This window comes from Crotalus tigris, unplaced genomic scaffold, assembly GCF_016545835.1.
Source record: "Crotalus tigris isolate CLP2741 ecotype Arizona unplaced genomic scaffold, ASM1654583v1 scf7180000017633.3093840, whole genome shotgun sequence".
NCBI lineage: Eukaryota > Metazoa > Chordata > Lepidosauria > Squamata > Viperidae > Crotalus > Crotalus tigris.
In genome coordinates this window covers 2,259,679-2,501,793 of record NW_024096527.1, presented here as the reverse complement: position 1 = coordinate 2,501,793, position 242,115 = coordinate 2,259,679, and the positions used below count along the sequence as shown (strand labels likewise).

At 41.9% G+C, this 242,115-nt stretch overlaps 7 protein-coding genes across 12 annotated transcripts; 1 reads left to right on the top strand and 6 right to left on the bottom strand.

Moving 5' to 3' along the window:
* Positions 1 to 6,657: 6,657 nt before the first annotated feature.
* On the bottom strand, positions 6,658 to 28,044 carry FZR1 (fizzy and cell division cycle 20 related 1). Of its 2 annotated transcripts, none has more exons than XM_039334757.1 (14): positions 27,691 to 28,044; positions 25,020 to 25,186; positions 22,964 to 23,089; positions 21,646 to 21,709; positions 20,376 to 20,503; positions 18,880 to 18,962; positions 17,040 to 17,223; positions 16,612 to 16,677; positions 16,005 to 16,107; positions 14,500 to 14,684; positions 12,797 to 13,030; positions 10,944 to 11,048; positions 9,009 to 9,101; positions 6,658 to 6,781 (listed from the first exon to the last, which is right to left on the bottom strand). In XM_039334757.1, exons 2-14 carry the CDS (start codon positions 25,086 to 25,088, stop codon positions 6,740 to 6,742), a joined length of 1,482 nt encoding a protein of 493 aa, XP_039190691.1. In that variant the 5' UTR covers positions 25,089 to 25,186; positions 27,691 to 28,044; the 3' UTR covers positions 6,658 to 6,739. The 2 variants fall into 2 exon arrangements, with proteins under 2 accessions (XP_039190691.1, XP_039190692.1); XM_039334758.1 differs by lacking the exon at positions 27,691 to 28,044 and adding an exon at positions 25,618 to 25,641.
* A 6,931-nt stretch (positions 28,045 to 34,975) lies between these two features.
* On the bottom strand, positions 34,976 to 54,016 carry HMG20B (high mobility group 20B). 2 transcript variants are annotated; one of them, XM_039334755.1, is made up of 10 exons: positions 53,963 to 54,016; positions 51,989 to 52,075; positions 48,615 to 48,732; positions 47,206 to 47,409; positions 45,347 to 45,467; positions 43,269 to 43,315; positions 41,992 to 42,070; positions 40,834 to 41,049; positions 39,184 to 39,316; positions 34,976 to 37,680 (listed from the first exon to the last, which is right to left on the bottom strand). In XM_039334755.1, the coding sequence occupies exons 2-10, from the start codon at positions 52,021 to 52,023 to the stop codon at positions 37,668 to 37,670; spliced, it is 966 nt and encodes a 321-aa protein (XP_039190689.1). In that variant the 5' UTR covers positions 52,024 to 52,075; positions 53,963 to 54,016; the 3' UTR covers positions 34,976 to 37,667. The 2 variants fall into 2 exon arrangements, with proteins under 2 accessions (XP_039190689.1, XP_039190690.1); XM_039334756.1 differs by having other exon boundaries at positions 48,627 to 48,732.
* A 4,175-nt stretch (positions 54,017 to 58,191) lies between these two features.
* Positions 58,192 to 70,814, top strand: GIPC3 (GIPC PDZ domain containing family member 3). Its single transcript, XM_039334754.1, has 6 exons — positions 58,192 to 59,529; positions 60,540 to 60,725; positions 61,441 to 61,621; positions 67,037 to 67,149; positions 67,565 to 67,646; positions 68,927 to 70,814. The coding sequence occupies exons 1-6, from the start codon at positions 59,230 to 59,232 to the stop codon at positions 69,073 to 69,075; spliced, it is 1,011 nt and encodes a 336-aa protein (XP_039190688.1). The 5' UTR covers positions 58,192 to 59,229; the 3' UTR covers positions 69,076 to 70,814.
* Positions 70,815 to 70,828: 14 nt separating this feature from the next.
* Positions 70,829 to 118,025, bottom strand: TBXA2R (thromboxane A2 receptor). Of its 2 annotated transcripts, none has more exons than XM_039334752.1 (3): positions 117,946 to 118,025; positions 78,309 to 79,280; positions 70,829 to 72,855 (listed from the first exon to the last, which is right to left on the bottom strand). In XM_039334752.1, exons 2-3 carry the CDS (start codon positions 79,134 to 79,136, stop codon positions 72,586 to 72,588), a joined length of 1,098 nt encoding a protein of 365 aa, XP_039190686.1. In that variant the 5' UTR covers positions 79,137 to 79,280; positions 117,946 to 118,025; the 3' UTR covers positions 70,829 to 72,585. The 2 variants fall into 2 exon arrangements, with proteins under 2 accessions (XP_039190686.1, XP_039190687.1); XM_039334753.1 differs by lacking the exon at positions 117,946 to 118,025 and adding an exon at positions 117,794 to 117,912.
* A 19,694-nt stretch (positions 118,026 to 137,719) lies between these two features.
* CACTIN (cactin, spliceosome C complex subunit) lies at positions 137,720 to 158,685 on the bottom strand. The gene is made up of 10 exons (XM_039334750.1): positions 158,535 to 158,685; positions 156,395 to 156,884; positions 153,397 to 153,492; positions 150,835 to 150,980; positions 148,816 to 148,978; positions 147,697 to 147,811; positions 146,017 to 146,209; positions 145,036 to 145,173; positions 140,956 to 141,227; positions 137,720 to 139,484 (listed from the first exon to the last, which is right to left on the bottom strand). The coding sequence occupies exons 1-10, from the start codon at positions 158,645 to 158,647 to the stop codon at positions 138,994 to 138,996; spliced, it is 2,217 nt and encodes a 738-aa protein (XP_039190684.1). The 5' UTR covers positions 158,648 to 158,685; the 3' UTR covers positions 137,720 to 138,993.
* A 14,949-nt stretch (positions 158,686 to 173,634) lies between these two features.
* CILP2 (cartilage intermediate layer protein 2) lies at positions 173,635 to 206,926 on the bottom strand. Of its 2 annotated transcripts, XM_039334746.1 has the most exons (9): positions 206,720 to 206,926; positions 199,014 to 199,115; positions 197,381 to 197,644; positions 194,339 to 194,530; positions 188,897 to 189,055; positions 186,492 to 186,806; positions 182,849 to 182,957; positions 178,882 to 179,039; positions 173,635 to 177,710 (listed from the first exon to the last, which is right to left on the bottom strand). In XM_039334746.1, the coding sequence occupies exons 1-9, from the start codon at positions 206,781 to 206,783 to the stop codon at positions 175,336 to 175,338; spliced, it is 3,738 nt and encodes a 1,245-aa protein (XP_039190680.1). In that variant the 5' UTR covers positions 206,784 to 206,926; the 3' UTR covers positions 173,635 to 175,335. The 2 variants fall into 2 exon arrangements, with proteins under 2 accessions (XP_039190680.1, XP_039190681.1); XM_039334747.1 differs by lacking the exons at positions 197,381 to 197,644; positions 199,014 to 199,115; positions 206,720 to 206,926 and adding an exon at positions 194,993 to 195,103.
* A 2,110-nt stretch (positions 206,927 to 209,036) lies between these two features.
* YJEFN3 (YjeF N-terminal domain containing 3) lies at positions 209,037 to 241,897 on the bottom strand. 2 transcript variants are annotated; one of them, XM_039334748.1, is made up of 7 exons: positions 241,640 to 241,897; positions 231,168 to 231,276; positions 227,228 to 227,338; positions 223,179 to 223,292; positions 213,874 to 214,024; positions 210,314 to 210,509; positions 209,037 to 210,193 (listed from the first exon to the last, which is right to left on the bottom strand). In XM_039334748.1, exons 1-7 carry the CDS (start codon positions 241,702 to 241,704, stop codon positions 210,097 to 210,099), a joined length of 843 nt encoding a protein of 280 aa, XP_039190682.1. In that variant the 5' UTR covers positions 241,705 to 241,897; the 3' UTR covers positions 209,037 to 210,096. The 2 variants fall into 2 exon arrangements, with proteins under 2 accessions (XP_039190682.1, XP_039190683.1); XM_039334749.1 differs by having other exon boundaries at positions 209,037 to 210,509.
* Positions 241,898 to 242,115: the final 218 nt, after the last annotated feature.

Below are 242,115 nucleotides of genomic sequence, written 5' to 3'. Positions count from 1 at the left end.
CTGCCAGAGACCCTCAGATCTGCCCCAATCCTGCCCAGGCCCCCACAGGCACCCTTGACGCCAACGATATAGAGCTGGCCATACTCACCTAATAGGCCGCACCCACTCCATCCACACCCACCCACCCTAATAGGCCGCACCCACCCTGGCCACACACACACACACCCCGCTGAGGGCAACCCAATGCTGATGCGGCCCTCAATGAAATTGAGTTTGACACCCGTTCTAAGTTCTAATATAGTTTTAGTTTTGGGATAGTAACAATAGCAACAGATAAATTATTGGAAGATTGAAGCACTGGTTGGGGACAGATGTTTCTGAAGAAAATCTTACATGGTTGCCGAGAACCCACAATGATTGATGGTAGATTAGCAATAAATCAACACGTTTTGGCATAATATGAGCCAAATATGAGCCTGGCCATAGCTGCACGTGTACTGTGGTTTATGATTTATTGTTGTATAAACCCAGACATTTAAGGCTTATTCAACAACTTATGGTTAAAGCATTTGTGGATGTTGATATCCAGCCCAGTTAACACATTGAGCTAAATGAGTTGACTATGGTTAAAAACTACAGTGACTAAGATCAAACACAGCCTGAAAAACCAACAGCAAACAGATGGTATTATGGCATGAATACAAAGTGTGAAATCAGTGTCTGTGAGGCTACCCATAGGTTCCATGAGACATTGCTTGCTTCTATTCATGGAGGCTTGAACTGGTTTCTATAGCAACTAAAGACAATCTGGTGTACGTTTTAACATTTTTGAGATGATTAGAACAAATGAAGAGCTTTTAATTTCCCACGTTAAAAGAATCATTTGTAATCATCTCATCTATTATTTTCAATTGTGTTTTATCAAATTTTAAATAGTTTTTTAAATTATAGTTTGCCAAATCTCAATGGCTGAATCCATAGTTTATGGCTTACTGTATTGTCAGCTACCATTCAAAGGCACAGATATTGTATACAATACAGTTTGGTTTGGGCAGAATCATGTTTTGTGTGAAGAGAGGCACCATAACTAAAGATCAGAAAGCCTGGTCTATCTAAAAACGTACAGTATCTAAAACAAGGAAATTTTTGGGGATTATGCTCCTCAGCACTAAGGTCCGAATTAAAAAAAAAAAATAACAGCTGGAAGGAACCTTGGAGGTCTTCTAGTCCAACCCGTTCAAGCTGGAAACCCTACACCACTTCAGACAAATGGTTGTCCAATCTCTTTTTAAAAACCTCCAGTGTTGGAGCACCCACAACTTCTGAAGGCAAGTCATTCCACTGATTAATTGTTCTGTCAGGAAGTTTCTCCTTAGTTCGTTGCTTCTCTCCTTGATTAGTTCCATCCGTTGCTTCTTGTCCTGCCTTCAGGCGCTTTGGAGAATAGCTTGACTCCCTCTTCTTTGGGGCAGCCCCTGAGATATTGGAACACTGCTATCCTGTCCCCCCTCGTCCTTCTCTTCATTAAACTAGACATACCCAATTCCAGCAACCGTTCCTCATAGGTTTTAGCCTCCAGTTCCCTAATTGGAAGTGGGAGAAAAAAATCAATGAAAACACTTCCATGTCATATGTTCATTAATAAGCTTAAGCTAAACCCTAGAGTCAATCCAGCAGTTCTGAATCATATCAATGTGAGAAATAGATCTAGTAAGTAGTGAAAGTGAAATTGGAAGTGAAATTGTAATATAGGTAGTCCTTGACTTACAACCATTCATTTAGTGACCATTCAGAGTTACAACACTGAAAAAAGTGAGTTATGATGGATCCCCGCACTTACAACCATTATAGCATTGCCAGTCTACCCAATTAAAATTAAGGTGCTGGGCAACTGGCATAGATTTATGATGGTTACAGTATCCTGGGGTCCTGCAATAGCCATTCGCGACCTTCCAGCCTGCTTCCAACGAGCAAAGTCAATGCTGCAAGTTGGATTTGCTTAACAACTGTGTGATTCACTTAACTGCAGTGATTCATTTAACTGTGGCAAAAAAGGTCATTATCATTTAGGTACAACTTACTGAACAATCATCTTGCTTAGCAACAGAAATTCTAGTCCCAATTGTGGCCGTTAAGTCAAGGGCGACCTTTACTGAAACCAAAAAAAGTCAAATTCCAAAATCTGTACATAATGCAGTGTGTTTGGGTTCCCAAAGCTGATTAATACAAGCAACAAGCTGGGGGCCGTTTTTCGGTATAATAAAATGTAAAGGCAAGACGCTAATATTGAAAACGTTCCTTAAATAATGAACATTAGTTATTATTTAACTTTTAACAGTACTTCAATTTTCAACATTAAACACAAATAAAATAAGCATAATTTTCCAAGGCGTTAGAAAAAAAATTACAATGCAAATTACTGCAATTGCCGAAAAGATGGGGTTTTTCTAACCCTCCCTGGCCCCAATCAAAATTTCTAGAAAACCACATAACATAAGGCGCTATGTAGCTCTTTTCTATATTGGTGAGACTCGATAGGAAGAGCCAATACAACCACACAGAATTCTCTAATTCAGTGTTTCTCAACCTTTGGTTCCTTGAAGACAGAATTCTGGGAGCTGAAGTCCTCACAACTTCAAGTGACCAAGGTTGAGAAACACTGCACTAGTTAAGCATTGCCCTCCATGATAAAAGGAGAAAAGTGACTCTTCTCTAAGTAATGACAAGCATTCAAATTCCAGGATATGGATGGAATGCAACACCAGCCATCTTCTGTTTTTTGTTTTTGTGGAGCTACTCTTTTGTATTATAAAGATCCGTTTCACAGCCCAGCCCTAATCTGGTAGGTCTAATCTGGTAGGTAACCTTTTTAGTCATTTGGAAGGACAGGAAAAAAAAAATCCTGCAGGTAAATTGAACCAGAATTTAATTGCCTGGTCCTAAAACTGTTGCCACAAACAGCTGTCCACGCATGTCTTTCAAGAAAAGAAAAGTATTTGTCCTGGTTCCTTCCTACTGGAAGAGACTGCAGTTACCCTTGGATTTTAGCATGCCTGGTTTTTGATACCATCTTGGCAGAATTTAAAAACTTCCCCTCTTTTATGCCGTTTTGCTTACTATTAATCAACGCACAACCCGACGAAGAACAGTACATTTTAAAATGTAACCCGGTTTTGAAAAATACCAGAAACAAAGTAAATTGTTCCATTCACAAGTCTTTAATGCCAGATACATTAATATATGTACTTTACATATGAAGCTACGTTTTGTTTTTTTGAACCATACCTCACACATCCTATGGCTCCTTATGTGACGCACTGCATACATAAGAATGCCACACATTCACACAAAACAGAACGCAGAAACACCCCATTCAAAAAAGAATTTTCAGATACTTCTGGCCAAAAGATAATACATATAGAAATACAAATCATGAGACTTGTGTATTCTTTTTTTAATCCCCTTGCACGGATTTTTTTCTTAAACATGACTAATCAACATGCATCAGTATAATCAATTCTTGCAACCCATATGAGAACTTTGAGACAACACACACGCCCACACAATACTTATTTGGAGGCAGCTAATCCTCCCACCAACTCCCCATTTGCAGCATCTGCTCCAGATGGAAAGCAAGAGGCGGGGATTCAAATCATTCTCTTCTCCAGGAACTGTGACCTCAAGATGGCACATTGTGAATGGAAGTAAACAAGAGGGACCCTCCTTCAGATGCTGACAGACCATTTTCTAAAAAACTAACTGCTGGATTTGTCATGTTAGATACCTCATGAAGGCAAGGCTGGTTGTTCAAACACCAAAACAGAAAGGGTGCCACTGTGTAGACCACGTGGACATTAAAAAGCAGACAGGGACTCGGATGGAACTGAAAGAATCTTTCCAAGAAAGTACTTTCCATTCTAGTCATCCAGGAGAACCATTCCATTCAGCACTTTCTTTCAAGAATATTCCAGTAGGTTGTAAGATATTTTACATAGCACTACTTGCATACTCTAAGACAGAGGTCCCCAACCTTTTGGGCACCAGGGACCGGTTCCGTGGAGAGAGGTTTTTCCACGGACCGGAGAGTGCCTGGTTTTGTCTGCTGCCTGCATCCCACGGATGGGGCTTTGATTGTGTGGCCCGGTTGACGGCATGCTGCGGCCCAGTACTGATCCACGGACCGGGGGTTGAGGACCCCTGCTCTAAGAAGCAGAAAACTTTGCCTCCACACCAGTATTTCCCCCAGTCAGGTGCTATGTGAATGTGTTGGACTACAATCAGTGTACTCCTAAGCCATCTTGGTCAAAAGGGCTAAAGATGATAGCAAATGGAGTTCCCACATCAACAGAACACTAAGCTGGAGGAAGAATGAAACATACACATAATGCATGAAGGGTGACATGTTGATTGCTACATGCTCACAGACAGAACTGGACTTCTGCAAATATTCTAGCAAGTGCAAAGACACTTCAAACAAGCAACAGTTTGTACAGCTGGGGTAGTTCTTCACGAAGAGGAATAAGGGCAGCTAAAATACAAAATACACCGATTTTAAAAGCAACACATAGAACTCAAGTGCTGTGGTCTTCATTTCTCAGACCTTCATGGCATTTCTGATTGGGCTTCAAATAAACATCAATGTGTCCTATTCAACCAAATTAAAAAAAAAACCCCACTGAATTACAGGACTTCATGTAACCAAAAATGTTCTGTTTATTTACTTCTTTCTAACACTAAACATAAATCCATCAAACCTATGGCTCCTTCAGAGTGAATCATGACTTATTAGATCTAAACACGTGCATTCCCCTTGCATTCTCAATTTGGTCCCTTATTTCTCATTCTGGACAAGCCATAATAAGTCCGATTTTTAATATTAGGACAGAAAGATTTTTAATATTAGGACATCAGTCTAACATTCCATCCTAAGAACCCAAATTACAATATGTCATTTTAAGTACAGTATGAACTCAACTTATATGCTTTCCTCCTTTTGAAAAGCAACATTTTTTCCCAACACACCAAAACACAAGCCACCCAGCCTCGGCATTCCAGTCTCTGGAATGGCAACTCTTTAACATTTGCCCCGAAGTCAAACTTAAAAGCCAACACTTCTGTGTTCTCAGCTCGTCTGGCAACTTGTGCTTATTTGCTTATTGGAAATGCTTCAAAATCAACAGGGCTTCATTCTCACCCTATGAAATGTTCAGAGTAAAAACACTGCTGTGCTGTTTGGGGACAAGTCACTTTATTTCAGTGTACTTAAGGCAGGGATGAGTAACTTTTTTTTTTTCCAACCAAGGATTGTTCTTTCTTCTAAAAGATACCGTATATGCCGGCGTACAAGGTGACCCGGCGTATAAGACGACCCCCGTCTTTGTCGCCAAGTTGCATTCCTAGAACGTCGTCTTATACGCCGGAAACTACCAGTATTTCCGGCGTATAAGACGACTCGGCGTATAAGACGAGCCCCGTCTTTGGTGCCGATTTTAACGCTTGCGGAAGTCGCCTTATACGCCGGCATATACGGTATGTTTGGCCCAGGGACTGCAGGGTTCTGGCTGGTGAAATGCCATCGCTAAGGTGAAACACGTTTAGCCCCTTTTTCTGCCTGGAAAAGGGGAGGAGGAGGAGGAGTTGAGGCTTCGGATGGCTCTTAGAAGCCTTGTTTTCCCATCAGCAGAAGGGAAAAAAGCAGCCCTTTAGGAAACAAGATGGCAAAATTGACCCTGCCCCATTTTGTTCCTTAACTATTAAAACTATTGTTCCTCCAACTATTAAAAAACCCCACAAATAATGGGCTAAAAGTTTGGCTTTGCCCACTTGCGAAGGTGTTCTGAGGATGCTGGGGCCACATGTGGTCTGCAAAATACTGCCTTGAAGGTTTATATTAGCCTTCCTTAAGCTGAATACTCCCAAAGAATTACACTCATCCCTGCTACCTGAGCAGCCAGCTCGGCCTCCTGTTTTTCAGGCCCCAGCATGCTGAGACCGACAGGAAGTCTGCGCTCAACACAGCTAAGAGGGCAGAAGGATTAAGGTTTAAATCAGGGGTAGTCAACCTTGGCTCTTTTATGACTCGTGGACTTCAATTCCCAGAATTCCTGAGCCAGCTAAGCTAAGCTGGCTCAGGAATTCTGGGAATTGAAGTCCATGAGTCATAAAAGAGCCAAGGTTGACTAGCCCTGGCTTAAATAAAAGTACTCTTCCCACGAACCAAGTCACTGTGCTTTCAGGGGCCACCCAAAGGCCACTGAACTGACATCTCCACACTCTGTGCACCTTGGAAAATAAATCCTGCAAACTTGCTTTCCCTCCTTTGCCACTTACCGCATTGGCAATACTTCCATCAGAGCTGGCTTTCTTTCCATAGGTACACGGAATCCATTTTCTTTTATTCATCTTCGTGGCCAGGACCTAAAATGACCGCTGCTCTTTTTCCTTGCTCTCTCTCTCTCTCTCTCTCTCTCTCTCACACACACACACACACACACACACCACACACTTCCAGATTCTCCTCTCTGAAGCCCTTTCCCACTTGTCCCCTGTCCTGGAGGACAAGAAAATATTTCTCTTCTCTTTTTTTTTTTGCCACTTCCCTTCCCACCCACCCCACCCCCCTAAATAATGCTCAGTAGCATTCATACTCAGGTATTTAATAGGCATCTCTGAGTCCCCTCTAAACAGATTGACACCTTGCCCCCCATTTCCCACCCACCCCCTCTCCCAAATCCAGGCTTCTGGCTCCATGCACGCCGGTTAGTGGTCTTGACCCCAAAATACAGTCTGTGGCTTGATTTTACCGTATCCTGGTGAAGAGGTTAAGAACTGAAACAGACTCCTAGGATTGAAGAGACAGAGAAGGAACCATTAGCATTACATTCATTAGACGCGTTTTAACAGAAGATCTCCGAGTGGGTTGTAATATTACCTGGAAATGTAAACATAATAAAATGAAATAAAGAACATGGGAAATCTCTCTCTCTCCCTCTCCCCTCCCCACCCCCACCCCCACAGTGTAAAGCAGGCACTTAAAATCAGTTTTAAAAATATCCATACAAATTTGTAGGAGCATTTCTACTACAGGTGGTCCTTGTTTAATGACCGCTTCTTCAATGACCAAACTTAGCAATGCTGCTGAACGAGTGGTAGTTACAACTTACGATCATCACATCATTGCCCTGCGGTCATTAGACAGTGATTTATGACCTTCCTTACCAGCTTCCCAGAAGCAAAGTCACTGCAGGAGGTTGCAGTTAGGCGAGATCCTTGCTTAATGACTTGCACAGTTCTCACTTAATTATGGCAACCGGGAACGGCTGAAACTGCCACCGTTAAGCAGCACAGCCATATGGTTCTTAGGCTTATGGCCAGGGAGCTTAATGACAAGTCTCTGGTCTCAACTAGCATCATCAAGCAAGGGCCACCTGTATTCCAATCAGCTGGTTATTAATATAGGTTCTTTCATGCAGGCACGAAGAGCTGTAATACAACAAAAATCTCTTTCCTAATCCAAAACAATTCAGCAATGAATTTCTAACATTGGTATCTGGAAATCTCCAAGACGCCAGCCAGCAAGATGTGGGAAAATCAGTCCTTATTTACTACCAGTCCCAAATTCTAGTATCTAGAAATATCTTGAATTTGAACCTGAAGCCTCTATCTAGCCATCTGGACTAATAGTAATGGTATCCTCTCCAAAGGTATCTGCCTGCACCACCAGTCTGAAAGGATGGGCATGTTCCGGGTCCCTTCCTTAAACGTTGCCACAGAGTGGGGGGTAGGCAGATGTCTTCTCAGTGGTGGCCCCAGAGCTCTATTGTCATGGCCTTTGAAAAGCCTGGAAGGCCTGCCTTTTCCTACAAGCACTGGGGTGGTGCAAAGATGGAGGCCAGTAATGTTCTTCATGGATATGTGGGAATGATTCGGGGCACTGGGAATTTCTGTGTTGGATTATAAGTTTTTTTTTTTACTCTATTTTCATTGTTTTTACTGTCATTTGTGAGCCACCCGAAGTTATGCTGCCTAGGATGGGCAGCTCCATAAACCTTTAAAAACTAATGAACAAATTGTTGACTGCTCTGCTCCACCTTTCATCTCTTAGCCCAGTGGTCCCCAGCTTTTCTGGCTGGGGGGGGGGGAAGAGGGGATGGTTCTGTGTGAGTGGCAGGTGCACGCACAGTTCAATCTGCGTGAGGGCAGGCACACGCAAGAGCACGCACAGCTCAATATGTGTGAGCGGCTGACTGGTGTGGACCACGGCCCAGGGGTCAGGGAGCCCTGTCTTAACCCCTTTAACTCTACACAGGGTGGCAGTAAAATCAACTGCTTTTAAAACAGAAAAATAGCTGTATTAGATCACAGAGGACACCTCACTCTATGTTCCCTTCTGTCCTTAGAACCAGCCATATACCTATGAGAAGTCCCTAGCATCCTTTTGAGAGGTAACAGGCATTGAGGATGATATTCTCCCATAAAATCCACTCATTGTTCTTTCCTGGAAGAGAAGCATGATTTCTTTACAGGCTACTTTTCAAAATGGGCAGGTTTTTTTTTTTGCAAGATAGCCTTCAAACATGTGCAGAATACAACGATGATGGTGAGCCACCTATTCGAACTTCTGAGCTGGAATCAGATTGGAATGAAATTCATAAATCCAGAGATACATATCTAGCCACTTACATGGCAGTAGATAAAAAGATTTTATCTGCTGCCGCCCAAAGTTACCCTAGGCAACCTCAGCTCGTTTATGACTCATGGACTTCAACTCCCAGAATTCCTGAGCCAGCTATGCTGGCTCAGGAATTCTGGGAGTTGAAGTCCATGAGTCATAAACGTGCCGAGGTTGCCTACCCCTGCCCTATGGTAAGATGGGCAGCTAATACATTTTATAAAATAAATTTTAATAAATAAACAATTTTTAAAGACAAACAGCAGCTCAGTTTGAGGCTGCCTCCATTAAGATGGTCCATTTCTTATGAGTCTCATCTCGTCACGCACCACGGGAATTCAGCATTAACTTCAAAGAGGATTGCTGAAGGACATGAACTAAAATACAAAGGTTTTACCTTGGTAGAGCGTGTTTTACTGAAGACATTCCAAAACCTCAACGTCTCATCCCCGGCTCCAGTCACAATGGCTTCTCCATCTGGTGACATTGCCTACAGAAGGAAAGGAGGTGAATTCCCTGACAGAGATGGACCCGCCCACCCCACATAGCACCATCTAGCCTTTTCACCAAGGGTCTCCAACCCCCGGGCCACATCCACCCCCAGGCCTTGAGCCGTTTGGAAATAGGCCACGGAAGTGGTGGGTAAGCGCGTGCGCATCCCCACTTGTGTGAACAGTGGGTACGTGCATGTGCTCCATTTATGTGAGCAGAGGGCACGCGTGCCCACCGCTCGCACAAATGAAGCTGCACATGTGTACATGCGCTTGCCTATCACTCGCGTGGAACCATCCCTTTTCCCTCTGCCCCTTGCCTATCCGCAAAGCCGAAAAGGTTGGGGAACTCAGCTTTTTCACCGTGTGTGTGTGTGTGTGTGTGTGTGTGTGTGTGTGTGTGTGTGTACGATTGAGACACGGGCCACAGAGAACTGAGGAAAATGATGACTATTATTTATTTGATTTATATGGCAACCTATCTTTGGGCAGCTGGCAACAACAATTCAGTAAAAACAGGTTATAAAAACAATAGGCAAACATTTAAAAAGTATCCACCATCAATTTAAAAAAAACAAAACAGAAAATTGTGATCAGCAACAGAATTCATCCTACATCAGTTCAAGGCAGCCTTTGTAAGAGCTCAACACCCTTACTGGACCACCAGGCGTGGTGGCAGAGCCACGTTTTCAGGGCCTTCTTGAGAGGCAGAAGGGCCAATTTAAATCAAAGGGGATGATGTTCCATGGGGAGGCTGCCATGGAAGAAAAGGCTCCCTTTCTGGGTCCCACCAGACCCATAACATGCCTCTCATTATGGAATGGGTAGACATAACTGGAAAGAGGTGCTGAAATAACCTAGTCCAGGGGTAGGCAACCTTGGCTCTTTTATGACTCGTGGACTTCAACTCCTAGAATTCCTGAGCCAGCCTGGGTATTGAAGTCCACAAGTCGTAAAAGAGCCAAGGTTGCCTACCCCTGGACTAGTCCTATGCTATATAGGACTTTACATGTCACAACAAGCACCCTCAGAAGCATACTGGGAACCAAAGCAGCTCAGGGAGCAGAAATATAATTTGTGTTGATTGAAATGCACGTAACTGCCTGTGGTGCCATATTCTGTTACCAGCTGCAGCTTCTGGACGCTTTGCAAGGGCAGCCTCATGTGGGGCACACTACAGTAATCCAGTCAGGAGATGACCAGGGCGTGGGTAACAGTGAGCAGAGCCTCCTGGTCCAGGAATGGGCACAACTGGCACATAACACAGAGTTGGCCCCAACTGCCACCTGCTCTTCAAGCAGGCCCACGAGTCCAGGAGAACCCTGCACAGTAGGTCTGTTTGGGGCAAGACCAGCCACATCCAGAACCAAAGGTGGTAAGTTCTGGGAATCAGCAGGCCCCCAAATCCAATGCCGTTCAGTGTTGCTAGGTTGAGCCAAAGCCCATTGTTCCCATTTAGACCTATTGTTCCAGATTTCCGAGAACAGGAAAGACTCCAACAACATCACTTAATTTGCCATGGGCGGAGATATAAAGCTGGGTATCATAAGCAGAGAGATGACAACACCATGCAGAGGAGATGAAAGTCTCATAAAGTGGTGGCTGAGGACGGGGGGCCACTTGCTCCTTGTAACGTTGTCTGGAACTGACCCCAGGGGAAGGAGGAGAACCAACACAAGACACAAGACAGTGTTACCCTCCAGCACCACCACCAGCACAAGACACTGCCAATCTCAACTGCTGGAACCAGAGCAGAAGATACCATGGTTGATGATACGGAAGGCAATCAAAAGGTCAAGACAAGCAAGGATGGATGCACTACCCCCCCCCCAAATACTCACCAAGTAAAGGACTCTGTAGGAATGCCCAGTTAGTTTTGCAACCTGAGTTAAGGATGGGTACTTCCAAACGAGGATCTGGTTCTGTGAGTATCCGTGGGTGCTCACCTACAGAGAGAATACTCTTCAGGACTTAGCGACAAACAAAAAGCAAGCACAAAGACTGAGGAAGGGATCCCAATTATAATTTGACTCTTGAGGGTAGTTTTTAAATAGGTTTTCCGTAAAAATCCTTATCAGTTAAGGTAGTTGAGAACTATGAATTGACTCGGTATTGTTCAGTTGCCAAGTCATGCCCGACTCTCTGGGATCCCATGGACCGGGGTAAGCAACCTTGGCTCTTTTATGAATGGTGGACTTCAACAAGTTGAAGAGTTCTGGGAATTGAAGTCCACCAGTCATAAAAAAGCCAAGGTTGCCTACCCCTGCCATGGACTATAGCACACCAACAACCTGTCTCCCCAGTGACACTACCTAACCATCTCAACCTCTGCTATCTCTTCTTCTTTTTGCCTTCAATTGTCTCAGCCAAGGAATTATTTGATCTGTTTCATGATGGGAGAGAGATCAAGAGATAGAAAACATCCATTATAAGCTGCTGAAGGAGAAGTTTATACAAGTGGGAACTTTGAGGACCCAAAATAAAAGCAAAAAACCCCCACAACAGTTATTTTTATTCGGTTCCATTTTTAGTTCAGAATTATGTTATGTCACTTCTCCCATAAACTGAGGCATTATTCACAAAAGCCCTGCAAGGTAACTTGGAATGACAGTGTTCAAATGATCAAGAGACGTAGCAGAACATAGACGTGCCTTTATTAAAATGCATAAACTCTGCCCTAAGCCCACTAAGAGCAGCTAAGGGCCCCCCTGCTTTCGAAGAGAAGAACAGCTCCGCTCTAGCAGAATGATTGCTACTCTAGCATTCAGTATCTTCTGCATTAGTCACAGCTAAAGAAAAGAACAGAATACCTTATTTGGCCAAGTGTGATTAGACACACAAGGAATTTCTCCAGTGCAGTAGCTCTCAGTGTACATGCAAAGCAACATTATCACCACCACCATTATCATCATATAATAATAATAATAATGTTGGAAGGGACCCTGGAGGTCATTTAATCCAATCCCCTGCTCAGGCAGGAAATCCTAAAGCATTTCGGACAGATGGTTGTCCAGTCTCTTCTTAAAAGAGCATTCACCGCTTCTGGAGGCAGGTTGTTCCATTGGTTAATTGTTCTAAATGTTGTAACATCATCTCAATAAGGGGAGGGGGGTAGTAAGGAAGATAATAATAAGGATAATAGCAATATAGAAAGACTGTGGCAAAGGCAAGCAAGGGTAGTACCAATAGTAATAGGCACCTTGGGTGCAATCCCAAAACAACTGGAGCACCACTTGAACACCATTGGCATTGACAAATTCGCTATTAGTCAATTGCAAAAGGCGGCCTTACTAGGAACTGCTTCCATCCTGCGACGATATCTGTAATACCATCAAACATCTACATCTGCCTATCCCAGGTCTTTGGGAAGGACTCGATAGGTAGACAAAAATGCCAAATCCAGTCTGAACATCTGGCTGACTGTGCGATGATGATGATCATCATCATAAAAAATAATACCACAGCCATACTACATGGTTAAGTATTGACAGACATAAAGCCCACCTGAAGAGAATTATGTCTCAAAGCTTCCAAATTCAACATAATATTCCGTGTCACATTGAACTCTGCTAAACAAAAAACAAACAACCCCCCCCCCCAAAAAAACAGCAGCCAAACTGGGAATCCTTCTGCTATTCCTCAACCAAGGAAGGTAGGCCACTTTGCCATTCCCGTACCATCCACTGGTCCTTACCAGTTCGTTGGCATGCTTGGACCAAGCAAGGTTGCACACTTGTGACCCTGTGTCAATGCACTGCAAAGGCTGTCCAGTTAAGGTGTTCCAGAAACGTATACAGCGATCAGCAGTCCCACCTCCTGAAGCCAGGAGCCCATGCTGATGAGGGGACCAAGCAATAGCTTTGACTGCTGCAAGGTGCTCTGTATACTGCTGGACGGGGCTGAGGCTGGAATGGTTCCAGACAAGGAGCTGGAAAGGAAGGACAGAGGCTGGTGAGTGTCGTGCTTTCAGAATAAAAGGGCACTGCTGGCACTTGGGGCAGAGGCTCAAAAGAGTTACCATTTGCGTTCTTTGCTCCAGGACTGTGTTTTGCCCACTGGGAGGGAAGGGGAATAACAACTGGAAAAACAGACTTTCCTTCATGGCACAGTTTGGATTACAGTTGTCCACTGAGTTCTAGACTGTATTTTTTAATTGAAAAATCAATACCATCAATAATCAAGCAGCTTAAACTGATTTGTGAACTGAACTGTTCCACTCAGTGTTAGAATAATATGTGGTGACATATATGGAATTAGTCCTCAGATTTATGAAAGTTGGGCTGTTAACTAAACTCCATTTTGAATTTGAACATTTCTATTCTCGCATTTCCAAGCTTTTACATTTTCCATAGCTGTCTATTTGTTTTTATTTAATTAAACCATGTACAATGTAGTCCTCATCTTATGACCGTAATTGAATTTGGAATTATAGTAATGGCGGATGTTAAGTGGTTCACCTCTTGACTGTGCCTGATTTTACAGTTTTACTGTTTTTGCAGCAACCGTTAGGCCAGGAGTAGGCAACCTTGGCTCTTTTATGACTGGCTCAGGAATTCTGGGAGTTGAAGTCCACGAGTCATAAAAAAGCCAAGGTTGCCTACCCCTGAGTTAGGCAAACCCATTTTCACCAATGGGCAGGTTTAGTTGGAAACTGGCCAAAATAAGCTGAAGATTACGGACATATGACCGTGGGACACTATAAACAGCTGTAAAGGTGAGCTGGTTGCCAAGCACCCAAAATGCAATCAAGTAACTGGTGTGTGTGTGGGGGGGAAACATTAGAACCTTGAAAATGGGTTGTGAATAGCTCTGGGGAGGACCCTCAGCACTCCAAGCAGCAGCTAAGCAAGGATTAAATGCATGTTATATTGCACCCCTCAAAAGGGCCATCAAAGCAAAATCTAACAATAAAGACAAACTAGAAATGAACATTAAAAATTGAACATTATTTCAGAAAGGGATGGGAAAAGATAAAATCAGGATCAACAGACTATAGAAAACTACATCCTCAAAAAGGAGCCAGACAGACTTTCCTCACTCATATTGCCAGCCATAACTAGTGGTGAGGAGCTGAGGGCCAAAATGTCTCCCCACATCCTCAATAAGAAAATAGATGAAATATAAACTCTTGTATAGTGTTTTAGAGAACAGCTCTTTGTCATCTCAGATACCTTACCACGAACATATTGTTCAGACGTATTTAAATTTAAAATAAAAAAACAGTGAAATATTCTGTGTCAAGGTCAACTGCTATGGCATGCTTCTAGCAGTCTCTTAATTCAGGGTCCAGTCTTCTACTCCCCTGCTATAGACTATCACAGAAATGCAGCAACTACAGATGGTGTTTCCACAGCCACCCTGGATCAGCAGAGGTTAAGGCAAGGCTAGTCACCGCACCTTGTTGTCATTCCCACCAGATGCCAGGAGCTGGTGATCTGTGGACCATTTCAGCCCACACACTTCCTGCCTATGGCCTTGAAGGCGCCGTTCAGACTGCAAGGGAGGCGTCCGGATGTCTCTCTGCAGGATCATCCGGTCCCGACTGCCGGAAGATAGCTGGTCTGCATTCCATGCCAGAGCACCTAGAACAGAGGAGTGCTGTGAAGACCATGAAAAATGGTCTAGGTGGGAAAAATCCTTTATGAAGAGAAGTTCTGTGTGTCACTTCTAGAGCAGTTCCTGCCACTATTGGGGAAATGTCATGCTCAGAGCATTCTAATCACTGAAAAAAACAACAGCCATTTGCCAGAGGAAACTAATGTCAGAAACGGTTGGAATTAATACTATTTTAAAGATTAGAACTACATTTGGGTTTCTCAAAACAATTCTCCCTTCCAGTGCAACATCCAGCATGTGATGCCAGATTTCATAATTTCATCTTTAATAATGAAAGGAAGCTAAAAAAAACTGCCCCCAAGACTATGAAAGAATTACACTCTTGAAAAAAACTGAATATCCCTGTTGTTTAAAGCTAAGAAGTGATTGGATTTTGTATAGGTCACCTCTTCTGGAGCATATTTCAATAACAGTTGCCTTGTTTATCCAGAAAGCTATTGCTCACCTATTCCAATACTTGTTTTGACTAGCAACAGCAACTCCGTAGGGCTCAGGAAGGTTGTTTTTTTTTTTTTTTTTTCAATTGCAGCTTGAGTGCCCCTTTTCCATTTAGTTACCAGGTGTGATTCTAGCCACTGGATTAGATGTAACATTAGCTAATTGCTCATAGAGAAGAAAACCAGATAGCTACACAACGCGATATATTATTTTTCTTTTCTAAAAAAGAATTATGCCTAACTAAAATAACACAAGTTATGAACAATCTTCTGCGTTCTCACCATTCAGACTGAAAATGATCTACAGCCTTAAAATTTTAACATGTCTCCTAAAAAGTAAAGAGCATCTACCCCATTAATTAAATTAAAAAGCAGCTTAACAATAAAAACAGCCACAGTCAATGCATGAGTCCCTCCACAGAAAACAGCTAAATACAAAGCCATTGAAATCCTAACCTCGGTGGAATAAAATCATTTTCACTTTGCATCTGAAAATTAAGGGAGAACATATGGCAAGCACATCCAAAAATTTGCAGCAACCATCGATGTCCCATGTCAGGTAACAATATTCTAGCTTTCCAACAGAACATGAAGTAGGGTTACCAAAGATGATCTCGGCACGTGGACAGGTTCACAGACAGGTAGAAGATGGCTTAGGAAGCATTCAAGTCCCAGATAATTTAACCTAGGATTATGGAAGAATGGGGCTATATCATCCACTGCAAAGTTCTCACAACGACCAAGAGTTGTCTACAATGCCAAGTATAACGAGAATTCATTACTGAGCAAGGAAAAAAAATTAACGTTCAAGATGGGATACATGGCCCAAGAAGCGACAGCTTTTCTTACCCACTCTAGCTGTGTGACCTTCCAACATTGAGAGTTTCTTTCCTGCTGCAGCATCCCAGATCTGTACAAAACCTTTGTGGGTCCCAACTGCCACCAAATTGCCCTAAGCAAAAAAAAAAAAAAAAAAAGACATCAAACATATGGCTGCAGGAACTATCACTGTCCTGGGAAAACACAGCTTCAAATACTATACCAGCTCTAGAGCAATTTTGAAGAATGTATTCTCTCTCCCTTGCTACCAATTGAACACCTAAACATTTGCTGTTATTTGTTTTGTAGGCATATGTGTGCAGATTCACTTGTACAAGATTTCTGGCGGACACTGAATTGCACTCTTTATGATAAAGGTCTTTGTATGTTTTTTTTGAAAAATAAGTCTGTGTAGAATAACAGGTAGTGTGCAAATATATATATATTTATATTTTCCCACAACGACTCTGTGAAGTGGGTTGGGCTGAGAGAAAGTGACTGTCCCAAAGTCACCCAACTGTCAGGCCTAAGGGAGGCCTAGAACCCACACTCTCCTGATTTCTAGGCCAGCACCTTAGCCACTACAGCAAACTGGCTCTCAAACTTGGTCTCAGGCCTGCAGTGACCACATACTGACCCGTTCTGACCATCCTACAGAGGTCACAGAATCACCTTCCACAGATAGATCACACAGCCGCGTCACCTTGGGGAGAGAAAAAAAAAAAGTAAAGCGGAAATCTGTATGAAGGCAATGAAGAAAACAGGAATTCATATACTTGGGTTTCAGAAATCTCTTTTGTACTTTTGGAATCCAAAAGTCAAGCAGTAGGAAAATTCTGTCCTTAACAAAAATTTCAAACCGGGGGCTTCCAAACTCCTAGTAGCTGAGAGATACTGTTTTTCAAATTTAAATGTGGAGCATGCCCAGGGCAAGCTACCAGAGCAGAAACCCACAAAGCTACTCTAAAGAGAGATTTCTTCAAGGGGCAAAATAATATTCTGACTGTCTATTGGGGATGTTCAAGGACAGGAATGTAAACTCTTGTCCCAGACAACAGGCTTTACCTGGCTAGTGCAAGCACTCCAAAGGTAAACACACGTCCCAAGACCAACACTAAGGACATTCAGGGATGACCAATCGACTAGGTTCAAGTAGAAATCATCCTGAAGCTCTGGAGCATCCAAAACTTTGAATGGAATCTTGGATATCTTCCTCGTGGGTTTTCGGGGTGATCGAAGTAACTTTTGACTATTGAAAGGAGGAAGTACATAACAGTTGAGGAAAGACACACAGAGAAGGAATATCCATTCTCCCACAGATATACCCTAGTTGGTGACCTACTTCCTACAAATACATTAAAAAAAAATGAATTTCTGAAAAATGTGAAAAGAAATCTGGTCGTTCTACTATTTTCTGAAGCCATTTCAGGAATTCCAGATTATTTAAAGGACCACCTCTCCTATATTACATCCACCCAGCCCAAAAGGATGGGAAGGCAGGGTATATTGTCTGTTAGGGATGTATATTTGGTGGGACCATGAAAAAGGGCTTCTCAACGGAACATCATTCCCCCAAGGTATGACTGACCCTCCACCGTGTTGCTTTTCCGAAAGGCCCTGAAGATATGTTTTTTTCAATTTGCCTCGGGACCATGGAGAATGGTTGATTTGTTTATGTTGCTGCTGCCATGGGGGGGGGGAGGTATGGGTTTTTATGTTGTGGAATTTTAATGTGATGGGCTGCCTGGAGTCACACCGGTATGAGAGCTGGACAGCCATATAAATAACCATCAGTGGCAATTACGTTCTTCTGGCAAAACTGGAAATAACATGCAAGTTGGCTGATGGTATTGCCCTTCTACCCAATTTAGGGCTTCTCACATTTTGAGAAATGAGTGCTAGACAAATTAATTTTTATTTAATACAGCACTACTCTTCTTGTGTTCTGAAAAAGATATTTCTTTTATATTCTTTCTCTCTAGGTCAGTGGTGGTGAATCTATCAGAGCCCTCTCTGTGGGCACACGTGCTGTTGCCCCAGCCCTGCCTCTCCCTGCAGCCCCCTCATCAGCAGCCCCCAGAGGAGAGTCGCCCAGAATGTGGCCCACGCAGAGCAGCGAAGCCAAGCACATGGAGCCGGGCTGCTGGGACAAGACTCCGCTCTCGCACTCCATTGCGCACTGATGATGCTGCAGGGTGTGGACGAAGGGCATGGCCGCCACGGCGTTGCTGGGCCACCTGGGCGATCCGCAGCGGGTCGTGGAGGCAGTGAGTGGTCCTGCAGACAGGCAGAGAGGGGGCGGAGCAGGCTGGGACAGAGTGAGTGGGATGGGGTGGAGCGGGGGGGGGGGTTGGGGCACTCGGTCTCTAAAAGGTTCGCCATCACTGCTTTAGGTAAACAGCTACAGATCAAGTAGGGGCTGGTTATTCAAGTGCTCGGGAGATGTTTTAATTGAGATTGTGAACTGAACAATGGTCAAGACCTAATGTTCTAAATTCCAAACTTTCCTCCCTGTTTATTCACATAGACATTGTTACTTGGCTGGCTGGGGAATTCTGGGAGTTGAAGTCCATACATTTCATCAACTAATAGGCCAAGAAGCAACATTAAAAGGAAGAGAAGACATATGGAAACTCCTATACACCCCCAATCCAATACAATTCATGAGAATTTCACCTTTCCATTTCTAAAATCAGTGCAAGAGAAAAGTTCAACCATAAGGGAAGGGGATCAGTAGCTTATCTTAAGGGGGTTTTATCCTACCAGCCCCACTGTATTCCCTCCATAATAGTAACCACAGCAATTTTTTAGTTCAACTTCTAGTTCCCAAACCACAGTGTGGTATTAGTTCCAGGATTATTATTCTGCATGGATAACCATCATCCCATTTCAAATGGTAGCCAACCTTTTGTTGCTGACAGGGGAGAGGGAGTATGGAGAGACCTCATTGCCATCATCAGGACTGGAACGTTTTGTGGTGAGGGAATACTACATTTAACAAGGAGAAAACAATTACCCCAAAATTAGCAAACTGAGTTTTCTGCCAAGGAACAACCACTTGATTTCTCAATCCATTCAGACTTCACATATTGCACTGAAGGCCGGATGCATCATGGCGAAACCGCGCCCACCCCATTGCCAGCAATGGAAAAAAAGTCGCGATACGTCACGACACGTGACATTACGAGTTTGACACCCCTGCACTAAGATATCATATTTGTTTAATTTTGGCTTAACATGCTCTCTGAACCCCAGCCATTGTGACTACTCAACAAGATCCTAGCTTAGTGCAATGCATGTATGAAGTCAGTCTTGCCTTCCTATCTGCCAAATGCTTACAACAGCCTGTTTTGTCTTCTTTGTCTACAGCCTTCCTTCAACAGGCAATAAGATAAGGAACAGAGAGTGACTCAGAGTCTACTCCAACCACATCCTTTTCAGCTGTAATTAAAAAATAAAACTAAAATAGCCTCCCCGGAATGATTTATCTTTGCTTGCTTTCAGATAAGCAACATATTAGAAAGACAATAAATAATTTCACATTGCTTTATGATGTAATTCTTTTCAATTTGTTTCAAGATTTTTTTTACCATTATCCTGATGCTTCTTTTGCTGTATTTTAAAGTTCCTTTTTTAATTTTAGTGGGAGGTGAGTCAGCAACTTTAATAAGGGTCAGATGTTAAGACTGTAACAGCTTTACAAACATGTTAGGGCATGTGTCACATTTCTGTTCCAAGACAACTGTTTTGCTCTGGCTAAAACTCTTTCTGACATACTTTTTCAAAATATTTTGCATACTTAAGACATAATGGAAATACTATCTCTGAATACTCATTTCTAAAAATCTGGGAGAATATTACTGCACTAATGGGATTCCAATAACCATCAGATTAATTTGAGGAGAACAGGAAGCTGAATTCAATTCCACTTTGGTCTGATACAGGCAGCCTTGATTTTTCTTATAAACTTGCGTTTAAATTAATAGCTGTACCACCATGTGATCTAGCAATCCTAAATTCTTTGTTTTAAATAGATAATGAAATATAACAGATCAAGGTTTTTTCCCCCCACAGTGTCTTAACTGGAACTTCCAAATCCAGAAGCAGTCTAAATTTCAGCTATTAAATGGGCCACTTTACAAAACACAACGCTCAGCTAAACAGATCCCCAGCTAAACAGAATGCTCAGCTAAACAGATCTAATTGAGTTTAACCCTTCCTAAATTATTAATACTTCTTGCTTTTTACTATAGGTCAGTGTTTCCCAAACTTGACAATTTTAAGGCATGATGCTGGCTATGGAATTCTGGGAGTTGAAGTCCACATGCCTTAAAATTGTCAAGTTTGGGAAAGTTGACTATTTTACAAAAAGGCAGTACAATTTGCAGAGGAGGAGAATACCGTGAAAAGACTCTTCTTCTCAGGCGTGGAGGGCTGCAGCCTCCTGTCCTCGGTCTGTGGATCTTGCACTTTCTCAATCCCAGCTCCAAGGAGTTCATTTTTTAGCAAGGCGGAGTAGGCAAGGCCATCTGCACAAACAAAAACCTTGTCAAGCTGATTGGCCGTTTCTTAAAAAAATGGGTTAAATGGAAGCATTAGCAGCTTACAAAAGAGGACATACAAAAAATTATTTTTTCAAAATGTTTGGGTTTTTTTTTTGAAAAATGAGACATTTTACAAAAGATGTTAGTAATCAGGAGGTTGGAGACAGAATTTAAAAAATAACTAAATCTGTCTTAATACAAAGAGCTGATACATTTACTTATAAACCTGAAAGATGAGTATAAGTAATACTGAGATCTTGTTTAGAGATAAAGTTAGGGATCCCCTAAAGATCCCTTATTCTTCCATAAAACTTACACTCGTTTTGGCAATAGCCTCAGAACCTGCTAAATATCTTTTACATGATTATTATTTAGTGCTCTCCCCCCAGGTTGGCACAGACTACAGCAAACCAGATAACATGGTAAACCAGCCTACCCAAATCTCTTCAGAGAGTCTAAGGCAGTGGTTCTCAAATTTTTTAATGCCGCGACCCCCAACCGGTCGTAAGTCGAGGACTACCCAACTGGTCGTAAGTCGAGGACTTTCCCTGCCCGGGAGCACCGCACATGCTTGGTGCCGCCCCCTGCACCGGCCGAGGCGTAGCTGGCAAGCGGCAGAGATGGAGCAGGCCGACCAGCGGCTGGGCCACCAGCTGGCCCAGCCCAAGGGAAGTAAGGCACCCGCCGGGCCCCACACGTGCCAGTAAACCTCCCTGCGCCCGCTGGCCTCCCACTTCCCACCCCTGGCCTTACATTTTTAGTAGTTGTTCAGCAAGGAGGGGTGGAAACCTCCAGACAGCTCGCCTTTGCTGCAGACAACTTGCAGCACCGTTTGCAGAATGGGACTTTTGGTGGGCTCAGCAGGGCAGAGACAGCCTGGACAATTCCTATTGGCTTTTGAAAGCCAATAGAATTAGACTTTATTCAAGAGAGTCTATTCTATTGGCTTTCAAAAGCCAATAGAATAAAAGGGAGTAGCACAGCTAAGGAAAAGGGGAAAAAATGGCGGACTGCGTTGTTTGGTGACCCCCGTGAAATGGTCGTTCGACCCCAAATGGGGTCCCGACCCACAGGTTGAGAACCGCTGGTCTAAGGCATGCAAGCAGTAGGCAAGATTTGGTCTCTACCTTTGCCATTGTCTGAAGTGGCATCTTTTGCTTTTCTATTTTGACTTGGAGATTTTTCATTTTCCTAAAAATGCAGATAAAACAATTAGCACGCACCCACGTTTAGAATTTCCAAACTTTATGGTGGCTCTCTTTTTGTTTTCAAAAGTCAATATAATTGTTGTGAAGCTTTCTAAGCAGCCTCACTGCAAAAGATCCTGAGTCACATATTATTTGACCATTTGCCAAATTTGGCACTACTTACGCTTATTTCCCTAAATTTAAGAATTGTTCCAGAATCTATCTTGTCCTCTTCAGTGCTTAGACATTTTAGAGGAATATGGAGTTCAAGGAACATTATCTTTTCACCCAGAAATTCTGGTATTTTTTTAAATGCCAAAAGTTTTCAAAATACCTCTTCAATAAACATTGCTATCCATTCATTCAGTTTGGGAGTTTTATAATTTGCTTTGCAGCTCCACTCCTTATCACTCTCTGCTTTCAAAAATTAAATAGGCTGCATCAGGGAGGAGACTATTCAATTATGCTAAAATGTATGATCAGCAGGACCCCATTCCTTTTTCATTCAAACAAGCTTTTTTATTTACAGTCTTTCAATATCTATCAAGCAACCCCTGCATGTATTGTTTTCCACTGATTTTAGAGCAGGGGTTCTCCAACCTTGGCAACTTTGTGGACTTCAACTCCCAGAATTCCTCAGCCAGCTTTGCTGGCTGAGGAATTCTGGGAATCGAAGTCCACAAGTCTTAAAGTTACCAAGGTTGAGAACCTGTTTTAGAGTGTGACTTGCTGGTATATATTTATAATCAATTATTAAGAAAAAAATCTTATTTACATAAACTGGATATTTTTAAATAACTAAATCCATCTTTAAGTAGTCAGTTGAAGTTCCTCAGTATTTTTAAGTCCCAAAAGCCTTGCATCACAATTCCTGACACTGTGAACAGCTAGACAAACCCCTGCTTTATACATAAAAAAAAAATCCCAAATTTGACCATCACTTCCATCTCTAAGTAAGTAGCTCAAATTACCAGATTTCCTTCTAAAAATTTGGGGGAGTCTTGCCAGCCTGAGTTGGTATGCTAGTCTGGATGACCTGCTTCCTGACAATCTTGGTCATGACAGACCTAAGCCATCTTCCACATGATTTAAAACCACAACTTCAATCACTGACCATGTTGTATCGTTTTGGATACCATCAAATGTTTAATAATGATTGTAAAATATATATTTAAAACAAAAGACGCAAATAGGATGACCAACAGGAAGGAAGACAACATGATGTCAACCAACTAAATGGCCTTTCTGCAAAGCTCACATTTATTCTATGAAAGCTGATGTTCCAGTTTGCTCCTGCTCGGGAAGGGATGAATCTGTCACCATGTTTACTAGGGGAGGAGATGGGTGAGTTAGATGGTGTCAAGGTTCTCCTCATATCTGTAACCTGGAATTTTGAAAGAGCGAGAATGGGAGAGAAGGAAAGATCAGGAAACCAGCCACTGGAAATCCACAACAAAGACCAGTGACCAAACAATACAACTGCATTAAAAATGAAACTCAGAAAAATGGGATTCCAGAATCTGTATTTATGATAGGAGCTGGGCATTTTTGTACAGCTTACCTCATTTTGCATTGTTGTGTTTATATTTTTTTTAACATTTAATTCCAAACTAAGTTAATTTAGGACCACTAGCAAACACCACGTATTTCTGGGCAAAGACATAACCTTATGTATACCTAATTAGGAGTACAGACCATCAATCAATAAGCAAGCAAACTCTAGAGGGAATTACATTTCAGCAGGTGCAAGTACAACTGAACCACATTTGAGTAAAATAGTCTTATAATCTGAACATCATTAGAAGAGATAAAATAGTAAAATCTCTCCAATCATGGAGACCATAAGTCCAAAGTGTTAATTTCTAGAAATACTGATTGTGTCCATTAATTAACCTGTGTTTATCAACATTCTTTACCATGTGAATATTGCAGATATACACTTTTAGTGTGCATCATTCAGTGCATACTGATCACTTTTTAATGCAGTATAATTTTTTCCATCAGAAACCATTTAACATTCCTAGCATTCTAAAAGTATAAGAGTGAAGTAAGAGTACTTCATTTGTAGCATTAGCAAGGATTATGCAAGCTACCTACAGAATTATTGGAAAGGAGAATAAAGTCTTCACATTTAAAAGCTATTTCAAGGGTACAAAAACCTTGTTATTTTTTTATCTGCTTGGGCTGTTTTGCTTTTTTAATTCTCAGAGCCAAAATCTATTATTGAATTAAGTACAGTTGAAGTATATTAAGCGTGGGTGTACAGAATGTTCTGACTTTAAAATCACCCATTCCAGCTCAGGAAGGTCCATTCTGAATAATCCAGAAAGGATTCAACCAGTCACTTCCAGAACTGTGATTCTCAGAGTTCTGGAAGTCACAGGTTGAATCCTTTCTGGATCATTCAGAACTACTTAGGGAGTATTCTAAATGGATTGGAACAGCTTATTTGGGTCAAGGCATTTGGTGCAGTTTAATGCAAGTTTAATGATGACCACACTAACAATACATAATCTTGCAAAATTGTCTATAACATTCAGTATATATTTACATTATCATCACCTTACAGATACAAAATGAGTACTAAATTTCAATCTATTGCTACTAACTTTTTTAAAACAAAAAAATTACTGAATTACTGAAAGAACCCCACTGAAATATATGAATTGGGATGCTTACCCATTTGTTTCATTTTCACTCTGCTGTTGTGAATATCAATGGACAAGTCCAACATCTGGCTACTAACATTCCATATAAATATGCATTATATAATTTTAATGAGACCTTTTATATTTCTCCAAACCAACAAAATAGGATTCTTCTAAATCTAACAAATTGAACATTTGAAAATACCTATGTTTCTTCTAATACAAGTTCAAATTACGTCTGTTGTCACCTTCATCATTTTCCTTAGACAGATACCCACAAGCTGTTTTCCCAGGGCCTCACATAGCCTCTCAAAACAGGGATATGCAACCCTGAAGGATCCTGAAGTTTCCTAAGTTACCTAACCCTTAACAAGTTATCACCAAACTATTACTTTAGGGAAAGGTAGTTTCAATTTTAATTAAGTTTAAATTAAATGCATTTTTCTACCACTCCATTTTTTGAAGTAACCCCTAAGATATACTTTGATTGCAAATACAACTACGTAAATGGTGATCATTTGTAACTTAATCATATACACAACCCAGCCTGTGTTTGCTCTTTAATATCTCTTGTACAACATGAATCTCTTCAGAGATGTATGCCACAACAGAAGGATTTTATTTCTTGTACAATATATAGAAAAATTTTAAATGCTTAATATTTACAGAAGGCATCATGTTTTCATTCTGGATGTTGATCTGGCGGAGAAGGCGCCTTTCATAGTCTTGATCCATGATGGACAGGTGAAGGAAAGGGGGGGAAAGAGCCAAGATGTCTTATAATAGTCTCACACAATTTTTTTATGCATGGAGACCAGGGGGTGACCAATAGGCTGTGAAGAAAAAGGCAGAACAAGTGCATCAAATTCCAAGCAGTTAAAATGTTAAAACTTAATTGTGAATTCTAATTCCTCTTTTATTATTAGATTATACCTATTTTCACTTAGTTATAATGGATTTATGCACTGTGCAAATCACTCATTTATATAGACATGATCAAGCCGAAATCATCCTATATAGAAATTAGAAATGTTTCCATCTGCATACAAGCAAAAAAGTTGTGTAATCAAAGTCTTCTTATATGTTAAAATCAGGTGATTGGCATCATTCTTTTATTAACTGAGGGGATTGGCTGGGACCAATTCTAAGAATTCATTGTTCTCCATACAATTAAACTTAGCAACTTGTAATTTTAAACAATCACACATTTCTTCTGTGAGACTCCATTTTCATGATTTTAGACAGTGAACTCCTCAGTGCTTACCTGTTTACATGTGGTAAAGCATCATGGATAGTGATGGTACTACGAAAGACGAACAATTCAAAGTTTTCTTACTGCTATTTCAACTGGAAAGCTGGGTTTTAAAAAACCTTGAGAACTAAAGCTTACAAAGTTTTTACCCAATTCTGCAATGTTTCTGTGCAAAGCTGTGGCAGATACACTTAAGATCCTTCAAAGCCTGAGCAGAACTACCTACCAATGAAACCTTGTATTACCAGAAGTCAGTTTTGATTATGAGGAATGCATAACCAACATTTTGTTTGCAAAAACATTAATCCGATATTTATGGCATAAGAAAATGAAGCATAATTCTCATTTATGTGTAGAACCATCAAAAGCCATAAATATGCGTATTCTCTTTCTCCACCTGAATTACTAGAAATTTATGAAAGTTATAGAAAATACTCTTTATTTTTGATTTTCCATATTAAAAATACGTACTACTTAAAATGCATTTCTACACCTCAGAGAGTGGCAGTAAAGGTCTTCCTTGCCCCTCTGAATGATCTATGATCTTGTAGGGAGATGAACTTCGAAGAACTTTTCATTTCAATCTGTCTCTCCATCTGCTTTACCTGACACATAGCTCGAATATCTGTAAGCTCCATCAACCAGCAATTGGAATCTGAGTTAATTCACTCAAGACTTTCTCTAAATTCCATAAATGTGCCTATTCTAGGCCTCCTTTAGGAATGAAAGCCAGCTGGGTGACTTTGGGCCACTCTTTCTCAGACCAACCCACAACACAGATTTGTTGTTGTGGGGAAAATAGGAGGCAGGAATATCAAGTATATTCGCCACCCTGAATTGACCAAAATATATAAAATGCAGGATAAAAATATTATATAGATAACGTGAAATCCTAGTTGCCAGTTCTTTAGCTTGGTGTTGGCCTTCATACACATCAAGTTCTTCCCAAAAACCCAAGATGTAATGTATTAACAAAGCATATGTGTGAATCCAAGAAAAGTGTCCTTTTGTGACTGACTGATAGAAACATTGTCAATGCAGAGATTTTCTAGGTGCCGTCCAAGATTTTTTTGATGGCACTTACTGTGCTGATAACCACTGGGATAATTATTATTCTACCTGACTTTTTAAATCAGCAATATCACATCTGTGCCCTCAATCTGTGTTGCACTGACATTCCTAGCAGGTAATATTTGCCTGATAAAGTTTTGGGCAATGATAATACAAAAAGACAAATTAAATTATAACTATACACTTTACATTATCACAGCAGTGAACTGACCAAAAATGCATGCTGTGTATCCTCTCTATAATTTTTCCTGATGAAAAAAGAAAATGGGAATGGGGCCTTTTTCTTCCGTGGCTTCAAAATTCCAAAAAAAAAAAAAGAAAGAAAAAGAAAAACTATCCAGCCAATCCTAACCATCATCCATCAAGTGCACCTCTGCTTAAAGCCCTCAAGTTTCTTTTACAGCACCCAAATCTCAACTTCTTCAATTGACACCATGCCTCCTCATCCCTAGCCAGACGATCGGGTTCAAACCCAAGTTCGATGAAATCAAGCCATTTCCACATCTTAACACGAAGCGTTTTTTAAAAAATGCAATTCAGAAGTTGGCAGTGTTAAATAAATGCAGGTAAGTATAATTCCTCTCCCAGGTTTCCTATTCTATGCTATACATGGAGCGGCGGGGGGGGGGGGAGAGCTGCCTTTAGCATCTATCACTGGACTAAGGATGGAGATAACCAGCAGGGATTGGAGAAAAATTAGGAATTAACCCCCAGCCTCCCCTCAGAAACCCTGCAAATCGCTTTTATTATAGAGAACAAGAGATATCCTCCAGAAGAGGGGAGGGGTCCCCCGAGCTGTCTCATTCACCCACCGCTTTAAATCCCTGTGAGCCTGAACGCTCTCGTAACAAGACAGCCCTCCCACCGCATCCAACCCCAGGCAGCCCCGTCGCAACATCACATGGGGATGCAACAGAGCCTTTCTCCAGAAGCCCCGCGCCCATTTTCACCTGGGCACAAAAGAGGAAAGAATGGACCCGCTGGTAGGAAAATAAAAACCCTCCTCCCTCTCACCTGCCCTCAGCGAGAGCCATCCAATATGGCGCCGATCCGACTCTCTGCCCTCCCCCTTTCTCCGCCCACTCTTCCTTCCTCATCACCCGCGCGCAAGGCCTCACGGGAAGCTAAGGCTCCCAATCCGCCGCTCTCTTCTCAGCCTCGCTCTCTGATTCGTCCCGTTCGAATCAATACAACTCAGAAGGAGCGTAGCCCTAGCAACGGTTCCGAGGCCTAGATGTGATCCGCCGATTGCGTGACATACAGAAGCATAGAAGTACGGGGGAAAAGCCGAGTTGGGCGGTGTAGCAAATTGGGTCACGGAACTGGCTTTTGCTCTTCTTCCTCCATATAGAAATCCTACGAATAACAAAGCAATGGAGGTGAGGGGGGAGGAGTTCCTAACATTGGGATGGTTTCTAAAGGAAATGGGGAGGGACAAATGTGACTTGATTACTGAACAGTTTGTTCATTCGTATGTTGCACTTAAAATCATCAAATAAAAACAACGAAATTTGAGAGAATCTGATGTAGCAGCACACAGCAGATCTTTAAACGGCCTTCTGTAAAAACTCTGGATGTTTGTCCTTTTCTCAGTCTATTTGACCGCAAAGATTGGAAGGAGAAAATTGAAGAGGAAATAGGGGCAGGATGACGGAACAGGCTTTATAATAACAATTTTTGAGGTACTGATGTGAAAAGGTTTTAATGTTGATCATTAAGCCTCTGGATAGGTGCAGGCTCAGCCATTGGCAAGTTTATTAACAAGGTGTTACCTGTATAGTAGATGGTATTTACAAATTATAAAGTGCAGTTCCCTACTGAAAGGATAAGATAAAAAAACATGTAACTATTATAGAGAACATAACTAATACAATTTATTTATTTATTTATAAAATTTATATGCCGCCCAATCCCTAGGGACTCAGGGCGGCGTACAAAATTAAAACAATAAATATAACAATAAAACAAGTGCATTCATACAGCATGTCCCAATCGTATCCCGCCCCCCCCCCCGGGGACATCAACCCCAGGCCTGCCTGAAAGGAGAGTTTTAATGGCTTTTTGAAGGCCGGCAAGGTGGGAGTAGTTCGAATCTCGGGGGGAACTTGATTCCACCAGGTCGGAGCCACCACAGAAAAGGCCCTTCCCCGAGGGCCCGCCAGCCAACATTGTCTGGCCGACGGGACCTGAAGGAGGCCCAATCTGTGGGACCTCACCGGTCTCTGGGAACTATGCGGCAGTATGCGGTCCTGTAAGTAACCTGGTCCTAAGCCATGAAGGGCTTTAAAGGTGATAACCAACACCTTGAATTGCGTCTGGAGACCCACAGGAAGCCAGTGCAGCTCGTGGAGGATAGGTGACACGTGGGTGTACCTTGGTGCACCCACAATCGCTCTCGCAGCTACATTCTGAACCAACTGCAGCCTCCGAGCACTCTTCAAGGGTAGCCCCATGTAGAGCGCATTACAGTAATCCAGGCTTGAGGTGACAAGGGCATGAGTGACCGTGAGTAGAACCTCCTGGTCCAAATAAGGCCGCAACTGGTGCACCAGGCGAACCTGGGCAAAGGTCCCCCTGGCCACAGCTGATAGATGTTGTTCCAAATTTAGCTGTGAGTCCAGGAGGACACCCAAGTTGCGTGCCTGCACTGAGGGAGGTAAATTTACCCCCCCCCCAGGACTAATGATGGACCATCAGGATGACCCTTGGGGGGCAAGACCCAGAGCCACTCGGTCTTGTCAGGGTTGAGTCTAAGCCTGTTCACCCCCATCCAGACCCTCACATCTTCCAGGCACCGGCACATCACGTTGACTGCTTCACTGAAAGGACACGGGGTGGATATATACAATTGGGTATTATCCGCGTACTGATGATACCTCACCCCGTGTCGCCGAATGATCTCACCCAGCGGTTTCATGTAGATGTTAAAAAGGAGGGGGGGACAGGACCGAGCCCTGAGGCATCCCATAATCGCGCCTAGGGGTCGATCTCTGTCCACCCGCCAACACCGACTGCGACCTGTCAGAGAGGTAGGAGAACCACCGCAATACGGTGCCACCCACCCCCACCTCTCTGAGACGACGCAGAAGGATACCATGGTCGATGGTATCAAAGGCTGCTGAGAGGTCAAGTAGCACCAAGATAGAGGAATGACCCCTATCCCGGGCTCGCCAGAGGTCATCGGTCAGTGCGACCAAAGCAGCCTCAGTGCTGTAGCCGGGCCTGAAACCAGATTGAAAAGGGTCCAGATAATTCATTTCATCCAAGGATCGCAAGAGTTGGGACGCCACCACCTTCTCTACAACCTTCCCCACAAAGGAGAGGTTGGAGACAGGACGAAAGTTCTTCAAAACAGCTGGGTCCAGGGAAGGCTTCTTGAGGAGGGGCCTCACCACCGCTCCCTTCAAAGGTTGCGGGAAAGACCCCCTCCATCAAGGAGGCATTGATTATCGCCTGGAGCCAGCCTCGTGTCACCTCCCTACTGGCAGAAACCAGCCAGGAGGGGCACGGGTCCAATAAGCAGGTGGCGGCATTCATTGCCCTCATGGCCTTGTCCACTTCATCAGGGGTCACAGGCTCAAACTCGCTCCAGATAACATGACTAAGACCAGCCCCCAGCATCTCGGCTGGCACTGCCCAGTCGGAGCCCAGGTCTCTGAATCTGAGCGATTTTGTCCGAGAGAAACTGAACAAACTCCTCAGCTCTCCCCTGCAAGGGTTCCTCCGCCTCCTCCACTTTAAGAAGGGAGCGGGTCACCCTAAACAAGGCGGCTGGGCGAGATTCTGAGGACGCAATAAGTGCAGAAAAGTGAACACGCTTTGCCGCCCTTATCGCCACTAAATAAGTCCTAAGATAGGCTCTTAATAGTGATCGGTCAGATTCAGAGTTACTGGCCCTCCAACGTCCCTCTAGACGTCTCTTGTGGCACTTCATCTCCCAGAGCTCCTCAGTAAAGCAAGGCACCCTCCGGGGACCACAACCACAGAGAGGTCGCAAAGGCGCAATTCGATCCAGGGCCCCGGACGCCGCCTCATTCCAGGCCACAACCAGGGACCCGGACGAGTTGTGGACAAGGGAGTATAATATAGTATCATGCCATAAGGAGACAGATTAACACTGTAATCTGTAACAGATTAACACTGTAGAACAGTCATGAAGGTCTTGGAAAGGATAACCAGCTTCTAAAATTTCAAGTAACAAGATGCCAGATGTGTCTATACCAGTGATGGTGAACCTTTTAGAGATGGAGTGCCCAAAAACTGGCCCGCCTCTGCTCCATCCCCTGCCCCATCCCCATTCCACCCCCACCCCACCTGCCTTCAGGGCCACTCACCACCTCCAGGGCCCACTACAGATCGCCCAGGCAGCCCAGCAGCGCCATGGCGGCCACGCCCTCTGCCCGCGTGATGGGGTGTGAGGCAGAGTCTTGTCTATGCTGCCTGGCTGCCATGTCCTTGGCTGCACTGCTCCGTGTGGGCCACATCGGGGGCGACTCTCCTCCAGGGGGGCTGCTGGTGAGCGGGTCGCAGGAGGAGTCAAGGCTGGGGCAATGGCACGTGTGCCCACAGAGAGGGCTCTGAGTGCCGCCTCTGGCACCTGTGCCATAGGTTCGCACCACTGGTCTATACAAAAGATCAGAATTGTGCAAGCCATGGTATATTCCCTGTGACGCTTTATGGAAGGGAAAGTTGGACTTTAAAGATGCAGGATAGAATATTGATGCTTTTGATCATTAGTGTTGTAGGAGACCCTGAAAATATTGTGTACAACCAAGAAAACAAACTGATGGATCATTGAATAAATCAATCTAGAGATCTCATAGGAGGCAGAAATGGCCAGGCTCAAATATCCTACTTTGGATAGACCCCGCTCTCTGGAAAAGGCACTAGTGTTAGAAAAAGTGGAAAGAAAAGAAAAAAGGATGACCAGCAGCATGGGGAGTGGACTCAGTTACAATAGTGATGGGAGGGCCATTGGGAGGCCTGAAAGAGAGTTACGAACTGTTTGTTGATGTCACAAGGAGTTGAAAACGTTCTGTACTTGTACAGATGTATTGTACCGAATCAATAAATCATAAGGAGATAACAGTGAAGGGAAGAGTTAAGACAGAGTAAACAGAAGAATGTTTATTTGAATTGTGTAAAAGGGCTATTTGCTTATTACATATTTATGTTTAATATACTCTTGGACATACATCACACTGTTTTGTAACCAAGCTGTTGCAACATTAATCTGGGAACATTAGAATATTTATTTGTCAATAAATCCACTAGAAGTGGCTACAGGCGAAGCTATTCCTGTTGAAGTTGGCCACATATTTGTCATCTTAGTTGTTTCAGTTTGAACTGGAAAGTGGCCCACATAATGCCAAGAGAGGAGAAAGATCTGGAGGGGAGGGGAACAGAGAGAAGAAATTGAGAAGATATCTAGGTAAATTACAAATTGGTTAGGTTAATCATTGTTCTGGAATCACTGTTAATTTGTTAAAAATGGCTTTGATATACACCTAAAGCACCTCTGCTGTGTGAGTTCTATACTGATGGTCTTCCAAGGTATAGTTCAGGGATCATAGTGGACTCAGGAGACATACCTTTTCCATCATTATTCCTGTGCTTTGGAATAAATCCCCCTCACCCAGGTTCATATAGCCCCAGTCCTGCTGTCTATCTCTTCTAACAGGCACTGGGCCACGACCCAGTGCAAATCCACCATCTCAATTAAGATTCTTTTCCCCGCTACCACAGCCCTTCTTTGATATTGTTTTTAAAATAATTTTAGTATTTGTTTTAAATTTTTGCCCAGAGGAGTTAGTAGCGGGCAGTGGTTAGAAACAGAAATAATAAATAAAATCTCTAATTTGCTTTTTGCTTCTTTTCTACTGTCCAGTTTTCCTCCTCTGCCATCTATACGCAAGTTATCACAGGAAATATGTAGAAGATCAAGTCTGGCTTGAGCAGAGTCCAGTTTCAGGAAATGTTGCATTTAAGTTTCAGTATTCTTTTGAGAATGCCCAAAAGTGATTTGATAAGATATTGTAGATGCAAAAGCCTATCTAGAATCCACAAACTTTGTAATCGTGGGATAACAGATGACAATAAGTAACTGACAATTTAGCAGAGTGATGGCATTCCATGGAATTAGTGCTTTCAACTTATTTGTAAGTGATTCAGAATGCAAAAAAACTCTCCAATGTCACTTCCTTTGGTGAAAAGATAAGCTTTAAAAGTGCCAAATAGGAATCACTCCAAACAATATAAAGAGTTACAGTTTTGTGTAGTGGTTTAAGGTGCTGGCCTAGAAACCAGGAATTCTAGCCCTGTGTTAGGCACAAAAACTAGACGGGTGACTTTGGGCCAGTCATTTTGTCAGCCCAACCTATCTTACAGCATGCTGTAGTTGGGGGCAGAATAGGAGGCAGGAATTTAGGAAAAGTCCCATCTTAAATGTTTCCTATACCTTCTGTAGTTTGGGACATCATCTACTGGTTGTCCTGTGTGCAGCTTTCCTTCCTGTCTCCCAAAGTCATTCTCATCTACCATTATACTTTATGCTTTGATAGACAACAACCATTATACTTGGAATCCTGCATACAGAAGGCCTGTCTTATCTGGGCTGCAGAAATCCAGATGATTGTAAGATGACAGCATAAAGACGTGTTTCTCTCTTTGCTGTCATCTTGCTGGATTTTTGCAGCCAAGATCTGAAAGCTCTATAGACAACACTGGGCATTACACATCCCAAAAAGAGCATGTTAGAATTGGGGGGGGGGGGGGAAGAGCAATCCAATCTGGAGTCGAAAAGAAAAAAATATTGTGAAGAATCCTCTGACAAGGAAAAAATTATAAATATTAACACTTTACTAAAAGTCTTGCACATATGCCACCTACAGCATTTACTGCTAATGGCAAGGAGATTCCAGTCATTTTTATCATGTTTTGATCAGTATGGCTGACTGTGTTCAGCAGGTCAGCGGTTCAAATCTCACCGGCTCAAGGTTGACTCAGCCTTCCATCCTTCCGAGGTAGGTAAAATGAGGACCCAGATTGTTGGGGGCAATGTAAATATATATATACATTGCTTACTGGTGTACACCGCTTAGAGAGTGCTTGCACTTAAAGCGGTATATAAGTCTCATAAAATAAATAAATAAATAATAAATTTTGCTCCAAGCATGTGTATGCTATTTGATGCAAACTAGGCTCTCTTAGAGACTACCTTGCAACTCATCATACTTGGCAAACATCCAACAAACCAAGGCCTTCTACAGTAGTCATTTGAAATATATTCAGAATGATTTTATCTGTTGTCTATTTCTTTCCTGCACTCAGCATAAAAGTGCTTGCCCTAAATAGGAGCAGTGATATAAGTATACATATTTATTTCCTGTTCATATTCCACTTTTCTCCCCATAGCATTTGTTTAAATAGTTAATTCATAGAGCAGGTAGAATGAACATCAACTGTATGTACGTATGTGGAGAAGGAACTCAAGGAATCAAGTTATTTTTATTGCAAGTATAAATGTCTGAATAATTAATTTATAATGGTGGCTTGTCCTTATAATTAATCTAATTTGCAATTTGCTTCACTTAGATCAGTGATGGCGAACCTTTTAGAGACCGAGTGCCCAAAACCTGCCCTGCCCCCCCACCTCGCCCACCTGCAGGGCCATTCACCGCCTTCAAGGCCTGCCGCAGATCGCCCAGGCGGCCCAGCAGCACCATGGCAGCTAGGCCCTCCGCCCATGCTCCACAGCATCAACTGCATGTGATAGGGCGCAAAGGTAGAGTCTTGACCCCGACAGGCTGCCATATCCTTGGCTGTGCTGCTCCTTATGGGCTGCGCCCAGGGGTGACTCTCCTCCAGGGGGGCTGCTGGTAAGGAAGGGGCCATGGGGGGAGGCAGGGCTGGGGAGATGGCGTGCATGCCCACAGAGAGGGCTCTGAGTGCTGCCTCTGGCACGCGTGCCATAGGTTCGCCACCACTGACTTAGATTAATAGAATTTGTTTTATACAACAATCTCATCTTAACATCTTCTGCTCACGTAATTATACCTCATTGTACCTATATAATATTCTACTTTAAGAAACCCTTTCTCAATCTCCTGCATTCTAGATATTTATCCTTTGAATAGCACTGAATACACATGTATTTGCCAAACAATTAGCACAGTAAACCTGATATATTTTTATTTATACAGCTGCTAATCTCACATTCATGACTCAGAAATTATTCTCAGAGATAATTCATGTGCACTTGCTTCATTTTCATCCCCAAGTAATATTTGCGACAAAAAGATTAGTTTGTACACATATGTATTTTATTTATTTTTTAAAAAGAACACCTGCCCTCACCAGAGCAGCATAACCCTTTTCCATACTGTTAATTTTTTTTTTTTTTTGCAACAGAGGGGAAGGAAAAGGTTGAAAATACAATTTTAAATGCAAATATTATGTTAAAAAAACCCATCCTTATGCATTAAGAAAATACAAAACTAAGTCAGAATTAATTCACAATAATAATCAGCAGGGATTTATTTATTCTGTTATGAGGAAGAGGTGCAACATTATGTAATAAATAAAGCCATTATTTTATGCCAAGGTAACCCGAGTTTTGCATTGTTAAATTGCTTCTAGCAACTAACTATCATTATTTTAGATGAAGTAAACTTAAATCTACATATGCAATTTTCTTCATAGAATCTTGCATCCATTCTTTTCAAGGAGAAGGAACAATGACTTTGAAAATTCCTGGCATACAAGATGGGTATCTGTCTTCAGAATCCTAGTTTGGTTTCAGAGATTCTACAACCTTATATATGTATCTTTGATTCAAAACACAAGAACCCCCAAAATTTCATGTTACATTCCTGAGGGATTGATTTGTATCCCATCTGCAAAACTTTTCATGATGTACAGCATGTCAACAAATGCACAACAAATGCACACTGTGATGGGAGGGGTATTCACCCTGGAAAAATATTAGTTGGATTTTAAGTCACAGTATTTAAAATAATATAAGGCAGCAGGTCTAAGAGAAACTCCACCTTTTGAAACTTACTGTACACAATAAAAAACTTGCCTGGAATCTCCAGTATTAAATAGATTACTCAACATGATTTAAAATAATATGTGCACTAATCATCTAGCTTGGAGAAATGGCATCAGCTTTAAGCTAGGTCAATTTTATGGCAATAGTTGAAAGTCAGTCTCCTGAGCTGAACTCCATTTTTTTTTTTTTTTTTTGACCAGGGGATGGAAGTTCAAGGCTCCCAAAAGGAATTCATTCCCATCTTCACCTCAAACTGCCCTAGAAGATGAAAAGGGATTGAAATCAATATGCTTGTGTTCTGCATGCCATAAATTGCCCTTCTTGAGACAGATAGATTTTTGAAATGACACGTGGACTGTTTTTGCAGACTCCAAAACAACCAGCTAGGTTTCAGCCTAGTGTGAACCCGGTCTGCATTGTTAGTGTATGTTTAAGTAGATCATGCAACTGCAGAAAATTGGGCAAACTGAGTAAACTATGGTTGGATAATTATGAGTAAGCCTGCCATGCAACCACAACCTTTGTCAATATTCCCACATCCCTCTAACTCAGAGGTCCCCAACTTTTGGGGCACCACGGACCGGTTCCATGGAGAGGTTTTTTTTTATGGACCGGAGGGGGCATGGTTTAGTGTGCTGCCTGCATCCTGCAGATGAGGCTTTGCTTGTTTGCACGGACCGGTTTGTGGCATGCCGATCAGAGTTGTCTCAAAGATGCTTTTCCAAAGGCAACCTTATTTTTTTTTTCCCCTTGAGGAGGAAGAAAACGTTTTGGATGAGAAGCAAAACATCTTCAAGGAAAAAAAAATAGCGCAGGTGACTTTTGAAAAAGCATCTTTGAGTCACCAGGAGAATTTTTTTTTTTTAATTTGACATATTTGTGTAAACCCAGCTATTCAATAAACCATGGTTAAGCAAGCCATGGTTTAGCATATATGAATTCAGTCAATGAAACAACTCATTAGAGATGATTAACACATCCTGGTGAGAATTAATCAGATAAACATTCTGTGGATGGATATCTGGATTGAAATACACTTATCTCTTGGATTTGCACTTGTTCTAATTTTGCAATGCATTTCTCAATTCCAAAAAACATTCCAAAACACTTGTCGTTCAAATGTTCCAATAAAATAATTAAAATGACAATACAAACTATAATAGTTAAGTAATGGAATGTTTTGCTCTGATTTTAAAAACACAAGTGGAATGGAATTCATTGAAATTATCTGCTCATTTGTACCTCTTATCAGAGGGAAGGGCAGTTTTTAGACTTGGATCTATTCTGCTTTTTTTCAGTCCACCAATTGGAGTCAGGTATATGCTAAAAATTAAAGAAGGACCAAGGATCAGCATTTAAAGGCCTCACACAACCCCATCTTTCATAATCCCAGTAGTATAATTTAGAGTTAGAGGTGGCATTGTGTAGCTGCTATTGTTAATTGGGAGTCAAAAATCCTTATTGATCTACTTCTAGCCATTCTGATATCTGCCTACAAATATTGGCCTCCCTTGGTCTGCTTTTGATATTCCTGTGTGACCTGTTAGTAGCCACAGGAGTCAGCCACATAGCCCAGTGACTGCAATACTCATTTTTGTGGCAAAATTAGCCTGGAAATCTGTACTTTGGAGGAGAAAACAGAGTTCCAGAACCCAGCAATCATGGACAAGTCTCATTGATTTTCTGTCATTCTACCATCTGCTGTCCTGCCAGCAACTTCAGAAAGAGCCAAGAGAGGACTAAGCTCAGAAAGAAAAGAGGTTTTCCTACATATTTTAGGAGCAGAGAAGGCAACTTAAGGCTTTTTGAAGAGAAGAGGGTCTGGAGAAGATCTGCTACATAAAGGCAGCTGCATCAGGAGGAGCGTATGGCAGTGTAGTCCCATCAACCTGGCAAACTGTAGTTGAGATGTTTTCAAGTTGTGCCCAGCATCCGTTACTCACAAATGCTCGCTGAAGAGAGAAACAAAGTTACTCACAACATGCTCAGTTGTCTGTTTATGACAAGACATTTGATGCCTTGGAAATGACAACATTAAACAACTCTTAAGTCCCACACAAACCTCATTTTAGTTCCAATAAGCAGCTAGCTTTGTTTTCAGTTTGCACACCAAGTTAGCAAAGGAGCTTCAATGAACTAAAAATAAATTTGCTTTAGGGGCATGTCCAACCCATGGCCCGCGGAACCCCTGTGGCCCTGGACAGCTAGTAATGCGGCCCCACAAGATCATATAAAAATATAAAAAAATAAGTTGTTATGTATATACATTAACTATACATTTTATATACGACCCAAGACAATTCCTCTACACCAGGGGTAGGCAACCTTGGCTCTTTTATGACTCGTGGACTTCAACTCCCAGAATTCCTGAGCCAGAGTTGAAGTCCACAAATCATAAAAGAGCCAAGGTTGCCTACCCCTGCTTTACACCCAATGCAGCCCAGACCAGCCAAAAGACCCATGCTTTAGAGCAGTGTTTCTCAACCTTGGCAACCTGGTGATGGGTGGACTTCAACCCCCAGAATTCCCCAGCCAGCTATGGTGGGAGTTGAAGTCCAACCATCATCAAGTTGCCAAGGTTGAGAAACTGCTTTAGAGTAGGCATGCAAAGGAACACGCTATATTCTGGATTCACATCTTTCCCTTACATCAAGAGCACATAGCTGAAGAGAAGCCTCCAGTGCAACAGCAGGGCTGTTTTGTGGGCAAAAGATCTCTGGATCCATTAAGGAGATGGAAGGAAATGATGGGGGAAACCTAGTGCTTTCCAAACCCTGGACAAGCTGATAACTCAAGGCAGAGATGTGTAGTGTTTGGGTCTGAAGTGGGCAACCTTCCTGGCTGATACATCAGCCCAGAGAGGTGAGAATGTTTGCCAGGAAAGTTGCCCACTTCAGATCCAAACACTACACATCTCTGCCTTGAGTTATCTGCTTGTGTAAAGGGTCGTAGTTGGCTTCTATATCATCCCTGCTTACAGGGAGTCCTCGACTTACAACTCATCGATGGTGACCTTTTGAAGTTCTGATGGACCTCCCAAAAGGTGCTTACAAACCAATTCTAAAGTTCCGATGGATTTCCCCTCTCCCGCAGTACTGTGATTACATTTCGGATGTTCAGCAACTGGTCTGCTTTTATGGCCATTTGAAGCATCCTGGATCAGATGACTTCAGTTTACGTTTTTTGTACAAAACTGGTGTTTACTTGCAGTTTTTGGCAAATATTGGCAAATGGGCCCCCTAGCGAACAATAAATTCAATTAGCAACCATGGCATTTGCTTAATGGCTGCAAGTTCACTTAATCAGCATGGTGATTCGCTTAACCACCACCACCACCACCAAAAAAAAAAAGTAAAATTGTATAGGTCACATGATTATGACCATTAATGGGCAGGCTCCATTGTGGTCATACGTCGAGGAGTCCCTGTATTACAGAAGCATATGTTCATGCTTACTTGGCAACACGGGACAAAATCTCCTTGACTCGGACAACCAGCCTTTCGTGTTGTATGGGATTGCTCTCAATGGTGCTGTGAAGCTTTGCCATGTAGAAATCAAGTGTTTTCAGTGTGGGGGTTTCACCTGTGCCTGTTGGAAAGAATCTCATTAGCTGCTTGAGCAGCAATTAGCATCCTTGCTGATTAACATTTTGTAGGATATGCTGAAGCGAGCGGAGAACAAACCTCGCCCTCTGAATTCTGGAAATCTTATCTGGACATAACTTTCAGACAACTAAGAGTTAAAAATTTGCCTTTTTAACAAAGTAAAACATGCCGTTCAGAATGTTTTCTCAATAACATATTCTGTATTCATACTGCATAGTTACAGAACACGTTGACCTGATTCAGAGTGATGACAATGCATAAATTTGCTTTTTTTCCAATTTTTCCATTTTTAACTCTAAAATGTACAGCCAGAATCTAGCAAGTATCTAATTGGAAGAAATTAAAAAGTTTTCTAGTTAAGCTTGGATTTAGAAACTTTCTTAGCACCCATAAACTGTTTTTGCTGCTGCTTGCTTCTATTCCCCTTCCCCTCCCTCCCCAATTTCCTGTTGCCTTTTTTCAGTAGCATTCAGCTTTCATCCATTTATTCAGTGATTGTTCAAAGTTCAGCAGCACTGAAAAAGCAGACACACATGACTGACTGGTCATTAACGTTTCAGCTGTCACAACACCCCCACAGCAATGTGATTGTGATCTGGGCACTCGGATACTTGGCTTGCGATTACAACCTCACGGGGAGCTGCAGTCACATTTTTACAACTTGCCGTTTTCTCAGACAACTTCCCACAAGCAACCTCAATTGGGAAGCCGGCAGCAAAGGCTGCAAGTTGTTCTAGTAAGTCACTCCTGCTTTTTCTCCATCCACAGCACAATAGCATTCATTTATCTCGCTCTACAACTTAAGTACAATGGTACCTCGGTACTCATGGTTAATTGGTTCTGGGAAGTGCAACAAGTACAAAAAACGATGAGTACCAAACAAAATTTTCCCCTAAGGAATAATGTAGTAAGTCACAAGGCAGCCAACACCAACATGTTCCAGCTTGTGGATTGAGTATCAAACAAACTATGAGTATCGGGACAAAATTTTCATGTCAGAATGCGTTGAGTACCAAATTCAATTAGTTTCAAAGCAGTTGAGTATCAAGGTACCACTGTATAAATAACAGGCCTGTCTAAATCCAAACCCCAAGTGGTTTTTCTTTCAGCAATAATCTTGGTGGAAATTTCCAAACAGAATCTGGATGGTCATTTGTCAATTCCTCTACTGAAGGAGGGGCTGGACTAGATGAAATCAAAGATCTTTCTCAGCTCTCACGTTTCTATGATGGCAGTGTTTTCTATGTCAGCACAAACCTCCTGGAAGGACCCCGAAGAGTTGGTCCAAACCTTCTGGTAAATATAACCACCTTAACACTCTTGCATTTTTAACAAAAGTAAAACTTGAGATTGAGAATGGGGCAGTGTTTTGCTTGTGGCACTGTCATGATCAGTGCATCCCTCAAAGATAGATGACTGCTATACACAAGTATTGCAAAGCATGCAGACTTTCGTGTCTCCTAAGTTGGCAAGCACTGTCAAACTACAACTCTCCAGTACCTGGAATGGGAAGGCTGGCAAAACTGGCTGTCAGAGCTTGGCGCACGGTCTGGAGCTGTTGCTGCAGTGCCATTGTCTGCCTCTCCTCCAGTGCAAGCTCCTGCTCTAGGCGCTCCTTGGCGCAGCTCATGCTCTCCGTGTGCTTCTGCAGGATGGTATTCTGCTCCTCAAACTCCGTGTTCATCTTACGCAGCCTCCGCAGCTCTGCTTCCCGTGCTGCTCCAGCAAAGAGAAAGGGAAAACAAGAAGACCAGAATTAAAAAGAAAAAAACACGGGTCACAATCGACACCACTCAGATGTGTTAGTTACAGCTCTCAGAATTCCCAGACTGTGACTGTATTGGTTGGGAATTTTTAGAGGCACCAGAGAGAAATTGGTTTTCAGGACAGTCTATTTGTCTTCCATAATGTCCTAGCAATAAGTAGACTCAACTCTAATGACCTCGCACGAATGTAGCCAATTGGGTTTATCTATGTAATTTGAACCATACTTATGAGTACTGTTTGTCTTCTCCTATAATTTCTAGAGAAATGATTCTAAAAGATTTAGTATCTAATGAGAGATCACAATTTGAACACCGAGGAAGGATCTCCCAGGTGTATTATGAAGAGAGCCAAAACGAAAAGTGAGCTGGTTCAGACACTGCACAAAGCCAACACATCAAAAAGCCAAGATGGTTTATTTTTTGCTTTTATGTTTTAGCTCTATTTGTCAACTGAACCAACTGTGATTTAATAAACTTGCTAACTGAAGAATAACTTAATAAAGACTGTTAATCTAGCCATTTTCTTTAGTTAGTTCTTAGAGCTTGCTACTTGTGCCCATATCCATCTCTAGTATTAAATGCAAATAAAGATTTCCATTCTTTCAGTGATTAATACCGCAATCTCTCTTCCAGCTCAACTGAAGGCCGAAAAAAAGCTCAATTTCAGATTTTCTAGCCATTTTAAGCCAAGTTGGTCCCCTTTTAATAAAGCCACAACTTTTCTAGAAAATATGGGCATATTTACTTTCAAACCTATCTTCATCATTTGTTTCACTTCTTTGTGAAAGAAGGCGGGGCACTGGGAAGAAATGTTATTTGGTAGGCCCCAGTTTTCGTAAGGGAAATCCAGCCTATCTGAATACTAACTACATTGCAACAGTTGCATTTGTACCTTTGTTCTGGTCTAAGAATTCCTCTGTAAAAATAGGGACATCAAATGTTGAGAAGCCATCACTGCCACTTTCTCCAGTCTGCAAGAAAAGATAGATAAGAAAGCTGGGCAAAAAGCATTAATAAATGAAAAGATTACATATTTTTCTCAGTGCGGCGTGGAAATCCTGAAAATTTGGGAACAGACTATGTTACCACAGTCTCTCGGAAGATAATAGCTTTTCTTTTTCAGAATTAGCAATGAAATGTTGAGTATTGCAGTGGAGCTACACTATACATTAATGTGCCACAAGTCTGCTGTCAATCCTCCAGGACAAAGCTAATGTGTTAAAAGGAAGCTTATATCTATGATTCTTCTTATAGCTGAGAAGAATAAACAGTCACAAGCAGTTAATAAAAAGAACACAACCACCATTAAGTTAATGCTCAAGGGACTAAAACGGTATTATCTAGGCCAGTGATGGTGAACCTTTTAGAGACCGAGTGCCAAACCGCACCCCAAAACCCACTTAGGTATTGTCGGGTGCTGGGTGGGCGTGGCCCATTGGGTGGGCATGGCTTCAGTGATAATGGCGGACTGGGTGGGACTAAAAAGTTCAATCAATCAATTCCAACTTTGTGAGATTTTTTTTCCCCGCGAGGTTGAAATTGATTGATTGAACCTTTTTTTTTTTTTTTTGCACATGGTGGCAGAGGTCTAAAGCGAAAAGGTTTTATAAAACCCAGCTAAAGGCCTAAGACTGGGGCGACGGTGTGCGTGCCCACAGAGAAGGCTCTGCGTGCCACCTGTAGCATGCGTGCCAGAGGTTTGCCACCACAGATCTAGGCAGTGCCAAATGGATTTTCCTTAAAAGTGAACTTATCTTTAATTGTTCTCCTAATTTTCAAATTAGTAGGAAGTTCTTAAGACTGCAACAGAAAGCTTTCGTGCAAATTCTAAATCTAAGTTCTAGATCAAAAGCTACATCAACATAACTGCCTTTTTGTAGTTTATCTGTAATTTTTAGGCTCAAATTATTCATTTTTTATTATTATTTTTGCTTTTGACATTCAGATACAAATGTTTTGAAATTGCAGCTCGGTTGCAATAACTACTGCCTAGGGGGGAAAAAACTCCAGAGAAAGTATACTCTTTCCACATTCAGTACGCTACTGTAGTTAAAAGGCAAAGCTGATGGATGCTAAACTATCTAAATGACTAGTAACTAGAAAATATACATAATCACAATTTCTCATTTTCAAGTTTGACATTCCTAAAAGCAAAATCTGACAAATTACCTTGTATCCATTTAGCAATGTGTTCACAGTTCCAGTACCAGCATCCTCTAAAATAATATTTTTTTTAAAAGAAAAAGTTAGTTAATCAAAGCAGGTATCAAGGAGCTGATAATGCCGTCATGATTTGAATTAAATCTCTCCAAAGAAACTGCCTATCCTACCTGATAGACCATCCTAGGGCTTTTAACTTTAACAAGCAGAGGAGAGGGAATATGCAAGGAAAATAAGAGAGTGATATTCACTTAGATCAAGAATGCCTACAGTTGGTGATGCCATGGTAAATAAGACTTTACAGCTGGAAATTTAACCAGTCAGGAGTATCGGATTGTGGGCAAAACGTGTTTACCCATTTGGAGATCAGGGGGAAAAAAAAGAAATCTAAGGAACAAGAAGGAACAAATTGCCTTTGGAAATTGTGGGTGTCTCATCACTGGAGGTTTTTAAGAAGAGACTGGACAGCCATTTATCAGAAATGGTATAGGGTTTTCTGCCTGAGCAGGGGGTTAGACTAGATGACCTCCAAGATCCCTTCCAACTTTATCATCATCATCGTCGTCATTATTATTATTATTATTATTATTATTATTATTATTATTATTATTACTGTTGTTACTGGAGCCTCTTCCCCCCTCCCATTGAGGCATCAAATCAAAATGGCAGGGAGACCACCACCAGTCTTCATGGGATCTTATCTAAAAAGACTAGTCTCCAAGAAGAGTAGAAAATTCTCATTCCTACAATCTTGTCTTAGATAAGCTCATTTGAAACTAGACTTCTGTATGATGTACACATCAAAGGAATGGCTAGCTAATTCTTATGTCGCCATCAGCCTGCTTTGAAAAGTAAGTAGATGGTATTCTTGTAGACCAGTGGTTCTCAACCTGTGGGTCGGGACCCCATTTGGGGTCGAACGACCATTTCACGGGGTCGCCAAACAACGCAGTCTGCCATTTTTCCCCCTTTTCCTTAGCTGTGCTACTCCCTTTGAATAGAGTCTAATTCTATTGGCTTTCAAAAGCCAATAGGAATTGTCCAGGGTATCTCTGCTCTGCTAAGCCCGCCAAAAGCCCCATTCTGCAAACGGTGCTGCACCAGTTGAGTAGTCCTCGACTTACGACCGGTTGAGTAGTCCTTGACTTACGACCGGTTGGGGGTCGCGGCATTAAAAAGGTGGAGAACCACTGTTGTAGACAAATTTCCGCTGCTCCATTTTCCATGGAGGGTTATTTTTAAAGAGCAATTACAAAGAAGGCTGAGAAATTAGCTGGAGGGGAAGAGGGACAGCAAATTGCTGGACAAGTCTGTAAGTCAGGATTCTTAATCTCTTTTTGTGCCATAGACCAGAGACCCCCAATCTGTGGGCCGCGGCCCAGTAATGGGCCATGGGCCACCGGGCCGCAGGACAGGCTGGCCAGTGCACGCACACACACCCAATTGCGCTAGCGCTGCAGCTGTCGGATATGAAAACAGGACACTGCGCCATGTGAAAATGGGCCACTGCCGTGGCTTGGGGCATGAAAATGGGCTGATATCACACCGTGAGGCGCAAAAACAGGCCACAGCACTGCACGAAAACAGGCCAACGCTGTACCTCAGGGTGTGAAAATGGGATGCCGCTACACCTCGGTGCACGAAAACAGCTCGATGCCGCGCTTCGGGCACAGAAACGGCACTGTGCACAAGAATGGGGCAGGGCTAGCAAATATTACGCAAGTGCTAGCCCCACCCTGTTTGCGTTAAGCGCAAACTTGCAGGCCCGCACGTGTAAAATGCTTCCCCCTCCCTTTCCCTCCGGTCCGCCAACCAAGAAAGGTTGGTGACCTCTGCCATAAACCTCTTGAGAGAGTCTGGTTAAGCCTACAGACCTCTTTTCAGAAAAGAAATGTATTTAAATACATAAAAACGTATAGATACAAATGATATTACAAAGTTAACAAGCCTTTCTTGGAGTCCGTTAATTACTTTGTTGCATACAACAACATGAGGAAGAACTACAGTAATGGGGAATCCCTAAGAGACAACTTATACAATTCCTCTATGCTGGATTTCCAAGTATCAGATGCAAGTGCAAAACTGACCTTTCTTGATTTTCTTCTCTTGCATCTTCTCAGCACACAGCTTGTAAGCTTCTGACTGCTGGTATTCCCTCAGCTCCTTCATGTATTGCTGCTTCTCCCGCTCAGCCTCATCCAGATAGCGCTTGAAACACAGGAAAAGTTATGACTGACCCAATCCACAAACTCCATCTCTCTTCATCCCGTGCTTATTTAACATGCTTATAATATAATAATATGCCTATATGGATAGTCCTCGACTTACAACCCTTCGTTTAATGATTGTTTAAAGTTACAGTGGCACATTTTTCGCACTTACAACCACTGCAGGATCCCCGTAGTCACATGATAAAAATTCAAATGCTTGGTAACTGGCATATATTTATGATCATTACAGTATCCTGTGTCAATGTGAACACTTTTTACAACCTTCTGGCAAGCAAAATCAATGGGGAAGCCACATTCACTTAACAACCATTTTGTTAATTGCAGTGATTCACTTAACTATGGTAAGAAAGGGCATAAAATGGGGCAAAATTCACTTAACTGTCTTGTTTAGCAAAGGAAATATTGAGTTCAATTGTGGCCTAATTTGAGGACTACCTGTAACTGGCAAGTGGCTTCAGATTTTGAAGGAATAGTATAGAAAATTATTGATGTTATTTAACTTTGGTGTTGGAGAAGACTTCTAAGAATATCACAGATAGTCAAGAAAACAAACAAATGGATCACTGAATATCCAGACTTCTCAATCAAGGCAGAAATGGCCAGACCCAAATTATCTTATTTCAGATAGATTACATGAAGACCTAGATCTCTGAAGAAGGCTGGAATGCTGAAAAACTGGAAGAAAAGAGAAGACCAGCAGCATAGTGCATTAATTCAATTATAGCAATAATGGGCCACTGATGGAAGACCAGAAGGGTCAGGTTGTGGACAATTATCCAGAAGAAAATCCCCTGTATGGTCACTAGGAACCAACCTGATGGCCTCAGATACTTGGGTTGATGTACAGTAAAAATAGAATTCAAACTTCCAGAAGCAAAACTCAAATAGTAACTTCTAGATTAACATTAGATAGGGACAAAATGCCAGTAGTCTTCCACTTATGACCATAATGGAACACATAATTAAGGCTGTAGGTCAGTGATTCTCAACCTTTTTAATGCCGCGACCCCCAACTGATCATAAGTCGAGGACTACTCAACCGGTCCTAAGTCGAGGACTACTCAACTGGTACAGCACCGTTTGTAGAATGGGGCTTTTGGCGGGCTCAGCAGGGCAGAGACAGCATGGACAATTCCTATTGGCTTTTGAAAGCCAATAGAATTAGACTCTATTCAAGAGAGCTAAGGAAAACGGGGGGAAAATGGCGGACTGCGTTGTTTGGCGCCCCCCGTGAAATGGTCGTTCGACCCCAAATGGGGTCCCGACCCACAGCTGAGAACCACTGCTGTAGATTGTGCTGGCCATTAAGCAGATCATGTAACCATGTCCAATTTTATGACCTTTTTTGAGGTAGTCGTCATGCTAACATTGCAGTCGTAAAGCAAACCTACTGTTCACAGTGAGCATTTTTTACTGGAAACTGGAAGTAAACTCTGGTTTCTGTTAAAAAAAAACCTGCCATACTTTGCAGTCCCAGGATGCTGCAAATGCTCATAAATGCAGGCTGGTTGCCTAAAAAAAATTTCAATCATGCAACCCTGGGAGAGAGGAGGCATCGGAACTTTGAATCCAGATTGTATCTTTTTTGGGTCCGTTGTAACTTTGAATGGTCGTTAAGGAATTGATTATAAGTTGAGGGAACCTGGAAGTAAGATTTGACACTTATTTGTGCCTAAAAATCACAGAAAACCATACCTATTTCCATGTTCTCTCACCTGTTTTTCTGTGGGCTGTAGTTTACTCCACTCTGCTCCCAACATTTTTGTGATTTCAGGGAAGGGCAAATCCGGGCGCTGCATGCGAATTTGCTCCCGTCGTTCGTTCAGAAAGCGGACGTAGCCCGTCACGGGGGCCTTCGGTCCATTCGGAAGGATTTTCTTCCTCTTCTTGCCTTTCGGCCAGCCCCGCTTTTTCACCGGCTGCCCACAGCGGAAACATAAAAGTTTGGGTTACTCCACTCTGCCTGGCATTTCTGCAGGCCTGTGTTCAGGGCTGCCACCACATATCTGTGGGAACCCCACACAAGCAAAAGGAAAAGTCCTGAACTACGATCCTCATTGTGGGATTCAGTAGATGTGGAAACTCTGGCTACACTCTAAAATGAAAGTTTCTAGTCCTCAGAAATGTATAGACATCCTTGAAAGGATGGAGTCCAGTAGAATTGGGGCAATTGGACGGAGCTGAGCGTTTACTGGCCAGATGCCCTTCCTAACACCTATGTGGAATTCTCAGATGATTTTTGTTTTCTTTGCGCTCTAAGAAACATCTGCCACTGCTTAGGACTGATCTCTCAACCTTCCAAGTGGGAGGCAAGCATCTTCACCACTAGGCCACCATTACACTCCAAAAAAAGCATACCGTATATGCTGGCGTATAAGACGACTTCCGCAAGCGCTAAACTCGGCGCCAAAGATGGGGGTCGTCTTATACGCCGGAAATACTGGTAGTTTCCAGCGTATAAGACGATGTTCTAGGAATGCGGCTCAGTGACAAAGACGGGGGTCATCTTATACGCCGGGTCGCCTAATGCGCCGGCATATACGGTAATTATATTAATCTAGCAAAAAGATAAAATCATCTGCAAAATGAGCTAGACTCCTAGCAATTTTGTCCATTTAGCTTTCTTTGCAACAATGTAGAAGCTGTTTGCTATTTTTTTCTGGATGTTTAAAACTCCCAGCCCAGCCAATAATTCTGGTACAGTGTTTCTGGTGACTTCTCATCCAAATACACTGAGATATGACCTTGCTTAGGATTATGAAATATAAATACAAGTTTGGTTGAAGTTGTCACTGGGCTGAGTGATCTAATCTATACATCACCAAATTCAACGCTTAAACTTTTTGTATGAAAAGTTTGGCCATTGTTATTTCGATACTTTTAAGATGCTATAAACACATTCCAATTATATCACCCGTAGGCCCCAAGTCACCAGATTTCCTGCTGACTGCTCTTTTTTTTGAAGCACTTCCTATGACACCTAATCAAAATTTTGCAGCAGAATCAGGAAAATGCTAAGATGATATTACACCCTGATTTACTAAGGGCATTTCCCTTCTCAGGTGAGCTATTTTTTTTTAAAAAAAAAAAAATCAAAATTGACAGCCTGTTTATATAGACGCACCAGGGGGCTCACCTCTTCTTCGCCATGGGGCTTCTCCCCAATTAACCGAGGGGTCTCGCCTTTCTCCTGCTTAATAGCCACTAGGAAGTTCCCATGTTGAGTTTTACTTGCAGCATTCCTGTAATCCAAAGTTACAAGCAAAGATTTCCACAACAGCAATGGAGAACTTCAAAACATACTAATTCTACCATCAAAACTCAAAAAAAAAAAAGGTTTAGGGATATAGCTAAAGAGTTAAATAAATCAGTAAGAACAACAGGTACAAGAGGTAGCAACTAAAACCATCCCAAAGAAAAAGAAATGCAAGAAAGCAAAATGGCTGTCTCAGGAAGCTTTGCAAATAGCTGAGGAAAGAAGGGAAGCGAAAGGCAAAGGAGAAAGAGAAAGATACACCAATTGAATGCAGAATTCCAGAGAGTAGCTAGAAGAGATAAGAATGCCTTCTTAAATGAACAGTGCAAAGAAATAGAAGAAAACAACAGAACAGGGAGGACCAGAGATCTCTTCAAGAAAATTGGAGATATGAAGGGAACGTTTCATGCAAAGATGGGCATGATAAAGGACCAAAATGGAAGGGACCTAATAGAGGCAGAAGAGATTAAGAAGAGATGGCAAAACTACACAGAAGAACTATACAAGAATGAGCTTAACATCCCAGATAACCACAAGGAGATGGTCACTGACCTCGAACCAGACCTCCTAGAATGTGAAGTGAAATGGGCCTTAGAAAATCTGAGCAACAACAAAGCTAGTGGAGGTGATAGTATTCCAGCTGAGCTATTCAAAATCTTAAAAGACGATGCAGTAAAAGTGCTACACTCAATTTGCCAGCAAAGTTGGAAAACTCAACAGTGGCCACAGGATTGGAAAAGGTCAGTTTACATTCCAATTCCAAAGAAAGGCAATGCCAAAGAATGTTCAAACTATCGCACCATTGCACTCATTTCACATGTTAGTAAAGTTATGCTTAAAATCCTACAAGCTAGACTCCAGCAGTATGTGGAGCGAGAACTACCAGAAGTACAAGCAGGATTTCAAAGAGGCAGAGGAACTAGAGATCAAATTGCCAACATACGTTGGATCATGGAGAAAGCTAGGGAGTTCCAGAAAAACATCTACTTCTGCTTCATTGACTATGCTAAAGCCTTTGATTGTGTGGATCACAACAAATTGTGGCAAGTTCTTAAAGAGATGGGAACACCAGACCATCTTATTTGTCTCTTGAGAAACCTATATGCGGGTCAAGAAGCAACAGCGAGAACTGGACACGGAACCACTGATTGGTTCAAAATTGGAAAAGGAGTCCGGCAAGGCTGTATACTGTCGCCCTGCCTATTTAACTTATATGCAGAGCACATCATGAGAAAGGCAGGGCTAGATGAATCAAACGTTGGAATTAAGATTACCGGGAGAAATATCAACAACCTCAGATATGCAGATGATACCACTCTAATGGCAGAAAGTGAAGAGGAACTAAAGAGCCTCTTGATGCGGGTGAAGAAGGAGAGTGCAAAAGTTGGTTTGAAACTCAACATTAAGAAAACCAAAATCATGGCATCCGGCCCTCTCAATTCCTGGCAAATAGATGGGGAAGAAATGGAGGTAGTGACAGATTTTATTTTTCTGGGCTCCAAGATCACCTCAGATGGGGACTGCAGCCAAGAAATTAAAAGACGCGTGCTCCTGGGGAGGAAAGCTATGGCAAATCTAGACAGCATACTAAAAAGCAGAGACATCACCCTGCCAACAAAAGTGCGCATAGTCCAGGCCATGATTTTCCCAGTTGCAATGTATGGCTGTGAAAGTTGGACCATAAGAAAGGCTGAGCGCAAAAGAATTGAGGCCTTTGAACTGTGGTGCTGGAGAAGACTCTTGCGAGTCCCTTGGACTGCAAGGCGTTCAAAACGGTCGGTCCTAGAAGAGATCAACCCCGACTGCTCTTTAGAAGGCCAGATCCTGAAGTTGAAACTCAAATACTTTGGCCACCTAATGAGAAGGAAGGACTCACTGGAGAAGGGCCTAATGCTGGGAAAGATTGAGGGCAATAGAAGAAGGGGACGACAGCGAATGAGATGGCTGGATGGAGTCACTGAAGCAGTAGGTGTGAACTTAAATGGACTCCAGAAGATGGTAGAGGACAGGAAGACCTGGAGGAACATTGTCCATGGGGTCGCGATGGGTCGGACACGACTTCGCAATTAACAACAACAAGAACAACAGAGAAAAATAAAGGTGTAGGATTATTTGTTTAGAAAAAAGCCCTATGAAACACAATCAGACTTTTGATTAGTTTTGAAATCTTTTAAAAAAACATATTTAAGCTTAAATACATAAAGTGATTCCTAGCATTAATTGAAAAACAAATCATCCTAATTGAAAAAACTGTTTTAATACAATGACTCACTGGGCATGCCCAATTTGTTTTCAGTTAAGAATTATAGCACAAATATTAAACCACTATACAAGCAAGTATGCTAATTTGCTTGTAGGTTAGACTAGAGCTCATTTGCTCAGAAAGTGAAGAGATACAATGCTAATATTTTATTGAACCTAAACAGCTGAGATAATAAGCAGCCAACATATAGATTTAAATTGGTACCACAGTCATCTCTGTGTGAGTTGGAACGCTATATAAATGTGTTTAATAAAGAAATGATCCTGCTTTATTTAGGCACACACACAAAATGCAAGTTTGGGTTCAGTTATTAGTGTAAGTTACATGCCTAATTTGCTTCCTTGTTGATGCAAAGAGGAAGAATCAACAGGCAGCATCCACTAGGATGAAGCACACTCATGTGATGGGTTAATAAGGCATTTTGATGTAGTGGGTAAAGTGCTGGTCTAAAAACCAGGAGACTCTGAGTTCCAGTCCTCCCTTAAGCATGAAAGCTGGCTGGGTCACTTTAGGCCAGTCCTTCTCTCTCAGTCCAAGTCACCTCACAGGATTGTTATGAGGGGGGGAAAAAGGTAAGAGCAAGATGCACACCCCCTTGAGTTGTAGAAAAAGAGATAGGATATAAATATGTGGATAGACAAACAAACCTATGTGTAGGACAGTGCCATGCAAATATAACCAGGACTATTAAATTTCAAAAATGAAAGTAGAGGCTGAGTAGGATTTTAGAAGCTGCCCAAGAAAAGGGGATAAGGGGATTTTGCATGTACTCAAGATGTAGGATTTCACGTTTTGAGAATTTAAACATTTAATAGCATTTGTATCAATTCAAAATAGGTTTAGGGAAAGTTTTACATAACAAGTTGGATTTTTTTTAGAAAGATCATATACATAACCCATAGAATCTGTCCGTCTCCCATACACAGCACACACAATCCAATGTCCCCTCTCTCCAAAATAAAAAGTGTTCATCACTTACAGGAGTCCAGTAGATTGCTTAGAGCTCTGCGACATTCCTTTTCCTTGAATTCAAAAAAACCATAGACGTCCACTTAAACTAAGGGACCTAAAAAAGACATGTGAAAATTATTAGTGTAAATTACAATTAGCTTGGGCAGGAAATAATTTACACAGAAGATTAAATGGCTCTTTGCATCTCTGAACTCCTTTTCTGAATGCCTAAATGATGAATCCAGCAACTTAGCCCTTACAATGGCTGAGCAAAAGCCCTTGCAAAGAAGACAAAATACCTCACTTTTTTTCTTGGTTCAATAATTGTGTTTCAGAAGTAAGATGACCCTGTAAGAGAGGCTCCATTTGCATAGATTAAGAAGTAAAGGCACTGCAGGATCAATCTATGTTATGTCCAAAAGCTTTTAACCGGAAAACTTCAATAGACTAGGAGGGCAACTGCAAGAGAATGTCTCCTCTAGAATATAACAATGGCCCTCTTAGGTAAATTAACAGAATGGCCATTGCTACATTCTTCCTCAATGGAAGCTCTTCAGCTATGCTGGACTGCTACCCCCATCATCCCCAGTCAGCATAGCCAATGGGAATTAGGAGAATTGCAGTTATATAGTAAATTAGCTGCCAGATAATGAATTACAATGCTAATCTATGTACAGTAGCTTAGTGTGTTTCAACTTTGACAACTTTAAGACCTGTGGACTTCAACTCCCAGAATTCTTCAGTTAGCTTGCTGGTTGGGGAATTCTGAGAGTTGGAGTCCACACATCTTAAAGTTGCCAAGGCTGAAAAACACTGTAGCTCAGTATTTTGGACTGAGAAGCTACATAACCTTAAACTAGTGATGGGGAATTTACGATCCTCCAAATGCTGCTTGCAACATCAACAGCTGCTCCTGTGGCTAGTGGGGACTGCTGCCCAACATCTGGAGAATTACAGATTCCCCGTCTGTAAAGATAATTAGCAACATGGGAATGAGTACTCCAATTTACATGCTAAGGTAGATAAATAAATGCCTCTGTATGTTTTGTTCATTAAATAGGTTTACAATGGAACCATGGTTTTCTCAACCCAGTCTTCAGATTTATATAGCATACTGTATCATTAACCACATGGCCCAGATTTACCCAACACATTTGTATGGCCAGTCTGTATTATGCAAACATAGCCATTGCGGTATATGCAGAATCAAACACCAATTTGAACAATAACATTAATTGATGCTCCATTCATATTGCTGAAATTCTATATTAAAATTTCTACAGAGCGACAATGAAATGGATGGATGGCAAATTCGGAGCAGATGCCTCCCCTCCCCTCCCCTCAATCCCACCTCACTTAGTCGCTCACTACACAATATTAATTTCTGGAATTCATTGTTCAAGATGCAAGGCTGACTGCCGAAACACACAACTTAAGAAACAACAGTATAACAATTTCTAGAGAGGAGTAGGGTGAGACAGGTAAAAGAGAGCCTCCATTTTCAAAGGCATTGTACCATCGCTAATAGGAGAATTGTTACCCTTAGGCTTTTTTGGGGAAGCCTCCTGAAAACATTTGACTGGCTGCAGCATTTTGCAGCTAAGGGATTGTTACCATAGAAAAGCTCCACACGGCCATGCTGGCTGGAGGTTTTTATGGGTTTTGCAATCCGGGACGTTTGAAAAGCGTTTTAGTTGAGGCTGTTCTAATTCAGACTAGGAACACGGAAAATCTCAACATGTGGAAGAAAACCCCATTAAATTAACATCAATGCTCTCGAATAACTAGAGTGGGAAGAGGACAAGAAAAGAGGTAGCTAGACCGCCCCCCTCCCTCCATGTTTCCCTCCCCGGATCTCCCCAAATAATTCATGGATTCTTCCGGAATCATCCACCTTGCGCAGCCCCACATCCCACCCCCCGCCTCCGTCTTTGGTATGGCCGATCTGCCCGCTCCCTCTCATTGCAACCATTACTGTACAACATTGTTTCCCAAAACTTTCCTGATCTTTCTGCTCTTTTTTCTCTTTCTCGTCTCTTTCACCAGCAGAAGCGCCTCCTCCTCCTCCTCCTTTCCTTCCCCCGCCCAGCTGTACCATTATGTTAAACCAGCTTCATTCTCGAGGCGCTGATTGGAGAAGAGCGGCTTCCACTCTCTCAGGATAGGCCAGCTTCTTTATTTCTCCCCGCCCGCCCGCGTGTAATGAATACGTCATGACTTTCAAGCCTATGGGTTGGTTGGAACTCTGGCCGGAGCCAATGAGAGCTCTTAAAATGCTCTTAAAAATAGCAGCAGTGTTCATCATAGGAGTTCTAATTAAATACTTAGGAGGCATTTCCTCGCCCTTCTCCATATTTATCATTGAGTTGCTTTTATTATAATCTATCCACTCTTGCTTCGTATTTTAAATAAGGAGATAAAATCGCACAGCATTAGACTATCAGGTCCCAAAAAACAAAGTTGTTGCCCAACGCAACAATTGTGGAAAGGAACTGTGACTCCACTTCCGGAAGTCTTAAAAGTCCCGGACCGGTGTTTCTTGGTTATAAAGGTTGTAGCCATTGGCAAGGAATCAGTAAATCAGCATCTGCAAGACAGGCAGAAATTCAACAGGAGAAACTTCCTTTGTGTTCCCTATTAAGAAAGAAAGAAAGTGAGGGAAGTTAGAAAGAAAAAAAGAAAGTGAGGGAAGTTAGCCCAGAGAAGGAAATATTAAAAAGGCAGAAAAATATATTTTTCCTCAAAAGGACTTTTTAAAACCAAGCCTGGCCCCAAATCTATCTCTCTGCCCCAAGCAAGACTTTAGCCCCATACAAATGCAGATGTAAAACCATCAGAAAGTTGGAGCCAGAGCAATCAAGACAAAAGAGAAGATCTGCATACCCCATCCAAACTCTAGGAGTCATTAACCCCATCACCTGGGAAGCAGGATATGATAAGAGAATTAAACCACAGATATCAAGGTCTAGACAAACACTCAGAAACAGCTCAAGGTTCATGCCACAGGAACAGGAAACTATTCCAAACAAAAGGCTGGAGGGGGTATAAAAAACCTACTACCCCATGTGGTCTAGACAAACACTCAGAAACAGCCTCAAGGTTCATGCCACAGGAACAGGAAACTATTCCAAACAAAAGGCTAAAGGGGGTATAAAAACCTACTACCCCATGTGCTCAGCCCTTCTCTCCTCTGCACTTTCCCGAAGAACCATCTTTCTGCAATAAAACTGTAACCTCCTTCCCAAAGCAGCTGCCATGTTTGCTTATTTATTCCCGGCTTGGATGAACCAGGATGAAGACTTACTTCTAACAAAAGAAAAGAAAGAAAGAAAATACATTATGCTCTCATGTCCAGGAGGATTCCCCCCCCCCCGATTCCGCCTGATGAAACTATGTGAAGTGGATTTGAGATGCTGGTATCTATTGTTCATTAATCAGCTCATCACTTCAAGAAAATATGGGTCATTCACTCCCATTGTTAATTTCCTCAGAATATTTTAAAATTTTGGGCTAGCAAAATACAATTCCTGTTCTCCTACAACATATTACAGGCTGGGCTGTCAATGTTCTTATTTATTTGATTTGTATTGCAGTACTTCTCATCTAAGCAATTCTGTGTGGCTGAGAAGTAAAAATAGGAAAGCAAGTTAAACTGTCAATCAATGTAAAAAATAAAATCTCAATCACTAGCATAATTCATTATGTCAATTTTTCAGTTCAATATAACCAATATAAGAAGCCCTTCATCTTTGTCAGACCCCCAGGCTCAGTGGCAGAGCTGTGTCTTCAGGGCCTTCTTAAAAGTCAGGAGAATTGGAGCCAATTTAATAATAATAATAATAATAATAATAATAATAATAATAATAATAATAATAATAATAATAATGATAAATTGAGAAGACAGCAACAGACAGTAAGTGCCGCCTATGCAAAGAAGCTGAAGAAACAGTGGACCACCTGGTAAGTGGCTGCAAGAAGATTGCACAGACTGACTACAAGCAGCGGCATGACAAAGTAGCAACAATGGTGCATTGGAAGATCTGCAAAAAAAATCATTTGCCTGTAAGCAAAAACTGGTGGGATCATAAAATAGAGAAAGTCAGAGAAAATGATAAAATTAAACTGCTCTGGGACTTCAGAATTCAACATAACACCCCAGACTTAACAATTGTTGATAAGAAAGACAAAAAAGTCTGGATAGTGGACGTGGCAGTGCCTGGAGACAGCAGAATAGATGAGAAAGAACTGGAGAAGATCACAAAATACAAAGATCTACAAATAGAAATAGAAAGACTGTGGAAAAGCAAGCAATAAAGTACCAATAGTAATAGGCTCCTTGGGTGCAATCCCAAAACAACTGGAGCACCATTTGAACACCATTGGCATTGACAAATTTGCTATTAGTCAATTGCAAAAGGTGGCCTTACTAGGAACTGCTTCCATCCTGCAACAATATCTGTAATACCATCAAACATCCACATCTGCCTATCCCAGGTCAAAATGCCAAATCCAGTCTGAACATCTGGCTGACTGTGCGATGATCCATAATAACAATAATAATAATGATGATGATGATGATGATGATGATGATGATGATGAAGTTGGAAGGTACCTTGGAGGTCATCTAGTCCAACCCCCTGCTCAGGCAGGAAACCCTATACCATTTCAGACAAATGACTGTCCAGTCTCTTCTTAAAAACTTCCAGTATTGGAGCATTCACTACTTCTGGAGGCAGGTTGTTCCACTGGTTAATTGTTCTAACTGTCAGGAAGTTTCTCCTTAGTTCTAGGTTGCTTCTCTCCTTGATTAGTTTCCATCCGTTGCTTCTTGTCCTGCCTTCAGGCGCCTTGGAAAATAGCTTGACTCCCTCTTCTTTGTGGCAGCCCCTGAGATATTGGAATACTGCTATCATGTCCCCCCTCGTCCTTCTCTTCATTAAACTAGACATACCCAATTCCAGCAGCCTTTCCTTATATGCTTTAGTCTCCAGTCCCCTAATCATCTTTGTTGCTCTTCTCTGTACTTTTTCTAGAGTCTCAACATCTTTTTTACATCGTGGTGACCAAAACTGGATGCAGTATTCCAAGTGTGGCCTTACCAAGGCATTGTAAAGTGGTAATGTATAAGATGTATACTGTATATAATATTCCACAGGACAGGCACCACAGCAGAATAGGCTGTCTTCCTGGATCCTGCAAGATGAAATTCCAATTTCAGCACACTGTAAGTAATCCTGACTATCGTTTTCTCTTCTACAATTCTCAGCTTCCCCTGAAGCAATAGCTCTGAACCATACCCTACTTTCTCCCAGCTATAATCTCTGCATCATTTGTAAACTCTTAAAGTGGCACGAGCTTATTTGTAATCCTTTGGAAACTATACAAATTCTATGTTTCTTCTTTTCTGAATAGAATAGAATAGAATAGAATAGAATAGAATAGAATTCTTTATTAGCCAAGTGTGATTGGACAAACGAATTTGTCTGGAGCATAAGCTCTCATCATAGTAAATACAAGCAACAAGTGATAAATCATGATCATAATCATAAAATACAATCATAAATCATAAGATACCATACTCAATGGGACACTAAAAACATTAGCTTAATCATAAGGTTACTTACAGGTTACTTACAGGACCGCATACTGCTGCACAGTTCCCAGAGACCGGTGAGGTCCCATAGATTGGGCCTCCTTCAGGTCCCGTCGGCCAGACAATGTCGGCTGGCGGGCCCTCGGGGAAGGGCCTTTTCTGTGGTGGCTCCGACCTGGTGGAATCAACTTCCCCCCGAGGTTCGAACTACTCCCACCCTGCCGGCCTTTAAGAAAGCCATTAAAACTCTCCTGTTCCGGCAGGCCTGGGGCTGATGTCCCCGGGGGGAGGGCGGGATATGATCGGACACGCTGTATGAATGTATTTATTTTCTTGTTTTATTGTCAGATTATTGTTTTAATTTTGTACGCCGCCCTGAGTCCCTTGGGATTGGGCGGCATATAAATTTTAGAAATAAATAAATAAATAAATAATAGGGTACTAATAAAAGCAATCAACATAAATCATGAGATACAAACAACAAAATTATAGTCATAAGTTAAGGAAATAGTTAATAGGGAAGATGAGAAGGATAATAGATAATACAGCCAAACTAGGTGGTTTGACATTCCAGGATATAAGTGTTGTTGGAATTAGTTGTTTAGTGGAGCAATAGCATGGGGGAAAAAAACTGTCTTTGGATCTGGTTCTTTTGACATGTAATGTCCTATAGCAGGGATTCCCAACCCCCGGTCCGTGGACTAGTACTGGGCCACAGGATGCCAGCAACTGGGCTGCACAAACAAGCAAAGCCCCATCTGCGGGATGCAGGCAGCTCACAAAACCATGCCCCCTCCATTCCGCAGAAAAACCTCTCTCCACGGAACCGGTCCCTGGTGCCCAAAAGATTGAGGGCCTCTGCCCTATAGCGTCTGTCTTGAGGGAAGAAGTTGAAATGGAGCTTGCCAATTAGGTCATAAATGTGATTTTATTACCTTTTTTGCTGTGGTTGTAAAGCAAATGTGGCAGTCGTTAAGAGAACCCATTGTTGGCTCTAGGGTATTTTGCTGAAAACCGGGAATAAATGCCAGTTTTCGGTTAAATGGTTGTAAACCATGGTAAAGTGCAGACGGTCATAAATGAGGGCTAGTTATCAGTTACTCAAAACTGGTCACATGGCCACAGGAGGGGTCCGGCCATCAGAACTTCGGAACTGGGTCATAAGTAGCTTTTTTAAGGGGGGCGGCGGGAGGTGTCTGTCTAATTTTGAATAGTCATAAGCAGCCGATTGTAAGTCAAGGACTACCTGTCGGAAAAACAACATAGACATTTTAACATTCTCTGAGAAAATCAGACACAAATTGTTTTTCATAAATAAAAGAAATGAGCAACAGGGCCTCATGTGCTCCAGATATACTAGCAAAACATCTGTATTCCCTAGAGAAACTGATAGCATCTGCAAACACCCAGAGACAAAAATAGTTTGCACGTTCATGTGCTTCAGGTTGCCAGATTGGGCATTTTTCTCCTGTAGCTTCCTGCATGTTTGTCTCCTGTGGCTGGGCAGTGGCATCTTCAGGAATAGGTGCAGCTCAAACTGAACTGTCCACTGGAAGGTGGGAGATCAGGTTTCCAAGTAGCTTACCAAAGCTGGGATCGCCTTACGGCTTTGCTGTTCCACCTGCAACATCAATAATTTAATCAAGGCCATCATCCCCATTGTTCAAACACCTGGCATGCTACGGAAGTCTGGAAAGCAGTGCAAGAAAGGCAACACAGAGCAGCAGAAGGGGTCCCCCATGGAAAACGGTGTGGTCCAGGAGATTGGAGGCTCTCAGCCCCCTGCAGAACGGGGAAGAGGTGCTCCCAGCCAGAACAGCGCAGCTCCAGGACCGCCCCCACCCCGGGTCCGGCCTCGGCTCATCTTCCACACTCAGCTGGCCCACGGGAGCTCCACTGCCAAGATTGAGGGGTTCACCAATGTTAAGGAGCTCTATGCCAAAATTGCAGAGGTCTTCGACATCTCCTCAACAGAGGTAAGGATGAGGCCACTTAGTGTGCTGGAAGCATTGAAGGAAGGGGCCAGGCTCTCAGACTTTCAGCCCAGTGCCTGGTCCTTGGCACCGAAAAGATTTACCAAAGCATTAGGCAAGGATGCCAGGTTCAAATGCCTATGATGGGTAGTTAGCTGTTCAATGTGACTGTACCATAGTCTATGTTACTTTTTTACTGGGAGGGAGGGAAGGAAGGAAGGAAGGGGGGAGGAAGGAAGTAAGAAAAATGGAAGAGGGAGGAGAAGGAAAGAAGGAAGGACCACGGAAACGTGTGCTGATGTAGCAAGCATCCAATTAAGAATATACAATGACAAGATGAAAAGTTTAGCATTATGTCCAAAGAGAGAGGTATTATTGTGTAGATATTGTGAAAAATATCTCCAGTATCACACAACAAAGGGGCCAAGGGAAAATGACCATGAACTAGCTCAGGATAACAGAACAGAAAGAGGAAATACAAAGGGTTAATTATCAGGTTCCAGGACCAAAGAGGGATTGGGGAGGAGAAGGCATGAAGGGGCAACTGAAGAGTTTTCACTATGTCTGGAAGCAGACGGGGGGGGGGGGGTAGCAATGCAAGGTGGGAGCTGTTTGGGCCCATGAAAACTTCAGCCATGGGTGAAATGAGAGCAAGGAATTAAGGAGTAATTTGAGCTGGAAAGCTCAGTTCTCACAAGGCATACAGTCTATAGCGGGAGAAGATGGCAGACAGGCAGAAAGATGGAGACAAGCATTACTAGGGAAGAATATCCTCAAATGTAGTTTTCCTTATGCGGGGGGGGGGTGTCTTTTCCAGTCCAGGGTGAAGATGCCTGTAAGAACTGCCATCTTTTCCTCCCCATTTTAATCTTACCATTTCTCCTTCTAAAAGCAAGAGCAATAAGAGGGCTCCAAAAGGCTTTGCCCTCCAAACGGCTTTTCAGACCTTTTGACTTCTTCCACAGAGACCTTTTCCCTATATAACATACAAATGCATTTGCACATCTCTCCAGATCCTGTTCTGCACTTTGAACACCCACAAGGTAGATATGCAGAAGCTGCTGGGCGGCCAGATTGGTTTGGAGGATTTCATTTTCGCTCATGTCCGCGGTGATACCAAGGAGGTGGAAGTCACCAAAACAGAGGATGCTCTGGGACTTACTATCACAGATAATGGAGCTGGCTATGCTTTCATCAAGGTAGGTCTTCGGGAATAGGGTAAAAGACTGACATGCTGATTTTCAATAGCTATGTTTCTATCTGCAGGGCCATGTTTCTCAGTACTGGCAAGGAGGAATGATAACTGATACATGCAACATGAGGCGATTTTTGGGGGGGACTGGATGAAATAGACACGATGGGCAGCACACAAATCTAATAAATAAATTATTCCAGAAGATTCACCATGTCAGTAAAATCCATTTTCGACTTGTGCCCATTAGGTTCTATCCCCATTTTCCACTCAGTTGTTCATGTTGCATTTATCACACCTATCTTCTAAACAAATTGGTATAGATGGTTTCCACAACTCGCTCCAATCCTATTCTCTCCATAAATAGGTTATGCCAATCTCCCTTACGCCAGAGCTCTCAAAACTTTGCCTTTTTAAAAAATAGGTGGAAGTTAGATTGTGCTGCTGCAGCTGCCATTTTGACATTTTTACCACATCCTGTCACCAGTGTTTCTCAACCTTAGCAACGTGAAGATATCTGAACTTCAACTCCCAGAATTCCTCAGTTAGCATGCTCAGTGGGGAATTCTGGGAGTTGAAGTCCAGACATCTACAAGTTGCTAAAGCTGAGAAAAAATGCTGCTCCTACCTACCTCACTTTTCAAGATTAGTGAAGGTCATTAGGCCTTAGATAGGATTTTTCTCTTTCTAATCTTTCCCTTTTCTACTTCCCCATCTTATAGCGTATTAAGGAAGGTAGCATAATGAACCGCATTCCAATGGTCTCTGTTGGGGACAGCATTGAAGCCATTAATGACCAAACCATTGTTGGATGCCGCCACTACGAAGTTGCCAAGATGTTGCGCGAGATGCCCCAGGCACAGTCATTTACTTTGCGCTTGGTGCAGCCTAAACGAGCTTTTGGTGAGTGGATATTTGAGTACTGAGGAGAGGCAGGACCACAGAGTCCCGCTGTGGGCCTAGCAACACAGCCCAGCATCACTGAGGAACAGCCAGTCAGTCACTTTAAAGTGCCCTCCAGTAGTTCCTGAGCCAGCAAAATCAAATGCATAAAATATTGTTTTTCTCCTCTGATGGTCCAGGTCTTTTCTGCTTCATTGATGAGACCAGAGTATTGTCCTTAAAAGCTAAGGACTTTTTCCTTCTTCCTGCTTTTTCCTTCCTGTTGAGCATTTCTGACAGCAAGAAAAATAATTTCTAATCCTTCTCTTTAATGCATGGTTGATCCCAATGTTGATGGGTTCATTGAACACAGGTTTAGTCACCTGTAAAATTGTTCAGTAGAACTGAGATACAGGCTTCAGCCTCTTCTTACACCCTCCTCCATATCTGCAGCTTTTCTCCAGGTTCTTTTGGACATGGGTTTAACACTCTTTCAAAAGAGCACTAGACTCGTGTTCAGAAAGAGGCCAATGATGTCACAAGCCATAAAGGAGGGATTGTAATCATGATCAGGGATGCTTCCTCTTGTACTCTTGCTGATCAGTTGGCCTGACAGGTTTGGAAGATGAAGGTGAAGGTTTGGAAGAGTTATACAGAATGAATTATGGAATAATAAAACTGTAGATTTGGAAAGGACCACAAGGATCATCTAGTCCAACCCTCTGCAACCTGCAGGAAAATCAGTCAAATCCCCTATGAAAGATTTTCTTAAAAACCTTCAGAGTTGGAGAATTCACAGTCTCTATAGATCAGTGATTCTCAACCTGTGGGTCATGACCCCATTTGGGGTCGAACGACCATTTCACGGGGGTCGCCAAACAACGCAGTCCGCCATTTTTTTCCCCTTTTCCTTAGCTGTGCTACTCCCTTTTATTCTATTGGCTTTTGAAAGCCAATAGAATAGACTCTCTTGAATAGAGTCTAATTCTATTGGCTTTCAAAAGCCAATAGGAATTGTCCAGCTGTCTCTGCCCTGCTGAGCCCACCAAAAGTCCCATTCTGCAAACGGTGCTGCACCAGTTGAGTAGTCCTCGACTTACGACCGGTTGAGTAGTCCTCAACTTACGACCGGTTGGGGGTCACGGCATTAAAAAGGTTGAGAACCACTGCTATAGATAGATAGATTACCTGTTCTGCAGGTAGCCCTTCACATATGACTACAACTGAGTCCAAAATTTAGGTTGCTAAGTGAGACATTTGTTAAGTGAGTTTTTCCCCATTTTACAACCTTGCTTGTCACAGTTGTTAAGTGAATCACTGCAGTGGTTAAGTTAGTAACCCAGGTGTTAAATGAATCTGGCTTCTGCATTGACTTTGCTTATCAGAAAGTTGCAAAAGGGGATCACATGACCCCGGGACACAGCAACCATCATAGATATGAGTCAGTTGCCAAGCATCTGAATTTTGATCAATGACCATGGAGATGTTGCAATGGTCATAAGTGTGAAAACCGTCATAAGTCATTTTTTTCTGTGCTGCTGTAACTTCAAATGGTCACTAAATGAATGGTTGTAAGTCGAGGACTACTCATCTTACTTCATCAGCAATTCTGTCTCAAATTTAAACAAAATGCCAGTTGTAGTGGTTGCCATTTTGCTTTTGATCTCAGTTCATAATGCTGGTTCTTATCTATAGAATCCAAGCTGTTTTAAATATCTGAATAATCCCTTTTTTCCCATGTTAATCTTGATGTAATTTAAGATCTAGTTCAGAGGTCCTTTGCTATAGCTCATCCTCAACAGTGGATAAATTGATGAAAACAAGGGACAGGGTCTTCTCTACAGGGGCACCAAGATTATGAAAAGCTTCCCCAAAGAATTGATGCTTGCATTGTTTGTTTGTTGTTTAATTATTTGAGGCAGGAAATACTTTTTTTTTTTTGCTTTAGTCTTCATTTTATTTGCTGCTTTGATTGTTGCTATTCAGGATTGTTTTCTCCTTTATTTGTGTGTTCTTTCAAGCTTTGGTTTTGCTTAAAATTGTTTAACAGCCTTAGATTATGTTATAAAAATCCAGTCTTGGTTAAAGCCTCTCCTGGTTTCTTTCTTGTTTTTCCCTGGTTTTCATATTTTCCTCCCTTCCTTTCTCTTCCTTTTATTTATATCTAGCACATCAGGAAGTCAGATCAAGGTTAGAAAATCATCCTTCTTGCAGTTTGGAAAGCAGGTTGCTGTCTTATGGAAATTCTAAATATTATCAGCTCCCCAAGGAGCTGATCTTTCCTTAGGAGCAGCTGATGTATATTGTAACCTTACTGAAATAATAATAAGCAGAACAGTTTGACCCGCCATTTTGAAAGAATGTCACGGATGAGAACAATTCCCAGCTTTGGTTAGAAATATGGTTTAGGATCTCAGACTGATTCTAGGTTGAAGTTGATTCCCTGTTGCGACAAGCAAAACAAAAAACCCTCTTGTTTTCCTTTCTAATTTAGGCTGCTAAAATGAAAAAGAGGTTGGCATGGGAATCTGTGCTCCTCGAATGAGGGCAGATAACAGCTTCCAGCAGTCATAGCCAGCGTGGTCCATAGTGTAGGATGCTCAGAGCTGTATGGTTAGAAGTTCTCCATTTCTGTGAGGGAAATATGCACAGATAGTCCTTGACTTAAAACTATTTGTTTAGTAATTATTTGAAGTTACAATAACACTGAATAAAGTGATTTTTGACTGTCCCAAAGATGCTTTTTTCATGAGGCAACTGGACTTTCTTATTTTTTTCTTTGAAGACATTTTGCTTCTCATCCAAGCAGCTTCTTCAGCTTCTTGGATGAGAAGCGAAATGTCTTCAAAATAAAGCAAGAAAGTCCAGTTGCCTCGTGAAGAAAGCATCTTTGGGACAACTATCACATGGATGTCTGAGAATCTCCATAGATGATTGATTGATGACTGTTTTTCACACTTACAACTGTTGCAGCATCCCCATGGTTATGTGATCAAAATTCAGGCCCTTGGCAACTGGCATGGGATCACATGATCACTATTTATAACCTTCCCAGTTGGCTTCCAGCAAGCAAAGTCAAAGAAGGAAGCTAGATTTGTTTAACAATGACACAATTCACTTAACCGTGAAGCAGTGGTTTGCTTAACTGTGGCAATAAAGATGATAAAGAGGGGCAAAACTCATTTAACAACTGCCTGGCTTAGCACAGAAATTTTGGGCTTAATTGTGGTTGTAAGTTGAGGAGTATTTGTATTGTTAAAGTGGTTATGGGTACTTCATAGAAATCTGCTGCTGTGCAATTGTCCAACCTTATTTCAACTATTTCATAGGGGAGTATTGTGTTCTCCTGATACCTCCATGCTCAATTTGGAATCCCTTCAGATTTCTCCTTAATTTTTTTCTGCATTTTTTCCCCTCTTAGGGAGGAAAGGATTGAATAACTCAGAGCAAAGGATGTCCAGGCAGGATATAAAAAGTCAAAACAGTTGCTGTGACTGTGTGGTTGAAGCCCCATTCCTTTTTTACACGTTTCACACATACAAAAGGACTTCAATCACACAGTTGTAATGCCCATCTTGACTTTTTCGACCTCCCCAATGGATGCTCCAGCTCATAGTGCTTTCCGAAACACCCTACTGATCCTCAGACTAGTCCTTCTGTAAAATGCGACACAATGACTTGATACAACTTGCTAACTTTAAAAAATGGCACTTTAAGAATTAAAGTCATTGTTCATCGCCTAGTCAGCCAGATGTTTAGACTGGATTTTGCATTTTGTCCATCTATTTAGTCATTTCCAAGGACCTGGGATAGACAGATGTTGTGATTCAATGGTGTTAAAGGTATCTTATAGGATATAAGCTGTTCCAAGTAAAGTAGCCATTTGAAATTGACTGATGCTGATTTCGTCAATGTTGGTGCTCCAGATGTTGGTGGTGGTGCTCAAGTGGTGCTCCAGATGTTTTGGGATGGCACCCAAGGTGCCTTTCACTATTGATTCTATTTTTGCTTTATTTTGCCACAGTTGTTTTAATTGCCAGTCTTTGAATTTTATGATTTTCTCCAGTTCTTTCTCTTCTATTCTGCTATCTCTAGGTACTGTCACAGCCACTCTCCAGATTGTTTTGTCTTTTTTATCAACAATTTTTAAGTCTGGAGTATTACTGTGTTTCCCTGAAAGTAAAAACTACTCTGAAAATAAGCCCAAGCTTGATTTTTGGGGTTGGGCCTAATATAAGCCCTACCCCCCCAAAAAAGCCCTAGTTTTAGGGCGAGGCACACACCTAAAAATCAAGCTAGGGTGGGGGTGTGGAGCTGTCCCACATGCCTGCACCCACTTACCTTGCAGTCAGGCCTCTCCTTGCTGGCCCACTTCTTCTGTGGCATCCCCAGGCCTGCATTTCCCAGTTAGAGGCCTTTCTGGAAGGCCTCTTCAGCCAAGAATCAAGCTATGGATTCAATTCATAATTTGGTTCTTGGCTGCAGTGACCTTCCGGAAAGGCCTTTGACTGCGAAATGCAGGCCAGAGCTCCATTCTCAGCTGCAGAATGAAGCTGCTTCTTCAGCTGCAGATGTGGACCGGCTGGATGGGGCTGTCAGTGCCAGAGGTGAGTGGAAAAAATACCCCCCCCCCCAAAATAAAACCTGGTGCCCTTTTTGGAGGCAAAAAAAAAAAAAGACCAGGTCTCATTTTCGGGGAAAGACAGTATATAGCAAGTACTTGTCTGTTTGAATTCCAGAGCACTTTAGTTTCTTTTCTATTTGTCTATATTGTGGTCCCACCTTATCATCACCATCATATCATCATCATCTTCATCATCTATCATTTCCTATCTTCAGTCATTAATTCAGTTTGACCCAATAATCCTACCGTTGAAGTTTTGTTTAAGGGCTTGAGAATTACATATGACTGTCATTCTCATTTCTCGATCCTTGACATGGTTCTCTGCCCTACTTGATTTTAATTTTTTAAAGATGTGTTTAATTTAAAAAGAAATTAAAGGGTCGATAAGCATGCTACCAAAGTGTTAGCCTAAAACATACGTGTATGATAGCATCACCTCATAAATCTCAGAAGTCTTCTCAGCAAATAACATGTGGATGGCTGCATCCCATAGTTGATCTTTTGTGAGTGTGTCCATAACATGCTCCCCAAATTCCAGATATGGCAGTGGCCCAAAGGAATGGCATTCCTCTCCTAGTAGATGCCTTACAAGGTGTAATAATTAACCTCTAGTCTTCATGCCATTTTTTTATTCCACCCCCATTTTCTGTTTTACCCAGTTGTTTATGAACTTCAAGGGGTTCTAGCAAAAAAAAGTGAATTCTGTAACCTTTTCATTCTGTTGAAGAGTTTTGTTGTGCTCAGACATGTTCTGTTACATCCACTGTCTTTGATGTTGACTTCTTGAACTTCTTTTCTCCTCCCCTCTGTAGATATGATCAGCCAGAGGACACGAAGCAGCAAGAGCTCAAGTGAGGGGAAAATAGGCAGCGGAAAGGAGACACTACGGCTGCGTGCAACGGGCACTGCCACCATAGAGCAGGCAGTGAGTATGCTCTGGGACAGGGATCGGATTAAATATGGGGATGCCCATATTTTTATAGTACTGAATATAAGAAACTTGGTGGCTGGTTGGAAGTTAGCTAACCTCAAGAAAATGCCTGTTAGGTGCCTAGCCAGCTGTAGCAGGAGAGCCTCTGAATGGTCATGAGAAGGCACCAAATTTCATTGCTTCTGAAGCTTCTGTGCTTCTGTGCAGCCCAATGTTTCTTATCCTTGGTGGTTTGAAGACGTGTGAACTTCAGCTCCCAAAATTCCCCAATCACCTTGGCTGACTGGGGAATTCTGGAAGTTGAAGTCCACACGTCTGAAAGTCACCAAGGTTGAGAAACACTATAAGAATTTCCTGTCAACACTGGCATTTCAGCTCCATTTGATCGCCTTTCTTCTTCTGTTCACAGCCAAGTGAGTTTGAGGAGGAAGCTGCTGAAAAAATGGATGACTTATTGGAAAGCTACATGGGTATTCGTGATCTCGAATTGGGTGAGTAGGGAATGACGCATGATATGGTTGAAAAAAAAATATGAAGATTCCTTTCACCTTGCCTCACTATGCCCTGGATGGAACATCCTGATTAGGAGACACCTACCTCAGATTCTGGATTTGGGGAATTATATTGTAGATAGTGTTTCTCAACCTTGGCAACTTTAAGATGTGGTGGACCTCAACTCCCAGTATTCCCTAGCCAGCTGGCTAGGGAATTCTGGGAGTTGAAGTCCACCATATCTTAAAATTGCCAAGGTTGAGAAACACCGCTGTAGAGAAGGGTGCTGAATTTGGATGACTATTGAGGAAGATGGATTTTCAGTTTGGTACAGCAAGACAATTCATACATGATTGCATGTGAAATGAAGCTAACAAAGAGAGATAAAGAGAACTATCCTAGAAAATGTTCTTTAGGTTATGACTGGCCTTCCCTTAATTTTGTCTAAAAACGATCTCAGAGGTAGACAATGTGGCACCCTTGGACACCCTTGTGCCTCCAATCTCCTCCATTCAGGAGATGGAACTGCTGGGCCACCCACTAGATTGGTATCCATCAGGCTTCTTGATTAAATTAATAATTAAACAAGGATCCTGGCTAACTATTGAATTAACTGGGTAGCGAGCATGCCGCGATTAGATTTTGTTTTTAGATTAGATAACCTTTATTGTCATTTTTTACTGTGGGCACAACAGCATACATTAAAAATGAAATTTAGTTGCTTGCTCTCAAAGTGTACACATACATTACACACATTTAAACATACTATGTACAACATATGTATAGACCTATACCCTTACATATAAATAACATAAATATTAATCACTATCCATCTTGAATACATAACAGAAGGAGGGAGCTTTAGAGTTCAGCCTTCATATTTATTTGCAGGAGGACCTGTGGGTTCCATGGGTTCTCACTGAGATGCTGAACAATATCCTAGAGCAGGGGTCCCCAACCCCTGGTCCATGGACCGGTACTGGGCCGTGGCATGCCAGCAACCAGTCCGCACAAACAAGCAAAGCCCCATCCGCGAGATGCAGGCAGCACACAAAACCACGCACTCTCCGGTCCACAGAAAGTTCGGTCCCTGGCGCCCAAAAGGTTAGGGACCTCTGTCCTAGAGTACACTTTGTCTTCAATTGGGTGTCCCACCACAGGCTAGGCCCTCCCTAGCAGCCTTTTTATGAATGCACCCAGTTCATGTGCAAATATGTCTTTGCTCCAAATGATGTTTTATCCCAATGCTGAGTCCTAACCTCAGGCCCACTTTCCACAGCATCGAGCATGGTGGAGATCACCAAAGAATGCCAGAGCCCTGAAGACTTTGCTCGTGGACTGGATTTGCTCCTGGGTGAATTTACCTTCCCAGAAGAGTTTGTCTCAGAGGTGTGGACTGCAGTTTGCAAGAGCAGGGAAATCTCTTGAGTAGTTTCAGGAGATCAGTTGGGCAACGAAGGCTGTTTCTTTTTTTCCTTTCTCTACGCTGGCATTCTCCTTATCTTGCACACAACATTTGGGATTTCCATCCAGAATTATAACCTATGGCTCAAGGATGACACCTTTGCAAAATTTCCATGGGTCACTTCAGATAGTAGCACCACATGCTCTCCTATTGGGGTTGAAGGAACTTAACCTGTATGGAGGGAACAGAGAGATACTACCATTTGGGGCGATTACTTCTAGTTAGCATCTATACTTGATATACAGTACTTCCAGTAGTATTCCAAAATACAATTGCTACATTGTAGGTCCAGGTTAACAGGTCAGGATGGCACCTTCTTTGGTTAAGAAATTTAAGATGCACTTCTCATAATTGCAGAATAGGTAATTCTGAAATTACAATGCTAGAAAAGACACTGCTTCCTGGCAACCCACCACACTTTCAGTTCAAGCTTCTGGTAAGGATGGGTATTGTCAGGCTTCTGTTAAGGGTGGGTTTTAGGCTTTTGTTTAGGCTGAGTATTTTTAGTCCAGTTTTGTAACTGGAAAGGATTCAAACCATCATTCTTCACAGTGGTTTCTGCAGGGCATAGTGAAGTAAGTCAAGAGGACAGCCACGATAGTATGACACATGCAACACCCATTAAAAAATGGGAATTTCAATCCCACAGTTGCAACTACTATCCTGACTTTTTAACTATTCTCTGAGGAGACCCCTGATTCCTTATGTATTTTTCTTAGTTAGTGATTGGTTTTTTAAAAAAGATAAATTTCTCCTAAAGACCAGTCTCTTGAGGAAGGTAAGATTCCTCACCTATTCTTCCTTTGATGAATTGCCCAATGTATAATGGATAGTCATTTTGAAGACCCATTTGGAACGAAAACAACCTTACCCTGCATAGACCATTTCAATTGTTCCTAATTAGTTTCAAGAGGCCTTTAGAGAACAACTGGGCTACTAAGTCCAATAATTTTAGAGAATCATTCATAGAGTTGGAATGGACAACCTCCTTTCACTATGCAGAGATGCATTTCCAACTCATAGTTAATTAACGTCTGCTTGAATATATATGCAGAAAAAGGAAAACATCCTAGGACCCTAGGGAGTGATCAGAATATACGAATTACATTGAAGTAGTTTAGTTATATAAAGTGAATGAATGAAGATGGAAGAATGAATCAAAAAGAAGGACCCGAGAAAGGAGTTTGGGTGGAGGAGTGGTCTTGCTGTGATCCTAAAAAAGAGAGAGTTGAATTTAAAGCCAAAAAGGTGGTGTATGAAGTGGTCCATGGATACTGGGAACAAGGATGATTTATAAGGATAAGAAGGTATGGGGAACATATTGGTGTAAATGAGTTTACACTGTGTTTCCTTTTCTTTTTCTTATCTTCTGCCGTTACTTTTTTTTTTTTTTTTTGCTAAGCTATTTCACACTCCTTTTCTGTGCACTATGTACAATCCTCTTACCCACTTCAACAATTATGTGTGTGTTTTATATGCAATTTTGTTTATGTCTGTTAGTTTGTTTTTGAAATAATTAAAAATGTTTTTAAAAACTGCTTCCAAATGTCCTGGAAGTAATATTGTAAATCAAGGGCATCTAACCTTGGCGAGCCCCAACAGTGCTTTTTCAAGAGGCAACTGGACTTTCTTGTTTTTCTTTGAAGACGTTTTGCTTCTCATCCAAGAAGCTTCTTCCTGAAGATGTTTTGCTTCTCATCCAAGAAGCTTCTTCAGAGCTGAAGAAGCTTCTTGGAAGAGAAGTAAAACATCTGCAAAGAAAAACAAGAAAATCCAGTTGCCTCTTGAAAAAGCACTTTTGGGACTTGCCAAGGTTTAGACGGCCTTGATTTACAGTATTACTTCCAGTGCATTTGGAAACTTCTATGCTTCTCAATATATATAGATATGTATGTAGATCAGGTAAAGTCTTGCATATTGCTCATGTCCTTCTTTCACCCTGCGTTCAGTTGCCTTTTGTCCTGGTTTGGCCAGCTGAGGCTTTTTTAATTTAATATTAGCTGATATTTAATAAATAAACCTCAAGCTTTTTACATTTTTGCTAGCTGAACTGAGCGATGTGTGCACTTGTTTCAGTCTGGATATAGGGATTGCTTGGGGCAAACTCAACTTGAAACAACCACAGTAATTTTCCAATGCTTTGAAATCCAGCTTGCCAGGACAGTGAAAGAATCCAGCCCCACTTCCAAAAGATGACCATCACAAATATATTGTATACTGCCACAGGATTTATTACTGCAACAATCATGTACATGGCCCCCATGCATTTTGAATTGCCCTGGTCATCCTGCATTTAGTCTTCTTCTCTGAAGTTCCACTGGGGATCAATTTCCCCATTAATTAACCAACTTCATGCTTAAAAACTGACTTCTTCTTGTGTCAGGTTGCCAAACTACAGGTAGTCCTCCTGTTATGAACATAACTGAGGCTGGCAATTACAATTGTAAGTCATTAAAGCGGGTCACTATGTAACCAGATCAGACTTTATGATCTTTTCCATAGTGATTGTTAAAGTGAATCCATTGTTTGCTCTGGGCTGAGTTTTGCTGGAAATATGGCAAAACCATCACAAATCAGGGTCAAGTGACGGTGGGGTACTGCAAACTGCCAGAAATGTGGTCCAATTGCATCCCAAATGCAGTCAAGCAACTGCAGAGGATGGGGGGGCGGACGGCATCAGATCTTTGGAACTGTGTTGTAAGCAGCTTTTGGGAGAGGGAGGTTGGTTGGAACTTCAAAGGGTCGTTAAGCTTACTAGTCGTAAGTTGAGGACTTCCTGTGACCTTCCTGCCTTTCTTCCATTGTGAGGAACTGTCCTTTCCACTCTCAGAAAGCACGTCAGGCAATCCAATGTGAAGCTACATGCTACATTTGAGGCTATGGCTAGAGCTGAGAGGCGACATCCAACAGAGTACTTATAGTACTGTTGCTTAGAGGGAGGTCCTAGTACACTTCCAGGGCCTTTACCCCAATGCAAACTATCAAGCAGCAAAGTTATAGTGTGGGTAATCCTCGACTTACGACCATTTGTTTAGTGACCGTTCAAAATTACAAGGCACAGAAAAAAGTGAGGACCATTTTTCACACGTACACCCCTGCCGCATCCCCATGGTCACATGATCAATACTCAGCCACTTGGCGAGTGGCATGTATTTATGATGGGTTGTAGTGTGACCAGAGTAATGTGGCCACTTTTTTCACACTTCTGACAAGCAAAGTCAGTGGGGAAGCCAGATTCACTTAACAAGTGTGTTGCTAACTTAACAACTGCTGTGATTCATTTAAGAACCGTGGCAAGAAAGATCATCATTTGGGGCAAAACTCACTTCACAACCGTCTCGCTTAGCAATGGAAATTTGGGGACTAATTGTGGTCGTAAGTTGAGGACTACGGGTAAAAGCATAGCACTCCAGGGCTCCCTTTGCCCTGTTAAAGTGGGAATCCTATGAGCTGGACCTCAGCGCAATATCTTGCTAGTGCAACACCGATTCCTGAGTAAATTTCCTCCGTAGGGATGGGTTGAGCACCGGGTAAAGGGAGACAATAGAAGGCCTGGCCTTGAAGCTGGGGTAGATGCGTCTCAGCACTGCTCGGCGGAAGAGGATGTAGACCCAGGGATCGAGAATCTGGTTCCAAGTGGCCACCCGGACGTAGATGAGCAGCAACTTCTCAGTTTCCTGCGGGATCTGATTGGGCAGCAGGCCGGGAGGCGGCTGTTGAAGAGCTTTCTGGAGAATGAGTATCTGGAGAAGAGAGACGTGGGACCAGAAGAGATCAAGTTATACAACAATACTTCAACACCAAGTTAACTTTGCCCAAAGAAACATCTATTAGAATATGGTTTCCCAACCATGGCAACTTTAAGATTTATGGACCTCAACTCCCAGAATTCCCCAGCCAGCATGGGGAATGGCTGGCTGGGGAATTCTGGGAGTTGAAGTCCACACATCTTAAAGTCGCTAAGTTTGGGAAACTTCGTATTAGAAGATTGCCTAGGAGGAAAGAATACAAAATAAACTTGTTTAACCATGTGTAAAATAATAAGCGCTTTCACAAAAGATTGAAAATCCTTGATGGATTTTTTTTTTTTTTTTTGCTGAAAACAGTTCAGAATGAGCTGGGTGATTTTTGTTTTTGTTAATTAAAAAAAAAGGTTGGATATGGGGAGAGGAGAAGTATGTATGAAAACTTAAAGGGAGAGGGAGAAAATAAGCTTGTTTATAACTGCTGTAAAGAAAATCGGATGCTGCTTCTTTTGTCGAATATCATTTTTTCCTTCATCTTTTTTTTATTAACACTGCTTTAGATGTTTTCATTTTTCAATAAAAATTATACATGGATGAGAAGAGAGATGTGGGAAAAAGTAGAGTCAGTTTCTCTCTCTCTCTCTCTCTCTCTCTCTCTCTCTCTCTCTCTCTCTCTCTCTCTCTCTCTCTTTTACACACACACACAGTACCATCTTAGACTCAACCTTGCTGAGTGCAGGGACCCAAATCAAAATGACCCTCAAGAGATGGCTGTCCAACCATAAGCAATCATTAGGCGTCCAATGGAAGGAAGCAAATGATAACACATGTGTAACACAGGTAGTCCCCGACTTACAACCATTTGTTTAGGGACTGTCTGCAGTTACAACACACTGAAAAAAGTGATGTATAACTGTCAATCATACATTGCAGCATCCCCGCAGTCACTTGATTAACAGTTTGATGCTTGGCAATGGCCAAGCGTGTATTTACGAGGGTTGCAGCGTCACAGGGTCACACGATCGCCATTTGCAACCTCCCCAGCTGACTTCCGACAAGCAAAGTCAATGGGGGAAGCTGGATTTGCTTAACGGCGGCATCATTCATCGAACTGCAGTGATTCGCTTAACAACCGTGGCAAAAAAAGTTACAAAATCAGGCATGATTCATTTCACAAGCGCTTTGCTTAACAATGGAAATTTCTGCTCCCAGTTCTGGGCAAACGTTGAGGACTAGTTGTAGCACCGATGCTACAATTTATGTTCTGGTATCAGATGTCGTGGCACAAGTGGGACGGTTATTTCTCCTGTTGTTAAAACAGCTATCAACTATCAAATTGATGAAATAAAGGAAGATGACCTTCCTTCTCAAAAGGCAGAGCCAAACAATCTGCTGTATGGAAAGTCCAGAGGAAAAACAGAGTTTTGTTGTTCTAAATTGTTTCTCATTTGAAAATAGAGTACTTATTACAGTGCTTATGTTAATCATTTCTATCTTCCTTCAGATAAAGATCTTGGATTCTTATTCCTTGCTTCCAATCAAGGCTGAAGGAAGGCTGACAACCAATATATAATTGTGGCATTTATAGATCATAATTGCCTGTTGCTATCTTGGCATTGTCGTGGCTTTTGACACAAACAGCTGCTTCCAGTCTCTATTAAACGTATCCAGCGAAGGAAAGCTGGCTAACTCTCAGATCTCTGATTCCACTGTCAAACTGCATTTACCATTAGGAAATTCCTCCTAACATCCAAGCTTGGAGGCATGCTGGCGGTTAAAAAAGAGATGGCTTAATAAGCAGCTTGCAAGCAAATCCATTATTATATAAATTAATCAATTAAATTTAGGTCCACTTGCACTCTTCCAGAAAATTTGGCACAAAATGCAAGAAAATGTAAATCTGTAACTGAATTGGCAAAATGGAGCATGACTAACATAGCCTAGTGCAGGGGTAGGCAGCCTTGGCTCTTTTATGACTCGTGGACTTCAACTCCCAGAATTCCTGAGCCAGCATAGCCCCTGGCCTAGGCCCTAGCCATTCACTAATGAATTAGTTGAACCAGTCTTTTTCAAACTTGGCAACTAAGATGTGTAGACTTCAACTCTCAGAAGTCCCTAGCCAGCCAGAATTCTGGGAGTTGAAGTCCACAGATCTAAACTGGCTAAGTTTGAGAAACACAGGTTTAACTGATCAGCTGGCTTAACTACACTAAAAGGTATTATATAAATTTGGGTAGAGGACAATTCGATTTCCACTGCTGGTGTTGCACTTTTGCATTTCAAAAATGATTGGTATTAAGAAAGAACACTTGGGGCCCAACTACATGCTATTTCTCAGTGGCATATCCTGATAAAGGAGCCTCATTGCCAGCCTCTTGCTAAGGTAGAGTGAAGCAGTCCAAAGTGTTCCAGTAGGAAAGTAGGGTTTTCCCAACTATCAAGGCAAGAGTTTCCATGCAGATAATCCAGGGTGCATGAAGAAGGATTTTCTAAAGTTAGCAATCTGTTAGGCTCCAACTAGACCAGTTTTAACGGAATAAGATTTGGAAGGGACCTTGGAGGTCATCTAGTCCAACCCTCTGCTCAGTCAGGAAACCCTATACATTTCAGGTAAATGGCTGTCCAATCTCTTCTTAAAAACCTCCAGTGATGGAGCACCCACAATTTCTGGAGGAAAGCTGTTCCACTGATTAATTGTTCTACAGCAGACATGTCAAACTCGCAACAGCACATGATGTCACGCAACGTATCGGAGCTTGTTCTCCATTGCCAGCAATGGGGTTGGCACAGTTTCCTTGTGACGCGTCCAGCCCATGGGCCGGCAGTTTGACACCTCTATTCTATAGTAACCGTCAGGAAATTTCTCCTTAGCTCTAAGTTTGATCTCTCCTTGATTAGTTTCCATCCATTGATTCTTGTTTTGCTTTTAGGTACTTTGGAGAATAGATTGACTCCCTCTTCTTTATGGCAGTCCTGAGATATTGAAAAACTGTTATCATGACGCCCCTAGTCCTTCTTTTCATTAAACTAAATATACCCACTTCCTGCAATGGTTCTTCATATGTTTTAGCCTCCAGTCCCCTAATCATCTTTGTTGCTCTTCTCTGCACTCTTTCTAGAGTCTCAACATCTTTTTTATATCATGGTGACCAAAACTGGATGCAGTATTCCAAGTGTGGCCTTATCATGGCATTATAAAGTGATACTAAGACTTCATGTGACCTTGATACTATCCCTCTGTTAATGCATAATGTAGACTTGGATGTCTACAGGATGGGCCCAAAGCTGTAAGATGGTGGGCACATTGTCCGGATCAAAGGGGGATGAAGCTTCAATCGCAGTGCTGCAACCACCAGCCAATTGGAGTGGCAGCCAATACATTTAAATGAATAAATCTTGGTCCACTCTGTGGATGCCAATGGGATCAGGAGGTCTGCTGTGGAATCACCTCCTCCTGTCCAGTTATTGAGCTTTACAATTCCACCACAATCCATACCGTTTTCTGCCAGAGGGACCAATCATCCATCTTGTGAAATGGAGGAAAGGCACCGCAAGCGCAAGAAGTAAGATGCCCTCTTTGCAAAGATTAGGAAGATGAAGAAGCAAAAAATTGGTTTCCTTCCACCAAGCATTTTTGTTTCGTTTTTTTTATTATTTTTTTTTACATTGCATCCTCAACCCATTCGCCATTCAGATGTTTTATAAGCACAGCAACTGCAATGCTAAATTCAACCAAATGTCCAATGACGTTTTCATATTCCAAATCTAGGCAAATCAATAGTTTTGCAGACTGACTAATGGGATCCATTTCTGCTGCTTTGTCCACATCCTCCCTTATAAATACTGTATACATACATGGAAACTGTTAGGCTCCAACTCTCTGTATTAACAGGAGATAACTCCCAGATTCCATTCCCTGCTCCAGATAAATCACAGTCTGATTCTGTCCTCCACTTGGCCTTTTTTGGAGAAGATTTAATAAAACTTTGGCAAGTATTGCATTGGCATTATGGGTGTTTAGTCAGGATCAGTTTGCCTTCCAATGCTTCTGGAAATAAATAAAGCTGTCTCCTCCTCAACATCACTGGGAGATTTTAGACTACAAGCTCATCAGCATCCAGAACTGGGTATGTGTGGATTAGGGGACAGAGGGAGTTGTAGTCAGTCTGTTTACCAGATGTTGACAAAAGATAAACAGGTGTTTCAGATCTGAAATGTTTGCAAAGTTTTATTAGAAAGTCTTTATTTTTAAAAAAATATTTTACAAAATAAACTATTTTTTTTAAAAAAAGTTATTTTAATTATTCCTTCCTAATTAAGGAATTATAGTTGTTTTAATTAAAATAACTTGGCAGCTTGGACTTTTTATCACAAAAAGCCAGCCTACAATATTACTATTTTTTTCCAGTAAAGTTGCTGGCATTATCCCCCCCCCCCCAAAAGATCTGATGTCTATTTTATTTTGAAAATAAAAATAAGAAGGGGCTGCACGCAAGCCTCAAAATTTAGAAACTGAGAAATTGGGAGGGAAAGTGATGGAGAAAAAGCCCACTAGTTTTCTGCTATGATAACTATGATTACCCCAAATTATATACAATTTTCAGAAAGTTTTTCAAAATACTGCACTACACATTTGCTGCCAACATGTCCTTGGTTGAAACAAAATACAGGTGGTCCTCGACTTACAACAGTTCATTCAGTGACCGTTCAAAGTTACAACGGCACTGAAAAATGTGACTTATGACCGTTTTTCATAGTTACGACTTTTGCAGCATCCCCACGGTCACGCAATCAAAATTCAGATGCTTGGCAATTGGTTCATATCTATGACCTTTGTGGTGTCCCCTTGCAACCTTTTGACAAGCAAAGTCAATGGGGAAGTCAGATTCACTTCACGACCGGCTTACTAACTTATCAACTGCAGTGATCCACTTAACAACTGTGGTAAAAAAAAGTAGTAAAATGGGGCAAAACTCACTTAACAAATGAAATTTTGGGCTCAGTTGTGCTCATAAGTCAAGGTAGTCCTCAGCTTACCACCACAATTGGGATCAGAATTTCCATTGTTAAGAAAAGGCAGTTGTTAAGTGACTCACACCCAATTTTACTACCTTTTTTTGCCATGGTTGTTAGGTAAATCACTGCAATTAACTGAATCATGCGATTGTTAAGCCAGTCTGTCTTCCCCCATTGAACTTGCTCATCAGCAGCTGGTTGTGAAGGTGGCAAAATGGTTGTCACATGACCCCCGGATGCTGAAACTGTTGTAAATAGGTGCTGGTTGCCAAGAGCCCACATCTCATGACCTGTGACAGGGATGCTGTGTAAGGACTGGTCCTAAGTCACTTTTTTCAGTGCTGTTGTAACTTCGAACCGATGCTAAACAAGTTGTGGACTGCTTATAAAAGAGAGGCATTCCCTGGGAAGAAGGCTAACACTTGAGGACTCACCAACAAGGGAAGCCAACAGACACTTGCGATAACCATGATCATCAAAAGCTGGACCATCATCTCCACTTCGCTGTCCCTCCGGCGTTGCACGGACTCAGAATCATGATAGACTCGGCAAAGGGTCACAACGCTGATTGTATTGAAGAGGAAGGAAAGGCCCACACAGAGGAGGCCCAGCAGGGCAAACAGGAAGCAGAAAACAACATTCCGGGCATCATGGACCAAAGTGAGAAAACACCAGGAGTTGGGGTACTGCAGGCTATAATCCCCCAGGCCAAAAAAGGGTAAGAGGCCAAAAAAGGAACCCAAAGCCCACACCACACCCACCAAGGTCCAGGCCCTGCGTTTGGAAATACCAGCAGACCGGGAAAAGGGTCGGTTGATACCTATAAAACGCTCTCCGGCCATGGTGGCACCTAACAGGAGTGGGCATTGCCCGAAAAAGACCATGATGAAGCCCAGGAAGTTGCAGAGGTGGCATCCAGGATCTACATCCATCCAGTCAAAGCGGAGGAAGTGGTAGGGAATCACGATGACGAACGTGAGCAGAAGACCCAGGAAATCCGTCACCACCAAGCCACAGAGAAAGACCAAGAAGAAGGAACCGGATGAGCTCTGCATCTTCCTGGAGGAATTGACCAGAGCGCACAAGGCAAAGAGGTTGGAGAAGAGACCAATCAGGCCAAACGTTGTGGCAAACCAAGGAGAAGCAAGCTGTTCCTTGTATTCCTCGCTGACATTCACTCCCCTGAAGCAGGATCCAAGGTGTCTAGCAGCGCTGGAGTTTCCCGACTCCATAGTTGGGAAGTGGGAGATCAGTTCTGGCATTTTTTTTTCCAATAGGGAACAACACCAACAACGAAATTCAGCACAGTCCCATGATGTTGCACCTAGACAGGTCTTCTCCTGAAGGTGTGACACCAAAGTTTTCTCCCTTTCATCTGATGGCTAGCAAGGAAACTGCTGTGTTCACTTGAGAGGAAGAAAATGGAAAAGAGAAGGATCAGTCAGCATTTTATGCTTAAAAAAAAAATCTGGATTCCCCAATGTCACATACTTAAACCTCCAGCTGCAAAAGACTGACATTTTTTTTTTATCTTTTTAAATGATAAAGCATGTGTTCTGAAATATTTTGCATCATTTATTCTAGTTATGCTATCTACAGAGAATGGAAACAGAGAGCAAGCACTGGCATTCTGTTATCTCTAAGAGGCACTGGAATTTTTATTCTCCCCATAACTTCCACCTTCTGAGATTTAGGGTTATTCATAGTTAGTATTTACAGGGTACATTTAGATTGCTGAAAGCATTCACATGCATCATCTGGAAATCTTATAAACATGCTGACCAGGGCAATTCAGGACTATTATCAACAGAATCATGAAATGTATAGTTACTTTCCTACACTGGAGACAGCAGTACCAAAATGGGTATGTTCTGCTTTGCGAATTAATTTTGGATATTTATCTAGCTTAGGTTAGAGGTTGGCACTTCATTTTACACAGGTTTCCATGTGTTTATTTTAAATTTTTTTTAAAAAACTATGAATCAAGTGAGAGAGAGAGGTTGGTGGATACAAGGGATACATCCTTTGGAAAATTTCAGCCAATTGGAATGTCTGCTTCTCAGAATACATATATTAGCAATCATTGATATTTACAATGGTACCCCGATACTCATTGTTAATTGGTTCTGGGAGGCATGGTGAGTACCAAAATGATGAATACCAAATAATTTTTTTCCCATAAGGAATAATGTGGTGAATCACAAGGCAGCCAACAGCAACAAAATGTAGCTTGTGAGTCCAGTGCCAAACAAATGATGAGTATTGGGACAAAATACGTTGAGTACCAAATTTGATGAGTTTCAAACAGCTGAGTACCAAGGTACCACTTATTCTCTTTTAACTTATCTCAACCATTTTTAAAGCTATTGTGCTGATTTTATTTCAAACCCAGGATAACAAAATCAGTAATTTAATTCACTACTGTGAAAAATAAATCTTTCCTCATTCTTGTTCTTTTACAGTATCTTACACGTAGTCCTCAACTTACAACCAATCGCTTAGTGATTGTTCAAACTTATGGAGGGCCCTCCCCCACACACAAACACACAGAGGGACTTACAAGCTGGTTCTGAAGTTCTGATTGTTGCCTCCCCCGACCCCGTGGTCATGTGATTGCATGTTTGACATTTTGCAACCATTCCCCATTTATAACTGTATGCAGTTTCCTGCTGTCACGTGACCACATTTTACAATGTTTTTGCCAAAAATTATCATTTACTTCCAGTTTTCAATAAAGGCAGTTCATGGAGAACAATGGGTTCACTTTATGACTGCAGGGTTAGCTTTACGACCCTGGCAGTAGCTTAATGACTACCATTAAAAGGTCATAAAATCAAGTTAAGTCACATGGTTGACCTCATGATTTATGACCATAATGGGAAAACACCATTACGGTCATAAGTGGAGGACTACCTATATATATTTACCTTATACTTAGTTTATATTCTATGGAAGTAGTATACAGGGGGTCTATGGTACAGGTAGTCCTTGACGTACGACCACAATTGAGCCCAAAGTTTATGTTGCTAAGCGAGACAGTTATTAAATGAATTTTTACCCATTTTACAACCTTTCTTGCCATAGTTGTTAAGTGAATCACAGCAGTCACGTTAGTTATATGTTTGTTAAGTGAACTGGCTTCCCCATTGACTTTGCTTGACAGAAGGTTGCCAAATAGGATCACATGATCCTGAACACTGCAACCTTCATAAATATGAGTCAGTTGCCAACTGTCTGAATTTCGATCATGTAACCATGGGGATGCTGCAACAGTCATAAGTGTGAAAAAAGGTCATGTCACTTTTTTCAGTGATGTTGTAACTTTGAATGGTCACTAAATGAACTGTTGTGTGTTGAGGATCCCTTATATCAGGGGTCTTCAAACTTGGCCCTTTTATGACTTGTGGACTTCAACTCCCAGAATTCCTCAGCCAGCATGGCTGGCTGAGGAATTCTGGGAGTTGAAGTCCACAAGTCATAAAAGGGCCAAGTTTGAAGACCCCTGCCTTACATATATAGGTACAGAACTGGAGAGGACCCCAAGCAGGAAAATTGCTCAAAGCATCCATCAGATGTAGCTATCCAAATCTCTTCTTAGGAAAGATGGCTGGCTAGGGAATTCTGGGAGTTGAAGTCCACACCTCTTAAAGTTGCCAAGCTTGAGAAATGTTACTTCGGAATGTCCCACCAGTCAGCTTCATTGGATGCTTCCATTGGTTTCTATTGCTTCATGTCCTCTATGCTTGGATAATCTAGACATATAGAATTTCTATATAGCATCTCTCCATTAAAAGCATTGGCAGAGATAGCTATTAATGCTGTGTGGCTTGGGGAGAAAAAAGCAATATTTATGCAAGAGTGATGCCCAGCTGCAGATGTCACCCTGGACTTCAGCTGAGCTACAATAGTAAAACATTAGGAGAAAATTTGGCCAGGACAATAATCCTTCTGTTCTTTGTTTAAACATATTTTAAAAGGTAAGTCCATCCAGCTTCTCATCAATCAACCCACACAAAGTGAGATGGGTGGTTCAGTTTATTTAAACTCTTCTCTATTCTATTCTTTTTCTCCCTTACTATGCAAGAAGGCTTGGCCCTCTCAAATCCTGCTGTGCTGAGTCATCATGCCAGGGGAGAAGGTGTTTCTGGGAGGGATTAGCAACAAACATTGAAAATGTCAACCAAGAGCAATTGTACTCAGAATTATGGTCATCAGTTGTGGCAATCATAGATCGAGGCACCCATGTGACCGGAAGTAAATTTCCCAGCCTTTTTCATGGCAGTCATTAAACAAACACCATGATTAATAAGCAAACATCTCTGTCATTAAGCAAACCCATTCATTGTTTGCAGAATGCTGCAACCTATGTATAATAAAACTGACCGGCCCAAAATACGGTCACATGACTGGTGGGGGGGGGAATAGGACCAATTATAACAACTAGGAATGCTTTACAAACCATAAAGTACCCATTTGGTGGCTGTCATAACTTTAACCAGTTGTAAAATGACTTGTCATTAAGCAAGGACCCCCTGTATTCCCAACAGAGTCACCAACATCATAAAGCTCTTCATCTCAGCTGCCCACCTAAAGCAAGCAGGCACCTGTATCAAGCAGCAAATATGGGAAAATGCCAGAGGCAGGTGTTCACTTTAGTGACAATGGCAAAAGCATCATTTGATACTGCATGGCAGAAGGCAGTGATTAACCCCCTCCTGTGTTTTTAGTAAGAAAACCACATGGACAGACAATATAGAGTGACTGACAGTCTAATGCTGGATGATGGGCCTCGTGGATTGGATTCCACTCAATATGCTATTAAGTAAGGGTGGGATCTTTTGAAGTACAACTGTTTGTTTAATAACCATTCGAAGTTACAATGGCAATGAAAAAAAGTGACTTATGACCATTTTTCACACTTACAACTGTTGCAGCATCACCAGGGTCATGTGATCAAGCTTCAGATGCTTGGCAACATTTTCATATTTATAATGGTTGTTCTGTTCAGTGATCATCTTTTGTGATCTTCTGACAAGCAAAGTTAATGGGGAAGCCAGATTCATCTAACAACAGTGTTGCTAACTTAATAACTGCAATGATCCACAACTGTGACAAAGGTTGTAAATTGAAGCAAAACTAACATAAAACAACTGTCTTCCTTAGCAATGAGAATTTTGGTCTCGATTGTAGTTGTAAGGACTAATTGTACTAATGGTGTTTTTGATGCCGTTAGATTAAAGCCTTCGGGATATCTAATTCCTGAGCTTGCCATGCAGGAAAAGAAAGTCTAAAGACATAAAGATAAAATTATAATAGGAACATGGAATGTAAGCCCAACCTCTGCAAGAATTGGCTAATGAAGAGAAGGACGAGGGGTGACACGATAGCAGTGTTCCAATATCTCAGAGGTTGCCACAAAGAAGAGGGAGTCAAGTTATTCTCCAAAGCACCTGAAGGCAGGACAAGAAGCAACGGATGGAAACTAACCAAGGAGAGAAGCAACCTAGAACTAAGGAGAAATTTCCTGACAGTTAAACAATTAACCAGTGGAACAACCTGCCTCCAGAAGCTGTGAATGCTCCAACACTGGAAGTTTTTTAAGAAGAAAGTGGACAGCTATTTATCTGAAATGGTATAGGGCAGGGGTGTCAAACTGCTGGCCTGTGGGCCAGATACGTCATGGCAAAACCGCGCCCATCCCATTGCCGGCAATGAAAAAAAAGTCGCGATATGTCGCGACATGTTACATGACGTTGCAAGTTTGACACCCCTGGTATAGGGTTTCCTGCCTGAGCAGGGGGTTGGACTAGAAGACCTCCAAGGTCCCTTCCAAGTCTGTTATTCTGTTATTATTCTGAAAAATAGATCAACTATTCAGAAACGTCACCTTAGGCATTAGCAAATTGAAATGAATTGGAACTGCAGGAAGTCGTTGAGTTATGACCTTAATTGAGCCTGGCAATTACTGATACAAATGTGCTAGCCATAAAGCGGGTCACCATGTGAACTGGACCTGATTTTATGACCTTTATATGACAATCTTTAAGCAAATGCTATGGTTGTATAAACAGTTTCTGATTTCTGGCAAAACCACCATAAATTGTGATCATGAGACCAATGGATGCTGCAAATGGTTATGTATGCCGGCTGGTTGTCAAGCACCCAAAACATAGTCACATGACCACCCGGGGGGGGGGCAACATTGGAATTTCAAAACTGGGTTGTAAATAGCTTTTGGGGAGGGATCCGTTGTAACTTCAAAAAGTTGCTACCTGACTAGTTGAAAGTCAAGGATTATCTGCGGATACTTTCAGTTAGTTCATGCTATTTACTATTGAGACTCTACACAAAAAACAAACTACTGCCTCTGAAGGGATATAGCTAAATAATAAAAAATAGACTTGGTGGACATTCCATTAATATGACAGTTATCTAAGTTTATCCTTCAACTTCTGATGAAGAAGAAATTGACTTGAAGAGCCAAGTTAGAGATAGATCATCTTGGAGAAGGTCCATCCATGGGTTCACTAAGAGTTGACATCAACCTGATGGCACAAATGAATCAGTCAAAGGGACTTGGACACATGAGACATTTTCCGTGCTATTTTAGCTAAAGAATACAAGATAAATTGTCTAACAGCAAAGAAGCAACTGCCAAGAATAGAATAAGTGAAGGATTTCCTCTAGGCCAGTGTTTCTCAACCTTGACAATTTTAAGGCATGTGGACTTCAACTCCCAGAATTCCACAGCCAGCAATGCTGGCTGTGGAATTCTGGGAGTTGAAGTCCACATGCCTTAAAATTGTCAAGGTTGAGAAACACTGCTCTAGGCACTATAAACTCAGTTCCTTGGGGTTTTTCCATTTCCTCCATTAACAATGCGCTTACATGGGCATGCTCACCTAAGTAGATCAAGTTTCTTTTTGTGTGTTTGCTTTATCAAGACACTGGTAAAAGGATATGATTGCCTTTGTGTTGACATCAATTCATGGGAACCTTTTCAGCTTATTTTCTTGGCAACGGTACAAAAAGCTGCCTCACCTTCTTCCAGCAGTCTCAGTGTTCAAAATTAATAATAGTTAATTTTCAAACTCTTACTGTTGCTTGCTTAAATAGTGCTAATAATTTCACATATGTTGAGCTGTTTTTTTCTCTTGAATTCTACTTTTCTTTCTTTTTTCTTTTTTTTCTTTATTTATAGCCTGCCTTTATTATTTTTACAGATAACACAAGGTAGGGAATACACACAATACTCCTTCCTCCCCTTATTTTCCCCACAACAACAACCCTGTGTGGAGGATTGAGCTGAGAAGAGTGACTGGCCTAAAGTTGCCCAGCTGGCCTTCATGCCTAAGGCAGAACTAGAATTCACAGTCTTTCCGGCTTACAATTTTGTTTAAATTACAAGCAAAAAAAAAAAAAAAAAAGTTGTATTGCCCCCAACTGCCATTTTGTCACTATATTCCAGCAATATTATTTCAGGAGATTGAGTCCCACAAAGAACTGAGGATGCTGGGCCAGAGGTGGGCCATTTACCTCAGATTATCTAAATTAGAGGGGAATTAATTCTGAAAAATTGCTATGCCTGAATTGATTTCTACTTTCTATCCATTCCAGGATCAGATTCTGGTTCAAACATTTGCAAGATACAATCCTTTGCCTGCTTTAGTTTTAGAAAGTTTAGAAAATGGCAAGCTTCATAAGGATGAATTTTAAGAGAATCATCCTCTGCCCCCTAAAATCCAATAAACATCTGCATCCTATATGCCTTGAAATATAAATCAATTTCATAAGAAAGAAAGAATTATCATCTTTCTGGTAATTGATGCAACGGGAACTATATCAAAAACCACTCTTAGAGAAATAATTCTCTTTAGGATTAAATGTGACCCTTACAGACATAAATCTCCCACGGATATAATATGGGAGTCAAGAATAGAATGGGAAAAAGAAACAGAAGCTGTAAAATCCAGTCTGGGAACTTGCAACTGAAAGGAAATCAGTGTTGGGAATCTGAACAAGTAGCAAAAGCTTATTGACTTAGCACAACTCAAACAACTGGAGACAAAATAATGCTGGAAATTTAAATGTCAGCTAACAGTAGCAAAGTTTGACCATACGGATGTCACATCACCCATGCTCTTGTTAGATTACTGCAGAACAGAATAACAGAGTGGAAGGGACCTTGGATGTCTTCTAGTCTAACCCTTGCTCAAGCAGGAGGTATATAACCATTTCACAGTTGTACAACACTTCCAGTGTTGGAGCACTCACAACATCTGGAGAAAAAACATTCCACTGATTAATTGTTCTAAAACTGTCAGGAAATTTCTCCTTAATTCTAAATTGCTTCTCTCCTTGATTAGTTTCCAGTCACTGTTTCTTGTTTGTCTTCTGGTGCTTTGAAGAACAGGTTGACCTCCTCTTCTTTGTGGCAACCCCTCAGTGTGCTGCAATGTGATGCGCTCCACACAAGATTGCTCTTAAAGAGCATTCAGAAACTTCAGCTGGTGCAGAATATGGCTGGGCAGGTAGTAAATGGTACCAGATACATGGCACACATAGCACCACTATTACATGAGCTGCATAGACTGCCAGTGTGTTTCTGGGTGCAATTCACAATGTGATTGTCATTTATAAAATCCTTCATGACTTGGGACAAGGCTACCAGAGGGACTGTCTTTTTCCAAGTCTCTACCTATCCCAGGGGTGGGGAACCTTGGCTCTTTTATGACTTGTGGACTTCAACTCCCAGAATTCCTGAGCCAGCATGGCTGGCACAGGAATTCTGGGATTTGAAGTCCATGAGTCATAAAAGAGCCAAGGTTGCCAATCCCTGGACTAGAAAATAGATTTTCTCTGCTTTGTGGAATGTTCTTCCCTTGGCAGTTAGGATGGCCCCAACCTTATTGGTCTTTTGTAAGGCTTTAAAATTTTGGCTCTGTACCAAGACCTGAAGTTGGAATGTGTTAAAGGCGCAGTTTATTGGTTTTACTGTTAGTTGGTTAACTATCTCAGCTACTGTATGTATTCATTCTTTGGATATTTTTATTGCTTTACTAGTTTGTTATTGTTTGAGAATTGTAAGTTGCCCAGAATCACTTGGCTGAGATGGGCGGCTATAGAAATCAAATCAAATCAATCAATAAACTGGGATTTTTCAGTTTGATTGGTTCCATCACTGCCATATCCATAGTGGCTACCATTTTCACCTAAATTGCATCCAAAATGCCCTTGAGTATGAATAAAATGACAATAAAAGCAATCTTGGTGGGATTGTAAGGAAGATGGTCTTGAGATTCTTTTTGTTCTCTGTTTTATTGACATGTACAACTGCTTCTGAGCATAGATGAAGCACCGTTCAAAAAGACTGAGAGAAATGGAAACATCTGGAGCTGAAGGCTACATCAAACCATGTATGCATCTAATTCATTTGGAAAGTTTTAAGGAAATGACATTTCCCAACTAATGTTCTCTCTTACAGTCCAGCTCTTCTAAAGAAGCCAAGTTTTTCCCCAAACATCCAAGCTGATCATAATTGCAACCATACTGGAAACAGAGTTTGATGGCATGATGCCAGCACAGAAAAGCTGTGGGGCTGCAGAGGAGATGTGTTAAGCATCTAATTAGGAGTACTAATTAAGCCCAATAGCAAAAAGGAGAACTGTGGAAGTCATTGAATTCCTATGGAAACAGGGAACATATGGGTATTACTGGAGATGTCTTTTCCCACCTCCTTTTTCATTACTTCTAGTCCAAGGGCAACTTTCTTGCATTTTATTAAAGCTGCTAGGCCTCCTTTTTCAATTGGAACAGGTTGTTCCACTCTCCTTTTTTTTAAACTTCATTATTTGATTATGTGCCATCAAATCAGTGTTGACTCTTAGTGACCACCAGGCTAATTCTGCTTTGGATGACTTCATGCAATGCACTTATTCTTAAATCTGAATTTAAGCACAATGTCCATAGTATGTGCTGCGGATGCACAAATTTAATACAGTAACCTAGTTTACACAACATGCTAAGACAAGGAATAGCTTCCCATTACCACAGACAACCCAATCCCATTTAACCCTAAATTGGGGTGTTATGCAAACCCAGCTATTTAGAAATTGTATCAGTCCAGTCATGTCTCTTTTACTTAATAGGCTTAATAAATACTTTTTTAAAATCCCTCTTTCTACCAGTGCCCCCAATATAATATGCATCCCTATACAGTATGGGATTGGGCATCCTGCTGCTTTTCTGGCACATACACGCACATGCAGACACACAACATTTTCAAAAATCTTTTGCAAAAAAAAATTACTCAAGAAAGAGTAACTTGCTCCTTCTCTAGCCAACTACTATGAAGAAGAAAGAGAGAAAGAGACTGCCAGAATTTGGTTTTTAAGTCATGATCATTTCCCCTCTTGGTTCTGGCCCCATCCATTTATTATTTTTTTATTTTATTTATTTCCCACCTTTATTATTTTTACAAATAATAAGGCAGCAAACACATATAATATTCCTTCCTTCCTCTATTTTCTCTACTGCAACAACAAATCTGTGAGGTAGATAAGGCTAAGAGAAAGCAACTGGCCCAAAGTCACCCAACCAGCTTTCGTGGCTAAGGTGGGATTTGAACTCATGGCCTCCTGCTTTTTAGCTTGGTACCTTAACCACTAGACCAGATGTATGCAACCTTGGCTCTTTTATGACTCGTGGACTTCAACTCCCAGAATTCCTGAGCCAACATGACTCAGCTTGGAAACCTCTCCCTTTCCCCTCAGCATGGCTGGCTCAGGAATTCTGGGAGTTGAAGTCCACGAGTCATAAAAGAGCCAAGGTTGCCTACCCCTGGACTAGACCAAAGTGGCTCTTCTACTTCTTGCTTTACCACTATTCCCCAAAATTGCTTTCTTCCCTGAAGATGCAGCAGCGTTTTTGCAGATCTCATTTCATCTTCAACACACTACAGTCCACAAAAAAACCTTTGACAATTTGGAAGGTTTGCAGTCTTGAAAAGAAGCAAACCAACCAACAAACTGTTTTTTTCCTGCTTGAGTAGGAGGTTGGACTAGATCAGTGGTTCTTAACCTGGGCGATATTGCCCCCCAGGGGGCGATTTCATTTTTCAGGGGGGCGATGGAACGAAAAGGGGCGACAGGGGGGCGATGGAATGAAAAGGGGGCGATATGGGGGCGATGGAGCGAGATGTTTTGGGGACACTTTTGAGACTTTTTCGTACAGTGAATCGCTGTATATCTGTCGTACAAAAACATCAGATCTCTCGCTCTTAGTGGATTGAATTGTGTTTTCAAATGTTCCTCCAGCTAGCTTCAGTACAGAGCACCGTACATATGTGAATACGCATCGCTTATCTTCATGCGCGTTGCACAGCAGCCTCTACCCATTCAGTGGCGCGCCATTGGCCAGAATATGGGAGATATGGGAAAAAGACTGGAAATAAAGTATTTGCATCGATATGTCCTGATGACAATTTTAAAGAAAACAAAAGAAGTGTTTGCATAAATCGAAGAATTATTTCCTATGTTGTGATTGAGAGGTTATGTTGGGGGAGGGGGGGGCGAAGACAACTTCCTCATTGGCTCAAGGGGGCAATTCGTTCAAAAAGGTTAAGAACCACTGGACTAGATGACCTCCAAGGTCCTTCCCAATTCTTTTATTCTGTTAATGACCCTGTGAGGTAAGCTGGGCTGAGGAAAAGGGACTGGTGCAAACCACATAAGGGGCTCCATAATTAAGGGCAGATTTGAATCTGGCTGTCTCCACTCCAAATGCAGGTTAGATATTCTCATGGCCACTCTCACCCTGAGGCATCCACAGGCTGTTGTTGCACACAGTGTCAGGTCATCCCACAAGTTTTACAGCACAGTTGCATTGCAACCCTGCAGCTTTCTTTTGTCAGCTTGCACCCCCCCCCCCAACCCTGTATCCTACCCCTGGCAATGAAGCTGGACTCACTCACAAACAACCCTTGTGGGAATGCACACACTCCTTCAAACAACACTTCTTTCTTGGATCAACAACATATCTTATGACACCTTAAAATGAAATGCCAGTTTATGTAGAACAGAATGCCTCGCTTTCTCCTAAGAGCTCCAGCTGAGGTCATCTGTAGAAGACAAAAGATTCTCCACATATTTTTCAAAAGTTTCTCATGCACGGTGCTGAATATGCCTGGGGGGTTTGCTTACAGAAGAAAAATCTGGTCACCAAAAGAAAGTTTGATGAATGTTCTGCCCCTTTGGGTGTGGCTGCAGGGGTATGATAGCAGGCCTCTCTCCTCACAGCTTCCGCCCTCCCTCAGAGATGGCTATAGGTACCCCCAGCTGGATTCTGGAAAAAGCTTAAAGCTGTTTCTTCAGGATCCTCTAGGGCAGGGGTAGGCAACCTCAACTCTTTTATGACTGATGGACTTCAACTCCCAGAATTCCTGAGCACAGCTGGCTCAGGAATTCTGGGAGTTGAAGTCCATCAGTCATAAAAGAGCCGAGGTTGCCTACCCCTGCTCTAGGGTGTGGTCAAAAAATTCAAAATGGCAGCCTCGAGAGTGCAATTGAAACTCTATTTTTTTATGTGCACATTTATTGATTGATTTATTATTATTTACCATTTGTTATTAATTATTAATTATTATTTATTTCTTTATTAACCTCTATTATTTTTATAAATAGCTCAAGGCAGCAAACACACACAACACTCCTTCCTCCTCCTATTTTCCCTATAACAACAACCTTGTAAGGTGGGTTGGGCTGAGAGAGAGGGACTGGCCCAGTCACCAGCTGGTTTTCATGGATAAGGCGGGACTAGAATTCTCAGTCTCCCGGTGATTGGCCCAAAGTTACCCAGCCAGTTTTCATGCCTAAGGTGGAAGAAGCTCATAATCTCCTGGCCTCTAGCCTGGTGTTTTAACCACTAGGCAAAACTGTTTATTTATGTGCATGTAAAAAAATAGGCAGAGTTCAATTGTATCATCCTGGCCGTGATCTTCATTTTTTTTTTTTTTTGAGCACATCCTACAGCAGTGGTGGCGAACCTATGGCACGGGTGCCAGAGGTGGCACTCAGAGCCCTCTCTGTGGGCACGTGCGCCATCGCCCCAGTCCTAGGCCTTCAGCTGGGTTTTATAAAACCTTTTCACTTTAGGCCTCCGCCACCGTGTGCAAAAAAAAAAGGTTCAATCAATCAGTCAATTTCAACTTCTCGCGGGAAAAAAAAGATCTTGCAAAGTTGGAATTGATTAATTTTTTAGTCCCACCCAATCTGCTGTTACCACCGCAGTCACGCCCACCCAATGGGCCACACTCATCCGGCACCTGACAATGCATAAGTGGGTTTTCGGTTACAGTTTGGGTACTTGGTCTCTAAAAGGTTTGCCATCACTGATCTATTCTATGAATGTGTCAGTTTTATTTTTAACACGCTAAATATCACTAAATGTATCCCATACCAACAAAAGCTTTTTTAGAGTCCTCCATAAGGGACTCTGAATTTGCACTTCCTTTCAGTGCTAACTGACTGACAGAGGGCGCTTGACTTTTTCTTGAGGTTTTATCTTTATCTGTAGTTAATAATTGTTTCTAATGGTTCTCTGTTTTCATTGTTTATCAGTAGGTTATTTTATTTTTTGTTTTTTGCCGTTTCATGCCACCCAGCATCCTTTAGGATTGGAGTGCTGTAAAATGAAACAAAATGAAATAAAAATAAATATTGAGGATCTCCAACTGAAATGACTTTGAAAGGGGGAAGGGAGGCAAAATTGCAGAGGAGGAAAGATTTATTGATAACTATTAATCTTGACCATTTAATGGAACCTCCATATTCTGAGAGAGTCTATAGTAACTATCCTGCTCTGCTTCTGGCTTCTTTAAGGCATTTGATCAATCACTATAGAAGGTAGATGGTAGCTTTACACCAGTGCCAGAAGGAAAAGTCCTTACAGACTTAACCAAGAAAGCCAGGGAACAAACTAATGCATTTTTAAAGGGGAAAAAAAGCAAACATCCCTTCGATCGCCAAATTCATATTGTTTTCTTGGCAATATGAAAGTTGTGTGCCATAGTTTTCACCTAGAATATTTTTATAACTTTCTCATCTGACCTTCAGCCCTGGGATCTCCTCTTGGTCTCCCATCTAAGAAGGAACCCCATTTCATTCCTTTTAGCTTTTTCAAGGTTGGCTAAGGTCAGCAAGGTGCTGCCAACTGATCAGAGGCTTCTCCACTAAAAAAGACAAGGTTTCAGTTGTTCAAAAATGTATATTTAACAAGGACTCTGGAAATGGGGGTGTGGGGACCTTGCTTGTTAGATGCCCCATGTGAGAAGTAAAACTCTTGGAAACAGCAAATGCAATTTCCAATTATCATTTAAAAATGAGCACATTAAGACAATTCTCCCTGCAATTTCTTACAAGTAGAAATAGATTTACAGCCACAACGGAGCCCAAAATTTCCATTGCTAAGCAAGACAGTTGCTTTGCCCCATTTTATGACTTTTCTTGCCACAGTTGTTAAGTGAATCTGGATTCCTCATTGGCATTGCTTGCCAGAAGAGCGCAAAAGGTGATTACATGACACCAGGATATTGCATAAATGTCATAAATAAATGTCAATTGCCAAGTGTCTGATCATGTGACCACAGCGATGTTGCAACGGTTGTGTGAATAAAGGTCATAAGTTGCTTTTTTTTGGTGCCATTGTAACTTCAGTCACTAAACAAATGGTTGCAACCATGACTACATCCTTCTTGTTGCAAACTTTTACATTTTGCTATTTCCAGGGAGGGATAATGGTTGTACATCTGGACAGGCTGAATTCTGTTGAAAGAATGGGATTTGCTGCTAAGAAAACAGGTCATTAAACCAAGGCTGCTGTTTGGATTTTAACATGCCTCTTTTTTGCAATCTTGAAATAGTATGTTGCCCTTTTAGCTTATGAAATGCCACAGATGTTTCTCAAATGGGAAAGGCTATGAATACCGAGGAACAGAAAGGATTCACCAAACAAGTACATAAACATTACATATACCAACACAATTATTTGCAGGCTGTGGGCTAGAAATACTGTCGGGGAAGGAGGAATCACCAATGTGGAGCCAGAGAACAAATTAAAAGCAGACATGTCAAACTCTTATATTAATCGTGGTTGGGCAACTAAATGAACTAAATGAATCCACACCATGCTTCTTTCTGCAGATTTAAAAGCCAAGCTTGTAAACAGTTCTTTTTGGGAGGGGAAAAAAAAAGGTGAGCCCAGCCTTAGCACTCATGGATCCCAACAGACAGATTGGGACTACAGTTCCCATGAACCATAGTCATCTTAGTCAGCATGGGCTGGGAGATAAGCTGTTGTTTTACACATCTGAAGAGCATCACACCAAGAAAAGATGGATCTGAAAAACCAAATAATTATCCAAAGGTCAAAAGACATTCTTGCAGCTGCCTGGATTGAGCTGGCTGCACTGTGTACAGATAATCCTTGACTTTTAACAATTCGTTTAATGACTGAAGTTACAACGACGCTGTAAAAAGTGACTTATGATTATTTTTCATAGATACAACCTTTGCAGCATCCTCATGGTCACGTGATTAAAATTCGGATGCTTGGCAACTGACTCATATTTATGAAGGTTGCAGTGTCTCAGGGCCATGTGATCATTTTTTGCGACCTTCTGACAAGCAAAGTCAATGTAAAGCCAGATTCGCTTAACAACCAGGTTACTAACTTAACATCTGCAGTGATTTAGTTCGTAACTGTGGCAAGAAAGGTCGTAAGATGGGGCTAAATTCACTTAACAGCTTAGCAATGGAAAATTTGGGCTCAACTGTGGTCATAAGTAGAGGACTAACTGTACTATGTAATCCTGGGATAAATGTTCATTCAAATGACCCTATTCCAGAATGAAAATCATTGGAAGAGCTTGCCAGGATCAAGCCAAGAATCCAGTAAGTTCAGTATTTGGTGGCATGTGTTATCTCCCAAAATGTAGAAAACTGGCAGTTCTCTTCCACAAGCAGCTGATAATTTAAATCTGCTACCTGTGGTTCAAGAAATAGAAAGCGACTGGAAAGGCTAATGTCGCTGATAGCCATCCATTTAGCCCAGGGGTCTTCAAACCTGGCCCTTTTATGACTTGTGGACTTCAACTCCCAGAATTCCTCAGCTAGCATGCCTGGCTGAGGAATTCTGGGAGTTAAGTCCACAAGTCATAAAAGGGCCAAGTTTGAAGACCCTTGATCTAGCCAGACTCTTCTAAAATGATCTAAATTCGAGGTTGTTATCAGATCTGGTGACATGAAACTATAATTGAAATTTTCTATAAAGCCGTACAGTGGTACCTTGATACTTATCGTTAATTGGTTTTGGGAGGCACAATGAATACTAAAAATGATGAGTACTGAATAATTTTTTCCCCAAAAGGAATAATGAAGTGAGTCACACAGAAGCTGACATCAACAAGTTAGAGATTGTATATTGCATACCAAACAAACAATGAGTATCGGGACAAATTTTTCACGTCAAAATGTGTTGTGTACCAAATCTGATGAGTTTCAAAGCAGTTGAGTACCAAGGTACCACTGTATAGGCAGTACTCAACTTACAGCCATCGATTTAGCAACCATTCGAAGTTATAACAAAACCCTGACAAAAATGACTTATGACTTGGTCTTTGCCCTTATAACATCGCAGCATTGTCAGGGTTCATACAATCACAATTCAGGCCCTTGGCAACGAGCATGTATTTATGATGGCTGCAGGATCCTGGGGTCATCTGATTGCAACCTTACCAGCCAGCTTCCCACAAGCAAAATCAATGGGGGAAGCCAGATTGGCTTAAAAATCCCATGATTCATTTAATAACTAAAGTGATTCACTAAACAATCATGGCCATAACATCAGATACAAATCACTTTCCTTGCTTAGCAACAGAAATTCTGGCCCAGTTGCAGTCATAAGTTGAGGGCTATCTGTACCGACCCTGAGAAATATCTTCCTGGGAGTCATGAGGGGTATGAAAAATATCAAGACGGTGACTACAAACACTGGAATCCAATTCCCATCCCTTTTAAACATGTGTTGCACATTAACAAGGTGGGGCTCGGAGAGCACATTCACAGTCATCATCTCGACGTGATTGAAACTTTCCCCCAGGTGTCCTTGGGATCTAGATATCTATAGGCCCATCTCCTCTGAGGATATCTGCTCATGCAGTGAAACTGAGTTTGGAATACAGGCTTCCCATCTCTGGGAATTGTTGTTATTAGGGACCGTATGGCTGACCTTTAACAGAATAACATAATTACAGGGTTGGAAGGGACCTTGGAGGTCTTCTAGTCCAAACGCCTGCTCAAGCAGGAGATCCTATACCATTTCAGACAAACGGTTGTCCAGTCTTTTCTTAAAAACCTCCAGTGGTGTAGCATTCACAGCTTTTGGAGGCAAGCCCTTCCACTGGTTAATTGCTCTCACTGACAGGAAAATTCTTCTTAGAAATCTCTCCCCATTCTCTGGAACTGAGGGTCAGGCTGGCAAAAATGATAGTTGATGACATTTCCAGATTTATGCTTACGTTCTGATTCCTGCGAAGTGGAAGTAAGAGTATCTTGCCCTCTCATTCAGGCTTATGAGTTTCCTAAATGCATCTATTTGGCGACAGTGTGACTCAGAATACTGGATGGATGACGTTATCTAGAAGGATTTTTTTTTTAGTTTGTCATGATCTTATATACTCTCTTCCAAATGGGTTCACTCCATAAGGCCTTACAGAAGATGCTTTCATATCCCACTTTGAAGTGCCCTTGATCCTTCCCTTCTCTATGTTGCTTAAGAAGTTCTAACAACTCTGAATGATTCCTTTACGGCTGATTTTAATAAGGGTGTGTTTTAGTGAATATATACAATATACATATTTTAACGAACTGTTACTTGAACTTTTGTAGTTTGGCATTTTGTAATAGGTAACCTATACTTTCTTTTCTGTTTTATTTCTGTTTTCCCTCTTTGTTTGACTTTCTAGATTATAAATCCCTAGGAAAATTTAAGAGCCCCTCCTAGAACTCTCAAACTGGCTGATAATTGTAAGACTCCCTGAATAGAAGAACTGTTATGAAATGCTGCTTTCAGTGGTATTTTGATAATTGGAAACATGTTGGACTAAAAAAACTATATATAAAGATAAGAACTACATAAGATTTGGTTGTTGGATTTTAAGTGGCTAATCAAAGAGACTATGGTACCGGTGAAAAACTATCTGGAGGGGGGAGATAAAATGGATGTTGTACATCTATGTAAAAGTGACAGGAAACCACACCTAATACTCCCTCCTGAAGACCTCAGCCTGGACCATCAGAGATCTGCAGGAGCAATGACTCAAGACAAAGCGAACACATTTCAGGAGAAAATGTATGCAATGCTGCAACAGATTCAAATGATAATTGTTTCAGATCATGAGGAGATTAAAAACAACTTTGATGACATAAATGAGCATATCTCTAATTTTAAACTTACAATTAAAAAATTCTCAAAAATAATGATAAATGAACAAACAAATCAGATAATAGAACACAAACCAGAGGAAAGTGATTTAAATATGGAAGCTACAACATAATACAAGCAAAAGAAAATCTGCAAGATTTTACTACAACAAAGGAAATAAAAAAGATGTTTTATCTTACAGGACTTAAAACAAACTTGAGGATAAGAAAGAAGATCTAACAAAATGGATTAAAGAGCTGTCAGGAAAATCATTAAAGTTTGGGAAACAAAAAATGAACATCCTACTTAATTTTTCTTTTTTATCCCCAATAATATCTACAAATATACAGGAAAAATCCCCTGGCAAGCTGAACATACTGAATTGGAAAGCAACCTGGCAAAAGAAGAAGGCTAGAGTCAGATTTAAGAGACTTGATTTGACTTACCAGATGGAGTACTATATGATTAAACAGTTGTTTGAATAAGATTAAAAGAATAGATAAAATTTAGATATAAAGGGGCCCTATAGTAAGAGGGATAAGATATATAAGTAGTATAATACTTTTTACAATACATGAAACGTAAAAATATTGGGATGGTGTATGTGAATGAAAAGTCTGGATATTTAAAGGTAATTAATTTTGAGAAAATTATGACTGATAAGAGTGGTTTGAATACAGTGGGGAAATTAAGCTTAAATAAGAATCTTGAAAATAGGGCATATAATGATTTAATAAGATGACTTTTATAAATACAATTGAAAATAAGCTGATTAAAAAAGATGTTATATGTTGATATTATTGTTAGTTGTACAAATACTAGAAAAATGTTTATACTTAACCTTGTATGTATCAAAAATATTAAGAATTATATTTGTTTAATGTAAACAAAAGGAGAATACTACTGGAAGAAGAGAAGATCAAGGAAATATCTCATTGACTAACATATTGATTAATTATAGAAATTAATTATTATTGATTGTTTTTAAATACATGAACCCAGACCACATATTATTTGCTAAGCACTAGGATTGTTATTGCAAAAAATTAATAAAATGTAATAATAATAATAAAAAGAAAGAATAGCAGTATTCCAGTTTTTGAGGGGCTGCCACCAAGAAGAGAGGGTCACGTTATTCACCAAAGCACCAGACGGCAGGACAAAAAACAACGGTCGGAAACTGATCAAAGAGAGAAGCAACCTGGAATTAAGGAGAAACTTCCTGACAGTGAGGACAATTAACCAGTGGAATAGCTTGCCTCCAGAAATCGTGGGCACTCCATCACAAGAAATTTTCAAGAAGAGGCTAGACAGTCACTTGTCTATTCTATTCTATTCTATTCTGTTCTATTCTATTCTTCTAAAATAAGGACAGGTTAATCAAGAGAACTAAAAAATATGCAATCAAATTTTCTATCAGAGACATAGTCTAAATGTTATGGTTCCGGCTAATGAAACATTTCAAAGAACTTCCAGGCATTATTTTCCTAAAAGTCTTTTATTGTTACAAAATGTCGGCACAGGCACAACAGAGGGATGCTAGGATCTAAGTTCTCTTCCTCTGAGCAGTTAAATTATCAGCATGTTCCCTCCCTAAATTAGCGTCATATCTCACATTATCCAATTAGTGTGAAGGTCAAATATTTTCTTCCTCTTTCTTTCCCGGGCTTTACCTCCAACCCCCCTTCTGCTCTGTATTAACCCCATAATTACCAGACAATTCTACATATTGTCAAAAGCAAGAATATACAATATTTGCAGCGTTGACACTGAAGCTCAGTAATTAGGTATGGACTTGGTTTCAAGTCCAAAAACCCCAGAGGTTGTTATAAAACAATGAAAGATAGGGGCAATTATTCACTATATGAGTGAAAAGAAATCACATTAAAGTAATTAAACCTATAATTAACTGCAAATTACATCAATTTTTATTTTCAACTTAAACCCCAATTCCTTTTTTTTCAGATGGTAGTCCTTATCATTCCATTTAAAGTCCAATATTTGGAAAAGTAATGCACAGGTAGTCCCTGACTTATCACCATAGATGGAAGCAGAATTTCCATTGCTAAACAAGGCAATTGTTAAATGAGTTGTGCCTGATTTTATGATTTTTTTGCCCAGGTTGTAAAGTGAAACACTGCAGTTACTAAGTGAATGATGCGATTGTTAAACAAATCTGGCTTCCTTCACTGACTTTACTTGTCAGAAATCGTCTGAGTAGATCGCAAATGGCACTCCTGTGATCCCGTGATGCTGCAACCATCGTAAATACATGCCAGTTTCCAAGCACTCGAATTTTGATCATGTGACCATGAGGATGCTGCATCAGCCATAAGCATGAGGATCATTTGCAAGTCACTTTTTTCAGGGCTGTGGTGGCTTTCAACGGTCACTAAACAAATGGTGGTAAGACAAGAACTACTTGCAATGCAAAAGGAGGAATTTGCTATGCAGCGTCTCAAATGTTCCTGCAGGGATGTGTGTGTGTGAGAGAGACAAAGATCCTCCTCAGAGATTTAAAATCTGCTAGCATTTTCTCCAGTGGTGGGATTCAGATATGCGAACAATCAGTTTTCTGTGTGGATGCTGCTTCCAGAAGTCCATTCCGGGCCTGGGCAACAAAAAATTAGCTACCGGTTCTGCTAAACCAGCTGAATCCCACTACTGATTTTCTCCCTTAAATCTCTCCATCTTGAAGCTACACACCTAGCAATTTCCACTTATTTTCTGTGGCTTCTGAAAAGAACGAGTCTGGTTGCCAGCACACCAAAAAACAAACGGACAAACAACCCTGGACTTTTCCTGCACTATTACACCACGAACTCATTTTGGAAAACTAAAAGGATGCATATAAATTAAATGGGGGGGGTGAGAGGGAGGGAGGAAGGGAGAAAGAGAGAAAGAGAGAGAAGGAGAGAGGCTGATGTTAATCTTTGAAAAAAGGTAAAAAAGCAGAAGGTATTGCAAAATTTGCTATACAGTGCTAGAGATACATGGCTTTCCATATGTTCAGATGGACAGCTCCTGGTGCTATTAATTATTTCTTTTGGCCCTCCTATTTAGTGGTCATAAAAAGAGCAACATAAAACACAAGAAGTGGAAGACAATCCATCTGGATCATGAATACCCTACAAAGTTACATGAATGAGGCAAATTTAGTGGTAAAGAACATGGTGGCTGGACACCATCAAAGCTGAGACCAGACAGAGCCTACAACAGCTCAAAGAAATAGCGCAGGTATAGGAAGATGTGGAGAGACCTGGCCCACAGAATCTCCAAGAGTCGGACACAAATGGATAATGTCATCGTTATCATCATAACCTAAGGCAGCAAGAACACCCGCATTTTCAAATCTTTGGAATACATATGATGAATCTCTGTAGAGCTTGATGATTCAATACAGGTAGTCTTACACATTTGAGCCCAAAATTTCTGTTGCTAAGTGAGACAGTTATTAAGTGAGTTTTGCCTCATTTTACGACCTTTCTTGCCAAAATTGTTAACTGAATCACTGTAATTGTTAAGTTAGTTACATGCTTGTTAAGGGAATCTGGCTTCCCCATTGACTTTGCTTTTCAGAAGTTCGCAAAAGGGGATCACATGACCCTGGGACACTGCAACCGCCATAAGTACAAGCCAGTTGCTAAGCGCCTGAATTCTGATCACGTGACCATGGGGATGCTGCAATGGTCATAAGTCATTTTTTCCAGGACTGTGGTAACTTCGAACAGTCACTAAACGAACTGTTGTAAGTCGAGGACTACCTATAATGCTTTTCCTTCTTTTAAGTGGAAATTTGGACAGCTGTAATTCAGTGGTTCCTCAGAAGTGTGGTTTGTGGAAGGCACCAAGGATTACAAAAATGGAACAAGGAAGCTACATATGGCCTGGGGCTTTCCAGCTGCCCACCCTGACATAAACAATCCTGGAAATTCTGTAATTTTGTGATTATAATGAATCACATGCAATCCATTGGGTGACCTGGCACAGATGCTGTAAATCTTCCCACGAACTTAAAAATAGCCCACAATTATTAATGGAATAATGTCCATCTAGGTCATGGCTGCCAGCTTCACAAGGGAACAGCTTGTACTTTTTTAACTTCAGCTGCTAAATAGCTAGTTAAGAGTTGCCCCGCAAAGGACCAGCATCTCAAATTATTGCTTCTTCCATAATTGTGATTGGCCATTAAAAAGAGTCTGGGCCTTTCTCTCCTTGTCCCTAAATGCAGCACAAATAGGAACTGGTAAATTCTGTTTTCTGCCACATCTACATGGTATTTCCTTCCTTTCATCTCCAATGTATGAATGAGGTAGTTTGGTCTAATGGTTAAGGCACCAGGCTAGAAACCAGAAACTGTCAGTTCTAGACCTGCCTTAAGCATGAAAGCCAGCTGGGTGACTTTGGGCCAATCATTAGAACACTGTGAGTTCTGATCCCGCCTTAGGCAAGAAAGATGGCTGGGTGACTTTGGGTCAATCACCAGGAGACTGTGAGTTCTGATCCTGCCTAAGGCAGTTCTGATCCTGCCTTAGGCATGAAAGACTTTGGGTCAGTCACTCTCTCTCAGCTCAATCCATCTCACAGGGTTGTTACTAAACAATATGATAGACAAGTCAGCTGAAGGCATACTGGAAGCCAGTGAATTAAAAACAAATCAGGATGGTGCTGGGACTACAGTTCTGCCTTTTTACATGTATTGTATCCTTGCAGGAAAGTTTATTTTACAAATACACTATTGTCTTCACTGAGATATGGATTTTTTTCGGGGGGGTGGAGGGATGAGTTGTAGCATCTATTGGGCTTTTAAGAGCATGTTGGGGACTGCATGTGAAAACAGAGTGAGATTAGCATGAAATCTAAAACTGAATTAATTGATATTTAAACCGAACTAAAATTACATTTTAATTAAATTCATTAGTCTGATTGTTCCATATATTTGTTATACTTCTGTTCCATTAAAAAGATAATTTGGTAGCAGAGGGTAAAGGTGATCTGAGATTGCCGCAAGGGATTTTAAGCAGACATCACATGCAATCTTAGATCTGCAGGTTTCATAAATCGTGGTTGGAGCAGAGTGACAGTTTGGTCTTATAGAAATACAGACTGAGGTTTTCCCAAGTCTTCTCCAGGAATGCTTGCTACTGAGTTGCATCCAACCACAAAACACCCTACACATAAAATACTCTACATATAAAATATGATTCCAGAGAAAATGTTGCTTTAACAGAATAAGAGAGTTGGAGGGGGCCTTGGAGGTTTTTTAGTCTAATCCCCTGCTCAAGCAGGAGACCTTATACCATTTCAGACAAATGACTGTCCAGTCTCTTCTTAAAAACTTCCAGTGATGGAGCACCCACAACTTCTGAAGACAAACTACTCCACTGTTTAATTGTTCTTATTGTCAGGAAATTTCTCCTTAGTTCTAGGTTGGATCTTTCCTTGATTAGTTTCCATCCGTTGCTTCTTGTCCTGCCTTCAAGTGCTTTGGAGCAAGGCTTTCAACCAGTGGTACGGGTACCACCTGTGGTACATTGGCACCTGGTAGGTGGTATGTGACCATCCTAGAAAAGTGGTAGTGGGGGAGGGGAATGAGCTGAACCGGTGGCAGCACGCACAAGCCTGAGAGAGAGATGGCTGGAGCTGCAGGGCTGTCAGGGCTCAGCGGAAGCACCAGGATCAGCGCCAGGATCCAGCTGGAGCTCAGCACTGATCCTGGCACTTCTGCTGAGCACAGAAGAAGCACAATCAGCTGGAATGTTGCAGCATGTCCGAAATGGTGTAGGGTTTCCTGCCTGAGCAGGGGGTTGGACTAGATGACCTCCAAGGTCCCTTCCAACTTTACTACTACTACTACTACTACTACTACTATTATTATTATTATTATTATTATTATTATTAGCATCTCCAGGGCCTTGTGATTTACATTCAGATGCTTGTCAATTGATTCATATTTATGACAGTCACAGTGTCCCAGGGTCATATGAAGTGATCAAAACCTACTGCAACCACCCAGCAGACGGGGGGAAATAAAAACCAAACACCCCCACCCCACCCCTGCTGCCAATCCTCAACAGAAATGCTCACAACAATGAAAACCTCGGACAGGAGGAAGAGCGCCACGGGGGGTGGGCAGGAAGATGTCTTGCTCGGCTGTGGCTTGGGGGGCACTTTTTTCAGTGCCATTGTAACTTCTAAGAGTTACTAAGCGAATTGTTGTAAGTTGAGGACTACCTGTACTTCGTCACTTTTTTCCTTTTTTTTTTTTTTTGGTCATCAAGTTTTTGACACCTTGCTAGGTGACTGGTGGTACTCGGATGTTGCCATATCCTAAAAGTGATACAATGGGTGAAAAGGTTGAAAAGCCCTGCTTTGGAGAATAGATTGACCCCCTCTTCCTTCTGGCAGCTCCTCACATATTGGAAGACTGCTATCATCAGTGGTGGGATTCAAATATGTGAACAACTAGTTTTCTGTGTGGATGCCATTTCTGGAAGTCCATTCTGGGCCTGGGCAACAAAAAATTAGCTACCAGTTCTGCCGAACTGGTGCGATCCGGCTAAATCCCACCACTGGCTATCATGTTACCTCTGCTCATTCTTTTCATTAGACTAGACATACATACCCCATTCCTGTAACCCATTCTTCTCTATTTAAGTAGGAGAATAGGAAACAACGTCTTCTTCCCCATTAGAATTCAGCTTGTCACAGGCTGGCCATAATGCATTCTGTGAAACACCCCCAGCTCAAATGATAAAAGAGGGGTTTGCAGCCACTTTTGTTCCAGTATTTCCCTACTGCAGATACAATACCCGACACCTTTTTTGTCTATAGTTGTTAGTCAATTAATTAAACATAGGCCTGGAAACTAATCTCATGGCTTGAAGGGGTTATTATATTCCAACAGTAACTTTTAAGACACATATGCACAGTTTGTAGCATCTGAACTGATGCAACATTTCCTCTGCTTCCCATGGCTGATTGGAAAGGTAGAAGAATGTAAGAATGTAAATTTGAAAGGTTTATTCTGGATACACTCATTTGTGACTTCTTGGACAATACTTCCTTTCTGTTACAGCCACCCACAGGCTACCCAACACAGTCCGTGATTCAGATTTGCAAAAGAGCTGGATACCATGTTTTAAAGCCCTATGTCTTACTGAGCTTAGAATCAGGTTGGAGTAGATCAAGAATGGGATTAAGTGATAAAATATGTTTGCACAAAATACATTACCGTGGGGCTGAACTAGCCCATTTTCAGAGTGAAAATAAAACATAATTCAACGAATCATAAACTCACCCCAGGGATTTGATTTTTTTCAACACAATACACTACGGAATATTAACCAAGGCTAAAACTAGGTGGTTTCAGAAGGCTGGGTACATGTAGCTGCAGGATTCAAAGTAATCTGGTTCAGCGAGGCATATGATCATAGTCACTATCTATAAACCTAGTTAATGCTAAAAAAAAAATCCTTCCTTCCAGAGCCTGTCCAGCTGCAAATTCTAAAACAAAGTGACTGGTCCACAGATCTAGAGAACATCAGGTTGAAGAAGAAAATATTTAGGTGAGACATATGCAAACACACACACGCACCCTTCTCAGGATAAAACAGATTCCATAAAAGGCTGGTTCCCTAGAAAAATGCCCCATAGCCTGTCAAGTTGGAGAAGTCACAGACAGATCTTGGAATCCTTCTTATCAAAAATGTGGCCTCCAGAGCCCTAAAGAGACTTCCAGCCATGTTCCGGATCAGAGGCCAGGCCAAAGTTTATCAGTGAGTTTCAAGGCCTTCCCACCACCAGCAGCAGCAGCCTCATCGGCTGCTCATGGCAAAAGAATTTCATCAGGGTCCCTTCTGAGAAATGCCCCCCTCCTAATACGCTGGCAGGCAGATGATTACGTAAATGATGATTACGTAAATGAAGCCCGGATTGGTTTATAAATCAAGCAAGAACATTCAACTGTTGGGAGAACATCTGCTTTGCCTTTCCCATCCAGTCTTGCATCCCATCCATCACAGGAAGAATTAGATGGGAAGAGAGAACCCCCACCCCCCAAAAAACACAACCCACCCACAGCCCTGAGAGCCTTTCTGTTTTTGCTGAATGTGAAGAATTTGTGGTTTTCTTCGCAAACAGTCTAGGCTGGGAACAAAACTCAACCATGACCTTGTAATGCAGCTACCGGAAAAAAAAGTTTAACATCTGTTCCCTTTCTCAATGACAATAATTTATCTCCTGTTGGAAAATGACAGTTGATAATTTCTAGTTGAATACGCACCCAGTACATATGCAATGAGCGCTGCTCTACTGCCTTGGAAAGACCACACTTGGAATACTGCATTCAGTTCTGGTCACCACAATATAAAAAAGATGTTGTGGCTATGGGGAAAAAAAAGTGCACAGAAGAGCAACAAAGATGATTAGGGGGCTGGAGGCTGAAACATAAGAAGAACGATTGTAGGAACTGGGCATGCTTAGTCTAATGAGGAGAAGGATTAGGTGTAACATAACAGCAATCCTTCAATATTTCAGGAGCTGCCACAAAGAAGAGTGGAACAACCCATTCTCCAAAGCACCTGGGGGCAAGATAGGAAGTAATGGATGGAAACTAATCAAGGACAGAAACAACCTGGAATTAAGGAGAAATTTCCTGACAGTGAGAACAAATAACCAATGGACAGCTTCCCTTCAGAATTTGTGGGTGCTCCATCACTGGATGTTTTAAGAAGAGGTTTAGGGGACTGAAGGCTAAAACATATGAAGAACGGTTGCAGGAATTGGATATGTCTAATCTAGTGAAGAGCGCCAAAGAATTGAGGCCTTTGAACTATGGTGCTGGAGAAGACTCCTGTGAGTCCCCTGGACTGCAAGGCGATCAAACCAGTCAGTCCTAGAAGAGATCAACCCTGACTGCTCTTTAGAAGCTGAAACTCAAATACTTTGGCCACCTAATGAGAAGGAAGGACTCACTGGAGAAGAGCCTAATGCTGGAAAAGATTGAGGGCAATAGAAGAAGGGGACAACAGAGAATGAGATGGCTGGATGGAGTCACTGAAGCAGTAGGTGTGAGCTTAAATGGACTCCAGAAGGTGGTAGAGGACAGGAAGGCCTGGAGGAACGTTGTCCATGGGGTCGCGATGGGTCGGACATGACTTCGCAACTAACAACAATAACAATCTAGTGAAAAGAAGGACTAGGGGAGACATGATGGCAGTGTTCCAATACCTGCCATAAAGAAGAGGGGGGGGGTCACCCTATTTTTCAAAGCACCAGAAGGCAAGACCAAAAACAACGAATGAAAAGTAAGCAAGGAGAGAAGCAACATAAAATTAAGGAGAAATTTCCTCGGTAAGAACAATTAACCAGTGGAACAGCTTGCCTTCAGAAGTTGTGGGTGCTCCGTCACTGGAGGCTTTTAAGAAGAGACTGGACAGCCATTTGTTTGAAATGGTATAAGGTCTCCAGCTTGAGGAGGTTGGATTCCTCCCAACTCTGTTATTCTGTTACTGTTATTGTAGTCCAGTCAGTTCATAGCACATACCCCGTTGAGTTCATTTAGCAAAAAATATAGCTTGAGGTTTATTTATTAGAATTCAACAAACATCAGAAACAATGGTCTTGCAAAATCAGGGCAAAACCACGCATAAACCATGAGCAACAAATCAAAAGTAGCTGGGGGGGTGATAAATAGCAAAATCAAGCAAGAAATAACAAAAAACATGACTCAAGATGAACCAAATCAAAAAAGCGGTTCCAGCTTTTAGCAATATACTGGGGACTGGATGACATGCAACACTTCTTTTCCAAATAAAAGTGGAAGATCCCTTCCAACTTCCTCCTGTTGCTTGCCCTCCAGCAGCTCATAAATGGAGGCAGATGGCTGGGATTTAAGAGGCGTTGACAGAAACGTCCCGCATAAAAAGTAGCTGTGAATGGATCATGGAACCAACTAATCTGCACAATAGCCATGTATGTTGCTTCTGAGAAGCCAGCAAGTAAGTTCAAAGGCAATTGCCTTCTTCCTCTGCTGGCTTCCTTACTTCAAGAATTGATACTTCTAGGTCAGTGGTGGCGAACCTATTGCACGGGTGCCAGAAGCGGCAGTCAGAGCCCTCTCTGTGGGCACGAGCGCCGTCACCCTAGTCTTAGGCCTTCAGCTGGGTTTTATAAAACCTTTTCACTTTAGGCCTCTGCTACCGTGTGCAAAAAAAAAAAAAAAAGGTTCATTCAATCAATTTCAACTTCTCGCGGGAAAAAAAAGATCTTGCAAAGTTGGAATTGATTGATTGAACTTTTTAGTCCCACCCAGTCTGCCGTTACCACCACAGCCACGCCCACCCAATGGACCACACCCAGCCAATGGGCCACACCCACCCGGCATCCGACGATGCATAAGTGGGTTTTGGGTTACAGTTTGGGCACTCGGTCTCTGAAAGGTTCGCCATCACTGTTCTAGGTAGACTGCCTTTGAACCTAGAGGTTTGTCTAAACCAGGGGTAGGCAACCTCGGCTCTTTAGCTGACTCAGGAATTCTGGGAGTTGAAGTCCATGAGTCATAAAAGAGCTGAGGTTGCCTACCCCTGGTCTAAACTATAACAACAATTGCCATTGATGCAAGGGGTCCTATTCTACATATTTGCTTGATTTTCTCTCAGACCTAGTACCTGTCACCACTTCTTGGGACTACAAAGCCTACCAAGGTTGGGCATATTTTTGGTGGCTGGGGATCTTAACATTGGGAGAAAGCCAAGGACCAGATGGAATATGTACATTTTTCTTTGCTTTTTTTGGGAGGGGGTGAGGTTTTTTAAAAACTTTCCTGATGATGCAGTAGCAAAATATGTGTCTTTGAGTCAGTTTGACTCCTGTTGGCTGATTTCACACTATTAATTCCAGCAGCGATGGTTCACAGGATGTACGAAAGAAACTTTGGGCTGGGGGTAACTCAAGGGGTACCCACTTCTTCTCCCTCCTGTCCATCATTCATGTATTATGCCAGAGGTCCCCAGCCTTTTGGGCATCAGGGACTGGTTCTGTGGAGAGAGGTTTTCCGTGGACCGGAGGGTGTGTGGTTTTGTGTGCTGCCTGCATCTCACGGATGGGGCTTTGCTTGTTTGTGTGGACCGATTGCTGGCATGCTGCAGCCTGGTACCCCTATATTATGCGAAACCTTTCCTTATCTCCCTGGATTTGGGGAACAGAATTATTTTCTTCTTCATTACAGTAGTATTTATGTCTTTCCTTGCCCCTTGATCCTCTAATGCACAATAAATCAAAGAATATGTTTAAGTAATACAAGCCATTCCAATTGGATTGTTGTTTATTAGCATAAAGTGGGTAATGACTGCAGTGGTTCATTAGAAAGGAATGTTGAGAGGCTGAAAAAGATTCTGCCTGAGCCACAGAAATGATAATGGTCTTAGAGAGACACCATTTGAGGAAGAAATTGCAAGGGGGGGGGGGATAGCATTGCTACCTTGCCAGCCCATAATAATCAAAGAGAGTGGAAAGACTTGGATGGTCCTCCCCATTTACCCTGTCCCTACTTTCCTCTGTATTACCGCTTCTTCAGCTTTGCCTGACAATTCCCCACCATCACCAAAGACTACATTCACATCTGAGACCTGTGCAGTATAGGATTTCCTGCCTGAGCAGGGGGTTGGACTAGAAGATCTCCAAGGTCCCTTCCAACTCTGTTATTCTGCATCATTTCTGTGGCTTTTAACAAAGCCTTTAGGACTTTCAGTCACCAGAGGAGGTTTCTGTGCCCATTCAGAGCTGGTTTTGTGTGCTTCACCAATCAGCTTACAAAGCATCAGTGGAACACAGCTTCCCTCAAAGCTTTATGCAGATAGTATACAGGGGGTCCTCAAATTATGACCCCATTTAGGACTACAATCTCCATTTCCAAGCAAGGTAGTTTTCCAGTGAGACACACCTGATTTTACAACCTTTTTTATCATGGCTATTAAGCGAACCATTGCAACTGTTAAGTGAATCACATGATTGTTAAGCAAATCCAGGTTTCCAAATTGATGCTTGTGAGAAGTCGGCTGGGAAGGTCACCAATGGTGATCACATGACCCCAGGACCCTGCAACCCTCATAAATACATGTTGGGGTGCCAAATGCCCAAATTTTCATCATGTGACCATAGAGATGCTGCAATAAGTGGGAGGACCAGTCATAAGTCACTTTTTTTCAGTGCTGTTGTTACTTTGAATGATCACTAAATGAGCAGTTGTAAGTTGAGGACTACCGTTACTCAGTTTTTAGCTTGGCTTGGGCTTATAAAGCTGGGTGAACATAAGCCTCTGCTTTGTAAACCCGCTGTCATGGTTCCGACAGATGAAACTCTTCAAAAGAACTTTGAGGCATTGTTTACCTTAAAGAATCTTTTATTCGAGTAGCATAATATCGCCACTACATAACTGAAACAAAAAACTGAATTCCCCTCCCCATGGCACATAGTATCAAAGCACAATTCCCTCCTCCAATTAACAGTCATAAATCACATTCCCCAATTAGCTTCAAGCTTGGGTCTCCTCTTCAGCTCTCCAGCCCGCCAATTTTTTATCAGCTCTGGGCTAAATAACCTTGATTCTCAAGCTAAGTTTAGTGTTGTTATGTCTAACCCGACTCTCATTCACCTCCCCCCCTCCCAGCATCATCTAACTCTAAAAGCGAAAGGGAAAAGATGGCTACATTTCCATCTGCTCTCAATGCAAAAACATCCGATGTTAGCAGCGTTGACACCCACATTTAGTTGTTAATTGATCTGATGCACAGCTTGTTGGCTAAAAGCACCCCCACCTTTGAACTGCCCATGAGGGCAACACTGCCATGGGGGCAGGACCACATGCAGTGAATTTTAAAATGGGTGGGGGATGAAAACTAACTTAATGAAAGGTCAATTCCTTATTTATTTTTATTAATTTGGGGGATTAAAAGCTTACTTGTTGACTTGGGGAATTAAAACCAGATCCAATCAAGCCAACTCTAATATTTTGTTTAATTTGCCATTTTTGCATATGCATTCTTCCATAGAATCTTTTGAACATATCAAAACAGATAATAGAAGGACAGAGTTAAAAGAGACCTTGGAGGTCTTCTGGTCCAACCCCTTCTCAAACAGGGGACCCTATACCAGGGCTGGGAACCTGGGCTTTTTTATGACTTGTGGACTTCAACTCCCAGAATTCTTGAGCCAGCATGGCTGGCTCAGGAATTCTGGGAGTTGAAGTCCACAAGTCATAAAAGAGCCCAGGTTCCCCACCCTGCCCTATACCATCGCAGACAACTGGCTGTCCAGTCTCTTCTAAAAAGCCTCCAGTGATGGAGCACCCAGCAGTTCTGCAGGCAAGTCACTTTAAAAGACACTATAGGCTGCCTTCCAGAACTTTATGTACATGTATTTCATTTCATCGTGACTAGATTATCCAAGGTATGTTGTAAAACAGATGTCTTTTTAACCTCTCAATCTAATCAAGGGCTCTGCTCAGTCAGTGTTGCAACTCCTACTTAACTTTTCAGATTGCATAAACTTTCAAAAATCTGGAAGTCACGGAGGCCATAGAGCAGGAATTAATTTCCAGAGGAAGAAGCTTTGGAGCTCAAGGATGTCCAGCTCTTATCTCCTTCTGCTTTAGGAAATGACATAATTTCAATCTCTTAAATTCATTGAAAGGGTATGTGACGTGGCCAGCAACCCTCAGCAAGGATGGAGGGGGGGGGGAGTGCCTGGGTGTGAGTGTGAGACAAGACAAAGTACACTGTGTTATGTATTAAACAATTCATATGGTCTGTTATAAAAACGGTTTACTGATTGTTCTATTTGAATTATAGACTGTCTGTATAACTTTAAGCCTTTGTTTTAGGTGGGAAAAAGTACTTTAAATTGATTGGCCGCCGCCTAGTGGCAGTCCGTATAAATATAAGTCAAGCAGCTGCAAGCTTTTGCTTCTGTGAGAACCTAATAAAGAGCTGTTATTTCAGCTCCGTGTTGTGAGAACCTAATAAAGAGCTGTTATTTCAGCTTCGTGTCTTCAATGCCTCGCTGTTCCCATTATACAACACACTGAGTTACCCAAATGGTTCTTTGAAAAATAAACCATCTTTCGTAAGATCAGTTAAACTCTGCACTGCAACCCCGGAGCTCTCAGCAGAGACTTGCGTGTGATCAAGTCTGCAGGGAAAGGCAGGGTTGGTCTTTTTACAAAACCCAGCAAGTGGATCACATCAGGTAGCCTATTTATTCAGAAGGAATAAATGATCCTATATTTTGTTCTTATTGCCAGGGAGAAAGTGAGATTTCTGTGCTATTTTCTGCAATGTGCATCAAGTAACCAATACTGGTTTTTCGGCACTCTGCACCAGGGCTGTGTGCACTTGGGGAATGGTTCAGAAGGAAGGAGGAGTTTTGGAGCAAAGGATCTCTTTGCAATTCATTGATTTCTTTCAAGTTTCAACGCAACCCTGGAAAAAAAAAGGGCCTATCCAAAGAGTTGCCTTAATTTTAAAGATTAGTCTCTGAAGAGTGTACGAATATCTTAACATGTACCTCCTGAATGGATGGGAGGTAGACAATAAAATGCTATCTGGCAAGATTGTCCCTAGATTAAACATCCTGGTTTGTGTAAAACAATGTGAGGATCCTTTGGTTGCATTTGCAGCATACTGGCCCGAACTGATTGATACTGTCTTTTCCATTAGCAGGTCACATTTATGGAACAAGGGTACCACAAAAATTGACAAAATTTGCTCTGCTTCAATGAATGATAGATAGATGCTGCATTTGTGTGAGGTCCACAACAAACGTTTTGAATCTTTTCTAAAGCATGTTGCAAAAATCTGCCAGATGGTGATCCCTGGTGCCCCTGGGCTTCACATGCAGTGCCATACCCGCCAAAAAGCCAAATCTTGCAAATTTTCACACAAAAACACACACAAATACATGCACATACATATACACATATACCACAGATCAGTGTTTCTCAGCTTTAGCAAGACTTCAAATGCCAGAATTCCGCAGTCAGGATTCCTAAATTGAACAGTGGGTTGGACTTGATGACCTCACTGGCTCCTTTCAGCTCTGCTTCCATTAATTGTTTTAGACAGGGGCATAGAAGGCGTTAATGACTCCTCTTTCCCCATTATATTAGGCACAATATTCCTAAGAGAGGAGCTGACTAGCTATGCTCTCCAACCACATTTATTAAACTGAATAATATTCCCTTCATTATCTGATTAGGGGAAGCTAGACTAATAATTGATAATTATATTTGTCTTTCCAAAATTGGACTTTCATTTTCTACATTGGCTTACTACAATCAGGGGTTCTGAGTGTACCTAGCCACAATTTTCTTGCAAAAATTCTAGGAAGCAACCTAGAACTAAGGAGAAATTTCCTGACAGTGAGAACAATTAATCAGTGGAACAACCTGCCTCCAGAAGCTGTGAATGCTCCAACATTGGAAGTTTTTAAGAAGAGACTGGATAGCCATTTGTCTGAAATGGTATAGGGTTACCTGCCTGAGCAGGGGGTTGGACTAGATCAGTGGTTCGCAACCTTTTTAATGCCGCAACCCCCAACCGGTCGTAAGTCAAGGACTACTCAACCGGTCGTAAGTCGAGGACTACTCAACTGGTGCAGCACCGTTTGCAGAATGGGACTTTTGGCGGGCTCAGCAGGGCAGAGACAGCCTGGACAATTCCTATTGGCTTTTGAAAGCCAATAGAATTAGACTCTATTCAAGAGAGTCTATTCTATTGGCTTTCAAAAGCCAACAGAATAAAAGGGAGTAGACAGCTAAGGAAAAGGGGGGGGGGAATGGCGGACTGTGTTGTTTGGTGACCCCCGTGAAATGGTCGTTTGACCCCAAATGGGGTCCCGACCCACAGGTTGAGAACCACTGGACTAGATGACCTCCAACGTCCCTTCCAACTTTATTATTATTATTATTGGCTGGGTCCTCGCACTTGCAACTGCCACAAGACCCCTGTGGTCCTGTGACTATGACTCAGGCACTTGGCAACCGTAATGCACTTAGAGCAGTTGCAGCATCCCATGATTACATGTCTTACTTAACAACCTCACCATTTAACAAATTTTCTGGACCCAATGGTGGTTGCAAATCAAGGATTACCTTGAGCAACAAGCTTTTAAATTAAGTTAAAACAACAACAGCAACAATAATAAAGACTGCTGTCTTTTCTACCAAGACAAAGATACAGAAGAAAATTGATAAGATTTGAACAAATCCTTACCACAGAATGTTATCCTATTGCTCAGTTTACCATCTTTCATTAGCATTAGATGGAGATGAGCAAGTGGTATGGATATTAATGATGTAATGGAAAAAAAGTTACGTAAATGATGGTAGAGTGTTATACTTCTGAAATTTAGTCATTTATATAGCTGATCGAATAAAGCTTCTTTCCTAATATCTTTATTCATTCATTCAATCAATATACACAACCACCCATTTTACTTTGGTGGGTAACTTTGATTTTGCAAACTGCACTGGCACTATGGTCTTTGGAGGGGTGGGACTGAAATTTTGGCTCTGGGAATGCTGAGATAAGAGTTTGGGGTGGATAATAAAAGAACATTAAGACTGGTACGTCTTTAAATTTATTTGTCAGTGCAGTGAATTTTTTAGAAAGTAATTAATGAATGGATTAAACAGAGGCTTAAGCAGCTAACTTTTGGGGATGCTTTGGTCTGGATTCTCTCACTGAGCTGGGCTCCTGACCAATAAAATAAGGTTCACCAATCAACACTGTAAACAATTTCTACTTTTCAACATCTATCTTGAAATAACACACAAGGTTGCCAAGTGTGCATAGCGGCATGCAAAATCAGGTAAAGCAGAGAGTTGAAGTCCACAAGTCTTAAAGTTGCTAAGGTTGAGGACCCCTGAGGTAAAGAATAATTAAGAACAACTACACCTGCCTGAATATAGACAGACAGGAATGGCTCAGGCTCAGCATTTGTTATCTTCTAACGTCTTTTTTTTTAAATGAATTGTGTGAACTGTTATTGTACTATATTTTTCTCAGGCTTGTCAGAGGCTGCGTAAGAGATGTTTATAATCCTCAATTCCCCTGCAGAAAATTTTATTGTTTTTCTACCAACCTTTTTATAATTATATTTTATGTTGCTTGTTTAACATTTATACTACCTGGATTACTAACTTTAATAACTTTTGTCTTTTGTTACACGGGTGTAGCCTGAGCAAGCATCTTAGCATTTTTTGATTTAATGTTATCTTTTAGTTAAAATTCTTTGTTTGCAAGTACCTTTCTTACTTACCCTGATCTTGTCAATTTAGTTTTGGATATTTGAACTCCAATTGCCTTGAAATGAATGCAATAATGTTATTTACTCTCTCTCTCTCTCTCTCTCTCTCTCTCTCTCTCTCTCTCTCTCTCTCTCTCTCTCTCTCTCTCTCTCTCTCTCTCTCTCTCTCTCTCTCTCAATATAAATTAGCCTCTATGGGCTAGATAACTCTGTCCAACTCTAGGATTTGATGATGGCTGAACTAACGGACAGATGGATGGATGAATAGGTAGATAGTAGATAGGCAGATTGATGAATAGAGATAGATAAATGGGTGGGTGGGTGGGTGGGTGGATGATTGGAAAGATGGAGAAAGGGAGGGAGGGGAGAAAGAAGGAAGCAGGGGCATCTACAGTTTCTGGGGAAAAAGTCAAAATGGAATTAAAACAGTCACACATAAAAAATGGTCAGAGCTTTCATTTGTTTTGGCTGCCGTCTTGTCTTTTTACCACTCCCTGTGGACATCCCTGATTGACAAATAGACCAGGGGGTCTTCAAACGTGGCCCTTTTACGACTTGTGGACTTCAATTCCCAAATTTCATCAGCCAGGCATGCTGGCTGAGGAATTCTGGGAATTGAAGTCCACAAATCATAAAAGGGCTAAGTTTGAAGACCCCTGCATTAGACCCATTGCTAAAAAACCATTGTTTGACAGCAGACTCTTGGGAGACTTAGGAGGCCCTTAAAAGGGGACTAAAAGCTACACAAACCTGGCAGGTTGCACATCCTTATATAATTGTAGGATTCCTTTACTGCTGAAGTGTTAAGCTACATGACCCTCTCCCACTAAAAAAACCCCACTAACATTATGGCTCTATGATTATTTGCTTCAAAGGATGTCAACCATGGCCAGCACAAAGAAGCAATGTGGTGGGCTGGCCTGAAAAATGAACAAGAATAATTTGGAGCCAAGTATGACCCAGAGAGAAACTTCTCCAAGCATCTGGAAACAACAGTACCTTTCCCCCCATACACACAAACACTTTTTCTAAGACCAACTCGTTTGCATTAACAGCATTTATTTCCTATTTTATAGTTTTCTTGATTTGACATGTTTTGCAAACAAAATTGTTATTGATTCAGTATTCTAGGTTCATGATGTTCTTCGAATGTATTCTGCAAACAGCCCACCATAGCTGAATCTGGACTATCTTATCATTTTCCCAATCCTGGGAATGTATTGTTCCTAATTCCTTCCTGCCCTCCATCTTCTAAATCTGTCTCCTCTTCACAACACAACATTCCCCTGAATTGTGGTTGTCCCCGAAATCAGGTCCGGGCCAGCTAAAACTTGTAAAATTTGACCAAGACTGATGAATTGCTGGTTTGTTTTAATACAAATAAAATATTTACATCCAGGCTGAAAGGCATTACCAAATATTTGGAGATTCAAAAGTTGTGCAAACAGGAAAAGTTTTGTATTTTGGCAGCCAAAGGGGGGAAAAAATGAGGGAAAGCCTGCCTTGGTGGTAAAAAGAAACAAATCTGATGTTGATAGAAGACAGAAAGGGAAAATGGTGTATGGGTCTGCAATGGCCAACTTCCCCAGCCACTGGTGACTATGATGGAAGTTATAATCCAGCACAGCTTTTGTTGGGAAAAGCTGCTTGGAATGATATTATAGACTAGACGCAGTGTTTCTCAACCTTGACAATTTTAAGGCATATGGACTTCAACTCCCAGAATTCCACAGCCAGCATGCCTTAAAATTGTCAAGGTTGAGAAACACTGTAAAACATTAGAGGCATTCAGCCCTTTTTCAGCACCTTATATTCGCTCAATATCAAAACCTCACTCTTTTCGTTTGAAAGGTCAAAGGCATTTCCATCTTCAAATCTATTTTCTATGTTTTCTTGTCTTTATTCATCTGTTTTTTCCCTCATACAGAAAAAGAATATGCAGGGCTTAAACATGAGACAATGGATAAATCAAGGAAGATACAAACATATTTATTATTTATTTTTATCCCTTTATTATTTTTTATAAGTAACTCAAAGCGTCTAACATACAGTACCTCTTCCTTCCTCTTCCTGTTTTCCTCACAACAATAAGCCTGTGAGGTGGGTTGGGTTGTGATTGTGACTGGCGCCAAGTCACTCAGGTGACTTTCATGCCTAAGGCAGGACTAGAACTCATAGTCTTCTGATTTTTAGCCTGGTGCCTTGACCACTAGACCAGACCTGAGCATTTTATGGCCCATGGCCCACAAATGGCATTTTGGCAGTCCCTGTGTGGCCCGTGTGAGGTCCATTGGAAATAAGAAATCAAACATAAATAATAAGTATGCACCGTGCACGCAATGCAACTGAGTTGCTTTTATTTTGAAGGCAACTGCTAAGTTTTTCAATTTACGTAGGTATGTGCATGTGTGCCTATGCACCTTCACAGCCCTATTAATTCGGTTCTCCACAACAGTCCCCGTTTTTCATGTGACATCCTTGGGAAAACTAATTGCCCACCCCTGCCCTAGACCAAAGTGGCTCTCCCAAAATTGTTTCAGAAAGGGCTGAATTGCTCTGCTGCATTATATCCAAGTGATTGATGTCTATAATTTTAGCTTAAAAAAAGCTGAGATCACCTGCAGTCGGTTAAATCATGTTCACACTGGAGGAAGGGTGCAAAGTTCTATCTATTATTTGTTTGTTTGTTTATTTGTTTGTTTACTTATTTACTTATATAACTGCCCAGTTCAAATAAATGACTTTGGGCCACTTCTAACATTAAAATAATTACAAAACATAAAAAACATAAAAACCCATAAGCAACAAGCAACGATCAACATGATGTATGCATTTAATATATAAAATAAATCAATAACTAGGAGACGGGCTTCCTCACGCATCCAGGGCGATATGAGCACTGAACTACATCTTCAGGGCCTTATGAAGGCCAACAGGGAACTTTCACACAAAAATGTGTCAACAATTTACGAAATAGTGGAACACCAGGGAGATACAAGAAACAAAAAACTTTTCTTGCAGCCAAATTATGACACACAAGAGATTAGAAGCCCAAACAACAATTATTTAAAAGAGATCCTGGCTTTTTATGATTCACAGGCTCATCCATAATCCTCACAAATTTAAACTGAATAATTCTAACATCAATTTATTTCTTTCAAGCTAGAGATGAAAAATTAGAATCTATTTCTTTGGATTTCCTGTACCTTCTGCTGTGCTTTTATTGTAGTTTTGCTTCTGCAAATGAAAGTTCTTAACAGCCCAACTAACCCTTAGCCAACCCTTATCTATGAATGGATCTCATCTCTTCTGAAGCCTATCATCACATACAGTGGCATAGAGTTCCATCAGCTACCAACATGCTCTCAACGCTGCAAATATTGTTTCATTAGTCGGAACCACGACACATGCATTGTGAAAAGACAGAATCCTTTACTTCTGGGTGTCAGAGCAAGACTCAGCTCTTGACAACTTGCAAATAGGCTATTCTTATTCATTGCGTCTCCTGCTCATATATAAGAACAGGGAAAGCATTTGGTAGCCACAATTTGCCTTCTTATTAAGATCCCACTCTGAAAATTAGGTCCTGTGTATACGGAAGCAAATGTAATCTGGAGAAGGGTTCTTATCTTTGGAAAGTCTCTTTGAAAAAGAGAGGGACTAGCCGTCCTCTGAAGTCCCAACACCAATTAAAATAAACAAGAAGAGCATGCTAATGAAATTCCTTAAATTAAGTGATTAATAATACATTGAGGAAGGATTTTTCAATAAGAAACTGATTCAGAAAAAAAATAGCAAATTTTGACACAGCCAACAGCATTTTGGAGAGTACTTTAAATTAATCTAGATAAACCTAATTTATCTGCCAATATTCTCATCGTTTGCTGTTCCAATTTTCTAACTTCATCTCTTCCAGAAGAGGAGAGGAGAGGAGAGACGGGAAGGGAAGGGAAGGGAAGGGAAGGGAAGAATAGAATAGAATAGAATAGAATAGAAGAGAAGAGAAGAGAAGAGAAGAGAAGAGAAGAGAAGAGAAGAGAAGAGAAGAGAAGAGAAAAGAGAAGAGACCTGTTTTTCAATCTTCATCGCTGCCTCTCTCCTCACTTTTTCTTCTTGTGGATTATCATTTTTGTACCTTAGGAGCTTCCAAAGGAGCAAATTTTCACTTTGCTCTTTTCCATTACACTGTTGATTTCTGCTGCACCGTGTTGCTAGAATAGCCCTTCTTTAATTGGAAAAACAGCTTGCCAGGAGCAAGCAGAGGAGATCCAGGGACTGGCCACCTACCTTTCAACTGGGAGCTGAGAAGTTGGTGTCTCTGGCCCAGCCTCTGCCTAAACCGCCTGCATTTGTACAAAGCAGAGAAGAGACGGAAGGGAGGGTGGGTGGGAGAAGGGAGGGGCCTCCAGACTCTAGAACAAAAGTTGGCTGCATCTGCAGGAATCGTCTCATCGCTCAGAAGAGAAGGGGGTCTGTGGAACTAAATGGGAAAAGGAATTTAATTGTTTTTGTAATTGAAGGTGACTTTGGGAAGGTCATTCCATGATGCTAAGAGAGAACACATGTGCGGCAGAAGACAATAAGGTTCATTTCAATCCCTGCTACCCATCTGTCAGGAACTAGAATTGGGGATGAGGCAAGAGAAAATGAATCAGAAGAGGACATTGCAAAGACGTGAGAAAGCCGCCCACCAGACTCTGGAATGGATGGGGGATTCCCCACCCCAGATGCAACAAATACGAGGGCAATTCGGAAATAAAGCTCGCAGATATGGAATTTTTATTATACACATTAGAAAACTACAACATTACATTACTTTCGACATAATCACCATTTAAATTGAGGAACTTGTCATAACGCCTTTCAAGGTTTGAAATTCCTTAGTAGTAGTCGCTCAGCGCCAAATCTGGATTATCGGGTGGGGGGTCATCAAAAACATCCCAACGGAACTGCTTCAAAGTTCTCGGGTGCATCTAGCGGTGTGCGGGCAAGTATTATCGTGAACCAACACCACACCAGAAATGGTGCCATAGAAAATCCTGCCAACTGTGAAGATGCCAAAGGAGCACTACTAATGAAGTTCATGGAGCATGGTTCGACCATCAATTCAGACATCTACTGTGAAACGTTAGGAAAACTCAGATGAGCCATCCATAACAAGCGTCGGTGCATGCTGACTTCCGGTGTGGTGTTGGTTCACAATAATGCTTGCCCACACACCACTAGACGCTCCCAATAACTTTTGAAACAGTTCCATTGGGATGTTTTTGATCACCCACCCCCCATAGTCCAGATTTGGCGCTGAGTGACTACTACTAAGGAATTTCAAACCTTGAAAGACGTTATGACCAGTGCCTCAATTTGAATGGCGATGATATCGAAAAGTAATGTAATGTAGTTTTCTAATGTGTATAATAAAAGTTCTGTATCTGAGAGTGTCTGTCATTGATAACCAAGTGGAGGTTTGTTTCCTAATTGCCCTCGTATTTTATTAGGGGGAGGGGTGGGGTTGGGGGGGAAAGGAAGTATAGCTAAAGCTGAGCCAGTGGTGTACTGGTTAAGGTGCTAGAATAGAAACCAAGAGACTGTGAGTTCTAGTCCCACTTTAGGCATGAAAGCCAGCTGGGTGACTTTGGGCAATCACCAGGAGACTGTGAGTTCTAGTCTCACCTTAGGCATAAAAACCTGCTAGATAACTTTGGGCCAATCTGTCTCCCTCAGCTCAACCCATCTCACAGGGTTGATGTTGTGGGAAAAATAGCCAGCTGGAAAGATCACAAATGGCAATCACAGGACCTGGGCCACCACAACCATCTTAAGTACAGGTAGTCCTCGACTTATAACAGTTTGTTTAGTGACTGTTCAAGGTTACAATAGCACTGGAAAAAGTGACTTATGACCTTTTTTCATACTTACGACTATTGCAGCATCTCCATGGTCACGTGATCAAAATTCAAAGGCTTGGCAACTGACTCATTTATGATGGTTATGGTGTCCCAGGATCATATGACAAACTTTCTGACAAACAAAGTCAATGGGGAAGCCAGATTCACTTAACAACCATGTTACTAACTTAACAAGTGCACTGATTGACTTAATAAGTGTGACAAGAAAGGTGTAAAAATGACACAAAATTCACTTTACAAATGTTTCACTTAGCAACATAAATGTTGGGCTCAATTGTGGTCATAGGTTGAGGAGTACCTGTACATGCCAGTTGCCAAGCAACTGAATTTTGATCACGTGATCTTGTGGAGGTGCAATGCTGCATTGATTGTAAATATGAGTACTGGTTATAAGTCCCTTTTTTATTGTAGTTTCAAATGATCACTAAATGGTTATAAGTCAACTACTTGTAATTAAAAACACTACTCCTACAACTGTTGCTTTTCTTGAATATCATTCTCCTTTACATTTTTAAGCACCCACTTTAAAAAAAATCAGTTTACTGGATTGAGCAAAATGAAACTTAAGTTAACACAGTAGCACATTACATTCTTTTGCATTTTTTTATTGGAAGAAAACACTCAAAAATTATAATTGCCGAATAATGCTAAAAGTGGCTAATTCGGTTAACAATCCATTAGGAAAAAATTAAACATCAATTAAGTAAGGTCCACAAGGATGGAAAAAAGAAAAAAAATGCTAGAGGACTACAGTTGCTATAATGAAATAAACATTGTTGTGCTAAAAACTATATCAGAAGTCAAGAAACTAATGCTGGTGAGTTAAAACTAGAGGTGATCATATGTAGATAGTTCCTTTTATACTTAGTGGGATTTGAACCAACTGAATAACAAAATAACAGAATAACAGAGTTGGGAGGGATCTGGGAGGTCTTCTAGTCCAACCTCCTGCTCAGGCAGGAAGCCCTATACCATTTCAGACAAATGGTTGTCCAATCTCTTAAAAACCTTCAGTAATGGAGCATCCCCAACTTCTGGAGGCAAGCCATTCCACTGTTTAATTGTTCTGTCAGGAAATTTCTCCTTCATTCTAGGCTGGTTCTCTCCTTGATTAGTTTCCATCCATTGCTTCTTGTCCTGCCTTCAGGAGCTTTGGAGAATAGGTTGACTCCCCCTTCTTTTCTTGTGGCAGCCCCTCAAATACTGGAACATGGCTATTATGTCACTCTTAGTCCTTCTTTTCACTATACTAGACATACTCAATTCCTGCAACTGCTCTTTATATGTTTTCACCTTCAGCTCCCTAATCCTTTTGATTGCTATACTCTGCACTTTTTCTAGAATCCCAACATTCTAGAGTCACAGCAATTAAGGCTGAACTCTATTTTATCTGCTCTAAGTATGGATCCAGAGCTCTCGCTTTTAATCTTGAACTTTCCAAGATAAGTCATTTGGGTGAAAGGGACTTATAAAGAGTTAAGATGTTGGACCTTCAGAATGAAGGAACTCTTTTTCTTGAAGTTACAAGACCTGAACTTAAAGCAGTATTTCCCAATTTTGGGAATTTTAAGATATGCGGACTTCAGCTCCCAGAATTCCCCAGCCAGCATGTAATTATTTTGTAATTACAGATCAGGCAGGCCAAAGGCCTGACTTGGTAGATGGCCATTTCTTTTTTATGGCTCCAAGATATTAACCAACTGCAGAAAGATGGAAAGGCTCTAGCCATTCCAGAAGGTTGAAGTCCACAAATCTTAAAGGTGCCATGTTTGGAGACCCCTTATCTAAGGTAATATAGGTAAGTGGCCACTGCTAGATGGGGAAGGGAGCAAGGAATAGTGTGGATGGCCCACATGAGGGCAGAGCAACTGCCAGAGATTGCATGGGTATGGGAGACTTAACCCAAGCAATTTGAAACCTTCCTTGCAAGGTTCTCCACTGATTTTCTCCCTGAAAGCTTTCCAGGAAGGAAGTTGCAAGTTGCAATCCACTGCTCTACTCCCATCAGCCACAGTCATGTGATCCCCATTGACTTTCTCCCTGCTGTTTTCCCACCCATTGATTTGAGGGAAGATAACATTATAGATAAGGATTACATGATCATGACAGCACAGCAGCACTGAAATGGCAAGAACTTTCCAAAATTTCTTTTCCCACAGGAGTATTGGGTCTTGACATTGTGTAAGTTAGCCCACAAGAGGTACCTTGGCTGAAAAGATTTTGCCCTACAATGATGCACGGTTTTACTCAGTTAAAGGTTACAGACTTGAGAGTTTCAGTAGCATATAGACAGGATATGACTGAATGCATTCATATATTCTTGATGTCGCGAACCATCTTGAGATATTTTGTGGGCATATAACAGCTCCACAGAAACTAACCACAGCATGGCTTAATATAATGATTGAAAGCCAACTTTTAATCTTTAAGAAGCTGCAAAATTTACTGTTGACTTTCTGCAAAAAGAACAACATAGCTTCTCCTCCAGATGACTCTCTCTCTTCCTCCAGGAGAGACTGAATCTCTCAACCAAAATGAGTGACCCACAGCCTCTCTGTGACAGCAGCTGCTTCTCTCTCCAGGTCTGGTGATTTTTCAGCTGGAGCTGGCTGGAGTTCTACATGCCAAAATTAACAAGAAGCAGATCCGCTCTTTCATCTGAATTAAGATGTGTCATGAGCTTTTATCACATCTGACAGATCTTTAGGAGAAAAAGATGCATGTCTATGTGTGAGAAAGAGCAAGACATGGGCCAAAGAGCTATGTGATAAGGGGAAACCACAACACACAGAACAATCTGATCTTAATCCTCTTGTCATCTTGGTGTTATGTATGTTTAATTAAATTAATTGTTTTAAGTGATGTGTATAATATGTTTTAATCACTGGATTTACTGCATGCAACCCACAACTTGAACAGAGGAAACCTTTACCTTTATCTTTATAAGTAATCCTTGACTTATGACTACAATAGGGGCCAGAAAATTTGTCATTAAGCCGTGCAGTTGTTAAGTGAGGCATCACATGAACACTCCAGAAGATAGGCTTAAGATATAGAAGGATCTTGACAGACTTGAATTTTGGGCGCTATCTAACAAAATGAAATTCAGTGGTGAGAAAAATAAGGTTGTACATTTAGGCAAGAAAAACCAAATGCACAGGTACAGTATGGATGATACCTGGCTCAATAGTAGTAACTATGAGAGGGATCTTGGAGTCCTAGTGGACAATCACTTAAATATGAGCCAGCAGTGTGCTGCACCTGCCAAAAAAGCCAACACAGTGTTAGACTGCATTAATAGAAGGATAGAATCAAGATCACATGAAGTGTTAATATCACTTTATAATGCCTTGGTAAGACCACATTTGAATTACTGCATTCAATTTTGGTTGCCACAATGGAAAAAAGATGTTGAGACTCTAGAAAGAGTGCAGAGAAGAGCAACAAAGATGATTACGGGATTGTAGGCTAAAACATATAAAGAACGATGGCTGGAATTGAGTATGTCTAGTTTAATAAAAAGAAGGACTAGGGGTGACATGATAGCAGTGTTCCAATAGCTCAGGGGCTGCCACAAAGAAGAGGGGATCAACCTATTCTCCACAGCACCTGAAGGCAGGACAAGAAGCAATGGATGGAAACTAATCAAAGAGAGAAGCAACCTAGAACTAAGGAGAAATTTCCTGACAGAACAATTAACCAGTGGAACAACCTGCCTCCAACAACCTGTTGGAGTTGTGAAGGCTCCAACAATGGAAGTTTTTTAGAAGAGATTGAACAACCATTTGTCGAAAATGGTATAGGGCGGTGGTGGCGAACCTATGGCATGGGTGACAGAGGTGGCACTCAGATCCCTCTCTGTGGGCACGCGCTCCGTCGCCCCAGTCCTAGGCCTTCAGTTGGGTATTATTAAATCTTTTCGCTTTAGGCCTCCTCCGCCATGTGCAAAAAAAAGAAAAGGTTCAATCAATCAGTCAATTTCGACTTCTCGCTGGAAATAAAAAAAGATCTTGCAAAGTTGGAATTGATTGATTGAATTTTTTAGTCCCACCCAGTCTGCTGTTACCACCACAGCCACGCCCACCCGATGAGCCACACCCACCCAATGGGCCACACCCACCCGGCACCCGACAATGCATAAGTGGGTTTTGGGTTGCAGTCTGGGCACTCAGTGTCTAAAAGGTTCGCCATCACTGGTATAGGGCTTCCTGCCTGAGCAGGGGGTTGGACTAGAAGACCTCCAAGGTCCCTGCCAACTCTTGTTATTCTGTTATTCCACCATGGTTGTTAAGCAAATCAATGTGGTGACATTACGTGACAGTGACTTGTAAGTTTCCTGCCAACTTCCCCATTGATTTTTCTTGACAGAAGTCAGCTAGGGAGAACTGTTAGAAGCCCTCTGTCCTTGAGTTTTCCTCAAGGTCTCTAAAGACTGTTTTGATGTATTGGATTGCAGTTCCCATCATCCTAGAGCAGGATCTCCAAACTTGGCAATTTTAAGACGTGCACTTCAACTCCCATAATTCCTTAGTCAGCTATGTGTTGAAGTCTACATATCTCAAATTTCCCAAGGTTGGGAAACACTGCTCTGGAGTCTTGTAACCTGCTGGCTGAGGAATTCTGGGAGTTGAAGTCCACAAATCTTAAAAGTTGCCAAGTTTGGAGACCCCATCCCCTAGAAATCACAGCTAATTATCAGAGTGATGGAAGCTACGGACTAATTCATAATGAAGTCAGAATGCCAGCTGGTTTAGAGCTTCGAGTGACTCCATTTTTGCAAAAGCTGATGAAATTTGTAGTCTAACCCACCCAAAAACTAACATCTTGGAGAAGTCTGGCCCAAAAATTACATCTTAGTGGAATATGTGCATTAGTGATTGTATTTTAACTCTCTACGGAGCATAAAAAGTCTCCACAGCATGCAACTTTGGCAGACATTGTGCAATGTTCTGGCTGCAGCAATTGAGCTTGATAATTTATTATAACTTATCAGAGAATGAATAATAGAAAAGATTTTCCTCTAGGCGTGAATAATTGCACATTCAGTTACAATGAATATCCCTGTCAGGGAAGAAAGGGGTCAATGATGTTTGCATGGCCTTACTGGAAGATGACCTTCCTGCTTCCCCCAAATTCCTAACCCCAAATATAAAGGAAGGAGTCTCCAATCCCATCTTCCCCCATGCAGCTTCAATTATGCAACCTTTTCTAGAGAAAATATTGGGGGAAGAGCAAAACTTCTTGCAGCCCTGATGACCTCTAAGCAAGGACTAACCCGCCAGTGCTAAACTACAACTCCCAGTAGCTCCAGGCAGGATAGAAACGTATGGTGGGCCACAGGTTCTCCATGTCTAGTGGGCCACACAGTTCAAAGTTCAGCCAGTTGCACTCTGTTGTTTAGAGATGCCTTGTAATGGTAACTCCTAGCAGGTGTCAAAAATATCAAGATAGTTTCAATCATGCCACCATCTTGCCTTTTTTCAACTCCCCTGCCCTTTGTGGACCATCGAAAAGCCATTCTCTCTATCAATTCTTGCCTCTTCTGTAGTTGCCACATAACTGCTGACCTTCCTCTTAGCTGTCAAGTTAGGAAGGGAGAGGATCAAAACCATTGTACATGCATCCCCTGAATCAGGGGCCTTCAAATTTGGCAACTTTAAGAGTTGTGGATTTTAACTTCCAGAATTCCCCAACTGGCTGAAGAATTCTGGGAGCTGAAGTTCACAAGTCTTAAAGATGCCAAGTTTGAAGCCCCCTGCCTGAAATCATGGTGTGTAGAAGCCTGATTTCTTGTCCAGGACCTCAGTTGCAGCAATCTGGGTTCTCACAGTACCTCCTTTGGAGCTAAACAAAATATTTGCCCTAACTCATTTTATCTTCTTTTTTAGATTCTTTGATTTCTTTTAAAAAGGGAAGGAGGCAAGCACCATCATCTAAAATCATCTTTATTTACAGTATTTTCAACAATAGACCTTCAAGAATGAAGGCAGAAGGTATCTGCAACCTCTCCTATCTTGTGAAATATATCCGCTTGTCCATTAAGAGGCAAAGATAAACTGAGGATAATAAAGAGAAGGATGAATGGTTTTTCACACAACCATTGCAGCATCCTGATGGCCACGTGATCAAAATCCAGGAACTTGGCAACTGGCATGTATTTACTGTATGATGGTTGCAGTGTCCCAGGGTCATGTGATCCCCTTTTCCCAACTTTCTGACAAGCAAAGTCAATGGGGAAGCTGGATTCACTTAACAACCGTGTTACTAAGTTAACAACGGCAATGATTCACTTGACAACTGTGGCAAGAAAGGCCATAAAATAGGGCAACGTTCGCAACAACTGGCCCACTTAGCCACAGAAATTTTGGGCTCAATTGTAGCTGTAATTTAAAGACAGTTATAATTACTCAACTCTACAGCACACAAAGCTCTAAACTGGGGGAGTCCAACCTTGGCAACTTTAAGACTTATAGACTTCAACTCTCAGAATCCCCCAGCTAGCATGGCTGGCTGGGAAATTCTGAGAGCTGAAGTCCACAGATCTTAAAGTTGCCAAGGTTATTGTAAACTCTGCTCTATAAAGCACAGTTGCAATTATACAGGAAACTACAAACAAGCAAAACGCACTTCAGTTCAACATGTGCATGCATGTGTCCAACCCAAACTAAAGTTTTGAATGATAGCCTCTCTCATGTTGCCATTTACTGTGACGGTTGAGCTGAGGGAGCCACTTGAACAAGCTGGAGGACATCAGGTTCTCCATGCCTCACCTAGGCTGCGAGATGTTGCACCATTCATCTTTTCAGCTCTAACATTAGAGCTGTTTGTAGATTTGTCACACTAGCCAGAGGATTTGAGTGCAAGTGTCACTGTGACAAGAAGCTTAAATTTGTCGTATGGGTGATCCTTGACTTAGCAACCAGTCTGATGGACCTACCTGGGGGATTTTTATGACCCATATTCGAAGTTCAAACAGTTGCTACTTCCACGGTCGTAAAATCAAGTTGGTGACATGACCAGCCTGTTTTACAACTATCACAAGTTATGACTGTTGATAGGATGGCACCATTACAGTTCATAACTTGAGGACTACCTGTACCTAGAATATCACTGCTACAATAAGATGACAAGAACCCTGCTTTTGCCTAAAATATCATAACCAAAAAGCCCTGAAGCCAGGCTTCATATTTCTTATTTCATATTTCTTCTCCTTTATCTTAATAGCTTCAGCTCCTCTTCCTTTTCCCCCTTCTGTCCCTTATCAGATCTTGCAAGAAACCAAAGAAGTTTGAACCCCCAAACTCTGCAAGTTCACTGCTAACCACAAAGCATCAAACGGAAAGAAAACTGGTCACAGAGGCAGTTGGGAGACTAGCAGAGTGGGAGAATCTTAATTTGTCAGAGATTCAGCTTGATGGAAATAACCCAAAGTTAACGGGTTCTTTGCCATATATGGAGAATAGAGGTGAACAGAGGAATAACTGTTGACAAAAGACCTTTTCAACTTTAAAATGATGTTGTGAAGGAGATGAAGATGATTCAGTCACTTTCCATCTCTCTGTGTTTATTTTTCTCCCACTAATCACCTTTTGCTTCATCTAACCAGATATCTGAATAGATTAACACATATTTATTTCTGCCTGGAGTGATTCAAGAAGAAAAGAAAGAAATGGAGAGAAAAAAACCCACAAAATACGAAGACCTGCAAATAGAAGTGGAACAACTATGGCAAAAGAAAGCTAATATAGGCAGCTTAGATACAATTCCAAAACATCTGGAGCACCACTTGAATACCATTGGCATTGCCAAAATCTCCATCACTCAATTGCAAAAGGCAGCTTTATTTGGAACAACTTACAACCTATAATGATATCTTTAACACAATCAAACAACAACGTCTGCAACAACAACAGGTCCTTGGGAAAGATTCAATAGCTGGAGAAAAATGCCTAATCCAGTCTAAACAACTGGTTGATTTGCAACCAACCCTAATAATAATTATTATAATGTATTAGCCACCCAGGACTGAAAAATCCATAAAATCAGGTAAAACATTAAAACAAATAGACAGCCCAGAGTAAAACAATTTTAAAAATAACCCAGAGAGGTCTCCGGGGTCTCCACCCCATAATAGGAACAAAAGGGAAAAGGCAGGTATTAAAAAGAGCATCAAAATCTCTTTAGCAATCCTTATCTTTTTTTTAAAACAAATAAGTGAGATTTTTAACAATTATTTTCTTTTCAATGGAGCCTCCACAAACAGGTAGGATCTATCGGAAAACATAGTTTGAGTTCATCATTTTATTTTGTACTGAAAGCAATCCCTGTTGTGTTGAGAACAATGTTTAGTGAGGCAGTGCCAATCAGCACGGGCAGTGTGTAAAAGCCAGCACTTTTTCTCCTCTCTCTGTTCTTTTTGCTTTTCACTTTCATTCCTCCTTAGCCTCCCTTTGCACTTTCCCTTTTATTTCTGGTCTGAGCATGAAGATAGAAAAGCACCATGTTTATGAGACCAAAGCTGGACTCTTGGTTAAAGTTGCAGTTAAGGTGGAATGATGCAGAGAAAAGGGAGAGGATGTGGGGTATCCCCAGGGGAGTCAAAAAGTCAAAATAGCAACACTCTTATGGACTTTTTGCTGAAAACGGAGGGAAAAAATGAATTTGTGATTTATGGGTTTGATGATTAGAACAGTAGAATATGAGAAGAAAGGAGCCATGAGGGGAGGGAAAAAATGAATTTGTGATTTATGGGTTTGATGATTAGAACAGTAGAATATGAGAAGAAAGGAGCCATGAGGTAACCTTATAGAGAGAGAGGATAAAGTATAAATGCATGTATAACCCATTAGCACTGATAATGTTACCTAATTGGGTAATGAAATGTCTGCAAACCAACAGAGCTCAAAGAACTCTGCAATTATAACTAATGTAAAACGAGATTGGAAGCCACTTCTTTATAGCTTTCTTTTTCGTCTTCCTGGTTTGTCTTTGTCTTTTTTCTTTAATTTCTTTTCTATTTACTGAACACTTTTTTAAATTCATTTTTATGAAGTAATGTTTTTGCAAAAACAATACAAATTTAAAGAAGAAAGTAAAGAAAAGTAATAGTAATAGTAGTAAAGTTGGAAGGGACCTTGGAGGTCATCTAGTCCAACCCCCTGCCCAGGTGTAGGGTTTCCTGCTTGAGCAGGGGGTTGGACTAGATGACCTCCAAGGTCCCTTCCAACTTTACTACTATTACTATTACTTTTCTTTACTTTCTTCTTTAAAATTGTATTGTTTTTGCAAAAACATTACTTCATAAAAATGAATTTAAAAAAAAATCAAAATGGCAGCTAAGATTGTGTGTTCGAAAACCTGCTCCCTTTCGTAGCTGACATTTTGTATGTTTTGAACACAAAACCCACCCACCCCGGATGCCTCTGACAGAATGCCCCGTCTGCAGGATTGTGACAGTATGACAATATGATTGTTAGTTATGCTGTATGTATATGTTTAAGACAAATGTTTGTGGCATGGTTAAGTGTAACCTTTTTAATGCCACAACCCCCAACCAGTCGTAAGTCGAGGACTAAACCGGTCGTAAGTCGAGGACTTTCTCTGCCCGGGAGCATCGCGCATGCGTGGTGCCGCCCCCTGCGCCGGCTGAGGCGTAGCTGGCAAGCGGCAGAGAGGGAGCAGGCCGACCACCAGCTGGGCCACCAGCTGGCCCAGCCCAAGGGAGGTAAGGCACCCGCCAGAAAAGGGGGAAAAAATGGCGGACAGCCTTGCTTGGCGACCCCCGTGAAATGGTCGATCGACCCCAAATGGGGCCGCGACCCATAGGTTGAGAACCGCTGTTCTAGTCCAACCCCCTGTTTGAGCAGGAGACAGTATACTATTTAAGACATATAGTTGTCCAGTCTCTTTTTGAAAGCCTCCAGTAGTGGAGCACCTACAATTTCTGAAGTTAAGTTGTTCAATTATTGATTGCTCTCAAGGTTAGGAAATTTCTCCTTAACCTTGACTCCCCTCTTCTTTTTGGCAACTCCTCAAATATTGGAACACTGCTATCATGACTGCCCTAGTTCTTCTTTTCATTACACTAGACCAGGGGTAGGCAACCTTGGCTCTTTTATGACTCGTGGACTTCAACTCCCAGAATTCCTGAGCCAGCACAGCTGGCTCAGGAATTCTGGGAGTTGAAGTCCACGAGTCATAAAAGAGCCAAGGTTGCCTACCCCTGGACTAGACATACCTAATTCCGGTAACGATTCTTTGTATGTTTTAGCCTCCAGCTCCCTATTGTTGCTGTTCTTTTATCTGGTTATCCATTCAAAAGTGGGAATTAGTGAATTCCCACTCGGGAAGACCAGATGTCTTCTCAAAGTTCTTTCGGACTCTTTTTAGACTCAATTATTAAAATCATCCTGGGAACCTATTGCTGGATATTCAATATTCAACCTATTGCTGAAAAGAAGAACGAGGGGGTGACATGATAGCAATATTTGAGGGGTTGCCACAAAGAAGGGGGAGTCAATCTATTCTCCAAAGCATTGGTAGGCAGGACAAGGAGCAATGGAGGGAAACTAATCAATGAAAGAACTGAGGTAGAACTAAGAAGAAATTTCCTGACAGTTAGAACAATTAATCAGTGAAATGACTTGCCTCCAGAAGTTGTGGGTGCTCCAACACTAGTCTAGAAGAGACTAGACAGTGACTTGTCTGAAATGGTATAAAGTCTCCTGCTTGAGCAGAGGGTTGGACTAGAACAGTGGTTCTCAACCTGTGGGTCAGGACCCCATTTGGGGTCGAACGACCATTTCACGGGGGTCGCCAAACAATGCAGTCCGCCATTTTTTTCTCCTTTTCCTTAGCTGTGCTACTCCCTTTTAGTCTATTGGCTTTTGAAAGCCAATAGAATAGACTCTCTTGAATAGAGTCTAATTCTATTGGCTTTCAAAAGCCAATAGGAATTGTCCAGGCTGTCTCTGCCCTGTTGAGCCTGCCAAAAGTCCCATTCTACAAACGGTGCTGCACCAGTTGAGTAGTCCTCGACTTACGACCAGTTGAGTAGTCCTCGACTTATGACCGGTTGGGGGTCGCGGCATTAAAAAGGTTGAGAACCACTGGACTAGAAAAACCTCCAGGGTCTCTCCCAACTCTGTATTCTGTTATTCTGGGCTGATGTTGAGAGCAGCTTCCTGCTTGTTCAAAGAGAAAATTTAGCTGCCTATCTGGCGGAAGCAGAAGATGCATCTGCTAAGGCTTCATGTTCAGAGAAGTATAGATGGTTCTCCTTCCCTCCCTCCCCACCTTCTCTTTTGCCTTGTTCTCTGTAAGCCCAACAGAACTGAAACAGGAAAAAAAAACAGCTTGGATGTGGATGTATTAATTAATTTGTTAAATTTATTTGCCACCTTTTTGCCATGGGGCTACTCTAGGCGGCTTACAATAAGAAAATGGAAGAAAAATGAAGAGTATAAACAGAAATAAAATAATAGAATGATAAAATAAAGAATGACAAAGGAACACAATGAAAATAATGCATCAATATGATAAGCAAAAAGATGGATGGCTGGAAAGCAGAAAGCAGGAGGGTGGAGGTGGAGTCTGCCATTAATCTAGCAGCCAAAGGTGCTTTTTCAAAAGGCAATTGGATTTTGTTTTTCCTTGAAGACATTTCGCTTCTCATCCAAGAAGCTTCTTCAGTTCTGTCTGAATGGTGGAGAATGGAAGGATTTATATTCCTTGCAGTCATCTGGTTGTTAACACTCTTTCTGAGTGGCATTGAGGAGGTTTATCTATGCCCTCGGGATTACCTGAATAGTGCAGAAAGAGCGCTAACAACCAAATTGGGGTTGTTAGGGGAAAGCTAAAACATATAAAGACTCCAGTCCAGGGGAGTGGAAGTTAAAACATATAAAGAACGGTTGCTGCAATTGGGTATGTCTACTTTAGTAAAAAGAAGGACTAAGGGTGAAATGATAGCAGTCTTCCAATATCTCAGGGGCTGCCCCAAAGAAGAGGGAGTCAAGCTATTCTCCAAAGCACCTGAAGGCAGGACAAGAAACAATGGATGGAAACTAATCAAAGAGAGAAGCAAACTAGAACTAAAAAGAAATTTCCTGACAGAACAATTAACCAGTGGAACAACCTGCCTCCAGAAGTGGTGAATGCTCCAACACTGGAAGTTTTTAAGAAGAGACTGGACAGCCATTTGTCTGAAATGGTATAGGGTTTCCTGCCTGAGCAGGGGGTTGGACTAGATGACCTCCTAGATCCCTCCCAACTCTGTTATTCTGTTATTTTGTTATTCAGTTGGTTCAAATCCCACTGAGTATAAAAGGAACTATCTACATATGATCACCTCTAATAATATAGGGTCTCCTGCCTGAGCAGCGGGTTGGATTAGAAGACATCCAAGGTCCCTTCCAGCTCTGTTATTCCATTAGATCACTACAAGGAATATAAATCCTTCCATTCTCCACAAGTCAAAACTGAAGGAGCTTCTTGGATGAGAAGCAAAACATCTTCAAGGAAAAACAAAATCCAGTTGCCTTTTGGAAAAACATCTTTGGGACAACCATCACCTGGATGACTGACAATCTCCACAGAAATCAAGCATCCACCTCCACCACGGAATTCCTCCATCTGCTCCCCAGGCCAACTAGCAGAGTCAAATATTTAGGCTCTTGTAGAAGGATATTTGGCCTCATAGCCAAGCAGAGAGCACTCTAGAGTGAACAGAGGGCTTGGCTATCCCATAACCTCCAAGAATGGTGGGGCTGTGGGAATGGAATGACCCCACTGAGAGTTAAATGCACAGCACTCACAAGAGAGCTGCTTAGGGGCTGATGATAATCCAGGATCTCCCTGGTGATCCAAAGGTTGGAAGCCATGAATTCCAGTTGCCAACAGCTGATTTTGCTGCATCCCATTCTGTTGGGGTTTCTTTAAAAACACGGTTTTTTTTAGTAACTTGCTTGACAGTGAGACAGGTGGCATATAAATTTAATAAACAGATAAAATAAAAAGTCATAGTGTTTGATAGATTTGAATATTTATATGGATCGCTGTACGTGTATGTGCATGTGGGCACCATAAGCCGTTTCTATTTCTTTTTTTAAAAAACAGTTTGTGTTTTGTGTCTCAGTCACACAAATGCATTCTTGATGGATCTGTTCAACTGCGTCCGATTCTCACTGATTCTATGGACCAGCTCTCTGTACGTTTTCCAATCTTGCATGACTTTTCAGTTGTTTTATGTTCTGCCTGTTATGCTATGATGTTGTCTAGCCACTGTGTTTTTTGACAGTCTCTTTTCTTTTTTCCATGGACTCCTGGACTTACAACTCTTTCAAAGTTACAAAGGCACTGAAAAAAGGTGACTTATGATGGTTTTTCACACAACCATTGCAGCATCCTGATGGCCACGTGATCAAAATTCAGGAACTTGGCAACTGACATGTATTTACTGAACGATGGTTGCAGTGTCCCAGGGTCACGTGATTCCCTTTTTTCAACCTTCTGACAAGCAAAGTCAGTGGGGGAAGCCAGTTTCATTTAACATCCATGTTGCTAACTTAACAACAGCAGTGATTCACTTAACAACTGTGGCAAGATAGGTCGTAAAATGGGGCAAAGTTCACAACAAGTGGTCCACTTAGGAACAGAAATTTTGGGCTCAGTTGTGGCCGTAATTTGAAGACTACCTGAATCCAAGCATGTGTTTTTTCCAATAAGTTGGATCTATGGGCATGGCCAAAATAAGTTTGTGGGTTTGCTTTCCAGCGATATGTCTGGTTTTATAAGCTGCATTACTTGTATTCTCTGTGAGGGAGATAGGCAGTTTCAAAATTTGATAAATAAATACTTACAGCATTACAAATACTTTTCTTCATTTTAGCATGTATTTGGAATTGTGTTTTAGCAATTTGATAGGATTTTCTGTTGACAGACTTCTTTCCATTTGGAGTTTATTTTGTGAAGAAATCTCAATAAACAATTATAAATAAATAGAACAAAGTTAAGTGTTGGAAGGGGTGAGTTAGAGTAATCAACTGAATGAACTCCAAACCACAGCTAGAACTGGGTAACATTTCATTCCCTCATAAAAAAAAAACAGAACCTTAAAAGTAGACGAATGCTTTAAAAAAATGGCATTCTACAAACATAGAAAAATAAGGGTAAGTATGAGGATGAAGATTCGTTCGTGTAAGTTATGTCTGGAGAGTGAAACCCAAAAATGGTAACTGGTGCCTCACCCAAGATCATGAACCCTTCAGTCTCCCTAGACAGACTGGCAGCAGCTAAACTGCAATTGAAGGAGGAGAAATGCTGAGAAACGGGAGAAGTTTAAATTTACAGAAACTAAGTAGGAGCATCTTCTAGATCCTGTTACCTCATCAGACTTTTAAATCTTTTAAATGTACAAAAGCAGACGTTGAATTCCATTTGGAACTCAGTTCCTTCCAATAAGTCCATTAAGCAGTTATGAAACAAATTATTCATTTGTTTGTTAGAAGGAGTTGATGGGTCTCTATTCACTGCCTTTCTTCCGTGTGAAAAAAACCCTGATGAACTTCAGGCTGACTCAGAAGTTGAGACTGACTGAAATTCAAAAGAAACGCAACAGTATGGGCTGGGTATTGAACCCCATTCCAGGAGAATTTTAGCATTGATTAAAGCAGAAGCACAGAAGGGCGGATCATATTCGCCTCTCAAAATTCTCTAACCAGGATGTTGGTAGAGAAATTGGATGTTTCCTTCAACTTCCTTAGGAAAAGGAAAGATTCTCCATCAATTTATTTGAGTAAGTCGCCATTATTATTATGCCCTCAAGTCAGTGTTAACTTCTAGAGATTGCCTGCCCTGCAGTTTTTGTGGCAAGATGTTTGCCATTGCCTTCTTGCTAGGGCTGAGAGAATGACTGGCCCAAGGTTATCAGGCCTAAGATGGGACTAGAACTCCCAACCTCCCAGTTTCTGACTTGCAATACACTGGAGTGGCTCTCTGTTTAGGACTCTATTAACAATGCACAGCCTTCCTACTTGAGCATCTTCCCCTCTCTACAGACATACCTGCCCCCTTCAGATAGACAATATATTTGGAGAGGGCAAAGATAATAAGCAGATCAGAGCATAGAAAATGTGTGGGTGAATGCCTTTATGCTAAAGTAAAAATACCTGATTCCACACATATTTTTGCTGCAATAGTCTGCAAAATGTAGAGCTAAGACACCAAATCTTTTCAGGTAAAGCTGAAAAGTTACATGGGTTCCTTGCTTCTAAACATGGATGTTTTGTTCACTTCTTACACAAACAGCCATCATGACTCTGACGATACAGGGGGGGCTGGTGGTGAAAATGAGAAAAGGTTAGACTGCATAAACTAAAGCTTTGGTACTGGAATTGGATAGTTTATAGTATTTATTAGGGGCACGGATTGTATTTAAAACGGCAATTGCAAAGTGCATTGATGCAAACAATGTCCACCTTGCAGAACATTGAAAAGTTGATGCAATTGTCTTGAAAGGTTTTCCATGAAAGTGTGTGCAGGCATAACCATAGTACTGTCATTTGCTAGTGGTGTTGGTGGAAGGCGCTGTCTGCACATGCACAATGTAAGACAGCTAGCGAACGCGTCTAGAACAATGTGCCAAAGCTTCCAGAAGTTGTGGCTGCTTTAATGCTTTGAGGAAGTGTGTTCTGCTTGTTCGAACATCCTTTGCGTAGTTTGAATGCTTCACAAATTAGTCATCATACTAGTGAAACCAAAAATAGATGCAGTCCAGTCTGCCATGTCTATAAGAACTCATAAAATCTACACAGTTCTACACAGATAGTCCTTGACTTACAGCTACTGGCATTTGTTCTGCAACTTTTGAACTTACAATGGCACTGAAAAAAAGTGACTTACAATCAATCCTCGCAATTACAACCATCGCAAACGTCCCCGCCTTCTTGCTATCAAAATTTGGGCATTTGGCAACTGGCATGTATTTACAAAGGTTGCAGCATCCCAGGGTTATGTGATCACCATTTGTAAATTTGCCAGCTAGCTTCTGACAAGCTGGATTCACATAACAATTGTGTGATTCAATTAACTGTAGTGATTCACTTAACAACCGTGGCAAAATAAGTTGTAAAATCAGGCCCAACACACTTAGAAACTGCTTTGCTCAGCAACAGAAATTCTAGTCTTAATTGTGATTGTACGTCAAGGACCACTATATTGCTCCCTACTATGGTGGAATGAGAGTAGATCCAATCATAGGTAATCCTTGACTTACAACCATTTGTTTAGTGATCATTTGAAGTTACAACAGCACTGAAAATAATTAGTTATGACCATTTTTTACACTAACAACTGTTGCAGTGTTCTCATGACTATGCAATCAAAATCTGGATGCTTGGCAATGTCCCAGGGTCATGTGATCACCTTTTGTGACCTTCTGACAAGCAGAATCAATGGGGAAGCCAGATTCACTTTACAACTATGTTATTAGCTTAACAACTGCAGTTATTCACTTAATAACTGTAGTAAGAAAGGTCGTAAAATGGAGCAAAACTCACTTAACAATTGTCTTGCTTAGCCATGGAAATTTGGGGCTCAATTATAGTCTTAAGTAAATGCCCCATATAGGAATCCTAGGGCAGCATCCCTGACAGAAGGCCATCCAATCTCTACTTAGGCATCTTCCAAGGCAGTTTGTTTCATTGTTAAACAGTTCTGTAAGAAATGGACTCAGTTGGGCACTAGTTGTCACCATTGGCATACTTGAAAGTCCAGGCTAGGGACAGATCATGGAGAAAATCTGTCTGGGTGGTTAGGACTGGAAATAACTCAGTGACATATAATCTATTAGAAACTGGAATCTATTTCTACTATACCAGGGGTAGGCAACCTTGGCTCTTTTATGACTCGTGGACTTCAACTCCCAGAATTCCTGAGCCAGCCATGCTGAGGGGAAAGAGAGGTTTCCAAGCTGAGCCATGCTGGCTCAGGAATTCTGGGAGTTGAACTCCACAAGTCATGAATGGACCACATGCTGGCTCAGGAATTCTGGGAGCTGAAGTCCACGAGTCATAAAAGAGCCAAGGTTGCCTACCCCTGTACTATACAGTATGTAATTCATACCCTATTTCCCTGAAAATAAGACCCAACCGGAAAATAAGCCCTAGCATGATTTTTCAGGACGCTTGTAATATAAGCCCCACCCCCAAAATAAGCCCCAGTTAAGATTGTCAGCCAGATAGATGCATTTAGTACAGTATTTTCCCCAAAATAAGCCCTAACCGGAAAATAAGCCCTAATGAGTCTTTTGGAGCAAAAATTAATATAACACCCGGTTTTATTTTTCAGGGAAATGCGGGTATTTACTAATTTTTTTACTGTCTTTTGGAACAGCCCCATTTTCTACTTAGCAGCCTTTCAGATACTTAAACACCACCATCATGTCTCCCTAGAGTCTCCTTTTCTCTAGGCTAAACGTATCTGTCTCCAAACATTTCTCAAAGCAATTTCTTTCTAGCCTCTTTATCGTTGCATTGCCATCTTGATTACTTTCCTCTCATACTTTTATCAATGTGATTTTCAAAACGCAGTGCCCAGTACTGAATGCAGAAGAGTATAGAAAAAAGAGAACAATGTTCTTGACACTATATTTCTACTGACACAGCTTAGGATTGCAACTGGGTTCAGAAGGATGATTAACCAAACCTTCTGCCTGGCTGGGTGATTTTCTGTACAAGTTTATATTCTTTGCCCAGATGCTGCCAACTGGGCCGGCCCTGGATTTCAATGCATGTGCACTTCTCCTCACATGTCACCTTTCCTGCCCTTTTCTCAGTTCCTCTTCTTGTGGGAGGGGGCAAACCCAGCAGCCTTGAAAGAGGCCCTGGTACATCCCACGCTTAAGAAGCGCTTCCTGGATGCAAAGGTGCTACACAACTATCTCCTGGTCTCCAAACTTCCTTTTTTAGCAGAGGTAAAGTATAATTTTTAATATTATATTATTTATCAAGATAGGCTGACAAATAACATTGATTTCAAGGATCCCTGAGAGGATTTTGGAGGACCACAATTCAAGGAACACTGATCTGAGAATAACTGGGTTTTTTTTAATTATCCTACCTTTTTTTCCTCCATATACAACTCAAGTAACAAACATATTGAATATTCCTTTATTTTCCTCACAAGAACAACCCTGAGTGAAGTATGTTAGCTGACTGGCCCAAAGTCACCCAGCCATTTTATCAGACCTAAGGCGGGACTAGAACTCAGGTCCCCTGGTTTCTAACCACGACACCAAACTGTTTTTGATTATCACAGATCCTAGCCATGATCCAGTGCTGGCTGGGAGATTGTTTATCAGACCGGACACAGATAGAAAGGAGTCAATCTAAGCCATCGTCAGCCAAAATTAACCAGCAATGACCATACTTGTTATAATATACAGCGCACCACAGGAATCCAAACAACTAGGTCAAAGAAATTGAAGACATGGGTTGCTTTCGGCAAACCTTTAAAGAGCAAAGGGTCCACTCCTCCTCCATAGGTGCCTGTAGGGGCAAAGGATATGTCTGACGATGTCAACACATTAAGCCTTGTGTCAAATGTGAGGCCAATATGTAATGGAGGCATTTGGGTAATGACCACATTGTGCAGTTTACCATTTTGATGTTGCTGTGGCTTGCCCCACTCCCCACACAACATTCTTGTTATTCAACTCCCACCCCCTTTCAAAAAAAAAGCCCCTCTGAGTCACAGTGTCCCTACATTTCTACCACTGATGGAACTATTTTCTTTTGTAACCATTTATTTAATCCATTTCGAAAGTTACCAGCTGCTACTCATAGCTGCATCCTTCAGCTTAGTTTATTGATCAGTACTGAACAATCTGCACAGCTGGAGAAGACTGTTTGTGCATATACTTGCGTAACTGAGTCTTCTTACAGCCCTCTTTAGGACAGGAAGCCTGTCTTTTCCCTTTTACGTTCTCCCATATTGGAGTAAAAAATACCAAACAAGTAGCACATATCCAACATCTTTATCATAGTTGGACACTTTCTCCCACCTTCCCATATCTATACATTGTCAGAAAACAAGGATAATCTCAGTCAAGATATCAGCCACCTCGGTTAGGCACTTTAAATTGACAGGTCTCAGACGTCACTGCCTAGCAGAGGAAAGAGCTCCATCTACTGCCAAAAAGACAGTTCCCCCAGAGCTGAATGGCTGCTCAACATCAGGGCAGCCTTGAAACATTTTTTAAAAAAGATAAATTTCTGACAGTTGTAGTCCTAACACTTTACAAAAGCTATCAAGTCTGATGCGCCTATCTTGAAAGCCGCCATTTTGGTCCATGCTCAAGGAACCAGTTCTCTGTGCCTCTTATCCACCATGTTTGTCCCATCATAAAATCAGCCCACTCCCAGTCACCTCTTCAGCGCCTGTAACGGTAGCGTTTGAAGTGGAACCAGAGCTGGAAGATGCCGTTGGCAAACTGGCAGCGGAAGCCATGCCGGTGAGAGTATTCCCACTCTCGGTTGACTATCTTGAAGGCAATATCTTCGTAGGGAGGTCCAGCATGGAAGCGCAGGGTGGCAAAGTCCTTGTTGTCTGGGCAAGCTTCCAGAAAATATTCTGGGGTGGAACGTTTGTTAATCAGGTCCGGGTAGAAGATATTAAACTTATAACCCTGCACAATCTTGGGTGGGGGGTTGTCAAAATCGTAGTGGGTCTGGTTATACTTGTTCCACTCAAATCCGGTGTGCACTCGATTGAAGAAACGCGGCTTGCGAGGACGGTACTTGTCAGCCCACAGGTAGGCCTTGCCGGTCAAGGGCATTTCCACGCTGAACTGGGCCTCATCGGCTCCCATCCCTTCTTTGGCCCGGCGGAAAAAAATATCCTCAGCACTCTCACTAGCATCACCTGTAAGGGGAGAACACTGGGATTGGTGTGTGGCCTTGTGCACGACTGGCCAGAGAATGCCTAAACATCTAATAATAATAAAGTTGGAAGGGGCCTTGGAGGTCATGTTTTATCTTTACAATTTTTTAGCCCCTGTGACTGGTAAGAAACAGAAGGCCCAAATATATCTGGGAACATCTTCACTATGGGATTCTACAGCAGTAAGCTGTCACCCAATTGTATTCCACCATTAAAGTAGCTGAACTTTAATAAATATTTCATATTGATCTGGACTTCTATCCCAACCACAATAAACATTATGTTGCCTCTAGACGAGATGGGCAGCACACAAATCTAATAAATAAATAAAATATCGTACAATTTTGATTAGGGGACTGACAGACTAGAACAAACATATTCAATTTTATAGCCTGCTTAAAACAGATTTCTAATCAAGCTGGTTTCCAGCCTCATTTTTTTAAAATTAAAGATCTGATTTCAATTGCCCTGAAATGTGAAGGGTGAAGTTTGAGTTATGCCAAAAACTTGAAATGATGGCCAAATCTACCTTACTTTTTTAAAAATATTTAAAAGTCTGGCATGTAAATAGCAGTAGGAGGCTCCTTAAAATGTCTCCATCAAGAGGCTTTCTGTTGTCATTTTCCCATTCAGGATTGTGATAGTAAATGCAATACAGGTAGGCCTCATTTAGCAACTGGTTGCTTAGCAACCATTTGAAGTTACGATGGTCTCCCTAAAAGGAACTTACGACCCAGTTCTGGAGTTCTGATCCTGGCAGAATGACTACATTTCAGATGCTTAGCCACCGGCTTATTGCAACAGTCATGTGATGCAATTTATATTTTTTGCCAGAAATTGGCCTTTTTTATTACTTTCTGGGGAAAAAAACCCATAAGAATGCGTTCTCACATAAAGATCACCACAAAAAAGATCATAAAATCAGTTTGATCATATGGTGCCTCAACGTATGACGGACATGATTTATGACAGAAATTCCAGGCTCTATTATGTTCGTAAGTCGAGGACTACATCTATTCGTTTGTCTTCCTTCTGGATTCAGGGATAATTTGTTTTAATTTCTGTTGTCTAATTAATTTATTATTTGGTATTAAAAGGATGTTTCAGATGGGGCTGGGGGATGAGGGAGGGCTAGCTGGGCATTTTGGAAATGGGAGATTTATTCTTCTCCTTTCTTCTTTCCCCAGGCCAGGGGTGGGCAACCTGGGCTCTTTTATGACTCGTGGACTTCAACTCCCAGAATTCCTGAGCCAGCCATGCTGGCTCAGGAATTCTGGGAGTTGAAGTCCACGAGTCATAAAAGAGCCCAGGTTGCCTACCCCTGCCCCAGGCCCTTTGCATTTCAGAACGTGAATTCCTTTTGTGGCACTGCGCCATATACACATTGACTGCATTACATACACTGCCATTATGGAACCCAGATGAAGTCTTCCGCCATCCTCCCACTCCTTACCTGTGACCTGGAGCTGCTGCCGGGACAGCTGGAGGCGCTGGAGATCCTCGTCCGCGTCCACCACATGGGCATCAAAGGGGAGCTCGTGGGAGGTGAGCAACCGGGGACTGTATTTGCCGGCATCGTAGTCATCCAGGCTCTGCTGAATCAGGTCCTCCTCAATCAGCACTGCTTCTCCGTCTCCCTCAGCTTTGGCTTCAGCTTCCGGTTCAGTGCGAGGCTCCGCGGAGGAGGGACCAGGCTGTGCTGGGGCTTTTTCCTCTGGCACTAGCCTGAGGAGAAGATGGGGAAGAGGGTAGCCCATCTCTTTAGCAAAAAGAGTGCAGCAATTGGGGAAGCCAGGACTTCTACAGCTTTTTGACTTGAACCATTTTCACGTTCAAACCTTCATTTGCTTTTCATCTCCCTAGGGCAAGGGTAGGCAACCTCGGCTCTTTTATGACTCGTGGACTTCAACTCCCAGAATTCCTGAGCCAGCATGGGGGAACTGAGGCCCTTTCATGACTTGTGGACTTCAACTCCCAGAATTCCTGAGCCAGCATGGCTCAGCTTGGAAACCCCTCCCTTTCCCCTCAGCATGGCTGGCTCAGGAATTCTGGGAGTTGAGGTCCACGAGTCATAAAAGAGCCAAGGTTGCCGACCCCTGCCCTAGGGTAACAAGCCCACTTCCTGAATCAGGATTCTCCAACCTTGGCAATTTCTAGCTATATGAACTTCAACTCCCAGAATTCCACAGCCAGCTGAGGATTCTGGGAATTGCAGTCCACTCATCTTCAACTTTCCAAGGTTGGGAAACACTGTAATTGTAAACAATTTCAGGCAAGGAACCAGGTCTATTTGTAGTGGGGTGCCCCAGGGCTCTGTTCTGGGCCCAGTACTCTTCAACATCTTCATCAACGATTTGGATGAAGGGATAGATGGGAACTCATCAAATTTGCAGACGACACCAAGCTGGCAGGAATAGCCAACACTCCAGAAGACAGGCTTAAGATACAAAAGGATCTGGACAGACTTGAACACTGGGCACTAACTAACAAAATGAAATTCAATGGTGAAAAAAGCAAGGTTTACATTTAGGCAAGAAAAACCAAATGCACAAGTACAGCATAGGTGGCACCATGCTCAATAGTAGTAACTGTGAGAGGGACCTCGGAGTCCTAGTAGACAATCACTTAAATATGAGCCAGCAGTGTGCTGCAGCTGCCAAAAAGGCCAACACAGTGCTAGGCTGCATTAACAGAGGGATAGAATCAAGATCACGTGAAGTATTAATACCCCTCTTCAATGCCTTGGTAAGGCCACACTTGGAATACTGCATCCAGTTTTGGTCACCACGATGTAAAAAAGATGTTGAGACTCTAGAAAGAGTACAGAGAAGAGCAACAAAGATGATTAGGGGACTGAGGCTAAAACATATAAGGAACGGTTGCTAGAATTGGGTATGTCTAGTTTAACGAAGAGAAGGACAAGGGGGGACATGATAGCAGTATTCCAATATCTCAGGGGCTGCCATAAAGAAGAGGGAATTAAGCTATTTTCCAAAGCACCTGAAGGCAGGACAAGAAGCAACGGGTGGAAACTAATCAAGGAGAGAAGCAACTAGAACTAAGGAGAAACTTCCTGACAGTGAGAACAATTAATCAGTGGAACAGCTTGCCTCCAGAAGCAGTAAGTGCTCCAACACTGGAAGTTTTTAAGAAGAGACTGGACAGCCATCTGTCCGAAATGGTGTAGGGTTTCCTGCCCGAGCAGGGGGTTGGACTAGATGACCTCCAAGGTCCCTTCCAACTTTACTATTACTATTATTATTATTATTATTATTATTATTATTATTATTATTATTATAACTTTGGCTTATGTAATCCTCTAAAACAGGGGTGGGGCACGATGGCCCTTTTATGACTTGTGGACTTCAACTCCCAGCATTCCTGAGCCAGCATGTTGAAGTTTTCAAGTCCTAAAAGGGCCATCGTTCCCCAACCCTGCTCTAAAGGGTCATATATTTTGATGAGACCCAGGTTTTGCCTCTCTAAAAATGGTAATCATGGCTTTACAATCAAGAGGGAAATATACAATGTATTCTTTTAGTTTAGCTTCCTCTTGAACTCCCCCAACCTGCCTATTCCTCCCTCCCCAAATCTCTGCCCTTTTGACCCTCTGGCTACTCACTGTCACCAGTTGCTCCCACTGCCCAGATCTGAATGCCACACTGCACGTCCCTGCCTTATCATCCGGAGCCTCCTTTCATATCGGTGGAGCCAGGACTTTTTTTGTGTGCTCCAGCCAGAGTCTTCTTTCATGAAAGAAGCCAGGTGCATAAAAGGAGGCCCTGGCTAAAGAAGAAGAATAGAATAGAGCTGGAAGGGACATTGGAGGTCTTCTAGTCCAGCCCCCCTGCTCAAGCAGGAGAACCTATACCATCTCAGACAAGTGACTGTCTAGCCTCTTCTTAAAAACCTCCAGTGATGGAGCGCCCACGATTTCTGGAGGCAAGCTGTTCCACTGGTCAATTGTCCTCACTGTCAGGAAGTTTCTCTTTAATTCTAGGTTGCTTCTCTCTTTGATCATTTTTCAACAATTGTTTCTCGTCCTTCCTGCCGGTGCTTTGGTGAATAACATGACCCCCTCTTCTTTATGGCAGCCCCCTCAAATACTGGAATACTGCTATCATGTCTCCCCTATTTTCTTCTTTTTTTTTTAGACTAGCCAAATCCAAGTCCTGCAACCGTTCTTCATATGTTTTGGTTTCCAGGCTTTTGATCATCTTAGTTGCTCTTCTCTGAATTTTTCCAGTCTCTCAGCATCTTTTTTGTGATATGGTGACCAAAATTGGCTGCAGTATTCCAGGTGTGGTCTTACTAGGGCAGTGGTTCTCAACCTTTCTAATGCCATGACCCCATAATACAGTTCCCCATGTTGTGGTGACCCCCAAGTGGGTGTGGCCACCAATAAGAGGGAGTAGGACAGCTAGAGAAAAGGGAAAAAAATGGCAGACAGCGTGGTTTGGCGACCCCCGTGAAATGGTCGTTTGACCCCAAATGGGGTCCCGACCCACAGGTTGAGAACCACTGTACTAGGGTTTTATAAAGTGGCACTAATACTTCACGTGATCTTGATTCTGTGCCTCTGTTTATACAACTCAGGATTGTATTAGCTTTTTTGGCTGCTGCTGCACACTGCTGGCTCATAGTCAAGTGATCGTCCACTAGGACTCCAAGGTCCCTCTCACAGTTACTGTTTTTTTGCAGACCAAGCTTCTTTTGCAAAAATAAATAAATAAATAAACAAATAAATAAGTAAATGTTCTGGGCAGGACACAAGAGAAACCTCAGTGCAAAAGAAGACCCTAGACAGTACAGTAGTGGCACACAGTGCTGTGGACATGGTGGTGAACAGGGCCATGTCACAGCTAGCAGCAGTAGGTAGACGGGCAGCCAAAAGTAGGTAGACGGGCAGTCATAAATGTGGACCTGAATTTTACTCCCATGACTGAAGGGTGCTGCAGTGGCCAAAACTTCAATGACTGGTTGTAAGCCTCTTTGTTCAGCACTATCACACTGTAATGTTAGTCACTGAACAAATAAACATTAAGCAACGTCTATAATCTATAAGTCTGTATTTAATCCTTGTAATTTTAATTTGTCTTATGTGTATAATTGTTTTTATATTTCACTGTATTGTAAGCGGCCCAGGGTTGCTTTGGATGGCAAGATGGGCAGCATTTGAATTTAACAAATACATATAATCCAAAACACACTTACTAGGGCAGCTTTTCTCAAATTGGGTAACTCCAGATATCTGGACTTCAACTCCCAGAACTCTCAGTAAGGGCCACAGGGAATTTTGGGAGCTGAAGTCCATGTATCTGGAGGGAGCCCAGATTGAGCAACATACTAAAGAATATATAAAACAGCAAGGGTTCTCCTTGCGTAGGAAGGATAATGCTGCTCTGATAATGTTATTTATGTCACATAGCAGCTATGTCTATAAATAGAAAACGCACATGAGTCTTTATGCACTGGAATGAAAACGTTAAGTGTTAAGGATGAAGGAAGCAGGTAACAGCATCCCAATAGTTACCTGTGACTGCTACTGGCAGCTTCTGGGGATGGCGGCTCTTTTTTCATGATGGGGAAAAGGGGTTCACTTTCCACACCTTGTTCTTGTTTGAGCTTGTACAGCTTCTGGCGCAGGACGTCCTGATGCCGTTCTCGCAGCCTGTGACCCAGGAGGGAGAGAACACAGAATTAGCTCTTGTAGCCAGATGTGTGTCTATGTATGTGTGAGAGAGAAAGAGTCTGTAGCAGGAAATGACAGCCAAGCTTCATACTCCTTCCTTGAAATCTATTCAGTCTGATTCCAATTTCCTGAATAAGGGCCCCACGCCAATGATGCTCCGGCGACAGGCATCGTACTGGGACAGCACAGCTCTCTTAAAATTTTGCCTTGATATTCACTATTCTTTGGCAATGTGCCCTTTCTAATGTCATTTTCGTCATTCTCCTCCTTTCCATCCCCACATTTATAATCCCAATATGGCTGAGCTCTTCTGTGGCTGTTCCGATATAATGAATGCTTCAAAAAATATATCAAGCCCACTAAAACACCCTCTTTAGTTAATCTTAAGAGGCACCTCTCCATCCCCAACCTGCACCTTCCAGTTGGATTAAAAGTCTCTTTTGAACTAAGCTTATTTTCCTGAAGACAACATGGATAAATCCATGTAGTTTTCCTGGTAGCAACATGGATGGGGTTGACCAATGCTTTCTTTTGGGACATGGGTTCAATTTTCCCATCAAGTTTACAGATCTGACTTCATGGTGAACCCCAGAGGGAGCACTAACCCCTGTCTGATGCTGCTTAACTTTCTGAGATCAGCTAAGGACGGTTGATAAGGCCAATTGTTTCCACCAAAGCCAGGATGCTAGCCAGGATGCTAGCCAGTCTGGTTTGGTCCAGTCATTTGGGAAAGTCTGGCCTCATTTGGAAGGAACATGGTATAAACCACTGAGTCCCCCCTCTGGATGGAGGTGGATATAAACCAGGTACATGACTATTTACCTGGCCCGTGCCATGTATGCCTTTAACTGCTGGAGCAGGCTCTCCCAGTAGCCAATGTCCAAGTTGGGTCCCCCAGCCAGGATCTTGCCCTCGATTCCCTGGTAGATCACTTGCAACTGATTGTAGGTCTTCCCTTTGAAGACAGATTGTACATCAGAACTAACTGAGGCATTCACCCCTTCACGGCGCTCTCCTGCAAGACACAAAAAAAGGAACATATGACTGGAGGAAGATACTCCTTAAATCCGTAGGCCAGACGAGGACATGGAGACAATCGTTTCCAGTGGCCAGGAAGAGTGTCTCTTGATCTCAGACAATAGGACACGACATATTTTTTACAGGATTTTGAAAGGATATTTGGAGATGGGATGATCCAGATGCTCATTTTAATTGCACTAAGTCTATTCAAAGAACTAGCAAGCCATATTTCCTTACATTTTCCATTATAAAACAGCAAAACTGCCTAGATTCTAAAGCTTCTTCAGCTGAGTGCCCACAGCAGTACTGGACTTCAATTGCCAGAATCCTTAGCTTCATGGCAGGGAATTCTAGGATCCAAAGTTCAACACTGCTAGGATGATTCACCCAATCAGAGTACAATGAATGAAGGACGCACTTTGATTGTTCAAATGGAACAGAAGTAACAGAAAAGAAAAAATTGCCCCTACATTAATGTATTCACGTCCGCTCAGATATTCAAGGAAATGAACTTGGCAATAATGTGAAGAGTGTCTGTGTCAACGAACCTGGCTGCAGCCATCTTGCTGGTTCTAGTTGCCACACACAATAGGGTGGGGGAATGGAGTATCTCTGTTAGTCTAAACAATATTGTGTCCTGTGGGAATCAAGGTCACTCACTCGCTGAGAAGAAGAGGGTTGGATGTTTTGTTAGAAAGCCTGCCAAACTATTCTATGGGGTAACATAGTCATTGCATAGCCCTGAGGTGGGAACTTTTACTTTGTAATAGTGTAACTCTTTGGAGGGGATTTCAGACTTGGTTTCACTTTTGACTGTGCCGATATTTTGTATCCAATAAACATGTTCTTTGAGGAAGATGCAAGCCTTGGAGTTCTGATTTATTCGGTTCTATCTATCGGAACCATGACAGTCTGGTTAAAACAAAGAGAGAAACACATAAAAGCCACACTGTTGGTGGTGTTTACTATGCTCTGCCCAATCTAGAAGAAAAGATGATGCTTTTCAGAAGCAAAGTAGAGATCTATCAAAGAGGGATGGTGTAGGAATGACGGGGACTCTGATCATCCTGATCTCTGTTGGAAACAACATTTGCCAAATATGATCTTTCCAGAAAAGTCTTGGAAGTGCAATTAGTTGCCAATGTAAAATTCCCCAGTTGGCCAGGCCTGAGGAGAGGAGTAAATAAAATCTGTTTTGAATTGTATTCCTTTTATATGATTTTATGGCTTTTATCTGTAAAAATGCCCAAAGTCATTTGGATGGTGAGATGGGTAGTATCTAAATTTGATTAAACAAACAAATATATAAAATAAATAGTACTGATGAGAATATGAAGAGGGACTAGAGTTCAGTAGAATGGGTAATATCAAATGCCTTCAGAAAATGGAAAATACCTTATTTTGCTAAAAACCAGCAATCGATAAGGAACGATCTTTGGCTGGACTTAACTAAGTCCTAATTTTTTGTCTTTCTGCCCCTACCTGGTCCTTTCCCAGAAGCCTCCAGTTTCCGGAGTTTGGCTATTTCATCTTCAGTGATGATGGTCATGTCTCTCCAGAAATCCACATTCTTCCCTTGCTCTAATTCCATGTAAACCTGAAACAACAGGGGAAAAGAGATGAGAAGAGGGAGAAAAGAAAGAAAGAAAGAAAGAAAGAAAGAAAGAAAGAAAGAAAGAAAGAAAGAAAGAAAGAAAGAAAGAAAGAACAAAGCAGCTACAATGCTTGTTTTCAACTGTTATCTCTTCTTGTAATTTGAAGCGAGGGAGGAATGGATGTTATAACAGGGACAGTAGGCATATCTGCAAAAGTTAATTTTTTTTTCTCCTGCCAAATGGGGAGGAGAGAATGGGGGGGGGGGACATAGTACTTGACAAAAAAATTAAACTTGAAAAAAGGAAGAAAAGCAGAGAGAAGAAACTGGAAAACACTGTAGCAAAATAGCTTCTTGAAAATAATTTGCATTTATTCTTTCCTTTTGTTTATAGTCATCTGGACTAGACAAATTGCTTAGCTACAAGTTTCATGGTTGTATTAAATTGCAATTGTTAACTAGCCCAGCCTCCTCCAGGTAGTCCTCGACTTATGACCGGCCACTTGGCTTCCATTCAAACTTAGGACAGCTCCTTCCCTCCCAAAGGCCTTGATGACCTGGTTCCAAAGTTCCAGTGGCCACAGCCCTGTGATTACATGATGTCAGCCACTCAGCAACTGGTCTGCATTTATGACCGTTTGCAGCATTCCATGGTCATGCCACCTTGACTTACAACATTTTTGCTGAAAACCAGCTTCTGCTTTGGGTTTATGGCAAAACCAGCTCATCACGTTTAATGACCAGCTCAAAAAAAGTCATAAAATTAGGTTGGTTATGTGGGTGACCTGCTTTACAACTGTCATGACTTACGTCCATAATGGGCAAGCTCCATTATGGTCATAAGTTGAGGACTACCTGTTATCTTCCAGATGGCTGGGTATCTGAGCCTTAATATATTTGCAAGCCACCGAGGAGAGGAAAGCTGAGCTGGACAAACTTTGAATCAGGGACAGGAAGACCTTTCTCTCCCTCCTGAAAGAACAGGACAGCCACCATCGGCTGGATACCTGGATGTCTTCTAGTAGATCCTCCATGTCGGAGACGGTGAGTCCATTTAGAAATGTGTAAGGCTCATGCATCTCCACTGCCAAGTCATCGTCTTCAGCACTGATGTATTTTGCCAAGAGATCAATTGGCTTGGCCCGCCCATCTCGGATCCGGATTTTGGAGCTGCCAGAAAAGGGATATCCAGGAAAAAGGGTCAGAGCAATGGAGCTCAGAATAAAGATTTTGGGAAGGGTTCAATAGCTCTACATCTGGTGGGTATCCAAAGTTAGATCTCAGACATCTCCAAAGAAAGGAATTTTCCTTGCTATCCTCTAGAATCATCTTGCTGATCAGAGCAGACAATCTTGGTGCAACAGACAAAATGCCCTTACAGGTAAGGCAACTTTCTGTCTTAATTCTGAATATAATTGCTGGCATCAACTGTTCAAAGTTATTGCTGCATACAGACAGTAGGATTCATTCATTCTTTCAGGTTTTCCAGTCCTGGCAGGACAGAGCACAAATTATAAGGTATCACCAATGGAAACGGTATGGCAGCAACGGAGGTACCTCTTATAGTGATCTCTATCCCAAGCTGATATAGCAGGTTTTATGATATTAAACTGTAACCCTGTGGTTCAGGTCTTGGGGGGGGGGGGAGCGATATTTTAAAAAAACTTTCCAATTAAGTGGACATCACTTTCTATAGTCATCTAGACAGGCTTGCTGTGTCCATCCTGCAGACACGTCCAAGCCAACAAAAGCATGATTGCTGGATCATATTTTTAATTGTGGGGCTGTTGCCTGCCTATCTGCCTATCAAGGGTCCTCATTTTGTCATCAAATGTTTAAAGGAATGACAGGTTTGTCCTGAAAGATCTCATCTGAAATGCCTCCATTTCCTCTTGATCCTAAGCAAATAGTGTCCACGTTTCTGCTGCACAAAGTAAAACTGCCATACGATAGTATTTAAATACTTAAATCTTCATTTTTTCAGGCTGATATTTTTTCTTCTTCCAGAGACATCATGATAAGCTGGCAAAAGCCACTTAAGTGCTACCAATTTGTGCAACATCAGTGGATGGGACAATCTTTGATGATGAGATCAAATAGCCTAACTATCAGAACATCTAAAGCCGTGCCTAATATTAGCTAACATATTATACATTATTATTGTATAACTACAGGCAATCCTCAACTTACAACCAGACACTCCATGACTGATCGGTGTTACAACAGACCTACCTCCCCCCCCCAGGTGCTTAACAACCTGGTTCAAAGCACTGACTGCCACCCCCCTCCATGGTGACATGACCACATGTCAGGTGCTCAGCAACCGCTCTGCATTTATTGCTGTTTGTAGTGACTCATAGTCACATGACCATATTTTTTACAACATTTTGGCTAATAACCAGCATTTACTTCCAGATTTCAGCAAAACTGGCCTGCAGCAAACAATGGGTTTGCTTCATGAGTGTGGTGGTCATTAAACAGCAGCCGCAAAAAAGGTTCAGCTTGGTCACATGGGTGATTTTACAACTTTATGGACTTACAACCTTAATGGGCAGTTTCCACTGAATTCAAGATTCACTATAATGCCATATATATATAATACCTAGTACCTCAGTAAGATTAGTCAGCGGCTCTTTCAAAGAGCTCCTATGCTTGTAAATATGATTACAAAGCTGGATTTGATGGAAAATATGAAGGAAAGCTCAAATCAAGCTCCTGATCCATCTGATCCAATACTGCGGAGTCTTCTTGACTAAAGGAAACCATTCTCCCAAATCCTAGCAGTTGGAGAACCCAAGATATTCCAAACTAGATGTTTCACCGTTAGGCGATCCCTGCTCTTCAACTGATCATATTGGAAGGTTTTTGCTTCCCTTGGACTTCAAAGAAATATACTGGCAGTTCAGATCTGAGAATTATGCTGAGGACTAGTAAGTTCAGCAAGTGGTTTTATTATTCTTTTACACTTGGGAACTTGATTTCTCTGTCCCCTGAAGACCTAGCTTCCATCCGTTGGCCCCGCTTACCGTAGCTTGGCTTGCTGAAGATGGAAATTGTCCTCTTGCTCCTCCCATGTCTTGAAATGCTCCGCCTCTTTCTCCCGCTGCAGCATCTCCAGCTCTTGTTCCCTCATGGCTTTCTCCCGCTCTCGCTCCAGGCGGAGCTGCTTCACCTGGCATCCGTGGGGAAGGGAGGGGTTAGAAACACTCCAGGGCAGTGACTCTCAACCTCGGCCATTTTAAGATGTGTGACTTCAACAGTTGAACTCCACACATTTTAAAGCTGCTGAGGTTGAGAAACGCTGCTCCAGTAGTGGACCCTGACCCTGATTCTGAAGTTCAGCATCAGAATTCATGGATGACATCCTAGGTTCACAACTCAGAGATGTGGGTTTTCTGAAAACACGTGGAACCAGAAAAATGTCTTATGCAAATGAACAAGGCTCCCATTAGCATGCTGATGTCAATAGAGATGGTTCTCGACTTACAACAGTTCATTTAGTGATCATTCAAAATTACAATAGCACTGAAAAGAGTGACTTATGACCATTTTTCACACTTACATCTATTACAGCAGGGATCCGCAACCTTGACAACTTTAAGACTTGTGGACTTGTTCCCAGAATTCTGGGAGCTGAAGTCCACAAGTCTTAAAAGTTGTCCAGGTTGCAGACCCCTGTATTACAGCATCCCCATGGTCACATGATCAAAACTCATGACGCTTGACAACTGACTCAGTTAGGATGGTAGCATTGTCCCAGGGTCATGTGATCACCTTTTGTGACCTTCTGAGAAGCAAAGTCAATGGGGAAGCCAGATTCACTTAACAGGCGTGTTACTAGCTTAAGAATTGCATGTAACATTTGTGGCAAGAAAAGTCGTAAAATGGGGCAAAACTCAATAAATGTCTCACTTAGCAACAGAAATTTTGGGCTCAATTGTGGTCATAAGTAAAGAACTAGCTGTAGTTATAGTGGTGCAAAAATTTAAAGTACATTGATATGGGGGGAAAAAACAAGGCTGATGTTGTGGTTCCGGCTAATGAAACATTCCAAAGAACTTCCAGGCATTTATTTTCCTAAAAGTCTTTTATTGTTACAAAATGTCAGCACAGGCACAACGGAGGGATGCTAGAATCTAAGTTCTCTTCCTCTGAGCAGATAAATTATCAGCATGTTCCCTCCCTAAATTAGCCCTCATATCTCACACTATCCAATTAGTGTGAAGGTCAAATGTTTTCTTCCTCTTTCTTTCCTGCTTTACCCCCAACGCCCCTTCTGCTCTTTATTAACCCCATATTTACCAGACAATTCTACATATTGTCAAAAGCAAGAATATACAATATTTGCAGCGTTGACATCTAGGCCTCTTTGCGAACGCTGAGGACTACATTCAAAGAAACTAAAAGCTTCTTTGGCGCTATGGTGGTGCAGTGGTTACAATGCAGTATTGCAGACTAACTCTGCCCATAGCCAGACATTCAATCCTGACCGACTCAAGGTTGACCCCAGACTTCCAAGATAGATAAAATGAGGAGCCAGATTGTTGGGGGCAATATGCTGACTCTGCAAATTGCTTAGAGAGGGCTGTAAAGCACTGTGAAACGGTATATAAGTCTAAGTGCTATTGCTATTTGAATGTGGAGAAAAATGATGTTTATTAGAAATAAAACACATTATATCTTTGAAATGCCAACTTTCCCAAATACTGATTCCAGATAAATTTCTGATCAGTATCTCTGGTTTAATTTCTGGCATTTTAGAAAAGTATAAGAAAAAGCTGTTTCCCAATCTGGAAGGGTTGATGTCACCAATCATTTAGATTGAGTTTGACAAAACAGCAGTTTCATTCTATAAAACACAGCTTCTTTTGTTCAAACCAACAACAATGAAACCAGAATTTCACTGCTGTTGTTGAAAAATTTCCTTGATGGAAATTTTTATAAAGAAGAAACATCTGCATTTCCCAAAAGAAAATGGTTCATTCCAAAAAATACATAAAATTAATTCAAGTATAAAGTTAAGATCTCAATAGCTTTGTTCCCCTTATAACATCTAATAAGACAAGCTGTGTGAGCGAACAGCTTGTCTTAACATAAGTTTCTTGAAAGTGAGCTAGGCGGTATATAAATTTAATGGCTAAACAAAATAAACTATTAAATAAAATATTTGTAATTAGTTCCATTAGAAATAAAATATCCTAGGTCCCTATCTATTTCAAGATTTCTCAATCAGGACTTTATCTCTCAAAATTCTCTGCAATGGCTAAAAGTCAGACATTTGGAATTTGTCCAGCTAGAAAAACATTGATTAGAAAAAAAAAAGTATACTTTGTCTTGGATTTCACTCCATGTATCTGGACCATTTTGTATGAAAATGTAGGTCTTAAGAAAGGTGGTATCTTAAATTCAGAACTGAAATGTGCTATCTGATTGATAACTGAAAGAACTTAAATACAGAAAAATAATTTGGGTCAGTTCACCAATGTACACTGCAAGTTCATATCTTGGAATTAAACAAGTGGTTCTGGGTTAAAACAGCAATGCAAGATTCAAAGGATTCTCTCCATTTATTTTATTTTGATTCTTACCTTCTGCAACTCAAGGCGATTTTCTTCTTGGATCCGCTTGTTCCGATCTTTCAGTTCTTTCTCCTCTAAGTGTCCAATTCCCTTTTTTTCCAAAGCCTAAAAAAAAAAAATCACAAACCACCAAACCCTAAGAATCAAACTAATATCAAAGAAAAAGGAGGTGGTGGTGGTGGTGGTGAAGGAGGAGTGGAAGGAAGGAAGGTAGGTAGGTAGGTAGGTAGGTCCGGCTCAAATGGTAGCAATAAGTCCCTGTAGTTTTCTGGACAACACTGGAAGTGATTTGCCATTGTCTTCTTCCTCCCAGGTCCCAAAGATATTGTTCAAAAGGCAACTGGACATTCTTTTTTTTCTTTGAAAATATTTCGCTTCTTATCCAAGAAGCTTCTTAGTTCTTCAGCAGAGCTGAAGAAGCTTATTGGATGAGAAGTGAAATGTTTTCAAAGAAAAAACAAAAAAAGTCCAGCTGCCTTTTGAAAGGTACCTTTGGGACAACCATGACCTATATGATTGAGAATCTCCATAGACATCTTCTTCCCAGAATTGTTAGGGAGCAAAGGCACCCAACTGGCTTTGTGGCTAAGATAAAACTCACAGTCTCTTGGTTTTTAGCCCAGCCTTTGGCCAATACACCAAACTGGCTTTCTCGTATGCTTATAGTTCCGTTAAATAAAGCTTTAGATATTGTTTATGAATACCTTCAAATCAATGTTGACTCCTGGGACTGCCTGGACTAGTCCTTGCATTTTTCTAGGCAAGATTTTGGAAGTGATTTTCCCTTGTTTTCTACTTCCTAAAACTGAAACAGCATGACTGGCCCAACGTCACCCATCTCTTTATACAAGATAGGACTAGAACTCACCATCTTCTGCTTTCTAGCCTGATGCCTTAACCACTACACTAAACAGGCTCTCTATATGCATTTTAACCAATGATAATCTTATAATATTAACTTTATACCTGAATGGAATATTATTGAAATAAGAAATGTAAGAAACAACCTTTTAAATCATGGGTTTATGTGTACTTATGCTATAGTGAACATTACTTTAAGGCAGTATTTGCTCTCTGTTAATTTTCATCAAGGCTTGAATAAACATTTTGAGATTATGTACACATTCTTTGCATCAGACAAGAGCAGCCAATCTGCCTGGGTAAAATAATTGATCTGAGAATATGATTTTCCCCAAACATATACTTCAAATTTTCCCACCCCTTTCATGACGCCAGCAACAAATTCCATCTATTTCTTCTGGAATATCTCCATATCAATTTGAAGTTTTATTGTACTTGTGATTTTCAATAGACTTCCACAGCTTGGAGTTTGGCAGATATTTTACACTTAAATGTCCATCATTCTTCAATCACAGCTATAGGGCATAAATGATGGATTATGGGAACTGAAATGGACAGCCCTTTGTCCGAAATGGTGTAGGGTTTCCTGCCTGAGCAGGAGGTTGGACTTAATGACCTCCAAGATCCCTTCCAACTTTATTATTATTATTATTATTATTATTATTATTATTATTATTATTATTATTATTATTATTATTATTACTTTTCTAGAAGAGCACCAGGTTGAGGAAGATTGCTCAAGGAAGGAGGTTGGTCTATCTATCTGCTTAAGATACAGAAGGATCTTGACAGACTAGAACACTGGGTGCTATCTAACAAAATGAAATTCAATGGTGAAAAAAGTAAGGTTCTACATTTAGGCAAGAAAAAACAAATGCACAGGTATAGTATAGGTGGTACCTTGCTCAATAGTAGTAACTGTGAGAGGGATCTCAGAGTCCTAGTGGACAATCACTTAAATATGGCCAGCAGTGTGCTGCAGCTGCCAAAAAAGCCAACACAGTGCTAGGCTGCATTAACAGAGGGATAGAATCAAGATCACGTGAAGCGTTAATACCACTTTACAATGCCTTGGTAAGGCCACACTTGAAATACTGCATCCAATTTTGGTCACTACGATATAAAAAAGATGTTGAGACTCTAGAAAGAGTAGAGAAGAGCAACAAAGATGATCAGGGAACTGGAGGCTAAAACATATAAGGAACAGTTGCTGGAATTGGGTATGTCTAGTTTAATGAAGAGAAGGACGAGGGGGGACACGATAGCAGGGTTCCAATATCTCAGGGGCTGCCACAAAGAAGAGGGAGTCAAGCTATTCTCCAAAGTGCCTGAAGGCAGGACAAGAAGCAGTGGATGGAAACTAACCAAGGAGAGAAGCAACCTAGAACTAAGGAGAAACTTCCTGACAGTTAGAACAATTAATCAGTGGAACAACCTGTCTCCAGAGGTGGTGAATGCTCCAACACTGGAAGTTTTTAAGAAGACACTGGACAGCTATTTGCCTGAATTGGTGTAGGGCAGTGGTGGCAAACCTATGGCACGGGTGCCAGAGGCGGCACTCAGAGCCCTCTCTGTGGGCACGCATGCCATCGTTGGGTTTTATAAAACCTTTTCACTTTAGGCCTCTGCCGCTATGCACAAAAAAAAAAGGTTCAGTCAATTTCAATTTTTCGCGGGAAAAAAAAAGATCTTGCAAAGTTGGAATTGATTGAACTTTTTAGTCCCACCCAGTCTGTTACCACTGCAGCCACACCCACCCAATGGGCCACACCTACTCAACAGGCCACACCCACCCAATGGGCCACACCCACCCGGCACCCAACGATGCATAAGTGGGTTTTGGGTTGCAGTTTGGGCACTCGGTCTCTAAAAGGTTCGCCATCACTGGTATAGGTTCTCCTGCCTGAGCAGGGGGTTGGACTAGATGACGTCCAAGGACCCTTCCAACTTTGTTGTTGTTGCTGTTATTATTATTATTATTATTGTCTAATCTTAACCTCTCACTCCACAGCTTTCACAACAACCCTGAAGGTTGAATCAGATTATGAGCAAGAAACCGCACCTTACAGAGGTGGTTCTCTTGAGATAATTCACTACTACCCTGCACCACCTGTCTTGAGACAGTAGACATGAATTCAGGACTTACCTTGCTCCAGATGAAAGCCCCTAGAAGGTTGTTGTCTCCAAAAGGGTTGTCGGTATTGGTGTAACCCATATACTCTTCTCCCCATCCCATCTTCTCCCGTTTTTTCCGTTCCTTGGCCTCCTTCTTGGCTAGACGTCGGGCCCGTTTCTCTTCAGGGGTTTCCAGAGCCTTCATCAGCTCCTTTTGGTTTTTTTTCTCTTCTTTCAATCTCAAGCGTTCCTGAAGGCTTAGCTGCTCACCGAAGTCACCCTTGGAGCTCTGTGAGTGGGAGGATGATTGGGATGTCATGGAAGACACGGAGGACCTGGATTCAGAACGCTTCCGGTACTTCTTCCCCCTCCTCTCGCTTTTGTGGCCCCTTTTTTCTGAAGAGGAATCTGAGTTGGAAGACCATTCCCGGTGATGTGAAGAATGTCTCTTGTGTCTCTTGTGATGCTGGTCCTTGCTTTTTTCTTTTTTCTTTCCCCATTTTTGGCTCTCTTCCTCTGAGCTTAAAAATAAAAGCTTTGGTGTTAGTTTAACACTTATGGCCTCTGAGACCCTTCTTTGTGATCCTTACAGCCCCCTCTGAGCATAATAGCTGCAAACCAATAACGCTTTGTGGTAGGAAAAAAGAGGAAAAGATGCATTTTAAATTTTAAAATAGGCATATCACTATTAAAAAAGAACAAAACCCTTCCCCGTCCTAATCTTTGCTCTTTTGTGATGTAACCCCATGCACTCTGAAGACTTCAGTCCCCCAAGCTGTTAAAAGCAGTCCTTGGCCCCCAAATCTTTCTCATCCTTGTTGTATATTTACATTTTTGCATTCAGCTTAAGAGCTTATTGGCTCAGCTAAATCAGCATTCATCAATACATTACACCCACCAAACTGAATTGCCAAAGATCTTGCTGAAGTGGCCCAGAATTTATCTCCCACAAAATCTACTGTAAAACAATTAAGCACCATCTGATGCAGACAAAGTCCGAGCTATTTACATTGAGATGACTTGAACTGAAAACACTGATACCTTTCAATTTATTATTCCCTGGCTTTTTCATATGGCCACTTAAGATTGACATAAAAGTGACTTTTAGCAGACTACCTGCTTGTTCTTAGTTTGTCATAGTTGAAATAAGGGAGTCCATAAAATCCTGCTTACAATGAGAAGTTGGACACTTCTCAGAAAGCTTTCTCTCATTGTGACAAATGGTTTATAGTGAAATGAGATTACAAACATTTATTCCCCACATCAGATTATTCTGTAAAATAATCTCCAATAACTATTACTGCACATGCTTTTAATTTATTAAGCTTCCACTTCCCTTTCCTCTTCTTATTACCTAATTCAGACAGCAGATTAGATTCTTATGCTCTATTAATAGAGTGTAATGAAGACAAATGCCCTGTAAGACTGCAGTGGAAAAAAACTTGAGTTATACAGATAATCCTGGTTTAGTGACTATCTCATGTAATGACGGTTATGATGGTGAAGAAAAAGTAACTTTACAACGAATTCTTGCATTTACAATTTTTGCATATCCGTAAAACAAAGGAAAGCTGAAGCAAGATCCTAAGCACAGTCACAGTTTCATTTAGCAACTTCTTTGCTAACAACAATAACAATGGGTACTGTTATTACTGTTATTGAGACAATTGGGTTTTGAAGTCTAGTATGTTGTTTCTCAACTCTGGCAAGTTTAAGATGCATGGACCTCAACTCCCAGAATCCCCCAACCTGCATACTGGGAGTTGAGGCCCACCCATCTTAAATGTTCCAAGATTGAAAAACACTGGCCTAAAGGTAGAACTTACTGATTCTACCATGAAATATGGAGTTTCATATTTTCACTCCCAAGAGTGCTGGGGATGCAAGGCAGCAGATTCTGCCTTCAAAGTTATAGCTATTGCTCCCCAGCCATTCCCCTTAAAAACTGCTCCATTGCTTATCCAAACTTCACAGGATAGAAAGCAGGACTTGGGGTTTAAAATTCTCACCGGTAAACTCTCATTTGAGTCCAGCTCCCTAAATGTAAGTTATTCACTCCAGAGAAGAAGCACCCACCAGGAGCTTATTCCTAAACCCTTTCTACAATCGAGTAACTCTATGATTCTGCACTCTATGATCCTGAATCTCGGAACCGCATTCGTTCATCTCACCTCCCTTCCCGATTTCTTCTTCTTATCCTCCCTCGACTTTCTCGCTCTTCAGACCTAGATCGACTTCTCCGCCGACGCCGTTCTCTAGACCTGGACCTGGACCTGGACCCCATGGCCGCTCGAGGACTGTCCCCCTGGAAACTTCCTATTTCGCGAAGAGGTCCTTCCTTTCTCTTGTCGCGATGAAGGGTGCCCATTGCCGTGCCTGAACGGGTTCGACCCTAGTTCAATTTGAGAGCGCAATTTTTACTGGTTTTCTTTCTAAAGAGGAACGGGGAATGTGAAAAACAGATGCCTGTGACGAGAAAAAAAAACTGTTGTGGCAGCGTGTTAGATACCTTTTTGTCGGCTCTAAATAACGCCGATTTAACAGATTTAACAGAATTGGAAGGGACTTTGGAGGTCTTCTAGTCCAATCCCTTGCTCAAGCAGGAGGCCCTATATACCACGTGTCTCTTTTCAGCTGAACCCCAACATTTAAACAAACGTCAGATTCATCATTATTGGGACTAAATTCATGTACGATCTGCAGAAGAGAAAGGATGAAGCAAAGAACTTTTGGTTGCAGATAGCTTTGCAGAAGTCACCATTATTGTCCTGGGATTAATATATGAAGATTATGCATTATTCCCATTAGATTAGACTGATTAGGGAGAAACAAGCATTTTCAATCAGACAGAGCTTTCTTAGAGCATAAAATAATAGAGTTGGAGGTCTTCCAGTCCAACACCCTGCTCAAGGAGAAGATTTTATACCATTCTGGACAAATGGCTGTCCAGTTTCTTCATGAAAATCTCCAGTGATGAGCACCTACAACAACTGGAGGTAAGCTGTTCCACTGAACAGTGAGATAGTTCTCACTGTCAGGGGATTTTTCCTTAATTCTCTCTTTAACGGATCTCTCTTTAATGATCTTCCTTCCATCCATTGCCTCTTATTCTGCCTTCAGGTAGCTTTGGAGATTACGTCTGTGGGAAGAATCCAGAGAAAGAAGTATTTGGGGGAATATTAAAAAAGCAGAATGTATTTCCCCAAAGGATCTTAAAGGCAGAAAAGCAAGCCCAGTTTTTCTTAATAGCCCCAAGCAGACTCTCAGCAGAAACCAGCTTTTAGAAATGCAGATGTAATAATCCATTCAGGAAGGTTGGAGCCAGGAAGCAAGAATCTGATGAGATTAGGAAGATAAAGACTCCTAAAAACTACATACCCCACCTAAACTCTAAAAGACATGGCCTTTGGGGACTTGATAGAATTAACACACCAATACCAAAAGGGCACACAAAGACTCAGGTCAAAATACATGGCACAGAAAATACAAAGCCTCAAACCTGAACAGGAAACAACCTCAAAAGCCCAAGAAGATATAAAAACCCACCAATCCAAGCTACATTTGGTCAGCTTTCCCAGAGCCATCTTTCTGTCTGGCTCTCCTCTTCAATAAACTACAACTTTCTTTCTAAAGCAATCTCCATTTTGTTTATTCCTGGCTTGGACTGGGCCCTGATGAAGAGTTTTCTTTCAACCCATCTATCCTCTGTTCTCTGTAATAGCCTCTCAAATATTGGAAGACTGCTATCATGTCAACCATTGTCCTTTTCTTTGTTAGACTGGACATACCTAATTTCCTCAATCATTCATCATATGGTTTAGTCTCCAGACCCCTTATCTTAATTTAAGTCTCCTCAAACAATCAATCAGAATAGAGCTGGAAGGGATCTTGGAGATCTTCTCGTCCAACCTCCTGCACATCAGAGGTTATATGTCATGACTGAATTAATCCAGTTTTTTTGAGTTTGCACAGTATATTTAACTCTGTATCAGTCAAAGAGACAGTTTGTACGACACCCTAAGCCAGAAACATAACAACCAAATTTAGCGTGTTGAACCAGTGCAGGTGGCTAACACAGAATGCTTAACCAAGTCAAAGATCTTGCAACTGCAAGCTTGGTTAATGTTAACCATTTAGTGCAGGTAATCTGTGATTTAACAACCACAATTGAATTCAACATCTCTATTGCTAAACAAGACAATTGTTAAGTTAATTTTGCTCCATTTCTTATTAAGTGAACTACTGCAGTTCTCTATTAACTTTGCTTGTCAGAAAATCTCAAAAGGTGATCACATGACCCCATGAAACTGCAACCAGCATAATTACAAGCCAGTTTGCCAAGCATCCAAATTTTGATCACATAACTATGAGGATGCTTAAATGGCCATGTGTGAAAAATGATCATGAGTCACTTTTTTCAGTACTAACTTCAAAGGATCACTGAATGGTTGTAAGTGGAGGACTATCTGTAGTTGAGATTTTTTACAGCTTAGTGTGCTATTCTAATTGAGCAAGCTGACTACACTAGGATTACTATGCTGATCCTAAAAATGGATTATTTCAGGAATCAGATTTACACAAGTGGGGTAAATATATTTACTCTTCTGCCACAATTTTTCTTTCATTGCAGTTTTAAATATACAGGTTAGCCTGAATCTTAAGGCTGTTTCTTTAACGTGCAGGGTTGGAAGTAGCTTCCTTACAACATCAAAGTACTGTTTAGGTATGGCATTAAAAACAGCTATAGCTGCCTAGAGTTGTTAAGGGTCTGGTGGCATACATATTTAATAATTTATTATTATTAATGACATAGCAGACTCCACTAGCATCCTGAAAAAAGCCAGTTTCTCTAGGTCTAAATCCCTTCCTTAGGAGAAAGCAGAAAGGGAAGAATGCAGAAGAAATATGGAGATAGATGCCTTCATTCTTCACGCTCAAAAATATTTTAGCCAGAGATGGACTTCACATCTGTTCAAATCAAAATACCAGCCTCATACTTAAATTCCTGATTTTGCAATTTTCTGTGGGTGCATCGAAGGTCACCTAGGCATGATGGAAGAGTTGCTTTTGGGAGCTAAAATGTTTTGCTGGTTCCTTCTTCTGGAAACTCGATTGGATGAAAAACTGATGAATCTGTCCCTATTTATATTAGGAATCTGATCTCTGGCTGATTAAACCAATAGTGGAATGAAAACAGTGATTTTTTATTGAAGGAATTGAGAACGGAAGTGCCAACCTGAAATTCTGGAATAAATCATGATATTGTATTTTAATTCATTATTGTTGCTGCCTTGAATAAAATGTATTCAGCCATCTGCATTGATACATGTACAAGAGTCAGTTTTCAATTGTACAGTGGAGACCCCTTGACTTTTTTTAAGAACCACCACACCACCACCTAGCTCAGCGGTTCTCAACCTGTGGGTGGGACTCCATTTGGGGTCGAACGACCATTTCACGGGGGTCGCCAAACAACGCAGTCCGCCATTTTTTCCCCCTTTTCCTTAGCTGTGCTACTCCCTTTTATTCTATTGGCTTTTGAAAGCCAATAGAATAGACTCTCTTGAATAGAGTCTAATTCTATTGGCTTTCAAAAGCCAATAGGAATTGTCCAGGCTGTCTCTGCCCTGCTGAGCCCGCCAAAAGTCCCATTCTGCAAACGGTGCTGCACCAGTTGAGTAGTCCTCGACTTACGACCGGTTGAGTAGTCCTCGACTTACGACCAGTTGAGTAGTCCTCGACTTACGACCAGTTGGGGGGTCGCGGCATTAAAAAGGTTGAGAACCACTGACCTAGACCCTGAAAGTTTATGGGGAACTCACCATGTATGGGATCCAGGTGGTAGCAAAGATATAAAATACATGATACATATATATGAACAATCTAGGATTTTTGCTTTTTTGGGTTGTTTCCCAGCTGTAATTATATTTCGATGACTGGAATTTTCAGAGTTGGCCTTGCCTCAGAATGATATAAAAACCCTGATTTTCAAGAACTGCAGCTCCAAAATGTAGTATATGTAGTCCTCGACTTATGACCTCAATCGAGCCCAAAAGACAGCTCTTAAGTGAGTTTTTGCTGCATTTTATGACCTTTCTTGCCACAGTTGCTAAATGAACTACTGCAGTTATTAAGTTAGTAACTTGGTTGTTAAGTGAATCTGGCTTCTCTATTGACTTTGCTTGTCAGAAGGTCGCAAGAAGTGATCACATGACCCCAGGAACACTGCAACCATTATAAATACATACCAATTACCAAGCGCCTAAATGTTCATATGACTGTGTGGATGCTGCAGTGCTTGTGTGAAAAATGGTCATAAGTCAACATTTTTCAGTGCTGTTGTAACTTTGAATGGTCACTAAATGAATGGTTGTAAGTTGAGGACTACCTGTAGCATAGATGTTGGAGGCTGATTGTCTGTTTATAGAGAGTAAGGAAAATGACCTTGAGGCAGATGTGCAGGAACTGTTCCCTAGGTGAAAGGGGCTGAAACATTTTTAAATCCAGAACTATGCAATAATATTCAGAAGCAGCTCAAGCAAACACCTCTCCCTAATTCACTGGATTATAAGAAGGATCAGAAGGGGAGGCTTGCAAGATTCAGTAATTACAGCCTATCACAATAAAAGTAGTTTTAGCTTTCTGTGGAATTGATTTACTGTTCTGGTCTGGCCTGGCTAAGGGGAGACTGAGTAGTTGTTAGAACCTTGTTTATTTCAGAAAAGAGCGGCATTGTGGGAGTAAAATGTATATAACATGAATCAGAGGAAAATATCTCTAGTTTCCTGCCCCTGAACACCAAACAAAAATGTATTTTAAGCTCTCCTTCCTTCAAGCCCAGTTCTTTAACAAAACTTCTGGAGAACCTGAAAATTTACAAATGGCTGTTCTGCTAACATCAAAGTGTTTTTGAAAGCAATGCCATTTTTAATATTTATTCTACAAATACTGGGATGGTTGAAGATGCCAGGGAATCTTGAAAAAAATTGAGATAAGTCTTCTTTTCCTGGAACCAGGCTTGTGGTTGTAAATGATATACCCCCAGAGCGGTAATACGAGACAGCCTGATTTATGCACATCTTGAAAAGAACATCTAAAAACCAACTGTGAGTGGAATTTGCCCAGCCTTTTCTGTCTTGGTTGTACTTGGAACAGGGTCAGAATCAATTTTGGAACCTGAAGGGTGCTTGAGACATGCCCAGTTTTTATTGTTAGAGTTGGGGGAGAAATTAGATTTTCATTTTAACACACCCTGTTTTGCATTTTTCCTGAAGACATAGATCGAAATGTAGCTATATTTCAAAATCAACATTTTTCTACATTTAATTATTTCTCCAGTCCATTGAGTATGTACCCCAGAGGTATAAAAAAACATGGACCCATGTGCAAATGGGCACATATTAGGGAAAGTTCAAAGAAAATGTTATAAAAATAGGATAAATGTGAAGAAAAAAATGTATATGAATTTTGATAAGGATATTTAAATACAAGTACAGGTAGTTCTCAAGTTACGAGTGTAATGGAGCCTGCCCATTCCACTCGTAAATCGAAAACTGGTAGAGTGAATCTCATTCAAGATACGAGATCATTCCCTTTCTCATTAAAATGCACGGAGTTTGTTAAGCGAACATGAGGTATCTCAGGGTGGGGAAGTCCATGGAGGGCCTAATGATGGAACAGGCCCTCAAGGCCTCCCTGACCCACAAAGATACCACATGCTTCCCCCTCCCTTCCTCCCACACAGGATTCTCCTGGAAAAGATCCATCTCCTCTCTGCCGCGGTTCCTACTGTTGCCCGTATTTGAGGCCGGAAAACACTTTGGCGCATCCCGCATGGCCCAATCTGGACTCCAGAGGCCTTTTCCGAGCCTCTGCTGCCCGGATTTGCGGCCAGGGAATGCTTCCGCGCCCCCCCTCCCGGGCCTGATCCAGGCTCCGAAGGCTTTTTCCAGTCTGCTACCGCCCGGATTTGAGGAAACACTTCCACGACACACACACCCCATGGCCTGATCAGACCTGGAAAAGGCCTCCGGAGCCCGGATCAGGGCGCAGAAGCATTCCCTGGCTACAAATCTGGGCAGCAGAGGCTGGAAAAGGCCTCCGGAGCCTGGATCAGACTGTGGGGGTGGGGCACAGAAGTTTCCAAGGGCCTGATTCAAGCCTCGGAGAGGTTTTCCTAGCCATTTGCCCCAGGAACGGAGGTTGGGAGGGACTTCTGCATTTCTCCAAGGCTTGGATCAGGCCCTTGGAAGCTCCATTCTGGGCGGCAGCAGCTTGGAGCAGTCCTCTAAGGGCTCGATCCAGCCTCCAGAGGCATACAGAAGCCTCCACCGGCTTCTGTTCTGGGCCGCTTGGAGGAAGGCTCCAGGGACAACGGGGTCACTTTCTCCTCCAGCACAGCGAGCTCCAGCGGGCTGGATGCGGGTGCGAGGAGCCTGGCCTTCTCCCTCAGTTGAAGGCTTCAGGCTTGCTGTCAGGCAAAAAGGAGTTTGGGGCAGGAGCAGGAGACAGGCACCTTTCGCATAGAGAATGAAAGTTTCTGAGGTCCATGATTTGGCGCAACTTCAAACACTCGCGCGAGATCACAGACTCCAGAAACTTCCATTTTCAGTGCAAAAAACATTTCCAAGCCGACTCTCCTCTCTTTCAAAGGGAAAGAAACCACGGCAGAGAAGATTTTTGTAAGGTAAGTGAGTCCGGCGCAGCAGGAAGAGAAGGGGAAGCAGTTGTGAGAAGTGGGGGGGGGGAATAGGGTGAATGTTGCAGTGCCACTGAAGTTGCTCATAAGGGCGAACGACTGTCGTGGTGCTGCAATATTCGTAACTTCGGGACTTGCTCGTAAGCACTAGGGGGCGCTCATCACGTAACTTCGAGCGAACGTTAAGTGAACGCTCGTAACTCGGGGATTACCTGTAGTCCTTGACTCAACGACCACAATTGAGCCCAAAATTTATGTTGCTAAGTGAGACATTTGTTAAGTGAGTTTTATTCCATTTTATGACCTTTCTTGCCATAGTTGTTAAGTGAATCAATGCAGTTGTTAAGTTAGTGATATGGTTGTGAAGTGGATCTGGCTTCCCCACTGACACTGCAGTAGGTGATCACATGACCCCAGGACACCGCAACCCATCATAAATAAGAACCAGTTGCCAAGCATCTGGATTTTGATCAAGTGACCATGGGGATGCTGCAATGGTCATAAGTGTGAAAAATGGTCATAAGTCGCTTTTTTCAGTGCAGTTGTAACTTTGAACAGTCGCTCCTCTTCCTCCTCCTCCTCCTCCTCCTTCTCCTCCTCTTCTTTGTATTTAAGAGGCAAAAGGCCTCCTGCTGCTCCCAATTTCTTCTCTTCAAGATGAAATTTAAACAGAATTGAGGCTTTTCAGTCATACATTTCTTCAGAAACCTGCCTTCTGCTTCAACTACTTCAAATTAATGTGTTCTTGCTGATGGCCAGCTGGCCTTAGACCAGTGGTTCTCAACCTGTGGGTCGGGACCCCATTTGGGGTCGAACGACCATTTCACGGGGGTCGCCAAACAAGGCTGTCCGCCATTTTTTCCCCTTTTCTTTGGCCACGCCCCTGGCACCCGGTGATGTATAAGTGGTTGGGGGTCACCACAACATGGGGAACTGTATTATGGGGTCGCGGCATTAGAAAGGTTGAGAACCACTGCCTTAGACCATACTCTGCATCCAAGACAATTATATTACAAGCTATTTTCTCTTTGACAGGGTCTTCTGCTACTGAATTTTCCAGTGTTCTTTCACCACTCTGAATATGATCAGAGATGTGTCCTCTAACAAAGGCGCTGTTTAATTCAATCTTCTAATAATGAATATGGTAGCTGGAAAAATAATTGGAGATTCTGTGACTAATTGGATAACTGGATCCGTGAATTTCATAAGCAGAGGGCAGGGGTTGGAGCTGGTTTGGGAAAAGTTGAAAAGTTACAGTCCTGAGTTGGAGGAAACAGTCACTTGACCCAGCTCCATTCCAAGCTTGGCAGCAAAACAAATTGGTAGCCAGGGTTGGAAAAGGCATCCCTCCTCTTAGATTTATGAGACTCATTGCCAATTACGCAGACTTGGAAAGACCAATCATCTGATGCAACCTCCCCCAGCGTACTGTATACAGATGGTCCTCAACTTAAAATTACAATTGGTTCCAGAACTTCCACTGCTAAGTGTGATAATCATTACGAGAATTGTGCCCAATTTTATAAACAATTTTGCCATGGTTGTTAAATGAACCTGGCTTTTCCCATTTGTCAGCTGGCAAACGGCAATCACATTATGTTGTGATGTTGTGCAATTAGGGATGTTGCAACCTTCATAAACACATGCTGATTGCCAAGTGCCCAAATTTGGATCACGCCACTGCAGGGATGCTGCAACAGTTGTAAGTTGTACCTGAAGGCAGAACAAGAATCAGTGGATGGAAATTAATCTAGGAAAGGCCCAACTTGGAACTAAGGAGAAATTTCCCAACAGTAAGAACAATTAATCACTGGAATGGCTTGCCTCCAGAAATTGTGGCTGCTCCATCACTGGAGGTTTTTAAAAAGAGATTAGACAGCCAGTTTGAAATGGCATAGGGTCTCCTGCTTGAGCAATGGTTTGGAGTAGAAGACCTCCAAAGTCCCTTCCAACTCTGTTTTTCTGTTAGTCTGTAACTGCAAGGACCAGTCATAAGTCACTGTTTTCAATGCTATTGTAACTTTGAAACACACACTAAACAAATGGCCGTGAAGCGAGGACTACCTATCCTATACAAAGCCAGCAGAGCAGGGAAGACATACAGTTATAAGAAAAGACCAACATTGCTTTAAAGTCAAGTGGGATATGAGCTTTAGATGGATCTGCTTTTGAGAACTTTCAAAGAAACTTCGTGGAAGTGGGTCTTACCTTCTAGTCCAGGGGTTCTCAACCTTGGCAACTTTAAGACTTGTGGACTTCAATTCCCAGAATTCCTCAGCCAGCTTTGCTGGCTGAGGAATTCTGGAAGTTGAAGTCCACAAGTCTTAAAGTTGCCAAGGTTGAGAACCCCTGTATCTAGTCTATCTTGACATAAATCATCCCCATTGCATTCTTCTTGGCCATGTATGAATTACTGTCTCTTGGCCAGCGTTTTTCAACTTCGGCAACTTTAAGATACAGGTATGTGGACTTCAACTCCCAGAATTCCCCAGACAGCAGGCAACAACTTAAAAATGCCAAGGTTGAAAAACATTGCTCTACCCTATCCAGAAACCTTTTAGATTAAAGGAGGAGCTCATTTGGTTGTTTCTTAGGGTTTTTAAAAGCCTCTTAACTAGCCTAGTTCATTCATATTCTGAAACTTTCTTCTAGTTTCCGTTTCTGCCCATTTAATTTTCTCTTGGATTTTTAGTCAAGTAAAATCAAAAATCCAGGAAATAGGAGTGTGTGAAAAAAAACTCAATATTCCTTTGATTCCAATGGCAATGTGTTTTCTCCTTTTTTTCCTACTGAAATCCATGGTTCTAGAAACCCAAAATATTTAAATAAATCTTGAGATTCTGTTCCCATTGATTTTACTGCCTTGCTCTGATCCATTTGATCATTGCAACTGCAGAAACCTACTTCAGAAGGACTACACATAAACACACACAGAGACACAGAGAGAGAAGGGGGGGAGAAAGAGAGAGAGAGAGCGCTAATTGCCTGCTCCCCCCATGGATCTGTTCTCTTCCCCCAAGGACTTCCTCTTCTAATAAAGAGAAGCTGAATCACAAACTGAAATATCAGCATGTTTGCACATCCATCCATTAAAACTCAAATCACGTCCCTCGGGAGAAGAAAGAATGTTCAACTTTTCCCAGTTCATTTCATCCTGAAGGGCTTCTTTGTCTTCTGTTGTGCGATCTTTTGTCCAGAGGTGAGAGATGGGTGTTTTACTGTCAGGCTTTGTCCAGACAACCCCATGGAATTCACATGGAACAGAGCAAAGCCTGGATCTATTTTAATAGTTGACTGGGAAAACAATGCATTCCCAAGGCATGGTGATACAGCTCCACTCCAAATCTCCCAGAGTAGCCTTCTCACGTCTATTTATTTTTATTTATTTGTCCTGACCACTTTCTACAGGGGGACAATCGAGAGCATCCTGTCATACAGCATCACAGTCTGGTTTGGAGGCATCACTGCTTCAGACAGGAAGGCGGTGCAGAGAGTGGTGAGAATGGCTGAAAAGATCATTGGCAGTTCCCTCCCTCCATCCAGGACATAGCACAGAAGCGCTGCTTGAGCAGAGTCCATAAGATTATCTGGGACACTACACATCCTCTTCATGACCTGATTTCCTTGTTACCTTCTGGGAGAAGGCTTCATGGTATCCGAAGCAGAACATCCAGATTCAACCAGAGTTTCATTCCATACAGCATTAACCTTGCGAACTCTCAAGCTTCCCCCTTCCATTATATATTCAAGATGGACAATATTTAATATTTATTTGCTACGTATATGTAGGGATGTGGATCTATACATATGTTGTTCATAGTATGTTTAGATGTGTGTTATGTATGTGTTTCACTTTGAGAGCGGGCAACTAAATTTCATTTTTGATGTGTGCCATTGTGCCCACAATATAAAAATGACAATAAAGGTTATCTTATCTTATCTTATCTTATCTTATCTTATCAATTAATCAAAGGCGGCCAACTACTGCAGTAGTGCAGTACTTTCCATCTCTCTGAGGTCAGTAAAATGAGGACCCAAATTGTTGGTGGCAATATGCTTCCTCCTCCTCCTGTTGTCTCTGCAACAACACCCTTGTGAGGTGAGTTGGGGTTTTGAGAAAGAATGATTGATCTAAAGTCCCCCAGCCATCTTTCATGCCAAAGGCTGGACTAGAACTCTAGAACACTTTCTAGCCTAGCGCCTTAATCACTGGACCAAATTGATTCTCTTAGAGCCCACCAGGCATGTGGAAATCCAATTCATGCTATCTTTAAGCTAGCAGATCATGGACCAAAGCAATTACATGTAAGGTCCAGCATTTTATCCCATTAAACACAGTTGTACTGACTTCAGAGTGATTTACAGTCAGGGAAGTCTGTCTGGGCCTTGATCGTTTTCTTGATCGTTTCCTCTCACCAAAGATTTCACGATTTCCAATGGAAAAGCTGAGGGAGTGAGCAAGACACACAGATGCCTGGCATCGGGAAACGAGGTATATGAAGAATATTGTTTCTCCAGGCCGGGGTAGGCAACCTTGGCTTTTTTATGACTCGTGGACTTCAACTCCCAGAATTCCTGAGCCAGCATGGCTCAGCTTGGAAACCTCCCTTTCCCCTCAGCATGGCCGGCTCAGGAATTCTGGGAGTTGAAGTCCACGAATCATAAGAGAGTCAAGGTTGCCTACCCCTGCTCCAGGCCCAGCCTGGAAATTCCAAGCACGAGAAGGCTGGGGACATCTGTAAAGTCTGAACCACCATAATCTTGGCAACTATCAGTATGTTTATTTATTTTATTTATTATCTCACCTTTATTATTTTTTATAAATAAGGCAGTGAACACATCTACGTAATATTCCTTCCTCCTCCTATTTTCCTTATAACAACAACCCTGTGAGATGACTTGGGCTGAGAGAGAGTGATTGGCCTAAAGGAGGGGTGTCAAACTTGCAATGTCATGTGACATGTTGCGACGTATCGCGACTTTTCCCCCATTGCTGGCAATGGGGTGGGCGCGGTTTTGGTGTGATGCATCCAGCCCGCGGGCCAGCATTTTGACACTCTTGGCCTAAAGTCACGCAGCTGGCTTTCATGCCTAAGGCAGGACTCAGATTCAGATTCACAATCTCCTTGTGATTGGCCCAGGGACACCTAGTTGACTTTCATGTGTAAGGTGGGACCAGAACTCACAGTCTCCTTGTGAGTGGCCCAAGGTCACCTAGTCTGCTTTCATGCCTAAGGTGGGACTGGAATCCACAGTCTTCTGGTGATTGGCCCAAGGATACTCAGCTGGCTATCATGTTTAAGGCAGGACTAGAATTCACAATCTCCTGGTTTCTAGCTGTGCAGGACATGTATATTCTCAATCAGAAAAAAGGGGTTCCTCGCGCTTCCCCTAATTAGCTGTGAATTGTGGGGCAAAGAGACATTATTACATATTTACTGTGAAGGAAACAAGGGAGTTGGTAGAAATACAGTTAGCTGCAGGTGACAGCTGCCAAAGGAAGTTGCATTGGAAATGGAGCAGAGATGCTTGCCTGATGAATTTAACACTTTCTGTCCAAACCTTTTTCTGCATCCTTCCATTCATCTCTTCCGTCTCCCTCCAATTAATTCTTTCACTTACCAATGTAAATCCTGCTCTCTCTCTTTTTTTTTTTTGCTGTTTCTCTTGGAAGAAAATGTGTATTTCCATGTATAAGAATGGTTTTCTGTGTGAGAAAGGAATTGATATATGTAAGGGAGGGAAAAGTGATGTTATAAATTGGATATTTTCATCTTCAGAAAATTAGCATTAATGTGTCATTATTAATTCAGTCGATAGCACTTTGCCTTGTCCTGGCCCTTCCACAGTTTCTGGCAGATTCTACATGTACATATATGTTCACACATACACAAGTGTGTCACATGTACACATTCGATGGGTGGGGGACTTTCCAGAACTAGTTTCAGTTGTAGCTGGCTGTCCTTGATCGTGTTTTTATAACTTTATTTTTAGCATTTTTATTTTGAACTGGTCTGTGACTGCATAAACTTTATCTGTGGAAGAAGATGAGCATTGTAACTGAGATAATAGTCACCATCTACCTACCTCACATCCCTGTTTACTGCTTCTTACCTGATCTTAGAATATGATGTTTTGCTTGTAACACAAACGTGTTTTAAAATGTATTTGGAAGACTCTTCAAATAAATACAGATAGTCCTCAACTTATGACCACAATTCCATTGCTAAGCAAGGTAGTTATTAAATGAATATGGGCTCATTATACAAACCACATTTTCCCCCCATTGATTTTGCTTGTCAGAAGCCAGTTGGGAAGGTCACAAAAGACAACTATGTGATTCAAGATGCTGCAAGTGTTAAAAAGTGCAAAGAACAACAAAGATGATTAGGGGACTAGAGGCTATGAAGAATGGTTACAGGAACTGGGCATGGCTGGTCTAGTGAAGAGAAGGACCAGGGGAGACACGATAGCAGTGTTCCAGTATTTGAGGGGCTGTCACAGAGTGGAGGAGGTCAACCTATTTTCCAAAGGCCAGACAAGGAATAACGATGGAAACTGATCAAGGAGAGATTCAACCTAGAAATAAAGAGAAATTTTCTGACAATGAGAACAATCAACCAATGGAACAGGTTGCCTTCAGAAGTTGTGGGAGCTTCATCACTGGAAGCTTTCAAGAAGAGACTGAACTGCCATCTTTCAGAAATGGTGTAGAGTCTCCTACTTGGCTGGGAGTTAGACTAGATGACCTAACAAGGTCCCTTCCAACTCTGTTATTCTATTCTATTCTATTCATACATGGCTGTTGCCAAGCATCCAAATTTTTATCATGTGACTGTGGGGATGCTGTGGTAGTTGTAAGTGCAAGCACCGGTTGTAAATTACTTTTTTTCAGTGCCGCTGTATCTTTGAACTAAACAAATGGTTGTAAGTCAAGGACAACCTACAAAGAAAGATAGGGCAGAGAGCACAGCAAACCCCAAGGGAGGTATCCACAAGCATCTTTGCACCCCTGAGCACCGCAATATCTGCCCCTGTGCTGCACAAAAGAGCAGTATTTGGGAGTGCCTAGTATTTGTGTGATCTCTTTCTTTCTCTCTTAAGCCTCTGTTCTCAGCTAGCAAGCACCACCTGGCCTTGAGAAACCAGCAAGTTGGCATCTGGATGAGCCATTGTTCTTTTGTGGCAACAAAGAATGCCAGCAAGGAGAGCCAACCCGAGGCAGCCAACAACTTGTACATTTGTATTGGGTTTAGGCCACATGTCAAGGCAGGTAATAGTGGTTAGCCTTTGGCAAGAACAATGGAGAAGCTGGGGTGGAGTGGAGTGGAGTGGTTGATTTTGGTCCTTTATTTGCTTTTATGCTATTGTAGATGCAAGAGCAGCTGAGGCCAACTAGACAACTTTCCAAACCCCAGGAATTCTCTGCCTTCTCCCTCTAACACCCTGGCCTGCTTTTCTCATTATTGCTCCTGGATAGACAGAGCAGGATGGAGAAACAGAGGTATGGAGGATGCCAAACCGCAGGCTCTGAGCTAGAGGTGTCTTGTAAAGCTCAATTCCTTCCACCCAGTGGAGGTGGACAAGCAGGCAAGTTCCTCTCCTTTAGAGGTGGGGGACTCAGTTCTGCTAAATTTTCAGGGAGGAAAATATCTAGCTGAAACCAGTCCATGCTTACTTTTTCCTCCAAATGTAGCCTAAACAGGTTTTTTGGAGGAGAGCAAGTTTCTATCGGGACGTCTTTCCATGAATAGTATTAAAAAAAAAAAAAACACTCACAAAATGTTTACTGATTGAAAAGCCTAAAGCTCAGTCTAGGACGGGTTCCCAACCCCCGGTCCGTGGCCCAGTATTGGGCCACATATGCCAGCAATTGGTCCACACAAACAAACAAGGCTCCTCTGCAGGATGCAAGAATCACACAAAACCACGCACCCTCCGGTCCGTGGAAAAACCTCTCCGCGGAACCGGTCCCTAGTGCTCAAAAGGTTGTGGACCTCTGGTCTAGGGGTCCAAAGATGGCTGGACGTATACAGGTAATCCTGGATGTACAACCACAATTGAGCCTAACCTTTCTGTTGCTAAGCGAGACAGTTGTTCAATTTTGTTCCATTTTACCACCTTTCTTACCATAGTTGTTAAGTGAATCATTGCAGTTGTTAGTGACATGGTTGTTAAGTGAATCTGACTTCCCCATTGACTTTGCTTGTCAGAAAGGTCACAAAAGGTGATCTCATGACCCCGGGACACAGCAACTGTCATAAATATGAGTCAGTTACCAAGTTTCTGAATTTTGATCATGTGACTATGGGGATGCTGCAATGGTCATAAGTGTGAAAAACAGTCATAAGTCACTTTTTCATATGCTGTTGTGACTTTGAACTGTCACCAAGCAGCTGTGTAAGTCGAGGACTATCTGTAACTCCAGTCACATGTCCTCCTTGATAACCTTTGATTTCCTCTTGAGAAAACCAGGGGGAAAAAAAATTAAACACAGGTCCACTAATGGTGGATAAAACAGAACCATATATTTTACAATGAATAACGTAGAGATCTAACATAGCTTCCTGGCTGCAGAGAAACAGGAACCTCTCATGAAGACAATGTTCAACATCCCATTATTGTAAAATATTCTTCTTCCTGTCTCCTGCCTTCAAATCCAAACATAGACCCAAATTTTGGGTTCCAAATCAGATGGTACAAAGATGAAATTTTATTAGCAACTCTCTCTTATTTTGTTTTATTAACATCTGAAGATACAACACAGCAGGAAGGGTATGTACTGTAGCATGTTTTTTCAATATTTTATTATACTTTCCCACATCCCCATCCATACTACCTATTATAGGTACACATTTATGTACTTGTTAATAAAATGTTACAAAACAAGCAATTTTGGTATTATGTGATGGAACATATTAAGATTCTTTTTTGTTTTTGTTCTGTTTTAGCTATGTGGTTAAACACCACACCTAAAAGATTCTTGCCATATAGCACATACATTGATTTTTTTCAGCATGAGGCTATCTGGAAAGTGCACAAAGAACCTCAAAGAACAGAAAAGTGGACAATTTCCAACACTTTTCTGTGTAGATCCTTTGTGCACTTTCCAAACATCCTTTGGCTAAGAAAAATCAGTGTATATGCTATATGACAAGAATCTTTTTTGTGTTGGGTGTTTACCCACACTACTAAACACAACAAAAAAAGAACCTTGGAAATTGCCCAACAATGCATGTGTTCTGGTATTCTTAGAAATTTTCTGAGAAATAGACATTTGAGTTTAATAATAGGGAAATGCCATGGTTTTTAAGTGAACCCATTGCAGTGTTTGTAGGATCCTGGAAGTAAATAACTGGTTTCCAGAAAAAGTTTTTGTAAATTATGGTCTTGTGAATGCTGCTAATGGCCATAAATGCCAGCCAGTTGCTAAGGGCCCAAAATGCGGTCACATGATTGTGGTGGGTGCCCTGGATGTTAGAATTTTGAGTCCGGGTCTTAAGTCCCTTTTTCAGGGTCCATCGTAACTTCAAGCAGTCACTAAGCAACCAGTCATAAGTCAAGGACTGCTTGTATAGTGTTTCACGGCCACTTTGTGTTGATGACGTGGGACTGACAGGAGGATTGTTAAACTGCAAAGGCCAGAGATGCTCCATGTGTGTTAAATCTCTTTATCTAGGGATGTCTATTGAGCAGTGATGCAAAGGAAGGCAAAGACGTGTGCCAGTAGTAGGGAAAAAAAATGAAAAGAGCTAGTCACGCATACTTCACTTCTGAATCAGGTTGTAACGAAATTGTAATCCCGGAAAAATGATGAGCAGAGCAGAAAAGAGAATGGATAAAGGAATGTTACATGAGAAACCATTTTCCTTAGGAAAAAAAAAAAAGAATACAAGAGCACAGAGGTCAGTCTGGATGGGGAGTGTGCAATTGAAACTCCACCCTTTTTACAATATGCATAAAGGGGCTTGGCTTTGATTGCACAGGGATGGGAGCCATCTTGACTTTGACCTCTTATGAATGCCCCTCTGGGTGTTATAATAGTAGTTTAGAAGTCTCAGGACATGGCATCTGGGACCTGGAAGGGAGATTTATCACACTGGATTATGGAGATTGCCAAAATGTACTTTATGGTGTGGTACATTTTAAGATGTATTCTGAAGGTCATGGAATAAAACCTGCTGCAGTCAGTCTCGCCCACTCGGATACCCATCCTGAGGAGCTGCCGAGGGCCATCTAGATCACAAAGATTAACAAATGTTTCTTCACGCTGCTCACTGTTGGATCGGAGAAGTACCCACCCTTCTTCGGCGGCTTGGACGGCGTTGTGTCCGTAATCCAGATGGGTAAGCCACCACTTGAGAAGGGCCCCGGCGTTGTTCATTGGCTCCCATCTCACGGCGCATCTCAGTCAGCGTCTGGGCTGGGGATTCAAGCAGGCGTTGGAAGAAGCTCTTTGTCCCGACTGGCTTTTCAAAACAGGTAAAAGCCAGAGCTGTGCCCTGATCGGACTTCATCTCACGCGAAAAGCCATCCGAGGTGCCAGCAAAGCAGCGCCCAATTGCAATCTCCTTGGCAAGATGTGGATTCTGGTCAGTCACGGTGTAGATGCCATAGTTGTGCCCCAAGGGATCTACTGGTGCCAACATGGTGAAAGCCATGGTGTCATTATTCTCCACTACAGGCGGGTGACGGCTTAGATATTCCCTCAAGTAGCTGTTGACCGCAGTACGGTGGCAACTCCCTTGTGGGATGATAGATACTACAGTCCTGTCCACCATTTCTTGGTCAAACAACATCCCGCTGCATTTGAATTCAACACAGGCTGCCGAGCTGTTATGTATGTCAACGTCCCGGATGCTGCGGGAATCCCTTAAGCCATACAGTTGTCCCCGAGTCCTTGGATGACTGCCACCCATATTTCGTGACCTCACCATGTACTCATGTGGCCCATTAATCTTCACTTTGATATAGCAGGCACGGAATTCTTGAGGGTTAGGCCACCAGGAGAGGTAGTCTCCCGTCCAAGTGGTCAGGTCAGTCTCTTTAAAAGGCACAACATTATATTCATACTTGTCCTCCTCCACTCGGTAAAATCGGAAGTGGTTGGCTGTGACGGGGGCCTGATCACAGTCCTTCAGATTTCGATAGGCGTAAATGGGCCCGTTGGTCTCATCAATATTGTTCTGGTTGGGTTTGGCAAGGTTGATCTTGAAAGCTGTCTTCTTTAGGGCAGGGTCCTCATGATCAGTTCTCTGGTAGCCAAGCTTGTTAAGATAAGGCTGCGAAACACCTATAGCACGAGGGTTGAGCTTTGGGCTTGAAGGAACAGCCTCCAATTCCTCTCCTCCCATGGTTGCTGTGACATAGGCTGTGTAGGCATCAGCCCTCTCGCTATCACAGAAAGCAGGCAAACATGCACCATTGGGACCTGTCACCACGCTATCAAATCGACCCCAGGCCCGAGGATTAGAAGGATAACCAGGTCTGGGCTCAAGATTGACGAGAGTCACAACAACTCCCTCCAGCTGCTCACTAGGGTAGAACTTTTCATTGATGTATGTTCTGACTTTGACAAAGCAGCGACGGCTTTCTGCAACATCCAGATTGAATAGGCGCCTTTCCCGGACTTCCAAGTTACCAATCAAGAAATTTCTCTCTTCCCTTTTCTTGCGTTTCCTCTTGGCCAGCTTGAGAGATGCTTCTTCCTCCCACAGACCGGTTATAGGATTGAGGGACCAGAGTTTCATTTTTTCTCTATGTTCCAGCATTTTGATGAGGTCAGTATCCATCTTTATCTCCACGCGCCCGATTTCTAAGCCCTCGCGTGTTTCTTCTTCCCAGAAATCCATCGAAAACATGCCATATGTTCTGAGAGGGAAGAGATCCCCATCGGCATTGATGAAATTCAGATCACTGGAGGCAGTGCTCACTGTACCAGTGTCACGTGGGTCCACAAAAGTAACACTTGCCTTGACGGTCCCATTGTAGACCTGCCCGTCAGATCTGAAGAAAGATCCAGGTGGGATGACTATCTCCCCAATAGGATTTTCTCCAGGTACTTCTCCCAATGGAATGGTATTAGACTCCGTTGATGCCAGGTAAATGGGCTTCTTCTTCCTCATCAATTTGACTTCCTGGTAAACAGCCCCACCACGTTGGTCAAGTGGGAAAACCTTGACGGCATCTACAAATTTCTGCATCCGATCCACAAACTTGACCACGAGTCTCTCTGTGTTGGGTGGCACCTCGATAGTGAACGTGCCCTTGTACCCAGTGAAGCCAATTTTCTCTGCACCCAGATAAATCTCACCAAAGCGGAGAGGTTCACCATTGTCGGCTGCTGATGCTTTGCCCCGAACCAGGACTTTGGGCCGAATACAGGTGGCACAACCACACTTTGCAACCACTTTAATGGGAAGGATGTATCCTGTGCAATGGACCTCTCTCACTTCCATGCGTTGTGTTCCACAACAATGCTGCATAGCGTCTTGGCACCGCAGGCCCTCTGAAGTGTTTCCAGCACAGGGGGTACTGGGGCAATGACCAACATTGTAAAAGTAAGAACCTGTTGCCTCTTGAAAACAATCATCAGGGAGTTTTATGAGGTGTTCTTCTGGCTGGGCAATACATGCTGGAACATCTGGACCTGAAACAAGAAAAAGAGGATGAGATTAGGTGTCCTGTAAAGATACAGATGTATTAGATTCATGACATTTAGCAGAACATATGAATAATAGGCAAAAGTGGGTTGCTGAGATAGCACAAGAGGTAGGTAGCAGAGAGACGTCTCAGTCCATCTTTTGTTCCTGAGAAGCTAATAGTGCACTGGTGGCGAACCTATGGCACACGTGCCAGAGGTGGCACTCAGAGCCCTCTCTGTGGGCACGTGTGCATGCCCCGGAGATGGCAAACATCCTTCTTTAAGCAGCCGCCCGCTAACTCACCAAGGTCCCACGTGGCCGGATGCATCCCAGCATGGCTGGTTTCCCTCCCCCCTGTTCCATCCCTCCTGGTCTCCTTTTCCCGGGCACGACGCACTGCATCGCCCCCTCAACTGTCGGCTGGCCATCCAACTCAGAGGTGGCTTTTCTGAACTGCTGGCAGTGGGCTAAGGAGCCCCAGAGTGTGCCAGTTGAGGGACCGGCAGGCTGTGGCTGCTGACAGACACCGTCGGCCCCCATGCGCTTGCTGGCCTCTGTGTGCAGGGGCTGATGATGTCAGGCAGCAGCCGCCCTGGCCCCTGCCTTGCCTCCCCTCACCCCACAAGACGAGCCTCCTGCCCACTGCCCCACCCACCAGAGACCCCCTGGATCTCCCCCAACCCTGCCTGGCCCCCATAGGTGTCCCTCCCACGAGCAACATCGAGGTGACCACGCTACCTTGGCCACACCCTCCCATTCTGCCATCACCACCACAGCCATGCCCACCCAGTGGGCCACGCCCACCTGGCACCCGGCAATAAATAAGTGGGTTCTGGGTTTCAGTTTGGGCACTCGGTCTCTAAAAGGTTCGCCATCACTATAATAGTGCATATAGATGGCCTCCAGCACTGAGAAAGATTTCAGTCTGAAAACTTAACGGGAATCCTGTAAAATTCAACACTGAAGTCAAAGGCACAAACACACAAAAATAGTTATGATCTTTCATAAGCTGCCCACAGTTGCAGTCGGGTGGGCAGCCTTAAGGAATCAAACAAATTATGATTCACACACCACAGTAGCTATGTTCACCCAATACTGAGCCAAGCTCAAACAAAACACATTATCCTAAACCAGATATTGCAAAAAGGTCCTGTCACAAAAAAAGCAGCTACTTACTTATTACTGTCAAATGGGCAGCAGAGGATTTGATTGAACTGTGGTCATTGCTGGCTTTGCAGTGGTATAAGCCAGCTTGGTGAGTTTTCAAATCATGTAACACTAAGCTTCCACTGTAATTGTACATTTTCCAGTTCAGGAGTGTTCCATTGTGATACCTAGAGAAGGGGATGGAGAGAGGCAGAAAGTGGGGAGGAATCCAACTTATATTTGAATTGGCAGCAATTACCTTCTTCTTTGGTCAGTTCCATATACCTTCAAAAGCCATTTTGCATTAAACCATAGTTATTCTCACTGTTTTGTGCATGATGCGTTGAGATTTTAGGATGAGGCAAATAAATATAAGGATTGCCACAATCAAGCTGAGCTCTTACTTAAGCAAAATTTTCTTTATTTTTTAGAGAAAGTGGTAAATTGGAATACAAAATGAATTTATTAGATTAAGGTTAAAATACAGTATGTATTTTATATACAGTATATAGTCTTAATAGACTTTTGCAAATTAGGGCTGAATTATAAGTTTTTATAATTTGATTTTTTTATTATAAGGGATGAAATGGGAAGAAGAGACCTTTTCCTTATTGAAATATTAGAGAAGGTTTTAAGTTTATACTTGTCATCCATTCCTGTCAGTCTTTTTTTTTTATGTTTTCCTCCACCCCCGGGTGTGCGCATGCTCCATCGTGCCTCATCCTTCTGCTCCGTCTGCCTACAACCAGTAGGGATGCCTATCAGCTTGCTCTTAGACTCACCCCCTCCCGGGGGTGGAGGGAAACTGAAAAAAAAGACTGACAGGAATGGATGACGAAAGGCAGGAACAGCGTGCAGACCAACGGGCTGGAAAGGAAGGGAGCCCTGATGGTAAACCTTTTGGAACACTGGGTCTGAATGCGCAGCCTAGAATGAGTAGGAGGGAGCGGTTAGAGAGCACACCGGCAGCAACGTTGCTGGGAGGGAGGAGATTGACAAGGATGAGAGAGAGGAAAAGTGTGGAATTGGAGTGCAAAAAAGAGAAGGCGGGGCAACCAAGGCAATTACAGTTAATCAGGAAGGATGGCCCTCTCACATGGGCAATGAGCAAGCAGTTAGACCAGCAAGGTGTATAAAAAGAATCTTCCCCACCCCCTGAGCCTCACTCTGAGGACGCTGGCAGGGGACCAGCGAAAGCTAAGTTGCTTCTTTTAATATTGTAAATAGTTGTTTTTATTGTTTTTAAATATCTTTTTAGCAATAAACAACTGGTTTATACCTCTCCCGGAGATCGAAGTTTGTGCTATTGAACAAATATGCCAGGGATTCGCATTTTTGCAGCTATCAAGGACATATATATCCTTAATATCATTAAAAATGTGAATCCTGGGCATATCAAAAATATAAGAAAAACGAATACCAGGATAAAAATAAACAGGACCGTTTAATATAAACAAGCCTGTGAGTAAAAAAGTTACTTACTGAGCTTTCATCAGCCAAACTACTGATGTCATCAGAGTTAGAATGCTAGGTGATTAGGGAGCTTGCCTATATGCAGCTGCCTGTCTCTGCGCCCAGCTCCTCGAGCATCATCGGCCCTTTAGCTATGTTACTCTGCAATGTGTTAAATTGATTCTCATCCGGCAGCCTGTTGGTGGATCTGATGATTGTAGCTCCCTCTCCCTGATCCCGCAAAGAACAACTATTCAGATGTTCCTGCTTCGTACTCCCCCCCTCCTTTTTAGTCTCTTCTTCCAAGCCATCCGTCGTCTCCTCCCATAGCAGCTCTGGCCGCCTCACCTGCAGCCTTATCACGCCAGTCCTGCCAGTTGCTATCTCGTTGTGGTGTCATTTGCACTTCTTTTTCTTCACTTTGTAATTTTTTCTTAATTTGTATTAGTCTTTTATCTTTGTATTGGTAAACTCTAAAAAAAAAAAAGCTCAGCTCCTACTGACTATATCAGTGGTTCTCAACCTTTTTAATGTCGCGACCCCCAACTGGTCGTAAGTCGAGGACTACTCAACTGGTGCAGCACCGTTTGCAGAATGGGACTTTTGGCGGGCTCAGCAGGGCAGAGACAGCCTGGACAATTCCTATTGGCTTTTGAAAGCCAATAGAATTAGACTCTATTCAAGAGAGTCTATTCTATTGGCTTTCAAAAGCCAATAGAATAAAAGGGAGTAGCACAGCTAAGGAAAAGGGGGAAAAATGGCGGACTGGGTTGTTTGGCGACCCCCGTGAAATGTTCGTTCGACCCCAAATGGGGTCCCGACCCACAGGTTGAGAACCACTGGACTATATGAATGCGTATATTCTTGGCAGCAAAAGCTGCTTGTGTCGTTTACTGCTCTCCACTTTTCATTTCCCAAACCCAAGACAGTCCTTGGATTGTGGTGTTCTCCCAACTAAAAAAGTGTATCTAGACAAAGCCTCATTTCCAACCATCATCCTCACCTTTAGCTCACCCGGCCATTGGTTTTGAAATTTCTTTAAAAGAGTCTTTTGTTCGATTTAGAAAGCTTGATGAAGTAGCGGTGTGGCAGTAGGGCAGAAAGGGAACAGAGCCAAAGAACCAGGTTTCTCTCTTTTGTTATCCTGGCTTCAAAATTGCTTTTACCTCAGTTCAACCTATAATTTGAAATGTTCTGCAATCTTCTTTGTATGTGTGTGTGTGTGTGTGTGTGTGTGTGTGCGTGCCTGTATCCACAAGCACATAAAGAGTTCCTTTATTTTTTACAAGGGATATTTTGGTGACATTTTCAGAAATGCTCTGATCCACGTTCTCCAATTGTATAATCTCAACTTTTTATAGGCTTGTTTTTCAAAGAAGTATATATGGAATAGTTTAATGTATTTGGCTTCATAAAACCTAGCTGGGCTTTGGGGAAAAGAAAGGCGGTTCTTACTAGCAGCCTTTACTGGACTCAAAAGTGGTTGAGGCCAGCGATAGCAAATGTAATGATTGATCAGGGTGTCCCAAGTTTCCACAAATGTCATCTGGCATCTACTGCAGTGTTTCCCAAACTTGACAATTTTAAGGCATGTGGACTTCAACTCCCAGAATTCCACAGCCAGCAATGCTGGCTGTGGAATTCTGGGAGTTGAAGTCCACATGCCTTAAAATTGTCAAGTTTGGGAAACACTGATCTACTGAAAAGTTGTTTTAGAACAGGGGTGTCAAACTGCCGGCCCGCGGGCCATTTTCATCATACGGAGGCTGCACCCACCCCAGATCCGGCAATGTAAAAAAAGTTATGACATATCGCAACACATCACATGACGCAGCGAGTTTGACACCCGTGTTTTAGAGGATTTCAGGTGAATGACAGGTGTCAGGATAGACTGACATTATTTTCTAATAGTTCTTTTGGGGGTTTGTGTTTTAATTGACCCAATCTTACTTTGTTTGCTTGTTTTTTAATCCGATGCTGTCAAATGTCTAAAAGTCTCAATTAAGAATGGCAAGTTTAAATTTGAAAGAGAAATAAATTTGAATTTAGATTTTTCCCAAGAAATGTTAAATCTGCTAATCTTCCTCAGCCTGAAATATGCGCTGCAAAAAAACAGTTGATCACTAGACGGCAGCAAAAAGATGCAGAAAACTCTAACTTCCCTTCCACCTGTTATGGATGCAGTTTTTCCTGTTTGTACCTGCAGCTCCAGCCTCAGTCTTCTCATCTGCAAAATGGTGCATAGCCCTGATTTACCATACAGAGATGTCTGTTGAGATTATTGCTGGATAATACACAGCAAGTTCATGTTTAAAAACTAGAGCAAGTTATGCAAGTTCCAAGGTTGTGATTACAACTTCCTCCCACAAAGAGAGGACTCTAAAGCAAAAATGATAGTAGCAAGAGAAAGAGGTTGAGGACACCCCCCCCCTTTTTTTTGTTCCCTCCATCACTTCAGTTTTTCATTTGAAGAGAATGAGTCAGAGACAAGTTCTAGTGTGAGTTTTTCTCTGCTCTCCTGAATGCCACCTTCAGCATGACTCACCAGTAATATTTTTGGGGTCCAGGGGTGCCTTGGGCACTGCAGCAGAACCTCACTTTTTCTCCAACCATCCTTGCTTTTGATTCAGGACTGGTCACCATGTAAAGTTGTTCTGCCATGGATTGAAGGGAAGGGAAAGGAAGAAGAAAGACAGAAGGGAAGAAACAAGGGAAGGGAAGAGAAGAGAAGAAGGGAAGGGAAGGGAAAGGAAAAGAAGAAGGAAGACAGAAGGGAAGGGAAGAAGAAAGACAAGGGAAGGAAAAAGGGAAGAAGGAAGACAGAAAGGAAGGGAAGGGACAAACAAAAACATTAATCTTATTGTTAGATTATTGTTTTAATTTCGTACGCCGCCCTGAGTCCCTTGGGATTGGGCGGCATATAAATAAAATTAAATAAATAAATCTGATAAAAGTAAATTTGTTTCACCAAAACAAGGCAACTTATGGATGATGAGTTTTCCCTTTGCCTTCCTTCAGCGTTTTATGGATTTGCTATGCCTCCAAATTGGCTAGCCGACTTCCAATTTATCTGGGACATTTTCTAACATTAATTCCAGAATTGAACCACGTGTAATTTGTCAGTTTTCATGACTTTCAAGCGTTACACAACAAAGTTTACATTTAGCAGATGCTGTCATGGGCGTATACTGTTTCACAAGGTTGGGGATTGTTATTTTTCTGGCCAAGTACAAACGCAGCCAGTTTTGGGGCTGCCTTGCCAGCCAATCTATTGAAAAAAATAATGGGTTAATTCAGTGGCCAGGTTCAATGGCTTTGACCCAGAGTTCAGTTGAAATGCCCAACTCTGCCCAACTCTGAACATCACCTCTGCTGCCCTCAGTGCCAGTCCCAGGGTTGCCTCTATAGCCTCTACTCCAGTTTTCTGCCAGTTTGTGGTGCCTTGATTTCTTGTACACAGATAATACTAGTGATTAAAGTGCTGGCCTAGGAACCAAGAGACCATGAGTTCTAGTCCTGCCTTAGACATGAAAAACCAACTGAATGACTTTGGGCCAGTCACTCTCAGCCCAGCCCAACTCACAGAGTTGTTGTTATGGAGAAAATAGGAGGAGAAAGGAGTATTAGGTATGTTTGCTGCCTTGAATGATTTATCAATCATAATAAAGATAAGATGAAAAAAGTCAAATAAATAATCATTAATTAGACCCTTGTCTAACCATTAACTAGACCAGGGGTAGGCAACCTTGGCTCTTTTATGACTCGTGGACTTCAACTCCCAGAATTCCTGAGCCAGCATGGCTCAGCTTGGAAACCTCTCCCTTTCCCCTCAGCTTGGCTGGCTCAGGAATTCTGGGAGTTGAAGTCCACGAGTCCTAAAATAGCCAAGGTTGCCTACCCTTGAACTAGACCAGTGGTTCTCAACCTTTTTAATGCCGCGACCCCCAACCGGTCGTAAGTCGAGGACTACTCAACTGGTCGTAAGTCGAGGACTACTCAACTGGTGCAGCACCGTTTGCAGAATGGGACTTTTGGCGGGCTCAGCAGGGCAGAGACAGCCTGGGCAATTCTTATTGGCTTTTGAAAGCCAATAGAATTAGACTCTATTCAAGAGAGTCTATTCTATTGGCTTTCAAAAGCCAATGGAATAAAAGGGAGTAGCACAGCTAAGGAAAAGGGGGAAAAAATGGTGGACTGTGTTGTTTGGCGACCCCCGTGAAATGGTCGTTCGACCCCAAATGGGGTCCCAACCCACAGGTTGAGAACCACTGAACTAGACAAAGAGTTTAGCTCTTCATCAAAAACTGGAACCAGCTAATCTATAGGATGGGTGGGAGCTGCACAGTAAAGCAAACTTCCCATATTTTATTGGGGGGGCCTTCCTTACCCTGCAGATCGGGTACATAAAGTCCTTGACTTATGACTACAATTGAGCCCCAAATTTCCATTGCTAAGCAAGATAGTTGCTACATGAATTTTGCCCCATTTTATGACCTTTCTTGCCACAGTTGTTAAGTGAATCACTGCAGTTGTTAAGTAAGTAACATGGTTGTTAACTGAATCTGGCTCCCCCATTGACTTTGCTAGTCAGAAAGTCACAAAAGTGATCAAATGACCCTGGGACATTGCAATCGTCATAAATGTGAGACAGTTGCCAAGTGTCTAAATTTTGATCATGAGACCAGGGGTATGCTGCAACTGTCATAAGCGTGAAAAACAGTCATAAGTCACTTTTTTCATATGCTTTGTGACTTTGAACGGAACTGTTGCAAGTAGAGGATTACCTATATAGGCCTGTCCAGCAAAGCAAGAAAACCAAATTACTGCATGCTCCTACCATGCCTGGCAGCCTGACTGGCTGTCCTGATTTAAAAATGACAGCTGATAGCAAATGGGTGGGAGTTGGGGATGTCTTATAAAGTGTTTTTATCTCACAGCCCTCCCCTCCCACCTGTGGCCTGGTGGCTTGTTTAGGTATAGCCCAGGTGTAGGCAACCTTGGCTCTTTTATGACTCGTGGATTTCAACTCCCAGAATTCCTGAGCCAGCATGGCTCAGCATGGAAACCTCTCTCTTTCCCCTCAACATGGCTGGCTCAGGAATTCTGGGAATTGAGGTCCACGAGTCATAAAAGAGCCAAGGTTGCTTACCCCTGGTATAGCCCTTTGAAAAGACAACTAAATCATTCAGAACAAGCCATCCATCAGTTGTCCGGTGACCTGTTTTGAGAAAGGATGCATCACTTGATGGCCCATCAAGTCCCATCTCAAAACAAGCTACTAGGCAGCTGAGGGCAGCTTATCTTGCCATGAAGTTCCTCTCCTCATCCACTGGCTGTCTGGAGCTGAAGGTACAAAGCACCCAGTGACTGTGTTGAAGAAAGGAAAGAGAGGACCCCGGAGGAAGGGATGCACACAGCCCCATTCCAAGGTGACCGATGTATTCCAAAGCATCTGAAGGCAGAACAAGAAGCAATGAATGGAAACTAATCAAGGAGAGAACCTAGAACTAAGGAGAAATTTTCTAACTGTTAGAACAATCCATCAGTGGAACAACTTGCCTCCAGAAGTTGTGGGTGCTCTAACACTGGAGGTTTTTAAGAAGGGACTGGACAACCATTTGTCTGAAATGGTGTAGGGTCATCTGCTTGAGTCGGGGGTTGGACTAGAAGACCTCCAAGTTGCCTTCCAGCTCTGTTATTTCTGTTATTCCATGACATGTTTGTTCTGCTGTCTTTAATTTTCCTGAATATACTCCTTTAATTTTCCTGAATATACTCCTTAATGAGTTAAGCCTATCTCCATCATGGGCTAAGGATAAGATGAAGGCAATGACATGGGTAGAAGGCCGAAAAAAAGAGGTCTCCAGGCATCTTCATACTGGGGTTAAAACACAAGTTGGAAGATCCTGTGCACGTTCCAAGAATACCACATTGCGAAAAAGGGATGTCTTTTTGCTTGATCGGGAGCCTCAATCCATCAATTTTATCAGCTTCCCAGGAGCCTGTCATTCTCTACCCATTGGGCTTTAATGTTGGCAGCTTTTAAGATTGGCAGCCACATTAAATACCACCCAAGACTCACTATTCCTGCAGATAAAACCGCTCTTGGTGCTTTCTGGAGAATTCTTCCCTGCAAACTGAGATCTCTCCCTATTTCCCACCCCAGCCTGGCTCCACATTGCACTTACCCAGTCTCTGGAGTATGATCTCCACCAAAGAGGTCCCAGAGCCATTGACGACAGTTGAGGCACTACCTGGTGCAAAGCGCTCAAGCTTAGCACTGACGTTGATGCTATTGCCAGCACAGATGCCACGGATGGTGAACTGGCCCCAACGATTGCTTTGGGCCAAGGGGTCTAAAGGCTGGTCTGCGAGAGATATCTGGGCATTGGCAAGGGGCATCCCATCGGCCCTCCGTACATTGCCCAAGAGTGTGTGGTTGGGACAAATGCAGCCAGTACAGTCTTTGTTGGGGATGCCAATGGCGCAGCTGAGCTGGCAAGCTAAGAAGAGAGAACCAAGAGGGTGCATTAAGAGTCAGGGCTTGTTAGAGAAGGGGAGGAGCAAATGGGGACTTATAAGGAATTGAGGTCTGGTAGCTTTTTATGAGAGATGCAGCAATCTCAAGAAAAGGGCTTCCAAGAAGCATGGATGATGTTTCAAAATTAGGGAATGTCGAGGCACTTTTCTTCAACCAAGGCCGAAAGCTGCACCTGATTGCCTAAATTATATTCTTCCTATTTTCTTCTCCCTTTCAGGGAGAATTTCTTCTCTTCCAGAGGAAAGATAGCTTATCTCAGTGGTTCTCAACCTGTGGGTCGGGACCCCATTTGGGGTCGAACAACCATTTCACGGGGCTCGCCAAACAGCGCAATCCACCATTCCCCCCCCCTTTTCCTTAGCTGTGCTACTCCCTTTTATTCTATTGACTTTTGAAAGCCAATAGAATAGATGCTCTTGAATAGAGTTTAATTCTATTGGCTTTCAAAAGCCAATAGGAATTGTCCAGGGTGTCTCTGCCCTGCTGAGCCCGCCAAAAATCCCATTCTGCAAACGGTGCTGCGCCAGTTGAGTAGTCCTCAACTTACGACCGGTTGAGTAGTCCTCGACTTACGACCGGTTGGGGGTCGCGGCATTAAAAGGGTTGAGAACTACTGGCTTATCTCTTCCTAAACTGCTTTTCTTTGTGTACAGGCTGCATTTCCCTGCAAGGTGCAAATCAGCTCAGCTCTGCAATCATGATTAGCTAATTAGCACCCCGGCTTACCTTGTGCTTGCTGTCTGAAATTGCCATGGCCCTCTTTTGTATCCTAAGTAATCAGGAGCACTTAAGCTTGCTGGCATCAAGGCAAGCCTTTCAATGTGTATTCCCCGATGTATGCTTGTAATCTCTTCTTTTGCAGTGAGCATAAAAACAAACATTGATTCCCCCTTGCTAATTATCCCGGAACCGAAGTGAGAATTCCGAAAGATGGGGGAGTGGGGAAAAGGCCTATAAGATTGGCCCCCTTTCCCCAGCTTGCTTGTGAATTGACTTCTGAAACGTGAACCTTCCCTGCTGTTAGGACTCCTCTGGCTAATTGGGCTGGTATCCTCCTGACATTGTAAGTATTTAGGACAGTGATGGCAAACCTTTTAGAGACCGAGTGCCCAAACTGCAACCCAAAACCCAGTTATGCATCATCGGGTGCCGGGTGGGTGTGTCCCATTGGGTGGGTGTGGCCCATTAGCTGGGCGTGGCTGCAGTGATAACAGCAGACTGGGTGGGACTAAAAAGTTCAATTAATTCCAACTTTGCAAGATCTTTTTTTTCCTGCGAGAATTTGAAATTGACTGATTGATTGAACCTTTTTTTTTTGTACACAGCGGCGGAGGCTAAAGCGAAAAGGTTTAATAAAACCCAGCTGAAGGCCTAGGACTGGGGTGACGGCGCACGTGCCCACAGAGAGGGCTCTGAGTGCCACTTCTGGCACCCATGTCATAGGTTCGCCACCACTGATTTTGGAGCAATTTCTTAATAAATCTTTTCTAAGATTTATTAAAGCAGTGGTTCTCAACCTTTTTAATGCCGCAACCCTAACCGGTCATAAGTCGAGGACTGCTCAATTGGTCGTAAGTCGAGGACTACTCAACTGGTGCAGCACCATTTGCAAAATGGGACTTTTGGCGGGCTCAGCAGGGCAGAGACAGCCTGGACAATTCCTACTGGCTTTTGAAAGCCAATAGAATTAGACTCTATTCAAGAGAGTCTATTCTATTAGCTTTCAAAAGCCAATAGAATAAAAGGGAGTAGCACAGCTAAGGAAAAGGGGGAAAAAATGGTGGACTGCGTTGTTTGGCGACCCCCGTGAAATGGTCGTTTGACCCCAAATGGGGTCCCGACCCACAGGTTGAGAACCACTGTATTAAAATCTTGGTGTCTCTCCTTCTTTGATGTTCATCCTGCAAATTCTAAATCAAATGTTTGACATGCAGATTAACAGAAACTTTGCCTTTTAGAATTTGTGGTGAGGACAGTGGGGGCCAGAGAAATATGCATACGAGTCACATAACCTTTGAATAAAGCTTAAATACATTCAGAGAGGTTCATTACCTGGACAAGGTATGTTGGAGCATATCTGTACCTCCTGGGGACGCCCCACACAATGTGAGTGCTTAGTTTTTTGACAGCTTCTACGACGCACTTGCTTCCCGCCACTGCCGCATGTTTTTGAGCAAGGACTCCAGGCTCCCCATTGGCTCCATTTGAGTTCTGAGGGCGAGAGAAGCCACTGTTGTTAACAATCAATTGTGCATTTGCCTTCATGGAACAACCTGTCCAAAGTTTTCTGAAATTGACACATGTGACATCAGCCCTACACGTTTTTATTTGGACTGAGTCCTCTGGAAATCAATAGCTTTGGTGCTCTTTGAGCTGGGTTGTTTTGTTACAGAGGTTTCATTACCCAACTAGGTAACATCATCAGTGGTAGCAGTGATGATGTTACCTAGTTGGGTAATGAAACCTCTTCAAGAAACAACTCAACTCAGATAGCACCAAGGACCCCACAGTTCAACCATGTGCTACAAATGTCTCTTCTGTTGACAATCAACAGCTTGTGTGCCTGTGGAGACATGCATATGATTGTGCTGCAAAATCTGTGATCAAGAAAAACTTGGTGGTCACCTCTGTCTCCTTTTATTTAGAAGTCCCATGAAAGAGTTTTAGTTGAGGTGTGTACATATAATAACTTGCCACTTTTGTGTATACATGTACTTCTCTAAACAAAACAGAGATCCATGGGTACCCATCACTAAAAAAAACTCTTTACTATAATTTTTGTGAATGCATATTATATTGATGTTCTTCAGATTTTAGTCCCAACTTCAAGGAAGGATGTGAAGATTACTTTGGAAGGTCAGATCTCTTGGCACAAGAAACATTTTGCCTCTTAAAGCACGAATATTAAAGTGGCTTTGGGCACCCTGCCCTGTCTTGCGTTGCAAAGCTCTTTTGGAACCGTTGACAACGATCCCGTTTTTCTTTTCCTTCCTCTCCAGCCTCTACTTCCAAGCCACAAACACTTCAGGTTTCTTTTTTCCTTATGAATTTATTCTATGATTTGTGCAAAAAAAAAAAAAATTCCATGTGTGTGAAACCAAGTAAAACTTCAATGTCTCTCCCAACAAATTTTGGAACAGCAATTCTTGTTCCTGAGAAGGTAAGCAAAAAAATACAAGCAGTCGGCTTGTTTCTCCAATCCAAAACCCCAGACTCATATTTTAAACAGAGAAAATGCTGAGTTTTTTCCTAAGAGAATGTCTGCCTACCATGTTATTAAACGCCACTGGAGAGTTGTACCACCTTTTCAATCAATCAGAATAGAGCTGGAAGGATCCTTGGAGGTCTTCTAGTCCAACTCCCTGCTCAAGCAGGAGACCCTATATCATTTCAGACAGGTGGCTGTCCAGTTTTTTCTTAAAAATCTCCAGTGATGAAGCACCTACACCTTCTGAAGGCAAGCTGTTCCACTGGTTAATTGTCCTCACTCATTAATTCCAGATTGCTTCTCTCCTTGATCAGTTTCCAACCATTGTTTCTTGTCCTGGTGCTTTGGAGAATAGGTTGACCCCCTCTTCTTTGTGGCAGCCCCTCAAATACTGGAATACTGCTATCATGTCTCCTCCTCCTCCTCCTCCTTCTTCTGCCATATCCGTTATCGGATGTTGGCGATCATGTTGGTGATCTTATTTTTATCAGCAGCCGCATGAAAAAGTGCTGCTGAGTTTTGTCCAGGCCAGTCCCTTAGATTTTGAAGCCATGATGTTCTTCTTCTGCCTGGACCTCATTTGCCTTCAGTCTTTCCCTGGAGGATTAAATGGAGTATGCCATATTTTTCTGTGTGTTGCATCACATGTCTGGAAAAAAAAAATTCTTTTCTCTGGACTGGCCATACCCAATTCCTTCAACTGTTCTTCATATGTATCCAGGCTCTCAATCATCTTAGTTGCTTTTCTTTGCACTTTTCCAAAAGTTTTTATTTATATAATTTTTTATTTATATATTTATTTATTTGTCCCTATATATACACATACATACACACATACATTGGACAGATAAATTGGAATGGCAAAGGAGAGGACCATTTAGCACCAACTTTTGGGTAGAGAAGAAGCAGGCGGTACAAAATCATAATGAGGAATGAACGTTCAACTTTTTTTTTTCTTCTACCCTCCCAACTCCATTTCCTTTTGAGTTGGATCTTTTCTAGTATAAGTCTAAAAGCAAGAGATACCTTAATCGTGGTTTTTGCATGCCACTCTGGGAGGTTTTTTTTAAGGCTGAAGAGCAAGACTATAATGTGGTAGCAAAAATGACAGACTGTGGGAAAAGAGGAAGGACTGAATTTGTGAGTCTACAAAACACAGCACATAAGAATAATGTAAGATACATTACGTGTAAAAGAAACCCATTTAAAATAAGTATAGGAAGAGGAAACACATGTGTCTTCAGGAAAATAAATAGTAATACATTTTGGCAAAACGATACTTCTTTATTCATTAGATTGATATCCCATCTTAGCTCCAGGAACTGCAGGGATAAATAATATTCCTTCTAATTTTTACCTTTATTTTAATCCAATGATGTAGATTGCTTACAGAGAGAGTGACTGGCCTCAAATCAACTAGTTTAGGATCTAGTTTAGTAGCTTCTTTTCTGCTCAACAAATTTTATTAAAAAACACATGCTGTATAACTACTTCTTCATTTTGGCTACCAAAGACTAACACAGCTCTCTTTCTGCAATGTTGTTGTTGTTGTTAGTTGCAAAGTTGTGTCTGACCCATTGCGACCCCATGGACAACGTTCCTCCAGGCCTTCCTGTCCTTTACCATCTTCTGGAGTCCATTTAAGCTCATACCTACTGCTTCAGTGACTCCATCCAGCCATTTCCTTCTCTGTCGTCCCCTTCTTCTGTTGCCCTCAATCTTTCCCAGCATTAGGCTCTTCTCCAGTGAGTCCTTCCTTCTCATTAGGTGGCCAAAGTACTTGAGTTTCAACTTCAGGATCTGGCCTTCTAAAGAGCAGTTGGGGTTGATCTCCTCTAGGACTGACCGGTTTGATCACCTTGCAGTTCAGGGGATCCGCAGGAGTCTTCTCCAGCACCATAGTTCAAAGGCCTCAATTCTTTGGCGCTCAGCCTTTCTTATGGTCCAACTTTCACAGCCAATTTTGTTGTGTTCCAAATGCAATTCCATACTGGTTGCATTACACAAATGCAGGTAGTTCTTGACTTATAATAATGCATTTAGTGACTGTTCAAAGTTACAACAGCACTAAAAAAAGGGAGTTATAACCGTTTTTCACATGACCGTTGCAGCATCCCTATGGTCACATGATCAAAATTCAGAAGCTTGGCAACTGATTCATATTTATGATGGTTGCAGTGTCCCTGGGTCATTTGACTACCTTTTGCAACCTTCTGACAAGCAAAGTCAATGGGGAAGCCAGATTCACTTAACAACTGCGTTACTAAGTTAATAGCTGCAATCATTCACTTAACAACGGTGGCAAGAAAGGTCGTAAATGGGGCCAAACTTACTTAAGAACTGTCTCACTGAGCAACAGAAATGTTGGGCTCAATTGTGGTCATAAGTTGAGGGCTACCTGTATAGCAGGATTTTGGCCAGTCACTCTTAGCCCAACCCACCTCACAGGGTGTTGTGGGGGAACAAGAAGGAGGAAGTAGGTATGTTTGCTGCCTTGAGCAAATTAAAGTTGATAAACTAATAAAGGTGGGATAAAAAATCTAATAAAATAAATACAATGGCAGGATTAAACCGATTGACCCAGAGATTCAGAAGGAAGAAAGACTGAGTAGCAAATCATAAGAGGGCAGCAATCGGAAAAACTTTATTTGATCCATTTTTTTATTGTTAGTGGCACATGCTCTTCTCACTTGGAACCCCTAGTTGGGCATCAAGGTCAAGTGCCATCCCTGGAATTCCCATCACCAACCTCAAGAAAACACACTATGCCTGGCTGATATTTTGGATCATTTTTTGACAAAGAATTTAGTTGATAGATGTGTGTGTACTTAGGGTCAAATTCACTCTTTGCCCCATCAGAACAAGGGATCGAGTGTCAGATCTTCTGGACAAAAATGTTTAATGCTTGCCCAAAAATGTACTTGGCAGAAAATCTTGGCAGGGATGATGTTAATTAAAAAGGAATTGCTTTGCCCATAAAAACAGGAGCTCTCTGGCCCTTTGGAGACCACAAGGGCATTGCTAACATTCCTTGCAGGTGATGTCGTGACCCCAGGCATGGGCATGGTAAAGCTATGTTCACTACCCAGGCAAGTAGAGAGTTCCCCTGTCTTGAAAAATGTCACTGGTTTCACAGAGAAAAATATCTAGATGGCATTTCGGACCTTGAGAGCCAGTTTGGTGTAACAGTTAAGGCAGTGGTTCTCAACCTTTTTAATGCCGTGACCCCCAACCGGTCGCAAGTCGAGGACTACCCAACCGGTCATAAGTCGAGGACTACCCAACCGGTCGTAAGTCGAGGACTTTCCCTGCCCGGCAGCGCCATGCATGCGTGGTGCCGCCCCCTGCGCTGGCCGAGGCATAGCTTGCAAGCGGCAGAGACGGCGCAGGCCGACCACCAGCTGGGCCACTAGCTGGCCCAGCCCAAGGGAGGTAAGGCACCCGCCGGGCCCCAAGCGCACCAGCAACCCTCCCTGCGCCCGCTGGCCTCCCACCTCCCACCCCTGGCCCTCTTTTACATTTTTAGTAGTTGCTCAGCAGGGAGGGGTGGAAACTTCCAGACAGCTCGCCTTTGCTGCAGAAAACTTGCAGCACCGTTTGCAGAATGGGACCTTTGGCGGGCTCAGCAGGGCAGAGACAGCCTGGACAATTCCTATTGGCTTTTGAAAGCCAATAGAATTAGACTCTATTCAATAGAGTCTATTCTATTGGCTTTCAAAAGCCAATAGAATAAAAGGGAGTAGCACAGCTAAGGAAAAGGGGAAAAAATGGCGGACTGCGTTGTTTGGCGACCCCCGTGAAATGGTCGTTCGACCCCAAATGGGGTCCCGATCCACAGGTTGAGAACCGCTGAGTTAAGATATCGGGCTAGAAACCTGGAGACTGTGAATTCTAGTCCTGCCCTAGGCCCAAAGCCAGCTGGGTGACCTTGGGCCAGCTTTAGCAACGAGACAATGGCAAATTACTTCCAAAATCTAGTCAAGAAAACTGCGGGGACTTGTCCAGGCAGTCGCTAAACTGACCTGAAGGTACCAAAAAAGTATTAGAATTCAGAGATAGGATGTGGGTGGGAAAATGGGGTGAAATAAAAATGAGGAGTGGGAAGAGTGTTTAATAAAATATTCCTACATTTTGGTAATAAGAGAGACTATGCAAACTTTGTCTGAATTCCTTGTCAAAAATGATTCAAAATATCTTAACTGTCACCAGATCTTCATGTCCACCCCCCCCCCACACACACACCGACTCCAATATGAAATTAAAATAGATTGAGGGCTAAAATGAACCTTGGCAGGGTTCAGATCTGCAGGACCGACGTTCCATGGATTTCCCAGGGCATTTTGACAGCTGTCCCGGCACTGGTGCAGACTTCTTCAGGCAGGTCCGGTGTCTGGTTTGGATGCCGCTGAGGCCACATGCTGTTTGGGAACAGGCACTCCAGGGAGACCAACTTGACCATCCTGGCTTCTGCACAGGATCTGCACAGGCAGAACAAATTCAGGGGAAAAGAAACTCAGAAAGTGAATTGTGTCTAAAACTGTGATGTTTTGGGCAGTAAACTCTTTACAAGTGATGACCAAGGCTTTTCTTCTTAGACTATGTTATGTTTCTTTGGGTACAAATAAAATACTAAAAGGTATTCACCCATATTTCTTTGTTTACTTTGGGGGGAAAGGGTAACTACCATTAGAAGGAAGGTAGACTTGGCTGTCATCATGGATCCAAGAAAAAGTGGGATGTTGGTAGGTAATGGAACGATCATCTATGGAGATTCATCCAGGTCATGGTTGTCCCAGGCAGAGTTGAAGAAGCTTCTTGGATGAGAAGCGAAACATTTTCAAAGAAAAACAAGAAAGTCTTGAAAAAGCACCTTTGGGACAATCATGACCTGGATGACTGAGAATCTCCATAGACATTTAGCCATGCACTTTGAGACGAACCTTCTTTGAATGGTGTAGAAGTATGAACGGATTTCCAAAAATTGCAGATTACAGGAACCATTTGCACTTCAGTTTGAGATGCAGACAACATCCTCAACACCTGTGCCTGTGTTCAAGGGATACAGGGCAGAAAACATCCTGCAGGAAGCACAGCTCCATACACGCAGTCCTTTCGCAGTATCAAGGGAGCTCCACACCCATTTGCACTACTCAGGTGACTCAGGACACAGTCAAACCTCCAAATGGTCCCAACGACTCTCTAAAAGAATGCAAATGACCAGCAGTCTGCAAGGAATATAAATCCTTCCATTCCCCATCATCTAGTCAGAGCTGAAGAAGCTTCTTGGATGAGAAGCGAAACGTCTTCAAAGAAAAACAAAGTCCAGTTGCCTTTTGAAAAAACACCTTTGGGATAATGGAATGATCAAAAACTGCTTTTAAAAATGTCTGTACTTCCAGATCTTCCCCTAGTCGCCAGAATTTGGGGAACTAATAACACGACTAATTAAATGGCTCCCATCAGTTGCCTTGTCAATATCTTTGGCTGCTCAAGACGACCTAGATTTTTCATACTACTCTTCATGAAAGATAATTAAACTTCATCCCCAAAATTTTGGGGATCTCCAGACTGTCTAGGGGCAGAGCTCACCAGGAGAGAATGCTGTAGGGTCCAGCCTACTCAAAGAAACTTATGCCATTTAGTCTGAGTGTAAGGATTTGCATTGGACCCTCAACCTAGCTAGAGAATTCTGGGAGTTGAAGTCCACACATCTTAAAGTTGATAGGTTTGAAAAACACTGCTCTAGTCCAGGGGTGTCAAATTGCCAACCCGTGGGCTGGATGCATCTTGCCGAAACTGTGCCCCCCCCCCCAGCTCCAGCAATGGGGAAAAAGTGATATGTCGCAACACGTCACGTGATGTGGCGAATTTGACACCCCTACTCTAGTCTAAGGGCTTCAACTGACTGTGTATACCAGTAATTAGAATGTTAGATGATGAACAAGGAAATTAATATTCAGTTTTCTACTCAGCCGTTCACTTCCTGCCTCAGTTTATACAAGCTACTTACTACAGTAGTGGCAATAGTACCAAACTGTTAAATTTCAACAGGCTTGTTTGTTTTTTTGTGGCCAACCACATTGCATGTATCCCTACATTGGATTAGTTTGTGATTCAGCATATCGTGAACCCAGAAACAGAGTTAACTTAACAAACACGTCAGATGGATTGTATAAATGGGACCCCCTAGGTTCATGATTACTTCAATAGATTTGGCATAATAAATGGAAACATTTGGATAAAATCTGAGCATTTTCAATAACAGCTGAGTTGCATCTTTGCTTCTACTTAAATGCAAGAGAAGGGAACTTCATTGTGGACACAGATGGAAGGCTCTCTTAGTTATAGGTCTTCCTCTTTTCTTCTCACAACAACCTTGCAATGTAGAATGGGGATGAATAACTGTCCCAATGTGGCCTTTTGAGCACCTGAGAAATATAAGTCAGAGCAGGGATGCAAGATAAAAACATACAAAACTGATGGCAGAAAAAGACCTACGGGTCCATCCAGTCTTCCTTTGAGGGTATTTAATTTTTTTTTTCTTAATTGTCAGATGATGGATATGCGTTTATCCGAAGCATATTTAAACATATTTAATCAGTCACTACTGATGACTGACCCAATATCTCTGCTGGTAGTTGGTTCCAAGCTTCCTGTGAAGTAATACTTTCTAATGTTACTTTTGAACTTCCCTCCTGTCAGTTATGCCCCCATGTTCTTGATTTTTACTTAATATTGAAAATACTGCCTTCTAGAACTTTATTCCCATCCTTAATATATTTAAAGGTCTCAATCATATCACCCTTTCCCTTCTATCATCCAGGCTGTACAGATTCAGAGGCCCAAAGTCCAGATTGGTAAAGGAAATGAACACTTTGGTTTGGCATTTAGCACTGGAGTTGCCGTGACCATAAAAATCAGACAGAATGACAGAAAGGACCTAACCCCTTGCTCCAGCAGGAGATCCTTAATAACAGAATAACAGAGTAAGATTTGGAAGGGACCGTGGAGGTCTTCTAGTCCAACCCCCTGCTCCAGCAGGAGATCCTTAATAATAAAATAACAGAATAAGATTTGGAAGGGACCTTGGAGATCATCTAGTCCAACCCTCTGCTTAAGCAGGAAACCCTGTAACATTTCAGACAAACGGCTGTCCAATCTCGTCTTAAAAACTTCCAGTGTTGGAGCACCCACAACCATTTCCTATACTAACTTCCTACACCGTTTAAGACAAATGGTTTTCCAGTAAGAAGAAACTTCCAGGGTTGGAGCACCCACAACTTCTGGAGGCAAGTTGTTCCATTGATAAATTGTTATTTCACACTTACCCACAGGGCAGAGGAATCGGACATGATAGTTGGAGCAACTCCTATTGCTGGGCTGCTCTTTGTTGAGGCAGTGGAAGCCTTCTTGGGGGCTGAAGCGCACGACTTCCCCCACTTCCTTGGGCAGCTCCCACTTAGTGGTGCGGGCTTGGATAGAGAAGGGCCGGGCACAGATGCGCTCGGGGTAGTAGAATCGGATGGCCTCCAGCGTCTCAAAATCTCCTTCACCTCCAGGGTGGTCCACATTGAACCAAGAGGTCCATTCCCCTGCAAGTAGAAGTGGAGGAAAAAAGATGCCCATGACTTTTTGTGGTGTGTGGAGGGCTGCTACTCTACAACAGGGCTTTCCACCCCAGGCTATTCAGAAGGTGGCCCATTTCACAGAAAGCAATAGCTTGTGGGTTCAGAGAGAACCCCAAGCATTATTTCAAGAAGTGAGGTTTTCCTGGCATCCCCATTTATTAGGACAAGGGACCAAAACAAGGGAGAGAAAAAAAAATTCATAATATGCACTGAGAAGGGCAGAAGAGGTAGTTTGCAAATAGGCTTTCTCCACTTCATTTCTGTTTCACATTTATATGGTGCCCAACTCCCCACAAGTCGGGATGTCTCACAACAAAAATAAAATATAATAATAAAGAATGATGGAAAAAGAAATCCGTTGTCATGTCAATTGTATAAGCTAAGGACACTTGTGGTTCAGGTGTATATTATGCAAACAGAGCAATTGTTAGCCCAGATTCTTACTATACAGGTAGTCCTCGACTTACAATCATTTGTTTAGTGACCGTTCAAAGTTATAACACCACCGAAAAAAGTGAGTTATGATTGTTTTTCACACTTAGCCATTATAGCATCCCCGTGATTAGATGATCAACGTTCAGACACTTGGCAACTGGTTCATATTTATGACTGTTGTAGTGTCCAGTGGTCATGTGATCGCCTTTTGCGGCTGTTTGATAACCAAAGTCAGTGGGGAAGCCAGATTCAGTAACAACCATGTTGGTAACTTAACAACTGGAGTAATTCATTTAACAACCATGATAAGAAGGATCATAAAAAGGGGCAAAACTCACTTACCAATTGTCTTGCTTAGCAACAGAAATTTTGGGTTCAGTTGAGACTGTAAATTGAGGGCTACCTGTAATGAATGTTTTCCTAATACTAAAAAGCTTTTGTTGAAAATAAAACTTCATCTTTTCATGATTTCAAAGCCATATTTTATAAGAGGAGAAGGACAGTTGTAAAAAAAAAAAAAAAATCCAGAAAGCTCTTAATTCCATTTTTGGAATTATCTATGTTCTTTTCTAGTCTAAGCCTGATTAAGAAGAAATCAAAGCAGAATTAAGAAGAAATAAACAAAAGACAGAAGTCAATAGAAAGGAATGCTGGGGATGAAATCTAGCTTGCAACATCAGGAGTGTCCACCAGGGAGGTCAAAAAAGTCAAGATGGTGGCCACAACTGCAATCAAAACCTTGTCCTTTTTTATATATACAACATCATTAAAAAGGGGTGGGGCTGTGCTTGTCCAGTCATAGCCACCATATTGACTCTTTGTCATCGTGGGCAGCCCTGTGTATCCTTATTTCTTCAAATCATGAATTAGCCTTCATATTTTTAAAAAGATGACCCACCAACTGTTTTTTCATCAAGACGTGTCCTGGCTTTTATCCTTTTCTTTTGTTTATGCAATTGTTTTGTCTTGGCTGCCTCCGAGTCATTTTTCATCTGCGGATCTGTAAAGAAAACCACAAGTTCAAATAAAAAATAATATTTTTATACCTTGTGGTTAAGCTGTGACTTATTGAATAATATATACCTCACTGGGTCTAGAAAATATCCTAGGCCAACACCAATCAACTATATTCTGACAGTGTTTATCTATTCAGCTGCTAAACTATCCAGTCCTGGTTGGAAATCCAATTGCATTATTTATTAAATAGCTTTACAGTTTTTGATTGGCAGATAGATGAGTGGAGATGAAATTAAAAGGGAGTTCTCTGAAGGGCTCCTTATTTGCCCCCAGGATAACAACCAAAGCTGCTTATAGGACTACAAATGTCTGTCGGTCTGTCTGTCTGTCTGTATGTTTGTATTTATAAAATTTATTGGCCGACTATCTTACCATGGGGTAACTCTTGGTGGCTTACAGTCATAAAAATATGTTTATAGATATACATTTAAAACAAATTGCCCCCCCCCTTTAGCAGACTGTCTGGTCCATCAGTGGAGTCATGGGAACTCTTGATTTATTAAACCAGGATGCCCTTCTTGCTACCAAACAGAGCACTCAAGGGATCAATTGGGTAAATTGAAGGCCATAAAACTCAGCCGTTTAAGATTCATTATATCAAAGCACTGCCATTAAAAATAATAACAGTGCCCACTGGCTAGACTGATGGAATTTCATCAGCTATATTGAGGAAGGTGCTGGACAAGAAGCAGAGAAACTCAGATGCCAGTCCCCTCTCAGCCATGGAAGTTCATTGGCTGACTTTGGGCTAGTCCCTCCCTCTCAGTCCAAGAGTCAGTCAGATGTAGCAGTGAAAGTGCTGGGTTAGAAGCAGATGCTAATCTCCCCTCAGCTGTGACAGCTCATTGGCTGATTTTGGCCCAGTCCCTCCCTCTCTGCTCAGGAGCCATTAGATGTAGTGGGGAAGATCCTGCACTAGAAGCAGGGAGACCCAGGTACTAATCCTCGCTTAGCCATGGAAGCTCATTGGCTGAATTAGGGCCAGTCCTTCTCCCCCAGCGCAATTTACTCTACAACAGTGGTTCTCAACCTTTTTAATGCCGCGACTCCCAACCGGTCGTAAGTCGAGGACTACTCAACTGGTCGTAAGTCGAGAACTACTCAACCGGTCGTAAGTCGAGGACTACTCAACTGGTGCAGCACCATTTGCAGAATGGGACTTTTGGCGGGCTCAGCAGGGCAGAGACAGCCTGGACAATTCCTCTCTATTCAAGAGAGTCTATTCTATTGGCTTTCAAAAGCCAATAGAATAAAAGGGAGTAGCACAGCTAAGGAAAAGGGGGGGGAAATGGCAGACTGCGTTGTTTGACGACCCCCGTGAAATGGTCGTATGACTCCAACTGGGGTCCCGACCCACAGGTTGAGAACCACTGCTCTACAAGGTTGTTGTGGAGAGGGAGTGCTATGTACTTTGCTGATAAAGGCAGGGTGTAGTTCTAATAAATAAGCTCAGTCTGATTCGTCTAATAAATAAGAAAAAAAATGTCCTGAAGTCTGCTTAAAGAATGCCCAATGGCGTCCAGAAGCTATTGGGCATTGACATACAGTTTGTTTTCCTTCTTCCTGCACCTGGCAAATCAGGCATTGCTACTGCACAGGCTATGCGCCGGCTACTCTCCTTCTCAGCAAGATGCTCTATTTACCCCAGCATCCTATTTCCAACCACAGTCAGCAAAGAGGCTACTGAAAAACCCATTCGCCTGGAATTTGGGCATCTTTTCTGCCATGCTTGTTTTGTAGTACCATATAAACTGGAAGAAAACTATTATGGCTTATGTAGTTATAGCTAAGACTTCTCTACCCTTGTCCCCTTCAATACTGTTGGACTACAATTCCCATCAACTGAAATAACAGAGCCTAATTACAAAGTCAAATGTCTACTGAAGTGACCCAGCTACTGTGTAGTGTACGGTATGTATTTTACAGCAAATTATAATCTATCTTTACAAAAAATGCTCACCAGTGGAAATATTTGGATAATGTCTTACTGAAAAAAAGTTGACAATCTTAATGAGAAAGTCTCTAACAAAATTCAGTTGCTCAAAAAGAAAGAAATAATTATTTTATTTAGATTGGCAGGACAATATCAATTTCATAACAGATTAAAATAAAAACTCTTCAGGATATATTGAAAGTTTAAAGGATTTGTTATGGGAATGTTTTAATCTAGAAATTATTTATGGAATGTTGTTTTTTTAATCCTTAATTTCTTTTTTTTAAAGGACATCATGGTAATGATGATGATGATAACAGCAAAGATATCTCGATTTAAACTTCAGTAACTAAATGGTTGAGGAAAGTCACTTTGCTTATTCCATAATTATTTAAAAGAGTGTTTCTCTCATGCTGGCTGGGGAATTCTAAGAGTTGAAATCCACGCATTTTAAAGTTGCAAGCTTAAGAAACACTGCTTTAAAGGCTAAATGTCGGTTCCTTTTTCATTCCTTACCCACACATTATTGATTATTAAAAGGAAGAAGGAAAGACATGACTCTAGTGACAGGGACTGCAGGACTGCAGAGCAAAGCAACAAAGCCCCTGCCCTACATGTATCAGACAGCTTTTCCTTGCTGTGCAGCCATGCTGGGAATCTTCCGGAACCAGCTAAACCTCATGCTGTGAATTTGAAATTTACCTCACCTTGAAGGTCACTCAATTCAGAGATGTAAACTGAGCAAATGTCAGCAGAGGAAGAAAGAATAAAATAAAAACCTCTCTAGGAAGAGTGAAACATCCAAAAGAAAAAGCACATGTCTCTTTTTTTTACCTCAGTGTGCTATATTTTTATTTTGCCCTCTCTACTTTTCCAGAAGGAGCATCCCCAGGTAGTTCAGGAAAGTCACAATGGTGGCTGGGACCATGTTTTTAAAGCAGTTATTTAGTCTTCTTTTTTTTACCCCCATGGGTGCTGTAGTCCCAACTGGCATTAAAAAAACACCAAGCTTCAATCCTGATGTGATCATATCTTCATGAAAAGTAGGAAACAGGTGGTTCTTTGGAGAAAAATTTGCAAGACAGATATTTAAACATATTGCTGTTTCTGTCTGGAGGAATGGACAAGCATCCCTATGAGGAATGGTCAAAAATCATTCTAGAATTATATGGTTCAAAAGGCCCCTTAAAGGCCTTAGAATCAACCCACTATTCACTGCAAGAATCTAGATGAAAGTCTGCTGATGGCTATCCAACTTCATTCATAAAGAGAATCTTCCGATTCAGTTTGATGGAAAACCATTTGGGAAAAGTGGTTAAGGTGCTAGGCTAGAAACCAGAAGACTGTAAGTTCTAGTCCTACCCAAGGCATGAAAGGCAACCTTGTGCCAGTCACTCTCTCTCAGCCTTAGAAAGGAGGCAATGGCAAACCACTTCTAAACTCTTGGCAAGAAAACTGCAGGGATTTATCCAGGCATTTGCCAGGAATTAACACTGATTCCCCCCCCCTTCCCCACCAATACATACATACACAGATAATCGAGCCATTTCCTTCCCTGATATGATGAGATACACATAGTCTTTGACTTATAATAACAATTGGAACCAGGATTTTCGTTGCTAAGCTAGATGGTTGTTAGTGAGTCAAACACAATTTTATGACCTTTTTTCCCACAGTTAAGTGAATCACTACAGATGTTAAGTGAATCACGCAGTTGTTAAATACATCCAGCTTCCTCCATTGACTTTGCTTGTCGGAAGCCCACTGGGAAGGTTGCAAATGGTGATGACATGTACCTGGGACCCAGCAACTATAGTAAATACACACTGGTTGCCAAGTGCCCAAATTTTAATCACATGACTGTGAAGGTGCTATGACAATTGTGAGTGCAAGGGCTGGTCGTCACTTTTTTCACTGCCATTGTAACTTTGAATGGTCTCTAAATAAAGGGTGGTAAGTCGAGGACTACCTGTTTATTGTATTATATTCAAAATTATATTGAGATAAGAAGAATCCTAGTGGATCAGGCCTTTGATCCATCTAATCTGGCATTCTCTGCCATCACACACTGGTCAAGTAGATGCATTTGGAAAGCTTGCCAACCCAGATGGGAGGCCAAGAACCCGCTTGAAATGTTGCTTCCCAGCAACCAATATTCAAGCTCTGCTGCTTCTGCATCAGAAGGCAGTAAACAGTTGCTGTTAACAGCACTCATAGCTTGACCCTCCATGAACTTAACCAGACCTTTCCAGATGCTGCCTTTAGCTTACTGGCTGATAGCAAATACTATAGTTTATCATAGAATAGAATAGAATAGAATAGAATAGAATAGAATAGAATGGAATGGAATGGAATGGAATGGAATGGAGTGGAGTGGAGTGGAGTGGAGTGGAGTGGAGTGGAGTGGAGTGGAGTGGAGTGGCGTAGAGTAGAGTAGAGTAGAGTAGAGTAGAGTAGAGCTGGAAGGGACCCTGGAGGTTTTCTAGTTCAGCCCCCTGCTTAAGCAGGATAACCTACACCATCTCGGACAGGTGAATATCCAGTCTCCTCTTGAAAATCTCCAGTGACGGAGTGCCCACAATTTCTGGAGGTAGGCTGTTCCACTGGTTGATTGTCCTCACTGTCAGGAAGTTTCTCCTTAATTCCAGGTTGCTTCTCTCCTTGATCAGTTTCCAACCATTGTTTCTCGTCCTTCCCTCTGGTGCTCTGGTGAATAACCTGACCCTTTCTGCCTTGTGGCAGCCCCTCAGATACTGGAATACTGCTATCATGTCTCCCCTATTTCTTCTTTTCTTTAGACTATCCAAACTCAAGTCCCGGAGCCATTCTTTGTATGTTTTGGCCTCCAGGCCTTTGATCATCTTAGTTGCTCTTCTCTGAATTTCCTTCTCTGTGTGCTGAATCTCCTTGCTCTGTTCTCTCTGTGTTGCTCTCTCTTTGGGGTGAGTGTGTGCTTCCTTTCTTTTGGGGGTAGAAGACAATCTGTACAGTGCCACCCAATCTACTAACAAGTGGAGCTTTTCTCTAGAGAGCATCACTTACAAACCTTGGCAGAATCTAACATCACAAATTACCTGGATTTTATTCAAAGAGAAAGCTGGTGCTTTGGGATCTTTCATGGTTTTATCATTTATTCTACAAATATGAAACAGAATGCAATTTTAACTATTCAAGCTTAGGATTTCTTTCATTCCTTATTGGCTGTTTTTGGCAGATGGGCATTGATTAATTAATTAGCTCAGCTCCTCCTACCCCTCCCTTCCGCCCATTGGGCTCACAACATCTGGTTCTGCAGAGGGGCCTGCCCCCTTTCAGCATGTTTTGAAGAGACCATCAAGACACGCACAGACTCCTTCTGTACTCTGACTTACTCGGACTTGGTGCCCTTTGGATAGAACCTCAAACTAGTTCTAAAATCAGAATTTAGTACAGCGTTTTAAAAACAAAAATAACTCTCCCAAGAGAGTATTAACCCACTGCTGGTCAAATTAAGATGGTAAAGAAAATTGGATTCTGCCATTTGCCTATTGCTGATTCTGGAACCAATGATCACTTATAATTTTCACACAGTTTTTTTCCTTTCTTTGCTGGTTTTATTTCTTGGGGCAGGGTAGCTATCAAGCACAAGAAATCAGAAAATCCAGGCAGTTCAAATGAATATAAAGGTTTATTGCAAGCTTAAACTCTCTACAAGAATATAAATTACTAGCAGACAAAGCAAATTGGCAATAGATAAGAGTCAATGGAATTCAAGTGGACTGGAGTTAGATCTCTTGTGGGTGTGAAGGGACTTGACACTGATGACGTGTTTGACCCCTCCCTCGGGCTCAGCCTGGTCATCTCCTACAGTAGCACTACTGCTACAGAAGCTACTTCCAGATTCTGCTATTTGATATATTTCCTTACATTACGCTCTGAAAATGGAGTTCACTCATTGTAGCTCCCCCCTTCTTCACCTTGTATCCTTCTCCCGTGGCTGTAATCAGCCACATCAGTCCTTCAGGGTAGGCCAGGTCATGAAACAAACACCGGAGGGAGTCCAGAAATGCTATTTTATTGTAGGATATCTTCAAAGCCTGTCATCACCTTGCTAAGGACAATATTGTCCATGGTCATTTTAAAACTTTCTCATGCTTTCTGCTTTCCCAGGGCTGAGCAACTGTTTCACCTTCCCAATACCAGAGCTAAATACCTCTACGCCTGGGCTATTTTTAGAGATGAGTTTAGTACTCTTTTAAAAGATCACTAGACCCAGATTACTTAGGCAACTTGACTGGTGGTTAAACCAGCTCATCTAAATACCTGCTTGGATTTGCCTGACCCACCATACATTAATGAGATTGACTGGTGGTTGTTTTTCCTGTCAGCAGATGACACTCAGCAGGAGAGGGAAAGCCTGAAATATCCACCAATTGTTTCCTTAACATCTTCCACATTAAAACAACACTATTCATCAGCTGTGATTCTAGAGACAGAAGAAGGATCAGAGTTTAGGCAGTGCAAATTATGCCAGCATAGTTATCTGCTGTTTCATGGATTGGGGCTCAGCAGTTTAAGATGTCATCTGACTGTGTCTCTATGATCCCCTTTGCTTAGCTTTACTAAGCAATCACCTGCATTAAAATCACGATGAGAAAACTACATGTAAAAACATTAAAAGGGTCTGGATCAGATCAAGGGTCTGCCTGAACTGGTGTCTCCTCTGGATCAGGATACCTGTGGTTGATTTTTCCCACTACAGTATTTAAAATTTGGAACTAAACAACCTGTTACCATGGAGGATGCATCTGACTTTTGATACCCAGGAACTGACATACGCAATTTAGGAATAATCTGCTGAAATGAATAGAGTTCTCTCCCTTTGTTTATAATAAATAGATCTAAATAATGATAGATCTAAAAATAATATAGGAGGCGATCTGCATAGAAGAGATCAGGAGATCTGTCCAGTATATAGCAATCTGAGTTCATAGACTGGGCAACAAGACAGCTTTTCGAAGTTCAGTAGAATGCTCCCCTCATCCCACCCTCCTCAATAATTATTTGTCTTTATCAAGGCCATCTTAATCGTTTTATTATTGGATCTTTCTCCACCATTAATAAGGCTAGTCACCATTTCAAGTCAGCTACAGCTTCCCTTAAGGGCATATTTGCCTTTTATTAACACAACAGCTCACTCTCATTACCTCTGATGGTAGTGCGTTCTGGTCACAAATGATAGGAAGGGGTCTCAACTTCTGATCTCATTGGAAAATAAGAAAAGATTCTCTCTCTCTCTCTCTCTCTCACACACACACACATATCATCTAGCTATTATACACAATTATCAACTCTCCATTAATTGCAGCTGCATGGTAAATTAGCCTCAGCCCTCTTGCAAACCCAGCCTACCTATCTCACAGAGTTATTGCTATGGGGAAAAACAGAAGCAAGAGAGTGAAGACAGAAGACAATGAAATTAATTAAGGCTGTTCTTCTCCCTGTTCTTGAAGATTCATGGACCGTGTTGCCATTTTAATTTCTAGGTAGCTAAGCAAATTGATAAAAAGGCTGTCATGTGGTATGGGGAGGGACAGAAAAATGCCTCTCTCTCTCTCTCTCTCTCTCTCTCTCTCCAAATACAAATGCATGCGCACATCTAGATGTACCAATACCTTGAGCCAAGACACAGATGAAGACAAAAGAAAAGAAGACAAGGGCCAATTTGAATCCTGTCATTGCTCCAGCTTGTCTCCAGAAGGTCTTCTTTTGGGGCGTGGGGGTCACAAAGCTTCTCTCTGCTGGTCTGGGGAGGGCTTCTAGGCTGAGATCTCAGCTGAGCTGGAAAGATCCTAGGCTGAGCAGAACAGCAGGTTTTTATAGGACTCAGCCTTCAGCCTTCATTGGTTGGGAGTCCTTCTTGGATAGATTGCCTGGTCAGGAGAAATTAGAGAGACACAGAACCCAGAGCATTTCAACCTGAGCCGCGCTTGGAAGAATATCAGGAGATTTTTGTGTTATTATTATTGTTTTTGGGAAGGCTTCAACAGAAGCTATTCTAGTGTGGGCTGCTAAAATTGGACAGAGTTGGAAGGCAATGAAACCACAAATGAGCTAATGTGAAGCGAGGTCGTGCTAAAGAGCTGTCCTGGTAGATGTGGCTTTAAAATTGTGTGCAGGGTGGGAGGAGGGAAGAGAGACCTTTGGATTCCTTTTGAAGTGGCAATTAAAAGGTGTCATTATACAAACCTGCTCACCAATAGTTTTGGGGGGTGGGGGAACTGAACACTTTATGAAAAGTTTGTGTTACACAATCTGGACAGCACAGCTCCATTGTGATGAATTCTGTCTGCATTTTGCAAGGGAAGTTCCCTTCTGGAATGCTTCCCATCAAATAGAGGCAATAGACGTAAATTAGATTAGGTTAGATAGATAGGATAGATAGATAGATAGATAGATAGATAGATAGATAGATAGATAGATAGATAGATAGATAGATAGATAGATAGACAGACAGACAGACAGACAGATGATAGAGTAATAAAGAAATATACATGATAAACAGAGATGATGATTGTTGTGTCCTGAGACTGCAAATGCATGCACAAGGCACGAAAAGTGCCTAGAGATGTTGCCATTATGTCCAGGGATTTGGGACGTATAAAAGGAGGCCTGCATGCCTTTGCTCGTTGTTGGAGTTTTGACTAAATGCACAATAAAGAGCTGTTCCCCAGAAATGCGTCTTCTTCATTTGCCATCGCTTCCAGGACTTAACAATGATAGGATAGAGAAATAAATAGAAATAAATAAATAGATAGATAGACAGACAGACAGACAGATGATAGAGAAATAAAGAAATATAGATGATATATGTGATAGATATGATAACTAGAGACGGTAAATATTAGAGAGATACAGATGATAGATAAATAGAAAGGAATAACAGAGGATAGATAAGATAGACAGAACAGACAGACAGACAGAGATTTAGATAAAAGAAAGGACCAACATTAATATGTTACCTAAAATATAGCATTATTTAATTGATGGGATCCAACTTACACCCACTGTCAGAGATAATCCAGAGAAGAAGCCGGGCAATGAAAACTAGCTAAGGTCACATTAACAGAATCTTGCAAGTCTGAAAATATTTCTCCTCTCCCTCCTTATCTCTGGAGGGTTCCTTCTGAAAGGCTTCTCACAACTCCCCTGTCTCTTTCTGTGGACTGAAATAACTTTTACATGAAAGTTGGCTAGTCTGTGGCTCTTCCCCCATCTCCCAAGATTATTCCCACGTACTGTTAGGCTCATCCTGCTGAACCAACTGGACAGGCAGAGACAACTGGAGACAAGCTGTCCCTCAGATAGCCCCCACCCCAAGTCCAGATACAGATAGTTCTTGACTTACAACCACAACTGGAATCGGAATTTCTGTTGGTAAGCAAGGCAGTTGTTAAGTTACATTCGATTTTACAACTTTTTTGCCACAACGGTTAAGCAAATCCCTGCAACTATAAAGTGATTCAGATGGTCATTAAGCAAATCTGGCTTCCCCCATTGACTTTGCTTGTTAGAAGCAGGCTGGGAAAGTCACCAATTGTGATCATGTGATCCCAAGACGCTGCAACAATCATAAATACATGCCGGTTGCCAAGCGCTTGAATTTTGATCACATGATTTGGAGGATGTTGTGAAGGTCATAACTGTGAAGACTGGTTGCAAGTCACTTTTTTCAGCGCTGTTGTAATTTTGATCACTAAATGAATGATTGTAACTCGAGGACTACCCCAAATTAAAGAGACATGGTGACACTATGAATCCTTATTTCACTTCTTGCTTGTTGTGAACTATTCAAATTCTCCAAATTCAGTTTTTACAATAGCTCCTTGTTCATTATCCCTCAGGAGAATAAGTGTTCTGTTACATCTATTAGTCTTACTATATTCCTCCTTCCGGCATGAACTACACACAGATTTTGCACTGGTCTATTTATTACTCCATACCCCAACTTTATTATTTGTACAATTCAAGAAAGCACACATTACATTCGCTCCAACAACAACCCTTGTAAGCTCTTGAGGAAAATTTACACTCTCTGGCTCAGTTTTGGCAGCAGCTACTCAAAGCTTGACAAAGTTGCATCTAGACAAGAATCTCTATTGAATACCAAAATAAGCGGTTGGTTGCCTCTCTCTGTGGGAGAATGCAGTTTCTCTCTCATACTCATTTCATTTTAAATCCAGAGCTTCCTTTTCCTACTTTTTGCACAGTTTAATGGCTTCTTGCTTTGCTCAACTTGACTTGGTGCTGGATGTTTTGTTGGTTGTGGTCTTAATCAGCTTTCCCACAGTTAAACTTCCAACTGTGAAATTCAGTAAGTTCTATACAAAAAGGAGTTTTGTTTTGTCTAAAAAAGAAGACAAGAAGAGCTCACATCTGTGATATTTATGTTTGAAAAGCTCGTATTGGGAAAAGTTTACAAATGTGACATCAGGAACATTTGTGTTAACAAAGTGTTTCTCTGGGAAATTCCATTACAAACCACGCACATTAAGGTTGTGTACAAAAAATATTTCCATATTTTGGGGAGAGTTTACAGATGTAAACAGATGCGGATTATCCCGAGATTGCCCAACCGAGGGACATTTCTGGAAAGCCTTTAAAAACTCCAGATAAATTAGGTCCTTTACATTGTGCGCTATTCACAAGGTTTGTAAGAACTATTCTGGGAGCCTCAAATTTATTTGCAAAAAAATAAAATGATCACTAGATGGAAGCAAAAGTCTTTTTCCATATCTTTACTTGCAGATTATAAAAAAAAAATTGGCTTGAATTTTACTGGGTTTCATAACAGTTATTTGAAGAGGAATTTATGTATGTGTCTTTTAATTCACGTTTTCCAGAAGGGTGCCATTAGGTGGCTCAGTTGTCTGAGCATTCCGTTTCTTCCAAATGGTTTTGCCAGATTTTTTACAATAGATTAAACAATACTATTATACATTCCAAAGCTTAGATATGGAACTAATTAATACTGGGGATCTCATTTTGATATTCAAGAGAAGCAAACCAGGGAGTTCTCAGCAGGGCCAAGATATCCAGAAGCCACAAACTGCTGGATGATTCCAAGCTCTACAGCAGGGGTGTCCAACCTTGGCAACTTTAAGAGCTGTGGACCTCAACTCCCAGAATTCCCCATGGCTGGCTGGGGAATTCTGGGAGTTGAAGTCCACAAGTCTTAAAGTTGCCAAGGTTGGACACCCCTGTTCTACAGAGAAACCACACACTCTGTGCCAGGGTATTCTGGCAAATTCAGTTCAAATTTTTTCTGCACATCGTAGGGGAGGAAGCGCCCAGCCACCAGGTGGTGCTTGCCCATAAATCTCGTGGCACATTGCTTTGGGGCCGCCAAGGAGACCAGAACATCGGGGCTGATGCCGTCACTGCTGCCCATCTCCACATCCCAACCTATAAAGAAAGAGCAAAAATAAAGCAAAAACCAGGAACACCCCCTGATCTGAGTTCTAATTATCCAGATAGTCCCAGCAAAGGGGAGGGTTCTCTATTTCTCTTTCAATAATTCATTTTTACAGCTTTAATTAAAGGAAATTCCAGGAGCTAAAGTTTGTTGTACTATTGGCCTTTGCACATCCCACATGGGGGCAGACCTCCCATACTCAAAGGGTTGTCCCAGGAAAAAGGGTGGGGACTTATTTTATTTATTTATATTTATTTTTTCCACTTTTATTATTTGTATAAATAACATAAGGTAGCAAACATACCTCAAGGTTTTCATTTTTCCCCCCTCAACAACAATCTTGTGAGGTGGGTTGAGGGAGGGAGGGAGGGAGGGAGGGAGAGAGAGAGAGAGAGAGAGAGAGAGAGGGAGAGAAACTGGCCCAGCCAACTTTTATGCCTAAGACAGGAGCAGAACTCACAGTCTCCTGGTGACTGGCCCAAAGTCACCCAGCCAGCTTTCATGCCTAAGACAAAACTAGATTTCACAGTCTCCTGGTGATAGGCCCAAAGTCACCCATCTGACTTTCATGCCTAAGGCAGTACTAGAATTCACACTCTCCTGTTTCTAGTATGATGCCTTAACTACTAGACCAAACTGGCTTATTGTCATTACTCCTGAAGGGAGGGCAAGAAGCAGATCCAAACTCAAACTAAAGAAGAATTTCCTGCCCATGAATGCTATTAAGGAGATAGATACAGAGGAGAGATTAGGAAGAACTTGACAGTAACATCCGTCAAACAGTAGAATTGGTGATTGCATGGAATGGCTTCTATCCCTTCACTGGAGATTTTCAAACAGAATAGCAGGGATGGTGTAGTAAGGTGTGTTTCAACCTTGGCCATTTCCAGATGTGTGGATTTCAATTCCCAGAATTCCCCAGCCAGCTTGTTTAAAAACAGACCAAAGCTTTGTGCCGATGGATATCACATTTCTTGTTCCATTAATTTAACTTCAATTAAATTAAGTTCTGATTATACCACTGTCAGTGGAAAGAAATTCGAACATTTAGGGGAGGAGAAGTTTATTCCCATTCATGTCTCGTCTGCCTGTTTGTTCTTCCACAGAAGAAATTCCTTCCCTTGATGGTGAAAGCAGGTTTCAGGCTACCGCACTTTCTAGACACAGCAAAACATGTCTGAAGATGACATCATGTCTCATTTTAGGAAAACTGATTCCTTCTTACAGCAAGCTCTGCCGTTCAAAAGAACCGCCTCTTCAGACAGCCACCGCAGATGCCAACGAGCCAAGCTGGAACTTGGCAAAGGGATGGAAGTAAGAAGAAGTGGGAAAGGGATTAAAATGAAGATGAGGGAGAACCAGGGGATGTCATGTTTTGAAAGAACAGGGAAGTGGGGATGGTGATTGGGAAGGGGAGCAACATTAATAGAAGCTTCATGTTTGTGGAATTTATCCCCTCAAGCAGCTTTCCTCCTACCCGGTATTCAGAAGTGTTCAGACTACTTCTCAGAATCTCTAGCCAGCACTGAGCATTTTGTCCTAATTTAGTTTAGTTTAGTTTTTTTAATGACTATATAACAAATATTCCACTCACAAAGCTTTAAGGAATGCATAGAATCATAGCACACAAGGATGTTCTAATCCAGTGTTTCCCATTGCTGGCTGTAGAATTCTGGGAGTTGAAGTCCACATGCCTTAAAATTGTCAAGTTTGGGAAACACTGTTCTAATCCATCTAAATCCAATATTTCTCAATCTCAGCAACTTTGAGATGTATGGATTTCAACCCCCAGAATTCCCTAGCAAGGCTTGGGGTTGAGAGTTAAGTTGAAGGGAATGGGATGTTTGCATTTTATGAAAGTAATTTCTGAAACATATTTGATTAAAAAGAGCAGTTGTGGAATTGAAGGTAGTGTAGATTTGATTTAACTCAGCTGGGATCCTCTTAAATTCTTCCACATCTATCAAATGACATTAGTGAATATGGCAAAATTGAAATTCCATGTACAGGAGTAGTCTACCATCAGTTATCAAACATTTGGGACAAATGATATTTGTCTTCATGTCACTTTGGATAATTACAATGAGGCTACTCTTGAAGACTATCAGCTGGCCCAAAAGCAGTGGCCCAAACATTTAGGGATACCTGATGATTTTTTTTACTGCAATTCAAATTGTCACCTTTAAAGCTCTTTATTGTTTAGGATCTGATTACTTGCAGGACCACCTTCCTCCAGTAGTTTGTGCCCAACCTGGAAGAAGGGCTTCCTTCAGCTCCCAATACATAAGCCTTTAAAGCAGGGGTCCTCAAACTTGGCCCTTTTATGACTTGTGGACTGCAACTCCCAGAATTCCTCAGCTAGGCACGCTGGCTGAGGAATTCTGGGAGTTGAAGTCCACAAGTCGTAAAAGGGCCAAGTTTGAAGACCCCTACTTTAAACTGTTATCTTTCCATAAAATAAATAAGACTGGTTGTTTTACCTGAACTTCAGGTTCTGAAGGGTTATTTTTGTTTCAGCGTGATATTGAATGGGTATATGAGTTAGGTATGCTCCTTGGTGTTGAATGACTTATATTGGTACATCGTACTTGTTAGCTTTTAACATTATTGTTGACTAGAAATCTGTATGCTACTTAGAGTTAGACATGAGAGGAACACCAAACAGATAGTCCTCAATTTACAACCACAGTGGGGACCAGAATTTCTGTTGCTAAACAAGGCAATTGTTAAGTGAGTGGTGCCTGATTTTACAATTTTTTTTGCAATGGTTGTTAAGGGAATCACTGCAGCTGTTAAGCAAACCGGCTTCCCCCATTGACCTTGCTTGTCAAAAGCAGGCTGGGAAGGTTGCAAATGGTGATCCCATGGCTCCAGGACACTGCAATCTTTGTAAATACATGCCATTTGGTGAATTTTGATCATGTGACCATGGAGAGGCTGCAACAGTCATAAACGTGAGGACTGGTTGTAAGTCACTTTTGTCAATGGCATTGTAAAGTGAAATGATCGCTAAATGGATGGTTGTAGGTAGAGGACTACCTGTATAAGCCTAGCAAAATGAATGAATGAATGAATGAATCTGGCAGCAAAGGGAGGGATGGGAAATTGGGACAAAGCCACCTACTTCCCAAAAGACCAGCTGGATTGAGCTCCAAGAATCTGAAGAGGCTTAAATGATTGTGGTACCTAAGTGGGACCCCCATCCCCTCCATTGTTTAATGTCTAACAAATGGCTGCCCATCAAAAGCAGATACCTAAAGTAGTGGCTGCCTCCCGCTGCCTCATGGGAGGGCCAGCTCAATGCAAATGGCTGAGTTCAGGGGGGGGGGGGAATCAGAGCTCCCATCTACACACCTGATGGGACATCCAGGCTGACAAGAGGAATCCGAATTTGTTTGAGAGTGGCCAAGATTGTGCAGTAGGGCTCGGACAGTTCCCCCAGGCTGTCTTCTACGCCAAGCATGGCATCAACCACCAGGTTGTATGCATCACTGATTAGCTGAACCTGCCAGAAGGAAAGGGAAAAATTGTATTCAGTGCCATATTACCCTTCCAAACTCTTCCTTATTATTTCCTAAATGAAACAAGCTTACTCTGAATTCATTGTGCAGGTTTTTTTAAAAAAAAATGCATCCAGTTTTATATTTAGCTCTTTGCACAGGAAGCTTAACATCGGTTTCTGTTTGTTTCTTACCTTCACATTGTGTTACATTGGCTACATTACAAATAAATTCTGATATCACTGTTAGCAATCAGCAAATTTCATTTCAGGGATGTCATCACCAAGCCAAACCTAAAATCTCTTGCTTGAGCCGTGGTAACACTGTATGTCTATTGCATTGTAACATCTCATGTGGAAGGGAGATTTGAATTCCTTTGCATTGATAAGAAGATATGAAGACAAAATGTAACATGATCAAATGCACCCACACAGTGCAGGGAACAGCATCTCTGAATGCTTGAAGAGACCATCTGTAATTCCTGATTACCTAAGGATCATTCTGGGTCCAGTGTTTTTCAGCTTTGGCAACTTCAGCATGTATGGACTTCAAGTTTCAGAATTCAAGTTCCAGAACCTAAGAGGTGTGGACTTCAACTCCAGCCAGGGAATTCTGGGAGTTGAAGTCCACACATGTTAAAGTTGCCGAGGTTGAGAGACATAGCTATAGAATAGACCCTTCATTATTTCTTAGCTCAGGCAGCCTATTTCTTAGATCAAGCAACTCACATGAGGAAAAACTTGCTCACTACACTACCTTGAACTCTTGGAGGAAAATTGGACATGAATCTAATGAAGGAATGAACAGGGAAATGCATAAAACCAAACTAGCTTGTCAGTCAGTGAAATTAGTGTGATAAATTAGATGGCAGGAATACTTAGCAGATGCACTGTACCTGCAATTCTCTTTGCATAAAAGGAAAAACAGAGCAAATATTCTGCATGGCCCCGTATTATTTTTACCATTACCATTTAAGATCTTTGTATTTCTCACAAAACTTGTTTTTCACTTGACTTCTGGGTGGCTTCTATACCACAAGATTACAGAAAAAAAATTCAGTTTCATGAGGTAAAGTAAAGTTGCAAAGCCAAAACCTTAAAAACATTTTTCTTCCTCTCTGCCTCCCTTTCCATGGAGGCATCCATGCCAGAATTAAGAAAACATTAGAATCCAGTAATCATTCAGAGGATAATGCTTTTTGAATGCTCTAAATTGAATCCATGGTCAAAACCATTTTTCCTGAAGTTTCTCACCAAGAAGGCGCGCGAATTATATAATTATATAACTAAAAATCACAAACAGTAGCAGTACATTCAGGGCAAGTGTGTCTGACATCCCTTGTATCTAAGATGTCTGGCTTAGTTCAGCGCAACACTTGCTTTGCAGCTGTCTTTCGCAGTACCCTTTTCAAACTTGGAAACTGTCCTATCTGTAAACAAATCACTAGCCTACAAGGACAGATCATTTACCTAGGGTCTGTAATCCGTGTTCTTCAGGCAGAAATTAGGTGTCCAGTTCAGCCCCTCTACTCTAGTAAGCCCCCATGCTATCAGCCCCCTTTACCACAAAGATCCTGCAGGAGAAGGGCAGTATGGACAACCATGGGATCTGGCAGGGTGAGAGCTGTGAACCATAAACACAAAGCTTTCGCTGTGTCCCTGCACAACAGTTACAGTGCCCTTACTGACCTTAATAGGGACATTAAGGAGACAGGTAAAAGTATTTGTGAAGATAACTCAAATAAGCAGGGGATTGTGGTCCGAGATGAAGAACTAGATTCTGACAGGGAGAAGTGTGAATCAGGTATTGCACATCAGCCATGCAAGAATAGAAAGGCTCCCAAAAAGAGAAGCTACCTTCTGGTAGGTGATTCAATTATAAGGGATGTAAATTTAGGGAAGGACACAGAGGCTTTGAAACAGGTCAGGTGTCTTCCAGGTGCTACTGCCAGTAGGGACAAGAAGCATATTTCTAAAATAATCAAGAATGGTAGCAAGGACTTGGATGTGGAGGCTATTGTACATCTTGGCACTAACGATCTATCCCAAAAAGATGTACTCTCTGTGCAGAATGATTTCCAGAGCTTGGGGAAGGAACTTAGCAGAATAGGCTGTAGGCTTACTTTCTCAGAGGTTTACCAGTGTATAAGGAGCAAAACGGAAAAGGCCAGCGCATAGCACAATTCAATATGTGGCTAAAGGAGTGGTGTAAAGGGGAAGGCTTTGGATATATTAGTCACGATGTCAGTAGCTGGTCCAATCAAAAGATGTACAAAAGAGATGGTTTGCATCCATCAAAAAAAGGGACTGAGTTACTCGGCTATAAATTCACAGATTTTCTGGAGGGAAATTTAAACTAAACAGCGGGGACAGGGAGTTAATTGACACGGAACAACCCTGTCCCCGGCAATTTAAAAACTATAGGGCTATCAGTGCATGTAGCATAGATGTGTGTGTGGACAAGAATATCAACCTTGCTATCAAGCAAAATGAAGCCTCTAATAGCGAGTGCCACATAAAGTGCACTAACCAAATAGGTGGTAAGACAATAGGGGAACTCAGGCACCACACAGGTTATGTAGAAAGGAAACACAGGGCCACCCACAAAGGACTCAAATGTTTATACACCAATGCACAGAGTATGAACAGCAAACAGGGTGAACTAGAAATTCAGGTTAATGAGGGCAGATACGATATTGTTGCCATTACGGAAACATGGTGGGATGAAACCCACACATGGAACACACAGCTAGAGGGATTTAAATTATTTAAAAGAAACAGACCAAATAAAAGATGAGGTGGAGTTGCTCTCTATATAAGAAATAACTACATCTCCACAGAAATAGAGCACAACTATGATAAAAACTGTCTTGAATGCATTTGGGTCAATATAAAAGGGAGGGGAAATGACATTGCCATAGGTGTATACTACAGACCACCCAACCAAACAGAGGAAATAGATGAACTTTTTGCTAGTCAGCTAACTAAGGTATGTAGGAAGCACATCACAATAGTAATGGGGGACTTTAACTACCCTGACATCAACTGGGAGACAAACTCCACACCAAGTGGAAGATCAAACAGGTTCCTGGCAAACCTAGCAGACAACTTTGTCTCCCAAAAAGTAGAGAAGGGAACTAGGGGATTAGCCATTTTGGATCTAATTCTCACTAACAGAGATGAAATGATAGACGGTGTTGAAGCCATAGGAACCCTGGGAGGAAGTGATCATGCAATATTAGAATTCAACATTATAGAAGCACAACCAATAGAACACAGTCAAACTAGAGTCTTGGACTTCAAGAGAGCTAATTTCAATAAACTTAGAGAGGGCTTGGGAAGGATTCCATGGATGAGAATCCTCAAGGGGAAAACAACTCAAGAAGCTTGGGAAATTTTGAAAAATGAGATAATAAAAGCACAGTCTAGCACAATACCAACAAAGAGGAAAAACAACAGCTCCCAAAAGAAACCAGCATGGCTGCATAAAGAACTCTCTGACAAATTGAAAGATAAAAAGGACAAGTATAGAAAGTGGAAAGAGGGGAACATAACTAAGTCAGAATATCAGCAAATAGCCCGAGCCTGCAAAGATGAAGTGAAGAAAGCCAAGGCTCAAAATGAACTAAGGCTTGCGACCAAAGTCAAAAATAACAAAAAAAGCTTCTTTCAACATGTAAAAAACAAGAAAAAAGTGAAGGAAATGATTGGTCCATTAGTGGGTGGAAGTGGCAAGAAGGTGACAAGCAACAGGGAGAAAGCAGAACTATTTAACTCATTTTTTGCATCTGTCTTTACACAAAGGGAAAAAACAGACCAACCTATCAAAAATAGTGCCATAAAAAACAAAACAGAAACACAATTAAGATAGGCAAGAAAATGGTTAGTGAGCACCTGTCCAGCCTAGATGAGTTCAAATCGCCAGGACCAGATGGATTACATCCCAGAGTTCTCAAGGAACTGGCAGATGTGATATCGGAGCCACTGAACTATATTTTTCAAAGATCCTGGAACACAGGGGAACTACCAGAGGACTGGAAAAGAGCTGATGTAGTTCCCATCCTCAAAAAAGGAAAAAAAATGGATCCAGGAAATTACAGACCTATCAGCCTGACCTCAATACCTGGGAAGATCCTGGAAAAGATAATCAAACAACGAATCAACGAACACCTAGAGGCAAACAAAGTCATTACTAAAAGCCAACATGGGTTTGTCAAAAATAGATCATGCCAGACAAATCTTATTGCATTCTTTGACCAAGTGACAAAATTAGTGGATCAGAGGAATGCTGTGGACATAATTTACTTGGACTTCAGTAAGGCATTTGATAAAGTAGATCACAACCTACTACTTGACAAGATAGAAAAATGTGGGGTAGACAGAACCACCACCAGATGGATCCGTAGCTGGCTGACCGGCCGTACTCAGCGAGTGGTCCTCAATGGAACTGCATCTATATGGAGGGAAGTGTGTAGTGGGGTGCCCCAGGGCTCTGTTCTGGGCCCAGTACTCTTCAACATCTTCATCAACGATTTGGATGAAGGGATAGATGGGGAACTCATCAAATTTGCAGATGACACCAAGCTGGCAGGAATAGCCAACACTCCAGAAGACAGGCTTAAGATACAGAAGGATCTGGACAGACTTGAACACTGGGCACTAACTAACAAAATGAAATTCAATGGTGAAAAAAGCAAGGTTCTACATTTAGGCAAGAAAAACCAAATGCACAAGTACAGCATAAGTGGCACCATGCTCAATAGTAGTAACTGTGAGAGGGACCTCGGAGTCCTAGTAGACAATCACCTAAATATGAGCCAGCAGTGTGCTGCAGCTGCCAAAAAGGCCAACACAGTGCTAGGCTGCATTAACAGAGGGATAGAATCAAGATCACGTGAAGTATTAATACCACTCTTCAATGCCTTGGTAAGGCCACACTTGGAATACTGCATCCAGTTTTGGTCACCACGATGCAAAAAAGATGTTGAGACTCTAGAAAGAGTACAGAGAAGAGCAACAAAGATGATTAGGGGACTGGAGGCTAAAACATATAAGGAACGGTTGCTAGAATTGGGTATGTCTAGTTTAACGAAGAGAAGGACAAGGGGGGACATGATAGCAGTATTCCAATATCTCAGGGGCTGCCATAAAGAAGAGGGAAATAAGCTATTTTCGAAAGCACCTGAAGGGAGGACAAGAAGCAACGGGTGGAAACTAATCAAGGAGAGAAGCAACCTAGAACTAAGGAGAAACTTCCTGACAGTGAGAACAATTAATCAGTGGAACAGCTTGCCTCCAGAAGCAGTAAATGCTCCAACACTGGAAGTTTTTAAGAAGAGACTGGACAGCCACTTGTCCAAAATGGTGTAGGGTTTCCTGCCCAAGCAGGGGGTTGGACTAGATGACCTCCAAGGTCCCTTCCAACTTTACTAATATGAAATAAGGCATGACTAGCAGCATTAGACAAAAAGAGATTTGAAGAAGCTGGTTGGACTCTGGTTTGTTTGAGAAATCAAACAGAAGTGTTGAGTTGAAGTCGGATACAATTGTTTATTTATTTAGAAAATTTATATGGTCGCCCATTCACACTCAGTGACTCTGGGCAGCTTACAAAAAATAAAAACCTAATATATAGCCATAAAAACAATAACTCACCTCTCCCCTGGCAACAGTAATCAGTCAAACAAGGCACCTGATGGGCTCCATCCCACACTGGATTCCCCAGACCCCATTGGCAACATTGTTCAAGGGGGTGCCATATTTACATGGAGATGCAAAGAAATTGTAAGGATTTCCTTAACCCTTTTGATGGTTTTCAATGCGCAATACAATTTCAGGTGCTAAATGGACATGATTTTACCAATTATTGGAAACAAAATAAAAATCAGAAAAAATAATATTGCAAAATAATATATAAGAGAATGAATACAATATTTATAAGATAGATAGATATCCATGTGTATTTTTTAAAAGGCATGAAATGCTAATAAAGCTTTAAACGCATGAACCCAACATTAAAACTGAGTGAGTAGGCGGCCATATAAATTCTCTAAATACATAAATAAAAATAAAAATTAAATGATAAATCATAATACTCAGAAATGCATACAGGGACATAGGCTCACTTATCACAAATACCCATTAAAATGGATGTGTTTCAATTTTACACTTTTCAGTAGCATAAATATTGAATGTGTTGGCTTAACCCAGCACAGAATAAAGGAATCAGTCATGCTAACATAATAACCCTGAATTAACAGGCGAAAGAGAAAAGATAAGAAAGCAACTGCTATTACATCCTCAAGTCTGGATATTTCACACAAAAGGCATCCATTTCTTCAAAGAATGCAGAGCAATTAACAAATTATCTACAGAGCTATAGACTACAAAGCTTACTCAGAGCAAAATAGGTCATGAAAATTCTCTCCTGATGCTAAAATCCCATACAACTTGTGTAATATTCATTTGTTTCAAGCACATTCTCCCTCTTTTTATTGGTCCCATAACATTCAGGTTCATAAGAAGTAGAGGCATGATAACACCAAGAAGACTTTCTATAATGGCCCTTTCACCAGCAGATCTGGACCAGTGATAACCTATAGGTGAGACCGACTTTGGTACGAGAAGAGCATCATGTAAAACAGACATATGGAATTAAAATCTAAGTCAGAGATAACTACTATCAAGAAATATTTTTCAGCCTTAAGAAGTCCCAGGAAGAATCAGGTATAAATTATAGGTAGTCCTCATTTAGCAACCACAATTGGTACTGGAAACTGGATCATTAAGCAAAACAGTCACCAAGAAAAATCACGACTGTGCTTAATGACTGAAGAGATTCTCAGTCATTCAGGTCATCGTTGTCTCAAAGGTGCTTTTTCAAAAGGCAACTGGACTGCCTCAAAAGCTAACGACCAGATGACTGCAAAGAAATATGATCTTTCCAACACAACACAACCCCCCATCCTTACAGAACTAATCCTTCCATTGCCCCCACCATCCTACCAGAACCAATGAAGCTTCTTGGATGAGAAACGAAATGTCTTCCTCACAGAAAAAACAGTCCAGTTGCCTTTTGGAAAAAAACCACCTTTTTTAAAATAAAAGTTTTTATTGAGTTTTATGGGGTTAGGAAAGGGATAGGACCAGGATAGGAATTAAGGTTCAGGGTAGGGTTAGGATCGGGATTGGGGTTGGGACAGGACTGGGAACAATATTGGGGTTGCCCCCCAATAACATTTTCAAGCTTTAGCAAACAGACTATTGTCCGGGTACATATGCTCGGTTAACACTAATTAATACAATAGTAAATAGCTGTAGTGAATATGATAAACAATAATCATAAACAATATCAATTGGTCAATACATATCATTTTTCTTGCTAATATATATTCAAAATAACATATCAGATTCATTTCTCACTAGTTCGTTTTCCTAACCATTGGTAAAATATATCTCACGTTTTAAAAAACACCTTTGACACAACTGTGATTATGATATTATTTCAGCTCTCCTTTGCTTTACAGATCTGCAATGGTAGTTATGCGAGGAATGGTCTCAAAATTATTTTTCATAATGTCTTTACTGTGAACAATCACTAAGCAAGTCCGTTGCTAAATAAGGAGTACTTGTACTGCTGATGTGTTGTGCTGTTGTGCATAAAAGAGTAGGTGCATTGAACAGCTTATTAATATCAGTTTCAACCTTATTATCCTCATGCATCTGTATCCAACAGGAGGAATTTACTAGATTGCACACTCCAGAAGACCATTCAAAACCACACAACCATCTAGACTAGCATAGTCAATGCCTTCAGCCTCCTATTGCAAGCCATGCAAGGCATCAGCAGAAGTACTAAAGGGTTTTTCTAATTCAGCAGAAACATTTGCAACTGCCTTCCCTAAGAAAATAATTCCAATATAATCCAAACATGTATAATTTAAACCCCAGGCCAGGTATCCCATCCCTCGCCTTCTGAGGGAACACCAAAGGACCTCCAAAATCCTGCCAATTTATCATTGTTAATAGGGTAAGATGATATAGTTATTAAATGTAGAGAAAGTAATGTTGAGAATGACTTAATCTGATGAATTACTGAGAACCCAGGATAATAATAATAACTAGATTATCTGTGCTTATCCTTTAATACTTCTAAAACTAATTCTGGAAGTGAAAGCATAAGGTTCCTTTGAAATCCCTTTTTGGGTATTTCTTCCACATTGCCATTTCAGATGTGCTCCGCATTGTAGATTCAGTGATGGAGAAGTGTGCATTGAAACAGCAACGATGGGATCATACATATGATTGCACTGAGGGGAGTACTATAATTTGGGGAAATCAAACATGTGCCATGAATGCTAAAATATAACCAAAATACTTTTGCGTCAACCTCAAATTCAGATCACATGAAAACTGCAAATTGCGGTGGAAATGATGGTTCAGGACATATAACTAAGACAATGAGCTTCTATGATACCCAGAAAGAGAGAAACATACTGTACATCCCCAATCTGGTGCTCTTCAACTATGTCTTACTTGCATAGCTTTCACCTATAGGATGATAGGAACTGTAACACATCCAGAGGACAAAAGCTGATGAGATATCCATCCTAACTTCTTTCTAATCAGAAGCTAACTACAGATCTTTTGAAAAAGAGATCTAGATCATTTTATAGGTAGTCCTTGACTTACGACCACAACTGAGCCCCAAATTTTTGTTGTTAAGCAAGACAATTGTTAAGGGAGTTTTACCCCGTTTTATGACCTTTCTTGCCACAGTTTTTAATCACTGCAGTTGTTAAGTGAGTCTGGCTCCACCATTGATTCTGCTTGTCAGGTCTCAAAAGATGATGTCATAAATATGAGTCAGTTGCCAAGCATCCAAATTTTGATCACATGACCATGGCAATGCTGCAATGGTGCTGGGGAAAAATGGTCATCAGTCACCTTTTTTCATTGCTCTTGTAACTCTGTACAGTCCTTAAACGAATTGTTTTAAGTCAAGGACTACCTGTGCTTGCTGAGATGCTAAAATGTAAGTCTTGGCCCACATAATTCTGAAGGTAGAATAGAACCATTAATACGTGTGAAAGCTGGAAATAAAAGGATTTTTACTGTAATTGGCTTCCTTTCACAAATGTGATTAAGTGTCTCGCCTTACCTCTGTTGGCAAGTAGGAAAGGAAAGGAATGTCGATCTTTTCACATTGTGTGGTGAAATCTCTATAGAGAGGATTAGAAGACTTTTTGGGATAGAAAATGGTTGGCTCATATTCCTGGAACAGAAAACAAGAGATGACAGCAGATAAGCATCACGGGCAATCGCTTCCCTCATTATAATCAAAGCTAATGTGAATGTGTTTAATCCCAGAAATCATTCCAATTAAATTAAAATTCAAGAGGCAGGAGACGGAAGAGAATATAGGTGAGGAAATAATAAAGATTGCAAACTGCTACTGTGAAATTCCTAATGAGAGTTTCTTTATGCACCGTCAGGTGTATTAACTGGATAGCAATTCAAGCAGCTTTGTAAGAAATCCTGGTAATTATGCTCAATCCAGGAGTTGAAACGTCAAAGGAAGGTTCAGGATGCTATTGTTTTCAGCAATCCTCTATAAGGGTATCCGAATCATAAAACACAAAGAGTCAGAATCCTGTCCTTGAGAAAACATAAACGATTTTAGTTAAGTAATCAGAAAATATAAATCCACTCTAGCCTGGCAAAATTTGTACAAATGTATTTGTCCATGTCTACTCAAACATGAAATGGTGAGAAACTGGACTGACAGATTTCAAATACCAAAGACATTTAGCGCTCCCAAAAAGGAAAATTCATTCTCTTTAGTTTGTCTCAAAGAGATATTTTCCAAAGGACTGGAAAAGAGCTGATGAAGTTCCCATCTTCAAAAAAAAAAAAAAAAAAAGGGGGGGGGGGAGAATGGATCCAGGAAACTACAGACCTATCAGCCTGACCTCAATACCTGGGAAGAGTCTAGAAAAGATAATCAAGCATGAATCAGTGAACACCTAGAGACAAACAAAGTGATAACCAAAAGCCAATATGGGTTTGTTAAAAACAGATCATGCCAGACAAATCTTATTGCATTCTTTTACCAGGTGACAAAATTAATGGACCAGAGGAATGCTGTGAATATAATTTACTTGGACTTCAGTAAGGCATTTGACAAAGTAGATCACTACCTACTGCTTGATAAGATAGAAAAATGTGGGTTAGATAGAATCACCACCAGATGGATTCGTAGCTGGCTGACCAGTCGTACTCAGAGTCTGATCCTCAATGGAACTGCATCTATATGGAGGGAAGTGTGTAGTGGGGTGCCCCAGGGCTCTATTCTGGGTCCAGTGCTCTTCAACATCTTCATCAACGATTTGGACGAGGGGATAGATGGGGAACTCATCAAATTTGCAGATGACACCAAGCTGATAGGAATAGTCAACACTCCAGAAGACAGGCTTAAGATACAGGAGGATCCTGACAGACTTGAACATTGGGCACTATCCAACAAAATGAAATTCAATGGTGAAAAAAGTAAGGTTCTACATTTAGGCAAGAAAAACCAAATGCACAGGTACAGTATAGGTGGTATCTCACTCAATAGTAGTAACTGTGAGGGGGATCTTGGAGTCTTAGTGGACAATCACTTAAATATGAGCCAGCAGTGTGCTGCAGCTGCCAAAAAAGCCAACACAGTGCTAGACTGTATTAATAGAAGGATAGGATCAAGATCACATGAAGTGTTAATATTACTTTATAACGCCTTGGTAAGGCCACACTTGGAATACTGCATCCAGTTTTGGTCATCACAATGTAAAAAAGATGTTGAGACTCTAGAAAGAGAGAAGAGCAACAAAGATGATTAGGGGACTGGAGGCTAAAACATAAAAGGAATGGTTGCTGGAATTGGGTATGTCCAGTGCTTTTTTTGTAAAAAAAAAAAAAAAAAAAAAAGGTGCCAGAACTCACACATGTCATACAACCCACGTTGCCTACCCTACAAGGTTCCATCCAAAAAAGGTGCCGGAACTCCGTTCTGGGTGTTCTCTGACAAAAAAAGCCCTGGGTATGTCTAGTTTAATGAAGAGAAGGACGAGGGGGGACATGATAGCAGTGCTCCAGTATCTCAGGGGCTGCCACAAAGAAGAGGGAGTCAAGCTATTCTTCAAAGCACCTGAAGGCAGGACAAGAAGCAATGGATGAAAACTAATCAAAGAGAAAAGCAAGCTAGAACTCAGGAGAAATTTCCTGACAGTTAGAACAATTAATCAGTGGAACAATCTGCCTCCAGAAGCTGTGAATGCTCCAACGCTGGAAGTTTTTAAGAAGAGACTGGACAGCTATTTGTCTGAAATGGTATAGGGCAGAGGTGTCAAGCCCGATCACAATACGGGCCGTATAGTGACGTATTGGTGCCAGGTTGGATGTGGCCTGACGGGCTGGATGTGGCCTGTGGGGCGTGAGTTTGATATGCCTAGTATGGGATTTCCTGCCTGAGCAGGGGGTTGGACTAGAAGACCCCCAAGGTCCTTCCAACTCTGTTATTCTATTCTATATATTAACTGCTTACCTATCAACAAAGCCTTGTTTTGATAGATGAGTTTATCAATACTCTGATGATAGAACTGTATATAAAGAATGCTAGCCTGCTAGGTGGCAGTATCTAAACAAGGATTTCTCAACCTTAGCAAGTTTAATACTAGTGGACTTCAACTTTCAGAATTCCTCAGCCAGCCATGTTGGCTAGAGAATTCTGGGAGTTGAAGTCCATTTGTCTTAAAGTCACTCAGGTTGAGAAACACTGATCTAAATGCTCTGTGCTAATCTCATGAATTTAAGCAGGGAAAGGTTTAATTAATATTTGGAGGAAGAGTAGCTAAAAGTGAGGGGACCACAACAAAAATAAAATTTGATTTAATTGATATTGTTTTACATCCATTTCCCTGTGTATTTATTTGTTTTCTTTCTGTCACATTAAAAATTTGAAATTGGTGGCATAGGAGAAGTCAGAAGATCATTTCCAGGACTTTTATTGGTTACATAAGACCCTGAACATCTCATCTTGGTTTTAATCCAACGATCAGAAATCTATGTGTTAGATTATGAAATATATCTGGGCCCTTAATACAGAGAAGAAGACTTCTTTGCCTCAGAAAATAAGATTCTGTAAAGACATTTAAAGCTAGAATGTTGGTGGTGGTCTTCAGAAATTCTGTAATCCAAATTTTGTAATCTGTCCATTTCAGATATATTTTTAAATATTGTACAGGATGGCAGGAACATTCGTTTAATCCTTATTCTTAAGCAAACAAATCTAATTTTGCACTTCTGGAGTTACTAAATGCATGGGAACATCATGATCTATCCAATTGCCAAATCATTGAATTATGTGATACAATTCTTGGCTTAATAGCAACTATAAATGTAGTTTTTAAGGGAAAATATGTACAATTAAAATAAATGTATCATGTTTGGTCCTGAATACAGTATATGGACATCAAGGTAATAGCAATCCTGCTAATGGGTGAGAAATGTTTTTCATTGAGCAAGTTACAAAGTTTGCTATAGCAGTCAGAAAGCCTTGGGCAAGCTTTATCGGTGGCATTGTCGGCTTTAGGGCAGATCACTGGAGATAAATGATTTTGGAGGGAGTCTTGATTGGAAGAATCTGCATTTAAAAAGCTCAAGTTAGTGGGGCAGAGACTCAACCACGGGAACTCTTTGCAGGAATACAAATAGCTTGTGCACGGCAAGACCCATGCTCTTTGACATCATCCATTCATTCACTGGTCTAGTGGTGAAGGAATCAGGCTAGAAACCAGGAGTCTGTGAGTTCTAGTACCACCTCAGGCAAGAAAACTGGCTGGGTGACTTTGGGCCAATCACCAGGAGACTGTGAGTTCCAGTTCTGCCTTGGCCATGAAAGACAGTTGGGTGACTTTGGGCCAATCATCAGGAAACTGTGAGTTCTAGTTCCATCTTAGGCATGAAAGCCAACAGGATGGCCTTGGGCCAGTCACTCTCTCTCAGACCCACCTTGCAGGGATGTTGTCAGGAAATTAAATGGAGAAAGGAGGACAGTATTAGGTATGTTCACCACCTTGAGCTATTTATAAAAGCAAGATATAAATAAATCTGTTCCACGATCTAAAGGTGGTTCATCCCCACGGCATTCAGAGTTAACTGAATACTTACAAATACACGCAGATGTCGGGCACATACCAGGCCAATTGCCCCATTCTGTTCACAACCACAGATCACCAGCAGTGTCGGCTGCTTCTTTGAGAGAGACTGCCGGGGGAAAACCTGAAACAAAAAAAACCAGCAAATGAAGGTGCACAAGCCAAAAAAAGAGTAATATTGTTCAGGTTAACAGCATTCTTAAAAATAAAGCTTAGATCAGGAAGAGGGCAGAATTACAACACAGGTCACAGCACACAAACGACATACTACATTTCTTCAACTTAGCAGATGAAAGAAGTTTATGAAATTGATAAAAAGTCTCCCAGTGTCGTAGGGAATCAGCCGGTATAACAAACTGAATTATGCAATTAAATAAACGATGATACCCAATTATACATTCTCCAATCCTGGCTAAACAGATGATGCTATTGCAATGTGGACTGACTACAGGTAGTCCTCAACTTACAACCATTCATTTATTGACCATTTGAAGTTATAACGGCACAGAAAAAAAGTGACTTATGGCCGTTTTTTACACTTACAGCCATTGTAGCATCCCTGTGGTTATGTGATCAAAATTTGGACACTTGGCTCAACTTGTGGAACAACCTGCCTCCAGAAGCGGTGAATGCTCCAACACTGGAAATTTTTAAGCAGAGACTGGATAGCCATTTGTCTGAAATGGTATAGGGTCTCCTGCCTGAGCAGTGGGTTGGACTAGATGATCTCTAAGGTCCCTTCCAACATCATCATCATCATTATTATGTTGTTGTTGTTATTATTATTATTAACTTACGAGCACAGCTGAACCCAAAATTTCTGTTGCTATGTGAAATAGTTAAGTGAGCTTTGCCCCATTTTACAATCTTACTTGCCACAGTTGTTAAGTGAATCACTGCAGTTATTAAGTTAGTAACACGGTTGCTAAGTGACTCTGTCTTCCCCATTGACTTTGCTTGTCAGAAGGTCACAAATGGTGATCACATGACCACAGGACACTGCAACCGTCATAAGTACATGCCAGTTGCCAAGCGTCCAAAATCTGATCACGTGACCATGGGGATACTGCAACGGTTGTAAGTGTGAAAAATGGTAATAAGCCACTTTTTTCAATGCTGTTGTGACTCCAAATGGTCACTAAATGGATGACTATAAGGAGAGGACTACCTGTAACAGTTTCCCTACACATCTCTTTTCTGCAAGATGAAGCTCAGCAAATTTTTCTGATTTCTTTTTTAGTGATGCTGTCTTACCTTCCCTCCCATTTGTTTACTAACCACTGACCTAAATATTTGTACTTTACAATGGGCATTGAGTGCTGTGGGTTGCAGTGAATATCTGTTTAAATCATGTTATTATTTTTTATTGGTCTCATGACTGTCTTCCTAGAAATCATGCTCCAAATATCTCAATTTGTCTGGCTGTGTGTGGCATCTATGGGAGCTATTCATGCTTAAATTGAGTTAGTGTCTCTTATGGATATATAAACTGACAATTTTGCCATTGCTACTTATCCTCCAATTTTGGTCTCCCGATTTTGTATCCTCTGCAGAAGAAAACACTGTCATTCTCTGACAGGGCCAAGGCTACAAATTTCCCCGCCTCCCTCTCCAAAATCCAATAAACTCCGACCTTCCTAGGCTTCCAGAGATGCTTAAAAACAGAGATTTAAACAGTATTTGAATCAGAGATGGCACCTTCTGAGTTTATTGCCTTTTGATTGACTGTATTATTATTTTATTTCCAATTATGATTGATGGTTATAAAAACGCTTTGCAGTGGTTTGTGTTTAAGACTGTAACCTGCTGAGACTCTAACTATTGCAGGAGGTTAAATCAGGAAACAAACAAACATATAAAGGGATGAGGCTTTAATCACATTGCTGTGACCAACATCTTGCCTTTTTTGCCCACCACTCCTGTGTATGCTGCTTGGGACCAGATTGGGTTTATAGAGGAAAATCTGGCAAAAGTTAGTTTGAAAATGGAGTTGATCGGTCTAGGGCAGGGGTAGGCAACCTTGGCTCTTTTATGACTCGTGGACTTCAACTCCCAGAATTCCTGAGCCAGCCATAAAAGAGCCAAGGTTGCCTACCTCTGATCTAGGGCAATGTTTCTTCAACTTGTCAACTTTAAGACATGTGGACTTCAACTCTTGCTAGGGAATTCTGGGAGTTGAAGTCCATATGTCTTAAAATTCCTAAATTGGATCAAGAACTAGTCTAGAGCCTAGCAATGCACCTCTGTGAAACAGGCAGGTGGATGGTGATTTGGGATTTTGGCAATGGCTTCATTTCAAGTCCTCTCACTTCTAGTCATGTCAGCAAAAATAGTAGGTGCAACCGAAACCCTGCTTCCCAGTGCACCCGCATTAGCAAGCACACCTACACAGATGCTACACATGCCTTGATTAGATGCTTGCAGACAGGCAATATGTATGCATGAACCTTGATTAGGTCCTAGAAGGAAAAGTGAGGGCACCTGCTGACATAATCTTGTTATGCAGAAGAAAACTGGAGGGGCCTCTTTATGGCCCTGGTTGCTAAAAAGTTCAGAAAGAATTCCAGAAGCTTTGCTTGGCACACCTTGTTTTAGAATCTCAATTAGTCATTGGAAATCAATTGTTTTTCATGTGTTCTTTGCTTGATGATGTGGGAAGTCAGCCCCCCAGAGAAGGAAATATTAAAAGGGCAGAAAAATATATTTCCTCCAAGGATCTTAAAGAGGCAGAAAAGCATGCCCAATTTTTCTTAATAGCCCCAAGTCTCCCTCCCCCAAGCAAAAACCAGCTCTGTACAAATGCAGATGTAAATAATCCAGGAAGGTTGGAAGCCCCCAGCTAGAAGATTAAGAAGACAAAGACACCTAAAATCTACATACCCCACCCAAAGTCTAAGACTGGACATAATAGGATTAATTCACAGATGCCAAAGGGCACATCCAGACTCAGGTCAGAATATATGACACAGGAAATACAAAGCCTCAAACAGGAACAGGAAACAACTCAAAACAAAAGGCTCCAGAGGGTATAAAAACCCACTCCCTACATGTGCTTGCTCTCTTTTTTTCCAGAGCCATCTTCCTGTCTGGCTCTCCTCTTCAATAAACTGCAATCTTCTTTCTAAAGCAGTCGCCATGCTGTTTATTCCTGGTTTGGACTGAACCATGATGAAGACTTTTCTTTCAACAATAAAATTAAGGAAAAATGCAATTGCATTGAAATGTGGCAGCAGTTTGTGTTTCCTCCAGTCCTTATATTATTTTTAGAACTTTTTATCCAAGGGGATAGGAACAAAAACTCTGCAATGGTACATAGGTTCAGAACTAGGAGGATATACAGATAGTTCTCAGCTTACAGCCATTTGTTTAGCGACCAAAGTTACACTTTTCAATAAATCATGAAACAAATGACTTAGATCCAATTCTCACACTTGCAACCAAAAAGATTGTAAAATCACATGCAACTCACTTAACAACTGCCTTACTTAACAATGGAAATTCTGATCCCAGTTGTGGTTGTAAGTCAAGGTCTATCTGTAAAGAAATAAAAACTGATCCCCACAAAACAATCTAAATATTCTGTTCTATCTACATGCCGTCACTTTTCTCCTTAAACCTAAAGCTATTTCCTCAACAACCCTGACTTGAAATCACTGTTGCTGTTTCCTAGATCTGTACTTTCCACCCTTACCTCCTCCTTAAAATATGTGGACTTCAGTTTCCAGAAAGGAAGTTGACCCCTGACTGCCTGGGGAATTCTGGGAGTTGAAGTCCACACTTCTTAAAATTGCTGAGGTTGGGAAACTCTGGCCTAGATCCAGCTGCCCAGCTACCCTTATAGTGAGGCATCCACCTGAGATTCTTTGAAGCAGGTCCTTCATAGTGAGGTTCCTTGCATTATATTCAGTAATCTGGAAAGTTTTCATTAGCTATTGTGAATACTTTGAACTCACCTTGGTCACTGCCATGGCAGATGCATGACCCCAGATCTCAATTAACTGCTGATGTCCAAATTTAAACTCTTCTAGCAGCTCCTTCTCAATAGATGTGGCTTCCGCTCGGCTGCAGAAGAAGGAAGGGTAAGGGGAACCACAGTTACATTTCTCCCGAAAATTCCATTTGCGTGTTCTTTCAAAAGCTAGGCTGCAATCAAAGCACCAAATAGATGGGGAAGAAATGGAGGTAGTGACAGATTTTATTTTTCTGGGCTCCAAGATCACCTCAGATGGGACTGCAGCCAAGAAATTAAAAGACGCTTGCTCCTGGGGAGGAAAGCTATGGCAAATCTAGACAGCATTCTAAAAAGCAGAGACATCACCCTGCCAACAAAAGTACGTATAGTCCAGGCCATGGTTTTCCCAGTTGCAATGTATGGCTTTGAAAGTTGGACCATAAGAAAGGCTGAGCGCAAAAGAATTGAGGCCTTTGAACTATGGTGCTGGAGAAGACTCCTGCGAGTCCCTTTGACTGCAAGGCGTTCAAACCGGTCAGTCCTAGAAGAGATCAACCCCGACTGCTCTTTAGAAGGCCAGATCCTGAAGTTGAAACTCAAATACTTTGGCCACCTAATGAGAAGGAAGGACTCACTGGAGAAGGGCCTAATGCTGGGAAAGATTGAGGCAATAGAAGAAGGGGACAACAGAGAAGGAGATGGCTGGATGGAGTCACTGAAGCAGTAGGTGTGAACTTAAATGGACTCCAGAAGATGGTAGAGGACAGGAAGACCTGGAGGAACGTTGTCCAAGGGGTCGCGATGGGTCGGACACGACTTTGCAATTAACAACAACAACAATCAAAGCACTGGAGGAATATTTTGATGAATTTCTTACCAAATTATCTGTCAGAGTGTCCACATTCAGAGATAGTTTGATTGTAAATTCCAGATATTAGGACAAACAATAGGCAGTAACAGAACAACAGACGGAATCTTGGAGGTCTTCTAGTCCAACCCCCCTTCTCAAACAGGAAACCCTATACCATTTTAGACAAATGTCTGTCCAGTCTCTTCTTAAAAACCTCCAGTGATGATACACCCACAACTTCTAGAGGCAAGTTGTTCCATTGATTGTTATAACTGTTAGGAAATTTCTCCTTAGTTCTAGGTTGGTTCTGTCCTTGATTAGTTTCCATCCATTGTTTCTTGTCTTGCCTTCTGGTGCTTTGGAGAATAGGGTGACCCCGTTTTCTTTCTGGTAGCCCCTTAGATATTGGAACATTGCTTTCATGTCACCCCTGGTTTTCTATTCATTAAACTAGACATACCTATTTCCTGCAACTATTCTTCATATGTTTTAGCCTCCAGTCCCTAATCATCTTTGTTGCTCTTCTGTGCACTCTTTCTAGAGCCTCAACATCTTTTTTTCTATCATGGCGATCAAAACTGGATCCAATAGTCCAAGTGTGATCTTACCAAGGCATTATAAAATAATATTAACACTTCATGTGATATTGATTCTATCCTTTTGTTAAAACAGCCTAGGACCGCATTAGCTTTTTTGGTAGCTGTAACACACCGCTGGCTCATGTTTAAGTGATTGTCCACTAGGACTCCAAGATCCCTTTTGCAGTTATTACTATTGAGCCAGGTATCTCTTATTCTATACCTCTGCATATGGTTTTTCTTGCCCAAATGTAGGCAAGAAACGTTTCTCACCATTCAATTTCATTTTATTAAATAGGGCCCATTGTTCAAGTCTGTCAAGATCCTTTTGTACCTTCTGTACCAGTTTATCTTCTGGAATATTGGCTATTCCTGCCAGCTTCAGGTCATTTGCAAATTTGATGAATTCTCCTTCTATCCCCTCCTCTAAATCATTGATGAAGATATTGAAGAGTCCTGGGCCTAAGACAGAGCCTTGGGGTATGTCAGTGCATACCTCTGTCCATGTAGATGCAGTTCCATTGAGGGCTACATATTGAGTGCAGTTGACTAGTGTTACAAATTCATCTGGTGGTGATGTGGTAGTGATTTAAGTGTGGTCCACACTTAAAAAAACCCTAAAAGTTATGTTTAGTTGTTATTTTTCACATGATAAAAGAAACACATTAAGTAGATTGTAATCATATTAATTTAATTTAATTCAGTTACATTTATTGACATCAGATTTAAAATAAATTTCATTACTATCATCACTATCCTACTGAAACTGGCCATTTCCTTGTCTTATCCATTTGCATCTCAACAACCAAATGCAGTCTTTGCTTAAATCTCTGCTCTACCTCAGTGTGGTAGACATTTGCGTTGGAAAGACACACACAAAAAACTTCAGTGTGATTTGTGTGTCTAATTGCTACCAGTGTCACCTTGTGTGCTGCTTTATGGCCCAGTGATCTGAATATGCCTACAGGCTGTCCTCAACTTACAACAGTTCATTTAGTGACCATTCAAAGTTACAATGGCACTGAAAAAAGTGACTTATGACCATTTTTCACACTTACAATCATTGCAGCATCCCATGGTGACGTGATTAAAATTCAGACACTTGACAACTGACTCATATTTATGACGATTGCAGTGATCGCCCTTTGCGACTTTCGGACAAGCACAGACAATGGGGAAGCCAAATTCACTTAACAACCGTGTTACTAACTTAAGAACTGTAGTGATTTGCTTAACAACTGTGGCAAGAAAGGACGTAAAATGAGGGGAAATTCCTTTAACAACTGTTTTGCTCAGCAAGAGAAATGTTGAGCTCAATTGTAATCATAAATCGAGGACTACCTGTATAACGTATTTCTACACCCGCTATCCAGATGTTCACATACAGTACTATATAATTGTGTTCAGTGAATGATAAAGTAACACAGCTGAAGACTTTCCCCCCCCCCTTATTAAAACAGTTGGGCATTTACCACTGGGTGAAAATGCAGCAATGGCTGTCCTCCTATATACATGCCCTCAGTCTGTCGTGTTTCTCTGTTCAACCTATACAACTGACCTTTTAATTAGGCTTGCATTTAGGGAATAAAAAGCGTTTGGCTGTGTATGTGCATCTGTGTGTAATGTGTGTGTGTGTGTGTGTGTGTGTGTGTGTGTGTGAATATATTATACATATATTCATTTTAATTGCACAAGCCAAAATCAGGTCATCTGGCTTCCAAACAAAAACTGGTACAGACTGTTCCCCTCACCCCATTTCTCTTCCCTTATAGTTACCTCTGGGCTTTCCATTTTGGAATGAGAGAAGCCACAGGCAGGAATCTGTACATGGCAAAAATGGAGACAATACTCCAATTGTTCTACTCCTGGCTCACGCCCCCCAAAATCCCTGGCAGGCGGTATAAGGGCCGGGGTGAGGGATGGAAAGAATTGTTCACGTATGTCAGTTCATTCAACCCAAGGGATCAGAAAGGAGAGAGAGAAAGGTCATATTACTGACCATCATTGTTAGGAAACAGTAACCTAAAAGGGGAACGGAATGAGCTGGGTCTGGAGGCAGCCTTGGGGAATCCACTCCCAGAATACTAATCTATGGGACCAGCATTAAATAAGTGCAGAAGGACCGAATGGAAATCTGGGAGTGAAGATTATTTCATTGATCTCAAAGTGTGATCACCCAAGCTGGTTGCATTTGCTTTCCTTCCAGAACTCACAGGAGAAGCCTCTGGTCCTAAGGCCATCCATGCTCAAAGACTGATGTTTCTCAACCCTGGCAGCTTTAAGTTGTGCAGACTTCAACTCCCAGAGTTCAATTCTGGGGGCTGAAGTCCGTACATCCTAAAGCTGCCAAGGCTGAGAAACACGGTTATACCGGTAGGTCTTCTTTATGGGACATGGGAGAGAACTGAGAAACTTTTCAAGGTGGGTGCCACAAGCTTTCAAAGAGGTCCCAAGACTGAGCGATACAGAAGTCAAAGACTGTAGGAGGAAGAGACAAAAGGAGCTCACCATGCCAGAGCTAGGAGCCTACTAGCCAGAAGAGAAGTGCTGAGATCAAATGGAAATGTAGACATGATGGTGGAAAGGCAAGGGGACTGAAGTGGATGGAATGAAGCAGAGAAGAGGGTAGACATGTGCATGGTGCTTTAAAATAAAAGGAGGAAGTTGATTTCTGTTTGATGTAATTTACATAGAAAAATACCTATTTAGGAATAAGTTAACCAAACGTTCAGAGATCAGAAAGGCCCAATCCTATTAACCTTTTGTAAGGTCCTAAAAACCTGGCTATATTCCCGTGCCTGGGCTGCTGAATGCGTTAAGGGCCCTGTTTCTTTATTGCCTCTTCTCCCCTAAACTTCCATCCCACAATCTCTCACAAGTCTACAGTATAGATTTCATGAGGTTCTCATTCAAAACAGTAAAAAAAAACGATGCTATCAGTTTTCAGCCATCATGGTTTCAGGAAGATCTGATGGTAATAGTATGTGGGAAAGACCTTGAGAGTTGGAGAAAGAGATGATGCCTAGCGAATGAATAGATGAATGAGGGAGTCCTCAGCCGCAGAAGGAACTCAGAGAGAAACTCAGAAAGAATCCTCCCTAACTTATCAGACTGTGAAAAGAGTCAGTGGGAGATTTGTACTTTCAGATTTGCAAGATTCCATTAATGTAGGTTTACAATAAGGTACAGAATACAGAATAACAGAGTTGGAAGGGACCTTGGAGGTCTTCTAGTCCAATTCCCTGCAGAATTTATCTCATCTGGTTGTGTTTCTTGCCTGGTTTATCTTGGAAGGCTGACACTAATGGCTTCAACATGGGGGGGGGGGGAGAGGAGGTGCAGGCCTACAGTTGCCAGTTGATTAACCCAGCCTCGCAACTAGATTTTGCCCAGGACGCAGAGCTGAGTTTTAAACAAGGTTAGTTTTGCTTGTTTGTGAATTAGTGGCTACGCCATAGGAAGTGCATTAATATTAAATGATTGAATGAAAACGATACGTGCAAGCATGTGTGAGAATAGAGACACAGAAGCACACACATCCTCCTCCTCCCCCCCCCCCTTTCTTGCCACATACCCAGCTGTTCCATAAAGGACGACTGAGGTGGAGAGAAAGGGGCAGAGCAGCAGATGACAGCCGTCTATCTCCTTCTTCTCAGCTATTTACTAATGACCAGCTAAGCAGAGTAATTGACTGACTGACTGATTATGTGCCATCAAGTCAGTGCAATTCTTAGCAACCACACAGAGATTTTCTCCATGACGATCTATCCCTAAGATGGTCCCTTCAGTCTCTCAACGGCGGCCCCATTGCCACTATAACCGAGTCCATCCAATTGTCGCTGGTCTTCTTCTTCTTATCTTTCCTTCCACCTTTCACAGCATTGGAACATTAGAGCACAGAAAGATATTGGTTTTTTCCCTGTAAGCATCAGGGCTGTTGCTACAGGAACAGAAGATGGAATCTTATCTCTCCTTTAGGGTGGTTTACATTCTGCACACTGTCCAGGTGACCAGCAAGGAGCCCCTAAGCACTAGTTGTTGTTTCTTAAAAAATAAAGCTATATACATGGATGCTCTTCTCCACTATTTAGCTAAACGAGAGGAGGTAGAAGAGGTGCTGGAGGATGATTAAACATTGCACACTTTATTGTGGTTATTATTTCTGTGCCTGAGGCAAAACAAATTATTTATTTATTGCATTTATAACCTGCTCACTCTTGGTAAAACCAGCCTGCAGCAATTTAATGTTTCATTTTTGGGAGATTATGTGTTAACCAGGGAATCTGTAATCATTGCCTGAATTATGGACAAAATACATCAGAGATATGCACGTTCATCAAGACTTCCTAGAGGTATAGAAGTTGACTGGGAATTTATAGTTCTCGACTTACGAGCATAACTGAGGCGGCACGACGTGCTTGTTAAGTGAGGTGCACCTGATTTTGCGATCCTTTTGGCCACAATTAAGTAAATCACACGGCTGTTAAGCCAATCCAGCTTCCCCACTGATGTTGCTTGTCGGAAGCTCCCTGGAAAGGTCACAAATGGAGATCAAGTGACCCTAGGAGACTGCAATGGTACTAAATGCTGCAACAGTTAAACGAGGACCAGTCTCAAATCACTTTTTTTTCAATGCCATCATAACTTTGAATGGCTTTTAAATGAATGTACCATAAGTCGAGAACTACCTGTAAGCATATTTATCTTTTCTGTGCACAATATATGTCATTCCCTATGAAAGCCAAACGGAATGTACAGAATGTGCAGAGCTGTTAGTTGGACTATGTGCGTTGGCCATTTAGTCAATATTACGCCTACTCTAAAATTTCTAATTAAAAAGCCTTAGGGGGGGGAGCTTACACAATTTTGCAAGAAATAGTAAGCTGAAAGTTGAGAGATATGTACCTGTACACGCACCTCACATGAGGTCTGCCCGAACTCACTGTATAAATGAGGCATAATATCCGCCCCTCAGTGTAACTGTGGGATCTCATGTCAAACTGTAGATCAGGGGTCGCCAACCCCAGTCCATGGACCAGCACTGGTCCACGACCCACCAGGAACCAGGCTATGCAAGTGAGCAAAGCCCCATCCATGCAGGAGCACGATCCAGCCAACATGAGAAACCACACACACACCAGTCCACAGAAAAACCAACCTCCCATAGGCACCCGAAATCTTAGGGACTACTGCTGTAGATCACATTGTTACTGGCTGTAAGCTGAGGGCATATACTGGTCCAGTATCTGATTTTTTTTTCATATAAACGATGCTGCGCTTCAATGGTTAGATGGCCTAGACCAGTGATGGCGAAACTTTTAGAGACCAAGTGCCCCAAAACAGCCCCCCACCCGTCCCTGCTCCGCCCTGCCCGCTGGGCCACCCACCACCTCCATGGCTTGCCACAGATCACCCAGGCAGCCTAGCAGTGTCATGGTGGCCACACTCTTTACCTGTGCCCCACAGCATCATCTGCGTGCAATGGGGTGTAAGGGCGGAGTCTTGTCCCGCTGTCCGGCTACCATGTCCTTGGTTGCGCTGCTTTGTGCGGGCCATGCCCGGGGGTGACTCTCCTCCGGGGTGGCTGCTGGTGAGGAGGGGCCATGGGAGAAGGCAGGGCTGGGGCAACGGTGCGTGTGCCCACAGAGAGGGCTCCAAGTGCCACCTCTGGCATGCGTGCCAGAGGTTCATCACCACTGGCCTAGACATTGGTATTTGAACATAGATACTTTTAATATTTATATTTTATTGTGTTTATTAATCTAGGAGAAATCTAGCTAGTCCATGCCGTACACTAAATAAAATAAATAAATAAATATGAGATATATTGCCCATAATTTCTTAACTATTCCTCAACATTTTCCCTTGTCTCCCTCCTAAACATTTGCCAAATAGTCTTGTGAACCACTTATGGATTAGCAGTGTTCCAATATCTCAGGGGCTGCCACAAAGAAGAAGGGGGTCAACCTATTCTCCAAAGCGTTTGAAGACAGGACAAGAAGCAACGGATGGAAACTAATCAAGGAGAGAAGCAACCTAGAACTAAGGAGGAATTTCCTGACAGAACAATCAATCAGTGGAACTATTTGCCTCCAGAAGTTGTGGGTGCTCCAACACTGGAAGTTTTTAAGAACAGATTGGACAACTACATGTCTGAAATGGTATAGGGTTTCCTGTCTGAGCAGGGGGTTGGGCTAGAAGACCTTTAAGGTCTCTTCAAACTCTGTTATTCTGTTATCTGCTTTCTATGCCTACAAGGGGTCTTCTGTGACTCCCACATTCCCAAGTAAATTATTGTCACAATTTTGTCCTTATGATTGTCTTATTTAATTTGCACATCTGTTGAACAGGTTTCTTATTCAGGAAAGATCAGTTCCTTTGCCACAACCCTTGGGTGTTTAATAGTTAAAGAGGTAGATGGGTGCATATCCATATGAATCAATGTTCATGGATTGTAAAGCATCAACTCATGCTTAACCAGCCATGTTCATGCACTGCAGCTGATTCTGAATCAATGATAACTTCATTGATCATTGAATTATGTTAAATGAATAAAAGTCACTATGGTTACAGAATAAACAGACAATTAGGAGGCAGGATGGAGTTTTCAAAAATTAGGGACTTCAAAATATGGTCATCAAAATATGAGCATTAAAAAAAAAGAATCACTGCTTTGACATGTGAAATGTTGGATGAAATAGTTACAAAAAATACAGGTAGTCCTCAATTTACAACCATTCAGTTAAGCGACTACTCAAAGTTACAATGGTGCTGAAAAAAGTGACTTATGACTGTTGAAACATCCTCATTGTGTGACCAAAATTCAGTTTTTGGCAGCTGGCATGTATTTATGATGCTTGCAGGGTCATGTCATCACCATGTATGACCTTCCTGACAAGCAAAGTCAATGGGAGAAGATGGATTTGCTTAATGACCACAACATTCACTTAACAACTTGCTTAGCAACAGCAATTCTGGTCCCAATTGTGATCATAAATCAAAGACTATTTGCACTAATGTTCATTTGTACATCATCGTCCCTTATGTGACTTTAATTCCCATAATCCCCAGTGGATGCAATTGGAAAAGAATCATCTGCGCTCTTCTCTGTCACCCACTTTGCTGGAAAGCACTTCCAGAGACTTTTTTTTCTTTCTGAAAAAGAGTCCCCCCCCCAAAACTAGTATTCCAGCTTGATAGATCCTTTGGATCTGTTGCTACAGTAACGGGGGAAACAGGAGAATTTTTTAAAAAGAGAACTAATCTGATTCAAACAATGCAGCAGCGCACAAGCAGATTCCTGATTGCTTCTGTTTGCTCTAGTCTAAAGCCACTGGTTCTCTGTACCTCTGAATGTCTAATCCCTGGGCTGCCCATCATTACAGTAACACTACATTTTTATTTTTAAAAGGAACCTTCCACCACAATGTCTCTTCCCTGAGCCCTAGAAGCAATTTTGTAGAACTGTGAGCATGTACAGAGTGGGGGGGGAGGTTTCCTCCCCATTTTGCCGCAAAACCAGGAAGTCCTAGCCTATAATTTCTCCTAAAAAGATTTCTTTCTTATGCTTTGTTGTTTGCATTTTGCTCAAGACGATTCAACGGCAGGGAGTTCTTTGCCCTCTTGCAAATGGCAGTCCTGCAAAGAATGTAGAGATTTCTAAATGCATGAAAGTGCATTGACCTATTCTATATAAACGCATGTGCTTTGGGGTGTCCATCCTTTTTCTCCTCCCTTGAAAAATATTTTCTTTTCATTCCCCCCTCCCCATTGCAGGTTTTTTTTTCTGGTTTGAAAACCTCTTATTCTGGGAAATCCGTGGAAGACAAATTCTAGCCAGCAGTTAAAATTAAAATCAACTCCATACCCCCGTTCCTTGTACACCTCACCACCCACATTTCACTCATGAACGCGGCTCCCTGATGGTCACTATGGTGATCGGTAGCAAGGGGGTACACCAAGCTATTCACACAACTCCCCTGTCAAATTGCAAAGAGGGTGGAACAATTTTGGTTGCCATCCTGCTCCAGGAAATGGGGGAAGGGGTGTTAAAAAGCCATCTCCTCTTCTCTCTACTCGGTTTTTAGAGGTTTTGGGAATGTGTTTGTGGAACTAAGCAGAGAAAGAAAACTTGCAAACAGTGACCGCTGCATCCTTCTGCTCTGCACGGTGCATCGCTCATGAATGTGCAGCCAAAATGCATATCAGGTGTGCAAAAGAGACATAAGATAAGATAAGATAAGATAACCTTTATTGTCATTTTTATACTGTGGGCACAATTGCACACATCAAAAATGAAATTTAGTTGCCCGCTCTCAAAGTGAAACACATACATGACACACACCTAATACATACTATGAACAACATATGTATAGACCCACATCCCTACATATACGTAACTTAACCCGTTATTTTTAGTCTGCATTCTTCCTTTCTACTCTGCTCAGCCTAGTTAGATGGGGACAGGACCCAAACTCAACAACAAACTTAGGGGCCAAGCGGGAATCTCCCCAGTCCCACTCAAAAATGTTAACCACTGCACAATAATGACACGTGTAGCATGCAATTGTGTGTAAGGAAAAAAGTGGAGTGGGGGGAGAGAAGAAGGGATCAGAACTGATGCTATCTTATTTTACTGATTTGCTCATTTGTATTGGAGAAACTAACAACAATTTTGCTCATCTCAGCCAGTGCATTATCCCCCACTGCTCAGGAAATGACTATGCAACCCCAAAATAACATTCTCCCCCTAGGCAAATAGGACGCAACATTCACAGACTGATTTCCCTCTTGGTCCAAGCCTGGTTTCTATCAACGGCTCCTCAATAACCCAGGTAGTGTCTGAACGCCCCTTTTCAGTTAGGATACTCCCATGCTGGTTTGCCTGGGACAATTAGCATCCAAACTAAGGTTGTTTCTTTGAACTCAGAAAACAGGCACAGTGACTCACCTCTGCCTCTGCCTCCCATCCCAGCAGGCACAGGAGCCCTGCTGGGAGGGGGAAACAGGGCACTGGTTCACTCCTTTCAGTGCACAGACACTTACCTAAGATAACGAAGAGGCTGGATCGCCTTCTTGCTGTGAGTCGAATTGCAAGTGGGTTTCTCCATGGCAGAAAGAGAGGGAGGCTGGCTTTCCAAGTTTACACCTGGGGAGCCTGCTCCCCCCAGCCCCCAAAAGACCCTCGACAGCTTCCTCCCTTCTCTCCTTTAGGGCTGACAGGAGATGGAGAGAAGTAATGAGAAGAGATTAAATGAAATGGGCAGCGGTAAGAATTTCTTCCCGGCTGGCAGCTTCACCAATGTGGGCACCCCAGGAGCACAATGGCGCTTGATTGGCTGGCTCTTCCGAAGAAATCAAAGGGGGGGGGGAAAGCTTTGCAGTCACCCAATGGAAAAGCAGAGCTGAGGGGGGGTAGTTAACCCTTTTTGTTCTCAAAAGGGGGGGATTAGGGTGGCTTCTCTTCTGCATCCTCTGCTCTCTAACTCAGGCTGGCAAGGAAGATTTGGAAGAGAAGGTGG

Bases quoted from the DNA above. Each gene is read 5' to 3' on its own strand.
- HMG20B (XM_039334755.1), bottom strand. From the start codon at position 52,023: ATGTCGCAGAGCTCTAAGCAATCTACTGGACTCCT. The intron at 45,468-47,205 runs GTGAGAGAACAT...CTGTGTTTCAAG, and splicing joins TACAGCCCACAGAAAAACAG to CGCTATCTGGATGAGGCTGA. The intron at 42,071-43,268 runs GTAATTTGTCAG...CTTTTCTTGCAG, and splicing joins CATTGCTAAATGGATACAAG to ACTGGAGAAAGTGGCAGTGA.
- GIPC3 (XM_039334754.1), top strand. From the start codon at position 59,230: ATGCTACGGAAGTCTGGAAAGCAGTGCAAGAAAGGCAACACAGAGCAG. The intron at 59,530-60,539 runs GTAAGGATGAGG...ACATCTCTCCAG, and splicing joins TCGACATCTCCTCAACAGAG to ATCCTGTTCTGCACTTTGAA. The intron at 61,622-67,036 runs GTGAGTGGATAT...TCCCCTCTGTAG, and splicing joins GCAGCCTAAACGAGCTTTTG to ATATGATCAGCCAGAGGACA.
- CILP2 (XM_039334746.1), bottom strand. From the start codon at position 206,783: ATGACAGGATTCAAATTGGCCCTTGTCTTCTTTTCTTTTGTCTTCATC. The intron at 186,807-188,896 runs GTAATGAACCTC...CTCTCTTCTTAG, and splicing joins CTCCAACATACCTTGTCCAG to CTTGCCAGCTCAGCTGCGCC. The intron at 179,040-182,848 runs GTGAGTCATGCT...CCCCTTCTCTAG, and splicing joins GGACCCCAAAAATATTACTG to GTATCACAATGGAACACTCC.
- TBXA2R (XM_039334752.1), bottom strand. From the start codon at position 79,136: ATGCCAGAACTGATCTCCCACTTCCCAACTATGGAGTCGGGAAACTCC. The intron at 72,856-78,308 runs GTGAGTCCTCAA...TCTCTTCTCCAG, and splicing joins TCTGTTGGCTTCCCTTGTTG to ATACTCATTCTCCAGAAAGC.
- FZR1 (XM_039334757.1), bottom strand. From the start codon at position 25,088: ATGGATCAAGACTATGAAAGGCGCCTTCTCCGCCAGATCAACATCCAG. The intron at 21,710-22,963 runs GTGAGCTTTGCA...CTGCATTTTTAG, and splicing joins TCAGCTTTCATAGAATAAAT to GAAAATGAAAAATCTCCAAG. The intron at 18,963-20,375 runs GTATTCTCCTCC...TGTTAAATGTAG, and splicing joins AGAAGAAGAGTCTTTTCACG to TATTCCCTCACCACAAAACG.
- YJEFN3 (XM_039334748.1), bottom strand. From the start codon at position 241,704: ATGGAGAAACCCACTTGCAATTCGACTCACAGCAAGAAGGCGATCCAG. The intron at 227,339-231,167 runs GTGAGTTCAAAG...TTTTTGTTTCAG, and splicing joins CTGCCATGGCAGTGACCAAG to GTTTTCCCCCGGCAGTCTCT. The intron at 223,293-227,227 runs GTAAGTATTCAG...TTTCTGTTCCAG, and splicing joins CCCGACATCTGCGTGTATTT to GAATATGAGCCAACCATTTT.
- CACTIN (XM_039334750.1), bottom strand. From the start codon at position 158,647: ATGGGGTCCAGGTCCAGGTCCAGGTCTAGAGAACGGCGTCGGCGGAGA. The intron at 156,885-158,534 runs GTGAGATGAACG...TTTATTTTTAAG, and splicing joins AGAAGAAATCGGGAAGGGAG to CTCAGAGGAAGAGAGCCAAA. The intron at 148,979-150,834 runs GTAAGCGGGGCC...CTTTTCTGGCAG, and splicing joins CTTCAGCAAGCCAAGCTACG to CTCCAAAATCCGGATCCGAG.